Source organism: Eulemur rufifrons, chromosome 15 (genome assembly GCF_041146395.1).
Source record: "Eulemur rufifrons isolate Redbay chromosome 15, OSU_ERuf_1, whole genome shotgun sequence".
NCBI classification, from domain to species: Eukaryota; Metazoa; Chordata; class Mammalia; order Primates; family Lemuridae; genus Eulemur; species Eulemur rufifrons.
This window is the reverse complement of record NC_090997.1, coordinates 20119970-20408327: the sequence shown is the minus strand read 5'-3', so window position 1 is coordinate 20408327 and position 288358 is coordinate 20119970. Positions and strand designations below refer to the sequence as shown.

At 43.5% G+C, this 288358-nt stretch overlaps 5 protein-coding genes across 6 annotated transcripts; 2 read left to right on the top strand and 3 right to left on the bottom strand.

Annotated features, from left to right (window-relative positions):
- The first annotated feature begins 21340 nt into the window (after positions 1-21340).
- Positions 21341-33086, top strand: LOC138395942 (glutathione S-transferase-like). The gene is made up of 7 exons (XM_069489060.1): positions 21341-21367; positions 23178-23312; positions 24143-24194; positions 25953-26085; positions 28230-28371; positions 31050-31181; positions 32916-33086. The coding sequence occupies exons 1-7, from the start codon at positions 21341-21343 to the stop codon at positions 33084-33086; spliced, it is 792 nt and encodes a 263-aa protein (XP_069345161.1).
- A 1448-nt stretch (positions 33087-34534) lies between these two features.
- Positions 34535-47618, bottom strand: TMEM14A (transmembrane protein 14A). Of its 2 annotated transcripts, XM_069488400.1 has the most exons (5): positions 47581-47618; positions 43168-43253; positions 38132-38233; positions 36548-36635; positions 34535-34688 (listed from the first exon to the last, which is right to left on the bottom strand). In XM_069488400.1, the coding sequence occupies exons 2-5, from the start codon at positions 43235-43237 to the stop codon at positions 34649-34651; spliced, it is 300 nt and encodes a 99-aa protein (XP_069344501.1). In that variant the 5' UTR covers positions 43238-43253; positions 47581-47618; the 3' UTR covers positions 34535-34648. The 2 variants fall into 2 exon arrangements, with proteins under 2 accessions (XP_069344501.1, XP_069344500.1); XM_069488399.1 differs by lacking the exon at positions 47581-47618 and having other exon boundaries at positions 43168-43372.
- A 69628-nt stretch (positions 47619-117246) lies between these two features.
- On the top strand, positions 117247-190898 carry TRAM2 (translocation associated membrane protein 2). Its single transcript, XM_069488172.1, has 11 exons — positions 117247-117425; positions 157628-157691; positions 173777-173886; positions 174406-174522; positions 180283-180341; positions 181176-181260; positions 181898-181968; positions 183412-183516; positions 183800-183943; positions 184796-184959; positions 186227-190898. Exons 1-11 carry the CDS (start codon positions 117306-117308, stop codon positions 186298-186300), a joined length of 1113 nt encoding a protein of 370 aa, XP_069344273.1. The 5' UTR covers positions 117247-117305; the 3' UTR covers positions 186301-190898.
- Positions 190899-196597: 5699 nt separating this feature from the next.
- EFHC1 (EF-hand domain containing 1) lies at positions 196598-241276 on the bottom strand. The gene is made up of 11 exons (XM_069488403.1): positions 241214-241276; positions 237859-238080; positions 230860-231147; positions 224300-224449; positions 222930-223122; positions 217561-217781; positions 212448-212588; positions 211232-211445; positions 210692-210839; positions 198168-198378; positions 196598-196669 (listed from the first exon to the last, which is right to left on the bottom strand). The coding sequence occupies exons 1-11, from the start codon at positions 241274-241276 to the stop codon at positions 196598-196600; spliced, it is 1923 nt and encodes a 640-aa protein (XP_069344504.1).
- A 16601-nt stretch (positions 241277-257877) lies between these two features.
- Positions 257878-258966, bottom strand: PAQR8 (progestin and adipoQ receptor family member 8). Its single transcript, XM_069488613.1, has one exon. It carries the CDS (start codon positions 258958-258960, stop codon positions 257896-257898), a length of 1065 nt encoding a protein of 354 aa, XP_069344714.1. The 5' UTR covers positions 258961-258966; the 3' UTR covers positions 257878-257895.
- Between the last annotated feature and the right edge of the window lie 29392 nt (positions 258967-288358).

The window sequence follows — 288358 nt, the reverse complement described above, 5'->3', positions numbered from 1 at the left end:
GGTTGGTATCTAAGACACCAGTAGGACTGTGGGTCCTTCCTGTCACCTTGTACAGTACGTCTTATACAGGGCTGGGTGAGAAAGAAACATGGGAGCTCTGAGTACAGAGCTATTCATCACAATGACAAACCCAGCAACAAGACAGACCAGCAGAAGAGGCGATAGCTTGAGAAATCCTCGTTAAGGAGTTGTCTCTCCATCTTCACAGGGTCCCTCCCATTTCTCCATCAGTTGTTGTTTGGGTCCTTGTTCTTTGTACGCTTTAAGCAACACCTGGTCTCCTAGTTTAAAGAGGTGGAGGGGTGCTTCCAGCTGGGATGGGGACCTGAAAGAGACAAACTCATGAATAGTGGTCAGTATTTGACTTATTTGTTTGACATATTGCTTTACTCTGTTTTCTTCACTTATGGTTATATTACCATATTTACCTCAGGGTGCTAGGAATGGTCTCCCATAAACTATTTCATAGAGTTTTAACTTAGGCCTGCTTCTAGAGGCTACCCTTATCTGAAGGAGGGCAAGCAGCAACACCTTATTCCACTTCAGATGGGTTTGGCACCGTAAGGTGTATGCCTTGTACACTATCATTAATGACACGTGGAGCAGCACCAGCTCTGGTGGCAGCTCCCTGGAACCTGCCTCCTAGGCCAGAGGTGACGAGTTCCTCAGCTGCTGCTTCACCAACAGCTGTCTCAATATGACTTACTTGAAAAAAGTCTGGGTACATCTTGTATTCCTTCTGGAGCTCCAGGGGCAAATGTAGATACAGAGAGGGACAGAAGATATGTAGTATGAAGAACAGATAGACAGATGGATAGATTATAAATAGAAAGATACATAGATACATAGAATGATTGATAGGTAAAATAATAGATGGGTACATAGAAATTATAAATAGATACATATATATGGAATTATTGATAGAAAAAATGATAGCTGGATGGATGAATAGATACATCAAAGAAAGAGGATGTATGTGCTCTCCAGTATGTTCAGAGACTCACCCGTCTCCCAGGAACCGGGGCAAGAGCAAACTCTCATTTGCTGAGTTGTGATTATGAATTTTATGTACATTATCTCATTTCACTTCCTTGATAGCCCTCAAAAGTAAATATAACTATCTCTGTTTTCCAAAGAGAAAGTTGAGGCTTAGAGGTTAAACAACCTACCAAGTTTATAGACCTCATAATGGAAGGAGTTGCGATTTATCTGTAAGTCTCCCTTCTTTCCGCTAACAAACAGTGTAATTTGGCATTGGTGTGTTACTCTCGGTGTTGTGAAGGCTATTTAGGTTATGTAATGGGATGAAGTCTATGGATGTTTTGTGCCTGGCTCCTGTTTTCCTGGAGACTGTGGGGTAGGAAAGCCAGGATTTGGGCGTGAGGAGCTTACTCTTCTGGAGGAATGTATTTCACTGCTGCTTGCTCTGGGGAAAGGAACCCCCAAAATGGAATTAGTCTTTATTTGGACTAGGGGTACTGGTCACTTCACTTCCTTTTGTGCCTTGTCATTGACTCCCTAAATACTTACTGAACTCCAGCTATGTATTAGACACTGTTGGGGATTCAAAGTTACGTAAGAAACTCCCCTCAAAGTTTATTCCATTGGAAGAGACTGACAAAAAGTCCAAAATATTGTAATGGGTATGTATTGGGTATTGTGCTGGGAAAATGTGCCGGACTGTAAGCTCCATGAGAACAAGGTGCACGTATCTTTTGCCTGCCAGTGTGTGATGGCTCTCAGTTTTTGGTTTTCTCTGTGTACTCTAGGAGTTCAAGGAGAACTACAAAACACTGATGAAAGAAATCATAGATGACACAAATTGAAAAACATCCCATGCTCATAGATTAGAATAATCAGTATTATTAAAATGTCTGTACTGCCCAAAGTAATTTACAGATCCAATACAATTCCTATCAAAATACCAATGTCATTTTTCACAGAATTTTTTAAAAATCCTAAATTTCATATGGAATGAAAAAAAAAGAAAAGAAAAGAAAAGAAAAAAAAGCCTGAACAGTCAAAGCAATCCTAAGCAAAAAGAACAAATCTGGAGGCATCTTATTACTCAACTTCAAATTATACTACAAAGCTATAGTAACCAAAACAGTATGGTACTGATATAAAAGTAGACACATAGGTCAATTGAACAGAATAGAGAACTCAGAAATAAGACCCTATACCTACAACCAAAAAAAGGAAAAGAAACAGTATAATTGGGTCTCCCCAGAGACATAACTCCTTTAATTTGCTACTGGAATCATCAGGATATATTCCTTTCAAAACAAGCCCATTTTCTTCTTGAGGTAAATATAGTAACACTAGTCCTCAATTCACTCAAATTTTTAGGTTGTCAAGACAAAGCAAAGCACACTTTTATTAATTTTTCTTGCAATCACAAGAGCTGCTAACAGAAAGGAGCTCATGAATTAGACGTCCCCCTCTCTTCCTCCCTCCTACCTTTAGTCGGCTAATGAACTCTGAAAGGGCAAATGTGCAACAGGCTCTCAGGGAGAGGCATAGAGGGCACGTGAAGTCACGTGGCGGGATGAAGAAGCCCTGGACCTGCAATGAGAGGAGTTCAGGCTAACCCAACCCCCACACAGTGTGTGAGCGTGGGCAAACTGCTCCCTCTCTCTGAACCTCAGTGTGTCCATCCTTAAATGGGAGATTAGGAGCCACTTCCCAGGTTGTTGTAGGCACACTCCCTAGATGTTGCCCCCAAAGGAGGAACCCGTGTGTGTGGTCCATGACTAATCATTGAGTGTCTCTGGTTCTCTTCTGCTGACACAGTAAAGCTCTATGGTAACCTTTGCCCCAGTCTTGGCCTGGCCTTTGGAAACCTCACATTGAGAATGTACTTACAGGGAGGTGTGTTATGATAAAATACCACGTAAGATAAGAGTTCATGTCCCTTTGTAAACATGGCTAAGGGAGCTTAGCGTTAAGATTTGTATCACTTGGCTCTGTGAACTCTACCAAGTCCATAACGATTAGACAAACACACCGGCACGTCAGCGTGAGCTTTGCTCTCCCCTCCGTTCTGCCGAATCATCCCACCTCCATGTCCTGTGAGAAAGTACAAGGTAAATTCTGTACAAAATACAGAATTTCCAATTAGTAGACAGATAAGTGGATTAAGTATGTTTTCAAAGAATTCTTTACTTTCAAAATTCTAAAGGTAAGACTATTGAATTCCACATTTTTAATGTGTATACTTAACAAATTTGGATGTCTAAAATTCAAGTCACACATACTTTCTCACAAATACCTTTGTTGGTAAAGACAAATACATTTTTGTTCCAAATTCTACAACCACAAGACTTTGCAAGAAGAATCTTAATGTTTTATAACAGAGCTGAGAATCTGGGGAGAAAATGCAACTGTCCCTAAGTCCTGGCATTGGAACTCCTGCTTTCAATGAGTCCTACGTATTTCCACGGACATGCATGGTACAATTAGCTATGTCTGTCCCTCGGCCATTGATTTTCATTCTCTAGTTCTCTGCTACGTTCTCCTCCCAAGCAGCCTGTGTTAGAGCAAGGGCTATTGAACTTCCTTGCCTGTACCCAATGTATCTCTTACCATTTGCAATGACCAAATGAACTTGTACACGTGCACACATCCACACACACAACACATATATAACTGAAACTAAAAACTCATGAAACATTGCTTACCCTTTGCACATGTAATGTACTCAGATATTACGATGCTTTTCTATTTCTATTTTGTTTTAATACATTAACTGCCATGTGAGCTGTATTTAACCCCCTCTAGCTTTGAGTCTGAGCCTCGTGAAACAAAACCCTGAAGTTGGTTCGTGAAAATCTTACTTGTTGATGTTCTTATTGTTACAATTAATATTGACAATTTAATTTTAAAAACGTGGATTGTGTTGCATTTAACTCAAGCACAGGAAACAGAAAGTACCAAATTAGAAAGGATCATTTTGTTTTAATAAAACATCGTGGCCCCTGGGAAAAAACATATTTCTGTTTTTGAGACTGGGTCTCTGTTGCCCTCAGTAGAGTACAGTGATGTCATCATAGCTGACTGCAACCTCAAAGTCCTGGGCTCAAGCGATCCTCCTACCGCAGCCTCCTGAGTAGCTGGGACTATAGGTGTGCACCACTGCGCCCAGCCTCAGGAAAAAAAATTTTTTTTTTTTTTTTGGAGACAGGGTCATTGCTCTGTCACCCAGGCTGGAGTGCAGGTAACATGATCTTGGCTCACTATAACCTCAAACTCCTGGGCTCAACCTATCCTCCCACCTCAGCTTTCTGAATATCTAGGACTACAGACATATGCCACTACACGCAGCTAATTTTTTTGTTTTTTGTAGAGATAGGGTGTCTCTATGTTGCCCAGGCTGGTCTTGAACTCCTGGCTTCAAGCAATCCTCCCACCTTGGCTTCCCGAAGTGCTGGGAATAAACGTACTTACGAGGAGGTGTGTTATGATAAAATACCATGTAAGATAAGAGTTCATGTCCCTTTGTAACATGATTCTCAGTGCATGGCTAAGGGAGCTTAGCATGAGGATCTGTATCACTTGGCTCTGTAAACTCTACGGAGTCCACAACGATTAGACAAACACACCCCGCACGTTAGCATGAGCTTTGCTCTCCCCTCCATTCTGCCGAATCATCCTACCTCTGTGTCCTGTAAGAAAGTACAAGGTAAGAAAGTACAACATACAGAATTTCCCATTACTAGACAGATAAGTGGATTAAGTATGATTTCAAAGAATTCTTTACTTTCTAATGGTGAGACAAAGGGGACACTATTGAGTTCCACATTTTAAAATGTGGATATTTAACATATTTTGATGTCTAAAATTCAAGTCACATATACTTTTCCAGAAATACATCTGTTGTTGGTAAAGACAAGTACACTTTTGCTCCAAACTCAACAACCACAAGATTTGCAAGAAGAACCTTAATGTCTTATAACAGAGCTGGGAGTCTGGAGAGAAAATGCAACTGTTCTTAAGTCCTGGCATTGGAACTTCTGCTTCCAATGAGTCCTGTCTGCTTTTATTCACACTCATGATACAGTCAGTTATATCTGTCCCTCAGCCATTGATGTTCATTCTCTGGTTCTCTCCTATGTTTCTCCTCCCCAGCAGCCTGTGGTAGAGCAAGGGCTATTGAACTTCCTTGCAATGTATCTCTTACCATTTGCAATGACCAAATGAACCTGCACACGTGCACACATTCACACACAGCACATATAACAGAAACTAAAACCTCATGCAACATTACTCTTACCACATGTAATGTGCTCTGATATTTTCTATTATTTTTCTATTTTATTTAAAAAAATTAATGGATTTCACAATTTTCTGAAGTATTTTGAAAACCACCAACATAGAGAATAAGGCTCAGATTTTGGTTTTGAATAACAGTAGGTTTGAATCCCAGGTCCTCTGCTTACTTTGGGCAAATTACATGAAAACCCTCAGTATCCCCAACTGTAAAATGGTAAAATAATAACAGAGTTCACCTTAGCTGATTTTTGTAGGAAGAAATGAAGATAAATTTCTGAGAATGCCCAGTGTGTGACTGATACTGAACAAATGTTAGATCCCTCCATATACTGCAAAGTTAATGCAGCAACACCTCTTTTGCTACGCTGGAAAACAAAATGCACCCAGCAGAGGTAGAATATAGAATTCCAAAAGAAGTGGAATTAACATCCTCTTTCTGTGGAAAGAATTTGGAGTTTCTGAGCCACAGTTAAGGAAGTCTGAGGTCTAATTTCTGCTTTGATCAAATGTAGCCTGCCAGCCAGGGAGCTGACTTTGGTCCTCCCTGTCAGTGACATCTCTGGTTCCAAGGCTGCCTCACGGGTTCTCAGGGCTGACACCTGTGTGGGTCTGGGCCTGCCTTCTTTTTAGTCCCAGGGCGGATTTTCATGTTTATCACTAACAGGAGCGTGACAGTGGACATTGCATTTAACCTATCTGAATCTCGGTTTCATTAGCTAAGAAATGGAGATAATAACAACCAGTTGTGGGACTATTATGAGGATTAAAGATACATTGAAAAGGATTAGTATTGAGGAAGGATCTTTAGGAGGTTTTCAATAAATATTATTTCTCGAATTCTACCTCTTCCCACTAACTCTCGCAAGTGCATTATTACCACATTCTCATTTACCTGCCAAGAATGGCCACATTTTAATCAATAGGGACGTGAGACTGGTTTGGTGAAATATGAGGGGCCCCACTGATGGGTAACTATTTGGGCCAAGAAAACATTTCAGGAACTTCCCCAACATCATCGTGAAGAAGGCAGCTAGTTTCTTCAGTTTTTTTGGTGGTGTTCAATCATACATTCTAAAGTACATTTTTGATTCCATGGTTTCATTCATTCATTCATTCATTCATGATTAGAGAAACAAGGAGACTGCTATCATGGCGGGGAAGCCCAGGCTTCTCCAGTTCAATGGATGGGTCACAGTGGAGTCCATCTGGTGGCCCTTGGCTGCAGCTGGAGTAGAAGAGGTAGGTTCTGAATTAGGTCATCTTAAATTGAATCTAAAATTGATTGTATCAAGACCGAGCATGGTGGCTCAAGCCTGTAATCCTAGCACTCTGAGAGGCTGAGGTGGAAGGATTGCTTGAGGTCAGGAGTTTGAGACCAGCCTGAGCAAGAATGAGACCCCATCTCTACTAAAAATAGAAAAACTTAGCTGGGCAATGAAAAATAGAAACAAAACATTACGTGGGTGTAGTGGTGAGCACCTGTAGTCCCAGCTACTCTGGAGGCTGAGGCAGGAGGATCGCTTGAGCCCAGGAGTTTGAGGTTGCTTGAGCTAGGCTGACGCCATGGCACTCTAGCCCTGGCAACAGAGTGAGACTCTGTCTCAAAAAAACAAATAAATAAATAAAATAAAATAAAATTGACTGTGTCAGATATTTTTCCCACATAAACTCTGAGATTTTTTTACTGAATGACTTCTCTAGAGTTGTGTCCTAAGTAAAAATCACCAGTTATTATTAAATAAGAAGGGAATTAACGGATTTGACCTAATAAATCGTTAAAATTTCTTTTCACCAATGAGCATAAGTCCTAAAATAAATTTAAGAAACTAAGCACGATGTGTGGACCTTAAGCGGATTTGGATTTAGAAAACTGTAAGAGATAATTTATGGCATTTATACAATTATGAACATGAATATTGATTGAATATTTAATGACATTAAAGAATTATTGTTAATGTTTTAGGTGTGATAATGAATTGTGGCTATTTTTAAAATAGTTCTTGTGTTTTAGGGAGACACATTGAAGTACTTAAGAATAAAATATACGATATCTTGGATTTTATTCAAATTATTAAATGAAGGGGAAAGTGGTAGGCATACAGATGCCTATAGACGCCTCCCCACCTGTGGGGGGTAATTATTGGAGCTGGGTGAGAGGTACAAGGAGGGTCATTAGGCTTTTCTGTTTATTTTTACACATTAGAAATTTCCATGATAAGAGGATAACATATATATTTATTAGGAAATGAATGTAATTAAAGAATAAAGCACAATGGGGGGAAGGAGGGAGTGGATTGTAACAAACTTCCTGTTAGACAGAGCAAATTCAGCAACTTTTTTTTTTTGAGCACCTATTAAATGCCAGGCTCTGTGCTAGGCCCTGAGGTAGACAGTGAATGAAACAGACTTGGTCCCTGCCCTAGGGAAGCTGCCTGTCTCTGAGGACACAGACAAGTAGGTAGGTGATTAAAATGAGGAGTGGGGGCCTCTAGGAGACCACCCAAGCATTCCACAGTGTTCCAAGGCCCCAGTGTCTGAACAGGACATGCTGGTGGGTTTCTGGGTGTGACTGTGTGGAGCGCTGCCCTCTGCAGGTGTCCCTGGGAAAAACACTTGCCTGTGCAGACTGAGGCCCAGCAAGTGTGTGTGAGGGAGAGAGGCAGGGACAGGCTCAGGAGATCTTGTCCCTGAGGCAGGAGCAGGAAAGGAGGCTGTCAGGGTGAGGAGGCGTCCTGTGAAGGGACCCTGTGTGGTACCTTCAGCCTCAGAGCAACGTGTGGACCGAAGCCTCGGGATTGCACTTTCTCCGTTGCTTTGTTCATACGTGGGACTTTAGCCTGATCCTTCCTCATTTTATGAAGACACAAGCACACAACAAATCCAGAGGGTCATTCCCGGTTGTTTTCTTCCTACAAATGAAGAAGCTGCTCTCACAGTCGTCCAGGGGTGTGTGAGAGCCCTGGGCAGGGTGAGTGCAGCACAGCAGGTGCAGGGGCTCGGCTTAGAGCACCCAGGCTCCCTCCTCTCCATCCCAGCTTGACTGAGGGGACTGGGGGGCAGGGCTGACTGGAGGTCCTCGCTCAGCGCTCTGGGTTCCTGGTACCCAGAGGCTGACGGTTACGACCCAGTCTCTCAGGCTGTCCAGCAACATCACACTGGCCAACCCCATCCCAACTCCTGCAGTGACCACCCACCATCCCTCTGATTGTCTTGAACTTGGTTAATTGCTGGCACACACACCTCGTCACTTATATACCTCTGTCATATATCTGCACCTACATCATGATCCTGTCTGATCACAGATCCACAACAATCTCTGTTCCATGAAGCAAGTTAGAAACTCCCACATTTATGAACTTTTCACCATAAACAACTCCATTAATCTATAGCAGCCACTGCAAATATCACTACTATTTATTACTTGATTCATGTGGGCCAGGTCCTATACAGTGTATTTTGAAAACATTGCAATATTCTATTTAAGAAAATATTCTACCCCCATTTTACAAATGAGGAAAGTAAGGCTTGGGGATGTTAAATGATTATGCCAAAGTCACATAGCTGTTATGAGGCAGAGCCAAGATTGAAACCAAGTCATATCCACCCCGAAATGCAGAAAATTTTGATAACTGTCTCCTTAGACTTTTGGTTTGATAAATTCTGCCTATTAAGTCAGCTGCATCATTCTGTGCGAGCTGATTTTCATATTGTATTAAATACCTGTAACCACTCAGAGCTACTGATCAGATTGAGACAACCTTGACGCTGGTTGCCAGTCCAGCCAATTTGACTTGTCCCAGGACAAGCTTTAATTTACTCCAAGATTTAAATTACTGGATGCAGATCAAGAACAAATTATATTTTCATCAATATTAGCTTGATTTAAATTTCTTTGAAAAAGGACAATATGATGCAACAGCAACCATCTCTCAAAATCCTAATGATACTTATATTTATTGAGTACTTACTATATATCTGGAACTTTTTATAAGTGCTTTACATGACTTAGTAATTTAACCTTCATACCAACCTGTAGCATAGGTACCATAAATACACCCATTTCATAGATGAGGACCCTGAAACACAGAGATTCAGTCACAGGTCCAACATTAAGAAGCCAGTACGTGAAAAAGGTGATCTCAAATACATGCAGCCATATCAGAAACCAGAGGTTTTTCGTTAAAAATGAACCTAATATGGGGACTCTAATTCCTTCCTTAATTGGGAATTCTGCGCTACTGTGTCCCATGTATTCCAGGAGCTGTGTAAATAATGATGAACAAGCCAGATACAGTCTCTACCCTCATGGAGGTTACTCTAGTGAGAGAAACAAAAAAATAGGTAATTCTAATCCAAAATTATACTCTGGTTTCTCTTCAGATCGCATAAATCTTTCGCCTTTTCTAATCCAAAATTATCATACCATGTGTACCGCATTCCTAGGGCTGCTATAGCAAATTCCCACAAACTTGGTGGCTTAAAACAATAGAAATTTCTTGGCCGGGCGCGGTGGCTCACGCCTGTAATCCTAGCACTCTGGGAGGCCGAGGTGGGCGGATCATTTGAGCTGAGGAGTTCGAGACCAGCCTGAGCAAGAGCGAGACCCCATCTCTACTAAAAATAGAAAGAAATTATATGGACAGCTAAAAATATATATAGAAAAAAAAAATTAGCCGGGCATGGTGGCGCATGCCTGTAGTCCCAGCTACTCGGGAGGCTGAGGCAGTAGGATTGCTTGAGCTCAGGAGTTTGAGGTTGCTGTGAGCTAGGCTGACGCCACGGCACTCACTCTAGCCTGGGCAACAGAGTGAGACTCTGTCTCAAAAAAAAAAAAAAAAAAAAAAAGAAAAAAGAAATTTCTTCTCTCACGGTTGTAGTGACTGTACATCCGAAATGGAGGTGTGAGCAGGGCTGTGTTCTCTCCTTTGTCCCTTCCTAGTGTCTGATGATTCTGGCTTTCCATGGCATATTTTGGTTTGTTGATGCATCACTCAAATCTCCACCTCCATTGTCATGGGGCATTCTCCCTGCACGTGTCACCATTCAAATTTCCCTCTTTATATAGGGTCACCAGTTATAGGTTGACACACAGTCAGTGTAGGGTCCCCCCCACTTTCTTTCTGTGTGCTGGCTGAAAGTCAGACTGCCCTGACCTCTCTGTGACCCAGCCAGCTCTGTGTGTAGGGTTTTCTCGGAAGGCTCGAAACTGGGACCTTGAACATCCCCAGTCACTGATAAAAGTATCTCGGTTGTTGCCCAAAACAGTGAGAGAAACTGGCCCCGGCCCTCAGCCAAATTTCTTAATATGAACTCATAGGAACACATATGAACTCCATGACCCCCTCTTGGCAGACACAGGTAGGTGGAAAACCTCTTTCTCTCTCTGTGAGGACTGCTGCACTCTAAGGCCGCCTAGTAAATGCTTTAGACTGATCCCCCCGGTATTTAGTGCTTTTTTCTTTGGAATCCCAACCGGCCCCAGATCTCAGGATGGAACTGTAGGAATTCCCCTTCTGCTGCTTTGGGGAGACTCCAGCCATGCGTTCAGTGGGACAAAATAATGAGAAATAATAAGAAGTGATCTTCTTATAAGGACACCAGGAATCAGATCAGGAGCCACCCTAATCCAGTGTGACCTCGTCTTAACCTGATCACGTCTGCAAAGATCCTATTTGCAGGTAAGGTCACATTGACCGTTCCCTGTGGTTAGGACTTGCACACATGCTTTTTGTGGGACATAATTCAGCCTATTACACCACGTGAGGGGCTGAGATAATGCTGGAAGTGCACCTGGTCGGGACACCTCTCCTGGGATCTGTAGGGCAGGCAGGGATTCTCAAGGAGGGGCGTCACATCTGACGTGAGACTTGGAGAGACAAGTTGCAGTTAGTGGGGGAGCTACAGGTGGGCAGGGCTGTGATGGGGGGTTGTCAGCACTGTCACTGGCCTAGATGAGAGAGACGAGTGTGGCGCATTCCAGGAAAGGGAAGATGTGCTGTGTGAGTGGAGCATTAAAGCACAGGGTGGGGAGGAGTGAGGAGGAGGTCAGAGGAGGGAACAGGCCCAGAGTCCTAAGCACTTTGAAGGCCACAGCAAGAAGTTTGGATTTTGTCCTGAGGAAATAGGGAGCCGTGGAAGTACAGCCACACACCTTGCTTTGCTGGCCTCATGAATATAAAATCACATCTTTTAAATACTGGTTTTAAGTCACTCAAGCATCCATCTCAGAAAAGCAAGAACATTCTTTCCCCCTGGGAGTCTCTTTCCCATGTTAAAAGATAAACTTAGACACAGTAAAATTTTAAAGAGTTTTAGCCAACCATGGTGGCACACACCTGTAGTCCCAGGTACTCGGGAGGCTGAGGCAGGTGGATTGCTTAAACCCAGGAGTTTGAGTTGGAGGCTGCAGTGAGCTATGATTGCACCACTGCACTCCAGCCTGGGCAACAGAGTGAGACCATGTTAAAAGGAAAGGAAAGGAAAGGGAAGGAAAGGGACGGGAAAAGAAAAAAAAAAACAAAAAAAACCCCAAATTTAAAAAAACAAACTTTTTTTAAAGAGTTTGTTTTGAGCAGACAGCCATTCAGGAAACAGGCAGTGCCAAACCACAATCAATTTGGGTTCCACCAATGGGGCGTGAGGGGATAAATTTTATAATGTGCTCCTGGAAGCAAAATGAAGGAAATATTTAATTGTTTAAAGGGGGAAGTCACTTGTTAGAGGTTAGTTGGTAGTTTCTGACTGGTCAATCTTAAGCTTTTTGTTTTCCTAGGATACAATCTTCATTCTGAGTTGAGATTCAGATTGCTTACATAATCCTCAAGGCACTGGGGCCACCTCAGCCTAATGACCTCCCAATTAATTATTTTAACACCCACATGAAATATGACAACCTAGGGCTTAGTCCATCCAAGAAGTCAAGTAGCCCCAAGACAAAAAGAAAATCTGGTCACTCCTCTGCTGTTCTCTGCCACATGGAGTTCCTGTTGTCCCATAGACTCCATGATCTGAGAAGGCTTGGTTGAGGTTTGGCCACAATTTGTCTACTTGAGCGGCAAAATCCTAATCCATTATAGCTTCAAGGGTAGGAAGTTGAGGTCTCCCCTCCCTGTCCCTTAGGCCTGGGATCTCAAAATACAGATTGAGATATGTGGTCATTGTTCCTCTGACAGGCCACTGGCCAGGAGTGATTTCCAGCTTCAGCCATGTCCTGAGCCCATAACCTGGGCTGCCCCAGAAAATGTAGGCTCTAGGGGATTGGACCCAGGGCACTGGTTCTGACTGCACATTTTCACAGTGTGAGCTTCCCCACAGTTGGGCGTGGGGTGCAGACAGAGACACGAGACTCATGGTTCACGTCTTTTATATCTACTCAGTGTTAGGTCAACTTGACTGAATGAAGATGTTCCAAGACGTCTTTTCAAGAGTCCACAGTTCCCTTTGCACATTCACCTGCTTCCTTTTCAGCTCAAGATTCCTCAAGGCATTTGTGAGGAGTGGCCTTTGTCAAACACCCCAACAAATACTCTTCTGCCCTTACTCTGGGACACAGTTTCCAACCTCCGAAGACCCAGTTTATACTATAGATTTTAGAATCTATTTTTATTATCCCGAAGTGAACTTTATGAGATTCACCTCATTATGGTTGGTGCTAGGAATATGAGATATTATCCCAGCCCTTGAGGGGTACACAATCAACCCCAAGGACAAAGATTAGCATGTAAAGAATTACTAGTCAATATGTAAATTTGTACCAAGGAGAGTTCCCACAGAAAGCAAAATGACCACTCAAAAAGAAAGCTTAATGAAATTTCTATTTACATAGCTGGGGGGAGGGTTAAGTTACCTCAAGGGATGGAGAAGCGCTCAGGGACTCTACCTCCCGTGGCCCTCAACAGGACAAGAGCAGGAAGCAGCAGAGGGACCTAGGAGTACTCTGAGTGTCACCACTGCAGGGAAGGGCCATCCCAGCAGGAGCTGATGGACTTCATAGAGCAAGGCTTTCACCGTCAATCTGAACATCCCAGAACACACGAACAGTTTATAACAACCAAAAATGACTGGAAATTATGACAATGATTTATGACAGATTTACTCACAACCTTTATCCATTTTTATGCTAATATAGATTAGTTTAACTAGAAAATAAAAGGAAATACATTTTTAATTTTTGGTTTATATATGCAGATTTATATATTATATTTACCATCCCAGATATTAAACATTTTTGACTATGACTCCTAGGTAGTCAGTGACATAAAAATATAAAGCTTTTTGTCAAGAAGTAATTAATAATTAGCATTTAATACTTAACCATCTACTATTTTCATGGAGAGATTATATATATGTACATATAATTGAAATGAAAATGGATATTAATTCCTCCGAGTGTACTGGAGGAATTGGGTCAAGATTTGAGCCATTGTGCATGTTAACTTGCCAGTTTTCCAAAATATTCTTGAAGAACACATGTATTAGCAACATTCTGCCAACCAGAGCTGCTTAGATGAGGTGGCCATGAGTTAGCACAACTTTAATCTGTCAACTTTGATCCATTTCACCTCCTACCTTTCTCCCACAATCTTTGTTCACCTTCCCTCTGTTCAGTAGCTATGTTTGAATAGATTTGTCCTTTGAAACTTTCAATGCAGTTGCAAAATTCAAAGTCAACAGGCAAGTCATGTGTACCTAGTAGAAAAAAATAGTTAGATTTTAGCCTCAGAAATTAATGAAATCTTCTCAAGGATTTCGGTTCCAGTAAATACTATATCAAGGTTTTTATTCATAGTTTTATTCAACAAATGTTTATTGAACACTTATTTTGTTCCCTGAATTTTTTTAGACACAGAGAATGCTATGAAAGACTAAGCCCCAAGTGACAGGAAGAAGCTAGAAGTGAGAAGATCCAGGGTGAGAGGGTCTTTACCAGAGGGAATGGTGAGGGCAAGGGCCTTGGTCCGGCACAAGTTGGGTATGTTTCAGGTACAGCAGGCAGGCCAGTGGTGTGGAAGCATGGTGAGAAAGTACTGAAAGATGAGGTCAGGGAGGTAGGCATGGGTGTATTAGTTACCTATTGCTGCATAACAAATAGCCCCAAAGTTTAGCGGCTTAAAGCAACCAACATTTATGATCTCACACAATTTCTGAAGGTCAGGAATCCAGGAGTGGCCTAGCTGGGCAGTTCTGGATCAGAATCTCTCAGGACATTGCAATCAAGACATCGAGGTCATGTGAAGGCTTGAGTGGGGCTGAAGGATCTGTTTCCAAGATGGCCCACTCCCATGGCTATTGGCAGAGGCCTTGGCTCCTCTCTGGCAGTTGGCAATAGATCTCAGTTCCTTGACATGTCTGCTTCTCCACAGGCCTGCTTGAGTGTCCTCAGGACATAGTAGCCAGCTTCCCCCAGAGCAAGTAATCTGAGAGAGAGCAAGAGCGAGACTACAATGTCTTTTATGATCTAGCACTGGAAGTCACACTTCTGATGCTAGAGATCGACTGAGGAGATCGCCGCGGGTGAACGAGCACTTGGAACGGGGAAGGGAAGCGTGGAGACAGCCAAGGAGTCCGAGGAGGAGGGCTCAGTGAAGTAGGGGAGGTCGAGGAAAGTGTGGCATCACGAAGCCAGCAGACCATCGCGAGGACTGAAGAGTGAACACTGAATGTGATACCACGGAGGCCACGCGGACAGGGACGAGAGCAGATGCAGCGGAGTAGTGGGGACAGAAGCCTGGCTGGAGGGGGTTGAGGAGAAAATGGGAAGTGAGGACATAGAGACAGTGGCTACCGACAGCAGTTCTGTGAAGTTTTGCTCCAAAACAAGGTAGACGGTTGGGACAGTAGCCTTTATCTGAGATCTGGACAAGCAAGGGAAGGCTAAGTGGGCTGGGCTCGGTTTCATTTGCAGCTGCGGAGAGTCGCCTAAGAAAGGCGGCGGCTGCGTCCTAAGGCGCTGGTACAGCCGCCGGGAGGCCACTTTGCTCTGGAAAGTGCGCCATCTGGTGCTCAGTCCCGGTGTCAGAATTAGACTAACTTCTCAGCGTAGGCTGGGCGATCGGTTTGCAGCAACAGAACAAAAAATTTTCTTATAAATTTAAAGTCCATGTTGGAGTAAAATGCCAACGGAGCAACTGAAAAATGCTGACTGGAAAGGCTGAGGTGGAACGTTCTCCACGCCTGCCCTTAACACCTTCCAGATTATTCCACTTCCTCTTTCTTACCCCCTCGTTCCCTTCACCTTCATCCATTGGTCCGTGTTTGTTTCCTTTCCCTTGTCCATTTGTGGGATGTAGAAGGTAGCGATGCAGCTGCAAGGCAGGGAACGCCAAGGATCGCCAGCAGCTACGGAAGCCAGGAGAGAGGCCTGGCACAGAGTCTCCCTCTGAAGCCTCCAGAAGGAACCGGCCTTGCTGACACCTTGATTTCGGACTTCCGGCCTCCAGAACTGTGCGAGAATAAATTTCTGTTGTTTAAGCCACCCAGTGTGTTACAATGTTCACAGAAAAGGAATACAAGTACTTTACAATAAAAAAAGGAATGAATACATGCAACGGCATAGACGAATCTCAAAACAATTATACTGAATGAAAGAAACCACACACACACAAGAATACCTCCTGTATGTCTCTATTTATATACAATTCTAGAACGTGCAAACTAACCTATTGTGATAGAAACAGATGAGTGATACGGGATGGGGCAGGAGAAAAGGCTTCCCAAAGGGCGTGAGGATATGGATAGATTCACTATCTTGATTGGGGTGATGATTTCATAGGTGTCTATGTATGTCAAAACTTATCTGATTATACACTTAAACTATGTGTACTTTATTATATGTCAATTATATCCCCTAATATGGTAATAAAATTAATAGTGGCAAATAAAAAGCTACAAATCTGTCCTGTAGCTCATCCTTCTGCACAATTCCTCTGCTCTCCAGCCTGGCCCGGGCTGGCCCCTTTCCTTCCACTTACAAACAGGCTCAGGTCTCTACTATGCCAACCCTCTTAGCCACATACATCCCCACTCCTCAAAACAAAACAATAAACATTCCCAAACAATTTTTTTAAAAAGTCTTACTTTATTCTTGGCTAGTTTCCCCTTTTGCTATTTCCTTCTTTCTTTCCTTTCATTTCAAAACTCACATTGTCGATGCTGTAGCTCTACTCCCTTTCTTGAAGTCTTGAACTTTTGTTTCTTAATGAATGAAACATCGCCATTTTAGTTCTGTTAGTTGGGAGATCTTTTCTCAGTCTGTCTTCTTTGGCTCCTTTACTACAAATTCAAGTCCAGCCTTCTTTTCCAACCTCAGTGTATCCAGGGCTCCCCTCTATTTTATAGGTGAATGCACGGGGTCCAGAGAGGTTGGGATCTGTCTGGGGCCACAAAGCTGGTCAATGGTAGATTCAGCCTAGAGCCCAGGTCTTCTGAATCACAGGCCAAAAAGCCTTTTCCATTTATTCATTGATTCAAGAAATATTTTTTTGAGTCCTAATCTATGAAATGTTGCAGAGCTACAGAGACACAGTCCTGAATAACATGGACAATGACCTTTGACCTCAAGGAATCCACATTTTAGTGGGAGGAGATGGATTACAAACAAAAAAGAGAAAACAATAAATATCACAATAATTACAGCCTGTGATGGGGATGTGAAGAAAATTAAACAGGGACTATAAAAGGGAGTAAGTAGTTGGGGAGCAAGGAGGAGAGAATGCTACCTTAGATAGATGATGAGGGAAGGCCCCTCTGAGGAGGTGAGATTTAAAAGGAGACATTAAAAGTAAGAAGAAATCAGGCATGAAAGGAGATGAGTGAAAGGAACTGGCATTTCATAGCTTTGAAATGGGAAAGCACTTAGTGTCTTTGTGTACCAGAAGCCGAAGCCGTGGGAGGGCCCTGGGGCTTGGCTGGAGAGTGGGGGCTGGGGGTGTGGCCTGAGGCACGTGGTGAATGGCTCACTCCTGAGAGTGCTGCCAAAGAGTTTGGATTTTATTCTAGATTAAATGGGAAGCCAAAGCCTGGCCCTCTTCCATATAGACTTTGCCTAGAAGGTACAGTATTTGGCAGGCATAGTTTCACAGTGTATCTATTTGGAAGCATAACTGGAACGTAAGAAGAAAAAAATCCATCTGCTTCTGTACCAAAAAAGGATGAAGATAAAACTGAAAATCAGTCACAGTGTTCAAATAAATTACTTTTCTGGAGCCTAGTGGGTAAGTGTCTTAGTCCATTTGGGCAGCTGTAACAAAATGCCCCGAACTGGGTGGCTTACAAACAGCAGAAACTTATTTCCTTTGTTCTGGAGGCTGGGAAACCCAAGATCAAGGCTCAGGCAGTTTCAGTGTCTGGCAAAGGCCCATTTCCTCACGGACGGTGCCTTTTTGCTATGTTCTCACAGGCGGAAGGGGCAAGCCAACTCCCTGGGGCCTCTTTTATAAGGGCACTAATCCCATTCATGAGTGCAGCCTTATGACCTACTCACCCCTAAAGGCCCCACCTCTTAAAACCAGCACATTGGGGACTAGGTTTCAACATATGAATTTAAGGGGACACAAACATTCCGACCATAACATTAAATATGTTGGTATATTTGCATGTCTTAGGTAGGAAATAAAAAATAATGTTTGTATAGTTTGTAAAACAAATGGATTATAATGTACTCACATAAACAGAACAGAGACTAACTCATAACTGTAATTGGGGTTACTATTTGCCAGGTGAGAAGTATGAATCAAAAACATTTTAACAGAACAGTTCAATGATACTTAGGGAGCTTCCTACATAAACTCACAAAATCATTTCAAAGCCAAAAGCAGCCATGTAGTAATGTGAATAATTGTCTCTAATATCACATTTTATAAGTTAATTTTATAATTATAAGTTAATTATTACATAATTATATAATTTATATAATATTGTAGCAATATCAACTAAATTTTTACCATCGGTAGAAAATGAGGCTATGTAAAATAATCAGAGATAGCTAGATAAGCAAACAAATTAATTTATTTGAATTATGCTGAAAAAAATTAGGCAAAATCAATTTTCCCTAAGAAATCCCAATTACATATTATATATTATTCCAATGTTTTTAAATTGTCAAACAGTCTTAAACACGGAACTTCATAATTAAATGCAAATTAAATGCATAATTATTCAGCCCTTAAGCACTTAGTATATGTTTTCTTCATGTTTGTGTATTTGTGTGGAGCATATTTTTGAGTGCAAAAATGCATCCTTGTACTGGAAGCTTCATTTTAAGAAAGCCTAGCATATATGCTGAAGGGCATACGTGCTTTACAGGAGCAAAGCAAATCCCACCTTATATCACAAGCAAGACATAAAGATTTTCTGTACACCGCAAAATATGTATTCAATAGTCAGGGACCCATAAGGATGTACTGTGTGCTAGGTTACTGGACTGACTTTTGTACAGAAGGACAAATTTTATTCTTTCTCTGAAATTGACCAAGAATTCACATCACTAAAACCCAGTTTGAGTAGACAAAGCAGAATGGAGGCATGATGCCAAGATGACTGGGGATAAATTTCCAGAATCCCAGTCTGAGGATAATTTATAAAGGCATGCGGTTACTCGTCTATTTAATTCCTTTTATTCTTTCGCACTTTAAACCATGGATTATTTCCTTTGATTTTTTTTTTTTTCTTTAGAGTCACATTTGAAAGCCGTGCAATTACCTACTTAGCAGCTTTGCCTGCCTACTAAAGTTGTTCTGGCTAAAATGAGATAAATGCACAATAATTGCTTCTAATCCCTCCTTTTCTGCAAATAGGTGGAAAGAACTGTGATCGGTGTTCTTCTAGTCTACTGAGCTTTCCTTTAGTAACTTCCCTTAAGTAAACGATAGATTCAGAAGTAGTTACAGAAGGAGAGAGAGAGCTAGAGAAAGCTGGTGCAAGACAATAGATATTCTATTAGTACCTGTTGCTCAGAGTCCTGTTTCGTGCCTTTTGACTGAGAAAGTGACCACTTTCTCTCAAGCAAACAAGTGTAGTAGTTGAGAATCCGGTAATTATTTTAGAACGTGTTACTATATGCTTAACACCTAAGTCACAGATACTGAAAATATTTTCAGTTTTTTCTACGTTTATAACAAATAAGAGCTTAAATGGGAGCCAAAATCACAACTAAAATGATTTAATATGAATTAACCATATTGATTCAGTTATATTTGCCAAATACTCTCGTTACTCTCTCACTTCAAAATAATACTAAGTACCAATTTGAATGAGTGGACTAGAGATTTACCATTATATGTTAGATATATGAATAATTTTTTTTAGATATACAGCCATATGAACACACAATATCAACAGTGTTTTCTAAATAAATCAGCAACCTGTTTTCCATGTTTGAAATTTTCATTTCACGTTTCTTTGAATTATTTACAGCTGCGGTCCCCAAAACCCGGTATGGGTCTGTGGCCTGATAGGAAAATAGGGTGGCACATCACCACCTCCTGCCCCCACCCCTGCACTGCTGTCTCTCCAGCTGTCCCACTGCTAAGACAATCGCTCTTGCTGTTTTGAGCCCCCTTCCTCTTCCAGGGTCTGCTTCCCTTCCCTCCACCCACAGATGTGGACCACTTACCATCACTCTTCATTCACTGTGGGCTGATGACATTACATGCTTCATCTCATTTATTTATTTATTTATTTATTTATTTATTTTTTGAGACAGAGTCTCACTCTGTTGCCCAGGCTAGAGTGAGTGCCGTGGCATCAGCCTAGCTCACAGCAACCTCAAACTCCTGGGCTTAAGCGATCCTCCTGTCTCAGCCTCCCGAGTAGCTGGGACTACAGGCATGCACCACCATGCCCGGCTAATTTTTTCTATATATATTTTTAGCTGTCCATATAATTTCTTTCTATTTTTAGTAGAGATGGGGTCTCGCTCTTGCTCAGGCTGGTCTCGAACTCCTGAGCTCAAACGATCCGCCCACCTCGGCCTCCCAGAGTGCTAGGATTACAGGCGTGAGCCACCGCGCCCGACCTGCTTCATCTCATTTAAAACTCTCAATAACCTATGAGATTGGTGTCACAGCCCCATTTTACGTATGAAGAAAACTGAGGCTCAGAAAGGTTATTTTTGCAAGATTAAATCCAGATCCCCCAAAAAGCTTAATTTCTTCATTGACCTTTCTCTGTAAGGTCTGCAGAAGCAATGGAGGTTTATAAAGAGATTCAGTTCAGACAGCGTCTCTGTTCAGTGTCCGCAACGATTGGGATCATTAAACCTGAATCCAGGAGGCTCGTCTGAGCATTCATCGCACACGTTCATCTTTGAAGCTGTCGTGAACACTGTTTCAAGTCTTCTCATGATTCAGAAGCTGCCCCAGTCCTTTAAAGCTCTAATCACTCATAAATAACATTAGTGTTTGCTGAGAAATTGGAAATATTTTTATAATGGGAAATCTCATACATTTGTGAAAGTAGAAAGAATTGTATAATAAACTCCGGGTACCCATTGCCCAGCCGCTGCAGTTAGCAACAAAAGGTCACCCATGTTGCGTCTATACTCCCGCACACTCTCCCTCGCAACTGGGTTAATTTGAAACAAATCCCAATATATTATTTCACCCATCAATACTTTTGGTATGAATATCTAAAAGATAAGGATCCTTTTTTATTGATAAAACATGCCATAATATCATCATTATATTTAAAAAATTAACAGTAATTCCTTTGTATCAAATGTTCAATCATGGCTCGAATTCCTCCCACTGTGTACAGACTATACCTGGCTCAGGATGGTTCAATCTATGAGTTTTTGACTTTAAGATGGTGCAAAAGCGTGCACATTCGGTGGAAACCCTACTCTGAGTACCCATGCAAGCATTCTGTTTTTCACTTTCAGTATGGTATTCAATAAATTACACTAGATATTCAACATTTTATTATAGAACAGGCTTTGTGTGAGATGATTTTGCCCAACTGTAGGCTGATGTAAGTGTTCTGAGCACATTTAAGGTAGGTCAGGCTAAGCTGTGATATCCAGTAGGTCAGGTGTATTAAATGCATTTTCAACTTATTATATTTTCAACTCAGAATGGGTTTATTGGGATGTAACCTCATGGTAAGTAGAGGAGCATCTGCATATATTTTTTATAATCATCATGTTATAGTCAGAATATATAAAAAGTCTACACACTGCATTTTGTTTAAAGTATCACTTAAATCTCTTTCCTCCTCCCTCTTTGTTTTCCATCTTTTAAAAAGTCTTATTATGGAAATATAAAAGTAGAGAGTCCTTTGAAATGTATTAGTCACTAGACCCAGAAAACAGTGCTTCCCCAACTTGAATGTGCATGTAAATTTTTAGAGATCTTAAAATACAGATTCTGATTCTGTAGGTCTGGGGTTGGGGCTGAAGTTCTGCCTTTCTAACAACTGCCCAGGTGATCCTTACATGCTGGTCAGGGGCCACTCTGAACCAGCTGGTCAGGGGCCTGCTGAGTTCTACCTTGCAAATTTTGCTATGCATCCCTGAAGTGTTCCTTTGTTTCCTGCATTTCCCATAAACTAATATCTAGAGGCTTGCTTGAATTCTAGGTTAACTATTTTGGCAAGAATTCTTCCTAGGCATTGCTGCATACTTTCTGTTGTATCACATCAGAAGGACCCTCGTGTCTAGCTGTCCCACTTTTAGTGATGCTCAATGCTTAGGGTAATCAGCCTGATCTTTCCATTATAGAAATCCCCATTACTAGTTTCAATGGCTGTTGTTAACCATCGTCCAGACCAGTGGTTCTCAATCATGGCTGTACATTAGATTAGCTGGGGAGATTTTAAAAGACACTGATACCAGAGTCCTGTTCCAGATCAATTAGATCAGAATTTTGGGGCAAGATCCAGGCGCTGTATGTGTGTGTGTGCGCGTGTGAAGTGCCTAAGATGATTCTAATAGGCAGTAGATAGGGTTGAAAAAACACTGGCCTAGCTTTCGTTCTGTCTTCCAAAATAACAATATTCTCAATCTATCCTTTTTCGTTCATCGATTTTGCTGAGCTCTCAATGTGTTCAAGTGCTGGTTTTGAAAGTGAGCCCGCTGATATGCTGCAAAATAAGCCAGCTCCCACTCATACTATGATGACACTCCTACTCCTAAAGCCACCACGCCCTCTCCACCTCCCTGCTTGCTTTCCTGGACTCGCTCTGCAGGTCCCTCAAGCTGCCCGTGAATGCCCAGAGCTTGTCACCCCACCAAGCCTGCCCTCAGACCCCACAAGCCTCATAGGTCGTCTCAGAGCGATGGTGGTGGGCTGTCAATTTCTGTATTTCTATACTATCTTAACTTCTTCAAAATGAGCATGGGTTATGTTTCTAAAAAGACATTTTCCTTTTCAAAAGAAAATAGGAAAAGGCACAGTTTGCCTAACTCTGCACTTTTGCTTTAAGTCCTAAATGAGTCATCGAAAATCCTCTTGCATGCTGGTTATAGGCTTTGGAAGATGCCATAATTAAAATATTAATATTAATTTGGAACGTGAAAAACATCAGCCTCTCCTAATTTCACCCTATTTCTCTAAGCTGGGCTTGTCTTGACAGGAGGAGGAAATGCTAAAAATTTGCCACTTGCCACGGGAATAAAAGCTGGTCATTGTCTTACTCTCAAATCCCTTCTGTCTTGCTTCCTCGCTCTGGTCTTCTTTCTCTGCATTTAAAAAAATATTCACTAGTTACATATTTAGGGTATTTTTTTTTTTTCAAAAAATTTATAACACCAATTTTTGAGGATAAACTCCATGTGTGAGAAGACAGAACACAGAATGCAGGTGACCTGGGTGCAGAGGAATGGCTTTGATTTGGGGCAAGAGTGACGGTAGCACAGCTTTCTGGTCAACCTCGTGCGCTCTGTAAGCTCATATTTCTCTTTCTCTGTGCAGAAGAGTCTCAATCAGCCTCTCTCAGTCGATTTCCAGGAACCCTTAAGCCTGGTGGAGAAGCCCAAGCTTCACTACTTTAACGGAAGAGGCAGAATGGAGTCCATCCGGTGGCTCCTGGCTGCCGCTGGGGTAGAGGTAAGATGTCGGGTTTATTCATGGTATTTTTGTCTTGGGGTCATTGAGCACTTACTTAGGGAAAAGTTGCAGAAAACTCTTTATAGGAGTCCTAAACAAAAGGCAGTTTTTACCACATGCTCTTTAAATGTTGGGCTGTGAGTGAATTAGTTTTTTTCAAATAAGGGCCCAAATACCATGGTAACTGGTTGTTGATACTAAGTTCATCCAAGGTGATGCAAATAAAGTTCTTTAATGCTTAACAAAGAAAAGAAGGAAGATATGGGAAAGAACGAGGGAAGGAATGAAGGAGGGAAGGAAGGAAGGAGGGAGGGAGGGAAAAAACGAAAACAGAGAGGAAGAGACTCATTCTGCTTCACAGCTTCTTTTCATTTTATTCTTATCAGCTAAGTGTTGCATTCATTTAACTCCACTCATCTCAAGAATATTAACACACAATTTTCTTTAAAAGTATAGAACAGTCTCACAGGTACTGACTATGGTATCGTACTTGTCTGCAGCTTGTCTGAGACAGTTAAGGAAAGTAGGCTGCATTCAAATTGTGGCCCGAAAAGTTTACCTGGCTGGCTATATCTGCAAAACAGTAGGCTATAGACATTACTCAATCAACTGAATTCAATAAACCCTTTGCTTTGGTTTTATATAAAAACGTCCTTTGTTTTATTAAGACCCAGAAACAGATGGCACAGGTTCAATAGCTACTTGAAACGTTGGTTGAATTGGTGGTTAGGCCTTTTACTTCTATTTAACTCTTTTCCATGACATCAGCAGTAATAACAATAAAAGTTTTAACAGCAACATATTCTTATGTTCTTTCTTTCATTCCTTAGTTTGAAGAAAAACTTTTTGAAACACGTGAAGAATTTGAGAAATTAATCCAAGGTGAGATAAAAGTATTGTTACTCATGATGTCTCACTAGACCAAAGAGATATGGTGGTTTCTCCATTGCTATGAAAGGCTCACACTCTTTCTCTCCCTCCCTCTCTCATATTCTAAACTGGAGCAGTGACAATTATGTAAACAGTATCTACCAATATCTTATCTCTACATGAGGAAGGTAGCATTTGGATCTTGCAACTAGGAGGATCCCTGCCTCCAAACTTCTAAATTGTAGTAATTCTAGCCCCTCCCTTTGTTTCTGCAGCCCTAGGGGTAATATCTGCTTTTTGCAGTTGCCACATTCATGGTACTACATTGTTCTTTTGTTGCCTTTCAGTTCTCCAGGATCTAGTTAATTCCTTTATATTAAATTTTCTCTGCTAAAGTAACTGGTGTGGTTCTGTCTCCCAATTGGATTCTGAGACAATGGAGAGGGGAATTAGCTCAACTCCCAGTGTTAAATGGGGAAAATGCAGCGCCAGCCTTGCTGTTGCCCTTCTGAGGCAGAGATAGAGATGCAGAGAGAGATGAGAGAAAGAGAGAGAGAGAGAGAGAGAGCATGCATCCTTTCCTTTTAATTAAACTACTGCTCTCTAGAGTTTGTTTTTATTTTAATTCAAGGATTTTTTAGAAGATTGCAAAAGTAAGCCAAAGCAGAGAGCTGTCACCCGATGGAGAGAAGGGAGGGGAAGGGAATGAAAGGCTCACCAGGAGAGTGGTGAGGAGCGATGTGTAGAAGGTACAGGCAGACAAATGTCAAGGAGTGCTTTGAATTGCAGGTAGAGCTTAAATATTTATGCTTATGCTCTTATAAGCAACATGGAGTGATGGGAAGGTTTTAAGCAGAGCCTAATGACTTCAGGAAAACAACTGGGCAGAGCATGTGGGGTAGAGAAGAAGGGCCCATCCAGAGGCCAGGTTAACACATAGGATGTCACTGTGGGAGGTCAGAGGTAGAATGAGAGGCCATAGGAAAGGAGGGTAAGGAATGAGAGAAGGGGAATTCTTGGCCAGAAAGGAGCTTTTGTATCTGCATTGTTTTTTATATCTTCCAGAGTACTCAACATCGTGTCTTGCACTCTAAATACTTTTGTATGAATGAATGGATAAGTATTTCCCTTTTTACCTAGTCTCTAAAAATATTTTGATAAATATTATTTGATTACATAGTCCCATTTTGTAGTGCTTTAAAGAAAACAGTACTGTCAGTGTGGCAGTCTACTCTCGGTTCTTGGTGTACTCTTGGCCAAAGAATGACCACACCAAAGTATCAGGTCCAGCCTCTTGGGGGACTGTTATCCTAGTTCTTTGGCTCCTTGCTTGGGAAAAAAATCACAAGCTGGGCCAGTGCGATGGAGTGACCACAAGCAGGAAGCAGTTTCACATGAGTAGCTTTTTATTATAAAACAAAACAGGTCTGTCTCTGGGAGTGGAGAGAGACAGGCTGACTCACTGACATACTGACTAACCGACTCTCTCTCTCTCTGGGAATTCTGGAGTTGTTTCCTTTTATTGGCCTATTCCAGGGAAGGGCTTTTGGGAGGTGTGGGATGTTACCAAATAATTAACAGGTGTTCTCAAGGTTGTATCTGTGTATTTGAGCTTCTTCTCTAAAAGCCCTACCTGGAGGGGATGAACCACAATATAGATTTAAGCTAATGATACAATAATTAGCCTTAGGTTACTCTAGGTCACTTTCCAAATCCTATTATGCCTATCAAAGACAATAAATAATCCAGCTTTCCTGTGTGTATTTTAAGGTGGAACCCTGCTGTATGAACAAGTGCCCATGGTTGAAATTGATGGAATGAATTTGGTAGAAACCAGAGCCATCCTAAGATACATAGCTGCAAAGTATGACTTGTATGGAAGGAACCTGAAGGAACAAGCCTGGTACAACTATTGCTTCTTACTTAGAAAAAAACTTTAAAAAACAAAACAAAACACTTTTTAGGTTTGTTTGCTGACATATATAGTATAGTTCTTGACAGATTTAACAAAAAATTATTTTCTTTTTTTTTAACTTTTTATTATAGAAAAATTTAACACATATCAAACGAGAGAGAATAGTATAATAAATGCTATGTACACAAAATTTACCTTTGACAATAATCCATTCATGGCCAACTGCAGAATCTCTTAAATTTTCTGATTCTATTACTATATATGGCTCTATATTTGTTGTAAACAACAAATAATCCATTTTTACTGAATGAGATGTGTTTCAAATAAATTTCTCATTGCTTAAGCCATCGTTTTATTTTCAAAATGCATTTATTTTCAGAAACTTAGCTTTAAGCATTTTAATGCACAGTAAACATTTTAAAATTGATCTTGTATTTTTAAATCTCCACGTAAGTTTTCTCTTGCTTCCTAGTAGTTTCTAACTGACACATTTTTGCTGATTGCATCCCTGCAGTGCAGTCTAGCATGTTCCTCTGTCTTTGTATTGTTGCAACTTGATAGTTAGGTTTAGAGGTTTAACCAGATTCAGGTTCCAGTGGTTTTTGCAAGACTTTGTAGGTGTTGGTGTTAGGAGACATAATATGTCTGCTTTTCTATCCTTTATTTTATTAGTAGCCATTGGTGTTCAGTGCTATCATTTCTTCTGCTTTTATTATCTGAAATACTTCTGTAAGGAAAAGCTTCCTTTCATCTACCACCTGGTTACTTGGAGGTGGTTTCCTATAGGGCAGATAGGATTGATGCTCAATTCTTTCCATTTCCCGATTTTCCAAATAATGAGTTGGTTCATCAGCAGTGACTAATTAGTTATTATTATTGTTTTAGTATCACTATGAACTCACCAATTTAAAATATCTTCAACGTGTTTCAATCCATGGCAGGTGTTATTCTTATTTATGCTCAAATTGTTCTACCTTTGGCCAGTAGGAGCCAAGTGGTTCCTGGGAATTTTTTATCTTACCCTGGTGGTCTCTGATAACTTCCTTATTATCTGGTATAACATGATGATCCCGATTAATTTTGAACATCTCTTGCTACAGACCTCCTGGATTCATTCAGTCATTTCTCTAAGAAGCTCTGGTTCATTGTTGTTGATTTTGTTTTGGGTTTTTTTTTTTTTTTCTTTGAGAAAGGTCCACTCTATTGCTGGAGCTGGAGTGCAGTTCCATGATCATAGCTCACTGTGACCTCGAACTCCTGGGCCCAAGTGATCCTCCTGGCTCAGCCTCCCGAATAGCTGGGACTATAGGTACACACCACCATGCCCAGCTAATTTTTTAATTTTGTGTAGAGATAGAATCTCACCATGTTGCCCAGGCTGGTCTCAAACTCCTGGCCTCGGCCAGGCATGGTGCCTCATACCTGTAATCTTAGCACCCTAGGAGGCCGAGGCGGGAGGATCTCTTGAGCTCAGGAGTTCAAGAGGAGCCTGAGCAAGAGTGAGACCTCATCTCTACTAAAAACAGAAAAAATTAGCTGGGCGTGGTGGTGTGCACCTGTAGTCCCAGCTACCTGGGAGGCTGAGGCAGTAGGATCGCTTGAGCCCAGGAGTTTGAGGTTGCTGTGAACTAGAGTGATGCCACAGCACTCACTCTAGCCCTGGCAACAAAGCGAGACTCTATCACAAAAAAACAAAGGAAAACAAAAAAAGTTCCAGGCCTCATGTGCTCCTGCCCTCTCCTCCCAAAGTGCTGAGATTGCAGACATGAGCCACCACACCTGGCCTCCAGTTCCTTTTAATGCAAGGCAGTTTTTAAGTAGCACTTTCACAGAACTAATGTTTATAAATTAAAAATGAATCAATTATTACTGTGCTTTCATTGGTATATTATTATGATAAAACCAATTTTTCTATCTCCCAGATTGATCTTAATATCTCAAAGGAACATGATGCTAATAGAAACACTTGGCTTTAGTTGATGGAACAATATTCCAGAACACCTGATAACCTCAATGACCCCTCAGTGAGACACTTGATATTAATAATTAGTCAGGAGAAACTGAGGCACTACTTTAAATGTTTCTTTGGCCCACGAACTGATAGTTCCCTGTATCTGGAACTCCCTCTCTAGGATTGACATGTATGTAGAAGGCCTGAAGGACCTGAGTGACATGATTATGTTCTTTCCACTCTCTCTGCCTGAAGAGAAGGAGATGAATCTTGAATACATCCTTGCAAGAGCCACTACAAGATTCTTCCCAGTCTATGAGAAGGTAAGCAACAAACTCCTGCCCTGCTTTAGGACTTGGATCAAGGGGGAGAAAAACAAACTAAACTAAAAATAGGTAAGACATTTTATTGGTAGATGAAAGATTCCCAAACCCTTTGTGAAAGCTCAAAATTCTTCCCTCACTTGCAGTTACATAACAAATCTGCTCTCCCTCTTCCCACCCCAGTCTTCTGGATTTTATTTTTTAAAGGATTTCATGCATAACTTCAGCACTATTTGTGATTCTGGTGCTTATAGAATCTCAGTTACCTGATTTAGTTCTGGAGTAAAATAGGGCCTTCTCTTCTAGGGGGGATTCTAGAGAGGGATATCCCACACTAATTGGAGAGCTGGGGGGAGGGGAGGATGGATAATATTTCTAAAATACACTGGATAGTATTGGGGCTTAGGCAGTTTATAAAGTTAGCAGAATTCTATGCAATAGTCTACAAGTTAAAAAATTGTTTTAAAAATAATACTTTAATTTTCTTGTCTCTACATTTTTAACATCTGAAAAATAATGTATGAAAAGCTTGCACTTTAAGCAAATACTTAGACTGCCATCCCTAACACCGGGGCTGGATGCCTTCTTTAGTTATCAATGCTCTTCATCTCCAGGTGCACTCATTATATTGATAACTGCAGCCAGGTGCGGTGGCTCACACCTGCAGTCCCAGCCACTGGAGAGGCTGAGGCAGGAGGAATGCTTGAGGCCAGGATTTTGAGACTAGCCTGGGCAACATTAAAATAACATAAAATAAATAACATAACAGAACATAACATAAAATAGTAGTCCCAGCTATTTGGGAGGCTGAGGCAGGAGGATCACTTGAGCCCAGGAGTTTGCAGCTCAAGCAAGCTATGATGGTGCCTCTACACTCCAGCCTGGGCAACAGAGCCAGACCAAAAAAAAACAAAAAAAAAAAACAAAAAAAAATACATTTATACACACACACACATATGTGTGAGTATGGGAAAGGGTAATGAAAAATGTTAGGGTTTGGTAAAAAAAAAAAATTAGCAGATGAGTTTTTCAAACTTACCTGCAATGCTGGTTTAATCCACCCTTTCTGGGTTGAATAACAATACTTCTAATTAAATGATGTAATACATATATTTACAAATATTTATCAAGATCAACAATCTTAAAGCCTAATCATGTAATGAAGATTGTTTGACACGTATGTATTTGGCACAGATTACAGATACACTAACATCCTAGTTGGTGCTTTTCCCTTAATTACATTTAATCAGTTTTCAGTCCCCTTGTTCCAGCTGGATCAAATTGTGAATATTCTACACCCAGGGCTTCTCCATATTGTTTCCTTCAGTATTTAAAATATATTCACTTGTAATCGGTATATAATTTAAGAGATTTTATCTTATCATTTAATAAATATTGACAGTAGAATAGATGTCTCACACCACTATTGCTAATGACTGAAGCTTTTGTTGCTAAGATACTTGGAAGTACAGAAACTTCTCTCATGCCTAAAAATAGTACCAACATCACTGACAACAGTGCTGATAGGGATGGTGGCTCTTCTCTACTGAGTGCCGAGCACTGTGCTGTGCATTTTGCATGAATTACCCCATTTAATCTTCATAATAACTTCACAAAAGAGGTGCTATTATTATGCCCATTTATAGATCAGGCAACCATAGCTTAAAGAAAGTATCTTGCCTAATACCATACAACTAGTAAAGTTGGAACCTGTACTCAAGTCTCTAACTCCTGATCCTATGCCAAAGTATCATAACATCAGGAATTTTTAGGCCTAGAATATGCCTTAGTGACCACCTACTCCAATAGTATATTTTATTTTGTATTTGATCGATTTTGACTCAAAGTCACCCATAAATTATAGCTGTATTAAAAGAAAATTTGCTTATAAAAATAAGGTTTGAGTCCCTGTGAGACTGACGTTCTCCCTGCAAACAAAGTACCTTCCCAAGAGCAGCACACCTAAGGAAGCCGCCCCGAGATGCTGCGAGGAGAGAATATCCTCACAACCCTGGAAGAGCCTCCAATCTAGGGCTTGGCACTAAATCATTCTATAAAGGTTCACAGGGTAGGTGCAGGGAGATGAATGAAGATAAAGACATGTGAGATTAAGCTGTTTCCTGTGTTTAGAATAAATCAGGCAGATTTAAGCTATTCACTCTACTGAAGTCCAAGAGAGATGGGATTTTCTTGAGCCCACAGTTAGCCAGTGGCAAAGAACAGATTAGGAGCCAGGTCGCCTAACTTCTAGAAGACTTTCTGCCAAGTCAAGCTGACTTTAAATTATATGTGAGGGGCCAGGCGCAGTGGCTCACACCTGTAACCTTAGCACTCTGGGAGGCCGAGGTGGGAGGATCACTTGAGGTCAGGGGTTCAAGACCAGCCTGAGCAAGACTGAGACCCCATCTCTACTAACAATAGAAAAATTAGCCCGGCATCGTGGCACACACCTGTACTCCTAGCTGCTCCAGAAACTGAGCCAGGAGAATCGCTTGAGCCCTGGAGTTTGAGGTTGCTGTGAGCTAGGATGATGCCACGGCACTCTAGCCTGGGCAACAGAGCAAGAATCTGTTTAAAAAAAAAAAAAAAAAATATATATATATATATATATGTATGTATATATATAATGTGAGGTATGCCCCTAATCCTTTACCTTCTCCTTCTTAACTATCACTAAGGCACTAAGAGACCACGGGCAAGATTTTCTTGTGGGCAATCGGCTGAGCTGGGCCGACATACAGCTCCTTGAAGTCATCTTAATGGCTGAAGAGTGCAGACCCAGCGTCCTTGCAGGCTTCCCTGTGCTACAGGTAATGCTATCCAAAAAGCTCTTAGGAACTGCAGGGAGAATGAATCTGTATCATTCGTTTATTCTTTCATTCAGTCATTCATCATCATTTAAGAACCTACTAACTTCTTGATGCTAAGGCCTGTGCTAGAAATACAAAGGTAATCTCAAGGAACATACCTAGTGGGGGAAACAAGGACATAGCCAGGTAACTTCAATACATAAAATGACATGAGAAAGCAGATGAGGGCCACCTGGCCCCATGGGGATCTGAAACAGGCTTCTTGCAGGACTTAGGTCAACAAAGGCTTTGCTTGGAATGTAGTAGAATCTCAATAAAAGTTGCTTCCTTCCTCTACATAAAACAGGGGAGAAACACTTAAGATAGTATAATCCTAACACAGCCATTATTTAACAATAACCACAACCATGGACAAAGTTTGTCATATGCCATGCACTGTACCAAGCACCAAATGCACATTACTTCATTTATTTTATTCCATCCTCAAAGGAGATGGGAATAAGATTCAGAGAGGTTAAATGACTTTGCTAGGTCACATTATTAGTAGGTGACAGGACCAGGACTCAAACCTCAGTCTGTTTGATTCCTCAGCCTGAGTTTTAAACCACTTTTCTAGGTTGGTAGATTCCTCTATAATCTTTCAAAAATATGCTTATTTAAAATATTTGTAATCTGAGTTATGACAGTTATGCAGCTTCAATTTTTCACTTCATATTATTAATATATTATAAATGTTTTGGTGTTGTTATTTAATTAGCCTCATTTTTCAGAATGTAGTCTGTTATATATATTTTTGAAATTTTTCATGATTACGTATATTCCGTTAATTGTGCTCAGAATAACCTTATTTTAAATAATGAAGATCATAAACAACTCAAGTGTCCAGTAGCCAAGAAATGTCTACATACATGAGGATACATCCATTAAATAGAATTTTATGCAGTTACATAAAGTTTTCAAAGATTACATAACAATGTGAAAAAAAATGCTTATGGAATAAGAAAAATGAGGACTTCTGTTATATTGTACACCATGGTGCTTTGGAATGTTTGGTTTTATAATCTTGCCACATCTTTATAGGTATGGATTTTTCCACATTTTTATATACATTATTAGGATACCATTTTTAAAGTGGGATTGCTTGGTTATAGCCTACAAACATTTTTGTGGTTCTTGAGGAATATTGCTAACTTGCTTTCTGCAAGGGTAGTATCACTTTGCAATGCTACACAAGGTGTAAAAATTCCATTTATCCCCCACCTCCACCAGCAGTAGGGAATATAAATTTTTTTTTTTTTTTTTTGAGACAGAGTGTCGCTTTGTTGCCCTGGCTAGAGTGAGTGCCATGGCATCAGCCTAGCTCACAGCAACCTCAAACTCCTGGGCTTAAGTGATCCTACTGCCTCAGCCTCCCGAGTAGCTGGGACTACAGGCACGCGCCACCATGCCCGGCTAATTTTTTCTGCATATATATTTTTAGCTGTCCATATAATTTCTATTTTTTTAGTAGAGACGGGGTCTCGCTCTTGCTTAGGCTGGTCTCGAACTCCTGACCTCGAGCTATCCACCCGCCTCGGCCTCCCAGAGTGCTAGGATTACAGGCGTGAGCCACCTCGCCCGGCCGGGAATATAAATTTTAAACACTTTTCCTCATATGCAAGAATGTATCTCATTTGTATTTTCCTTTATTTTGCTATATTCTTCTCTCATGGATAGTGTTCTTTTGCATTTTAGGAATTCAAAGCCAGAATCAGCCACATCCCCACAATTAATAAATTTCTCCAGCTTGGAAGCCAGAGGAAACCTCCACTGGATGAAGAATCCATTGAGACTGTGAAGAACATATTCAAGTTTGAACGTGGCATGTTTCTTAAAAACATGAGCACTATAGTAGCTGAGTATTAATAAATGAAGAGGTCTAAGGGACTCAGTAAATATTTCACTCTTCATTTGTAGCAGGGCCCATAAAAATATAAGGCCATGTTAATAAAGTAAGGAAAGTAAAGTAATAAAAGCGTAAGGAAATAAACTACCTACTACCTGTCTTTACGTCAAAGAACCCCTTCTCTACTTTTCTTAAGACACTAATACACCAATTAATCAGAACCATCCAAATATGCATTATTCTGCATCCTACATATTGCAAAAGAGTGAAATCAAAAGTAAGCAAACAGACGTTATATATTCTATGATCAATTTCACATTTAGGTTCTACTTCACAGTTTGATTATAAGCTGTTATCCATCCAAACCTGAAGGCTCCTCTCAGTCATCTGTGACAGCTGGCAAGTAAGCAGAACACTGCAACGACAGCCTTTTCCATCCTTGCTTGTGGTAACAAACCTCTTTGGTATCATTAGGATTTGTGGGATTTTTTTAAGCATATCTAAGAATTTTGTCTGGGTTTCCTATTTCCTATTTGGTTCAACTAGTAGAGTTTTTTCCTTCCCTTAATTACTTATCACTGAAAGTTTAACAACTTCCTTGAAAGTCAGCTGGGAAGAATAACCAACTAACACAACCATATCAACTTTGCTATTATTAGTTGAGAGCTCAACACACAATTTCATTTAAAGAAAGGGTTTGAAATCTGACGCCACAGCACAGAGCCAGCAGGATTGAAATGGCAGATTTTTAGAGCTCTAAGGGGTCTTGTCAATCACTTAGTGCAATTCCTCCTTGACTCGGCTTTCCTGATGTTCAGTCTGGGCCCTAAAAGTGCCTTGGACATTTTGAGACAAAATCATTTTTGTGCCAGAATTATTACTCTTTTAGAGACAGAGAGAGAGAATTTCTGTTCCTGAAGAAGTATAGTGTGTTGGCTTAAACAAACCTCCTTCCCAATCCTTTTCATTAATAATTGAACATTTAAATATCAAAGATGATTTGAAATATATACAGAAGACACTAAAATCAAAGAAACAGGTTTAAAACAAAATGCCTTTTATTTGAATACTGAATACATTCTAGGACACAGAGTGTGCTGAGAATGAAATTTTTTAAAGAAAAATATAACACTGGCAGCAACACAATTAAAATGGAAAAATATAATTTCTAATATAACACAAACAACAAATAGATACATTAGCATTCTGTGAAGTCCACTTAAGGAATCCCTTTATTTGATAAACTGTAGGTTAATTTAAACTTGAGACATGAGTATTTGGAATTGTCAAAAATGCCACCTATATTAAAATAGATACAGCAAATGAAAGAGCATGTCATGATTAAACATTTTTAATGAAAATAATGCTTGACAATTAGAAAACAGTTTAAGTTTTTGTTTTTTTTTAAAAAAAACAACACTTCAAACTTGTGTTTATATTAGAAGTGACAGTGTTACCTTCGTTTCTAACATAAAATAAGACACTTAACATTCCATATTGAAATTTATCTTTTAAATACAAAGAATATGCCCTTCCTGTTACAGTAGGAAGACATGAACTTTGCTTTCAGTTCCTCTGGATCTCAGAGCAGCAGTAAGACAAGTCGCAGGATCATCAGGAGGCTGGATTAAAATAAAAGAAAGGCACAGGCAGTGGCACTCTTACCTGGCACGAGACAGAAGGGGTCACTTGCCTGCCTATCCTGCAGGGTTACTCGGCCTTGGCGTCCAGGGCTCTCCCAGCCCTACCCCTTGGAGGAGGTGACCTCATCAGCCCTGTATCCTCACTTAGCAGACAGGACTGAATCAGCCACTTAAACATGTTCACTAAATGAATGAGAAAAGTCAGAACTCTTTGTTCTGAAAACCTGGGATGAGAGTTTATAAGAGAAAGGTGTGGAAAGAAACAAAAACCTTCAAAACCCAGTAAAGTACAGCAACTTGGGAAAATAATCTAGGAGCAATTTAGGGGAGTTACTATTACAATGTCAGCTACTTTCCATTGACTGGGGTTTTGTCTTCCTGATCTGTAAACCCTACTTCTGATTCTTCCCACCATCAAGTATCATTTTTAGAACAGGGATATAGGCTGGGCACGGTGCCTCCCACCTATGATCCCAGTACTTTGGTGGGCCAAGGTGGGAGAATCACTTGAGCCCAGGAGTTCAAAACCAGCCTGGGCAACATAGCGAGTCCCCAGTCTCTACACGAAACAAACAAACAAAAATTAGCCGGGCATAGTGGTGCACACCTGTAGTCCTAGCTACTCAGGAGGCTGAGGCAGGAGGATCGCTTGAGTCTGGGAATTGGAGGCTGCAGTGAGCTATGAGAGCACCACTGCACTCCCACCTAGTGACAAGAGTGAGACCCAGTCTCTCAATCAATCAATCAAAACAAAAAAGAACAGGGCTGGAAAGCAGCCCTGGACTGGAAAGCAGTCCTTCGTAATCACACCTCCACCCCAAATACCCACCCCATAATACATAGTCACACTAGAAAATTCTACAGAAAAGCAGAAAGAAGAACATTAAAATTATTCATTATGCTACCACCCAGGGAAAAACACTACTAACAGTTTGAGATATTTCCTTTCTATCTTGGTTTTCTATACGTAAACCTTTTAGAAAACTGGGATCACACTATCCTTGGTTGGTTCTGATCCTGTTCCTACACCTCATGATGTCACTAAGATTTTCCAATGCCACTGAATAGTTTTTGAAAATATGACATGCAATGCCTACTCAATGTGCCATTAAATGGACAAAACATTTATTGAAACATTTCCTTACTGGTGAACTTTTGAGTTGTTCCTAATTTTTCAGTTTATCATGCTTTCCATTAGAAATAAAGCTTCTATGAACATGTCTTGTGTGTATCTCATTTCTTTGCAGGAAATTCCAAAAAGTGGAAATGTATATCAAAGGAAGTAAGCATGTTTATGGCTTTCAGCATAAAAAAGCAGCTGCCAGGAGGAATTAAAAATGTTATCTCTAAATTTTTACTTGGTAATATGCTTACTATCAAGGATAGAGTTACTGGATCAAATTAAGAGATATTTTAGGCTCCCTATTTATCTTTTAAAAAATATGAAATTTCTCTTCCTTAAAAACTCAAAATAACTGCATCAGATTGTCACTCTGTCCAACTCTCTAAAAGAGACTGAGTATTAGATTTAAATTAATACATTTAATGTTTCAGGTGGGTGAATTTTAAGGAAACATGAGGCTGAATTTAGCTCTTTATTCTGGAAAAGGCCCATGATCAGACACTATAGCAATATTAAGTGTATCTGATGCGAATGCATCAAAAGAAAGCCACATTAAAACCAAAGACCAACTGAATCCAAGATATTTTAAGGTTTTTATAGTCATGCTTATTGTAATACAAATTACTTTGACCTTTCATATTAAAACTAATTTTTGACAATAATTCAGCACTTCAAAATGGCAGCATGAAGTATAGATCAAAATAGTTTTTCTTACCTTAAACCTGCAACCAGCCCAGCAGGCATTATTTTCTTGGACCTCTTAAATCTCACACCCATTATGGTGGCCAGGAAGAAAGCTGTAACTGAAAACCAAACCAATTCATGAACCAAAGTGTCAAACATGTTATCAATGCATATGAAAAAAAAAAAAAAAAAAAACAGGTATCATTTAAAGTTTTCTAACAACTATTATATATAATTGCCATTTTGAGTTGCCATTTTCTTGAAAAGACAAAGTGCTCTATTAAAATACTTTACAAACTAGCTCATCAAAATGTTTCTGAGCAAACGAACATGTTAAAATCCATTCTTGAAAAACCTTCAAAAGAGAGTCTTTTGCTAACCTACATTTCTATTCAAAGAACACTCCTTGAAGGCTAGGACTACAATTTAGTCAACTTTCCTCAGAAACACTAGACAGTATACTTGGACCCACAGGACACACTCAATAAATATTTAGTTAACTGAATATAAAGAAAACCAGTATTTCTTTTAAAAGTAAGATCTGATTAACAAAATAACACTAGGAGGAAGGCTGACTGGTTTTTCTTTGTAGCATTCCATTTTGGAGAATTTAATGTCTGGAGAGTAAATAACAGTCTAAGTAATAATATTATATTCAGAAGCTCACATCAGCCTTGTAGGAGCTGTACCAATATGAAGGGAGGAGGTGGTTTTATCCACGAGATTAGGGCATCAACGTCACAATTTAAGAACAGCTTTCAAAGAAAAATGTTCATTGAAACAAAAAATAAAATGATTGGTAATAAACATATGTGAACTACTTAAATGTATGTGAATGGAAAGCCCCAAATAACTATATCTTGCTGATATAGTTTTATTTTTTGATATAATCTCATCAAAAAAATCCCTAGGCCCTATTTAAAATAACTAAAGAAAAAAAGCCCACAAAATCTCTCTCCTTCAAATATAGAACTGATCCAATTTTGTCATTTGTACATTTTTCCATACCCCCCCATGGCACTTTGAATAATAATCAAATCAAACAGATACAATTTCCTTGGTGTAGTTCTCTAACTCTCCACTGTATTTCTCTTCCAAGTGAGACAAAACAAAGCCTAGCATCACTGTGGCTTTAAACACACAGGTTTCCATTTTTTCTGTGTACATTCTCCCATTAAGCTCAACAACGAAAGAAGCTTAAAAAAAGTGTCAGTCTTGCTCTTCTATATTAAATCTTAAGGCACTGCAGAATCTAAAAGCTGTTTGTGAATTAAATAAAATAATGCAAGGCTGTCTCTTTTTAGTTATTTTTACAGCAACATAAAAACTACGCTAAATATGCATTTAGGAAAGTTAACAGAAAATCTGGGAATAATTCTTTGTGTTTTCTAATTTAATTTTTCTAGTAACAAGTTTTATGGAAATATTCTTCTGAGTTGGAAGGTTTATTTTTGATCAGGTCTGTCTAGAAAGGAACAAGAGCTGTGTTCAGCCTTGACACATGCATATGGCCACTTGCCATTCGACTAAATATTTTCTAGTAAACCTACCATAGGCTATCACAAAGGCCACCTCCAATGTTTGATCCTCTAGCTGGGAAAAATGTCTTACTTACACAGTGACACTTTTACGTCTCGTTTGTCATTGGAGACACGGTAAGCTCCATAGCCAGCCAAAAATCCAACAAAAAGACCAGCAATCAAAGATGGAACACCACCTGAAAGGGGAAAAAAAAAGCATGGGCTCACAAAGAGAATCCCAAAATGAAAGGAATTTATTCCATTACTTCCAGTATGACTCAGGCGCCTTCAAGCATATCCCTACTTGGGCACTGTAACTGGACAAAGCCAAATTAAGTACGGGCTTCTTCATTGATAGTTTCTAAGAAATGGATGTTTCACACTGCCCTAAATGCAATGCAGGGATGAGCTATCCCTTGGGGGAATAAGGAAACCTGCTGTGTCGTAGTGGTTTTGACACTGATTGCATTAGTTGACTTCTTTATGCCCTTCCTCCCACCCCCATTCTCCTTGCCTCATCTTGCTACTGTGAGGTTGTGATGATGGAAAATAAGACGCAATGGTATTTTTAGCTCATATAGGTAAAGAGAGAAGTGCTGTGCAAACCAAGCAATGGTTCTGTCCTGAATAATTAAAACTTTAAGCCTCAAGATGTCAGGACTTAAGGACTAATGGAGACTATACTGAGAAAGGAAAAGAACCAGGGAACGGATCCACCCACGCCACCAGGACACTCCCAGCCCCCAACCCATCCACCTGCCCCAGGGCACTATGACGAACACCGAGAACTTCAGGTGCCCTAGACAGTAGGCTACGTGCTGGTGACACTGTGAACAAGACACACACAGTCCTTGCTTCACGGACTTACCCTGTTTATAACTGTTGGGTTAGAATCCCTGGGGGCAGGGTCAAGGTGTCTGTATTTTTTAAACATCCATAGGAGATTCAGATGTGAAGCCAGGGTTAAGAACCACTGCAGCACATGCAAAAGCGTGTGCGCATGCACACACACAGAGCACTATCCTGAATGAGAAGCCAAATACACTAGATTCTAGTCCTAATTCTTTCACTTGTTGACTGAAGGACTTTGGCTAAGTCACTTATCCTCTCTGAGTTTTATCAGTTGCAAAACAAACAGGGTTAGTATCATCCATGTCATATACATAAAGGCTTAGGGCCGGTCGTGGAGGCTTCCACCTGTAATCCCAGTACTTTGGGAGACCAAGGCAGGAAGATCACTTGAGGCCAGGAGTTCAAGACCAGCCTGGGCAACATACCAAAATCCTATCTCTAAAAAAAAAAAAAAAAATTAGCTGGGCATGGTGGTGCATGCCTGTAGTCCCAGCTAGTTGGGAGACTGAGGTGGAAGGATGCTTGAGCCCAGGAATTTGAGGCTGCAGTGAACTATGATTGCACGACTGCCCACCAGCCTGGGCAACAGAGCAAGACCCTGCCTCCAAACAAACAAAGAATATTACAGCTGGAAATAATATTAAATTTCTTATTGTTTTCCTCCAAATCTATTCTTCAAACACAGTAAGATGATCTTTTAAAAACATATATCTGGACTGGTCAATCTCCTAATTAAAAACTTTCAGTGGTTCCCAATGCACTCAGGAAAATAAACCAGTTTGCTATATTGTGGAAGTCCTGGCCTTCATTCACTTCCCTGGATATGCCAAAGTCTATTCCTCACAGCTTTCAGACATGCTGTTCCTTGCATGGACTGCTCTTCCCTGCACTGTTCACCTGGCCAAGCACAGCTCCCCTTAGATGTGTGCAGAAGTGCCTACTTGCTCAGAGATGCCTTCTCTGACCCACAACTCTGAACGAGGGCCCCCATCATAGTCTTCCATCATTCACGATCATATATTTATATGCTGTTCATGGATTTAAGGTCAGTCTCCCCCACCCACTTGTGGGCTCCACGTTTTTTTGCTCATTGCTGTTTTCCCAGGGTAAGACAAAGAACCCCAGGTACATAAAGAACATGTGTTAAATACTGATTTAATGTGTGCCTCGGCGCTTCCTGTTCTGGGTCATGTTCAAGCAGAAGATATCAGATAAGGATATAGTTAAGGAGATTAAAGCATTTTCTGAAATGTGTCACTAGGTCACCATTAAGGTGTCTTCTCACCTAAAGATTCTGTGATCCTCCTTTCTGTCTACCATGAAGATTTCTGTACTGCTAGACCTCTCCCCCCAGCACGGCCCCCACCACCATACAAACACACTTAAGTACATGGAAGGAGTGGCAGTGTCTGCACTTGGAGTCTCGATGAGATCAGACAGCAAGCAGCAGGGACGGCACCATGCTCACCAGCAGCCCATGCGTATGAGAACCAGGAAGGTTTCTGGGAGAATTCATCCTGCTCAAGGAGGCAGGACTGTGGACTCTGCCTTATAAGAAAGCCACGGCTAGTGGAAGGGAGCCAAGATCCTGCAGAAAGGAAGTGCCCATAGTGGGGGGCTACAAGAAAAGAAGCTCCAAGCTCTTCCCCTCCCCCCTCCTGGGATGGCTGATCTGGGTGGGGCGTCTTGATAGGGGAGTTTTCAAAGGAGTTGAAAGGTGCACATGGGAGCCTCCCTTCAGGTGGTCTCGTGGCCCTCAGAGTAGGAACCTGCCCAGCATGTGCTCCTGCTCCTCTCTGGAGGGGCCCGTGCTCTTCCCAACTGGAGTAGGAAGGTGTGAGGTCAGGTTCAGCCCTGGTGTAGGAGAAGTCAGAGCAAGCCGTCTGACCATCTTTGGCTTTGGACCCTTGGTGCTACCTGGCCTAGGAAAAGCCTCCAAATCATAGTGTCCTCCTGGTTATCCACTTCCCTGGAGACCTACCTAGGAGGAGAGGTGAACCCAAGCAAGCTCGGTGCTCAGCACCCCGTGTGCTCAGCACCCCGTGTCCTACAACTGCGCTGCCTCTCTCCTCCACCAAAAGAAAAAGTCTCACTTTGACCCAACTTACATCTGTCCGCTAGTCTAGTTTACGATTTGGATATATTTGTGCCTCCCAACCAAATACTATTTTTTGGGTGTTTTTAGAGACAAGGTGTCACTTTGTCACCCAGGCTGGAGTGCAGTGGCACAATCATAGCTCACTGCAGCCTTGAACTCCTGGGCTCAAGTGATCCTCCCACCTCAGTTTCCCAAGTAGCTGGGACTTGTCACCCTGCCCAGCCAAATTTTTTTTTTTTTTGTAGATATGAGGAGTCACTATGTTGGCTAGGCCAGTGTCAAACTCCTGGTCCCAAGTGGTCCTCCTACCTCAGCCTCCCAAAGTGCTGGGATTATAGGCATGAGCCACTGTGCCCAGCCCAAACACTATTTTGACATCTTTCACCTACCCAAAATTATTCTCAATAACTGTCCCTTAGAAGGGTCTCCTGACCTAGCTGCATAGGACTTAGGCCTAGGCAAACTCTAAGTAAAAAGAGAAAGAGGTGACTCACTTCCACACAAACAATCTAAGACATCTGGGCCACAAGCAGCTTAGAGTATAACATGAAACTAGAGTACAAAACTAGAAAAAGGTATTTTGCCTCACTGGCCCACATACCTCCCCACTGGCAGGGCAGCAGTGGCAGAAACAACCAGAATATCAAACCTTTATTCTATGCCAGGCACTATGTAAAATGTGTTATATGCATTGTTTTATTTAATCCTAACAAATTAATTTACAGGTGAGAAACTGAGGCCCAGAAATTAAAACAACTCATTATCAGAGCTAGTAAGTGGCAGTGTCGGGACTAGAATTCAGGAATGCTCAATTCTGTAGCCTGTGCTTGTAACAACATTATACTACAAGAGTGAGCTTCCCTGTGAACACATAGTACTCTCAGGGGCTTCCAGGATCACTCAGTGTGAGGGGCTCCTTCGGGAGGCCAAGAAACCATCTTGTGCCGCTGGGCAACAAGCCCCTGCATTAGAGACCTTGCAGCTGATGCAACTTCATTTGTCCCCACCAGCTGGTAAAACCGCAGAGATTTGGGTTAGAATAATAAAGTAATTCCTCCCACCCCAACACACATACACTCTCTTCTTCTCACCCCTCAAACAGGCAGACAAAAATGTCCAGATGGTCTTTCCCACTCTGTAATAGAAGTTATTTAGACATGTCTGTAACAACAAGAAAAACTTTTTTCAATAACAATCCTCAGGATTTTAAACTGAGTCCTCTTTCAAGTAGATTATGAATAATCTGGTTTCTCTTCAGATCGTATAAATCTTTCGCATTTTACCAAAGGTGATACTGAAACACCAACTTCTGAGTAGTTGTTTAACAGATCTTATTTTGGTGCCCTCATTTTTTTCCCTTCACACATATCCGCAATGATACACACATTAAGAGAGAAACAACAAAAAATCTAAAGTGAATTACAGATTTTAAGGAATCTTAGAAGATAATCTATTCTAACCTGCCAGCCCCTCAGCTACCAGAGAGAACTGTGCTTCTGGCCTTTGACTTCTTAGCAATCGCTAAAGAAGGAAGCTAACTGGTAACTGTGTAGACCTGGCTTTCTCACTCCAATTCAAATACAACACCCTTTGAAATAAAACTTCATTTAAAAAATTTCATTAAAACAATAAACAAAAATATGAAACACCATGACTATAATTGATTCTACCTTAAAATAAAGCAAAATATAAAATTTTAACCTTTCCTTTTTCTCCATGAAAACCCTTTAATTGCTCAACTGGGTTTTTTTTCCCCCTTTTGGATGGAGACGAAGACACAACTTTGGATATGATATCTAAGTATTTAACAAATTTTCTTTTGCAACACACAGTATCAACATAACTTAGTTTTTCGGTACTATGATTATATAAACAAAAAATCCTCATTTAATTATAAGCCGAGACCCTGAGGGAGTTTAAGTCAATTATACAACTGATAATGACAGGTGAAGTTAGAGTTTTTTGGTAGAGAGAGGCCAGAAGCCCAGGTTGCAACACTCTGCCATGCCCGGTCCCATGTTACCCCCGCACCCCGCTGTGAGTCCCTTCCATGACATGCTGGAAGCCAGCCACCTCCAAGACATCTTCAGCTTCTTATCCCACTTACAGACCCTCAGATGACCCCAGTACAACCACCAACCCCCCACTAAGTCCCTTTAATGAAATTCGGTTTAGGCTTACCTCTCCGCTTATATCCCAAAATGCTTCCAAATGTCACGAGGGCTGCGTAACCAAAACCGACCAGGTCCATTGGCAAGGTTGCAGCTCTAAAGCAAGGGGGAAGGGACAAATTATACGAAATAAAGAGTTTGGGGAAGCAGATGTATATAAAAATTACATGCATCCCATAGAACTACAGAAGTTTCTCCAGTCTACTAAAGAGAGGTTTGTCACCACTGTCCCCTCCCTCATCACTCCCAAGCACAGGGGGCACCTCAAGGGGATTCTCCTCTGCCTGTCTTCAAGACCTGCCATACTCTCAGCTGTTTAAGTCTTTTTACTTCCGCCAACAAAACGTCTGCTCTGGTCAGCCAGGTCTCCTCACTGGACTGCAACACTCCAATCCTCACTCTTCACTTCCAGAGATGGAATGTCCTCCCTGCAAGAGTGAGCTTCCCTGTGAACACATAGGGAAGCTATGTGTTCCCCTCTCCTCCGCCTACAAAAGCCTGACCATCCTCTGCACACTACCTTAGAATGGCCCTCTACACCTTCTCCCCTGACTTCTGCCCTCACTACCTCCCTCCAGTCTCCTTAACTCTGGCCTGCATCATCACACTGGTCTAGAGCAAATGGCTTCTTCCTCCTTGAAATTCCTTGACTTCTGTAACTCCTTCTTATAATTTTTTCATATTGGTACAGATAGTTGTCCTGTGACCCTCCCGGCACGGAAGAACAGAAAAGGGGTAATATGGATCTGTTTGGCGATCGAACCAATGATACGCTGTAAACATTTGCTTTGTCACCAGCTCTGTTGTGAGACGGGTCTTCTGTGGTAGCAGAGGCATCCACACTTAATCAATAGCAAATCACTAAAGAACATAATGAAGCCCTGGCACAAAGTTAATTAGATGACAATGACATCCTATTATGCATAGAAGCAGCTGAAACATATCCAGTGGTGAGAAGTTCCACTGAATTCCCACTCACAGTTCTCTAAGATGTAGCAGACAGCGTGCAGGCTCCAGGCTGGGGCCGGGGCACTGGTCACTACTGGTTTCTGGTCCTTGGACCATACCCCTCCCCTCAGAATCCCCCAAAGTGAGGGAAATAGATGAGACAAAGTTTCTTGCAGCTTTTTAAATTCTAAGATTCCTAGTGGTGGTTTTATATCTTAACTTTCTTACATCTGTATTTCCTCTATGGGAAAAATAGTGATCTTTGTGAATAGGAGGGATGGTATATGAGATTTCTTACATATTTTTACGATTTTCTTACTGCTTGTCATTTAGGTTAACTGGTCTTTTATTCCGTGTAGCAACTAGCAACAAATTAATTTAGAAGAGCAGAAAAGGGGGTTTGAGCTTATCTCTGAGAATCAACTAAAATTTCCTGCGAGGAAGGGTCTCGGGGGAGGGAATCTGAGGCGCAGGAGGAGATGACGACACCAAAAAGGAGGCAACACTGAAAAACCCTCAACATCACGGGGAGAAGAACTAACAGGAAAGCTCATCTGTGCCCGAGCAGTGGGACAGTAGGTGCTAGGCGCCATTCTAAGGCCTTACAGGCATCAACTCATTTCATTATTACCACAATCCTATGAGGTATGTACTACCATCATTAGCCCCATTTTCCAGATCAGGAAACTGAGGTACAGGGGAAGGAAGCAATGCCTCAAGGTTACACAGCAGAGCCAAGATTTCAAACTTACGGAAGTCCCACCCCCAACCACTATGCAATACCACCTCTGATAACTGCCTTAGCTGGGTGAAAAATGTGAATATGCAAATGAAACTGATGTTCCTTAGAGTTTTCAACTCTGTCCCCTTGGCCTCACAGCTTAAAGTTGTGACCACAGTGCACTGTCTCCATCTAGTAACTTACCATGTTCAGCATCCCATGCTCAGTCCTACCTGCTAGCTTTCTCAGGGACTATCAGCTTCAAACCTGATACCACTCCTTACTAGCTGCCGTAAAATTAGGCACATTCCTTAACCTCTTTATAACTCAGTTTCTCCACCTTTCAAATAGGGATAATAAAAATATCTACTGAATAGAGTTGTAAGAATTAAATGAGTTAATACTGTAAAACACTTAGCCCATACTGAGCACTAAATATTAGCTGCTCTAGTATTAATGATTATTCTTCTCATTTACGCTATACTTCTTTTTAAGCTTGATGTGTATAAAGCCATTACTAAAGCACACTGAGGAAACTGAGGAAGGGGGAATTTATGATTCAGGCAGTAAGTGAATCATACCATATTATTACAACTTATATTTATATTCAATTCAATTTAACAATTATTTATGGTGCATATAATTTGTGCAAGGCAGTAGTAAGTGATGGAAAGCCCTAACACATGGCCTTGGTCCTCCAGGACTTACAGTACAGCACAGAAGGAGGCGGATGAGTGAATGAGCCCTAAGAGGAGAGGCACAGGCACCATAACAGGGAGTGGCACCTGACAACGCGTGGGAGCCTAAGGAGGGCTGTTTGGAGGAGGCAGGGGAGAGCAGGAGTAAGCCAAGCGAAGAGGGTGGCAAGGAAGGGTATTCCTGGCAGAAGGGAGAACATGTGCAAGGCCCCAGTGGCATGAGAAAGCACGGCATGATCGCCATATGAAAAATGCAAGCAGTCGTGAAAAGAGACGGAGCAGGTGAGAAAGACAGGCTGTACACCCAGATAAGCTTGGTAAAGGGGGTCTGGCTTCTGTCCTAAGAGCGGTGAGGGATGGATGAAGTAAGCCTCATGATCAGATTTACATTCCAGCAAGTGCTTCCTGGCTGCAGGCTGTTGCAGAAACTAAGCAAGAGCTTAGTTGCTGAAGGTAGGCTGTCCTAGAGAAATGGCAATGAGGGTAGAGAGAAGCTGGTTGGGTTTGAGAGGTTCAGGAGGTAGAATCTACAGGCCTGGATAGGGAGACGGAGGGGCGAGGATGAGTCACAGATGACTCACCCCTAGGTCCCTGGCTTGGACCATGAGGAGAGGTGGGGGGTAGGGGAACCTGATGCTATGCCCTGAGACCGGGAGCACTGGAACGGCAGCAGGTGTGTGCTGGGGGGAAGTGGGAGGTGGCCAGGAATGATGGGATCCACTTGGAACGGATTCGGTCTGAGATGCCTGACACACAGTCGGAAAACACCCTTACGTAAAGATTAAATAGTAATTTGGAGACCTATTTTCTCCTAATGCCAAGCAGCTGGTGTGAAAGGCTGACTCCCCTCTCCATCCTGAGCCCCCCAGCTCTTCCTGTGACCCCCTCTTAGGGACCCATCCCCCTTCACTTGGTGTAGAGTTACTTAAGATTCTCTCTTCTCTCAGGCAGTCACGCTCCTTGAGGGCAAACCCAGGTTCAATTCGTCTTTGTCATCCTTATGACACCAAGAACCCTGCCCTGCACAAGGCAGGTGCTTAGAAAATACTTGAAAAAATGAGGTGGCGAATGGGTGAACCAAAGGAATAGCTTCCGCCTAAAGAGATTCTGTAACGGACCTACCCAATACAGCTCTACTGCCAGGAAACAGGCAGCCCCTTAATCTCCTTAGTGAAATGAGTGGTGTTGTAAGTAGGCAAAATAAATCTACTCCCAATACTTGCAAGAAGTTTCTATTCTCACCGAGAAAAATCCAAACAAAAACCAATTAACCCTCTTGCTCCTTTTCCAGGGCAGGGCCATTTAGCCAGGCCAGAAGCACACATTAAAGCCAGAGGCCGTGTTAACAAGCGAGGGCTGGTGTGGGAGCCTACGTGCACAGAACATCAACGCTCCCGTCGCGAACGCGATGCTCACAGCTTGGAATGACCAGAAAGCGCCTAGGGTGCAATGCAGCCAAATGGTTTACTGCACCACGTACAAAACCACGTGACAGGCCCCTGCGTCCAGGTCGGCCCCAAGACCTCCAAAATTTGGGGAACTCACTGAAGGATTTCCCGTAATCTATTATATAAAAAGCATTTTCACATGCTAAAACAATAACCTACCCTTGAGCTCTTTGGGGGCACGAAAGACACCTTTTCGAGTGAAGTCTGGGTGGTGCTGGGAAGGGTGAAATTCTGCCAAGCATTTTTACAACGGCCCGTGAACCGCCTCCCCCTTATCACCACGCCAGCTCCCGGAAGGTAGGAGACAGGGCAGGTGGGAGGTTTAGGGCCGTGAGAAGGCAGAAATTCCCAGGAGAAATGAATGCTGGGAGAGCAGACCCCACCCCCTGCAAAATCCCCTCAACGTCCTCTGCATCACTGATTGCTACAGGGATTTCGGGGGGCAGGGGGAGGGAATTCAGCAAAGTCCCTTTTATTTCTGCACCTTTGCAAGAAACTTCAAGGCAGGAAGGTCTCGACTGCGGGATGCACAGCTCACCTGCAGCCCCGAGCCCTCACCGCAGATGAAAAGAAAGACGACAGGGTCCAGCCACCGGCAAGCGGGGTACCTGGAGTCCGGAAGCCGTCTCCGCGCCAGCGCCGTCCTACTCTGCACCCTGCCCTCTACAGCCGAGCCCGGGCCGCGCCTTCCCGGCTGCACGCATGCGCTACGTGCCTCCCTCGCCTCTACTCGGCCCTGCCCCGCCCGCGCCCGCTGAGCGGAGCCGCGCCCCACCCTTGCTCTGTCCGTCTGGTCTTAGGCCCAGTCTTGGAGCCGGGGCTGGGGTCTGCTGCCTCCTGCCTGATGGAGCGGGACTGGCAGGCACTCGCAGGGAGCGTGTGTTGGTGTAGCAAGGGATCCCAGAAGGCGAAAAGATTAACCATGAAGCTCATTCATTATCCGATACGGCAGCCCAGGCCTCTTACATACTCTCCAGCAGACTGTCCCCATTTCCAGTGGAGGGAGTTAAGGGTCGGAGAGGTGAGGTGATTTACTTGTCCAAGGTAAGACTCCAAGATTGTCCCGTTTCAAAGCCCAAGCACCTTTCATTACACTATCTGTGGGGTCATCTAGATGGGGTTGGGAGATCAGGATGTTGGTTTTATACTTCAGGCCCAGGATTTGCTAGGCTTAGGGGAAAGGTAGAGAATTCCAGAGTTGGAAATCAATTCGAATTGTGTTTAGTCCAGGACAATCTGAACCTTAAATTGATTTGAAATTATGCCTCCCCCAACAACTTCTCATCTCACTCTTCTGCCTTCTAGGCTGAATACAGTAACTCCAACCCTCTTCCATATATAATAGCCCTTCAGAGATACGAAGAAGGCTGTCATCTCGGTGTCAAGCAGCTCTAGAAATTTTGTGGTGCTGAGAATAATAGCAGAATTCCTCAGAATTAAAAAAGACCCCAAGAATTAAAATTAAAACTTGTTAAGTTTGTTTGGCTAAATCTATTCCCTGTGCAATAAAAGTGCTTCAGGGAAGTAATATGACTGTACCTAACTCATGGGAAGTCTAAGTTGGTCCTAGGGAGCTATTAAGATTTCTGAAGATTCACCGGAGAGCTGCTGGCAAGGAACTGAGATGTGAGTAGGAGGAGTGGTATCCTGAAGTTTGGTTCTGAGTTCTCCCAGCTCTCCTTTCCACTCCCTTCTATGCCCATCCTTCCCCCAGCCTCCTCCCCCTCTCTCCTCAGACTCCCAGAACACTTTCCCTATTTGGAATAAAACTAAAACCCTCTTGGAATACCTCAGTATCTTCAACTGGTGTGACCTGGGCAAATAACTTCTCCCTGGATTTCAGTGCCTGGATTTAAGATGTGGCTCAGACTAGATGCTGAGATCCCTTCCACCTTGCCACTAAAGTGTACGATGCTGGAAACAACCTCATGATATTTCTACTTGAGGCATTTTTCCTAAACCTAAAAGAAGAGCTCTTTGTATATTATGGGAATTCCACACCCTGGGACTTGTGGGAACAGGATGGTTTTCACTTAGGCAAAGGGATCACTGCCTTTCCAACTCATAAGCCACCAGCTGCTGCTCCTCTAGCTAACGGAAAGGCTACGGCACAGGTGAGGGTGCAAAAAAGCCTGTTTACCTCTACCTGTCGGTAAAGCTTTCTATTCATGACCCACAGCAGAGAACTTAACTTCCAATGGACATTGACCCCTTTGGCCGTCTGGAGAAATGCACATAATAAAATATACAGGATTGCCAAGGAAGCCAATGTTATTGAACTACAGTTATCAAATTATTAAACATGTAAATCTGTAATTAAAATAGATTTGCTTCTTTATTAACATATTAGAGATGACAAGATCTAGAGGTGGGTCTAATTATTACCATAACTTCAAAGTCGTGCTACACATAAGCAGTATTTCAAGGTATCTGTGACATGTATCTGTGATTCCTAGTGACGACAGAGACACAGGTACTAATACTCATACTGCAGTGGGGTTTTGCCTATTTTCCTAATGGAAAGAAATGCTAAATTTCAGTTAGAGGTCAGTGAAAATAAAAATTTCTTTTTCCCAATCAACTTCTCAGATCTTCTGATTTCTATCCTCAGGCCCTTTGGGTCTGTAGATCCCAAATTAAGAATTCCCAATGTCTAGTAATGCAAGTTTTTGTTGGCTGCATAGAGGGAGAATCGGAGAAAGGGAGGCAAGGTCAAGAGCCCGACTGACTGACAAACTGGCCGCCCAGGCAGGGCCTCCCTGCTTATACCTCGGCGAGTGCTCTGCGGATCCCCAGCCTGGTTCTCATTTTCAAACGTTCAGAAACTCAGTTTGCCTCATTTCTTCCAGGTGCACCCTGGCTTTTGGGAGATTGAGTCATACAAACCAAAGTCACAGGAGGACTTCCTGATTTTTTTTTTTAATCACACTTCAGATTTTTTATTTTTCTCTCCTTTCAGATCCTTGTGACTATTTATCATTTAAGCCTCTGTTCATCAGTAAAAAAAATTTTGAACAAGTATACCAATATATGTATATCATTTATTTAGAAATGTCCTGCTTAACTTGGCTGCCTTTTTCTGGTGGCATTTGTTTGTTTGTTTGTTTGTTTTAGTTTCAAGGCAGTCTTATTTCCAAAAAATGAATCGTTTTTCCATTGTATGAGTTTTTGTCTCAACCTATACATAACATTGAACAACTCAGGTGTAGTCAGTCTGTCCTTTTGTAGGCTCCTGCTGGCCTCATCAAAGATCATGGAGAAAGAGCATATACATTTTTATTTTACTGTAATCCTTTTCTCCATTCTTATCCTCATTATAGTTCCAAAATCAAAGAAGGACATTCTTCTTGTCCCACATTTTGAAAATATGATTTTATGGCAAGCCAACATTTTAGCATCTTTCCCATGGGTGGCAGCAATGATGGCCATCTGGTAGGCACATGTCTAAAGAGGTTGTCACCTTCCACTTCTGTGAAGTCAAAAATCTCATCAAGTGCTTCTGTACATTTTGGGGACGTTGAAAAGTAACCAGAAACTTTCATTATGGAAGTCTCAATTTACATTTAAATAAAATAAATCACATCCCTTTTTAGCAGTGTTGTATATAAGATGTGCAAGACAGTGAACAGGTAAGATCTTTTCTTTTTTTTGGTAATAAGTTTACAGAGCGAATGGAATTTACTAAAAATTGCACCTGCACTGTTTGATGAACATGCAGACAGATGAGCTAAGTCTAGTTTATATTTATATAAAATATCAACAATATTTTATGATTTCAGCAATTTCATTAAAATACTCATAGAAATTAAGACTATTCAAAACTCTGATTTTCAAGTCAAAGAACCTAACAGCTGGGAAACATTTTATGTTGCCAAGATTCAGTGCATCGCTTGAAGATGATATACTATAGAAAGCATGATTGTCAGTAAGACATGACAAAGTCACCTCTACACTGTAAGAGACCAACACAATTGTTATCAAAATTTCCCTTTTGTTTGCCCACAGAATATTTCAGTTGCAGTTCCTAAATCAGGAAATGTAACTTTACTCAGTTTCATAGTGCAGTCAAGGGAATGATACGATAATGCCTATTTGTTCATGTGGTGTGATCAAGCTAAGTCAGAGGCTGCTATTCTTCACTGAACATTGGTGTCTTTTTGAGAAATGAAAATACTTTTGTTTAGTTTAGAAGCATTCACCTGTCTCATCCTGGACTTGTGAGATTTGGTCTCCATGTGTGCTCTCACATCCCCTTCTCCACCATGCCCAATCCCAAATTCTTCTGTGTATATTGTGCAGTATGCTCTGTTTTGGTTATTTACCTCCCTAATCCAGTTGTATGTGTCCTTCCATCTGTCATTAAAATAACACAGTCCTTTAGGCTTCTTTTTCACTGATGGGGGTCATGGTTATGTCATATTATAATCGTTCTCCTTTTCATTATCTGATCTCTTAGTAAACATGGTCATAGTATTCACAATGTTAAAAAATTGAACTAGCACTATCTTGATACAAAGCACAACAGTTAATCCATAGACAAAGTCACAGATGAACTGTTAATATTCACGATATACACTTAAGTCACATCACTCTGAGTGATACAATAATGGATGGATGACCATATGGTGAACTGCAAATTGCAGTTGCCAACATTGGTGTTCGGGGCAAAAATGGGCAACAACTACAGAATGTGGATAATCTATGTGGTATCCATTTGACACTGAAGACAGTGTTGCTTCCAGCCCCTCCAAAACTGCACGGGTTTTGTACTTTTCCTCCAACCTTCCACACTTGTTGCCAAAACCAGGCCCTTTCACATTCCAGGGAAGGGTTTTCTAGGACACAATACTCTTGATGCCAAAATTGGGATGGCTGGTTACCCTACTAGGTGCCCATTAACCCAAGGGCTAGCTCTCCAGAGATGGGAGGGGAGGCACATGGAACTGGAGACTCCTTACTTTGCTTGCACTGATGGTGCTGAACTTCTCCAGAATATTTCTCACAGGTTGCTCTTCTTTAAAAGTGATGAAAACAGAACCTTGTCTTTTGTTAGACTTTAAATCCACTGAATGCTCAATGTTCTCAATCTGAAAACACAAGCAAAGTTCAGGGGCCTTTGCCTTCCCCTGGTTCAAGTCCTACAGGGAACTCACAGGAAAGAAGGTCCCACAAAGTCCAGAAAGGAAAATAAAGAACCCCACTGAGAATTCCAGCCAGCCAAAGAAGGAAGGGAAAAAGCAGCCACTGGTGCTGGTAGGGAGCATAAACCACACCCTGGGGAGACACCTCCCCAAACTCGCCAGAGCACTACCTTATCTTCTCCTCGGTGGTTTTGGGGTTCAGACCCCCACAAAGATGTTTTTCACAGGATCCTTCTTCATGGCTGTGGCCTTTTTGCGGTCCATGCTATGGGCACTCAGCCTGTGCTTTTTCTGGTCTCGACCTGTTCCAACAGAAGGGTAGGTTGATCAACCGTCCAGATTTGCCAAGGACTAAGGTGTTTGGGGACTTTCAGGGCTAAAACCAGAAGTTAGGAGTTTCCCAGGAAGCAGGGCTCTCAGTGCTAAAACCACAACGAAAAGATTTCCCACGATGAGGGACTTCTACCACTACAACTGATTTCCCAGTATGTAGGACTTTCGGTGCTAAAACCTGGACAATTCCTTCTGAGAAGGGGGTTAGGCAGACTCTGGTTCTAACTCTCACTCACATTTCTTAGGAGCATTACCCAAGGCTGGTCCCTTCTTTTTGAACCACAAGATTCCACCACAGGTACAAAAATATTTCATCCCCTCCAAACACACCACACTCTACCCAAGCCTGACTTCCCAATTTTCTCCAAAGCTGAAATCCAGTTGGTTTACCTAAGCCCCCCAAAATCAGTCCTCACGCCTTGAGAGCCTTTGTCCGTGCTTTAAGCCTTTTTCCTTTCCTGAAAATCCCAATCTAAGACTTGTTTCCTCCAGAAATAGCAGGGATTAAGAGCACAGGCTGGAGCCAGGTTGCTGGGGTTGGAAAATTTGCTGTTGCCCCCCTACTCACTGTGTGATCTCTTCTAGTTACTTAATCTTCTCTGAGCCTTAGTTTCTTCCTCTGTAAAATGGCACTGAAATGCCTGTCTCATAGCATACTTACATGTGAAGCATTTAGTGCAGTGCCCCCAAACAGGCAAAGAAACAGGTACTAAATGTCCATTATCCTCTTCCTGGACCACTCTAGCCCATACAGCTCTCATTCCCCACTTAATCTACACAGGAACAAGTCCTTAAACTAGGCTTCCCCCAGTGCACTTGGCCTCATGCAGCTCGGACAAAGTGATCATGATCCAGGAATGCTTTTCTCTTAGAAATCAAATCCCATACACAGGGACCCTTGATGGAGTGCATAGCTTACCTCCACACTGGCTGCATCTTTATAAAGGGCAAACCCCAACCCTCTTGATCTTCCAGTATTGGGATCCATTTTGGGGGGATAGTCTCTCCAAATTTGGTGAAATAGCCTTTTGGGTCTTTTTTTGCTGGTATCCCAGCTCTGGCCACCATTGAACAATTTTCTGAAACGGTGGGGTGAGACACACGGCGACAAGAGCTCCTACAAGGAAGCCATGAGCTTAGAAGGTCTTACAAGAAAGCCAGGAGTCTAGGAAAGGCTGGATCTCCTAAAGCTTTCACTGGGAAGATTACAAATAAAACCACCATCCACCACAAAGGGTCTACACCCACCCACCTTGAATCTGTAAAGATTCTACCTTTGAAGGATGCTCACAAATCTACACTACCTCCTCACTGAGATCTCAACTCCACCTTGGCCCTAACAGAGCTCAACAAGACCACAGCACCTGCAGGCTGGGCGAGGGAAAGGAACGGCAACCTCGCCAGGGAATGGGCCCCGGTGCTCGGCACAAGTGAAAGTTAGTTTGTCTACAACCTTCTTATCAAAGGACTGTCGTCTATCTCTGTCTTCCTCTTCGCCTAGATGTCGCTCTCAAGGAACTCGGTCTTCCTGGGGCCGAGACCGCGGTCAGATAGTGACTCCGTGCCCTGTGGAAGGAGAGAGCAAGGAAGGGAGGCCTTGGAGGACTCAGACCCCGAGTCAGCGCGGCCCCGGGTCCGAGCGCACAGCCACCCGCCACCCGTCCTCTCCTTCGGGAGGCGCCGAAGTCGAACCATCAACTCCCGCCAAGGACACGGCGCCTACCCCGCGTTCTCCTCGTTCTTGCTGCCGGCCATCCTGTCGGCCCTGACGCCGTGGCCCCGTGCTGGTTCCCCGGGGCCCGCTCGTCTCCATGGGCTGCTCGCGCTCACCTGCTTGACGCACCGGACAGACGAGCCCCAGCTGCAACCTCTCAGCCCAGCATGCCTACGGGAGCCGCGAGTCTGCGCGGTAACGCCCAGTTGGGGGCGGGCCCACCCCTCCCAAATCACATGCTTATTGGCTAATTCTGCCCTGCCACTCAGCCGTGTACCAGGGTTCCATTGGCCGCAACGGTGCTCGCTCTGAACCCCGGCAGGTTTGTGCTCCGCTGAGACCGCGCAGAGCCAGGGGTCCGGGCAGCGTCCGCGCGGGCGGGCCGCGGGCGGCTTGTCCGGGCCGAAGCCCAGCCTCTCGCCCGCGTGTCTGTGTCAGGACTTCGCCAAAGTGAAAACAAGCCAAGAGTAAGACAAAACAAGTTCAAATCCCAACAGCAAAACAGCCAAAAGGAAATTCAAGGAAAGCAAATATTACTATAAATGAGAAAAGTATAATTAAACAAAAATCAATTCTTGCAAAGGGCAAAGCAAAGAACTAAAAGTCCAGGGGTGAGTTCAAGAAAAGATAAAACGTGTATGTGATTTCAAGTTTAGGACATTTATACCGATTTCTGCAAAAATTTCACCATCAATGAATCAAACTTTTCTGCTCCTTGCCTTTCCTACGAGAAGGCAGCAGGGGGCACTACGTGCCAGGGTTTCATGCAGCGAGGCAAGGCGTTTTAGCGACAGACTTTTCATACGGCAAGCAGTGAGCTCCTAGAAAACAGAGATGTTTATAAAACTTAACAGGAAATGGGGAAAACAGGGCGATGGTCTACGGAGAGGAATGTTTCTGTGAAAAGGGTACGCGATTTCTGCACTACACCCTGTTGATTAAAGAGGACAGTTTCCTGAAATATTGTGGCAAGGAGAAAAAAAGCCAATTATAGGACATAAGCGGGAATTTTGAGGTGGCCTCTGACAGAGATGCAGGGCACTGGAGAGTGACCATCAGGGTACAGGGCAACTCCCCGTCCTAGGCCTGCCATCTGGATCCACACTGAACTTTTGCCAAGGACATGGGACTTTCCAGGCTAAAACCAGGACTGAGAGTTCCCCAGGACAGGGGACTTTCCTATAAGCAATAATGACGACAACAACAACAATAGCAACAAACATTTGATGAGTACCTGTTGTGTGCCGAAAACTGTTCTAAGCGCTTTACTCTTAATCTTCACAAGAATTCTTGAGGTAGGTACTATTAATACTTTTTCCCCATCTTAGAGAGGGTGGCAACTTGATGTAAACTGAGGTCACTTGCCAAAGGTCACACTTTCCAAAGGTCACACAAACAGCTAAGAAGTGTCAGATCTGGGTTTAAGAAAAGAGTGTGAGTGCAGGCTCTGCGGTCATTCTGCCTGGGTTTAAACTATGGCTGAATCACATACATTATTGATACAAGAAAGCACATAGCATTCTGACTGGCACATAGGAAATACTCAACAGTGTTGGCCATTATTATGACAAGAGTGGGCCCTGCTTTCCAGGAGCTTAAAAACTAGTTAGCTGGTTAAAGAGTTGGTAAGTTTCATAAAGCAGTAAAGGTGCCAGGTGCCTATTGAATGGGCAAATGGGATAGGTAATAATGCATGTAAGAATTCGGAGGGAACCGTTATGAAACAGAGTGGTCAGGCCTGGGTGTCATTTAGTGTGGCACCTGCTTAAAATTCTGCATGAGCAACCTGCCTGTCACCATTAGAAGGCAGCCTCTGTTCCTGAATGACTTGAGCTAATCATTGCATTCTTTGTATTTGATTATCATATGCATGTGTATGTTTTACTAAAAATACAATCAATTTTTATTTGTCATTAAAATTCATTAAGGAATGGTGTTTAACCTACTTTTTTTTGCTGGAGGAAGCATTTACTAATTTTACAAATGTTTATCTTAGTTGTCAAGCCCTGGAATAGGATTCAGAAATAAACAGGGTGCCAAGTCAGAGACTAACTCTGGACTGAGGGGAGTGGGAAGGGATATCATTTTAATTGGAACCTGAAGTCTGAGAGGGAGACAGCAGGCAAGGAGCCAGAAGAACCACAGTGTGGGCAGCAGTAACAGGCTGTGCAAAGGCCCTAGGTGGGGAAAGGGCTCTGTGCCTCTCGAGAACCAAATGAGGGTACTTGGCGCTGAAGATTTGTGAATTAGATGCAGGGTGAATTGGTTCAGAAGCAAGCTGTGTTCACAAAAAGCCAGGGCTCAGTACGGTTTCCTGCCTCTGAGTTTTCTGTTTCAATCATCTGGACTGTGCAGTCTCCAGATGTTGCCAAGTGGAAACTTTGCATCATGGGGTGAGAGGTAATCTTGGTGGGTAGCTTGTTTTTCATTGATTGTCTGTGACTGAATTTAATGCAACGTGTCTGTGTACATTTAACTCTAGAGGACTTGAGTCTTCTGTCTTGAGTGACATGACTCCTCACTCTTCTATTTTGCTTAACAGTAAAATAATCACGTTCTTCTCTATAATAAATGGATTTTACATGCATTCACTAGCATACGTTGATGACACAACTTCGTCTTTCCCTAAAGAGATTTTTTGGAAATAAAAAACAAAAGCAAATATTAATATTAAAGGTAGCTCAACCTTCCATATTCTATTAGTCCCCATGGAGCTGCTACTGTACTTGTGATTCTTGGAGTATAAAAATCAAACACAAAATTGCCTTAGTGAGAAAGAAGACTTGATGTACAAGGTTAATCCCTGTGTCTTCTTCAGGTTTCTTTGAGCAAACAACCTTTAATGGGATAAAAATGGCATCCTTGAGGAAAAGCAGATTATCTTATCTGATAAGGCTCTCTCTTCCCATTACATTAATGTTACTCTGATAACACATTTTAACCAATGTTTGTCATTTAAAAGAAAAAGTCCCAAGAGAAGGCTTAGGCCAAAAAACAGAGCATAATAATACTTAAAAACTTGCAATTCAGGCACATTCTAAAAATCCTCTCAACAATGCAGTAGAACTCACTGTAAAGGTCAAACTGGGTCCACGTTTAATAAGAGGAAAGATTCAGCCCCTTTCTCCTTTCCTTTTATAGTTTGGTCCAAGAGGCTGCTTGTTATAACAAGTTTAAGTGAGATGTCTAAGAAATTTCTTGGAAAGGAGAGGAGTATTAAAGAATCCGAAATGCTAGCCAGGTGTGGGTGGAGTGTTACTTTTAAAACAGAACAACATACCTGTAATACCTTACACAGGCTCTGGAATGCCTGGCAGCGTTTGTATAGCTCACCTTCTCCGTCTAGACTTAATAAAGATGACGTTGCCCACCCCCCTTATCTGCGGGGGATATGTTCCAAGACCCCCAGTGGATACCTGATAGAATCCAAGGATAGTCCCGAACCCTATCAACAGTCTGCTATGGTTTTTTGACCTAACTGAGACAGCTACTAAGTAACAGGAGGGTAGCACGGATATTCTAGACAAAGGGATGACTCATGTCCCCAGCAGGATGGAGTGGAATAGTATGAGACTTCATCACGCCGCTCAGAATGGTGAACAATTTAAAACTTATGAATTATTTATTTCTGGAATTTTTCCACTTAATATTTTCAGACTGCAGTTGATGGAAACCCCAGAAAATGGAACTGGGAATAAGAGGGAAACTACTGTATTGGGATGAAGATGGGGAGGAAGAAATTACATTATTTATGAAATGGCTTTTTATTAATAAAACATTTTTGGTAAATTATTCCAGTAGCAAAGTAGTTAATAATGTTGGCTTTTAGGCTTAAGTTTTCAATTAGTGAAGCTTCAAGTCTAGGAGCCTGCCGGATGAATAAGAAATATTCAAGGCTTGTCCCTTCGAGTGACTGGGGCTGCAGCCAAAATGCAATAGGATGCCTCTTTGTTGTTCCCTATTGCAAAGATGTGTCTATAGGCAGAACGTTAGACAATTTTTTTTTCTTTCTTTTCTTAAAGATCTCCTTGGAGGCTTCTGAGATGCCTAATTCAGTGGTTCCCAAGTTTGCTGCCCATTGGATCACCTGGGCATCTTTATAAAACACTGATGCCTGGCTCCTACTCACAGACAATGTATTAATATTTTAATTGGAACTGGCTGCAACCTAGGCATGGGGAGTGTTTTTTAAATTAATCTTTTTGTATTAAGATAGTTGCAGATTCACATGAAGTTGTAAAAAAAATAATAGATTCCTTGTACGCTTTATCCAGTTTCCCCCCATGACAACATCTTCCAAAGTTATGATACAGTCTCACAGACAGGATATTGACATTGACACAGTCAGATACAGAACATTTCCATCACCGCAAGGATTCCTCTCTCCTGTGGGCATTTTATAACCACACCCACTTCCCCACCCACTCCAACCTCCTCCTTAACCTCTGGCAACCACTAATTTGTTCTATAATTTTCTCATCTCAAGAATGTTATATAAATGTAATCATACAATATGTAACCTTTGGGGATTAGCTTTTTTCACTCATAATTCTCAGAAGATCCATCCACATTGCTGCATGTATCAATAATTAGTTGTTTTTTTTTTTTATCACTGGATGATATTCCATGGTATGGATCTACCACAGATTTGTTTAACCATCTGGATTGTCTCCAGATTGTGGCTATTAGGAATAAACGCACTGTAAACATCTGTGTACAAATTTTTGCATGAGTATACATTTTCATCTCGCTAGGGTAAATACCCAAGACTAGAATTGTGTGGTAGGTGCACGTTTAGTGTTTTAAGAAATTGCCAAACTGTTTCCCAGAGTAGCTTTACTGTTTTACATTCCAACCAGCAATGTGTGAGTGATCCAGTTTCTCTGCATCCTTGCCAGCATTTGGTGTTGTCACTATTTTATATCTTAGCCCTTCCCATAGGTGTGTAGTGATATTACATGGTGGTTTTAATTTGCATATCCCTAACGGCTAATGCTGTTGAACATCTTTTCATGGACTGATTTGTCATCATTCAGCGAAGTATCTCTTCATGTCTTTGGCCTATTTTTTTTTTTTTTTTTTTTTGAGACTGAGTCTCACTCTGTTGCCTGGGCTAGTGTGCCATAGCGTCAGCCTCGCTAACAGCAACCTCAAACTCCTGGGCTCAGGCAATCCTCCTGCCTCAGCCTTCCGAGTAGCTGGGACTCCAGGCATGTGCCATCATGCCTGGCTAATTTTTTCTATATATTTTTAGTTGTCCAGCTAATTTCTTTCTATTTTTTTAGTAGAGACGGGGTCTTACTCTTGCTCAGGCTTGTTTGGCCCATTTTCTAATTGGATTATTTTTTTTTTTTACCTTTGAGTTTTAGGAGTTCTTTGTATATTCTAGGTATTAGTCCTTTGCATGTATGTGGTTTGGAAGTGTTTTCTTCCAGTCTGTAACTTGTATTTTCATGCTCTTAGCAGAGTCTTTTCCAGAACACAAGTTTTCAATTTTGTTGCAATCAAGTTTATCAATTTTTCCTTTTATAGATTGCGCTTGACTATCCAGCGTTATAAACCGAACAGCCTTTGCATCAAAGACAGAGTCCCTCGCTAGAAAAAGCTTTTCACATTAAAACTTCCATCCAGATGAAGATATTCACTTCTGTTTTCTTGTTTTGTTGTAGTGACCTTTTAAAGATGTTTGTGGTTTCAGAGATTTCACCACGGACATATACATACACTTAAAGCTTCCAAAGATTTGAATTGTGAGACTTACAGCTTATAATCGGACCTTGTTCTTGGCATTACAGATGAGATCCTTTCAAAAGAAGGGTCTGCTAGTGGGCACATGGAGTTGACAGATATAAGGGTAATTTCTGAACTGTCACACACAGGCCATACAACTTCATCAAACAAGTAGTTTATCGTGTAAAGAAAAAAAAAAAAACCCTTGCCATGATGAGAAGAGGTCAGAAAAAGGCTTAGATGTTCCAAATGGAATCCCTACTCATTCATTTAAATGGAATACTATTCCTTTGAAAAATAAAGTAGGGGAACCTTAAGCACATGGGAATTAGTAATTATGAGCAGTGTGCCCTTACTTAGATTGTAGGGGGAAGAAGAACTTTTGTATAGTCAGAAAAATGAGTTTCCAGCTATTGGAGGTTTTCAGTCAGACACTGGACCACCACTTAGCAGCACTGTTGTAGGGGTGACTCAGGCACTAGGACGTAAAGTAGACGAGGTGAGCTTCGAGAGCCTATGCTACCTGGGCGTCTTTGGCATCATGCTTCTTCTCCAAGGTAAGATACAGAAGTATCCTGGAGAAGAAGTGCATACACAGGACTGATCCCAAGAAGATTAAACAAAGATCAGGAAAGAGCCAGGTAACTGGAGGAGGACCTTCTCGAGAATAAGTTAGTATCCATGCGCTTGATAAAGAGATGGAGAAACTGTTAGTCAAGTAGTCTGGACTAGAATAGATTAATAAACAAACTATGGAATCCAGTGGCTTAACACAAGAAAAGTTTATTGTGCACTTTGCAAACTCCTTCATAGATGTTCCTGGTCAGGCATTTTCCTCTGAGTGATGACTCAGTGATCTCTATCTTGTCTCATGGCCCTTCAACACGTAGCCTTTAAGGTCAGTGTGGACAGGAAAGAAACATCTGGAAAGGCACCCTGAATACTTTAGATATCCAAGCCTGGAGTGTGACATGCATCACTTTCAATCACATCCATGGGCAGAATTGATCACACTGCCGATCTACTTGCAGAGGAAGCTGGGAAACAGAGAACACACAGGTACCGGTGCATACTAATAGCTCCTGCCACAAGAAACCAAGTCCCAAAGGGGTGCCATGATTTTTCATGACCATTGTGTTAACGTTGACAGAACTACGAAGAGATTACTGATAGGATGACTTATAGGGTTAAATGTGGTATGTGATGGTATTTGGAGCATTCCATGGCCTGGTCCTGGGCATTCTACCATCCTTTTCTGCCACCCCCTGCCTGGCAGCTAGTGCCCCGACAAAACAGAACTGTTCATACTTCCCCATGCCTGCTTGGCCTGATATCTTTGCTCATGCTGCCCTCACGTAGGTGTGACTGTCTTCTACTGTACCTGACTTCTGTCTACTTGTTCTTTCAGACTTAACTAAAGTGTCTATGCTTCCTGGAAGCTGATCCCAATCTCCTGATCCCCACCTCCCAGGCAGAGTTAGGTGTCGCTCTGTACTCCCACATCATCCCATCCATGTCCCTGTCAGCACAGGACATGAAACGTTATGTCATTATTCATTTTTGATTCTATCGCCCTCACTAGATTGTGTACTTCTTGCAAGCAAAAGGCATCATATACATTTTTTTAATTTTTTAAATTAACATACATTAAAAATGGCTTTTTGGTATACAGTTTATGAATTTTAACTTTATATATTGTTAGAGTTGGTATTTGGTTCTTTGTATGCTGAATAATTTTGGATTATATTCTGGACATGTTGAATATTATCTTAGGAAACTCTAAGTCTTATTTAAATTCTTGTTGACATTTTTGTTTTTGCAGTCAATCAACCCAGTTGGTTTCCAGCTGCAAATTCAGACCAAACTTCTGTGGATTGTGGTTTTGATGTCAGTTCTGTTTGCATCTTGGCAATGCTATTTACATGTGTCTGATGTATACATTACCTAGTGGCCAGTACACCTGGACAGTGGTCTCTCCCATAGTTCAGTTCTCAGAGTCTATGATATACTTTTTATGGTCATATCCATGCATGCACAGTTCTGGAATAAGCCCAAGTTCCTAAACAACTATATGGGATAGCTTTCCCAGTTCCCTCTGCTCTGAGATCTCCCTGGTACTTTCTGGCTCCCTGCATTTTCCCTTTTTGATCCTAATCTGCTCTGCATTTCCCCTAACTGGGCCCACGTCTGGGGCTGTTGTGGCCACTCAATTGAAATAAGGCCCCTCCTCCTCCCAAATGTAGTTTGGATATTGAGATCGATGATACCACACATGCAACAAGAGGGTGTGAAAAGGTTTATCACTCACGTGATGAAGCTTTCTGGGGAGGACAGGGAGAGCTCCCAAGCTGATCTGAAAATGGCTGGAGAGGGCCAAGAGAGGAAACGGGCTTGGTTTTTATAATGGCTCGACGGGGAGGCTGGGGTGAGAGTTCCTGCATGTGGGCTGCAGCTTACGTGGTATGAACTTCCCGCCAGTGCCAAGCCAGCATCTGAGCTTTTCCATCAGCTTGCCCAGATGTGAAGCCAAAGGGGAAGGGGGAGTGGTGAGATTTGAAAGCTGTCAGCAGTCAAACAGCAAAAATAGAATCAGACTCTTTCTTGTAGAGGCCACGTGGTGGGAAGACAGAAAAAAAAACAACAGGCATTTGTGCCACCCTTTGGGGACCACAGGACTTCCAATCAGAGAGAAAGTTCCTCTCCCTCAGCGTTTTAGGTGCCTATGGGCTATCCCAGGCTGGGTTGTGTGAGAGATTAGAGAAAAGAAAAAACAGGACAAAGGAAAATGGGGAATTTAAGAGTCCCGTTTTGTATTCTTTGCATCAGGACAAAAGTCTTCTGGAGCTCCCTCTGTTTCTACAATGCTCATTTCTGGGTTTTGGGATGCCTTGAGCCCAAGCCAGGGGATACCAGAGGAAAAAAAGCCATAAGCTCACCACCAGTCTAGTGGTACTTCAAATTCTTGTTTTTTCCCCAACCAACCTACTATTGTTTACTTTTCATGGTATTTAAATACCAGCTCAATGTGTTCTGTCTAGGTTTTATAGCTGCATTCAGTGGGAGGGACAGGTCACTTACTCCACCTTATGGGACTGGAATTCATCTTATTTAATTTTATATGTCCTGTGCCTAGTACAGTGCCTGGTGCATGGAAGGACTTAACAGATGTTCAGTGAATGAACAAAGTGAATGAAAGAATGAATGAGTGAACAAAGCAAAGTACTATGATTTACTTGCAAATAACACAGAAAGACTCATGTTTCCAAAATTTCTGATAACCCACGCCATGGTCAATTTTCCTCCGTTCTTTTCCTGGGAGAGTGAAATTGTACAGAGAGGCGCTAGCTTAAGTTAATCAAAAACAATACTTCTTTTTCTTGTGGAATCTTTAAATCAGGTTAAGTCTTTCAAAATTTCAATGTTGCTATGTCTCTAGAAAGTTTGGATTGCACAGATTTGAATGAACTTCCTTAAACCCTGTTCCTCCCCTGCCTGTTCTAGGATTAAAATAAGAAAAGAAAATTGGCAAAGCTTTTTGACACCAGCACTTCTTTTAGTTGCACATGTTTATAGTTACCACCAAACCAGGCTGAATTGCATGTTTAAAAAGGACATTGCAAGGCTGTGCTGTTCATTCATCCTCTGCTCAATGGTTTGCATGTAAATTACTGGATCCATTTACAATCAGAATGCTAGAAACCCCCAGGTACCTAAATAGCAGGCTTTTTCATTTCTGCCTCTTTAATGCTAAGCTGCCCTGATCCCTGACTGCGGCAGAATGTAGCTGATGAGTCCCACATGAAATTGACTCCAGCTCATCTTTTCCATTCTTGAATTTGGCTTTGACAGGGACCACAGGAGTCAATGGGACCTCTGTATGTGTGTGAGATTCCCAAGAGAGTCAAGAAGGAACTGATGATTCATGATATATAACATCCCAAAAGGGACTCTTCCTCCCTTTTGATTTTGTATCAGTGTGAGAAATTTTGAAAACTGTTGCTGGTGAGGACAAAATTCCCATCATGAGCTAAACAGGATCCCTGATGGGGGAAACACGAGCTTCTGAGAACCAGGATCCCATTCTCTTTGCATAGAGGCCACACGAATGGAGAAGGGCATCCAGCCAAGTAGGGTGCACCCTCTTTTCAATGTGTCAGGGATTTGACCCCCTCCTGCAGAATCTTTTTTCACTCTATCTGATCCCTAAGAACAAATCAGTTATCTACTCTGAGTCACCCAATGCCGTTTTTTCTGAGTCTGAATTTCTGTGCTCCCTTTTTGTTCTCCTCGGATGCTTCAGCCATTTGAATGGCTTGTTCTGTCTTGGTTTGTCACAGGTATGCATCGCATTCATATCAGGAGTTCTCTCTCAGGACAGGCTTGGCACCAATCGGAGAAGTTAAAACCTTCTATAAGTCACATCCAGTTGCATAGAGCTTTGGGGAAACATTCTCGCACTTTTGGTGCAGCGGTTTTTGTTTTATCTGAACTTTGCGTCCTTTACTGCAACCTGGAACATATTTGGTTACACAAGAATTTTTACTGACAAGGGATTAGTCTAGTCACAGAATCCGCCCCCTATACCCACCAGCACAATCCCCAAAGCACAAAACCTGCTGTGGTTCACCCTCCAGGGGGCTCTCATCTAGTCTGTAGTGACTCCCGGAGCAGGGCTCCTACGGGTGGGCTTTGGTCCTCTAAAGACCTGGTCCCCTTTGGGACCTCCCTGCCTCTGCTTTTTTCCCAGTGGCTCACTGGAAATGTTTGTTTTTTCATTAATGTCTGGATTCAGCGAATGAGGAACAGAATGAAACTATTTATGTATATTTTTCTTTTGTTTTTTCCTCCTGTTTGCCCTCCTTTTCTCCAAAATGCAGAGAAAGGGAGATTAGAATCATAAATGCATCTTTACTACAATACAAGCATTGTGAGTCCCCTTTCACTGTAGAGGGTTCCCACTTGTAAAAATTACATAAATCAAGCATGTTTGGGGCAGGAAAATGACAAGATATAGATTTAAAAAAAGAAACATCCAAAAAAATTTTTTCTCCGGCGAAAATCAGACTTCCCAGGCACTTCACTCTTTCAATCTGAGACTCAGTCCTGCTAATTCTCATCAAGTGTCTTTCCCCTGCATTCCAACGTTGCCCCTAGCAACCTGCAGGATTTTTTTTTTTTTCCCAAACTCCTTAGCTAAGTTGCTTTAAGGAAAGTTTTCTCCCAAATAAAGTACAAAAGGAACACGTGTCCATAATAGAAGAAAATATTTTAAAGGGCAATTTAAACAACTCTCTCGTAAGGAAGCCGTGCCTTACTGCTTCCTTGCTGGGTGTTTGGTGGGCTTCCTCTGAGAAGCCTCGGTCCTTGTGTTTCTTGAGTCCTGAGGTAATTTGGCTTCCGTGGCTGACTTTTAGAGCTCTCCTCAGTCCCCTGAACAGCGGGTCCTGGCCAGGCCCGACCTCTCTCTCCTAGCTCTGCCCAGTGAGAGGTCTCCTTTCCTTCCATGTCCTTAAACCTCACAAATTCCTCTTCCCATTTTTTTTTTTTTTTTTTTGGTAAGCACAGCAGACATAAACCTCAATCTACAAACTCAAGAATGCAAGAAATTTAATATTTTTTTATTTTTCTATAACCCAACTTATTTTCTATTTCAAACCTCTATTTCATCTGATGGCAGGAGTTTAATCTGTCAATGTCAGATTTACACACACACGCGCGCGCACACACACACACACACTTAGGGGGTTCACCTAGTCTGGGTCACTGTCTATCCAGGCTGGCCTCCTCTGAGGCATCCCTGCTCCTATCTGGCCTTTAGTCTTTGTGCAGGTCACTGATAAGTCATCCCTGACCCAAGGCTCCCCCACTGGACAGCTATCTGTCAGCTCAATTCTTTACTTCTTTGAAGTACGAAGAATGGGTCTTCCTTCCCCACACAAAACATCAGTCGAGCTATCGATGGCACTTGATTATGTCCCTGCCACTCTGGGACACAGAGGCCTCTGGGGGCTGTTTCAGGCCTGTGTGCAGGGCCAGCTACATCATTTTCAAACCTGGTGCAAAATGAAAATCCAGGGCTGAGGGTTGAGGAAGTCAACCTCCCCTTCCCATGGGCCCAGCATGCCAACCCACAGCAGGCAGGCAACTCCAAGGGATTGCAACCCCCCTGCTGACGGTACACACTTGGCCCCTGGATTGGTGGTAGAAAAAGACTACAGAGTTGTCCACCAAATGTCTGTGGCATCTGCAGCCTGGGACCAAAAGGCCACCGCTGTGACTCTGCAAACCCACGCCCAGATGCAATGAGGTATGCACACCAGAGCCTGACTCTCCCTCCACCTGTGTCCAGGTGTGGAAGGGGATAGCGAAACAGGATTAAGGGAAAGGAAAGCCAAGTGGGCGGCGCCTGTGGCACCTGGGGGCAGGGGAACAAATGGCAGAGGTAGCAGGAGGCAGGACTAAAAGGAAGCCAAGCCTACAAGCCCCTGGAGCGCACTCTATTGTCCTGTTGGACTTCACAAGACACAAATCCAAAGATAAAATTATTAAGAATTTCAAGACAGTCACTGAAGAGCATTAAACCTCAAGTGCAGGGCCCTTCAGAGCATGATGCCCTGTGCAACTCCACCGGCCACACACCCCTGAGCCACCTTCTCTGTATACCTAGACATGGCGAAGCCAGAGAATATTCCTGTTCGTTACTTGTATACCATCATCTCTTCCTTGATGTGAGCAGAACAGTTCTAGCTGTTGTCTGGAATGGAGGCGGGAGGTGGGGGGTGGCTGAGGGAGGGAAGCATAGGTAGAGCCAGTCCCAAGAATAATAAGAATTATGAGAAAGGAAAAATCCTGAATTTGCATTTCAAAAATGTTTTTGAATGTTATATCTCACCACCCAAGCATCAGCCAATCTTAGCACTCGTGGACGCTCTCTGTAGTCCAGCATCTGATTGACAAGTGGGCTCAGCTGTGGGACACCAGCCCCCACCCCCACTGCCCAGACTGTACTCCAGGCTCTGGCCCCCATCTCTGCTGGGTGGGGCTTAACTTCCGGGACTGGGGCAGAGTGGTGTTGAAGTTTAGGGTCGCATGGCCAAGCTTTCTCAGAGTTTTATTCTTATATATAAACAATGATCTTCAAAGAGGGTGCCCAAACTTGTAGCATCAGCATCGCTTGGGAACTTGTTAGAAATGCACATTCTTAGGCCCCACTGCGGACCCACCCAATCTGAAAGTCTGGGTTGGGGTTCAGCCGTCTGTGTTTTAGCAAGCTTTCCAGTAATCCTAAAGCACAATGAGGTTTGAGAACCGCTGCTCTAAACTTTATGTTACATGGGAGACTATTTCAGGATTCTTTGGTAGTTTTCACTTCTAATTTTGTAAAATAAATATGGACATAGTGCTCAGAGCTGACAGTTCAGAGAATTCTAAGGTCTGGCAACACCAAAGTATGTCCTGTAGCCATGTGCTACAATATTTGGAATTCCTGAGTGAGAAATTTATTTCTTCAGCATCTTTTTTACTGTTCTCTTTTAAAAGGTAATGGTTCTGTTTGGTAGGTTCACATAGAAGTTCCAGCAATATCTGTCCATATGTTTACCATGGCCTAGGGGGCAATTTTGCTTAGGGCTGGCATTTCTAGAGCTTATGAAGTCCCTGGAGTACAAACATATATCTGAAATGGGCCCTATATCTTAATTTAAAAATAAAATGAAGTGGAGAGAATGAAAGAGTGGGCTCAAGGGGGTACACGGTAGATGAAACCTCAGTCCATAGGCTGCCATTAACTAGCTATAATCTGACATAAGTTACTGCAACAAAGTTTCTATAAAATGTGGTAGTACGTGGTAGCCAAGACATTACATCAATTAGGATTTAGTTGCAAATGACAGAAAATCCAACCCCAAATGGGTTTAAACTGTTAAGCAGAAAAGGCAACCTTTTGACTTTGGTAAATAAAAAGTCTAGAGATAGTTCTAACTTCAGAAATGGCATGATCGGTGTCCAGAAGAGGCCACATGGACCCAGTCGCTCTTCATTTTACTCCTGGCTGCTCTGTGTGTTGGCTTCACTTTCAGACTATGCATGGTGGCAGGATGGCAGCCTCAGCTCCAGCCGACGTGTCTCTATGGTTCAAGTCTGGATTTGAGGGCAAACCCAGGAGCCCAAGCAAACCCTCCAAAATGAGACTGACTGGCTCTGATTCGCCTCTCTTGAGCTATGTACCTATCCCTGGGCCAGTCAATGACCACAGGAGAAATTCTTGCTCTGGCTCATATGCCAAGTCTGGGTCACGTGCCCTGGACTGCAGGGTGGTGGGGAGGTCCTGTCAACTCCACAAAAACCACAGGGACTGAGCGTGGGGAAGGGTGTTTCCCCCACAAACACTGGAGGCTGTTACTGGAAACAGGGTAAATGGATAGGGGCTGGCCAAGAAACCACATATGCCTAGCCTGCTGCTCTCGGTTCCAACATTCTGCAGTTCTGTGAGGCCCTCCCAGGGCCCAGATGCCAGCACAGAAAGCCACACTCGCCAGACTGCCCTCCAGACGGAGCAGGAAGGGGTCTTGCTTCTATTAAGGGTGGCTGCATTCATACCCTTCAGCAGCCCTGGCTGGAAAGGCAGTCCCTCCTGGCAAACCAGGCCGTTTCTCATTTCTCCAGGAGAAATGCATGCAAAACTTTCCATACTCCTGCCTGGCAACAGCTCTCTGTTCACCTCCATATCCCTGTTCCCCCTGTCCGTCCTCTGCTCAGCACGTCTTTCTCTCACTTTGACTGTTCCTGCCTCCTTTTTTTTTTTTTTTTTTTTTTTTGAGACATAATCTCGCTCTATGTCTAGGCTAGAGTGCTGTGGCGTCAGCCTAGCTCACAGCAACCTCAAACTCCTGGGCTCAAGCGATCCTACTGCCTCAGCCTCCCGAGTAGCTGAGACTACAGGCATGCGCCACCATGCCCGGCTAATTTTGTTTATATATATTTTTAGTTGGCCAGATAATTTCTTTCTATTTTTAGTAGAGAAGGAGTCTTGCTCTTGTTCAGGCTGGTCTTGAGCTCCTGACCTAGAGTGATCCTCCCGCCTCGGCCTCCCAGAGTGCTAGGATTACAGGCATGAACCATAGCGCCCGGCCTATTCCTGCCGCCTGACTTGCTCGGCTACCTCTGTTTCTCTCTCCTTCCATACTGACATGCAGTCCCTCTCAGTCTAGCTCTCTCAGAGTTTCTGCCTCTGTTTCTCTCTATTCTCTCTCTTCCTAGCGTTCTCTCTCTCTCTCTCATTTGCTCTCTGTCTTCTGCGGTCTGTGCTTCTCTAAGTACCTGCCTGTCACTTTCCCTACCTGCCAATCTCATTCTTTGTGTCTGCCCCCCTGTCTCCATCTGCCCCTGTCTCTCTTTCTTTCTTCCTTTCTTTCTGAAATCGTCACTGCTCCAGACAGGACTCTAAAAATGTGCCCAAGTCTTGCTTATTGCACGTCTTTGCCAGCAGACAGACTGATAGTTTGTGAGTATGGAGGAGAGACTGTAAGGAGGAGACTGTCGAGAGATGGAGGAAGCATTGACAGGACACCTGAGGCACAGCACTGTGACTAAGGGTCATTCAAGCCAAAAGCACACAGCACACACACACACAGTAGAGTCACAAACCACCTTCCCAGCAGGCGCTGCGCTTCTCCATCACAATTACAGTTGGGTTTGGTTGAAGTGTTGTTTTCCTTAGTTCAGTGTTTCTTAACCAAGTAGCTGCTCCTTGGATTTCAAAGCAGTGTGGGTATCTGTAACGGGCACACAAGCTCAGTGCCACAGCCTGCCAGTTTACGGGGATGTTGAGTGAACCAACTGTGCCACAGTGTGTCTTTGTGAGTTTCTCCGTGTAGACAGCTCAGCCCCTCTTTTCTTTGTGGTGATTACCCAGGTCTTACCCAGGCCCTCCTCCTCAATGGCTAAACACATCTCTGGTGCCCAACTCAATGAGGGCTGACATTGGGCCCCCCCCCCTTTTTTTTAAGAGACAAGGTCTTGCTGTGTTGCCCAGGGGAGTGTAGTATTCACAGGCATGATCATGGTACACTACAGCCTCGAACTCCTGGGCTCAAGCAATCCTCCTAGCTCAGCCTCCCTAGTAGCTGGGACTATGGGCACATGCCATTGCGCCCAGCTTGAGCCCTTCTTGAAATTAATCTACAACTTCCAGTTCAATAGAAGATATTGCTGGTTTTGAAAAATACAATATGGCAGAAGTAGACATATGTCCAACAGGTTTTGCACCCAGATTTTATTTTTGTATAGATTTTAAAACTTACATCATATACCATCCCAAGGACTGTCCTTCTAATCTTCAACAGAGTTAGTCTTCATTTAATTGTCCTTTCATTTTCAAGGGTCAATATGTTGGCTTCTTCAGTCAGTAACATATCCTTTAATATTAATACAATGCAAATAGCAAAAAGAATATGAGGTCATAGGACTGTTGGATTTTTTTGTTTTGTTTTGTTTCTTTCCAAGTTTATCTGCTCTGTGATGGTAAGCAAATCACTTCTATGAGTCCCAGTGTCCACATTAGTAAAATAAGAGATAACAGATACCTTGTACAGTACCTGGTTCTCAGTAAGTGCTAATTAAATGTGTTCATTCATTTAAGACGATACTCCGCTTTGGTATCCGTTAGGCTCTCCTGGGAAGCCTTTAAAAACCCCAAAGACCAGGCTGTAGATTAGACCAATTACATGAGAATTTCTGGGTCTGAGATCCAGGCAGCAGTATTTTCAAAAAACTCCTACCACACGTCCCACTCCCGGTGATTGCACTGTGCAGCCAAGCCTGATAACCACTGACTTCAGAGGAAGTTTACATTAGCCATGTGCTTATTTTGTACTTAACAAAGGGTCAAAGGCCCTTGTTTTAAATGTATGCTCAAGGACCCAGAATTTAAACTTGGATCACAGTCGCTAAGAAGTAATTTCCCTAATTTCCAAAGATTGCCTATTCCTATAAGCTCAGCTAAAATGAAAAGGCCCGTAAAATGTTCTTTATTTGATCAAAGAGAAGCACATATTAAACCTTCAATTCAATAATATGTATTGAATACTGTCCAGGTACTGAGAACTGGGCTAAACCAAAAATCTCTATGTTCAAAAAAATAATCCTTAACTTTAAAAGGCACGGCACAAGTAAACAGCAATGTTTCATAAAAACAAAACAAAACAAAACAAAAATGAAAACTTCCTTCCCGTGAAGTCGACACGTTTCAGCGCACACCCTGCCGAGTTAATTTTCTGCTGATTATGAGCTCTCCTGCTGCCTGGAATGAGCGGCTGAGAAGAGGAACCGCAGTTGGGAACAGGAAGTTTGCAATGATCTGAGAGGTTTACTGGAAAATTCTCTGCTAAAGAAATCATTTCGGTGGTTAACAGTGCTAACAAAAATACATTGGACTGACAAGAAAAAATTAAGCTTTGTGCTCAGTGGGACAGTGTTTTGTTTTCTCCACACTGAAGAATAATTTTAAATGCACGGAGGTGCTCTTGTGAGTAATAAAATACAAATATATTTAAAAGCTTTGCTGAATGCATAGTCAGGTATGTGGCTATGTAATTTCTCAGTCTATTACAAAGGGTTGAATATATTTTTCCTAGCTTTATTGAGGTATAATTGAAGAAAAACATTGTATATATTTAAGGTGTGCAAGATGATGTTTGGATACAAGTACGCATTGTGAAATGATTACCGCAAACTAGCTAATTAACATATCCATCACCTCACATAGTTACCGTTCTTTTTTTGTGGTGAGAACATTTAAAATCTACTTTCTTAGCAAATTGCAAGTATGTGCTAGCATATTATTCCGTCACCATGCTATACATTATTAGGTCTCCAGAACTTGTTCATCCTGCATATTGAAACTTTGTATCCTTTGACCAACATCTCCTCATTTCCCCCACCCCCTAGCCCCTGGCAACCACCATTCTACTCTCTGCTTCTGAAACACAGCATTTTTAATTTAAGACAAAAATTATGTAGTATTCTATGTGTACCTTCGTGAATTTCTTCCTCATTTTGATGATACTTTCGACACATTCTACAGACGATAGGTGTGTCTGCTTTTCTTTGCTTCCCGTTCTTCATTGGCTGTTCCCAGGCTGGGAAAGAGATGTAACCTCAGAAAGGAGATGTGTAATAGAAGTTCCAACTCAAGAGGATCCCTGGGAGGCTGGTCTTGAATCCTTGCCCTGCAAACAAATGCTGTGACATCTCCACCTCTCCCCATCGCTCACCGATCCCCAGTGTCACAGGCTGTGCTTGAGGGAAGATGACCCCACAGCTTGTTATCTGCGGGGCCAGTCAACTAGTGCTATTCTCAAAAACATTGGAACTGGCGCCCGCCTTGATGGCTGGTCTAGTAGGAAAAGATTTGGAGCTGGGAGGCCGGGGTTCAAGGCTTGGTTTTATTCCTTACCGTCTATATGATACCAAGCAAGCACATAACCTCTTTGAGCCTTAATTTTCTCATTGTAAAATGAGGGATGCTAACATTACCTACCTTGCAGAGTTACTGTGAAGATTTAGTGAAATATAACCTTATGTCGTGCTGTACAAATGGCCAATGCTTTTTTTTTTTTAACATTCTGAACCTGTTTTTTTTTAAGTTTGGAAATCTTAAACATTTAATTAAAGAATTTGTTAAATGGTGATTGAAATGAACCCACCAAACTTTTTCTGCAGACTTTACCCTACAAAGCTTCCAGCTCACACCATAGTGCAACCTACCCCTTCTGCATAGGTACACTGGACACTCCAGACAGAAAGTCTGATTCTGAAGCACTTTACCTTGCTCTTTCCTCTTCTCTGCATTGGCCTCGCAGGTAATTTACCAAAGAGAACTAGCAAGGCTTCACAGTGAAGGAAATCTGGTGGCCCTGCAGGGGGTGACAAAGGCAAACTGGACCCTGTCTTTAAACAAAACTGAAGGAGGGCAGAGAGCCCGCATTTGGCTGCACGAGAGGTCGCCACATGCCGGACCTCCTGCGCACACACTGGGAAGCATTGTTCACAGAGTCACCGCTGCAGCCTGTGCTGACGCAGGCTCCGCCACCAGCTCAAAGGAGAGCTGCTCTCCCACGCAGCAGCCGAGTCCAAGAGCAGTGCTTCCGGTGAGCACAAAAAAAAAACAAACTCAACAACAACAAGAAATGGCTTTCTGCATACTCCTTCACAGAGAAAAATAGAGAGTACAAACCATATTGTCATCACTGGTTGTTATAAAATGTTTGTGATGTTCTAGGGGGAAAAAGGTGAGGATCTGTCAGCACCTCTCAATCCCACCCACCTTGACCCACCTATCCCCACCTCACCTGTGAAAGAGATCAGATTAGACTTGCGTGAATTCCCCAAAGAATGTCCAAATTTCAAACTGTACCTACCTCAGGAGTGTGGAGGAAGAAACGTTCTCCATTCTTGCCTTATATATTAAAGAGTAAGAGTAGGTCGTAGTATTTACTGGACTCCTGGCATATGTCAAGACATATTCACAGACAGTATTTAATCTTCACTATGACACTTTGAGAGAGGTGTTCTCATGCCTACTGATGTGGAAACTGAGGGTCAGAAAGATCAAGACATTTATTCAAGGTCACTAGGAAATACTTGGTAAAAACAGCATTCTTACCCAAATCTGCCTCATTCCCTCCATTAATTCATCTCCCAAAACATGAATGAAGTGTAGCATAGTCACTGTAATTCTTCACTTGGTGAAATGGCAAAAATATTGAGCTTATTTTAAAATCAATCAATCAATCCTGGGTGTTTCCTCCTAAAAGGCCATGATGACTGGTGAAAAGCCCTAAAAGAAGACCTAAAAGATGCTGGTATTTGAAAATGACTGAGTTTTTTTCTATAGGTCTCAGTGGGTCAAATTCTGACATTCCATTGAAATCCCTGGGAAGGCAAGAAAATACTACCGTTACTCAAACCATGAGATCGCTCTAGGAAAAAAAAAAAAGCCTTTCATTGGAAAGTGAACACACAATCATTCTTGGCTCACAGACATATGGGGAACAGTTGTGACATGTGTCTAAAGCAATTTATTGCCAATAACTAAAGTTAGCAAGTGATTACTCAAATACAGTGGAGTGCTTCTCATTGTATACTTTCATATGACTTTTTTTGTATGTTTGAAAATGTACATAATGAAGATATTTCTATTTTGTTTCTTTTTAATTTTCCCAATTTTATTGAAGTATAATTTATACCATATATATGGTGAAATGACTGACCTTAAGTATACAGTTGGATGAGTTTCAACAGTTGCATACATCTGTGTAACCCACAACTCATTAAGATATAGAATATTGCCATAATTCCCAAAATATGGCTGGGCACGGTGGCTCATGCCTGTAATCCTAGCACTCTGGGAGGCCGAGGCGGGAGGATTTCTCGAGGTCAGGAGTTCAAGACCAGCCTGAGCAAGAGTGAGACCCCATTTCTACTAAAAATAGAAAGAAATTAGCTGGACAACTAAAAATATATATAGAAAAAATTAGCCAGGCATGGTGGCGCAGGCCTGTAGTCCCAGCTGCTAGGGAGGCTGAGGCAGGAGGATTGCTTGAGCCCAGGAGTTTGAGGTTCCTGTGAGCTAGGCTGATGCCACAGCACTCTAGCCTGGGCAACAGAGTGAGACTCTGTCTCAAAAAACAAATTCCCAAAATATCCATTGTGTCCCATACCAGTCAATCCCTGCCCACCCCCTATCCCCCTGGAAACCACTATCCTGACTTCTTTTGCCATAGCTTGATTTTGCCCATTTCAGAACTTCATAGAAATGGAATCATGAAGTAGTGCTAAACAGTATTCTATTGCATGGACATACCCATTTTGTCTGTTTATTCTCCTGCTGATGGACATTTGAGTTGCTTCTAGTTTTTTGTTAGTCTCATTGTTGAGGCCAAGGCTGGGAAAAGAGAAAAGACTAAGGTAAACTTTTGTAAAATCTGATTTTCTTCCTGGAGTTCAGTATTATGAATAAAACTGCTATGAACATTCATGTACAAGTCTTTTCTGTGTCCAAATGTTTTCATTTCTCCTATATAAATACCTAGAAGTGTATTTGCTAAGTCAGAGGGTAGGAGCATGTTTAACTTTATGAAAAACTGCCAGACCAATTTTCAAACTGGTTGTACAGTTTTACATTCCTGTCAGTAATGTGTGCAAGTTCTTATTGCTCCACATTCTTGCCAACAGTTGGCGCTATCAGTAGTGGTATCTCATTATGCTTTAATTTTCATTTCCTTCATGACTAATGATGTTGAGTGCTTTTCCATGTGCTTATTGGCATATTTTCCTTTGTGAAGCGCCTGTTCAACTCTTTTGCCCACTTTGTTTTTTTAACTTAAAAATCATGCAATCTCAACACCCAGAGATAACCCTCATTAATATTTTGGACTTTTTTCTATGCCTTTACTTATTGATACAAATACATTTTTTACAAAAATGGGTTCATATTGTATAAACTATTTTGTAACTTTTTTTCATTTAGCAATTGGTCACAAATGTCTTTCTCTATCAATAAATATTACTCTATGCCATCATTTTCTTAAACATGAATGTTCATTGCAGTTTTATTCACAATAGCCTAAACTGGGGGGAAAAAAACCCAAATGCCTTTCACGGGGTGAGTGGATAAACCAAATGTGGTGTTTAGCTGTACAATGAGATGCTGCTCAGTGATAAAAAAAAGAACAAACAACTGATAAGTGCAACATACATGCAAAACCATTCTGTTCAGTGAAAGAAGCCAGGCACAAAAATGTAAATACAAACTATAGTGAGAATGCAAATATTGTGACAAAAAAGCTTGGGACTGAGGGTGGAGGGAAGGATGGACTGGCAAGAGACAAGATGATGCTTTTGAGGATGATGAAAATGTTCTATATATTGATCGTCACTGTTGTTTCACCTGTATATTCATGCCTTAGAACTCATCACATTGTATATTTTGTTTTTGTGTCTTGATTTTTAAAAAAGTTTTAAAAAATTTTATTAATATGATTTTTGGTTGCCAAATCATAATTGTATATATTTATGGGGTACAATGTGATGTTTCAATATATGTATACAATGTGGAATGATTAAATCAAGCCAATTAAGATATCCCTCACCTCACTTACCTATCATTTTTTATAATGAGACATTTGAACATATTATACATTTTAAGGGGCTGCATATTGCAGGCAAATTATAGCTCGATAGAGTTCATTTAAACAAAAAGCATCATTGAGGAGGTGCCATCTAGGATGCAGGCTGGGCGCTAAAGGAAGTGAGGCAAGCATGGCTAATGCAATTAAAGACGAGACAAGAATCAATTAGTAAGAAGCCTGGAAGGATAGAAAGTTGAGATAAGAGCTATGATAAGAAAGCTGAGATATAACAGAGCTCAAGTCTTAGAAAAAAATAGGTTTAAGTTGAATTAGGGCTCTTAGTTAAAGCTAGTTAAAGTAATTTAGGCTAAAAGGGCGATTCATCGACTCATAGCATTTAAAAAATAAGTTGAATGATTGGAATCAGAGACTCAAGTAAAGCCAGGACATTTTTTTCTGATCTCTGACACCACCCTAGGGGGGAAGGGGGAAGGGAGGACAGGTAGGGTGCCTCATTATAGCCTGACAAGGGTGGAGGTCCAGGCTCCCCACTTGGTCTTGGTAGGAGGGATGGGGGTGGGGTCACAGTTTTTTCTGTGGGGTTTGGTTGGAGTAGAGTAGTTATTGTCTAACAGTTTTCTGTCTTCCTAGGCTGTCCCTTTCTGGTCCTCTGGGCAGAGTGAGCAGACTTTTCTAAGGGATTGTGTGTGTGAGTAGGTGTGTGGGTGTGTGCACTCCTGTGTGCCCATTGGCATGTCCAGGTTGCTGGCTTCTTGAGCACCCAGTCTGGGGTATATGAGGCAAAAAGAAAACCCAGGGAACTCACCCCTTGTCCCTCTATGCCTGAGGTTTATAGCTGGTCTGGCTTCTCTCCACCTTTCAGAGTCTTCTTATTTTTGTTTCATATAGAATGTCCAGGGTATTTAGCTACGCTTGGCAGGAAGAATAAGGGGGAATTATGTCTACTCCATTCTTCTGGAAGAAGTCTCCCTGACCACTTTTTAAAAATTGGGTTATTTGCCTTTCCAATTTTCTTAATTATTAATGATACTTGAGTAGGGAGAGCTTTGGAGAAAATGGGACAAGATGTGTGCTTGTATTTTTCACTGAAAAAAGCATACATCCTATGTGAGAAGTGAGAATGATTCTATTAAAGAGATAATCTTAGATTTGCTCTGATTTTTTAAAAATCCCAAGCTGATATATTTAACTGTATTTCACTATTATCAGTAAAATATTAATTACAATATACTTCACAGTTAAAGGCTGAGACTGAGATCCTCTCAATTAGATTGATGATCTCTAATTTTTTTCATGCACCTCCATCATTCAAAAAAATGTGAGTATGCACACCCCAATGTATATATGTATATTTATTTTAAAATTATATGCATCCATTGTGATGATATATTCTGTACACAGAATAGAAAATTTTAAAGGGTGACATAAAAATAAATACAAATTAAAACTCATTTAATATCTTCTTGTTCCTTCCATATTGACTGTGTTGTGCAGTGGTGTGCAGTTGTGCAAGTTTACTTTTTCCCTCTAACTTCCAGCAAAAACAAAGCAGGGAGTTGTTTAAGGGTCCACCAGAGAATATAAAGTTTCTGGTCTCAAATTTTGTCCTTTTGTTAAAAACCTTAAAATTATTAAAAAGCAGGTTAGACGTTGGGCTTATGCATGTAATCGATGTTATGGGGGTGTTAGAAGGATTTGGGGTTACCTCAAGAAGGTTCCAGATTGGATTGATTTTGACCTTTCCTGTGAACTGAAAGAAGATAAAAGGAGTTCTAATGAGAGAGGCGTGGGCTTCTCCCTTGATCTCCCCCTCTCTTTCCACTGAGGATATGGCACAGAATTGTATGCAGCTTTCATGGTTTTTTCTTTTTGACAAAACATCACAATGATGAACCTTTATGGATCGTCTATAAGGAAAGGCGCGTCGTGCGATTCTGCACAGAAGTACCTATTTGACTTTCAGTCTTTTCCGCACTTTGTTGTCTTCTTTGTTTTACCCTCCAGTGTAAATTGTATGGAAATTGCAGTCAACCATGGCAAGGCTTTTATTTCATTCTCAAAGGATAAAACCAAGGATGATTCATTTACTTTTCCTTTCTTTGCTTTTTAAAAATACTCTTTTCTTCTGATGATAAAAGAAATGCATGTGATTGTAAAAGTTTTGGAAAATACAAAAAACCCCACAAAAGAACAAAATTAAAATTACCTATAATCCCATTAATTAAAGATAATATTAAGATACTCTTTTCTTTCCATGAAAAATGTTTTTCAAAATTAGGATCTTACTGATTTTACCTATTTATTTCTCCTTATTAATTAATACCTAACCATAATGAGTATTTTTTTACATCAAAAATTTTTCAAAAGCCTAGTTTTTAATGAGTACACACTATTTCATCAAGAAGATATAACTTAAGCATTCCTTCATGCTAGATATTTAGGCTATTTCTAATTTTTTGACATTATTTTTGCAGTGATAAGCACCTTTATATGTAAATGTTTTATTACATCTCAGATTATTTAGAATAGATTCTAAGAAGCTCAATTCCTTAGTAAAGAATTTAAACATTATTAATACTCTTGATCATATTACAAAATTGCTTTACTGAAAGCTTCCACTAATTACACTTCTATTAATGATGTATGAAAGTGCAGGTCACACAACATAATCAAAAGTATTGAGTATTATCTTTAAAAATTCTCAAAAGAGGTTCACTTTGAAGGGGCATGACAGAGAATTCTGTACTGTTGGAAGTGTGGTTTTATCTGTATGTGTGTATGTAAAATTTATTGAATATTACATTTTTGTCCTTTGCTGTATGTTTATTATTTCACAATGTTTTTTAATATTTTATTTATGTTTTATATTTGCCAATTTGATAGATGAGAATAGCATATCTTTTTTTTCTTTCATCTTGCCAAATGGGTCATTAATCCCAAGAAAGTTATCACCAAATTTCTTTATTTGACCATCAGTACATTTTTTTAACATTTGGAATTTTGCAATCTGGTCAATGAGTGAAAGCTTTACTTGCATTGTATCTATATGTCAACATTAAATATTCCTGGTAGATGTTACTTTTGAAGTTATAACTTGTCTCTTCTCATCTTATTTATTACTTTGTTCAAATGTTTTGTTATATTCTCCAGATAACATCTATAAAGTAATTTTTAAGAGTATCAAAGCTTTGAAACCCTAGGTACAACAAATTTATTAGTATCTAGAAGACTGCATCTCAAACTTGAATGTATATACAAATCCACCTGGAGTTCTTTTGTGTGTGTGGGAAAAAAAAAAAAAAAAACAAAAAACCCACATAACATAAAATTTACCATCTCAATCATTTTTAATTGTACTGTTCAGTGGTATTACATACATTTGCATTATTGTACAACAGATCACTAGAACTTTTTTATCTTGAAAAACTGAAACTCTATACCCATTGAGCAACTCTCCATTTTCCTCCTCTCACAGCCCCTGGCAATCAACATTCTACTTTCTCTCTCTATGAATTTGACTATTCTAGGAACCTCATGTAAATGGAATCAGAGAGTATTTATCTTCTTGTGACTGGGTTACTTTACTTAGCACAATTTCCTCAAGGTTCATCCATGTCATAGCATGTATCAGAATTTCTTTCTTTTTAAAGGCTCAGTAATATTCCATTGTATGTATATACCACATGTCATTTACCCATTCATCCTTTGATGGACATTTGGACTGCTGCCACTTCTTGCCTATTGTGAATAAGGTTGCAGTGAACATGGGTGAGCAAATATCTCTTCCAAATCTTGCTTTCCATTCTTTGAAATATATACCCGGAAGTGTGATTGTTGGATTGTATGGTAATTTAATTTTGAACTTTTTGAGGAACCTCCATACTGTTTTCCATAGCAGCTACTCATTTATATTGCCACCAACAAATAGTTCCAATTTCTTCACATCCTCACCAACACTTGTGATTTTCTGTTGTTTTGTTTGAAAGTGGCTCTACTAATGCATGTGAAATAATATTTCAATGTGGTTTTGATATGTGTTTCTCTAATGATTAGTGATGTTGAGCATCTTATCATATGTTTGTTTGCATATCTTTGTTGGAGAAATGTCCACTCAAATCCTTTACCCATTTTTAAAATTGGCTTATTTATTTTTTTGTTGTTGAATTGCAGGAGTTCTTTATATATTTGGTATATTAACACCTTATCAGATACATGATTTGCAAATATTTTCTTGTATTCTGCAGGTTGTTTTTTCACTATGTTGATTGTTTTCTTTAATGCACAGTAGTTTTTATGTTTGTTGTAGTCCCATTTGCCTATTGTGTTTCTGTTGCCTGTGTTTTTGGAGTCATACCCAAGAAATAAATTATTGCCAAATCCAATGTCATTAAGCTTTCCCCCTATGTTTTCTTCTAGGAGTTTTATTGTTTTAGATTTTTAATCCATTTTGAGTTAATTTTTGTTTATGGTATAAGGTAAGGGTTCAACTTCATTCTTTTGCATGTGGATATCCAGTTTTCCCAATACCATTAGTTGAAGAGACTGTCCTTTCCCTATAGTGTGATCTTGGCACCCTTGTCAAAGACCATTTGACCGTATATCTAAGAGTTTATTTCTGGGCACTCTATTCTGTTCCATTTGTCTCTATGTCTGTCTTTATGCCAGTATCACATAGTTTTATATTAATAGTATACCATCACTTCATATAATATTTTTGGACTACAAATGAGATCAACACTTTTTAAAATGCAGTGGACAATTCTATTTCCTTTTTGGCAAATTATCTGTGCATATCTTTTCCACTTTTAAGTTAGGGTTAGGCATTTTTTATAATTGAACTGAAAGAGTTAGTTTTATGTTGTCGTAGACATAAAACTAGCCATTATTGGCTTATCTGCCTAACACCCCTTGTTAGGAATTTCCTTCTCTTCTATCCATATGGTTTGGGGGGGGGGTTGGCGCAGCTATGGATTCACAGTGAACTTCTGGCCCCCACCTCCACACAGGCCACAGTCAATGGCTCCCGGATGGGCATCAATCCAGACTGAACCATTTGCAGCCTTCCCCAGGGACTTGGAATGAGAACCAACAGAGTCAGGTCATCCTCTCTCCATGTAGCTAGACCAATTACACTAAAACTTGAGTGCTGCTGGGTCCATTTGCTTACCACGTGCTCTGGGGAACAGAGATTCTGTGGGGAGAGGTAAGTATGAAGCAGAGAAGAGAGAGAGAGAGAACAATCTCAGCTCTTACAACACTCTAGTCCCTGGTTCTAGTAGATCCAGCTGTCTCCCCACAATTAGTCAATTTTAATTTGTTAGTTCAAATGGTTCTCTGTTATTTGTAATAAAAAGTACTAATTAATATGTATATTTATTCAGTCTTTTAATAAATACTGAATACCATGTGCAAGGCACTGCACTAGATGCTGGAAATATAGGACTGATCAAAGTGGACACAGTCCTGGAGCTTACATTCAGGAGGCAGGGAGATGGAAAACAGAGGAACAAGTAACTGTGTGGAATGTCAGTGGGGATTAGTAGCACGGAGGAAAAGAAAGCAAGCGTCAGGGGAGGGGCAGCCTTACTGAAAACGTGACATGGCGGTCTGAAGAAACCCAGGGAGAGAGCCTCCAGGCAGAGGGAACAGCAAAGGCAAGGGCCTGGGCAAGGGCCTGTGCTTGATGAGTCGTGGGTATGATGGCCAGTGTGGCTGCAGTGGAGCCATCCAGGGGAAGTGTAAAAGAGACAAGGTCGAAGAGGTGGCCACAGGGCATCGAGGCCACCGGAAAGACTTTGGCTTCTACTTGAAATGCAAGTGGAGCCATCGAAAGGATCCGAATAGAGGAGGGTGGTGATCTGATCTATCATACAGGATCGCTCTACCTGAATCTCTTTGTCATGTATGTTGAAGAAGTGCTTTTCAAGTCTGCCTTTCTTTAATTGGGATGATGCTCTTTTTTGAAATACAGAAGCAAGATCCCACAGGGACTGTGCAGGCTCCAGGGTCCCCATTCTTCCTCTGCAATTGTGCCACTCAGAAGCCCCGTAAATGAGTTTTATTTTGTTCTATGCTCAAACCATAATTTTTAAATTTTATGATCTGTTTCTTTATTTATGCTTAGAATGTACCTCACTATAAATGTCAATTATATCTTATGCTTAGAATGTCCCTCTCTATAAATATCAATTATATCTTAATCTACATTTTCAAATAAAAATATATATCTTGTGGTTATATGGAAATTTTGAAGCCAAAATGCTGGAATTAAGCTTTGGTTTAGTTGTTGTTTTCAAATAACCAATTTTTTGAAAATATCATCTGTTAAATAATCCTTCTTTTCATTGTTGGATTGTGATATTTCTTTCACATATATGTAGAGAGATACAGACAGGTAGATAATCTGTTTTAGAATATGTTTTATTCTATTGCATTAATTCTTCTTTTGATTCTTGTATCACTACCACAACATTTTAAAAAATTGAAAAAAATCTTGACTTTTCTTATTAGTCTATTCTTCCAAGTGATTTTTAGAATCATGTTCTCAAATTCTACCAAAAAAACCAAAATTCCATTGGGATTGCCCTAAACTTGTAAATTAAGATGGGAATGATTTGTTTATCCTTTACGACAGTTTATTCTCTCACCAAGGTACATAGTATCTCTCCATTTCAATCTTCTTTTATATTTCTTATTAAGTTTTGGCCATATAGATCCTGTACGTTCTAGGATGTTTTATGCTTTTCAGTTGCTATTATGAATATAATTATATTCATTAGTGTCTTCTAATCAAAAATTGCTCAGGTATTAGAAAACTAAGCATAACTCTGGACATTTTACTCAACTTTCTTCATAGAGGGAATTCTTATTTACTCTTTGAGTATGCTCATTAAGTACTTCCTAATAACAAAGGTGTTCATAAGAAAGTCTTCACAGTTTCATTTGGTTAGCTGTTTTGTAGTCTCAAAACACTAACAATGGGAGTTCTTCCTTGAGAAGTCTAAATTTCTTTCCTTTGTCTTTTTTTTTTTTTTTTTAAAGACAAGAGTCTTGCTCTGTCACCTGGGCTAGAGTGCTGTGGTGTCAGCCTCGCTCACAGCAGCCTCAAACTCCTGGGCTCAGGCAATCCTCCTACCTCAGCCTCCGGAGAAGCTAGGACTATGGGCTTGTGCCACCATGCCCAGCTAATTTTTTCTATTTTTAGTAGACACAGGATCTTGCTCTTGTTCAGGCTGGTCTTGAACTCCTGAGCTCAAGCAATCCTCCCACCTCAGCCTTCCAAAGTGGTAGGATTACAGGCATGATCCATCATGCCCGGCCCCTGAGAATTCAGTCTAAATTTCTTTAAAAATTTTTTTCCTGCATGAATTTGGCAGGTATCTTGGTGGGATCCTCATATTAGTAACCATAAAGCCTCTTTTTTCAAGTTAAATTATTATGATTTTTTTGATAAGTATTGATAGTTTATAATTATACAATAAATGCATAAATATGACTCCTTATAAAAAATTAAAGGTAATATATAAAATTGAAGTCCCCACTTTGTCTTCACCCCATTATCCTGTCCTCCTCTCCAGAGGAACAACTCTTACCAATTCCCTATGTATTTTTCCACAACTTTTCCCAGTACATTTACTCTCAGAAAAGATACAGAGTTGCTTGAGTTTAGCTTTACTTTCTATTTTTTGATACATAAGTCTTGTCAAACTGTACATAATATTCTACAATTTACTTTTTTTACTCAACTGGGTGATAAGGGGAACTGGCCACCTGAGTACTTATTATACTAGTACCCAGTAACACTTCCTTTTCCTTGTTGCATGTTATTCCACAATACGACTACACTAGCTTATTAGCCATCTCCAGTTAATAGATATTTAGATTGTTTTCCAGTTTTTTGTGATCATGCACAATGTTGCAGTAAACATTTGTGTACTTGCTTCCTAGAGTAGAGAGTACATGGTAGAACAGAAATTCTGATTTTTACTTCAGTTCCAATCTATTTTCAAGGTCTTGGATCTTAGATTTTTATTTTCTTTTGCACTTTTAAATAGCAAAACAAAAACATATATTGAAACCCAGAGTCAGACTGTCAGACTTGAATTGGTTAACATGCAAATTTGGGCGGTTGTTTTCTTTATTGAGCTGGGTGATTCCTGGAAACATCATACGAGCAAGCCGTTGCTGTTTGTTTTTGACCCTGTGCCGTTTGTCTTGGAACATTTCTGAAGTTGTTCAGTTCCTGCACATCTAAATAAATGACTGTTTCTGGGTACAGGTTGGTTGGTGGTTTTTAAAACCTGGACACGGGCCTTTGTTTTTGGAGGACTCAGTTCTGTGTACTTGGTGAAACCATACAAGGGAGCCTTATGTAAGGAACCATTCATTACACCTCTCAAATGGGCCGTAGGAAAGGAGCAATTTCATCCAACCCACGAGTTATTACCATGAGGCTTGAGTCTGAGTTGAAGTTAGCGAGAGGAACATTAGTCCTACTCATTTTGCATGGTTCAAATTTTGCTCTCTGATATCTCAGCAGTACAAATCACCCTAAAACATTCCTCACTGTATCCCCTGGAGTATTCCTTCTTTACTTATTTCTTTATCCGATGCTATGTGTATTTGTCGTATACATCCCACCCTAGATAAAGCATAGGAGAAACAATGACAGGCAGGAAAGATAATAAAACACTTTTGATTAATATAAATTTCGACCAAACAAAACCTTAAAATTACCTATACTTTGAAGTCAGGCAGTTTTGGGGCTCAAATCTCAGCTTTGTTTGTTCATAAGAGCAAATATTTACAAACAACCCTAAGATGTCAAGCTAGTTACTCTTTGAGATTCAGCTTTCAAATCTATAGCATGTGTCCTAATACATATCTCGCACAAGTTGATATCAGTATATGAACTTGTTGTGAGCACTCGACCAGTGGTAGCTATTATCTTTATGGCAAGAGTTTGGTATAAAATACCACTAGGTGGTATCTAGTGTTGATCTAGGCAAATCTCCCATATTATTTGTCTCAAACTCTATAAGGGTCTGAGTTCCAAAACAATGACTCAGTTGGATTTCTCATGCTTGGATTTCTCTGGGGTCGTGACACTCTGCTACTCCAAACCTGTAAAGCCTAAACCCCTTGGCCTGCCTATGGGACCTCAAATGATCTGGCCTTGCTTCCCTTTTAGCCTCACCTCTTGCAACTGCTCTACCGTCCACACACACACACACACACACGCACACACACACTTACTGTGTTCCACACTCCATTCTGATTCAAATTCCCCCAGTTACTCAAACCCATCAGATTGTCATCACCAGGACATTGAATACACTGTTTTTCTGTCTGGTACACACTTTCTTCAACTTCTTACCTAACTTCTGCCCCATCTTTGTGTCACATTTGAGATATCACTTTCCCTGAATAACATTCTCTAACTTCTCCAAGGCTGGATTGGGTGTGGTTCTGGGGGCTCCCATCCCATCCAGGGCTCCTGCTGTCATTGCTAAGGTCAATCCATTTGTCCGTATCCTTGACTAAACAATAAGCTCTTTGAGTGCAGAAACCATGCACCATCTTTTATCACAGCGCTGCCACACAGAAGGCATCCAATACATTCTTGAACATATGAATGAACAGATTGGGGTGCAAAAAGTGGAGGTGCACTTTTAGCATGGTAATATGACCAACTTGTCCAAGCTGAAAATTTATAATGGGGAGTTGTTGGAAGCAATATCAGTAAATAAGTTCATTGCAGATATTAGAAGCTCTTGAATACTCAAATTAAAGGATTGATCTTAATCCTGTGAACAGTGAAGAGCTATTAAAAAGTTTTAACTCCATGAAATGATGTGATTAAAATGTTTACTTAAGAATATTAATTTGGCAATAGAGTGCTTGATAGAAAAAGTGAATTAGAGATTGCAGGCAGGAGATTACACTTGAAATGTCAGTTTCTCAGGTGTGAGGAAAAAACTCGAGAAATAGCTGATAATTGGGACTCTTAAGAAGTCTCACAAGCTTCTTAATGGTGAGACCAAGTCTAATTCTCATTTCCATCCATTGCAACCAATACAGTGGCTTGCATTTCACAGTTGCTCCGTAATAGTCACTAGGTGAATGAATGAGGTACACAAAAAGGACAGACACACAGACTTTGGAAGGCAAGACTGGATTAACACTCAGCTGGTTGCCTCTGGAAGGGTATCAAGTAGAAAGTGGTCCTACTGCTAGAAATAAGGGAGACAGGAAGAGGATCCAGTTTAGGGAAAAGATGAGTCCAGGAAACTACACTTTACAGTATATCTTTTTCCTAGAAGGGATAGACAAAAAGCAATTTATTCTTATAATATCTGAAAGCCCAAGAAGCAATTCATGATGTCCCCTTTCTCCTTCTCACCTTTACTAGCCAGAGGAAAGTTGCCAGATGGGCGAATGAGTCACCAGTCATAGATCCGGGAGGCACTGTCCTAAGAACGGAAGCCGAACCCCTCCTGGCAGGATTATTCAGGGTTAAGAACACACAGTCTCTTCCTTGCACTAAAAAGCAAATCCTATCTTTGAATAAGAGCATCACGACACTGGAATGTACTAACCGCTCTTCAAATTTTCATCTTGATAGAAGCAGGTGAAACTCTAATTGCCCGCCATTCAGGTAAACGGCAATAGTGAAAGGAAACAAAAACCGTGCTGCTCTTAGTAAAACCCTCAGGTTGGTTGTTTTCAAGGAATGTTCTCTTGGGTAAAGACGTGGAATGTGGTGAAAATGGTTAAGTGACACCAAAAGGAAGGGGCTCAGGTGAAGCCTGTTGACATGTGAATCCAAGTTGAGGTTAAGTAAATGGTAATTACTCTCCATGCAGTTTTAATCAGGGATTTTTTTTTTTTTTTTCTTTTAAGGCATAGAGATGTTGACTTTCACACGTCCTTGGCCCGGGGTCTGTGGAGGTTGTGTGCCAGCTGTGAGCCATATGCAGCCCACGCAGACTGCCTGCCCGGACTCCTTTCCCCCACAAGTCCGCCCACAGGTCCCCCTCCTGCCATTGAGACCGGCTGTGGGATCCATCGGGTGGGCTATGGTTATTCATTCATACACCAGTATTTATAGGGTACCAACTCCTTGTATGACATTGCGCTAAGTCTTCTGGAGGTGGGAGAGCACAACAAATACCAACATGAGTAAAATATTGCCTGAGCCCCAAAAGAGCTTACAGTCTACTCTGGCAGACAAAGTGTATCACCTAAGAAGGAAAACACTATAAAATTTTAATAAATCATTATAAGAAGTGACCCAAGATTCTATACTACTGCTTAATAATGTGTGGGAGAATCAAGGGGTGATCTGAGTTTGTAGGACAGAGAGAGAGCACTCCTGGTTGGAAGAAAGCTCTTATGGAGGAGGAGAGAGCGGAGCTGGACTTACTTGCTATTAGTATCAAAACCTGCCTTGAGCTAAGCAAAAAGATGCCAAATGAGTCACCAAGAGATAAAACAACTAAACAACAGACTGCCTGGCATGTACAACCTATTAATAACATCTCGTCTGAAGCCTTTTCCTCTGAGTGGCTAGTTTTGATATTGCAAAACCTCAGACTACTATTATGTCCTTTACTGTTTTAGGACTTTAAATTTACTGAATTTGCTGTGGGCTTCTAGTTGTCATTATGAACAATGAAGCCAAATCTTTAGATGATTAATCTGTGAATGGAAGCCATCTTACCTTAGAATTCTGGATTGTCGAGGCACATCAGGGGCATCTGATCGACCAACAGAACATGCTAGACATGATGGGTGACCTCAGTGCCAGGACTCTGAAGTCAGGCCAACGGCTGCCAATGCTTCTGCTGTGCAAAGCCCCGGCAGGGAGGAAACACACTAAGGTGGAATATGGGAAGTGTTCTCAGGCCCTCCTTCCTGTAAGTGAAGAAAGACAATTTTGGATGCAGAACTGTGTACAGTTGTTCATCTTCTATTTCAATCCAGAAATGACGAGAAATTTAAAGCCCAATACAAGCTTTCTAACATCACGGTTGTTACAGAACCTGGGAGAACAATTGAGGCCTTTCTACTTACAGCATAGGACAATTGTTTTAGCATAGTGAGAAAGGGCTTCCGGAATGCCATCTAGGCAGTGTCTAGAAATGGTCTGAAATGGGCAGAGTGACGGGAGTGATGTCAGTCGCAAGGGCAAATCCTCAAAGACAGGCACCACCATGCCTCTTGTTCACCTGCAAACTCCCTTCCATTCAAGCCTCCTCTACTTGTGATGTCTTCCTGTGTTCCTTTGAGCCACTGCTGTTCCCTGCTCAGTCCTCTGCGACTGCGTCTGAGGGCAGAGTCTTCATGGCCCAATCAGCTCTTGAAGTCCCCACCTCCTAAAACTGTTTCAATGGCAACTAGGTTTCCAACACATAAACTTTTGGAGGACACATTCAAACCATGGCAGCCATTCCCCTGCCTGAACCCCTCCTGAGACAGAGAGTTCACAGAGGGCAGAGACTGTCTTAATTACCTTTGTATGCTCAGTGCCTACTTCATGCCTGACACATCGTAAGGACTCAGTACAAGTTACTGAATGGATGAGTCATTGGGAACAACAGTCAGCACAACTGTGGCCTGCGGGCATGTTTCCCAAGCGAGGGTTTGCAGAGTCCTCCAGCTCCAGAGCGGTATTTCGGGAACCACCGCAGGAGCGTGCGGGAGCGTGCCCCTGAGCGCCCCTTCTCTTCTTGGAACTCTCTTTGATCCAAGTGGTTCTGCATTTGTCTGTTTTATATATCAGAGGTCTGGTTTTGTTTGAAAACTGCTAGAAAAATACCCTGTGTGGAAGGAGGAAGAGTCTATCCTGCTGATGTTGTGCCACATAGGGTCATTCGGTACAATATCAGCAGGACACTGTTACAAAATGAAGAGGACTCAGGAGTGTCTCAGCATGGTCACAGCCTCGAGGCTGACACTCAGTCTTGAGCCCAGTGGGGAGGAGACCTGCGGAAGGAGAGGCAGCCAAAGGGACCTTCGGCGTCACCTCTCAAGGGCTTCCTTCCCTTTGGTCCTGGCTCCGGACCACACTCCTTAATACAGCAGATGAGGCCCCGCTTCCTTCTCTTGCTCTTCTCATTCTCTCACCCTCTACGTCAGCAACTTTCCTCTCAAGTACAACACGATCTTTCTTGCCCCCGGATCTTTGCACAGGCCATTCCCTCTGCCTGGAAAACCTCCTTCCTCTCCTCTGTCCTGGGCTAGTCCTTCTTCACGTTTCCATTGAAATGTCCCTGCCTGACATCCTACCTCCCTCAACCTAGGCAAAGATGGGTTCTTTATTCCCCATATTTCTTATTTAGTGTGCTCATCACAATTGCAATCATCTATTTGATGTCTGCTCCCCTTCCGCAGTTTGGTGATGAGTTCTGATAAGAGCAGATGTTCATTGCTGTATTCCCAGCACCTAGCACAGTGTGAAGCAGCAAGGAAGTGCTCAGCACATTTTTAATAAATGTGGTTGGCAACCTCTAGGATGGCTCCAAGGATCCCCACCTGCCCCCTTTACAGCCGGTGTCATGTGCTTACCTCGAGTAACTTGCTTCTAAATGATAGAATATGGCAATGTTGAGAGCATGCCACTTCCATTATTGGGTTACAAAAGACTGTAACTTCCGTCCTTGCTAGTTACCTTCTTGGCCTGCCTGCTTTGATGAAGCAAGCTGCCATGATAGAAAAACTCACGTGGCTGAGGCCCTCAGTCCAACAACCCGCAAGACGCTGAATCCTGCCGACAACCACAGGTGCTTGGGAGTGGATCCTTCCCCAGTGAGCCTTCTGATGAGATCCCAGCACCTTGATTACAGCCTTGTAAGAGACCCCAAAGCAGAGGACTCAGCTAAGCTGTGCCCAGATTCCTGACCCTCAGAAAATTAGCGATAATAACTGTGTGTAGTTTTAAGCCCCTAAATCTTGGGGTAATTTGTTACATAGCAAGAGATGACAAATGCAGCAAACAAATGAATATATCAGTAAATGAATGACTTAATGAAACTGAAGACTTCATGAAGGAAGAGGAACTTAAGACTTGGGGGAAATGAACAGAGATGTTGAGATAAAGACAAATGTTAATCTTTCCTGTTTGATTATGTTTCTCCCAGTTATAGAATCTGAAGGTGGGGTTTTGGAGAACATTCTCCCACACTTTTGGGCATCAGAAATTCACCAGCTCAACAGACATTTTTATATGCCTGGGCACTATTGTACTTGACCCATGAGAGTTTGTGTTTGTAGATGAATGTCAAAGATAGATCCCTGATAATGCCAATTTGGATCCAATTTATAACTTGTCAAAATGTACAGTCTGGCTTGAGTGACCTTTATTTTAAATGGTCTGTATTTTGAGTCTGGATCCAAGTGACCCTCTCAGTGTGTCACTGTCTCACATGTCTTTGGCTGCAAGAAGAGCCTTGTGTTACTTTAATCTAGTGTCTTTGGGAATGGAAACAGCATTAATAAATTGGAATGGGTTGGTAGGCTTTGATTGTGTCTGTAGTTCAGATGTAAATATTATAAAACCCTTGATAGAGCTATAATACCAGCTTTATCAATAGCTCTCATAATTTAGAATTTCTCAATGCATTTCAAAATGCCAACTCTCTCTCACCTTTTCCCTAGATTGATTTCCTTGCTTCGGAGTGATAAAAGGGTGCAGAAAAATAACGATCCACTTCAGAGTGCATTCATGTTCCAACATCCAGTTTTAATGGATGACTACAAAGAAGTTCCTTTTCTGCCTTCTCGGATCTCTTATTTTTCTTGCCCAGTCATACATGGGAAATATAATTATTTGTGGAGTTTCTCTTGGGTTAGGTTTGTTGCAAATATGAACTACCTATTACTTTATCACTGTGACATTGTAACCTGCCCTAACATTTAAAGTTTATTTGTTCCCAAATAAAGGATGTTTGTTCTTCCTGTTACTTATAATCATTGTCTTAATCTTCTGCTATCAGTATAATTCCATTCTGATTGCTCATTATAAAAGGCTCCTGTTTGCTTATGGAAATGCATAAATGCATCTAGTGGCTTAATGTACCTTTATGTGGCTCCAAAAAGAAAGAAAAGGGGCCCATTAGAAGAAATATGAAGGGTGATATCCTGAACTGAAAGATGAGTTATAGAGTGCCTATCTGAGTTACAGAACTTTTCTAAATCATTATTTGAAGAGATATGCATGCATTGCACTGTTCCTTAAAAATCTCCAGCTCTCATGGAAGTTTCTTTTTTTTTTTTCTATTTTTTCTTAATTTTAACATATTATGGGGGTACAAAAGTTTAGGTTACGTATATTGCCCTTGCCCTCCCCCTCGCCCCCCCCAAATCAGAGCTTCAAGTGTGTCCATCCCCTAGACAGTGCGCATCGCACTCATTATGTATGTATACACCCATCCCCTCCCCACCCTCACATCTGCTGGACACCCAATTAATGTTATTCCTAAATGTGCTCTTAGGTGATGATCAGTGAAACCAACTTGATGGTGAGTACATGTGGTGCTTATTTTTCTATTCTTGGGATACTTCACTTGTAGAATGGGTTCCAGCTCTATCCAGGATAATACAAGAGGTGCTATATCACCATTGTTTCTTATAGCTGAGTAGTACTCCATGGTATACATATACCACATTTTATTAATCCACTCATGTATTGATGGGCACTTGGGTTGTTCCCACATCTTCGCAATTGTGAATTGTGCTGCTATAAACATTTGAGTACAGATGTCTTTTTTATAGAATATCTTTTGTTCTTTTGGGTAGATGCCCAATAATGGGATTGCTGGATCGAATGGTAGGTCTACTTGTATCTGTTTAAGGTATCTCCATATAGCTTTCCACAGAGGTTGCACTAGTTTGCAGTCCCACCAGCAGTGTATGAGTGTTCCTATCTCTCCGCATCCATGCCAACATTTATTGTTTGGGGACATTTTTATAAAGGCCATTCTCACTGGAGTTAAGTGATATTTCATTGTGGTTTTGATTTGCATTTCCCTGATGACTAGAGATGTTGAGCATTTTTTCATATGTTTGTCGGCCATTCTTCTAAGACCAAGATTCTTAAAGCTACACTATTAGGGGCCACTCTCAAGAGGTAGTAGATCAGAAATTAAGGTAAAGTAGCTTCTTTTTTGTATCTCTAATTGGCCTGACTTTCTCACAAGTCCTGGCCCACTGAATCACCTTACTCTGCTGTGATAATTTAAACAGCACTTGAAGTAAAATGCTCAGTCTTTGCAATTTCATCACCTTCTTCTCTGCTTCCACAAAATGGGATTGGAAGAGGGAGCTTGTTAACCGAATCATCACGGGACTAGGGGTAAGAGGTTCAGGGATCCAAAAAGCGTCCCTGGATGCTCTGGTCCCCCCTTCCCAGTCTGGTCTGGACACTGCCCTCCCGGCTGACCCTTGCAACTAAGTCAGCTGTGGGTGTGCTCCAACATCTGACCGCTTGGCAGGGTCGGAGGTGACTCCTGGCTGCCTGGGTCCTCCTGGTCTCTCGCTAGTGTTAAACCCCCCACAGCCGTGTTTTCGGTGTAGCCCCGGGTCCCTAGGTGATTAGCCCGTGCTCTGTGCTGCGGAGTCATCTTCTCTGTCACAGTGGGCACTCGCAACCCAGCTACTTTCTCTCCTCCCACCTCATAAGGGCACTTCTGGGCCCCCCTTCCATATGGGAACCGAGACAGTCACTGTGCCACCAAGTTTACTTAGGAATGGCCATCTCCTAGCTTCGATGCAAGACAGGCTATAAAGCGAAGTCCCAGAGTCCAAGCGAGGAATTGAAAAAAGCAAAACAGGTAAACAAAATGCCCCTGCCCTTGGCATTCCTCTCCACAACTCCCCAGACTTTTCCCAAAATGGAGAGCTGGAGAACCATATAATTGACTTCCCGCCTCACGTGACTCTATGTCCTCTTCCCACTGTCCGTTTAGTAATAAGAGGAACTTTCCTTTCCCCTTTCTCTGACTATGTGGGATTTTCACTGTGTCCTAGCCTCCTCCCTGCCAACTCTGGCCTCAAGGTTGAGACTTACTGACTGGTAGACAGTGACAGCATATGAGAAAGACACATTTACCCATGAAGAAATTAAATCAGGAAGCATTCCAGAAATATTATACCTCTTCTATAAGTCAACAGGAGATATATCATCTGCATTGGGATAAATATTCTAACTTGATTCTCTAAATGCACTTAGAAATTTATTGGATGCCAAATATATGTCAGCCTTTAAAAATGATGAGCTTTTTGCTAGGGTCTGTGTGATTCCATTTATATGGCATTCTGGAAAAGACAAAATTACAGGGACAGAAACAGACCAGTGTTTAGCCAAGGCTAGGGGTGGGGAGAGGGTTTAATAACAAAGGGGCACAAAGGAACTTTCCAAGATGATAGAACTTTCTGCGTCTTGATTGTGATGGTGGTCACATGATCACATGTGTTTATTAAAACTCCTAGAATTGTACACTAAAAGGGATGGATGCTATTGTACATTAAATGTACCTAAATAAACCTCACTTTTATAAAAACCAAAGATTTTAGCTGATACTGAGCGCTTATGAAATAATGCACTGTTCTACCCACTTTGATAGCATTTGCTCATTTAATCCTCACAAAAACTGTTTTTCAAAAGTACTGTTATTATCATCATCTCCATCTTTTAGATACGAGAACTGAGGTTCAGAGAAGTTAAGTAACTTGTCCAAGACCACACAGCAAGTACAGCTGGAATTTGAACCCAGATCTGTCTGATGCCAAAGTCTATGGGGTTTAACCACTATGTTATATGGCCTCCCAAGATAGGTAAACTGGTAACGTTTATGTTTACATGGAACTTACCCTTCCTGGAGTCTTTTTTGATCCAAACACATCTGCTCTCAGATAAGAAAGTGAGTGGTATACCCTGTTACCCCCCTCCCCCCATCTCAGGGACATATTTCTCTGATTGCCCCAATTTAATATCCTCAGTTAAGCTGAGAGGCTCCTTCCTGTCAGTAGTCTTAATCGGGCTAAGAATGAGTTAGAGCTGCGTGATGTTGGCTAAGAAGATCCCCTGGAGAGTTCTAAAGGGTGTGCAGTACACCCAAGCTCAAGCTCCTGACCAGGCCCCCAGCCTATACTCTAAACTGGAGGTTTTGCAGTTCTGACCCAGAGACCACTACGGTCTAGCAAAACAAAGATGCCGGACTTTCCCCCTGTGTGCAAAGGGTTCCCTTCTCAAGCTGTTACTAGCTTGACCTGGGCCTGAGAACTCCAGCTCCTGCTGCCTGAGACAGCAGATGCATGAAGCACTGTTTTCATTAGCCGCTGATCCTAGCACACTCCAGAAGTCAGGATGTCCCGGAATCTTCCCAGCTGCTTTTCTCTCCGACAGCCTGCTTTCCATAATCAATTATAGGGTTCTGCTACAGGACAGTGGTAGGGTACGCCAGACTTGTGGGGGACTCAGGGCTGGTTCTTGCCAAGGGAAAGGAGTGCCTGAGCCTCACGTCTGGTCTGCCGGCTCCCCCGTATGCTGCAGAGCCCACTTGCCATTAGCAAGGTGGTCAGGGACTGTACTTCATTGAGCATGTGCGGAATCCACTGCAAGGAAAATTGAACTGGTCAAGTCTCAGTTTGCTGAGCCAGGGGCCTCGGCTCAGAAGTAGACAATGCAAACATGCCTAAATGGCAATGATCGGCCTTGTGTTTTTATCTTACCTGCTTTACTTACGGAGCAACTTGATCCTCCAAAACTGCTAGCAAGTCACAGGGCCCGAGGAAGGGGTTTGGAATTGAGGGAAGACCATCACCATCCTGGCCACAGCTCAACGCATCTGTCACCAACCTTTATTGGGCCCCTGGACAAAAGGTCAGGGCCAACTCACACTGGGTGATTTGGAGATCTCTCATCTCAGAAATGTACTTGCCCCTAATCTCACTATTAAGGGGACCTATTGGTGCAATTGTGATAAAGATACTAAAAGCTGGGACGAGGTTGGGTAAGTTTTGACGGGATGCTGAGACAGGGAGAGGTATGGTGGTTAGGGCAAGATTGCAAATAGGGAGGCTTCCCCAAGCCAATAGAGAGCCTCAGGGAGGTACTCGCAGAGCCAGAGATATCTTAACAATGTAAACAAGGGACCGAAAATAGGCAAAGAGATCCTTAGGAGACAAATTTTGTCTGCCACGGTTTGGCTTGGAATAAAACCTATCTGTGCTACTCTAAACGGTTATCAGTTGTTTGTACCTGTGTATAAAGGAGTTTCCTTTTTTTCTAAGAGGAAGCCATGAAAATATTGGACACCTGGTAGGCAGGGTCATCGTCAAGGAAATAAAAAACCTCGAAGAATAAAGACTGCAGATGAAGACAGCAAATGTTGCTTCTGTTTACTTTTGCAGCCCAGAGCATGAAGGATAAAGACTATTCAAAATTGGGTGGGACTGGCACAAAAGCAGCAGACAGACCAGCCAAGATAGTAACACAAGGCCAGTCTTCATTCCTGAACGGTGGGTAGGGGGCCTAAGAAGGGAGCCCTCTTTACTGTATTTCCTCAAATATTAAACATCAAATGCTTGAAACCAGTGTAGCCATTTTATGCGTATAAATATAAAAGAATATTGCTACTTTTAGAGTTGTCCCTTTTCCTGTTTCTTATAATCTGTTTTGTTGTTTCAGCCCTCCCTAATCTTTTTGCTTTGATATTCTCTTATCCTATTTAACAAATAGGTACTGGTTGACTATATAATATGCAAACCACTTTGCAAAGTTTATTGCTACCATGGGAAAGGATAGCAATTTTCTAAAATTGCTCTGTGCTGAGTGTTCAGACAGACCATCATAGAAAAATACTGTATTCAAAAATTATATTAAAAACATATTAAGAAAAACTGAGTACCTACTGTATACAAAGCAGTGCTGATAAAAAGGACTGTGTTTTTCCAAAGTTACGCGACACTAGCACTTCTGCAGGCTGGGAATCCCATATTTAAAGGAAAGGCCCTGGGATGGAAAACTGGTTATGAAGGTCCCATCTCTGTAATTACTACCACCTTCTCCACCCTCCCTCCTCCAGCCTGCCTTTTCTCATCTACAGGATGCACAAGATCGCAGTTCATTGATTTAGGAGGTCTGCTCATTGATTTATAAGCATGGATCAAGATGCCAGACCATCTTTCATGCAAATTGGCCTTGCTCACAGACACAGAAACTGAAATAAATCAGACTTAAGCCAGCAAGTGGTCAGCATGACCTCGCGAGGCAGAGACTGGGTGTCCCTCATAGGCTTTCTCTAGCCTTCCTTCAATGCCAAATAGCAATTCAACACCGTCCTGTCCTGCCAGCTCGGTCTCCTCAACACCAGAAGATCCTGGGCCTCCGCTGACCCCTAAAGTTCAGTTATCTGCAGCGAGTACCTGTATTTACAGCATCAGCCCTTAGATGTCAAAGATTCCACTCTGGTTCAGCTAGCACCGGGGAGAAGAAAGGCCTGTGAACTTCAACCGTATAGGATGTCTCAAGTTTAGCCTTAAGAAAAATAAAAACGAGATTGGTTGGTTTGCAGAAAATTTGGGAAATACAGAAAAGTGAAAAGAAATCATAAAATTTGCCTTTAACCGTGTTTTCCAGAGTGATCTTTCTATGGCAGAAACGTGCTGGACACACAGACTCTCGGACTGCACCCCAGGCCTGCTGATGGATCTGCACTGGGCAAGGCCCCCAGATGCTTCCGGGTGTGCACCCCAGCCTGTGAAGCACTGGCCTGGGGGGTCTCCTTCTGGCCTTCCTCAGGTGGTACTGATTGTCGGCCTTTTACACAACTTTCACACCTACTTGATGTTGAAACTAGCAATAAAAATCCCACCTCCATGGAAGTAAACACCTTTTGGTCAAGCTGGGACTCCAAATTCTTTCGGGCAAGCTCTAAATGTGTTAACCTTCTAAATCCCCTGGGAGTTGTGGGGCGCTCCAACGGAAGTCAAAGGAAGAGGTCAACTCTTTCTTTTGCCTCCCCCTCAAAGTCCACTCCAGGGTCAGAGCTGCTGTGTTTGCTGCCCCTTAAATCGTAGTAAATCATTCACCCAGTGGAGGACAAGAGAGAGTCACAAAAGGCCTCTTTAAAGTCCACTGGGAAAGAGCCACAGTGCACCACCACCCCTCCCTCCACTACCAGACCTGCCTCTTTGCTGCCTCGAAGGAAGGGTTCCTCCACCCTTCGCTGTCCAGCAGGGGCCCAGCAGGCACAGGCAGGATGTGCAGATTGGTGACTGACCTCTAATTTGGTGAGCTAGGATCAAGGTCCTTGGGCTCACAGAAGTAGAAAAAGAAACGACAGAAGTCAAAACAGTCGTGTCTGCCTGGGCTGCCAGCCACAACTATGCGTGGGCGTCGGAGCAAACGTTGGAGTCAGACTGGCCTGCCAAAAGGCTGCTTCGATTAGGCCTTCACTTGAAATCTCAAACCAGGCAGATGTTCCCAGGCAGCTATTCGAAGCCATCTGCGAGGAGCAGCATCCCCCTTCCAGGACTAGCTGTCCCTGTGTGAAGTGTCATTCTCCTCTCACTTCATTTAGTTTCTTTTTGCAAACTTGAGAGCTGTCACAAAGCCTGTGTGCCCGGGCACCGCAGCTCCCTCTGTGCTCTGGCATTTGGTCCTCCCCTATCTCTTTGGCACCATTAGCACCACTGGCAAACCTGCCGGTGCCCAGCCCTAGCCTGGGCCATTAAGCACTCACTCATCTGTTACCTTTCCACTCCTGGGCCTGGCTTCTTACGCTCTTGGAAACTGTTTGCAAATCCTTCTGTGGGAGCCTATGGGACAACTATGAAGGTCCAGTGCCCAGTGCAGGGAGATGAAAGGTGGAGGATGGATAGGAAGGGCTTAGCCTGACCCTGGGGAACTTACGAATGTCATCCAATTTGTCCTGGCAACATCCAGTTGTTCATCAAGTAAGCAACTACAGTGATCTGCTTCTCTCCAGAGGTTATGGAACATGAGTGGTTGGAAACTCAGGTGCTGGAGTTGCAGTTGCATTTGACGTCTTGGCTCCCCCATCACTGGCTGGGTGATCCAGCTTTGCCTCTCTGGATTTTTAGGCCTCAGTTTGTCCCCCTTTAAAATGGGGATGACAAGGCCGGGTGTAGTGGCTCACACCTGTAATCCTAGCACTCTGGGAGGCCAAGGTAAGAGGATTATTTGAAGTCAGGAGTTTGAGACCAGCCTGAGCAAGAGCGAGACCCCGTCTCTACAAAAACTAGAAAAATTAGCTGGGCGTGGTGGCAGGAGTAGTCCCAGCTATGTGGGAGGCTGAGGCAAGAGGTTGCTTGAGCCTAGGAGTATGAGGTTGCAGTGAGCTATGATGATGCCACTGTACTGTAGCCAGGCTCAAAAAAAAATTTTTTTTTAAAAATAGGGATGACAATACCTGACTCATAGATTATTATGAGGATTAAATGAGATGCTGTATATAAATCACTTAGCATAGTGCCTGGTACTTAGTGTATGCTCAGTAAATGGTATTGTTGTTGTTATTATTGTTATATAAAAATGGACAGTAAGTCATTTCAGATGACCTAACAAATCAGAGTTATAACCCAGAAGGCCTGGGTTTCAGTTCTGGATCTGCAGTGAGTTAGCCTTGGAACAGCCTTGTAAGCCTCAGTTTCTACAACTGTAAAATGTAGATAACACTGTCTGGCTTTTTGTTCTTTTTGTAACTCCTGTTTATTAAATGCTCACCATGTGGCAGACACTGTTGCAAGTGCTCTTCATGTTAATATATTTAATCCTCGCCACATCCCTGTTTTGCAGATGAGGAAACTGAGGCACAGAGGTGACGAGCCCAGGGTCAGGCAGCTAGTAACAGCTGGAGCTAGGATTCCAACCCGGGCAGTCTGGACCCAGAGCCTGCATTCCTACTCTTCTCACTGTGAAGGATCAAACAGTGTCATGATTGTGAAAGTGCTTTGGGCGTAGGAAGCATTATACAAACATGAGATTATTACTACTTATCTGAGTCTCTTGGTGTTTGGTCTTCAAGTGGGATCCTTAACCTTTTCTGGCAAGACCTGGATTGGAGAACGACTTTAGATTTTCCTGAAGCCTCTTCTTTACTCACTGGCTGTTATGAGCTGAGGGGAGCTAAGTTGCCAACACCCCCAGTGAATAACAGAAGCAGGCCTGGAAATCAGGTTTCTGACTCTTAGCCCTGTGATGCTGCTATTCTGCCTCACTGACCCTCAGAGGCTTATTTCTGGATGGCACACAGGAATTCACTCTTCTGACCACTGATTTCATAAGATTACATTTTAGTTCTTTCTTCCATTTTTTTTTTTTGAGACTTTTGATTGACATATCCATACATACAGAAATGTGCACAAGATCATAAGTGGGCAGCTCCATGTGTCCACATTGGTGTCAGCAGCACCCAGACAAAAAATTAGTACATTACCAGCACCCCTGGATCCCGCCAGCCCATCCCAGCCGCAAAGGCCAACAAAGGATCCACTATCCTGACTTCTAACATCACAGATTGGGTTTGCCTGTTTCTGAGCTTGATATCAATGGGATTTCACAGTACTCTTTTGTGTCTGGCTTCTTTTGCTCCACATTATGTTTGTGAGATTTGTCTGTGTTTTGCATATCGAGCAGTTGGTTCTTACTGCAAGAGAGTATTCCATAGTTCCGGTCTTTTGAACCAAAGCAAGAGGTACACAGAGAGAAGTATCCTGAAATAATTCAAGCTGGTCCTTCAAAAAAAAAAGTTAAAGCAACCAAATGGCTGAAACACCAAAAAAAGTTGTTTAATCTTTACAAATTGGATCCAGTTTATTGGCCATCTATTAAAAGCCACTTTCCTGGATCATTCCCCCGTCTCTCTTTCCTCTCCTTCTCCCCTGGATTCCCACAGCCCCAGCTGTGTCACCCTGCCTGAACCCACAGGCGGGGATGGAGGTTAACTAGCTGTGTTCTACTTGGGTGAACCCACCTTGCCCTCAGAGTAACTCAGAGATGGACTGTCCCCGACTACATCTCCAGCCACATCATAGCCACCTTCGCCAATAGTCAGAGCAACTGCCTCTCACCTCTGAAACATGGGAGTTCTTCCCGTCTACCCACGCGTGAGTCTGCAGGGAAGAGCTTCTGCAGCCCCAGGCCAGAGTGAGGCGGGATGGGGTCTGCAGAACGGGCCTGTCCTCTGCTGCTCCCCTTCCCTTGCAACCACTGCGAGAATCACTCCCACAGCTTTCTCAGGCTCTGCCCTGCATTGCCAAGCACAGCTTGGCTGCAAAAGGGACTGCACCCTCCTTCTCTCCTCTTTTCCTTGCCAGGCCACAGTTGGGCCTGATTTCTTCGTGCTGAGCAGCTTTTCTGGGGTCTCCCTTTTGCTGGTAACAATGACCTCATCCCAAGATGCAATTTTAGGGGAACCCTGATGCAAATCAGCAGGACTGCCCGTCCTGAGCCCGAGTCCATATATGGAACAATCCCTGAACCGTGGCAGGGATAGCGCTGACTGTAATGCAACACAGCTGATTCACCAGCTGTCCCTCTCTCCCTAAGCTGGGCCTGTCCACCCTAGTTTCCACGAAGATCAGCACGCCACCCCTAGCAAAAGGTTAAGACAGATGAAGTGCAGGACTTTTTTGTGCCCTTGGGAGGCTGCAAGCTACGTTTTACTTCTTTCTAGGCTCTCCAATTCCTGGGAGGCTGTCCTTTCTGGAATGGAATAGAATAATAATGTGGCTGGTGCTTTTTCTTCTGCACTTCTCTTACTGTGGGCGTGGTCAGGAAGAGGCGAGCAGAGAAGACAGTTATAGCTCAGAGGTTTGCTCAAGCCCAATTGCGGAGGACAGTTTTGAACTGTAAGCAGTCATAGGGCCCCACCCTGACCCTGGGCAGAGTTCAGTATTCACAGCCCTTAGCTGGAGCCTTGGCTATGCTTCGGTCTCCACCCTCAACTATTTTTATTTGTTTGGCCTTCTGTTAAGTATGAGGGATAGAACTAAGAAAGTCTCAGACGTAGGAAAGAATACTGAAATCTGGGTTACCAGCTGCATTCAAAGCTCATAAGTGGATAATCATGTTCTTTTTATTAGCATCCTCACCGCCATTCCACGCCTATTAAAAGCAAAGCATTATAATAGACTCTAGCAGCGGTGTGCTAGAGCCGGCTCAAACCAGTTTGTGAGCCTAATTTTTAGATTTTTCAGAAAATTTGCGAGCTGACTGTTAAATATGACAATCATTAAAGATTAAATCACATAAAATTACAATGGAATAAATTAGATTTAAAACAAAGGTAATGATTACCCCAACTCATCACTTCCTAATTATTTCACTACATTTTACTATTACCTGTGCTCTCGAGTCTGTTCACGTGGATTATATCTGTGTGGTGGAAATGCCATACAGTGGTGCACTACTGCACCTCTCTTCCCAGCTCCTCATCCGGTGCCGTCATACTGGTAGCTTGGACTCAGCCAGATGGAGGCATTTGCACCATGGGACTCAGAAATCTATAAACCGGGACTTGCCCCAACCCTCTCCAAGGATGAGTTGTTAACCATTTACAAACACACCACCGACTCTAGTAAAGAATAATACCTGCCCTCAAGCTGCTTATAATGCAGAGAGGGAAACAGAACAAGTTCTTCAAGTCATGAGATGGGCCCTGTCTCCAAAATGCCGAACATGAGAGGAAAAGGACATGGGCCTTGAAGTCAGAGAGACCTGTGTTGGCATCCAGCCTGCCACTCCCTAGCCATGTCACTCTAAATGAGTTACCTGATGTTTCTTAATCTTGTGCAAAATGGGAATAATAGCACCTCCTCACAAGACTGCCTCCAGGATTTAATGGCAAAGATATGAGAGTGTAGAAAGGGCATTACTGTTTGGGGGAGCAGCATGAGAAATGGTGTAGAAGCATGAAAGTGAAAGAGGTCATCAGAGAATGGCCAGCAGTCTAGTATATCTGGGTATTAAGATACACCACTAAGGGCATCAAGATGGACAGAGTGTAGTAGGATGTGACCATGCAAATGCAGGATGAACAGGGAGGGAAATGCTATGAGTGGATGGGACAGGGCAGAGGAGATTGAGCTGCTCTGAGGCAAACAATAGTCCAGGTAATCATATTTGAAGGGCCACAGGTTCAGGCATAATTGAGACAATCATATCCACCAGGAGATACAATCTGCAGGCAGTGTCATGGGCTAGGGAGAGCTGTTCATCTAAGAGTAATCCCCAGCCATAACTGGAAATTTAGGGGCCTTGCCTAGCCCCTAAAGAGGGGGCCAGCAGGAACTAAGCAGGAGGTCAGCACCTTGGTTAAATAGGAAAAATTTGGGGGAGAAGGTGGGTACCAGTACTCGGGGAGAACCAGATACTAGGTAGGACAGGCAAACAAATGACCAAGTAGCAAATCAAGGCATTATTGGAATGGACCAATAATGAAGGGATTGAATTTCAGCTAGCATGAGTTTAGCTGCAAGTAACAGAATGAGTGGCTTAAACAATAAAGATACTGAAGTATCTCACAAGAAGTCTGGAAGTAGTAGTTCTAGCGTTCAGTGGCTAAGCATTGTCATAAAAAGGCCAAGCCCTTTCTATCTTTTCACTCTGATACACCTACTGCTGCTTTTCTTAGTGTGTCACCCTCTATTCTTGGCATTGAGGCCTTGTGCTCATTACATAGCTGCCACAGCTCCCACTACCTCAATCAAAGTGGATAGCAGTGGGGCAAACCTCCTCAATGTCTCCCTTTTTAATCAGGGATCAAAATCCTTTCCCCAAAGTTCAGCGCATTTCCCTTTACATCTCATTGGCCAGAATGGGTCACATACTGCAGGAGGCAGAATAATGCCTTCAAAGGTGTTCACGCTGCAGTGCTCTGGAACCGGTGACTATGTTGCCTTACGTGGCAAAAGGGACTTTGCAGGTGTGATTAAGGGCATGAACTTTGAGATGGGGAGGCCCTCCTGTGTTATCTAGTGTGCCCAATCTAATCACATCAGCCCAGCTGGATAAGGGAGATGGCATCTTGAGAAGGATTTGTTACTGTTCTGAGATACAGGGGGCTGCGTGTAAAAACCAGAGAGAGGCCACTGGGAGCTAATAGGGGCCTCCAGCTGACAGCCAACAAGGAAACAGGAACTTCAGTCCTACAGCTGCAAGGAACTAAAATCTGCCGACACCGGAAAGAGCAAGGAAACCGATTCTTCCCCCGAGCCTCCAAAAAAGAACACAGCCTTATGGACACTTTGGTTTTACCGAGTGAGACCCATAATACATTTCTGACCCACACAACTGTAAGAAAATACATTTGTGTTGTTTTGAGCTAAAGTTGTAGTAATTTGTTACAGCAGCAATGGAAAACTAATACACACGCACACCCCCACAGCCACTAATGGTAAAGGAGCCTGAGATAACCATATTGGGCTTAGACCAATCAGGGATTGGGTGACAGGCCAAGTTCCCTGAGTTGTCAAGTGTTTATGAAAGGCCGGGCGCGGTGGCTCATGCCTGTAATCCTAGCACTCTGGGAAGCCGAGGCGGGAGGATCGCTCGAGGTCAGGAGTTTGAGACCAGCCTGAGCAAGAGCGAGACCCCGTCTCTACCAAAAAAAAAAAAAAAAAAAAAAAATAGAAAGAAATTATCTGGACAACTAAAAATATATAGAAAAAATTAGCAGGGCATGGTGGCGCATGCCTGTAGTCCCAGCTACTGGGGAGGCTGAGGCAGGAGGATCGCTTGAGCCCAGGAGTTTGAGGTTGCTGTGAGCTAGGCTAACGCCACGGCACTCTAGCCTGGGCAACAGAGTAAGACTCTGTCTCAAAAAAAAAAAAAAAAAAAGTGTTCATGAAATAAGGGATGAGGGTATATGGATTAAGAGTCCAACAGGCAAGGATCAGCAGGTGAGCACCAGGACAGACACGCCAGCTGTTTTCAGCCATCTTCTGTTTAGAACGAGCTGGTCATTAAACACTGAATAGCACCCATGGTTAAAACTAGGGGGCTGCACAGGCTCCCAGAGATCACCCCTTTACACCAGGACCCAGTTCCACCTGGAAGGAAAAGACCCTGAGAAGAGGCACACAGGTTCCCAGCCTCTGGCTGAGTTTCCAGAGCTCAAATCTGGAGAACACTACTTCCTGTATTTCATCAATCTGAGACACACCAGTATTTTGCAAACCACTAAAGAAAGAAAAAGTGCTGCCAAAGAAACAATGACACGCCATTGATTGTAACGTCAATGTTAAATGAGGAAGATGTTAAGATGAAAAAAAAATGTGCATCTTAGAATCAACCAAATGCAATGATACAAATTTTCCACCGATGGTGAGGGCTAATGCTGGAGATGCTGCCGGCTCAGTCAGAATTGGCAGGGGATGGGGTGGGGGATGGTTACTCATGACTTTCTAAGGAAGGCAGAGGCCAAGATGGGACAGTGAGAGAGGATGCTTGTGGAGCTCCTCGGAGCCACGCTAAGGGATGTGGACTTCCAGCAGGCGACGGGCAGTCACTGAAGGCTTCTGGCAGGGCAGTATGATGCTGGTGTCTCTAATCATATGCCCCTGGTATCTAAAACAGTATTTATGACTCCATCTCATAGCAAAGCATGACGGATCACTTCCGTCTTGCCCAAGACAGCTAGAATGCAGTAGCTGCTGGAGTCACCTTTGACTGGCACTGGTTAGTGCACTCATTCATCCCTCTTACAAATTAGGACACACTCAAAGGACGGCTTTATTTTAATAAAGAGCTCAGTTTTACTCATCCTGATGTGCAGGGCTTGTGTGTCCTCTGAGTCATTAGGTGGTGGACAAGCCCTCCTGGCACCCTCCCCAGGACTCTGCCCTGGGGCCCTGAGGGGCAGTAGGGATTGCACCAAAGGCTTGATCTGGACAGTGGGAAAACTTGCACAGACGGAGTCTTTAGGGTTCAGCGATGATCAATTTTGCCTCCTGCTTTATCCCTTTGCCTGGGGTTGGCCCTGAGTCCAGAAAATTTGGAGATCTTTCTGAATACTTTTATAATTAGGGGGAAAAAAAAATCACAGCATCACCATATGGTAAAGGCTGTAAGAAATCACCTCCAAACCCGTAATTTTTCTGATTAGGAAACAGAGACTCAGGAAATGAGCGTGGCTGACCTGAAGTAACCGACCTAAGGAGCAGCAGAGCTGGGCTGGAATCCAGGTCTCCCGCCATTCCCAGGGTGTGCCAGGAAAGGCAGTCGGGTGGTGCAGAAATCCCATCACCCCCGGCACACTCTGGGTTTGCCTCTTACTAACTTGGGGCCTCGTGCAAGTTACTTAACATCTCTGAGCTTTCGTTTCCAGGGCTAAAATAGGGGCTAGTAATAGTACCTACTGCAGAGCATTGTTGTGAGGATTAAATCTGAAAATCCACATGAAGGTCTTAGACCATCGCGTGCCAGCTAGCAGTTGCTCCAGACAGAGTCGTCCTTATTGTTGTTATTCCCTTATGCAATCTCGGGCTGCCTCCGTCATCCTATGCCTGCTATCGGGCTGGAGGTCTGAACTTTGAGACTTAGGGGCAGAGGCATCTATGGAATTTGCTCCCCTTGCTAATCTGGCAAAGTCAACAAATCGTTTCTGTTCAACCCAGAGGAGCCCCTGGAGATGTTAGGTCATGGCTTGCAACAGTTTCATGCGAGAGGCTCAGTGTGCTGGACGGAGGGAGAGTGTGCAGCAGAACTGGGGAAAGGAAGCGGCTTTCTGAGGTCTGAGGAAGCCATCAAGTGCGCGGGGGAAGGGGAAGAGGCACAGGAGCAGGGAGGTGCCTGGGTGGGGGCACTGGCATGAGAACGGAGTGCAGAAGGCCAGGAAGGGGGATGTGATGTGGGCATTCACGGCTAGAAAGGAAGGGGACTCGGAGCCTATGAAAAGAACCATTTTCTGCCTGGCTCAGGAAGGGGCTCTCACAGGGGATTTCCTACACGGGGCTCCAGGCCTTGGCTGCCTTCCCAGGGAAAGGTGGTGTTTGCCACGAGGAACGTGCACACTGCATGGCTTTAGTTCAGAGACGAACGGTGCCCACTCCTGTCTCTAGCACTGCTGGTCTCCTTGAGCCTTGGTCAGCTGGAAATAAACATGTTCTTTCCTTGAACCACACGCTTCAGATGTCTCAATGCAGGACAGGGATACTGAGGTCAGGGCAGAAGTGGCAGAGAGGGCATGGAAGCTATGAATAATGCTGGGGTGAGGGGAGGTGAGGGCCCTGAGGGGGCTATTTCAAAGAAACAGGCCCTTGGCAGACGGCTTTAGTGTGACCCTAAGACTGATGGCCAGCCCCAGACCATGCTAACATGGCTATTCCAAGGAGCTCAATATGGTCTAGGGCAAGGCCTCCTTGGAGAGAAAAATTTGAAAATTAAAAATAAAACAGAAAGAAAGTACAATCAACTCTCTTTTCCCTACCCCTAATCAAGAAGTACAGTATACACCATTGAAAAATCACATCTCAGAAATAGCACACACTTTCTGACAGCATCTGTCAAGATTTCCGATGAGGCTGATAGAAAAGTGTTCCATTTTCATGTTGTGTAATGAGTAGATGGAGTCCTTGCACATCTGTTCAGGCAAGATAATGATAATATTATTACTAGAGGCATTGTGCCGCAAATACATTCTATTTTTTATCTCTTCCCCACCCTGCCCCATCCTTCTCCTTCCTCTCTTCTCTCCTTACAACCCTCTCCCTTCTTCTCATATTTCCTTTTTTGCTCTCACCTATCCTCGTCTTTCTTCATTTCTTTCCTCACCTCGGTGCCCTGCTCAGCTTACAGAAACCCATGGGACAAAGTGAGGAATTCCCATCCAATCAGGAGCAGGGCTGGCTGCCCTAGATCACAAGAGAGGGGAATCCTTGGGTCCTTCCTCGAAGCACTGGTGGCTCCTACTGTAAAGCCCCCTCTCCCACTTGTCAGCAAGAGCCCTTCAGCCCCGCCAGAGAAATCTCTAGACCTGCCACATGCCCAATGTCACTGGAAAGAATCAAGAGAAACAGCAATGGGACCAGCTAATTCCTGCCAGAGGGATAACAGATGGAAAGGATTTAATGTTTTTAACATCCAGGAATATTTTATGTCATAAAAGGATACTTCTGGATAACTAATTGATTTAGAAAGGGATGAAATTTTAATGTTGGAGTATAAGCACAAAAAATCAGAATGTGGGGTTGAATTTCAAGGTTGGGGGAGCTGTCCTTGTGCTTATGAAGTCATTCATTCATCCATCATTCTTTTTTTTTTTTTTTTTTTTTTCTTTTTTTTTTTTGAGACAGAGTCTCAATCTATGCCTGGGCTAGAGTGCCGTGGCATCAGCCTAGCTCATAGCAACCTCAAACTCCTGGGCTCAAGTGATCCTCCTGCCTCAGCCTCCCAAGTAGTTGGGACTACAGGCATGTGCCACCATGCCTGGCTAATTTTTTCTATTTTTAGTAGAGACGGGGGTCTGCCTCTTACTCAGGCTGGTGTCGAACTCCTCAGCACAAGTTATCCTCCTGCCTCGGCCTCCTAGAGTGCTAGGATTATAAGCATGAGCCACGGTGCCCAGCCCATCATTCATTTTTATCAACAAGTATTTACCCAGCACCTACTATGGGCAGAGAATGAGCTGGTTATTAAGTCTCATAGATGAAAAGCTATAATTCCTGCCTTTCAGGGCCTTAAAATCTACCCCAAGGTAAACTTCTACCCAACCTAAATATAGCTGTGGTCCTCAGTATTATCTCCTGAGTGGAAGCAGAATCCCTTGGGGCCTCTTCCTTAGGAAATTATATTAGGTATCAATATAAAGATGGAATGGTTCAGATTCCTGCACATTGATCCACTAATCCATCCACTTATCCACCTTTCTACACATCCAACCACGCATCTCTCCAACCATCTATTCACCCATTCATTCATCCACCTACCCCTTGATCCACTCATCCATCCATCAGTCATCCATTTACCTATCCATCCATCCACACATCTACTCACTCATCCTTCATCCTTACGAGCGTGTGGTAAGAGGCCAATTGCTAGTCCAGTGTGGAGCAGGGTATACCTAACCAATGATAGGGAACTTTGTAAAGCCAGAACCCTGGTATTTGCATGCACTGCCCATGCCTGATAATTCACAGTGAATGGTTCTTGAACGCTGGGCTGTGATCTGAGAAGCAGAGATGAGATGCATTTCAAGGACCAGTAATAAGGGTTCACAGGAAGGTACCTAAATTTAATCAAGATGGTGTCTGAGTTTCTCCCCAGTCTAGGAGAGGGCTGCTCAGAGAAGGCAGGCCTGGCAGTAACAGAAGCTCATGGCTGTGTTTTGGCTCATAGAAATCTTCTTTCCACACAGTTCTTTCTATTGAATTTTCTTCAATGTGGTGGCCTGCTGCATCATAATGGTGCCACTCTGATAATTATTACTTTCTCCTTGCATATAGGAAAACTAAAGATAACCATTTTTGTGGGCAGTTTAAATTCTCAATATTCTTGCCATCTAAAGAGCCTCCCAAATTGGAGGACTCAGTGGAAAATAGTGCCTGAAATTGTTCCCTGGCTTCCCAAATGTTATATTCCAGTATTTTTCTGGTTGTGGGAATTCTGACTGAAGTCTGCTCATTTCTAATGTTGAGTTGTGTCCCTTTTTAAAAAATGTTCCCCTCTTTCCATCTGAAAGTCAGGTGGCACATTCATTAGTCGTCTGGAATTAGTCTGTCTCCAGCTGAACGAAAGCTGGAAAGGGGAAGCAGGGTGCCATGGTTAGAGCCCTGGAGCTGCCAGGAGTCCGGGTTCCCACGCCTTACTTTGTCACTGAGTCACCAGCTGATGTTGGGCAGGGGACTTGGTTTTTCTGAGTTATTTTCTGAGTTTTTCTGAGCCTGTCTGCTAAAAGAGAGCAGGCATAGGATGCAGAGACCACACTGGGAGCAAAAGACCAGGAGGGCGGGGGCGCCTGAGGTTGACCGGATTCATCAAATCCTTATACACAGCAAGTTTCTGGGCCTTGCTTTCTTTGTCCGTGAAGGGACAAAGTGGCTATATAATGTTTAAGATAGTTTCTGATACCTGGAATCTTAATTCCACTCACTGTCATACTTAGCATATTTGATACCTGGAGCAGATCATTTTTAACACCTTGCTTTTCTTGATGAAGAAAAAAAATCCGGAAAATATCCCTGCCACGAAACAAATAATGGTAATGGCAGCATGTACTCTATTTCACTGTTTTAAATTTTAAGCACAAATAAAAGGTTTGAGTGGTTATGTAGAATGATAGGATTAAAGCAACTTAAGTTCTGTTTCTTCATCTTTACAATCACTGCACTGTCATTGCTTGTTTCAAATTTGTGGTTGAAACACAAAAATCTGTAGTACCAGTTTGGAGATATGAACTGTGCCCCTAATAAACTCAGATGATGCTAACTGGATAAGAATCAATACCTGCATCTGAGACCACATATATCAGGGGCTGACTGTGTATATGAGAGTTCCTAGGATTAACTTGCATGTAGAATGCAATGTTTATTAAAAGATAAAGAACAAAAATATGCTAAGTTGAAGCTTACATATACTTATTAAGACTTAACAGTTATCTGCAACTGTTTAAAACTTAGACCAAAAGATTTGGGGGAGGGGAGGAAGTATTTTATCCCTAACATTGTTTAGAATAGCCAGTGCATGGTGAGAATAAAAAAAGCAGATCAATTTTTAGTCAATTTTAACATTTTAAAAAGGTTTTTATTTTGAAATAACTTTACAGGACAGTTGCAAAAATAATATAGAGAATTCGTATATACCTTTCACCAGCTTACATAAGCATGGTACATTTATCAAAACACCGAAATTAACATTGGTACAATACTATTAAGCAAACTACAGATTTTATTTAGAGTTCACCAGTGTTTTTTCTGTTCTGATGTTAAATCCAGGATACCACACTGCATTTGGAGGAGTATCATTGCTTTAAAATTCGTTACAGATATACAACCCCTTACTGCCTGCCCCAGCGGCTGACCATTCCCAACTCCCCCCATTTCTTGGTGTACCACTGTTGCCACTGAACTCTTGTGGTGTTGAGGGTAAGAAGATCTGAGAGCTGTGAAGTCTCATCCTTTGGTGAAAGGTGATGCTGAGCCTGATATAATATATTCAACCGCCAGAGCACAAACAATTCTACTTTGTCAAGTTGGCGATCCTTTGCTCAGACACTCTGACAGGGACTATGAGGCAAGTGACATTTGCAAGGCTCATGTGCCCAGTGTACAGAAATCAGAAAGCAAGACTTGTTTTGGGCAAAAGCACTCCATATTCTGTGGGGCAAAGAGGCAAAAATATCAAGGGTGAAACATATTGAAAATATCATGGCACAGACACTCTGGATGCCCAGTCCACATCAGTTCTCCCTTTTTCTTGCCATGGGAATGCTTATTTTGTTCAAGCACTTCAAAGGAGGCTGGAATTCTCAGCCCCTCTGAGGATACATCTTCAGTGAGGTTAATCTAATCATGCCAGTTCAGCTCGGTTTGCCAAAAATTGGTTGAGAAATGGGCATGGGATGCAATTCTGGCCAATGAGGCACGAGTGGAAGTTTGGGGTTTCTGGAAAAGTTTTCTTCACTCTTCAAAAAGTCCTTTCCCTTCTTGTCCGAACCTTCGGTCTTGCTGATTGGATAATTCTTTGTTAAAGGGTAGAATGCCTGGAGTTGTCACAGCCACTTTGTAAGCATGAGGGACAAGCCTGAGACAAAAGCAAACACCAAGGTCCAAAGTGGGAGGATAGTAACACTCATCTTTAATGCATTACTTACCCCCAAGAATGAACTAACTTCAGACTTCTTGTCATGTGATAAAATACATTTTCTACTTTTGGGAAATGACAACTGATGGAAAAGGTTCATCAGCACAAAAGCATGCTGTGCTTCATATAGACAAGGCTGGGGATGGTGGGCATTTTAATGCAGCCGGCACCAACAGCATGTCTCTTCAATTATGCATTCAACCAACACCTGATAGGAACACATGTGGACTCCTGTGCTCGGTATTGTTGGAACATGACAGTATCTGATGGTAAGATGCGTGCCTTGAAGGATCACAACATCTCACAGCGGGGTAAAACTCATAGACAAACATACTGATTGCAGGAGAAGCTGGTGTTACTTGAGAGGTACAGAAAAGGTGCTGTGTGGATGCCTCCAGACTAGTGCCTGAAGCTTAGTGAAGCAAGAGGTACGCACTCTTTATCTTGAAGGATAGTTACCTTTCAGGCAAAGGGACATGGAGCAAGAGCATGGTGAGAGGGACAAAAACACAAAGACACAGAGATTGGAAACAAAAGTTTGTTTTGGAAAGAAGTAATAGTCCCATTTAGTTAAGAGTTGATGTAGCCGAATCGTCAGCATCCAGGGCCTGACAGGTAGAGAGGGCAGATGGTGCTTACCAGACGGTGCTGTGCTTTAGGAAGCCGGGACAGGCAATAGCATGGTCCAGCAAAGAGAACCTTGCGCTGAGAGCCTGACTCAATGGTCTGAGTCTAGGTCCAGCTACCCACTAATTATGTGGCCCTTGGTCATTCATGTGTCTCAGAACAGCTACAAGAAAGGGTTCGTAATAACTGTCTTGCCTCCCTCACAGGGCAACTGTAAAGTGTAATATAAACGTGGGGGTTATTATTTTCTCCACCTCCGGAGGTAACTATATACACACCCATTTTTAGGTCCCTGTCCCTGTCTCAGAGGAGTTTTCCTTCTTGTTCCTGTCGTTGGAGGTACCCTCCAGCCTCCTCCTTGGTTTCATCAATGATCTCCCATATTTCAAGTATTTTCAGTATTTCCCTCTCTCTCTCTCTCCTGGGTATTTCTTCTGTCTCTGAACATGTTCCAATCTCAAAAATCAAATATAATATAAACAGCCTTCTTTAGATCCTCCATATCCTTCAAAACACCATCCATTTCCTGTTTTCTCACCAAAGTTTATTTTAAAAACTAGACCACCTTCCCACCTCCTTTTCTCAACTCCTGCCTACTGGTGAGCCCACTCCAATGTTCAATTAAGGGGTATCTCAGAGCCACAATGATTGAATCTAGGGGCTTCACCTCCTTCCATCCTGCTGGATTTAACCTGTCCTGTGAAATCCTTGTGTCCTGGCTTCCTATACCCCACCTTTTCCTCTTCCTCCTCCTCCCTTCTGAGTGCTGGGGTTCACTAGGATTCTGCTGACTTCAAGCTTTTTCTCACTCTCCTGGGAACATTCATTTAATCTGATGACTTCAACAGTCCCATAGAAGGTGAGTCACAAACACCTTTAGTTCCGATTTTCCCTCCCCAAATCCAATCCAACAATTTCTGATCGCATTGTCAAAAGTGTCGGTTTGTATGTTCCATGGATGTTCCATGCATCCTCGGCCTCAGCTTCTTCACCTCTAAGGCCACCTTCTTCTCCTTTCTTAAACCTTCCCTTTATCTCTTGTTCCATGTATATTTTTTAATGGTCCCACCATCATTTTGTCATCCCAGCCTAAAATTTTGACTCATTCAACTCCCTTACATAGTCTTATATGTAGGCAGTCACCAACCAAATCCAATTAATTCATCCTTGATATGTCTCTGAAATAATTCATCCCTCTTTGATTCTTATTGCTACTATTATTTGAGAAGTGCTCATTTCTTTACTGGATTGTTATATTAATAATAGTTTCTGAAGTGGTCTCCCTGACACCACTCTGTTTAAATTGGAATGATTTTCCAAATACTGATAGTTCTCCTCTAAAGACAGTTCTGGTCATGCTTAAAAACTTCCCATTCATAGTTTGCAGAATAAAGTGACAATTCCTTATTATGGCATTCAAAATCTGTTACACTTCAGCTCCATCTTAACTCTCCAAATTCATCCCCTACTGCACTTCTGCATTCTCTGTCAATAAATTCTCTGTAAGGTAAAGGCACAGACCAAATGTCCTCTTCCCTATACCCCAGACAGAATTAAGTTACCTTTTCTTTGTACTCATAGTGTACATATTTCAAATTGTTCTTAGAATCACCATTATCTCTCTGAATTGTAATGATGCTGCCATCTCTTCTGAAATATTATAAGCTCCAGCAGTGTGTTAGTTACCTTTTGCTGTATGGCAAATTACAACAAGATTTAGTGGCTTACAACAGTATATGTTTATTACATCACAGTTGCTGTGGATCAGAAATTTGGGAGTAGCTTACCTGGCGGGTTCTGGCTCAGGGTCTTTCATAGGTTGTAGCCAAGGGGTCAGTGGGGAGTGCATTCATCTGAAGGTTTGACTGGGGCTGGAGAATCTGCTTCCAAGGTGGCTCACTCACATACCTGGCAAGTTAGTGTCAGTGTTGGCAAGGAGGCTTTAGCAGACCCCTCCATAGGACTGTGAGTACCCTCACAATAGGGCAGCTGGCATCCCCCACAGCAAGTGATCCAAAAGAGAGAGAGAGGTAAAACCTAAAATGCCTTTCATGACCTATCTTGGAAGTTAGACGCCACCACTTATGCCATATTCTATTTGTTAGAAGTCAGCCACTAAGTCTAGCCCACACTCAAGGGGAGAGGAATGAATTGCCACCTCTTGAAGGGAAGAATAGCAAAGAATTTGAGGACATACAGTCACATGCCACATAATGAAGTTTTGGTCAACAGTGAACTGCATAAATGAGTGTGGTCCCAAAAGATTATCATGGAGCTAAAAATCCTTATTACCCAATGACATTGTAGTTTTGGTAAAGTCATAGCGCAACACATTACTCACATGTTTGTGATGCCGGTGTAAACAAACCTACTGTTCTGCCAGTCATACAAAAGTATAGCACATACAATTATATCAGGACATAGTACTTGATAATGATAATAAATGGCTATGTTACTGGTTTATGTATCTACTATACTATACTTTTTATCACTATTTTAGAAGGTACGCCTTCTACTTATAAAAAAGTTAACTGTAAAACAGCCTCAGTCAGGTCTTTCAGGAGATATTCCAGAAGAAGGCATTGTTATCATAGGAGATGACAGTTCCATGTGTGTTATTGACCCTGAAGACCCTCCAGTGGGACAAGATGTGGAGATGGAAGACAGTGATGATGATCCTGACCCTGTGTAAGCCCAGGCTAATGTGTGTGTTTATGTCTTAGCTTTTAACAAAAAAGTTTAAAAAGTACAAAAATTTTTTTTACATAGAAAAAGTTTAAAGGATATAAAGAAAGAAAATGTTTTTGTACATCTGTACAATGTGTTTGTGTTTTAAGCTAAGTGTTACAAGAATCAGAAAGTTAAAAAAATTAAAAGTTTATAAAGTAAAAGTTATAGTAAGCTAAGGTTAATTTAATATTGAAGAAAAAAAGTTAAATAGAGTGCAGCCTCAGTATACAGTGTTTATAAAGTCTACAGTAGTGTACAGTAACGTCTTAGGCCTTCACATTCACTCACCACTCACTCACTGACTCACCTAGAGCAACTTCCAGTCCTGCAGGCTCCATTCATGGTAAGTGCCCTAAAGAGGTGTACCATTTTTTTCTCTTTCATACCTTATTTTTACTGTACCTTTTCTATGTTTAGATGTGTTTAGATACACACTTAACCACTGTGTTACAAATGCCTACAGTATTTAGCACAGTAATGCGCTGTACAGGTTTGTAGTCTAGGAGCAACAGACTATGCCACATAGCCTAGGTGTGTACTAGGCCATGCCATCTAGGTTTGTAACTCTGAGGTTCACACAACATTGAAATTGCCTAACTTCGCATTTTCCAGCATATATCCCCATTGCTACCACCCATGGGTTGTCTTACCTTTCTGTCCCCAGTAACTAACACTGTGCCTGGCACTTAGCAGGTGCTCCATGGATCTTTCTAATGGAATGGACACTGAAAGGGGAGATACTGCAGGCAGGGAGATCCACGGCTAATTAGTGTGGGCCGTGTGTAGAATGGTGCAGATGGGAATTGGTGAGAGAGATTCTGAGGTAAGCATTCATAGGACTCTGTAACTGGATGAGAGGGCCTGGGAAGAGATCCATTTGGGGTTGAAGATGGTTTTGGAAACTAGGACTTCGAGACGGCTATGATGGCTGAGGTAGGCATCCAGTACTTCCTCCACAGGGTTTCAAAGGAGTGAAATATCAAACTACGCATCTAAGAACCCTATGTCTAATTGTTTAACTGTACTTCAGAGGGCCCAGGGCTGGCAGTCAGCAGTTTGAACACTGTCTAATCCATCCGCTTTACTTCAGGTTTCTCATTTCTACATGTGGAAGTTACAATACCTGACCAGTCCCCAGGACTCTCTGCCTAAATTCAATGTTAAGAGGTTGACAACATCCTACCTTTTGCAGGAAATTCCCACCACAATATCCTCTACAAATAGTCAAGGGGAAATATGGGGGAATTGTTAGGTTGAACCATCTGATACATTGGCGTTCCACGGTTTTGACCTATAAAGAAACCAATTTCTTAGGGTTCAACCTAATAGATGTGGCTGCAGGTTGAAAATTTTAACATGTCTTCACAGAGGAAAACTGAGGTGCTCCAGAGTTCTTGATCTTTCTGTTTGTCACAAGACTAAGGTCCAATTTTTAACACACTAACTGCCACACTAGAAAAAAACATTTTTTCTTGGGGCCATGGTGTTTTATGAAAATAGAATACAAACTTGGAAAAAAATGATCCTTTTTAATTTAATGAATAATTTGTTATTTTTTTCATTGTTTTCTGTGCGAGTTATATGCAACTTAAAAAATAGTTCACCAGGCGCCCAAGATGAAGAGACGTGTGAGTTACATATGCTTCAAGAGGCCCTGGGCTCAAAAGTAGTATGAGTTAAATATAACTCACATCGCAGTTAATGTGTTAAGGAAGGCCAGTCTTGAAGTTTAATGACGTTTAGCCCAATATTAGCATTACTTTTTCATTTCCTTGACAGATAAGAGAATCAAAGACCCAAGACTCTGCTAAATTCTGAAGAGTGCAAGCTTAGGAAGGGAAATTTCTCTGGAACTCCATCCAGTATCAATCACATTTCCACACTGTGCCATTTTAAAGAAATCATATTTACTTAGAAGTGAAGTAACTGTGGACCTAATAATAAAGGGAATAGGAATTAAATAGTTCTTTGTTCATTTCGCATTTCTGTGCATCTAGAAAGTGATTAGTTGACTCCTTCATTACTGGTAGGATTAAATCCAATATTTGCGAATATAAATTAGTTTATTAAAAAGAGCTTTTGTCCTTCCAGGAGCACCTTTAAGACTTAAATAAAAAGTTTCAGTGAGAAAGTTCCTTTTTTATTCTTCTGTGTTTATTCTTCCACTTCTTCCTATCAATTAATATTGAAGGTAGACTTTGGGTGAGATCTAACTCATGGCAGCACGAGGATCTCGAAAGTTAGAGGGCAAAACTGCAGTCATCCACCCGCCCTCCCCCCCATTGGGAGCTCCCCTAGGGCAGAGTCTTTTGTTTGCTGGGTATTCGCAGCGACCTGAACCGTGCCTAGCCAGCCCGTGGCAACTCCTCAATAAATACTCGATTAACCACCCATTCATTTATCGTCCGAGTAGGGCGCTGTGGCCAGCAAGAAGGGCGGTCCGCAGCTACCTCCACCGAACGTGCGCAGCTCTCAGCACCACAGGGCCAGATCCCGCGACCCCGGGAATATCCGGCCGCCCGGCCCACCCCTGGGCCGGCCCGCGGCCTCCCGGCTCTTCCCTTCCCGCGGAGGAAAGAGCGGGGCGCGAGGAGTGGGAAACCCGGGTCCACTTCCTGTCCCGACAGGCCCGGGCGTCCGCCTCCTCCCCGGCCTGCTCTCTCCGCGCGGGAGGCGGCCGAGCCCTGGGCACCGGGAATACGGCCGGGCGCGGCGCGGGCTCGGGGCGAACAGGACCCGGGCCGCACTTTGCACCCCGGCTCGCCCGCGCCGCTGCGGCCGCCCGCGCGCGCCCCGCGGCGAGAGGGTTAAGCGCGCAGGGGGCGGGGCCGGGCGAGCCCTGCGCGCCGAGTGCGGGCCGCGGGTGGGGAGGGGGCTGCGGCCGGAGGCGGTTCCGGGCGGCGGGGGCGGGGGCAGGCGGAGGAAGGGGGCGGGGCCCAGAAGTTGTTCCGCGCTGGGCGGGCGGGCTGCTGGGCGAGCGGGCGGCGGGCCGGCGGGCGGACCGGGCCGGGGCTGGAGAAGTTTGCGCTGTGGCTCGTGAGCGCAGGGTGCGGGCCCCGCCGGCCGCTGCGCGCCCGCTGCCATGGCTTTCCGCAGGAGGACGAAAAGTTACCCGCTCTTCAGCCAGGAGTTCGTCATCCACAACCATGCGGACATCGGCTTCTGCCTGGTGCTCTGCGTCCTCATCGGGCTTATGTTCGAGGTGAGAGAGACTGGGGAGAGGTGCCGGAGGGACGAGCAGTGCCCCTTCTCCTGAGCCGCCCGGCATACCCCTGCAGGTTCCCCCGGGGTCCTCGTCTGAGCTGGGGAACCTGGCTGCCATGTACGTTATCTGCACCCGGGCTTTGTGCACCGTACCCCCTTTCCCCCGCTTTGTGCGCTGTACCCCCTGGCCTCTGCCCGGGTCAGCGCAGGCAGCACCCCCAGCTCCCGCGCCATGCCTGCCGTGCCATGCTCTGCCGCCCCCTTGGGCGCCCACCGTATCCTGCAGCTCGTTCTGCAGCCCTTAAACCCAAGCCTGGCCTCGAACCAACCGCCGCGCTGCCACCCTGGCCTGACGCGTGGGGTTTCCTTTCTGGCGTCCGGGAGCCAAGCCCAGAGACTCCCAGACTCGCAGTCATTGCACAACCCCCCTATCCGCCCCCCCGCCCCCTCCCCCGCAGTGGTGGCCACTAGCTCTTCTGGGCTCTTCCAGTGGGAGGAACCCTGACCCTCTTCCACTTCCCATCTGATTTTGTGGGTGTTTGCATCCTCAACTCTGGAACGTGCTGGGGTGTTCACGTGTGGCCCTGGCCCCATCCCAGCAGTGGCCTTCTGCTCTTCTCTTGCTCCCTCTTTTTTTTTTTTTTTTGTTCTGGCCTAAAGGGTCAGTTTTTGGATACCTTTTATCAATCTGTGGACTGTGCCTTAAGATCCTTCTGTGGTGGACCCAGATCTTCACCTCCTTTATAGGGGCAAAGAGATGGACAGGGATACCCTCTGGTTTTAGGGGAAAGGTGATCCTCTTATAGAGTAGGGGTGGGGGGCAGAGGATGGGATCCTACCCTGACAGCTATGCCCTGGTGCAGGCCTCCCGCAATAGGAAGTTTTAGTAAGCCACAAGGCGTCAGAATCCAAGGGGGCTGTTGGGAAGGACTCCTTAGTCTTGCAGAGTGAGAAAACTGTGATATTCAAAAGTGGGAAGAACTGGAGGAAACTGAGTGTGGATTTGCTGCGGTATATCTTGTCTCAAAAGTGAGATATGTGAATGACATTCCCCTCACCCTCGCTGTGGTCTCCTCCAGTTCCTCCGAGACATCTCCTTGTCCTCCCTTCTGGGTAGGGTTGCTTATCTGCATTCTCAGGGTTGGGTTAGGAAGCTGTAACCATTTATAAACTTCCCTGGAGATGGAGGATTCATCGTGTGCCTAATTTCTCCTTCCTTGTCCCTCTGTCTTTTGGTTCTCTGTCTCTGCGGGATGACAAGGGGTCCTACTTGGCTGGTGAAGCTGCCCTCAAGCTGGGGACATTCTTGTGGTGGCTGAGTCGGGGTTGGATATGTGAGTGTGTCCTTGGCTAGACCCTGGGGTCTGTAGGAAATAAACCTGGGACTAGGATCTGGGTCTGCACTCCATGTTTTGGTGGTGTTCCTTTAGTTCAGTCCCTCTTGCCTTCTTCCCTCTCCCACAGCTCTCTCTGATGGTATCCTGAATAGGGCTCGTCCAAGGCAGGGTCATCCCTGTGTTCCAGTTCATACTCTGTCACTAGGCTGACTGAAAACTGATTGCAGTCTCAGTTTCCCCATGATTAAAGAGGTTCGTAAAATCTGTCTTTCTCACGGGGCAATGGTAAGGTTTAACTGAGATCACGTCAGCAAAAAAAGCTATAACATCTACCAACATGGAAACCAGCCTCCTGCTCCTGGAGCCCTGTTATTATTTATCATAATAATAGCTTAACAAAATAACAGAGAATTTGTTTTGCCCAGCCAGGACCCTGCTGTCTATTTGCCATCCTCTGTTCTAAGAGGCCGCCCACTGCCATGTCCCCAATCTTGGAGGGTGTGGCTGGAAAGACACACATGACAGCTGTAAACCTCAAAGCCACATGCTCTGCAGTGGCCAAGTTTCTTATATAGCCTGTGGCTCTCTCTGTTGTATTTCTAGCATTTGCTAAGGTTTGCGGCTCTACCTGCTTTATCTGTGCTCAGAAACAGCTGCCTAGCATTTGAGCTTGGTTCCTCTTTCCCCCCACCCGCTGCCTCTAGTCTTGTGGAAAATCCTGTGCATTAAACCCGCCACTCTGGGAGTTGAACAGTGCTAGGAGCTCTTAATCCCAGTACCTGCTGGAGGAGAAAGGCCCAAGGTGAGAAAAACAAACAAAACTACGCCCCTTCCCCCTTAGGGTTGGACTGGAGCGTGTGGCAAGGGCCCTGGTTGAAACACTTGCCGGCCCCCTCTTCCCACCAACCCCACCACCTCTCAGACCCACAGGGCTGGCAGGGCCGGCTTCTCCTTCTCTCAGAGGTGCTTTGTTGGGGGACGGGCAGTCTGTGCTGGTCTGGGAGATAGAAGGCTTTGCCCCAAACCTCCAGTCTTGTGTTCTTCTGTGCTAGGCATGTGGTAGGTCCTCCCTGTCTATACCCGCTGACTAACTCTTTACAGATTTAGGCATTCCTGGTGGTGGTGGCTGGGGGTGGGGGGGAGTATGTGGAACTCCGCTGCCCCTACCAAATGAGAGCAAAAACATCTGGATACTTCCAGGCAAAGAGCAGAAACATCTGGATACTTCCAGGGCCCTCAGAGAAACAAACGTGGGCATCTTCCCACTAGGAGTAAAACAGGGGAGTTGCCTAGGACTTCCTAGATGTTACCCAGGCTCTTCTGGGTCCTACACTGGAGGTGTGTGGCGTGTATGTGTGGGTATGTAGGGATGCATATGGTGTGGCGGAGGATGAAGTTCGAGTCTTAACACTTCCTAGAAGTGAGGACAGAAGGAGTTGCAAGTGGAAGGAGAAGGAGAAAGGGAGAGAGGACATTAGGCCCTTGGGGTTCTGACTTGGGCCAGGCTAGGATTCCTTCATTCAGAAGCTGAGCCAGGAAAACTCAGTTGTAATTCTTCCCACAAAGACTGGCTCCCCTGGCCACTCCTCCCTCTGGGGTCCCCTGCCCATCTCTGCCAGTGAGCTGGGTCCCCCTGTTCCCCAGCCCTCACCCAGGCAGCCGCAGCCCTTGCCTCTCCACCTCATGCTTGCCTCGCTCCTCCCCAACTCACTGGTCACCTCCTCAGCATGCACGGGGCTTTCCTTTCCTCCTCAGGGACCCCAGGACATTAGTTCTCTGTCCCCAGGGAGATGACAACCCTAAATTCCTTCCCTTGGGATCACTTCCTTTGGGGAACACACATATAATAAAACAGTCTCCTCCCCAGCCCACCCCACCCACCCCACCGCCCCACTTTTAGTTTAGTTTTGGGCCATCCTATTTCCAAGGCAGGGGCAGGTTCTTCCCCCTGAACCCAGTTTTCTCTGCATCCTATAGGCTGCTTGGAATAGAGGAGCTGCTCTGTGCGGCCACAGCACTTGGCTAAAAAATGTCAGGAATGTGGAACTTTATTTCCCCCCTCCTTCCTTTCCAGCTTTCTCTTTCTTAACTCTGCTTTCAGGAGAGGCAGCACAAGGGGAGTTTTCTACTCAGCTGTTGGTCCTTCGGTCCTTTCTTAGGTGGAGTCTGGCCTGACCATCATTCAGGGTGTGGGCGGCTGGTTGGGGTGTGTGTGTCAGATTTGAAAGTAGCCCCCCTACCCCGCCTTCCAGTGTCCCGTTCTGTGCCACGTTTCAAACTGAAACAGGCAGGGGAAGAGGAAAACTTAGCAAACGGAGAATGAGGAAAAACGGGGTGCATGGAAGAGAGAGGAAGCAATTTACATACTACCTTTAAAATGTCATTTCGAGACAGAAACATTTTTTTTTTTTAAAGCTCATTTACAGGCTCTGCAGCTGCAATGAAATGTTTCTAAAATTCTGAGCCTGTCATTTGTTGGTTTGGTTTCTGTCTGGTCTGTGATGACTTAAGGGTTTAAGCCCCAGAGGAGATCCTGGTAGTGGCTGGTTTTTGCTTTTTAATTGTTTTGGAGACAGATGTGGCAGATCTACCTTTTCTCCAGGAATAACCGTCCCTGTTCCTGCCACCGTGATTGACTTGTCAGGATGAAATGTTTGCAGTGTATGCAGTGGGAGCCCACTGTGGCACAGCCTGCCAAGACATAGGTTCCATGGCACCGCTTCACATCCTCCCAGACATACCTGTAGGCATTGTAAGCTGAGATGTTGGCATCATAAAACAATTCTGCATCTGTTGTGTTGACAGAAAGATGTGTGTAAATGGCACAGATGTACATCTGTGGACATGGGTCATCTTTTTTTGACTAACTTATCATGAGCTTTTGAAGAAGTTTCTTTGCCAGTTCTTACAGTTCCTGACTTTACGCATCTCCCACTTTAGCCTCTGACGTAATCCATCAATGGTGTTCTAGAGAAGTTAATCAGAGGAAACCGAGGGGGGGGTGTCACTTATTCTCTTGAGCACCCTTGTTCTGCGGTTGAATTTCTCCGTGCATGGCTCAGTGATTTGAGCAGCAGAGCAGAACTTTGCAGCTGCATTTTCTACTGGTCAAGCCTCAGATGTAACCCTATCCTATGGGATGTAAGGACACACTGGTCATTCCTATTTCTTTCCTTGGCAAAAATGTTATATTCAGAGAAGTGACATTAAAAATACCCAGCACTGTGTCTGGCACACGGGCACTTAATCGATGGCCTCCACAACTCCACTGATGGCTGTTGCTGTCGGCTTAGTGTTGGGTCTTTGAGTCAACCTTCCACCCACTGGGCATTCTGGCTGGATTTCGTTGTAGAGATGACATGTTTTGAGATGGACACCTTTCCCCCAAGTGCTCCAGTGTTCGCCATCTATTGTCCAAATGGACCGATCGCTACCCCAGGACCCTCCTTTCCCACAGAACCTTGTGGCGTGGCTGCTCCACGGAGAACATCTGTTTTCTCTCCGACATTCCTCTTATCAGAACATGGGCTTGGGTACTGAAGGGTCTTAGGGCTGCCACTGTCCGCTTTGTGGAGAAGTGAAAACCACAAGGAGATGGCCCCGCAAGTTAAATAGGTACCACTGTTCTCTTGCTTGCTCCATCTGAACTCTCAGTCGCTCATTTCTTGGGGGCACTGTCCAGACCGGTCACAACAGAGCGCCTTAGTCTTGACTGTTTGCAGAATAACATGTGTTGCTATGGTGAAAGCTTCACTCTGGCAGGCACGAGCTCCTTTTTGATCTGCTTCATCATGGGCAGGGGCCCCAGAAATCACTCTGTGCCATAGCTGATGTACCTCTCATTCCCACCCTGATAAATGACGAAGCCAGAGGGTTGATAAGAATGGATTAGAGTTCCCAAACTACAGAAGTGCTTTCTAATCAGCGAGAGCACTATTAGCAGGCTTTGGTGGGAAACTTTACTGATAGTATCTCTTAACCTTTTTACCCAGCTCTGTGTATCTGGTATCCATTGGAACCTAATGGTTAAAGAAAGGGAAAAAGAAAACAGTAAAACTACTAACATGGGTCCTGAACAGCCCCTCTTATTTCCTGAGCAGACCTTTATCTTTTATACATTCTATTACTTTGCCCTGATATACCTCTACTGTCTCAAATGTCTCATAGTACAGGAGAACCAAACCTAATTTAGTCACAGCTGGTTGACGTTGCGCGTTAACTGTGTGGTTTACAGAGCTTTGCAAGTGACTCTTGCAAAGAGTGCTTGCTTTTCAGCAGGGGAAATGGAGCCAGATTATAGTGGGGGGCTTAAGGCCTTTGGAGCCCTCTGGTGAGTTTGTAGGAGCCTAGAGTTAGGAGAGGGACTGCTCTGTGGCTCTCTCCACTGAGCCACGTTGCCTCTTGCCGGCTTCCCTCGTTTGTCTGGAGGGGTTGGCAGCACTTTGCATCTGTGAAATGCTCGACTAGCCTCACCCTGTAATCGGGATGGTTTATGGAGGTTGTCATACCCATCCAGAGCCCGGCTTCTAGAGGAGAGGCTTGGCCAAGCACCATCCACTCCGAGTTGGAGTCAGAGCCAAAATAAGAATTCTGCAACGTCTGGCTCGCATTTAGAGCTCAGCCTTGATGCTTCCACAAATGGGGCGTCTATGGAATGTAGCCACGGGCTGCTTTATTTTTCTTTGTCTGAATGGAATCTGTTTATTACCTGAAAGTAACGTCTGTGGGCCCTTGTTCCACTTGGAGGCTTTTCTGCCTGGAACAATCATTGAAATTTGCATCTCCCTGAAAAAGACTACAGAGAAGGACCCAAATGTGTGTGTGTGTGTCACGTGTGAACATAGGCAAATGGGTAGAATCTTCCCCTACTATTAAAGTTACTGCTTGCTGCTACCCAACATTGGTGTAAGAAAAGATGCTTCTGGCTGTTACATCTTCACTGCCTGTATCATCAAGTTAATATTGTAGCCATAGCTCAAGGGCGTATCATATTTTACAAGTTTAAGACCTTAGGGGGAACCTAAGAAGTCCTCTGCTGTGTTTCTCTACAAAAGAAGCCCTCTACAAAACAAGAAAATAAGACCCCCAGAAGCTGGGAGATTTGCCCACAACAGTAGAGTGAATTTTTGGCAAAACTGAGGCTTCACCCCCTGTCTTCTGACTCATGTCTGGTGTGTCTTCTACACCTCTGCCCACTGGAATTCTAGACTCTACCTTTGAATGCCAGTGTATATGCAGAAGTCCTGAAGTGGAGTGCTATGTTCTTGGATTTGGCAGCTATTCGTGGAGTGTCTGAGTACCTGCTGGGTGCCTGTGTTGAGCTCTGGGAGTGCAGAGATGAATAGGTAGGGTCCTTGTCCTCCAAGAGGTCACGGTGTGGTAGCTTAAAGCTGATACCCTATTTGTGGATAGGAGTCAGGTCTTGAACTTGATGTGAGTGGCAGGTGCGACCTCAGATGGGTGGGCCTCAACCTCCAGCCATTGCTGTTGGTGGAAGGGCAGTTTATTAAACTGAGACATCACACCCTACCTGTAGGGTGGTCAATATTCAGAGAAGAGTGGTGGTGATCACTCCTAGATACCTTGTGAGGCACAGCTAGTATCCTTGTATGTGCGATACTGCTTAAAGGCAGTGTGTTTGGGCTGCTATAACAAAAATACCTTAGATTTGGTGGCTTAAGCAACCCACGTGCATTTCTCACAGTTTTGAAGGCTAGGCAAGTCTAAGTTCAAGGTGCTGGCAGATTTGGTGTCTGGTGAGGGTCCACTTCCTGGTTCATAGACATAGACAGTCATCTCCTCTCTGTGTCCTCACATGGCAGGATGTGGGGGTGGGGGAGAGAAAGAGAGAGATATCTCATGGGTCTCTTTTATAAGGGCACTAATCCCATTCATGAGGGCTATAGCCCCATGACCTAATCACCTCCCAAAGGCTCCACTCCTAATACGATCACATTGAGGGTCAGGATTTCATCATAGGAATTTGGGGGGGCACAAAAACATTCAGTCCAATACAGGCTGTGTGTGTGTGTGTGTGTGTGTGTGTGTATGTATATGTGCAAGTGCAGTTTCTAGTACTGGGAGGCTTATACTGAGTTAGGAAAACTCTTCCATATAGTTTCTTAAGACTTTAAGTATCAAATCCCAACATGATCCATAAGGTTCCTTTTGGGTTGGTGGAGGTGATGATCATACCTGCGGTGGGAAGGGTGTAATCCTCTGAGCTTCAGGTGCCCTCCCTTTAAAAATAGGGAGAGAACTTCTTAAAGCTCCTGAATTTTGCAAGGACAGAGTATTGCTAGTTTACTCAGTTTGTTCCTTCATCTTTTTTATAAAGATGTAGATACTCTCTCTTAGGGAGTATTTCATTTTTTCTTTTTATGGAGAATTTTAAAAAAAGACTGTTGAGTGGTCCACCACCATCATGAAGACTTTCACAGCGTTGGGGAGGGAAAAGGATGTACCTACCTCAGTACAAATAATTGCCTGGTTTAGGCAATTACACCCCTGCTTCCTCTGTTGACCTCTACCCCCTTGCTTCAAGGAATGCCCAGGACCATGCTAGTTCAGCAAGGGTTGATGGCCTGGTCAGTGTGCTAGGGTGGTGTTGGACTCCGTGGAGAGGGAGCACTGAGGGTCAGTAGGAACGTGGCTTAGGCTTAGGGTTAGAGGTGCTGGGGATATATTATCAGCTTCTTTCCTGAGAATTGAGAGCAGTCTGGGAGCTCTTGACCTGATGGAGCAATCCTGGGATAAACAGGCCTTCCCTCCAGCAATTCCTGGAGTCCTGCAGGAAGTCTCAAGGCCTGCTTCACAATGCCTGGTTTCCTGCAGAGAAGAATTCCTCAGCACTTGGAGCAGAATTGGAACTTTTCAGACATGATGCTTCTGGAGTTGAGAGTGTGTTTTTAGTTTGCAGTCTGACTTCGTACTGGATCAACTTTTGACCTTGATGGGCAAGGAATAACTTGTTTGTATGGATTTTGTGACTGTTTGGAGGAAGGAAGTTGAAGTGAAAAGGAACGAGTGGTAGTTTTTTTGTTTAATAGCAGTTTGGGCTCTGGTTTGGGCATGAAGGCTAGATAGAACATGTGCTTCTCTTCCAGAGTCCTCGAAGTGTGAGCTGTGGCTGGTGCCATGGAGGGCCTGCAGCAGGCAGGCGTGCGGTGGGAGGGGCGAGGACCAGGCCTGGATCCTTCCATCAGGTAGATGTGTGGCCCACGCAAGGCCCCTCACTGCTCTGGACCCCACTTGCTTTGTGGGCGTGTCGACTGTCCAGTAGCTCAGCCAATGCTTTCGTACCACAGGCATGCACAACACGGCTGGGAAATGTGTATAAAACTTAAGTTGCCCGTCAGAAATTGGGAGGAGAAGGAAGGAGGCACCGTCTCCCAACCACGCAGATTTAGGAATAGTAACTAGAGTAACTTTGTGCCTCTCTATTAGGTTAGTGGGCTCAGTTTCTAATCTTGGTTCCATTTCTTATTTGAGTCGAAATCAGATTCTAGCCTAAATTTGGGTTTGGCATATCATATGGCTTAGCAAAACCCATGATGGGGAAGGAGGAAATCCATGTATGAGAAAGAAATCCTCGTCTGGGCTTGGTTTTGTGACTTTCATGTCAGAGGCCCCGTGGCCTCTCCAAGGCTGACCAGGAGACCTGGGAAGAGCAAGAGGTGGTCCCTAACCCAGGTGGCATGGCTCATGCGCTCGCTCTGCCAAGTCCGGTTGTATCACCCCAGCCCTGAATGTGGTCTGGGACCCTGGGCTTGAGAGAGTGTTTCCATATTCAGTGATGCACTCATCACATGGACACATCTGTGGCTTATTTATTTATTTATTTTTCAGATCAGTAGGGTGACCCTAGTGTCTGAACCTGACCTGTGATCTGCCACCCCTCGGCCCCACGCCCCCAGCAGAGCTCTAATTAATACTGTTATTCTGCAAGTTCCCACTTCCTCTCGCTGGCCTCTTCACCTACTCTGACCAAAAATGGCATGCTTCCTGCCTCAGGATAATGGGGATGGATTAAAAGCAACACAGGAGAGGAAAAAGTGTTGTACAGAGATGCATCTGTACTTAATCACATTCTTTTGAAGCCTAGTTTCAAGTAGGAATTATCCATTATAGTTAATGTTTGACATACCACAATTTTTGACAGCTCACACCTGTGCCATCCCGTGAGGTAGCTATTAGCTACATTTGGCTATTTAAATGTAAATTCATTAAAATAAAATGAAATAAAAAGTGTAGTTTCTCAGTCTGTTACACTAGCCACATTTCAAGTGCTCAGTTGTGTGGATATAGGACATTTTGATTATTTAGAAAGTTCTCTTGAATAGTGGTGGTTTGCACATTGGTTTATGAGTTTGCTTTTTTGTTTTTGTAGTAACAAATAGTAAGAGATCATTGTGGTGTGGTTATGTTAGGAAACCATCAGAGGCCATGGATTGCAGTGGTCAGGGTCATGGCCTTATATTTAGACTGCCTGAGCTTGAATTCTGCTTTTCTACTGCCTAGCAGTGCCATCTAGGCAATTTATTTAGGATAATAATACATCATAGAGTTGCAGGTATAGAATAAGAGCCCAATCCATGTTATTTATTGTTATCACATTCAGAAAGTATTGGCGTGATACCTAGACTGTGTGGATCTCCTCTTTGTGGCTGCCACATCCATTTGGGACATAGCTGAGAAATAGGATGCAGGTTGGAGCAGCCCGATGGTGGCCACAACCCTGGGCCATGATGCCATGTTCTCTGCACCCAGGCTAGCCCTCAGGCCCTTGTTCAAAGCCCACCTACAGGTACTTACATGCAGTTATATGAAGCTTGTATTCTGTTTCCCGAGCTTACAGGAGAAGAAAAAGTAAGAAAATGGGAGAAGAGGCTAAGGTAGATAGACTGGTAGTAGCTGGCAGCTGGGAGGTAGGTTATCCGTTATAAGAAATGAAAACAAAAAAAACACATGAATACCTGGTATCATTTAGTATATGAGCAAATGGCTTCAGTAGATTTTGAGGTTATTAAGATAGATAGTACATGATACTTGTACATGTACTAGTACACTGTTATACTTGATCATGATGATGATCCTGTAGGTCCATGAAAAACTAAAGGGTATGCAGTATACTCATATAGATATTCATCCACAGTGATTTATATCAAAGTTTTAAACCCAAATCTGTGACAGTAAGGAAAAGTTGGCTATCTAGACTGATTCATCCCCAGAAATTTCTAGAGAGCTACAGTATTATAGCCTTGAAGTAAAAAGCAAAGTTGGTTTGCTGTGCAGTACATTTTAATACCCTAGAAATGTAAAAGAAACATTTTTGACATTCTTATCACCCAGCCTGGGAAATATCCTCATTCAACCCTATTCAACCATCTAGCCATTCAATTTTAAAAAAAAGAAAATCATTCAGCAAGGACACCTACTCTGTGCTGGACACTGAGATCTGAAAGGAGACCAGCTAACATATTTGTTGACACAGCTCATTCTACTTTGCTGATTTTTGGAGCTTCAGGAAGAAGAGCATGTGACACTTCTTGTCCACTGTTCCCTGCATTTCTTGGGTCCAAGTAACTTCAGGCATCACAATCATGGCCTTGTCAGATTGTCACTGACCACGTACCACACCTTTAGCCTGCAGCTGTAGCGAAGCCAAGTGTAACTTGACTGATGTTGCTGGCCTCTCAGTTCTACCAGTTGGGTTGTTGCTCATGTGGCCCAAGGGTTGTGAGAGTCTTGCCCCTCATTATGCAAATGTTGGTTAACCAGTGCTTTTGGGTGAGCCATGTTCTAGATGCTGGGAAGACGGAGGGAAAGGACATATTGTCTAATCACAAGGAACTTAGCATCTAGTAAGGGAGACAGATTAAAGGAAACAAGTATAGTCAATTGGCGATGAGTACTCTGGTTGAGCTACCATGTTGGTCTTCTGGTCTAGCGCACAGTGGTAAGTAATGGTCTACTAGAGCCGCGGTCCCCAACTCCTGAGGTGCCGCACATCACCCCCACCCCACCCACCACACCCCATGCCCAGTCCGTGGAAAAATTGTCTTCCATGAAACCAGTCCCTGGTGCCAAAAAGGTTGGGGACCACTGTACTAAAGGGGATGTTTTGGGAACATGGAGGGGGGCTCCTGGCTTATTGTGTCCTTCTGTAGACGGAGATGAGCTGGTGTGGAGCTTCATAGGATGCTCCGGAAGTGAGGCAAAGTGGGGAAAAGGAGACAAAAGGGGAGGTGGGGCCAGAGCACCAGGGGCCCCTTAGGGCATACTGCAGAGTTGAGACTTTTTCCTGGAGGTAATGGGGAACCTTTGAAGAGTTTTAGGGAGGATAGTGCTGTGAGGAGGCTGCTCTGGAGACTATCTGGGAGTGGGTTAGAGGAGGAGATTAGAGATGGGGAGTTGGGTCAGCAGGCAGGGGCACCAGTTCACGTGAGAACTTCCACCTGGGGAAATTTCAGTCTCGACCCCCACCCAGGAAGGAAGCCCTGAGGAGCAGGCAGGACCCACACACCCGAACTCTCTCTGGTGTTGGTTCAGACTTCAGAAACTGTAAGGTCTCTCCCAGCTCTCTTTCCCTTGCATTTCATGTGACACGGGCCAGCAGCAAGGCAGTTGTGTGGCGCAGGCAAGGACAGTTAAAGCCGGGGGAGAGAAACAGCTTTTCCCTAGACCTTATTATAACCCCGAAGTGTGCTTCATGCCGGCGTTGCCCTTGAGTGTGACTGTCATCCTGTTTCTCCGTCTCATGTTGCCTTTGCACAACTTTATCACTGAAGTGTCCTCTGGACTTATTAGAAGGGTATTTGTTTGCATCTAGTATGACTTCTGGGTTTTTAAAAGGTAGGGCCTCAGTGAGTTAGAACATCTTTTCCCTCCACCTTTTGTTTTTTTTTAGCTAAATAAGCCATGAAGAGGCTTGCATGAAAGTACCGTGGCCTTACCTAAGGAAGCTGGTTTTGTTCCAGTGCTCAGCAGAGGCGGAGGCAGTGGGAAGTTCCTTTGTAGAGGTTGGGGGTGGGGAGGGGCACGGTGTGGTCGGTGGACAGAGGGATGTAGGCATGGCCTGTGTGTAGCAGTCATTCAAAAAAGTTATTCAGGGCCGGGCGCGGTGGCTCACGCCTGTAATTCTAGCACTCTGGGAGGCCGAGGTGGGAGGATCGTTTGAGCTCAGGAGTTCAAGACCAGCCTGAGCAAGAGCGAGACCCCGTCTCTACTAAAAATAGAAAGAAATTATATGGACAACTAAAAATATATATAGAAAAAATTGGCCGGGCATGGTGGCGCATGCCTGTAGACCCAGCTACCTGGGAGGCTGAGACAGGAGGATTGCTTGAGCCCAGGAATTTGAGGTTGCTGTGAGCTAGGCTGACGCCACGGCACTCTAGCCCGGGCGACAGAGTGAGACTCTGTCTCAAAAATAAATAAATAAATAAATAAGTTATTCAGCACCCACTATATACTGGGGTCTACCTATATCTTGGAGCTGGGAGTTCCTGATGGGGGTGTCCGTAAAGAATTTTTTGAAGTGTGCTTGACAGCATGAGGAGGACCAGCCATTCATCTCTTGACTTTTGACCGACCCCTAGAAGCAGATGTGGTGAGATTTTCCCCATGTCTGATTTCCAGCACTCTAGTTGACCAACTGGAGGTATTCTTACCAAGGTCTGTTGGGGACACCACGATTTTATTAGCTTCCCCACCGCCACCGTCATGCAGTACTGTGGTTTGTGTTAGTCCCCAGGAGAGGGAACTTTAATGGGTGCATACGCTGGAGCAGAAAGCCACAGCCGTCACTTGCCCTCCCTTGTGCCCCGTGTCAGCTCACTGAATCCGTCGGTTTTACCTCTTGAGTTGCTCTCCGCTGTCCTCTCGCCCTAATGCTCTGTGGCCTTAGCTCAGACACTTGGTATCCCTCGCCTGAATGGCTGCAGCAGATCCTAATTCAGCCCCCAGCCTCTCGTCTCCTCTGGTCTTTTCTCCATGAATTGTCCTTAAGTGCAGAGCTGAGCATCCCCTACTTAAACTCCTTCCAGGGTGCCCTCCTAAAGGCTGGGCTGCTTAGCCTGGCTTCAGGCTTCTGCCAGTCTGACCTGCCTTTGTTCTGGACTCTGCACCTTCCTCATGCCTCGCCCTTGCCCTGACCCCTCATTGCGGCCCAACCTACCTACCTGTGCTTCTTGAACATTCGCTCCTCCTTCATGCTTCTCTGCTTTTTCTCAGGCACCCGCATCCCCCAAATCTTCTCGATCCCCTTTTCATTCTACTACTTCTCTTTCTCCTTTAAGGCCCACCTGCTCGGAATGCTGTCCCAGCCCTTCTGCCCTAAGAGTTAATTCCTCCTTTCTGCCCATCTCCGTCTTTCTCTTGTTTATTCATTCGACCAAGCTTTTGCTCGCTGCTGAGCACCGTTGTTAGACTAGGGATAAAAGATGAAAAGGCGAAGATTTTGCCGTCTCAGAGCTGAGTGTCCTTAGGGAGGTGACAGTGTCACTGCTGCTCTTGTGTATACAAGGTACAGTGTGCACGTCAGGGAAGGGAGCATAACCCCCCTGGGAGGGGTAAAGACAGTTCATTTTTAAAAGGAGAAGTCTGGGCTGGGCCTTGAGGCCCGAGGGGCGTTGGCGAGGCAGATGTGCTGGGGAGAGGGTGTGCCAGGCACAGAGCGGGCACATGGGGTACCGCAATTGGCTCCCTATTGCCAGAGTGGGGGCGTGAGGGTTAAGGAAGGAAGCTGTGGAAGATGAGGCTGGACTGGCTGGCAGGGTCAGGCCAGGCAGGCCCTTGTTCAGAAGTTTGGATTTGGTCCTCAGCTTAGGTAATAGGGAGCCATTGAAGATTTCCGAGCATGGGGATAACTCAGATCTGTATTAGGAAGGTCACTGGTAGTGGGGCCAGGCATGGCTCTTTGCACTTGTGGTGAGCTCCCCGCACCCCAAGGAAGAAGTTGTTTCACATTTTTTCAGTGTGCCCAGCACTTCCGTACCTACCATATAGTTGGTGTGACTTTATCAGGGACGGTCCTTTGTACACACAGAGTAGCATGTGTCTTGAGTTGCCTTTCTGCTGCGTGTGGTCATTCGAAGCCTTTTATCCATATTGTTTCTTCTGGGTTCTCAGGTAACGAGTAAGAGATGCTGGTGAGCACATTAGGAATGCTGCATACAGATAGAGAACTTATAATCTTAGCCTTTTAAAGCTTGAAACAATTTTTTTGGAATAGTTACTTTTGGTGATATATTCATATATCTTAAAAATCACAAAACGTGTAAAAATGAATATATTGGAAAGTGTCTCTCTCCACCCACCTGTTGTCATCCAGCTCCCCCTCTCCAGCCCTCAAGTAGCCAGTTTTTTTAGTTTTGTGTATCTTTCTGATCAGGTTTATTTATGCAAATACAAGCAGCTATAAATAATATATATATATTATATATATATTTCTATCTATCTATCTGTTTATATTCTTGTCCCCTTTCTTATACAAGATGGAGTGTATTATTTACACTTTTGCACCTTGCCCTTTCAATTAGCAAAGTATCTGGGAGATCTTTCCATGTCAGTTCACAGAGAATTTCCTTTTCCATGTGTAAGGTCCCATAGTCTTCCATTGTGCAGGTTCACTTTCATTAATTTAATCCGTCCCCTTTTGATGGACACTTGGGTTGTTTCCAGACTTTTGCTCTTATAAACAATGCTGCGGTGAATATCTTGGGACAAATGTCATTTTGTTCCTATACGGGCATATCTTGTAAGATATTTTCCCAGAAGTGAGATGATTGGGTCAAAGTGTAACTGCATTTATTTTTGATAGAAATTGACAAATTGTTCTTGTCCTTTTAAAATACCATGTTCACATCAGTGGAACAGTTAGCCATGGACTATTTACCATGTACCCATGAAAATATACAGTTATACACTGAAAATCCTACCAGTGGCCGCATTGACCTTGTTCTCTGTTGCATCCTCAGCATCTAGCACAGTGCCTGGTGTATAGCAGGAATCAAATCAAGTCAAAATATGTGCTGCATTTTTAAAATGACACTGTTCAGCACCTTTGGCTAATGGGGCTCTTTCCTACTGATTGTGTTTCAGCCCCCCCATGGTGTTTCTCGTGCCTCTCGCCCTTCATACAGGTTCTTCCCACAGGACACCCTCCCTCCCCCCACTTGGCCAGCTGTTCCTCATTCCTCAGGCGCAGCCCACTTTTTCTGGAAAGTCCTCCCTTATCCCTGGGCAGGGGAGTGGCTCTCGCCTCAGCTCTCTAAGTTCCCTGTGCCTCCCTTATCAGGACCCTGATGACCTCAGCTCTACCACCTGCAGCCTGGTCCCTCTGCGCAGCTTGGCTGTGCGTTTCTTGAGGACAGGAGGGGTTGCTGACCATAGGGTCACTAGTACCCAGCATAGCACTTGGCATTCTGGTGCTTCTCATGTAATATTTTTCTCAGTAAATGAGTGGTAAAGTAGAGTTACCAATTGATAACCCATTTTCAAAGAATTTTTGAATTGAGTTATAACTCACCATAAAATTTACCATTTTAAAGTATACATTCAGTGATTTTTAACATGCTTTAGCACATTACCGTTATCTAATTCCAGAATATTTCCATCATCCCCCAAAGAAACCTGTTAGAGTTCATTTCTCATGGCTCCCTCCACGCCCACCCCGACCCTGGCAGCCACTGATATACTTTCTATCTCTAGACTTGCCCACTCTGAACATTGCAAGTAAATGGAGTCAGACAATATGTTGACTTTTGTGCCTGGCTTCTTTCACTTAGCATAATGTTTTCAAGGTTCATCGATGTAGCACGTAGCAGTACTTCATTTCTTTTTATGACTGAATTATGTTTCATTATATGGAGATACCATATTTTGTGTACTCATTCACCAGTGGATAGATGGACATTTGGGTTGTTTCTACCTTTTGGCGAAATGAATAATGCTGCTCTGAAAATTTATGTACGAGTTTTTAACTGGCTGCAATGCACACTATCTGGGGGATGGGCACACTTCTAACTTTGACTCAAACGGTACAAAAGCAATTTATGTAACCAAAATGTGTATACCCCCATAATATTCTGAAACAAAACAAAACAAAACAAAAAAACCAAGTTTTTGTGTGGATATTATGTTTTCAGTTCTCTGGGGTAGATACCTAGGAGTGGAATTGCTGGGTCATTAAATAATTTTAATATAGGCAAGGATCCAGCCCTAAAAAAAATATTGAACAGCCTGTCTTTCTGAGAGTTATATCTCCAGGCCGGTGTTATGAATGCTGCTCGTTATTCTGGCTTCACACAGCAGCGTGTTATTAAGAGTTATATTCGATGGCTTGTGAGCCAATAATCCTCTGTGACTCAGAGGCAAATGTTGTCAGAGTTCATACGACAGAACACACTGAATGCTTCCCACTGTGCTAACTCCATGGAGATGCCAAAACACACGGAACACAGCCCTTGCCCTAACATCATCATTCATTGGAAGCAATGTAAATAGCAAATTATATTGAGCTGATTAGGTAAAGTATGGCATAGCCATACAACGGAATACTCTATAGCTGTTTAAAAGAGGATGAGGTTCCTCTTTACCTATTGACGTGGACTGATGTCGGGGGGAAAAAATAGGTTACAGATTAGTATGTATAGGATGAGCTCACTTTAATGAAAAACTTATGTTTATATATGGACAGGCAAAAGCTGGAGAGATCACATACAGCAGACTGTCAATACTGATTATCTCTCTAGGAGGTAGGTTGTAGAAGACTTTCAACTTTATATGTTTCACTTTTTAAAATTTTATACAGTACGTGCGTAGCTTTTAAATCCATTTAACTTCCCAGAATTCTATTTTGGAAAACTTCTTGAGACAAGAATTCTATCTGAAGCACTAGATAGCAACGTAGGCCATACCACTACATCTAGGCCTGTGACTAAATGCCAGCACATTTGTGGTAAACACAGTAGTTTTACAAACTATAAGTCCAGAGGTGGAAGAGCTTTTAGATTCTAGCAATTAGGGAATCTCCATGAAAGAAGAATGGGACTTGGTGTGGCCCTTAAAGAATGGGTAGCATTTGTATAGCATTTCACAGTGTATAGAATGAAAGATAGCAAACGTGCATTGTGCACTGAGCGTCTACTTTGTGCCGAGCACTGTGATGCGCACTTGAGCTGTATTCTTTCATTCAGTCTTTGCAATGAGCCTGTGAGGCAGATACTGTGATTACTCCCATTTTACAGATGAGTGAACTGAGGTTTAGAAAGGATGGGTAACCTGACCAGACTCCCATTGCTCGTAAATGCCGGAGCCAGAATTCAGAGCCCCATGTATCTGACTTCACAGCCTAAGCCTTGTACTGCATTTTAAAGAGAAGGAAACTGAGGCAGAGAGAATTAAAGTCACTTCTCGAGGTCACACAGCTAGTAAATGGGGAGCCAGGATCTGAACTCAGGGTGTTATTCTAAGTGATCCATTATGTCTGTGACACTGATGTTTCCTGATAAGGATTTGAGGTTATGGAAATCCATGGGAGTAGCAGTGTGGGGCTGGGAGGTTCTGGGCCAGAGAGGTCTGCAAAACTCTTCCTACCATGTCCCCTTTTTGGGAGATTCACAGAGCATTAACTTACTGAAGTAGCATCCACCATTTCTTGGACCCGTGTGACCATCTCTTTTCAAGTAATGTGCAGTAACATTCCTAAGGTCTCACCTTGCAAAACACCACCTTCCCATCCTATGGGGAAGCACAAGGGAAGAAGGCACAGGCTCATGAACAACTTTCCATTTCTCTCTCTCAGTGAGTAAGTGTCAGCTCTAAGGTCTCAGGTTGGAAGTGTGCGAGGAAGACTATTCGCTGGAATTAATGGAGTGTGAGTTCTTGGGTCGGTTTGGGGCCACATCTATAGCCACTTACACATTTTATTGAATCTTCTTGCTTTAGGACACATGGCAGAGCCTAACGGGAAGGTCACATTTGCCATCGCTTTGTGACTCTTTTAGTAAATCATGACTCGCTCTTGATAAGTTACCTAATTAACCTTCCCATACTCCTTGAACTCAAATTATTCAGCCTATACTCTACCAAATTTCATTCAGTATTAGAAGTATCTGAGTGTCACCCTCCCCTTGCTGTATTATGTGTCATTATTGTGTTTTTTTGAAAAAATTGTATAAAATGTACATAACATTAAAGCTACCATCTTAACCATTTGTAAGTGTAAAGTTAAGTAGTATTAAGTACATTCATATTGTGCAACCAATCTCTAGAACCCTTTTCAATTCATTCCACAAACAACTATTGAGCACCTAATCTGGGATGGTTAAGATACACTCCCTGCTCAGTCAAATGGCAAAGATGGGTAGGAGAACCAGTGGCTACGGCTCAGAACGGCCAGTGTGGGGAGGTGCTCCTGCAGGACTGGGCTTGGAGGTCTGCCGTGCCTTGGGAAGGGACCTTCTTACCACCTAGCACTTCCAGGGCTGCTTCTCTTCTGGCTTCCTGTTTGGCTACTCGCTGATTGTGTCTCTCACCCCCTTTACTCCTTGGAGGAATTGTGCCACCCCTGCTCTCCAGAGTCCCGGGGAGACCCAGCCGGCAGCTTTTGCCTGAGTGAGAGCTGTGCTCTGTGGCTGAGCCCACGTGGCCTGGGCGGGGAGCAGGCAGGAGGAAGGCGCTGCTGCCAAAACCAGAACTTCACCAAACCCCAAATCAACAGTTTGCCCAAATATAGTATCCTAGACCTCCAGCCGTCAAGTTTAAGCTAAATATACTGTCCTTTAGCTTGCAAGCTCAGCTTCCTCCAGGAATGACTTCTGTGATTATTCCTAAGTGCCTTTTCTCTATTTCACAACTGAAAAATGACCATGGTGACATGGCCCAAGTCCCAGACTAGGGGCATGTGTAAAGCTAAACAGATTGGAGAGAACTGGCTCCAGGTCTCATTTGGTTGTGTGCATTTCCATGGAGACCTCTTGAAAGTGAAAGATGGTCATGGCATTCTCGTACGGCACTAGAGCTCCTTAACAGAGAAGGTTTATTGTGACGATTAACTCCCAGACTCTCCTTCCCCGGAAAGATGGACTGCGGGTTTGAGGCTCGGTTGCCTGCTCTGTCTGGAAATGCCCCCTGATTGTCCATTTCCCATCGCCACACTGTGCCAGGCTTATAACCACGGTACTGTGCATACAGTGTGAGTGCAGGCTTGGAATTCAAATGGCCTGATTCTTTACCGGCTCCTTCACTGAACTAGAGGACTTGCTAGGTTACTTAACTGTGCCCCAGTTTTCTTGTCAGTAAAATGGGGATGAAAATACTCGTACCTACCACGGTAGGTTTTTGAAGGATCAGGGAAGTTAATAATGCACGCACAGCATTTTTACAGAGCCCGATGTAAGGAAGGACTCAATTGATGTTAATTGTTGGTAGGACATGAATAGTAATTAATTCATTCCATGAATATTGCTGCTGTCATTAAGCAGCCATTTGCTGTGCCTCAAATTTTCATATTATAGGTTATAGACAGTCCGTACCTCCTGGTATAGCCATTCCTCGCCAGAAACACCTTTTATGCTCAAACGTTGCTGCCTGGGCCACCTGACTGTTAAGAAATGTACAGGTTGGGTCAGTTTGCTGAGGGTTTCTCTCCGGTGGGCTTGGAACCCCTCTCCTCTTGAGCCTGTGCGCCTGAGACCCCAGCCCATGGCACGGTCCACGAATGCCCTCCCTTAAGTCCCAGAATTACCTCTTCCCTTTCTCACAGATCGTATGGCCCCCGTGCTGCTGTCTCCTCCCACTGGGAAGAAAACTATGAGGTTAAATTCAATGGAGATCAGCTGCTTGAAATATTTTATACTGCGGCATGACCTCACCATCATAACATTTTTGAAAATAATGGGGGTTTTGCATTTTACAAGTTATTTTTTTGTTGAAGGACTTTCTTTCTTGTCTAAATACCACTTTTATAAACAGATTTCCTGTAGTTCTTCCACTTGACACAATTGACTTAATTTCTACTCTGTTCTCATGCCCAGATACTATAGTTCTTCATAGTTGTAATAAAATGCACAGACTGAATTCTGATTTCCACCCCCCTACTCAGTGGTATATCCAAATATTTTGAAATGTTGGCATTTTTAAAAGATGAGGTTGTTCCTAAATGCCTACCAGTAAGGAATTGGTTAGATCACTTTAAAATGGTGACAAAAATCTTTATGCAGTGTCATAGAATGATGTCCAAAACATATGGTTATGTTTTCTTTTTTTTTTAAAGCAGATAACAGAATGCCATATTGTGTGGGCCTTTTTCTGTAAAAGTTTGGATTTGTTTTATTTTTGTAGAAAGATATCTATTACTATAAGGATGATCATCAAAATAGTATCAGTGATTTTCTCTGTGTGGTAGAATTTCAAGTAATTTAAATTTTTTTCTCCATGCTTACATTTATCTACTCATATATATATTTATTTCAATGAACCATATATTATTTTGAGGATCAGAAAAAGGCGCATTAAAGCTGTTTCGTTTTGCAAGTGGGAAGACGGGAAGTTTGGGTGGGTGACAGCCGGCTGCTTGGCAGGGAGGGGAGGGGGAAGCCAGAGCTCGGGTCAGGGCTGGGGGGTGTGGGTGAGGGAAGAGGTCAGGAGGGCAGAGGAGGAAGGCTGGAAAAAGAAGCCCACACCCTCAGTCCTAGAGAGAGATGCCATTCCCACCTACTGTCAATAAAGCTTTGCTTTTCAGAAGCCTTTTGAAGAGGCTGAGAGGGTGAAAACGGGGGTATTTCAGACCCTTCAGAGAAGCCTGTACAAAAGCATCAGGAACAACTCAGGCCAAGATTGACCAGAAGTGAAAATGTAACTTCTCCCTTCCAGGTGTTAACTGCACAAAGCACATGAATGAAATGGCCTGTGATGAACATTTACATTTTTAAAAACAGCAATTGAAAATGTAAGATTTAAACGCCAACACTGTAGCCCGTTGCTGCCCCACTGTGGGGCTGTCTACTTTTGGGTGAGACCTGATCACTTGGATTTCCAAAACCAAAGTGGGGTACCCTGCCCCTCTCCCCCATATTCCTTCCTGGGGTGTATAAGCAAACGGCTGGTGGAGTTGGGGGAGGGTGGCAAAGTTTAGGGGATCTGTGGAGTTGGAGGACTTAATTGCCTTGAATCTTTGGATGTCAGGACTGATGGCCTGGGCTGCTGGGACTACTCCTGCCCAAGGTGTGCCTGTACCTGCTGTCTGGGGAAGATGGAGCTGGTGGTGGTGGTCACCTCATCAACACACATTTGTTAAGCCTGGTTTACATAGGGGGAGCAGGAGAACACAGGAAATGATAAATGACAAAGCAATGATAAAAGAAGAAGAATGACTAATTGTTACGTATTGAATACCGGTGATGTGCAAGGCCTTGTGTTGCTAATCCCACTAATGCTCTCAACAGTCTTCTTTATGGATTCTATCTCTGTCTCCACTGAGCAAACTAAACAGGTCTGTTTCAGAGTTAGTGAGAGCTGAATTGAGATTTTAACACAGGTCTTTGTCTTTTCTGAATTTAAAATCCAAGCTCTTAACCGTTGTATCTCTCAACAAGAAGGTACAAGCAGCTGAGGGCTTCAGGTGGGCGGGAAGGAAGCAGCCATGGGGGCTGACGGTGGGATGGAGAGAAGGCTTCTGGAGGAGGTGAGGCCAGAGCTGGCCCTCAAAGCAAAGTCAAGGCAGAGGAACAAACGGAATGCAGAACAGAGGGCTAGCATTCTAGGCAAGAAAAGGCATTCAGAGAATCAAAGAAAGCAGATGACAGGTATAATGCTACAGAAGGGTTCCTGGGCCACATAGGCTTGGGAAATGCTAGGCTATATTTCTTTACTACAGGACTTGTCAGAGCCTTTAATGTAGTAGTAATGAGTATTGTATTTCTGCACCAAACATATTTGTTGATCTTGAGGAGTATTGCATGGAACCATATTTTCAGAATATCCTTTAGGACCTCCAGGGCTATTGTACTGAGTTTGTTTGGGGAGTTGTGATAATCGAGGGTAGAGAGGGAAGGAGATTCAGGAAGGCCAGATTAGTGGAGATCCGTGGGAGGGGCTGTTTGTGTGTTTACATGCATGTATGCTTACTTATATCTGTGTGCATATATATTCCTGGCTGTTCTAGCTAGGATGGTGGGAAGGGAGGAAGGGGGGTTGAGTCCTGAGACAGAGAATCCAGTTAGAAGCTGCTCCTACAGGCTGGTGAGAGATGAAGGTATGAAGCTCCTTAGCGGCATTGGAAGTAGAAATAATGGATTCAATAAAATAGTAAAGGAAAAAGCCAATAGGGGGCTCTAAGGGAGGGTGAGGAATTCTTGACTGGAGCCTGGGACATGGGCAAATACAGGGACGTGTCCTGGGCACCAGGTTTGGCATGTTGGTAAAGATGCAGGGCTCTCTGCCAGGAGAAAGATCTGAGTGGGAAAAGTAGGGTTGACTGTCACTGGAATAGAGGTGGTGGCTATAGCAGGGATTTCTAAGACACAGGAGCCACCGAGGCGTGAACCCTGGGCCTGGAGCTGAATCCATGCCCCAGAAGCATGTGGAAGAATCCGTGGAAGCAAAGGGACTTCAGAGGACATCCTTTAAAATTGCGGTCCCCAACCCCCCCGAGCCACAGACTGGTACGGTTCTGTGGCCTGTTAGGGACCAGGCCGAAAAGCTCCACCCTCCCTGATCTGTGGAAAAATTGTCTTCCATGAAACTTAGGAAGGGGGGGGTGGCGGTGGTGCACAGCAGGAGGTGAGCGGCAGGTGTGAAGCCTCATCTGTGTTTGCAGCCATTCCCCATCGCTTGCCCATCACCGCCCGCCCGAGCTCCACCTCACAGCCCCCCTACCCCATGGAAAAACTGTCTTCCGTGAAACCGGTCCCTGGTGCCAAAAAGGTTGGGGACCGCTGCTTTAAAAGATAAGAACACTGGGGCCTCCTGAGCAGTCTGAGGCTACTGATGTGGTTTGTGGCTGAGTGGCCAGAGAACAACTGGTCTCTTGCCTTCCCACTGTGTTTTTTCCCCCTCTGCTACTCCGTGCTGCTGCTTCCTGTTTAGTAATGTATATGGGGGGGGGGGGGGGCGGAGAGAGGCCAGAGTCATTCCAGCTTTAGATACCTGCAGGGATTTCAGTAGGGCTGCAGGTGGCCTTCCTAGCAGGTGTGGCCACCAAATAGTCAACAGATTCCAGTCTGTTCTTGTCCCCCCTGCCCCCTGCAGGGTAGGGAAAGGGCTGAGTAGCCTGCTGCTCTTAGCCAGTGGGCCGTCCCCTCTGAATCCTTGCCCTCCAGGCTTTGCATGGGGGAGCCTGGAGTCTCTGGAAGGCTGGAAGCTGGGATGGCCGCCTGGGGCTGCTGGCTGTCTGTGCCCTCCCCTCTTGCCTGGCCTCGTCTGAGGCAGAGCGTGGCCCAGGGCCTGCTTGTCAGCACGTGGCTTGGGTTTCCGTGTTAACGTTCCCAAATTGGGATCGCAGAGGATCAAGTGTCCGTGTTGTCTGATCACGCTGAGCCTTCTGGAGCGGCCAGCTGCGAACTTTTCAAAGGGCTGTGTGTCACTGGTTTGGGAGATGCTGCGGGGGACTGAGACCGGGACAAAGAAGTCAGTTTTTAAAAGGAAAAAAATAAATGAACATAACAGCCTTGGGCCTTTTGGGTGGGGCGTGTGCTTGTGCACACTGAAACCCCCTCCTCCTCCTCCCTTCATATTTTTCCACTTCCAGAGCCCCCTTTGGCCAGCGCCGTGCTGACCCCTGCAGACCCCCTCTGTGTAAATACAGCCTCTGTCTCCCACCCCTTGCTCATTATGCATTCCTTTAATCTGACCCTTCTCCAGGTCGCCAGCTGGCAGAGACTCAGCAGATTCCAAACCCCAGCTGGTGCCAGAGTGTTTACACGGGCTGGGAAGCTTGGCAGACAACTTGCCCCAAAGCTACTCAGCTGTAGGAAAAGGTAGAAAGACATCCCAGAGATAAGTGGCCCGTTTGTTTGCAGACTTTCCCTCCTTCACCCTCCCCTGCATGCCCACCCTCACTCCAATGGCTGCTCTATCCTGAAAAAGTCCAAGAGAAAGGAATCCCTTTGTAAAAGGGAAGTAAATAGCTAGGGACTCCCTGGGTAATCCCTGCCATCCAAGCGTGCTTTGTGTGCGCTCTGAGCACATAAAGGTAAAAATCCTTTGACTTCTGTACTGGAACAGATCAGACATTGTTTAACAGACATTATTCGACAGTATAAATCCAGTCCCCCTTCATAATGGGTGTGATTTTCCAAAATGATAGTAAGAGCTATGTGGTTGAGCATTCATTAAGCCAGGACCGGGGTCTGTCACTGCAGCCTGAGGTCAGTGGTGTCCTCGAGATCCGGCATGTACCTCCCCCTTCCTCAGTAAAGCCCCCCGGAAACACTCAGAAGGGTGCTGATCCACAGTGGTGGTCTCTCTTGATCAGAGTTTGTGAGAAGCCAGTCCAGGGTGTCCTGCACAAAGAAAAATGTTTCTGACACCGGTCACAACACCTTAGGTCATTCTGCACTTAGGTGGCCCTTACAGAGTGGCTGTTTGTGTGCCTCCCGCTGGTTTCATGAGGGACAGTACCAGCGTGTGTGTGTGTGTGTGTGTGTGTGTGTGTGTGAGAGTGTGTGAGAGAATTTTGCTGACTTAAAGTGTCCTATTTCCCAGTGGTTATATTGACAAGGTTAATTATTATCATGTGGTGTCAGTATGCAGCCTTTTGTTTGAGGAGCATAGCTGCATCAGTCAGGGTCCCCAACAGGAAACAGATGGGGTAATTGAAGAGAAGTTCTTGAAGATGCTACTAACAAGGGTGGGGACTGGACCAGGGGAAACAAGTAAGGCACGGCAAAGCACTCCAGGGCTTGCAAAAGTGGGGAGATTCCCCTAAGCCTGAAGGAGCCGGGGATGGAGTGGTTATAGGACTAAGATGGAAGGGAAAGAGAGGAAGAGAATACCACTGACGGCTGTGGTTGAGGGGGAAAGGCTGGACCTTTGGGAGGGGATGTGGTCACTACCAGAGCCGCCTGGCGGGGGCGGGGGGGGGAGCCGGGTAATGAAGACCCCACCCACCCAGCCACCCCCCGCAGTGCCCTCTCCTCTCCTCTGCAGGAGAGAGAGCCTGAAGCCCGTTGATGTGCTGACCATGAAGGTCAAGCTTTCTGTTCTGGGACACAGGGTGGGGTGGAGAATTACCCAGGCCAGTAAAACTTTTTTTTTGTTTGTTTTTTGAGATAAAGTCTTGCTCTGTTGCCTGGGCTAGAGTGCCGTGCTGTCAGTCTAGCTCATAGAGACCTCAAACTCCTGGGCTCAAGCGATCCTCCTGCCTCTGCCTCTTCCGTAGCTAGGACTACAGGTGCATAGCACTACGCCCAGCTAATTTTTGTATTTTTTGTAGAGACGGGGTCTTGCTCTTTCTCAGGCTGGTCTCAAACTCCTGGCCTCAAGCAACCCTCCTGCCTCGGCCTCCCAGAGTGCTAGGATTACAGGCCCCAGCGGCTGGCCCAGGCCAGTAGAACTTAGCATATTCTATTCTACCTACTATTTGAATCCTGCCTCACATATGATGACAGGCAATCAAATCAGAAAAGGTGGCAAAGCTAAACTGATGTTCCTGAATTACTACAGTCTCTGACAACAGGATCTTTGGACAGACGTTTTCTGATTGTAATAAACCAAATAGTGCAACACATCTACTTTAAGCTATTAAATACTTACTGCCCTGATTTCTGGTGAGACCAGAATCATCCTTGCTTCTTAAAGTGGCAGCACATTAAATGCCTCCAGCTCCATCTTTTGTGGCTGGTTCAGATACTACTCAAGTACCACTTAAACCCATTTTCTTCTCTTAGCCCAGCGTTTTGCACATTCAGCCCTCTGGGATGAAGAGCAGTTTCTAGTGTAGCATAAATGGGATTCTAATCACCGTGTCCAATTACCGCTAGTCTTTGAATATCTGTATCCAAGAGGAAATTGCTTCCTTGACAGTTTCACTTGGAGGAGCTCAGATTCACTTGTCCATTAGGTAATTGATTAAATTTAATTGGTGCATTTTGAAATAGGGGACAGTTTTTAGAGTTTTATGGCTGGAAAGAAAGAGTTCAGAATTTTATGTTACAATGTTGCCTCTTTTACTTTGAGGTAAGCAATCATTTCTTTATCTTGGCTTAAGTCATTTTGGGAAGCAAGGTTTTGAAATGCGCACAGTGCTGGAACAGATGACGTCCGTCCCCATTGGTGAATTCAGGAGACAAAGACAGTTGAGTAGCTTTTAGAAGGAAAGAAGGCAGAAATGAATGGATGAATAAAAGCTGTAAGGGGTCTGAGGGCCGGATTTCCTTTCCTCTTCCTGTTTTAGACTGGCTTTTTTTAAACAAATAGGGACAGCTAAGATCTGGAGTTGGACCACACAGTGGACAGTCCCCCAGAGTCACCATGATTCCATTACTAAACCACCTCCAGGCCTCTGCTGGTACTTTCTGAGCACCATAATGACCCTGTTCTAACCCTCACCCCTCCTCTCTACTTATCCATTTTCTGAATATCTTTCTAGCTCAGCTTACCTCCTCCCAGAAGTCTTCCTGGAGGAGATCCACAAATCTCCTCCAAACCCAGAGCACAACAGATGTTATTGAGTCCCTCCTTTGTGCATGGAAATGAAGGAAGACATGTCCTCTGCTCTTGAGGAAGGAAAGGAGCCTCCACTGGCCTTTGCCTAACCCTGTCCTGATCTGTGACAGCTTTTCTCATCTTAAAACTAACTCTTCGTGTGTCCAAGTTTTGATTTGATCGTTAGATTTTAGGCATGTGCTTCAGATAGCGTGGTGGTTAGGAGTCCAGACTTCACAGTCAGATGGATCTTGGGTTCCAGTCCCACGTCTGGGTCTAATGAGCTGTGTGCCTTTGGGCAGGTTTCTGAAGCTTACTACTGAGCCTCACTTTTTCTGTACATTAGAGTGTCTGGGAAGATTAAATGAGATCATTTCTGTAAGTGTTCAGAGCAGTGCCTGGAGGGTGGTGGGAGCTCAGTAAATATTAACTGTAGTAAAGTAGAAGCTGCTTATGGCGTCGGAGGTTAGATGAGGTGATCCCTGTTGGGTGGTTAGTGCAGTGCCTGGCATTTCGTAAGATCTCATGTATTAGATGTCACTGTTTCTCCTCACAGGGTTTGAGGATTATTGGAGGTAATTATGTAAAGTGCTTTAACCTTGCCTGGCTTACAGTAAATGTTCAAAAAGGAGTGGTTAGTGTTATCATCTCTAAGATAAGGGAGTCCGACTAGATTGATGGCCTAGTTCCTGATTTTGGTCTCTGAGCCTTTGAGGGAAGGAGGTGGGTCTTGTAATTTTTTGCATCTCCTGCAGCCTTGTGCCTTGCCCAGAGCATGTGCTCAATAAATATTTTGTGATTGAAGACTTGATTAACTTTTTTTTTTTTAGTTTCATTTTTCTAGAGACAGTGCTAAACAGAGACATGTTCTTGGGATGTAAAAGTGTTTTACCAGCATGCGCACACACACATCTAATGCTTTCCTTGACACATCTGTTTAGAAAACCTGGCGTGGCCATTGTAAGATCTAGGAGGAAGCTCTGGAATTGCCCCAGGGCTGTGGTGGCAGTCACTGCCGGCTAGAGTGTGGACCCTGGCCTGGGGCCAGGTGCTTATCTGCCTGTTCTGATTTTGAACCCGATCAGTCCAGCCAGAGGCGGTGAAGGCTGACAGACCCATAGGAAACCGGAGGCCTCCCGGTGGCCCTCCACCCCTCTGGCACCCTGACAGTTCTCCCCCTGGGAACCCACAGAACAGTCATCCCTTGCAAATCTATCCAGGTGGCCCGGCCTCTCCCTCTTGAGAAATGGATGAAAGTAAAGTCCTAGCTGCTGAGAGTGGCAGTGCAGCATTGGTTCTGAAGAATTGATTAAATAGATGGCAGAAAATTTCCTAGCCCCTTTGCAAGCATAATTGGGAGAGGGATATTAATTTTTTCCCTCTCTCCACTCAAGTCTTCATAGTCCTCTTCAACTTCCCGTTTTCCTTCCCTCCTCTGAATTTCATTAACTTGAGGAGTATTTATTTGTGGAGGGGGCTCCACACCTAGCGTATGTATCCAAATAAGTGTCAGAACTGCAGAGGCAGCTTATGTCTTGGGGAACTGGGGGTTCCACTGGGGAGCTGCCCAGGGCCAGGGCTCCCCTCGGACAGCCCTCTCCACGACTCTGGATTTCTTTTCCTAAAGCAATAACCCTTATTAATAAATTGGTGTAATTCCAAGGAGATATTTCTGTCCAGTCCCCCGGCTTTGCTTTTTTTGCACATCCAGCCACGTTTCTCTCTGTAGTCTTTCTCCGCACCTATGCCTCCCTGACTGTCCACTCCCTTCTAGCTCCCAGTCTCTTTGCTTTCCTTCAGAGGGAAGCTGCCAGAACAAGCCCTCTACACTGTGTCTCTACACTTCCTGACCCACACCAGCTTCTGGCCCTCCTCCCCTCCAGCGTTTACTAGGAGCATTTATTTACCAGTGACCTTCTGGTTCCCAAATCTGATGGATACTTCACGCATGCATTCATTCCACAAATACTTATTGAGGCCCCACTACGTGCTGAGCACTGTTCCAGGCACTTGGGACCCCATCGGAAAACAAAATAAAGACTCTGCCTTCGTGCCGCTCACATGGCGGTCCTGGGTGGGCTGGTCCTCCCTGGAGCATCTCTCGGTGCTGAGCTGCCTCCGTGGAGCACGCTCCTCTCTGGGCTCCTGGCCCCTCTGGTCTTCCTCTGGACTTGCTGACAGTGTGTTCTCAGCCATCTCCTCGCCCTCCCACCCCAAGTCATCCACAACACCCTGTGAATAGCTGTCATCACACCTAGCACATTTGTGTGCCTGTTTCCCGAACAAGACTCCAGCACCACCTTGACCGTTCCCTCACCTGCATTTATGGCGCCATCAAGTCTTCTGAAAGTTGCCCGTCACTGTTGCAGGTCTGTTGCCGTCACCTGAGTCCAGCCCTTTGCCTCTCCAGCCCTTTTGCACACGGGGAGCACAGTGAGCTGTCTGCGATGGAAATGCATCGTGCTCAGTGGCTACCTCTCACATGTGGATAAAGTTCAGTTTTTATACCTGCCATACAGGGCCCTTCATAGGACCTGCCTCCTGCCAACATTCATCACCTTCCACACACAAACCCTGCGTTTCCCTGGGGGTCACATTTCCCCCACTCGGCCTTCGGGGTGCAGTTCCTCTGCCTGCAGCTCCCTTTCTGCCTCCTTTCTGCCTGTTCCTCTCTTCAGGCACGACCTTGTCGGGGTGGCCTTTGCGTCTGTCTGGGGCTCCTCCTCTGGTGTCCTGAACTGCCTGTATGTGCCCTCATATGATGACGATTTTGTTGTGTAGTAAATTATTTTCTGCACACTGATTTGTCTGACGGGGCTGCAGATTTGCCTGGTGCCTTTCCTGCCTGGGGTGGTGTTTGGGGCGGGGCCTGTGGGGGGTTTGGGCAGCGTCCCTGTGTCTGGGAGTGGAGGGGGCAAACAAGGCTGGGGCCACCTGTACCGTCCTGGAATGTCAGGCAGGGGCCCTGATTTTCTCCTGGGCAAGAAGGAGCCATGGAGCACCTGGGCCTGTGGAATTTTAGGAAGACGGCTCTGTTGTCTTTCCCAGTGCTTGATCGGGGTGGGGGGGGGGGGATGGTAGAAATGGCATCTGGGGTAGTTCCTTAACCTGCCTTCTGCATGTGGCCATGCCCTTGGTTCCAGCCTCAGCGTGTGTGCAGTGCGGGCCATAGCAGTGGCTCCCCCTCCTCCCTGCTCTTACAGGGCCTTGGCAGGGGAGAGTCTTTCCTCTTTCCCTCCCTGTGTGTGTGTGTCTGTGTCCTCCCCTCCATAGGCTCTCACTGCCTCACTGTCTTGCAGAGAGATTATCTGTGCTTCTTGGCAAAAGTTTAAGGTCATTGATGGTTCCAGGCCATTTCTGTCTCTTCTTGTATCCCCCTGAAACAGACTTGCTGTAGATGTAGAGGCCCGTGGGTGGGTGACACTTGGACTCCTGGACCTTGCTCCAAGGCCTGGATGGGTTAGCAAGCGGGGTGATGCACATTAAGCCTGGGGTGAGGGTGCCTGATGTCTCCTGTCAGCCTCCGGGGACCAGCTGTGACACAGTTCAGTCTGGGGTCCAGCCTCCCCTCTGATGTTTGGTTTTCTTCCTGAGCTACTGTTACCCTGTGTGAGGCCACGGTCAGACTCCTGGGACTCTGAGAACTTGTGATGGAGACTGGTCTAGCAGGGCTGAGAAAAATTCTCAATTCTTTTTAGTTAAAATACCGCTTTCAAGTTAGTGTAATGAGATTGCATAGTAATGTTTATAACTGTATCTGTTTGTGAGGAGTGGGGGAGGGGAGAGAGACAGACAGAGAGAGATCTTAGAATATGGCATTTAAATATAGACATTTGCCCAGGTTTTACTTGGTTTAGGGTATGGGGGGGACTGGTTTGTGGCAGAATGTGGGTAGTGTTTACCTGAGGCCGTGCCTTTGGTGTTAGATTTGTATTTTCCGTTCATCGGTAGCACATTTTTCTGGGAACTCTTGCCTTTTATGTTGTTATTTTCCTTCTCTGCTTTGAAGATGATTCTGAATATCCCTTTGTGAATGTTATTTGCTGACAAACAGGGATGCTTGAGTGCTGGATGTTTTTCATTAACATTCTTGGCCTTGGTTTAAGTTGCTTGAATCAAACCATCATCATTAATTTCTGCTCTTGTCGGGTTCCCTCATGTAGGTGGTTTTTGGCAGGTCTTTGCAGACTCCAGCAAAGTGGGCTCAAACACCAGCCCGCAGGGTGCTACAGTGCGTTCCCCAGAGGAGGGGGAGGCACTGTGGAAACGCAGAGGGTGGTGGGGGACGAAGGTGATTCAGAACCAGGGCGCACATGGCAGAGCTCCCCAGCCCGGCCTTGACTTCTAAAGCTACTGGAACAGCACCATGGCCAACTCCAGGGGACCCACCCTTCAATCTCTTTCACTGACACCCCCTCAAGGCAGTATGGAAACTGGGACAGCAGAGATCACACATCTCACATTTTAAAAACTTGCATGTTAGCCTGCCAGCCCCAGTTCACTCAGTTTAACGATGGGTGGAGGTCCAGCCTCCCTCTGATGTTTGGTTACGGCCTCTCTTTACCTGCCCCTACTCAAATGCCAGAGGAATCCCAGAGCTTCTGTGAGCATCGCGGCAGCCCTGCTCCCTGGCCTGGTTATGGCCCCTGGAGATAGCTTCACTCTGCTCCCTCCCCGTGGACTCAGGGCCCATTTTCCTATCAGGTTCTAATCCACATCCCTAGCTGTCCAGTCAAAATGTGGGTGTCCACATGCTGGTGTTTTGATCAGGAAACCTTCCAGGTGGCACAGAATAATTTAAAACGGTCACAGTAGACCACTGTCTGCAGACTCTTGCCTCCCCTAAGAGCAAACAAGCACACGAAGGCAAATACACCTGGGCCCCGCCTGGTCCCGCTCTGCTGGGTCTGTGGAGCCCTTGAATAATTCTTTATTTCGCCAAATACCAGGAAATGCCACAAGTTCCTTGGGGATGATTCTCCCTGGCACCCACGCTTGTTGCTTGCCGACGATTAGCGACAACAGTGACTGGCTGTCGCAGACACATCTGTAAGATTAGAATGACCCCTTCTCTTCTTGCTTTCTGCCTTATGGAGCTAAAACTGCTTTTAAAACTGAAGCTAAAATGACACTGTGACATATTGGTGCGGTGGTTCCTTTTCTGCAGTCAGATCGAAAACGTTACCTAATCTTAACTCTCCAAAAATCACTTGCAACTTAAAATTCTACACTCCATAACCTTTTCTTTTTTGTGTTTTGATTTTTAATTTATTTTAAAGAATGATATTGCATCTGAACAGATGGCTTTTGGCCAAAAGTAAAAAAATATTTTGTTCCGATCGATGTGTGTGTGTTTTACTAATATCCAGATGCAGCCAGTAATCTAAACTCTGCCATGTGGTGCAGGAGAAATAAGTTTTAAGATATTCTTAAACATTATTTTGCCTGAGCAATTTTAAATTTTTATTTAGTTTTTAGCTTCCATGAGGAATGGTTTATGGATATTCTGTGCTACCCAAATAAGGGAAAAAGATATTTGGGCTGGGGGTGAGGGGTATATAAAGGAGAGTGAAGTATGTAATCAAGTAGTGAGTATTAGAAATATCTATCCAGGGCTCTTTTTTTTTTTTGGCGAGGGAGGAGAGAATGAGGGTGTGTGTGTGTGTGTGCCTCTGTGTGTGTGTGTGTAAAGGCTTTCAGAGAAGGAATGCATTTTTTTCCATGCAAATGTATATTTTTATATAAAGCTATCTAGAGGGCACATAGTAGGTCAGGTTCAGTCTTGCAATCATGGGTTACATAAATATGCAGTTTTCTTAAAGTTATAATTAAGTTCTGGATGTAAAGGAAGTGGGGAAGGGTTGTCCCTAAGCCACCTCGTGTTTTTCAGTACTTAATTAACTTTGCAAACCGAGGATGTATAGCATGGCAAATTCGAGCTTTGTATGTATCTTTTTTAAAAAGCCCGTCTTCAAAGATTTTAGGAACTCTTTATGTGACTCTTTCCAAATTATTCTTTATCCCAATATAAAGTTTAGACTTTTGAACTGATGCATGTAGTAAACCAAGTAGTATAATTTTAATTGTGGCTATTCTGACTGCAAGTTTTTCTCGTAAATATACAATGTCATTTTTAAATCTAATCTAAAACTGTGATCGTGACTGTTAATAATGAGTCTATTCAGGCTGTTGTGTGTGTTTGGCTTTGCCTGATTCTTGTATCAAGGCCGTTTTTCAGGTGAGAAAACCAGACTCTCTAGGCGTTTGCTAAAAGCCACACAGAAAGGTATTGTCAGAACTCTGCCCGCTGTGTTTCAGGCGCTTGGCCCTCCCAGCCAGCCTCTGGTCCTCCGAAATAGAGATTTCCAGAAAGCAAAAGTGAAAAGTGCCTTTGTTTCGGCTGTATCTGCCTTTTATCGCGTGGCAGAGGGGTTGCAAACCCACGTCCGTTGTGTCCCAGCCACGTCCTTGGCGCGTGCAGGCCATCAGTGGACTCACGGGACTCTTGTGTAGTAAGAACCTTGGGGCACAAACACTCCAGGAAAAAAAGGCAAAAAGACTCTTTTATTTAAAAAAAAAAAAATACAAAAACAAACTCTTCCCCACCTATTGGGTGTAACTTTCCAAGGTTTTCTTGTCTGACTGAAATTTTCCAATCCGAGGCCTCAGCAGAAAGATGCAAAATCAATTTTGGAAAAGTCTGAGTGGAGACCACTTGGCTTCCTGAGAACAGGCCAAGCTGGGGTACGAGGGGAAGTTTGAAGTGCCTCATTTCCCAGCCTCAGTGGTACATGTCACTTGGCTTTGTCCTGTGTTTCTAAGGAAGAAAAGCAAGTGTCCTCCCTGTCCGTTGCAGGACATAACACCTGAGGTGGCAGGGGTGGTGTCCTGGGGCAGAAGTGGTTTGGAGCAGAGCTGCTTCTGTGAAAATAAGCCCTCAAGTGAGGACCTGTACCCTGTCCTGTCCCCGGTGGCTGGTCTGCCCACATGGCTCCTTCCAAGTGACGGTGCCGGGATGTGTCTGCCAAAAAGAAAACAGAGTAAACAGAACCAAAGGGTTTAATACTGAAAAGAGAAGCTATGTGCCTGCTTTCATTGCAGTTCTTCTCTTTTATCTTTGCTGCCCAGCTAGCAGCTTGCAGTGAAAGGACGGATCAGGGCACTCAGAAGCCCAGGTGTTCTCAGTGCACACGGCTGGCAGGCGCTGGGTTAACTCGAGAGGCCTTACTTTCTCGCTCTGTCAGACATGGCTGATGCCTGGGCCTCATCTACACAAGGTGGAGAAGCAACAATATATTTTAAACTTTTGGAAAGACCTTTCAGCAAGTGTATCAGTGTAAGGCTGTATTTTGGGCACTGAAACCTAAGTGGAATCAGGAAACGATAGCCTTTTGGAGCTGAGGGTGGGGAGGACCTTTAACGACATTCATTCTGACCACCTCCTTTGGCCTGATTCTTTCCATGCTTATCTGTAAAATGGGGACATGATTAGTACCTGCCTTGTAGGGTCATTGAGAGAACTACCTGAGATAAATGTATGCAAAGCCCTTGGAACCATGCGTGGCACTGAGTAAGCGCACAAGAACATTAACTGGCACTATTATTATTGTTGTTGTTAGTCGATGAGGAAACTGGGGTCCAGAGAGGTGAAATGCCTTCCCCAAGGTCACCTGGCTGGTCCACTGCAGACCTGGGACTAGAATCTATGTCCACGATGCTTAGCTAGAAGCAGCTATTTCACCGGAGCTGGAAGCAGATATTTCACCTGCCTCTTTGGTCTAGTTGTAACCAAGAGCTCAGGTTCATGTGTCCCTAATAGAACATTTCATGTGAAACAGTTTTGGTTTGTTATGGCTATGCAAGCATGCTCAAGGTCCTTGCCTTTGTCTTTGATGCGCTGTTTTAGTTAAAAATTTAATGAAGCTCTCTGTGTGTGTGTGTGTGTGTGTGTGTGTGTGTTTATGTGCGTGCGCCTGTGCATGTGTGATGTGGCCCTTCCTACATAATTTAGTGTTCTCCCTTTGCATTAGTGTATTAGCACATTGTCACTTTTAACCTTTTACCCACTGAGCTTGGCATTTAAAATGCTATTAAACTCAATAATGTTTCCTATAAACAGCCTTAGAGGAATGAGAAATAATTGGAATGACATTTTTAATAGGCTCCTGTTTCTCAGCCCTCTGTGCTGCAGGAACTCAACCAGCGCTTGCAGAGAGAGGCTTGTTAGTGGTTTCATCCCTGGTCCGAGGTCGGGAGAGGATCATGGGGTAAAGATTTGGGGTGCCAAAGGATCTTTTAAGGCAAAGAGAGTGTTTTTTATGCTGAAGAAGTAGGATTGCTCTGTTAGACCAGTGCTTTTTGCTTTTTTAATTAATGGGTATAGTGATTCCAGGAGCTGATCGCCCCTTCCTTTTTCAGATGACTGTGGAAAAGCTTACAGGCAGGTTTCTGGCCACCGTTAGCCAGTGAGTAGAACTTCCTGGAATGCATTTTTGTGGATCAGCCTCATTCCTTGCTCCTTCCCTTTGCCTTCAATATATGTATTTTTTTTTTTTTTGTCCTCTCCTATTTGCATTTTATGTTACTGTTTATTTTACGTCCAGTATTGTGTGTCTTCCAAGTTTGTTTTTGCAACAAGTTTTTTTTAAAAAATCAAGTTGAGTGTTGCCTTTTCTGCTTGTGTGGTTGTGAGGTCTCGGGAGGCAACTTTACCTCTCTGTGCCCCAACTTCAGCTTTTTCATCTATAAACCAGGGAAACTGACACCATCTTGCTGAAACATGGTAAGGTGGGAGCAAGCGTGGCCGTTTACAAAGAAAGGTGCACATTTTAGAATGGTTTCTGCTGCCGCTACCTTAATTAAGGTTCTAGATCCTGTTCCATCAGAATCATGTTCAGAAAACGTGTTAAGCGTTCATCGGTGGTCACTAAGTATTACAGCTGCTTTCAGTATGAGTTCATGAACTAGGTATTTATGAGATACCTACTATGTGCCCAGCTCTGGGACAGACCCAGGGAGAGGGAGGACATGTTCAGAAGAATAAATGTGGGCCCAGGATCAGATAGCTGAGCACAACACTGCTTCTCCTGCTTGGTCACTGTGGTCATTTAACAAGTGTTTGCTGAACACTGTTTGAGGCTGTTGATCAAAGGGAATCAAGGTAGGTAAGATCCCCATTCCCTATTGCTCACATTCCCTTGCAGGAAGAGACAGTTTAGAAATGAAGATAAACCCTTTAGAGCTGTATGCTTAAAATGGGTGAATTCTGTGGCTGTTAAACAAGAAAAAAATCTTGGTGTTCGTGGTGCTGACATTCAGATTTGCCCTAATACGTTCTATTCTCATTATTTGTGGATTTCATTTTTGTGAATTCCCTTACTTATTAATATTTAATTGCAACCGCCAAATCAATACTCAGCTTTCCTGGTCACTCACACACACACACGTGCAGAGCAGCAGAAACTTTTGAGTCACCCGACATGCCTGTTCCCAGCTGAGGTCAAACGAGGCGACACTCTGCCTTCCGGTTCCAGCTCTCATCCTACAAACAGGCGTCCTCTCACAGTCTGTGTAGTGCCTTATTTTTCACATTTTTATGCTTTCTGTGGATGTCATTGTTTAAAACGGCCCCCAGCTGTAGTGCAGAAGTGCTGTCGAGTGTTCCTGTGTGAGGGAAGGCTGCGATGTGCCTCACGGAGAAAACACGCGTGTTAGGTAAGCGTAGCTCAGGCATGCGTTTCGGTGCTGTTGGGCGTGAGTTCAGTGTCGGTGAATCAACCATGTGTGTTAAATAAAGTCTCTTTAAGCAGAAATGCATATAAAACAAGGCTATGGATTGACCTGTTGACGGAAATGTGACCAGAGGCTTGCAGGAACCCAACCCTGTGTATCTCGTAGGAGCGACGTGTCAGTGTGTTTGCAGTGACTTTACAGGACGTCAGTTGACTGTACATGCAGGAGAAGGGCAAGAAAATATGTATGTGGAGCCCACATACCAAATGTCTTATCTTCCTCTAAAAAAAAAAAAAGATATAATGGTTCTAGACTTAGCTGCACGCTTAGCTGCCCACTGGAATGCCGTGGGGAGCGTGACAAAATGCGGGTGCCCCAAAGGGTCTGGTTTCATCGGCTGGGGTGTGGCCTGGGGATTCTCATGTGCAGCAGGTGGAACACTAGTGCTCCTCACACTGAAGAATAATGTGTCTTAGAAACGGGGCTCCCTGGGGGCTCACACAGTCGATGGGAAGCGGAGGACCCGTGGATGCCCCAGGGCCGGGAGCGGGAACCTCAGCAGCAGACCCTGGGTGGGCCCGCGGCACTGGCCAGCACTTCCTCACTGCCACCCAGACCCAGGGCCCGGGAGAGGGGTCCCGCTGGCTGGGCTTCTGTCTTGAGGAGAAGGTTTATCCCCCTGTTCCGTCCAGGTCACCTCTGGTGACCCCACACACACTGGGAGAGGCCGTGGTGCTGTCAGGAAGGGGAGAGCGGATGCCAGACAGCCCTCAGAGGCCCACTCCACCCCCACAACCTTAAATGACAAGCACGTTCCCGATGAAAACAAGTGGGAGACATGTGCCAGGGCAGTGTGGAGTGTTGGTAAATATTTTCCTTCTTGCCTGCCTTTCTCCTCTCCCCTTCCTTCCTCTCGTTTCCTCTGATCGGCCCTCACAGACATCTCAGTGTGAGAGGCAAAGCTTACCGTCAAAGGAGTCTTGGCAGACGACAGAGAGAGTTAGGTGGTGGGGCCAGGAACGACCCTGTGAGCAGAGTTCAGAGAGGGAGAACCACGTGGCCGCAGTGGTCAGGAGGGGCCTGTGGCGGACCTGGATTCAGGTGGTCTGGCAGGTGGACGAGTTGAGAGAACACAGTTGAGAGAAGCAGACTCAGCTTGTGACCTTTCACGTTATTCAGGAGCAGTTACTGAGCACCTACTGTGTGCATCCGGGGGAGGGACTTGAGAGGGCATATAAGGGTGCGTGAGACAGCACAGTCCCTGCCTTTGGAGAGGTGGGAGCCTGGTGAGAACCATGCACAAGAACATGGAAATGAGAACACAGCGGGGCATGGGCAGAGCGCTCCAGGCGAGAGGAGGTCGTACTCGTGAGCAGTCAGGGAAGGCTTCTCGGAGAAGGTTACTGTGGAGGTGGACTGTGGAGGATGAGTGGGATTCTGATCAGTAGAACCGGGCAGGGAGGTTATAGGAGCAGTAACGCACAACGTGAGAGGGGCTAAAACCCCCAAAAGGAAGTAGCAAGTAGAGTGTTTTGGCTGACACCAAGCACATCTGTTGAAAGAAAATGCAGGCTGTTGCATTGGAAGGTAGGTCGGGAACGCTGCAAAAGGTCTTGAGGACCAAAGTAATAAGGTTGTCGGGTGGGGATTAGGGAAGACCTGTATATTTGAGTAGGGCTCAGTGTTTTTAAGAGCTGCTTCTCATACCTAATCTCATTTGGGGTCTTCCCCGCGAGCTTGGTAGAACGTGTCTAAGGCGGCAGCACAAATTCACGAGAGGGCTTGCCGTGCATCCCGCATACATACCAAGGGGAAATGACGCCCCGCTGCAGAGTGCTAGGTCTTGTTGACTGGGGAGAGGTTTGCTCTAGAGAGGAGGGTTGTCGCTAGAGAGTAGGCTGAGGACAGGAGCCGCTTGCTGGCATATCCAAGTGACACGGGGAGTCTGTGATGCATCATTCACTCATTTCCATGCTGCCTTTGCCATGGCCCAGTGTCTTTGTCCCCCCGCGTGTGCACCCTTCAAACCTCTATGTTTGGGGGAGACCCAGCACCTTGTATTGAAGAGGTGTTGCTTGAGGCCTCTTGAGAAAGGCCTGATTCTGCGCTTCCTCTTCACCTGGCCTCATGTGCATCTCAGAACAGTGTGGCTAGTGGTTCTCAGGCCCAGGTGCCCACTGGAAACATCTGGGGAGCTTTCAGCAATGCCAACAGCTGGGCCAGTGCCACCCGAGTGCGTAGTACCCAGACCAGCTAAGATATTACAAATGCCCCTGAGTTTCTGGACAAGGAGACTGAGACTTAGGATGTAAGATTACTTGTTCATGGTTACGTGGCTAGCAAATGGCAGAGCCAGCATTTAAAGCCAGATAGTCGATTCAGGAGTCCAAGCTTTACATCTGCATGTTTTTTTTTTTTTGTTTGTTTTGTTTTTGTTGTTGTTTGTTTTTTGTTTGTTTTTTGAGACAAGGAAGGTCTTGCTCTGTCGCCCGGGCTAGAGGACAGTGGCATCATTGTGGCTCACTGCAACCTCCAAGTCCTGGGCTCCAGCGATCCTCCTGCCTCAGCCTCCCGAGTACCTGGGACTACAGGTGCGTGGCACCACGCCCGGCTAACTTTTGTATTTTTTGTAGAGATGGGGTCTTGCTCTTGCTCAGGCTGGTCTCGAATTCCTGGCCTCAAGAAATCCTACCGCCTCAGTCTCCCAAAGTGCTAGGATTACAGGCATGAGCCACCGTGCCCGGCCACATCTCCTCATTTTATAATTTCTCCTCTGCTGACTAAAGTGTCACAGTACTGATTTGGCTATTAATAACTGGGTGGCAACCACAGTTTTTTTCCACAACACAACTAAGATTTTAAAGACAGCTTTTGAAACAAACAAATCAGCAGTGTGGGGTGTCCTGTCTTGCTCTGTGCCCCACAGTAGGGTAGATGTGAAATTAGCAGCTGGAGTGCTCTGTTTCTGAAGCTCAGGTGTAGACTTTCGGGGCTGCTGTCCAACGTGCAGGCAGCAACCAAAGTCCTGGGAAAACCTCAGTTAGATCCTAAGGTCCTTGAAGGCTCTGACCTCATCTATTAGTTTCCACCTTCCACAGTGCTGGGTACACAGAACTGAATTAATAAATACCTGAATGAATGCATGAACGAATGAATAGCAGCCAGATTTATACCCCTCCCTTGTGAGCTCTCATCCCGCCAAGCACAACTGGTTTCATCCCATCTGCAGTGAGTAACTAGTCTAGATACCACCTGGGGCCCAGGGTCATTTTTCTGTTTGTTTTTAGTGCAGGTTTTGGGAGGTATGTCATTAAAGAAAAATGGAACAAAACCCAGTGCCAACTCTGCATTATGTAAAAGCCTTCATCCCGGAGGTCGGCGGGTCTGAGATGGAAAGGGTCTGGAGGCTGGTAGCAGACTCTACTTGTTTCTTTTGATGTGGCCAAAAGTTAAACTGGAACTTTTTCCCTTTGTTTTACAGGTCACAGCCAAGACTGCCTTCCTATTTATTTTACCTCAGTATAACGTTAGTTTGCCTACAGCAGGTAAGAAATCACTGGTCTTGACCTCCCCCTGGCCCTGTTAACCCTGAAGGACTTGGAAAACTTCCTTTTCCCCTGTCAATACATGCTCTTTTCAGATATATAAACTCAGTGTCCAGCACCCTCCACCGCTGAGACAGCAGCGAGGAAGCGTTAATGACTGGGAGCTTTGCTGTGTTCTCTAGTGAAGAAAACCACGGACCACGGGGTGCTTCACATGGCTCTGACTTCTGTCCCCAAAGCATCTAGTGTTGTCTTCTGTGGGACACAGGACACAAGGCATCATGACCATTGACCCATTATCAAGAGTATAGCTTCCTTTTTAAAATTTTCACGGAGGAGAATGGGCAGGATGTTGCATTTTGATGGTGCATGGAAACGTAGCCGGGGTGGGGACAGATGCCAGACACATGTCTGTGCCTGGGGTTTACTCCTGACCCTCAACTCCAGAGCCGCACTCTGATGCTGTAGGCTGGCCTGCAGTCATTGAGTATTTCCAAGACCTTACGGGGGGCCTAGCTAGGATCATGCCAGGTACTGCATGCTCCTCCTGAGCACTTGCCAGTCAAGTTGAGGGGCTACAACTCAAGGAGCAGCAGGGCCACACAGGTCAATAGCGGGACTGGATTGGGGAGAGGGCCCATCTAAAGGGTAGCCTCTGCTCACCTCCAGCCTGTTCTTGTCACATAGGAGTGTAAACTCAGTGTGGCTAAGAGCTTTCATTTTTTTCCCTAAGAGAATTGAAAAAAAATCTCTTTATGTAGAAATACCCCGATTTTTAAATGTTAGCAACTAACAGAAATTTTACAAACATTGTGCAGACCAGCACTGTGTCGGCCAAACCAACACAGCTACAGACCAAGTTCAGCCCTGGGGCCATGGGTCTGCACCCCTGGGGCTCTCAGGCCCCACCCCCGGGACCCAGGCATCCCTCCTTTCTCAGTGGCAAAGCTCTGGGTGCCTTCTTCATGAACAAAGGAAGGATTTCATTTGCTGGATCTAGTTCTTTCCTCTTCATTCTTTGGTAGAGAGGTCAGTTGCCTTGACTTTACGGTGAGATTCCTCTCTTTGTCTGGCTCCTCCAACTACTAGCTGAAAGGCTTTGGGAGCAAGTCCCTGAACCTGTGGCCCAGGGAGAACACAGCCACAGATCTCTTCTGGGCCCACCTGTCCCCTGCAGTCACTGTGGCCAGGCTCCGGGGAAGCCACGCTTCTGGGGCAGCCAATTCAGTTTCTTCTTCTGAGTGTCAAACTGAGGGACATGGGCGAGAGAGGAAGAAAACTCCAAGCCATGAAGGAAGAGACTGGAGGTGACCCACGAAATGCAAGGCCGGCAGCAGTAGTCAGGAAACAGGCAGATGCCTGTTCCCCCGGTGGCACACTCCGCACTGGTGGGCGCCACGGATGATGGGGCTCAGTGCCATGTGGTCCAAGTCAAATTTAGGCTGATTTGCTTCTGTCTCTTGAAAATGACTCCTAATAACTGAGTCATCTCTAGACCCAGCTATAGTTATGATTTACTGGTTTAAAATTTTTTTTTTTTTTTAGTTTTTTAAAAATTGTGGTAAGATCTGCAATAACATAAAATTGGCCATCTTAGCCATTTTTAAGTGTTTAGTTTGGTGGCATTAAGTCCATTCACATTGTGGTGCTATCATCTCCCCCATCCATCTCCAGAACTCTTGAATCTTGCAGAACTGAAACTCTGTACCCATTGGGCACTAACTCCCCAGCCCCTGCCCCAGCCCCAGCCCCTGGCAACCTCCATTCTGTTTTCTGATTCTGTGAACTTGTCTACCCTAGGTACCTCATATAAGTGAAATCATATAGTGTTTGTCCTTTTGTGACTAGTTAAAATTTATTTAAAAATATATATTTATATAAACGGTTCATAATTCTTATAGAAAAACTGTAAAACACAGAAAAACATAGGAAGATAATCACATATGAGTCCACCACCCAACAAAAACTATAGTTAAAACATTTTGGGGTATTGATTCATAATATACTTTTTTGGTATTAGAATATGATGATGTCATTGATTATTATACAGGACATTTTGAAAAGCTGCAGAGTATTTCTTAATAGGGATGACCACAGATTTTCTAATCAACCCATTTGGATTTTTAAGTTTCTGGTTTTTATTATAAATAGTATTCCAGTGAACATTCTCGTGGCTAAATTTTTGTATTCATTTCTGATTATTTTCTTAGCATAAATTTCTATTACTAGAATTTCTAGATTAAGTAGTACATACATTTTAAAGGTTTTCTGTCTGTATTGCCAAAGTACCCTGTGTCATCTAATACTTATGATCCATAAATCCTAAGGTTTTTAGTATTTTTGCAAATATAAAATGTGCAGGCTTTCTCTTGTTTTAATGTCAGAATGCCTGTTTATAAATGTATAAAGAAATAGCCAGTTATCAAACATTGTGCAGGTGTTTTCGTTTCACTTCTCCCTGAAGTCAACTTAGATGGAACACCAGATCCTAACAATAGTGCTTTATTAATTTACCATGAGGAAGTATTATCCTGGGGACCCCAAAAGTTGATGTGCATGTGACTGGACATCCTTTTATTACAGGAAGGGCCTATTCGTGAAGCCAGATCCTGATCACAGGGTTGATGTTTTGAGTTTGAAACTTTCCCAGAGAAATGAGCAGACGAGTGATGTCCCCCCAGCATCTGTCTCCCGATCAGGATGCCAAGTGTAGACTACACGCTTCGGGACTGAACCCAGAGGCTGTGGGCATTGGGAGCTCCCACTGTGTTTTGGCATGTGCCACTGTCAATCATGTCATGCCTTCATTTGTTTAATGAATTAATTGATCAGTCTTGACAAATATTTGTGTGCCCGTTGTGAGCCAGGGCCTGGGTGTAATTTGCAAAACTCGTCTGATCTCTGACTTCATGAAGCTTACCGTTGATTAGGGAGGGATAGATAGTAAACAAGTAAACAGTTAATAATTATAGCTGTGATACAGGGTGGTGACGGGAATGTACAAGGTTATGTGATAAGGAGAAATGAAAGGGTGGTGACAGAAGAGGTTTCCAAGGAGCTGACTTTTGAGCTGAGTGTGTGGAGGGTTGTGTTCTGTTGTGTTGTGGGTGTGGAGAGGATCTGGGTGGAAGAAAGAATATTCCGGGCACAGGGATCAGCATGTGCAAAGGCTGTCAGGTGAGAAACGGACACCTCAGTGTGTTCTGGTAACTGAACGTGGGCCAGCATGACTGCAGCCAACTAGGTTTGGCATTTTCCCAGGGTCGGACTGTGGAATTCTGCTCCTGGACTCCTCCTACAGGCCCAGGACAGGCCTGGCTAAAGGTAAAGGTATATTCCAGTCCATGCTAAATTGAGGGGGTTTCAGTTACTTTAGAAAGTGAGGATAAAGTATTATGAAATAGCCTATCTTTTATTTAAATCTTGCCATTTGGGGCTATTCGAAATATGACAAGCAAATAATCAAGAGAGACAATGAAATCAGAATAGCCTGCTTAATTTTGTTTCGAGCTCCTTAATCACTAACCCAATACGGTAATGTTTGGTTTATAAAGACTGGAGGAAAGCAGACTTCTCATGGGAAAAAACACTTGACAATAACAAGTCTGTTAAGGTTGTGATTTTTAAAACCCTCTCGAAAAATCTCTTTAGATTATACTCCACTCTTGGAAATGTATCCTCTTTCGTGTAACCAGGGTAAATTCTGACTTCTAAGGTTTCTTCTTTAAATAATGTGTGACTTGCTCAGCTCAACATTTAAAATCAAATTTTAGTAGAGCAGTGACTGTTTTCACACAAAGCAGTCTGTCATTTCTCAATCCCTGTGTCTTCTCAGCTGACGTTTGAGTTCTAAGGGATGTAGCTAACAGGTGATGTGGATGGGGCTTTTCCCTGGTACCTCATTTGCCTGTAACTCCCTCCTCTTCTCTACCCCTTCATCCCAGCTGCTAGTATTAGTGTCCTAGAGCTGTTGTAACAAAAGTACCACCAATCGAGTGGCTTAAATAACAGAAATTTATTATCTCGCAGTTCCAGAGGCTGGAAGTCCGGGATCACGGTGCCAGCAGGGCCGTGCACCCTCTGCTGAGGGAAGGGTGTGCTCCAGGCTTCTCTCCTAGCTCTGGTAGTTCCCTGGCGTGCAGCAGCACATGGCCAGTCTTCACATGGCCTTCTCTGTGTGCATGTCAGTCCCCATGTCCAGATTTCTCTGTTTTATAAGGACACAGTCGTATTGGATTAGAGGCCCATCCTCCCCCACTGTGACTTCATTTTAACTAGTTACCTCTGCAAAGACCCTATTTCCAAATAAAGTCACATTCTGAGGTGCTGGGAGTTAGGACATCAACATATGAATGCGGGGGGCACAATTCAATCCATAACACCAGCTTTAAATTTGTGATTTTGTTTCATTATAATCAGCTAGCTAAAAAAATTAAGCTCCATTCAGAGAGAGGGACATGGAAGGGCAGTGTCTGTGCCTACTGGTAGAACGCCTGCCACACCGGCGTCCTTGTGGCTTTCTTGAAGGCCAGCAGTGATGAAGCAGGAAATATTCCTTTTTACTGCTCCCCTTATTCCTACCTGCCATCCTGTTAGGGTTGCCAGACTTCGCAAATAAAAATCCGGGACTGCCAGTTCGATCCTTAGGTAAACAATGAATGTCTTTTTTTTTTTTTTTAAGTGTAAGTATTCTCAAATTATGCATGGCACAGAATTATACTAGAAAATTATTCATTGTTTATCTGAAATTCAAATTTAACTGTCCCCCTCCCCCTTTGTATCTTATCTAGCAACCATACACCCTGCCCAGCTCTGGCATGGACTAAAATCTCAGTTTTCTGGTCTTACCATTAGACACTCTGAGTTTTCTTTCTGATTAAAATAGCACAAAGTATCTAGTATCAGGGTCAGAAATATATAGACTATACAAGTCAGAAAATTATGGAAGCTTGATTCTTCCCACAGGCAGACTCAAGGCCTGCCGACTTCTTTTCTGGTCTAGAACAGGTGATCCCAAACGGGCTAAGCATTTATTTACAAGGATTTGGGGGCTACTAATTTGTATTGGGCAAAGCTACTTCACATCTGGGTCTCCATCCCCCATCTGCAAAATTGAGAGTGATGGTCACTGCCTAAACTCCCGGAGTTCCTGAGACGGGAAGCTCTGGGCATCCTCCGAAGTGCTTGCTGCTCACTTCCCAGAGACCAACGCCATCGGCACCACCTGGGAACCTGTTGGAAATACAGGCTCTCAGGCCCTACCACACACTTCCTGCATCAAAACCTACGTTTTAACAAGATCCTCAGGTGATTCTTGTGCCTATAAAAGCTGGAGAAGCACAGCTTTAAGTTAGGCGGGTGGAAAGCTCTAGTTAGGCTTTCAAATAATCCTGCGCTTGTAACCTCAAAGATTAGATCAGGAAACCCCTAAACCCAGTAACACATTTGCATCTTTCTGTCCTCTTCCAGTTTTGGTTTTTCTATCACCATTTGGTCTGGGGAGGGGTGGGAGGAGGTGGGGAGTTTCACTGGGTAGAGCTGGTTTCCAGCTGGGGCTGCAGCTCCCTAAGAGGTCATGTACATGTTTGTAAGGCGACAAGGTAGCATTAATGTTCCTAAATCTGAACGTTCCTGACGTCGCCTCTAGCTGCCCACCTAGAAGCTGGGACCTCTGCAAGAGAAGGGTCTGTTTTGCAGTGATCAAAGGTGACAAAGATCCATCCCCTGGCTCTGTGAATCCTAGTTGGTTTTATTAGTGCCATCTGCTTTGTTGGATTTTGCAGCCAGAGATGAAAAGCCTGGGAACCTCCTACACCATAGCTCAGCCATTGTTCTCACAGCCCCTTCTAGGATGAGACATGCTGCCCATATAAACAGTCTCAGACAGATGGTTTTAAAGCCTCATTCAGCCAAAGGCTTTTGTCCAGGGCTCAAAGTGGTTCTTGTTCCTTTTGCTGGTCAACAGGAATTAGTGTTGTCTCCTGCTTGTATCATATACTTGAAAGATTGGCATCACATATCAAACTGAGCCCTTATTTGTAAGATGAGCTCATGGGGGACAAGAAAAGGAAAAGACAGGTGGGCAACAGTGGCTCTGGAGATGGAAGCCGTACTCGATTACAGATGAAAGCTACCTAACCTGGAGCTGCGGCCCGTGCAGCTGGAGGAGACGTGACACTCATCTAGCCTGGCCTGATCCTTTTACAGCCAGGGGACCTGTGGCTTGAAGAGTTGATTGATGTTTCTAAGGATGCAGCAGTAAGGGCAAAGGATGGGTCTGGCTGCTCACACCCCATGCAGCACCAGGGCCCAGAAAGCTTTAGAAAGGCTGAGTTTGCCAAAAGGGCGGTGGATAGAGGGGGGTGGGTCCCAACAAAGGGAGGCAGAGACTTGGCTCTGTCCTGGCCCCGTGGGGCCAAGCAGCCACCAAGAGCCCCTCTGGCCCGAAGGTCCTGTCTGTAAGAATAAGAGAAAAATAAACCAAAGCCCCCCGTGTCCGTGGCATATTCACTGGCCATCTAAAAAAGAGTCGGGGGGAGCCTCTGACCTAGGACTTAAGGCCAGCCCCAGACTTGTTTTTCAAAAATTAAAACTTACTAAACTTATGAAGTGTAACTGTTGTGTAGCAGGTGGACAGATCCTAAGTGTTCGGCTCAGTGAATCAATGTGTTCACAGACTGAGCACATCCATGCAACCTGGAAATGTCCCCTTCCAGCCTCAGCTTCACTTTGTGTAATTCCCAGTCACGCCCCAGGGAATTTATCCCGTTTGGTGTGGAGCTTCCAGAGATCTGAATGAGCAGAACCATGGAGTTGCTGTGGCTCATCATTCACCTGCTGGAAGCCCACGATTAGCGGGAACAGTGTCCATAGCCCGCAGACCCACATCTTCAAACCATGGAGCTGAGCCCCTCTTCTTCCCAGCCTTGCTCCTCCCCCTTCACGGGCCCCACCCCACCTTTTTACTTGAACTTCACCTGATCAAATCTTTTCTTCTCTTATCTAGCTAGGATCATTTTCTTCCTAATCAATTGTTTTTACTGAAATATTTTTTTGTCCTTAATTTAACAATGGGTTTGGTGAAATGGTTATTTTTAGGTAAGTGAAAAAAAAGCCCTAATTTTAGATTTCTTTCTTTCTTTTCTTTTTCTTTTTTTTTGTTTTTGTTTTGCATTTGGTCCCTGAGGGATTATTTTGCCTCTGTGGCTCTCAATGAATGATAAAAAAAACAAGTTCACGCCTTCCCCCAGCTGCATGCATGTGCTATGCCAGGGCATGCTCCACGGAGAAGCTACAGATTTGTAAATGACAGTGGAGTCTATGATAGGCGCCTGGCACCTAGGAGTTCTTGTTTATATTTCTTTCTTCAAGGCCACAGGAAGGGTTACAGACTTAGAAAAAAGAGGAGTGCCTCATGAAAACAGAAGCTAGGAGCTTCTCTTACCAAATTCTCTTTAACTCTTCTCTCATCTTTGCTACATCTTTTTACATCATAAAAATATCTTTTATCTTTCTGCTTTCCTATAAAACTGGAGAAAATGGATTCCAAAACATGCATTAAATGGTTAAAATGGTAATGCTGAAGATCCGTCAATTAGATCTTTAATTCTCTCGGTGTGTGTGTCCATGTGCCACACGCTGGGTGACTCAAACGACAGAAATGTGTTGTCTCACAGTTCCGGAGGCCAGAAATCTGAAATCTAGGAGTCGGCAGGGTTGGTTCCTTCTGAGGCTGCGAGGGAAGGATCTCTTCTGGATCTCTCCCTTCAGCTTGCGGATGGCCGGCTTCTCCTTGTGTCTCCTTCTGTGTGTTTCTGTCTGTGTCCAAACACCAGTCATATTGGAACAGGTCCCACCCTCATGACCTCAGTTTAATTTATCTCTGTAAAGACTCTATCCTCAAATAAGGTCACATTGTCAGGTACTGGGGGTTAGGGCTCCAACATATCTTTTTTTGTTGGGAGGGGGGGAACAGTTCAACCCATGACAGCGTGTGTGTGCACATTCCTGTGTCGGAGCACCGTGATGCTGCTTGTAGTTAAAGTGCCACTGGCCATGTCGTCTGGGTTGGGAGGCCAGAGAGGGAGTGTCCTGGGGAGAGGGGGCAGGGCTGGAGGTCAGAACGCTGCCCTCTGAGGCTGCGTGCCCCCTGCCGGTCCTACGCCTGTCTTTTCCCGGCCACCTCAGGGAGTAGGGCAGGCCTTCAGGGTCTAACAAATGCATCCTCTGTGTGATTAGAAGGGGAGTCAGAAAGCAGAGAGGCCCAGTGGGGAGACGATGGGCTTGGCTTCTGGGCTTGGCTTCTGGCATCGGCAGTGTGGTAGAGCCCTGGCCCCACTCCTAACTAGCTCCAGGTCCCGGGAGCACAGGGACTGCTTGTCTCTGAGCCTCAGCTGCCCTGTCAGTAAACAGGGATAATACCAGGATCGCTGGGAGGAGTAAATGATGTCACTGTGAGACGTGCCCAGAGCAGTGCATGGCCCAGAACAAGTGACTCTTCTCTTCCTTAGCTTCTGATCCTTTCTGCTAGGGACAGTCATAATGAGTTCATCTATTTGCATAGCACTTTACAGCTGATTAGTCACTTATCTATTTTATTCTTATGGCTTTGTGAGGGAAAGGTGGATGGTTTTATCCCCATTGTCTAGAAGGGGTAATGAGGCAGAGAGGCCCAGGGTCACATGATAGGCAAGTGGAAGCTCTAGAAATGAACTTCCTATCTTTTCACACTCCCATGGGAAAAAAATCCAGATCAACAAGGTGGAGAAGACACCACTTTATTTTATTTATCCAGAGCAGGAAGAATTTGAAGCTTTATTTATTTAAAAAGTTATTTTTTGAATAGAAAATACACTCTCATGCTTCACATATAAATGTGTACAAAAACAGATACTTTGTACAGATCTAACCTAGATCAAGGTGAACCTAGACCAAGGTAACAGCATTTCCCGCTTCCTGCCTTCTTCATGCCCCTTCCAGGCCGTGGCTACGGAGTGAGAGTCTTGTTCGCACCCTGTTCTCCTTTCCCTTCACACCTCCACCCCTGTGGGCAATCATTCTTGTCTCCTGGGTCCCGTTTCAGAATTTCTTACTTGCCCTTCCAGTGTTGCTTTATGCAAATACAAGCACAAATTTTTCTTTCCCTCCCTTTCTTACATAAGAGGTGGAATGCTATACATCCTCTTCTGTACCTTGCCTCTTTTCCACTAAATAATCTATCCTGGATATTATTTCATATCAATGTGTAGAAGGCATCATTTTTTCAGATATTGTATTGAGGCATCACATGCAGTCAGGTGCACACATTGGTGAATTTTTGCATATGTGCACACTCACACAGCCAAAGCCTGCATCAAGGTACAGCACCCCAGCTTCCCCAAGCTCCTCCAGTCAATGCCCCCCCAAAGGTGCTGCTATTCTCATTCCTGAGTCCTCCAATTAGTTTTACCCTTGCTTGATTTCATTTCTTGCTAATGTCTTTAGGCAGCTCCATTGTTTACATCAGTGCTTTTTAGCAGGGTCAGAATCATGTGGAGGTGTTGTTACCTGGATTCCTGCGTCCCCCACTCCAAGTGTCTGATCCAGTAGGCCTGGGTAGGGCCCATGAATGAGCGTTTCTAAGCTCCCAGGTGATGCTGATGCTGCCGGTCCTTGGCCACATGTTGAGTAACCCTGGTGTGTTATAACAGTTTATTTACCAGTTCCCTATAGATGAAAACAGCTTGGGTTGTTTCCATTAGTTTACTCTGGAAAAACAGCGCTGTAGTGCATAACCTTGTACACATGTCATTTTGATAGTGGTAGGTACTAGCTATAGGATAAATTCCCAGAAGTAGAATTGCTGAATCAAAGGGTTGGTGCATTTGTAATCTCAATAGAAATTGCCAGATTGCCCTCCAAAGAGGTGGTACTGTTTTGCATTCCTACCAGCAGCGTGTAAGAGAGAGTCTGTTTCCCCACACAGGCTCGGCAGGAGTATATTGTCAAGCTTTGGATTTTTGCCAATCTGATAGGTATAAAATGGTATTTCAGTGTAGTTTTAATTTGCATTTTTCTTCTGTGAAAAGCTGAGCATCTTTTTAAATGTATAAGGGCCATCTGTGTTTCTTTTTTCTGTGAATTATCTGTTTATAGCCTTTGCCTGTTTTTCTGCAGAATTTTTAAAAACCTTTTTAATCCTCAAATTCTAGGAGCTTTTTACAGATTAGCAAGGTTAGGCCTTAGTCTCTGATCTGAATCAAATATTTTCCCCCAGGTGATCGTTTGCCTCTTGATTTTGTTTATGCCGGTTTTTTCATATCTAAGTTCTGGATTTATATCTAGTGTAAAAGCATCAAAATAATGTGAAAACAGAGTTGGCTGTAAGCACAGAAACCAATTGAAGTAAATTTTACAAATCCAGATTTGCACGAATTAGGAAAGAAAGTGGGAGAGAAAGAAGGGTCCAAGGAGTACAGTGATGCTCTTTAAACAGCAAGTTTTGGGGACAAAGGAGGACACTTCATGGGCAGATGCCCCGAACTCTAATGAGTCCTCAGAGCAGGTGGGATGGCAGTAACGGGTGGCCACCAGCTCGGGTCATGCAGAGGAGGTCAGAGGCTATACCGTAGTGTCTGGACAAGGTTGGAAAATGCAAAGGCAGACAGGAGAAGCTGCTTACAAGTGACATCAAAAGGAAACAGGAAAATATCAATTAGTCATAGGAAACAAAACAGAGGTCAGGGAGAATGTGACTCCCCAAAAGTGACAGCTGCTAACTGAGGTTGTCAAAACAACCAAACGCTCTTTTTGATTATTCTGGGCTTCTTTTTATTTTATTTTTTTTTTCCCCAGTTCTCTCTTTAAACTGTGATCAAAGATAAGCAAAGTAAGGGTCACTTTTGGTGGGAGGTGGGATAGCCCGTCTGCACTGGGAAGGTCATTATTGAAGGTGCTTTCTTCCAAAGCTAGAATCATTCCTGCCGGAGAGCACGTGGACATGCTCCACGGGGCTGTATCGGAAGAAGACTCCTAGAATATTGGTGTTGGAAAGGTGTCAGGGGTCATGTAGGTTGGAGGTTGCAAGCTGGTGGCCCGTGGTCAGAGTTGGCCTGCACCGTGTGTTTTCTTTGGCCACTTTGGCGTTGGCCCACACAGGGTTTTTACAAATTTTGAATTAGTCACCCGCATTTTAGAATCAGATGATTTTGTGTAAAGATTTCTCTCTTTGCTTTTGAAATGCCAGGCATCTGGCCACACTGGGCGGCACCTCTCCCGGGGCCACAGTGGCCGAGGAGCAGCTTCCCACTCCTTCCTTCAACCCCACGGGACATGCACACTCCGGAGTTTTCCACAGTTGTTTCTTACCTCTAGTGTGTCCCTGACACTGAAGCTGCTTGTCAATCGCTGTGTATCCCAGTTTTAACTGTTGTATTTCTTTTAGTAACATTAAAAGGAAAGTGGATATTTCTTAAACTTGTTTCTCACTCAAAGTGGAGATGTGAAAAGTAGACCACGAGGGCAGTATACAATTGAAAGCGTATTTCCTTGTGGAAGTGAAGAACATTACCTGCTTAATTCTGTGTTGAAAGGATGTATCTTAAAGCACCTGGACCCCTGGGCTCATGTGTGCTACCCACCTGGTCCCTGTAGGCATTTTGCCGTGACTCGCAGTCTGAGTTGCCTCTCTGGTCTAACAGCCCCGAGACATGCTGAACTTACGCTTGTAAACAATTCTAATAGGTTATTGCCAAACTATTGCCGTTCTTTTTAAAGGTCCATGCAAGACAGGGGTGATCCGTAAGGAGGAGGAGCTCTAACTTGGGTAGTGAGAGGGTTTTTGTAAGAATTGGTGAGCCACCAACAGTTTAAAAAGAAAAAAAATCAAAAGCATCAGTGATTTTTGTTTATAGGTGCCTAGAAGAACACAAAAGTCCATAGCTCTATGGAAAACAGAAAGGACCACGCCAGTTTACTTTCCCACTGTGATCCCAAGTAGGAAGATAGCAGATGAGGGGGGAAAGCAATAGAGAGAATTTGTATAAATCAGGGTACAGCTTTTGAGTATTTGTGTACGATGATGTTCGTTACGAATGTAGGAGAAAGATCAAGAGTGGCATAGTACCAGTAATGAAGCTGTGACGGGGTGGGATGGGGAGTGCTGTTGACCTTGAGGTGGCATTTGGTGGCCGGGCTGGGGCACCAGAAACTGGGAAACCTCAGCAATGGACCCTGTCGCTTAGCTCTCTGAACTCTGTTTCCTCATCCACTTTCCTCGCTTATCTCATGAGATGTTTACAGGGATCAAACAAGATAATGCATGTTGAAGAATGTGAAACTCTGAAGGAGGGCTACAGAATACAGAGAAGGTTACAAAAGGAACTTGAGAATCGCACCTGCAGCCAGTCCTGGGTCTTCTGATTCTCTCGTCCAAATCCACCCGATGCATTTGTCTTCTCCCCTTCCCTCTGCCACCGTCCTGGGGCAGGGCACCCACCTCCCCCCCTCGCCTGGAATGCCCACGGCGCCTCCTAACTGCTCTCCCGGCTTCCACCCTGGCCCCTCTAACCCCTTCTCCATGTGGCAGGAAGAGAGATCTTTATAAATACGTGACCAAAGTCCTCCTGTAGCTTTCACTGCCTTTAGGATACATTCCACATGTCTTGCCGTGACCTTTAAGGCCCTTCCTGACCTCCTGCCTCTGTAGGCCCCCAGCCTCCTCGCTCCCCCACCCAGCCTTCGGTCCACTTCAGAGCATTGTCACACCCGGGTGCTGGTTTTTTGTTGTTTTTAAAATTGTGATAAAATACACATCACGTAAGATTTACCATCTCCACCATTGGAAGTGTATAGTTCAGTAGTGTTAAGTACATTCACATTATTGTACAACCAACCTCCTGTACTTTTTCCATCCTGCAAAACTGAAAACTTAGTACCCATTAAACGGCAATTCTCCATTTCCCCTGACCCCCACTCCCTGGCCACCACCCTTCCACTTTCTGTCTCTATACATTTGACTGCTCTGGGTAACTCATGTAAGTGGAATCACTTAGTATTTGTCTTTTTGCGACTGACTCATTTCACTTAGAGTAATGTCCTCATTGAGGTTCATGTTGTAGCGAATGTCTGAATTTTCTTCTTCTTTAAGGCTGAATAATATTCCATTGTGTGCATAGAGCACATTTGGTTTGTTGATTCATCGGTTTGTGTGCACTGGGGCTGCTTCCACCTTTTGGCTGTTGTGAATGCTGCTGCTGCAAACGTGTACAAATGTACAAATATTTCTCTGAGATCCTGCTCTCAATTCTTTTGAGTATATACCCAGAGGTAGAATTGCTGGATTATATGGTAATTCCAATTTTAAGTTTTTGAGGCACCAGCGTACTGTTTTATATAGTGGCTGTACCATTTTACATTCCTACCAGCAATGCACAAAGGCTCCAGTTTCTCCACATCCTCTGTAACAGTTGTTATTTTCTGGGTTTTTTTTTTTCTTTAAGTTTTTCCATCCTAATGGGTGTGAGGAGATACCTCATTGTGGTTTTGATTTGCATCTGCCTCATAATCAGCATCTTTCCATGTCCTTATTGGCCATTTGATTTCTTCCTTGGAGAAATGTCCATTCAAGATCTTTGCCCATTTTTTAATTGGGTTGTTTGGTTTTTTGTTGTTGAGCTGTTACTCTTTGGCCACTGGTTTTAAGTAGATGAGGATTTGATGTGGACCCGCTGAGCTCCAGGCAGGCCGGGGCTGTGCCCGCATGGCTCACGGCCATCTCTCCAGCCCCAGCACAGAACCCTGCACATGGTCTGTTGGCTGATGAACACACAGGCATGCTGCACTGAACAGCGAAGGAACACCGAGTGGATTTACTCACCTTCATTCTTATTTCAAGAAGGACTTAAGGCTACAGTCACATCTCTTGGGACCCCATAGTATCTGGGGTAAAAAATGGCAGGTGACCTTCAAAGGGCTTTAAAATGGATAATCTAAAGTCTTGGCAGGTGTTATTTCACCGATTTTTGGACTGTGCTTGTTGGGTTGAGTCCAAATCCCATTTTGCCTAATGATGATGGTCTTGATGATGAAACTTTGCATGTGTTTAGTTATTTTATAGTTTCAAAATATGCTACCATCTAATTAGTCTCCTTTGATCCTCCTTTATGAAGAAAGCAAGGAAAGTATCCCAGCTTCCCGGGCGTCAGAGGCTGGGGCCCGCGTCCGTCTCCTCACCTTCCTGTCTTCCCCTCCCAGACCTCAGCCCTTTGGTGGGTCAGGGTGGGTCTGTCGCCGCGGTTATCGGTTCCTGCCTCAGTGTCGGCCCCGCGGCTCCTCACCTGGCTCACAGGGCCGGCTTCCTAACCGCTGGCCTCACCTCCAGGTGCGTCCACTGCTGCCAGAGTAAACTTTCCAAAACACGGATTTCATCATTTTCCTGTTTAATTTGAGTTCTTCGATGTTTCCACATTGCCTTCAGGATAAAGTCCACACCCTTCCATGTGGCTCGCAAGGCCATTAGCAGCAGCCTCGTCACTTGCCACAACTACCTGCCCGGCCAACCCCGGCACCCCGGCCCCATTCCCTGCATCCTGCCTGGATGCTGCCTCCCCTGCCCAGGACGCCCCCGACCGCCCTGCCCCTCCCTGGTTCCGATGCCAGCCTGTTCACCCCGACCCGTCACCCCACACCTCCTGCACTGCCGGAGTCAGGCTCCATCTGCCGGCTCGCCGTGCCCACCTCTTGGGGGCTCGTGCCTGTGTGTGGTGTAATCCTAGTCTGTTTCTTCGTCTCCCTGCTGTGCTTTGTGCTTTGCAGCCAGGGGCAGGTCTTTTATCTCCCTGTTTCAACAGTTAGGCGAGGGCCTCTCACAGAGTAGGTCTTTGTGGAAAGGAGGAGGGAGAGGAAAAAGGAAAGTCTATCTGGTTTCAAAGTTCATGTTCTCTCTGTCCTCACCACCTCCTCCTTCCCGCTCACCACCGCCCACACTCACAGTCTCCCGGTCCAGGGAGGCTGAGGTGAGGGGTGACTCCCAGAGTGGCCCAGTCAGCTGCGCTGTGTTCCCTGGCCACCCTGAAACAAACCACCCCTGGCCTACCTTCTGGTAAACGCATCCCCGCGAAGAGATGACTCATGTGTGTGTGACTCAGGACGAGTGCAGCACAGCTGGAAAGGCAGCCAGTGTGCCTGGGGGGAGGGGGTGGGTGTGCAGAGCAGCCCAGGCCTAGGCAGGCGTCCGCCAGGCTCCTGCAGCCCTGCAGCCTGCCGCCTGCTAGCCGGAACGGGGTGCAGGTTCCCCGCTGTCTGTGGAGAAGGAGGCAGCAGCAATAGAGGGCCGTGGGATTTCTATATCTGGGATTCTGTCTAATTTATTGCTATAATATTAAATAGCCTTGCAATACACCACCATTTCTTGCATGCTTACTGTAAAGTTATAGGCACTGTGATAAACAAATTATCTCATTTAATCCTCCCAGTAGCCCAACAACAAAAATAAAATAGCAAATCCCTGTAGCAAAATAATAGCAAATACTTACTGTGTGCCAGACCCTGTTCTAAGCATTTGATGTTTATTAATTCATCTAATTTACACAGTAACCCTACGATACAGGAACTCGGATGAGGAAACTGAGGCACACATAGAGGTGCCCCGAGGTCACATAGGAAGTAAAGGACAGAACTGTGATACAAAGTCAGGCAGGCCAGCTTCTGAGTCCACACTCTTAACCCCCACGCTGGGCCTCCTTGGTGAAGTGTAGCTGTAGTTCCATTTTACAGAGGAGGAAACTGAGGCTGAGAGAAGTTAGTCACTTATCCACAGGCACACAGTCAGGGAGCGATGGAGACTGGCTGTCTCCAACCCCTGGCTCCCAACCACTGTGCTGTCCTGCCCAGACTCGGGAGACACACGGTCGTCACAGGATGGCGGTGTGCCGGCTTCTCCTCAGCTTCCCCTTGGCACTTCCCGAGGAAGAGGACCAGAGGTTGGACAGGATTCTGGGGCAGAAACCTTCTTCTAAGTGTGGGGCCACAGCAAATGGGTAGCATGTGATGGCATCTTCTGCTCCCCGCACCCCAGGGACGCTGACGGGACTCTGATTACTCCACAGATGGTGAGACCGTGCACTACCACTACGGCCCCAAGGACCTGGTCACAATCTTGTTCTACATCTTCATTACCATCATCCTGCACGCTGTGGTTCAGGAGTACATTTTAGACGTAAGTGACCTGTCTGGATTCTGAAACCCGAAGCTGGGGAGATGCCCTGGGCGGAGGACCCTGCCTTGGAGGAAACCGCAGCCCTGAGTCCGCTTGGCCCTCAGTTTGCGTCCCCTGGTTGGTCCTGTCGACTGGACTTCCCTCACCACACTAGTTTCTGTCCCCTCCCTCAGCCTTCTCTAAACAGCACATGGGACAGCAGGACTTACTACGCGAGGAAAAAGCTGTCGGAAATACGACGAGACAGTGTCCTTATGGGTCTGTCACACACAGCATGATTGGGGGATGTTTTCCTTACACATAAGCTAAAGATATTCATCTTGCTGCTTTTTCAAAATGCTTGCCTTAAACTAAGTTCTATATGCACACGGTCGGCGTACATTAAATAACTTGGATTGTGGCTGGTTTCAACCTTCTAATGATGTTCAGCCCTTTTGTGGGGAGAAAACAGTTAGCTTGAAATCTGCCCGACGTGGATATAGTCATACATTAACATAAGGGGTTTTCTCTATTCTTTAGAAAATCAGCAAACGGCTTCATCTCTCCAAGGTCAAACACAGCAAGTTCAATGAATCTGGACAGCTGGTTGTCTTTCATCTCAGCTCGGTGATTTGGTGCTTCTACGTGGTGGTGACGGTGAGTGAGCCTCCGGGCTGCCGAGGGGTCGGGGAGCCCAGGCCGAGAGGCAGGTCTCTCTTGGATTGTGGATACAGTGACTGGGAAAAGCTTAGCGGGGGGGGGGAAGAGCGGGGAGCAAGTTTCTTAGAACCTTCAGTTTCTTAGAACTGGAAGTATTTTTGTACCTCATGGTATTGCAGTGAGAGGCCAAATGGTATAGATGCCATTTTATAGCTGGAGAGAGTCATCTTGTCCAACAGTAAACACTTGTTATAATTATTATGTGATACTGCAATAATGATACCCTGTATCTACGTGACGCCATATTGTTTTATAAGTCCTGTCTACACTCACTATACCATAAGATACATGTTTGGTTCATTCTGCTACCCATGTTATAGACTAAAGAGTTCCAAGCTCAAATTTCGCAGTGTGCTGATGGTCACGTGGTTTTGAGGTAGCAAGGACAGCCTGGACTCGGGGATCTGGTTCCAATCCAGCGCACGTTCTGTTTTACTACTTTGGCCTTCCATAAATAAGGCCAGCCGTGCCCTGTCCGCACATCAAATCCTGTGAGAGTCGCTGCCGTTCCAACAAATGCCTGCAGCACCTGACAATTCGTCTACCTCCCCTTTCTACACAATAGGACTCTTATGTCAAGCAAGCTTTGATACAGCAAAATTCCTTTGTACAAAGGAATGTGGACAGTCCTTTGGGGTTCGCTGTAACAAGACCCTGCCTGTCGTGCTAGGAAGTGTTTAATTAGCACCCACCCCCACCTGGAGCCCTGCTCTTCTGTATCCTGGTCCCGGGAGAAAGCTAGGCCCCGGGCTTGGAGAAGTCGGTAACCCCGTGACCTCTTTGAGATTCCCTTCTCTGCCTTCCGCAGACCCCTCGCCTCCCCTGTCGTCCATCAGTGACAGCAACGGGTTCTCTCATCATGAGGAACTGTCTGTCTCCAGAGCTGAACACTGAGTTCATATTCTCCAAGCAGGGGTCAGCATGTCCTTTTGAATATTGCTTTTATTCCTGTTACTTTATCGCAGAACAGTTTTCCTAAGCAGAGCACTAGGAATTTAAAACGAGGGACCTAGACTTCTGTCCTCTGGAACAGGGCTACTTGGCTACACCATCCCAGGGGGCAGACTTCCTTACCTAGTGTGAATACCGCCCCTGTGTACTGCGCCGTGCACACCGTCTCTGTGCTTCTGGGTCTCAGACCTCTCCCAACCCCTGGCTCGGGTTCATTCCCACCTCGGGAGACCTAAGCTGCTTTCAGGCAGAATGGCCTCGGGATGCCAGCGACATCTAACTGAGCTTGCGGGCGAAGCATTGCCTCATCTCTGAATCACTTTTACCCTTTCACCCTCGCCCCCGGACGTTCCACCCCAGCGACTGGGGACCAGATTCGCAGCCAGAGCCAAGTGACTTAACACCCCTTCCAGGGTGTGAAACACAAACTGCTCCGTCCTTCAGGGACTTGACAGTGATGATGGGAATTGGCTGAAAGCACGTAGGCCTTTCTTGGGAAGCACATAACAGTCTTCCACCCTGGGGAGAGCCAGTTCCCTGCTGAACACACGGGGCAGGAAACAGAGACCAGGGGACCCCCGGAAGCTCCAATGACACCAGCTCCCGATAACACCGTTTAACTCCTCGTCCTCACCTCCTCCAGCTGAACCATTCTGCCTGGGAGGAAAGTGGTTGGAGAAAAAGAGAAGGAGTTCTGTAAAAGGAGTAAAAATAGCTGATTTTTTTTTTTAAATCATATTTTTCTGTTACAGTGCAAATGTTTCATGATTCTTCTTTCTCTCCCCCCACAGTCCGTTCATCAGCGGGTGCTAGCAGCTCTGCCTCGGAAACACACTGAGCGCCTCCTGCTGCTTTCTGCCCCTGCTATTGCCTCTGGTCCAGTGGCCCTCCACCTGGGGAGATTCCGCCCCCCAGGGGACATTTGGCACTACGCTGCTGTCGTCTAGTGTGTAGAGGCTGGGGTTGCTACTAAATGTCCTATAATGCATGGGACGACCCCCACAACAAAACATGACCTGGCCCCAGGTGTCCATAGTGCCAAGGCTGAGAAACCCTGACCTGTAGTCCAAGCCACCAGTGAGCATCCCTTGCCTGGGCCACTGAGTATCTTTTTTCCAGAAGGAGGCTGTTTCCACTCTTGCACCCTCCCACCCCAGTCCATTTTCTGCTCTGCCAGATGGAGCTTTTTAAAACATAAATAAAATCACACATTTCCTGGCTTAATAGCCGAAATCATTTTTTCCTCCCCACTCGCTGTCTGGGCCCTGCCAGCCTTGCTATCTCACCTCGCTGGCCGCAGCCCCCGTTCCTACCTCTGCTCCTCTAATACTCCTGGCCGTCCCTGCCTCCTGGGCTTTGCACCGGCGGTTCTTCCGCTCAGGTGCTCTGTCCCCTGACATGCTATGGGTGGCCAGTTCCTTATTGCCATCCAAGTCTCCACTACATGTCACCTCCTCAGAGAACACCCCCATTTGCATTCTCTGCCCTGCACCCATTACTGGTGTGTTTCCCGTTCGTGTGCATATGCTCTGTGTCTGTGTCTCCCAGGAGACCCTGCGCTGCTTGCTAGCAGGCACCGTGCTCACTGCTGTATCCCTAGGGCAGTGCCTGGCATGTACTAGGTGCTCACTAAATATTTGCTATAAGAATGAATGAACGAACTGCAAATGCGTTTTCTTTCTTCAGCCGTCAACAGTTTTTTAAGTAATGAGTTATTTTTATAAACATCATAGGTGATCATTTTTTTAAAAGTTAGCAGTACAGAGAAGTTAAAAAAAAAAAAAGAAAAAGTAAATATCTACCCCAAATCCCTCCCGCTAGAAATACCAGTTTTATTTTGGTGTTTGATTCAGATGCTTTTCTCTGTATACACAGAGGTAGAGTGATGGGAGGAGTGTGGCTGGACCAACCAATAATTTTGTAAGAATGTCAACTTCCAACTTGTAATCTATCTTTGATCTGCTATTCACTGTTTAGAGGGGAAAAAAAAAAACTCCACTGGAGACAGCAGGGTGGACAGGCGTTTGGTCTCCCCTGTCTGACTTCCTTGAGATGTCCAACTTTATATTTTGGAACCTAAAATCCACTGCTCAGTAATGCTGGTCCTTGTATGAGGACTGGTTTCTACCAACAGACTAATTGCTTTACAGGAGATTTTTAGTGCATGGTTGTTTTTGATGGACAGATGATATAAGGTGTGTCTGAATCTAGGTAGCAGCTGGCTGTGTTGTGTCTGAATTCTGCTGGTTTTGTGGTTCTCTTTGTTCGTGCACCAGAAAGGAAGGCTGCTGGGGAAACAGGAGGGACGTTTCCAGCTTGTGGAGGCCTTGCTGAGCTTGTGGGTCGATTTGTAGAATCAGAAGAGAACAAAGGATTTCAAAAGCTCCTCCACACCATCTGCCGAGGCCTGTCGGCGGATGGGATTTGGGGTGGGTTACAGGTGCTCCCTGAGCCACACTCGGCCCCCTGTGAAGCCGGGGGCTTTGCATGCCTGAGCTTAGGGTGCCCCAGCCCCGTTCTGGCCGAAGACAGCTGCCTGGACAGAGGTCTGGAAAAGGCTGTTCTCAGAGCAGTGAGTCACTTTTCCTCTGGCTCCCCCGCTCTCCCCCTCCACCCCCACCTCCCCCAGTCCCAGCGGACTGGACATTTGCAAGCAGGCAGCATTTTTCTGGGGAGTTTTCTTTGCTTACTGGCCTCCAAGTTCTGACCTCTTTGTCTCCTAAGTAAAGAGGCCAAACAGAGGACTGTTCCTGTTTAAAATCACAAGATTATCTGGGTTTTCGATTTCTCTCAGTACTGCTTCTCTTGGCCTGTCTTTTTTTGGCAGAAATTCCTCTCCCACCTCAGTCCCAGAAGTACCATTTTTCGTGCTAACTATGTTGCTGCTCCCCCCAGGAGGAGACATTCTCACCTCTCTGACTTCCCTGGAATGAGGTAGCCTAGAGCCAGAGATCGGGTGGAGGCAGGTGTGTGAGTGGCAGGAGGAAGGAGGAAATAAATGGTGTGTTTGGAGGAGCTCACCGCCACCACCGGCGCCACCACCAGAGTCTTCTGCCTGTGCACCTCGGTCTGTGTGCGACCAAACGAGGAGGGCAGCGCTAGTGTGACTAGAAATGAGGCCATGTACATTTGAAGTTGACACCTTTTCCTTCCAATCTGAGTTTCCATGACCACGCTGTGTCTGACTGAACCCATCAGTTAGGTCATCGTGCTGATGGAAGCCCAGGGTTGCGGGATTTGGGCTGTGGGCTGTACCCGACATGCATACTGATATGTCAGAAGTCATTTAGTGACTCTAAGGTGGGTGGATCAGCCCTCGCTTGGAAACAAAACTGGAAGATGAGTAGATAATAACCTAGACTGCTTCTCACGAAGATGTGTCGGCCTCCTCCTCCTCCTGAGCACTGCAGACCCCCTGCCCTAAGCCGCAGTGTGGCCAGGGGGGTTGTCCGCCTTTGCATCAAAGCAGTTGCTTTTCTGATTTACTGGAGCAACCTGGCCTGAAGTCATTGCACCAGGAGACTGGTGGCCCTGCTCAGATTTCAGCTGTGCTGCTAGAAAACCATCTCCTTTCAGGAGATCTCTCCTGTCAATTCCTTCATTTCCCTATTTCTAAAATGAGGTCATACTAGTCTAATCTCTGCCTTCTCTGAGTGACAAATAAGAGCCCTTTCTTCAGAAGAGAGAAATTGCCTAAAGCATTCATCATTCATTCATTCAACCAACAAATTTTACTGGACTCAGCAAATACTTTCTAGTCTACCCTTTCTTGGAGAGTGTAGCCTTTCAAGGGTCCTGATTTTTTATACAAAGTCTCGGGGTCCCCACCCAAGGCATCATCTTCTGTTCTCACATGGGCACAAAACCCTGGCCCTAGGAGTGACACCTTTGGAGCTGCTACAGTGTCACCCTACTGCTCTGGCTTTTAGCTTCTATCCCTTTGGACCCCAGGGGGGTTCCCTTTCTTATTGTGAGCTAGCTTTGCATTTAAAAGAATATTTATTAGATTCCATCTAGCATTTCTGGATGTTTTGTGATGGGAGGGTTTTTAGGTTGCCTTCCTCACCCTGTGCCAGGTGCTGCGCTAGACGCTAGAGATCTAAGGCAGGGCAGGACAAGACGCTAGCGGGAAGGAACCTGCAGAGTCACGGAGGCGACTGGCAATCATGACGCCCTGTGATAGGTGTCAGAGTCCAGGTGCGTAGTGAGCCTGTGAGGCCCTGCGATTCCTTTTATTCATGGTACTGTGAAAGGCCAAACTAAGCCTTTCATTTTTCCAGTGGGTGATGCTTCTAGAATCTATTTGCTTATACATCCTGCAGGCATTTCCTGAGTGCCTACATGCCAGGCACAGTACTAGACACTGTCAATAAACCATCACATTTATTTCCAGCAATAGCTGTGACGGGAGGTATTTTTACCCTCATTTTGTAGCTGAGCCAACTGAAGCTTAGGGAGACTGATTACCTTGTTGGGAGGATGCACCCAGTAAGCGCTGGACTCATTCAGACACAGGTCTTCTGACCCCAGAGCACGGCTCTTCCTACTCCAGCATGACTCTGCAATAAAGAAAGTAGCCAAGTACCAGGGGGTCCCACACAGAGGGGTCCTTCATTTTGACATTTTCTGTTCCTTTATCTTTCCAGCAGGTGAGGGCTGGGTGTGTCCCTGACCCCCGGCCTGGTCCCAGGGCCCCAGTGGGTCTCGTCCACGTCTCTGAGTGGTCTCTCTTCTTTCCCACTGCAGGAAGGATACTTAACAAACCCGAGAAGCCTCTGGGAAGACTACCCGCATGTGTACCTCCCGTGAGTACGCTCATGACTCAGTCCCCAGGGAGGAACGAGCTGTCCCCTGTCTTCCCATCCCAGAACACGGTGGGCCAGCTGGTGTGAGGACCGGATCACTCCCTGAGCCGACTGGGGCAGGTTGTCGTGGATGGTAGTCTGGTCTAGGAGCCACTTCCTCCCAGCATGCTTGACTGGAGAAGCCCCAGATGAAATGTCATCTGCACTAACTCCTGCCACAGAGGTCCCTACACTGCATGAGACGGATACAGAAGCAGAACATCTCCATAAAGTTCTCGAGGCTTTGCACCATCTCGGCAACCCACTCACATTCACAGCCAGCCATGGCCGATGCCCTGTCAGAGGCAGCGTCCCCTGCCTCTCTCGGTGCTGCCAGGATGCCAGGAGGGTGACACCTGGGCCCATCTCCCTCAGGAGGCCACCCTTTGCCTTCTAAGACCTTTAAGAGCAACAATAGCAGAGTATGTTGCACTGAGTTAGATTTTCCGTAGCTACTTAGAGCCATTGATTGTTTAGCATATTCCGTGGCCGCCATCTCCATCGACAGTGCTGTGTAATCAGCTCCCTCCTGGAGGTGGAAGAAGCCCTTCTCTGCATTTTTAGCCATTTTTGTTTCTATCCGTGGACTTTCTATGTCCTTTCAACCGGTCTTGTATGTGGAACAAGGGCAGAGGCCGGGGGGAAGCGGGGGTCCCCGGGCTCAGGGTGGGTGATCGCCGGGCTCACTCCCTCTCTCCTGGCCCAGCTCGTCACACACAGAGTGGCCCGTGCCTTTCCCTCCTGTGCTCGGCACTTTTCTCTGTCCTGCCCATGTGACTCGCCCCCTGTCTCCAGCTTCCAGGTGAAGTTTTTCTACCTGTGCCAGCTGGCCTACTGGCTGCACGCGCTGCCTGAGCTGTACTTCCAGAAGGTACGGAAGGTGAGTGCCCACTTCTCCTTCCCGCTCTGGGAGGACATTCGTCTCCACTCGCCTCCTGCTTTTCCCGATGGCTCCTCCCCTCCCTTTCCTCTGGAACCTCCGAGTGTCATGTCGAGTGTCGGGTTGTGATGGGAATGTGTTGCGGGGTGCTGAGTAAAATATTGAGTCAGCCCCTGGGGAAGCGCCACGGCGACCCCGTGAGAGCAGCCCACCAGGGTCAGGCTCTTGCCTGCTGCCTCCCCCAGACACGTGGCTCTGGGGGAAATCTAGCTCTCATCTCCTAGATAGAGAAGGTTTTTGCCATTCCTATGTTTTTTAAAAAAAAGACGTTTTTATAGTTTCCCTCTGAATTATTTCCAAAGCCCTCTTCCCCAGTGCCTGTCTCTCCTTTCTCAACCCCATCCTCACCCTCTGACACCAGACCCGAAGCTGCTGGAATTCAGGAATGGACCTGAATGCCCTTGGCATTTTCAATGGCCCGGTGCATGGTGTGACATGGGACTGTGTGTTACAGCCTCCCCGCCCTGAGGAGGGTAGGCTGGCTCGGCCTTCTCTCGCACCCCCTGCTCGTCCCCTCTGTTCCCGCATCCCCGGTTGGGGAACGAGCAAGTTTACCGTGTGTTTCTCTTGTTTCCAGGAGGAAATCCCCCGCCAGCTCCAGTACATCTGCCTGTACCTGGTGCACATAGCTGGAGCATACCTCTTAAAGTGAGTGAGACCTGGAGCAGGCCGGATGTCCCTGCCCTTTTATGTCCATGCAGCTACCCACACATTTAACTAGCAGGCATTTATTGGGTACCTTGTGTGTGCCGAGCACCATGCTAAGACTTGGGAAAACAGAGATGGATAACGGACGATTCCTTTACCTTCAGTGGTTCATTCTCAGCCTAGTGGGCGAGACAGTTATAGACCTAGGTAAGGACAGTTTAGTGAGGTAAGCAGGTGTCTGTCACCTGCTGTGGGAACCCAGAAGGGTGACTTCTTTAACCCGAGAGAGAGCCAGAGAAGACGTCCGACGGATGCTGGCCTTTGGATGGCGGCTTTGCGGGTTGCAGGCATCCCCGGGCTGGCGCCTGCCTCACGGCGTCCTGTGGCAGATGCTGTTAGAGTTCGTCACTCTGGAACTCCCTTCCCTCTGGTTTATAAGGAGATGGAGAGTAATTTGCTTCTTGGGGGTTCTGGAAGTGGAAAGAGTTGCTATAGTGTTTGGCCTTGAGAGTCTCTGTCATGAAAAGAATCATATTGACGAATGGGCAATATGATTTGAGTTATCGATGACATATCGAGTCATCGATAACTCGGACTTTCCCTGAGCTTTATCCACGTGGTGCAGGGGACACCTTGTACTTTACTTTCTCCCGGCTGGCACTTTGATCACTTGGCATATATAGCTTTTTGCTAAAGTGCCTGGAGGTCCGGTGGCGCTTGTCTCCTAGGCTCTCACAGCAGGCGTCCTGGGAGAGCGAGTGACTTGGGTTCACAGAGGCAGGAAGGGAGGGAGTGTTCAGCTCTGGTCCCCGTCTCTGGAGGCCTGTAGCAGCATCAGTCCTACCTGGGGCTTTGAGGGTCGAAGGCTGTGGCGGTGCCAGCTCTGCCCTTGTGTTGGGTGCTCGTGTGTCACGTGCAGAATGAGTCTGAAGAAGCCGGGCTGTGCCGTCACCCTAGCAGAGCGTGATGAGGACCAGGGGAGAGCGTACGGGCAGGACTACATCGAAGGAGTGCTTCCTGCCTCTCCATGTCCCTCTTATCTCTGCAGACTTGCACAGCGGACAGCCAGACAGCAGGAGCACTTCATATTTCTATATTCAGAGCTCAGAAAACTTGTCATGAGCAATTTTCTGTGCTTGGTTCCAGCCTAGGTGATGAGTGCCAGGTGCTAAGCACTGCGAAGAGCCTAGGCCAGGTTTACTATGGGAGCAGGCAGGGGCACCTGACCCAGACAGGACAGGTAAAAGGCCAGCGGGTCATATTGGGAAAATTCTTAAGGGTGTGACAGCTAAACTGCACCCTAAAGGATGACGCAGGGCCGGCCAGGGAAAGTGGGAGTGGAAAGCAGAGCCCAGGCACAGGGGACAGCCTGAGCCCAGATGCAGTGGCCTCTGCCCCGCACAGCATCCTGGGGGGAGTGTAAGGCTAGTCTTTTCCCCCCAGCCTGAGCCGCCTGGGCCTGATCTTGCTGTTGCTGCAGTACTCCACTGAGTTCCTCTTCCACATGGCTCGACTCTTCTACTTCGCAGACGAAAACAACGAGAAGCTGTAAGTGGGGCGGCAGGAGGCTGGCCTGCTCTGGGCTGCGCAGGGGCCTCCCCCCAGACCTGGAGGGTTGGAGGGTCCCTCCCTGGGTGCATACTGCCCGCTTACCTGCAGGCGGCGCCCTGAGGTTATTTATTTTTTTTTCCTGGAGCATATTATTCTAGCTATCTCATCCCTCACGCGCCCTCCTAGACCACCCTTGAATCCTCTTGGGGTTCACTTCTGAAGTGGGTGAAGTTCCCTCCGAGGGCCCTAAAGGCTGATGTTTCTCTCCTGTGTTGAGCAGATTCAGTGCCTGGGCTGCCGTGTTTGGGGTCACCCGCCTCTTCATCCTCACCCTCGCCGTGCTGGCCATTGGCTTCGGACTGGCTCGCATGGAAAACCAGGCCTTTGACCCCGAGAAGGGGAACTTCAACACTTTGCTTTGCCGGTGAGTTGGGCAGAAGCCCGAGGTGGTTCGTCGGGGCTCCCTGAGCACTACCCGGAGCCTCCTGAACTTGGCACAACTTCCACAGAAGGTCAGGAGGAGGCAGGCCCTAGGGTCTCCCGCAGGTTGATGTTTGGCTGGAAATCTCTGGACACGAGGCCTGAGGAGAGAAGAGGTACCAGCCTTCTTCCTTCAAAACCATCTTCCCTTCCTGGTCCTGGTGTGCTCAGACTGCAGTCGGGGCTCGTCCAAGTGTGAATTCCTTTACAGTTGTCCAGTGCTTCGTGGCACACAGAGGTGTCACGTCCAGTGCCTCAGTCGACCGTTACAGCCACACGTGGGCTCTTCAGTGGCTTAGCCAGTGGCCTCCCCTCCCGGAGAGGAAGACAGTGAGGAAGACATGGCGATTCTCTGAGCCCACGGGCCTGGGAGGGTGACTTGTCTGGGGTGGTTCTGCTTTTAAGTGACATGCTAGGTGAGAAGCCACTCTTCAGGAATTATTTCAGCTACATCATAATTCAGTTCATTGGAATTCCACCAGTATGTGTGGGGCTCACCTCAGCTTTGTTCCGTGCTGTGGACACAAAGGGGACACAGCCGTGGGCCTCTCCCCAGGCATGGGAGTGTCGTGATGCGGAGCTGGGCACACGTCTGTCACCACTTCCTTCGCGTCTCCCTGGCCCGTCCCTTCCCCACACCTGGAGTGTGCTAGGGCTGGAGACTGACCGAAGCTCACACTCTTCCTGGTGATGGTGGCGGTCAGGCCCACGGTGATGGGCCATAGCAGCACAGGGTCCCTGGCCCTTGTCCCCCGCCCCCCGCCCCTAAAGCCCACCTCTCCGCCCTCGCCCGCAGGCTGTGCGTGCTGCTGCTGGTGTGTGCCGCCCAGGCCTGGCTCATGTGGCGCTTCATCCACTCCCAGCTGCGGCACTGGCGGGAATACTGGAACGAGCAGAGCGCCAAGCGGAGAGTCCCAGCTGCCCCCAGACTACCAGCCAGGCTCATCAAGAGGGAATGTGGTGAGTGCCAGGGCCCTTGGCAGAGAGCAGCGCCAGGCGAGGTCTGTCTGGGGTGGGTAGGGAGGAGCCAGGCCCGGGCTCCTCCGGTGCTCCCCAGACCAGTCCTGCGGGCTCCTCCTCCCCAGCTCCTTCCTGGGCCTGGGGCTCCTGGCTCCCTGACTGGCACGTGGCTGGGTGTGGGCCAGGGACAGATTGTGGGCGGGACTGGCCCGAACTCAGCTGGGAGTCCTGGCCACTGCGGGGCAGGGCAGGGGCTGGGTGGGGAGCCCTGGCGCGAAATATGTCCTCAGGGTGGCTTCTGGACCCCAGCCAAGTTCTGCTGCTGCTGCTGCTGCTGCTGCTGGCGTCCTTTCTCCGAGCTGCACAGCAGCTCTGTCCTCACCTGCCCTTTGCTCCATATCCCAGCCTGCCCCTGCCTCCCAGCCTGCTGGCTCCTCCTCCGTCTTCAGGAATGACTCACGGTGCCGCAGGGCTAGGTGGGCAGCAGGGTGGGACGCCCACTTCTCCTCCGGCCCTGCACGCACCTACCCCCACCCAGTGCCCAGGCACTGCCAGCCCTGCGCTGTCTGTCCCGCCTGCGGGCCTGTCTGCACCGGGCTCTGCTTTTTGACTCACCTGCCTTTCTCCAGGCAGCCTCCTGCTTGGCAAGGGCTCATGTGTGTCTGAATCAGACACGTGCGCAGCTGGGTGTGACGAGGAGCCGGGCCTGGCTGGCAGGGGAGGTACGGGGCACGCGGCTGCAGCCACATGTACCTTTGACTTTGAGAAAGCACGCAGAGGTATTTTTAACAACAATGGAAAGACAGCACAGTTTTTCTGCCAAATGAGTGTCAGGCTTCTGAGTAAGGCCTTGTCCCTACAGCCTCTTGTACCCCGTCCCTTCTGTTGCCACCGTTCCTGGGAGTTACTGAAATGGGCTGGCGCCCTGCAAGGGCCCGCCGGGAACCGGGGATCCTGGCAGCTCTGAGTGAGCTCAGCGAGTGAGCAGCCCCAGCCCCAGGCCTGGGTGGGCAGGCCCCTGCCTGCTTCTGAGTTTTCCTGCACGCCATGCCCTGGCCCCTCAAACAGGGCCACTTGTCCAGGACACTGGGGAGAAAGCAGGAACCACCTGGGAGCTGTTTGCTGGCCTTCCGTTGCTGTGGGAAGCTGTGGCCCAGTGTCCCTTGGCTTGTCCCCGTGCAGCGGCAGGGCTGCCGGCCACACCTCCCCGCTGCTGCTTCAGTCCCGGCAGAAACGCCACGCGTGCTTGTCTCTCTCCACCTCCCAGGTTACCATGAAAATGGAGTGGTGAAGGCAGAGAATGGAACCTCCCCACGGACTAAGAAACTCAAGTCTCCTTAAGGCCAAAGTGCTGAGAACAGGAATCCTCTTGGTGGGGGCGCAGCAGGGGGCGAGGAGCCCGGCCCCCCCCTGCCTCCGCCCTCCTGCTAGTGGTGCTCCGTCTCAACGGCAGAGACCCATCTTTCAGCGAGGGGTTTCTCCTCCTTACTTCCTGGCTTTCTCTTCCTCTTCCATAAACCATTCTCAATAAAGCCAAAACTCTTTCTCTTTCCCTCCCTCAGGCCACCTCTCGTCCTCACCCCTGCCCTGTGCCAGGGCCTTCTAGAAGCCAGGTTCTCAAGGCTGTCTTTCTCTTTGCCTCTTCTTTCTGTCCATTCACGGCTGCTGCTTTCTCTTTTACTTTCTCATTTCACCTGATCGTGCAATTTTTCTGTGTCTGATTTTTACAATGAGAGGGAGCTAAGATTGCAGTCCTGTCCATCAGTCCCCAGGACCTGTCAGTCTGGAAGGCTCGTGCCAAGGAGCCTCCGCCGGGGGCCAGCAGCAGGCCCCTTGGTGTCCCCTTGTGGAGGGGCAGGAAGAGGAGCGCCCGGCCCTCCCGGATCGTAATCTCCTTGGTGCTGATTAACTGACGAGATCTGTGATTCCAGCCGCTGCTGGCTGTGAACGCCAAGGCATTTGGCTGTGGGACCTGACGACTCAATCCAGAAGGATGGTGTTAACCCCGTTGGGTCTCGTGGCTCACCATGGCTGGGCAGGGACCGGCGACCAGCCCGCTGCTGCTCTGCAGGGGAAGCGGCGAAGGAGGAGGACGAGCCTTCCCGCCGTGGGGAGCGGGCGCAAAGCGTGTGAGCAGCAGCTCTTCCAGAAAGGTAATGGCGGCAGAAACGACGGAGAAGTCGACCTAGGCCTTTCTTCAGCAGTCCCAGCTGCAGTTGCTTTTTCAGCCGTTCACCAGCATTCAAACCAAACCAAACCGAACTGCGGTGCGCAGACCTGCCAGAGAGACGCTGGTCCTAAGCTCAGAGCCAGCCTCCCTGTCGGGGCCCAAGCTCGCTGCCTTGGCTTCGTCTCTAGCTGCGGAAACACTAAGCCCCAAGGGCTCCAGCCCCATGGTGGTCCCCTGGTGTCTCGGGGGTGGTCACCTGGGCTGTTCTCGCTCTGGCCTCACTAGCTGAGTGTTCTTTGTAATTGTTGTCATTTGCTGATGTTTGTTGAGCACACCTAGCATTTTGGACTGCGTGAAGCCAGGCCTGACTCCAGGTCACTCTCCTAGTTAGCCGATAGGAGTCTTTTTGTCCCCCTCCCCCACACATCCTTTCCCCTCCTTTCCCCCTGAAGACAAGGCCTCCGAGTCCTTATGGTGCCTTCAAAGGACTTCCAGAAGGGGCGGTAGACTTTAAAAGGCCCTAATGAAGAACCTCAGAACTCTGAGCTGAGGCGAAGGGGAGCAGTTCGTGGTGGGCGTGGGAATGCTAGTGCCACTGGTGTACCGGTCCTCTTTCTGATGTCAAGTAGAAACCAAACCTTGAATTTTTATCCAAAAAGGGAGAAATGGGTCTTTTCATCAAAGCAACTCCCCTTCTCCAAGTCACTTACATCATAGATAAATTTTAACTTTCCAGTAACTGAGGGATTTGTTTCCTAACACCATTGTAGACCCTCTCTCTGTCCAAGGTAAGGTTGCAGAAATGGGAAGAACTGCCCTGGGCTTCTTTGGATTTCCCTTAGGAAGTGGGACCGTGTTTTTGAAAATATGTGTTTCTCCCATCCCTCCCTCTTTTTCTCTGACACTTGTCTAGGCCACACAGCAGAACTTTGGTAAAAGGGTAGCTTGTAGCTTGGTATCAACACAGCAGAGCTGACCGGGAACCAAACCCCTTAGCCATTTCAGTCACACAGCCCTGACATAGACTGAAATTGAGGTCATGCTCCTGCCCTGCCTGGGAACTGCTAATGGGGGGAGTGTTCAGCCAGCAGCCTGCTAAGCCCACCTTCCTCCCCCCTGAGCCTGGGTCCTCCCTCGGCTGTGTCATTGGCAGGACCATAACCGCTTCCTGCCGGAGGCCTGTCCCTCTCAGGTGAGCCCAGGTGAGAGTGCTGAGGGGCGTGCCTTCCACAGGTACGTACAGCGTGCTGGCCACGTGCCGCACTGGGGAGGGGGTGAGCCAAGCCGCTGACGTCTTGCCCTCAAGCAGCCTCCGTTTTCCTGTGTGTAGGTTTTCGTGGCTCTGTCCCAGGACACCTGGGTGCCTCGGACGACATGGCTTCATGTCCCCGAAGTCTGCAGGCTTCACTGCTGCCAGCGTGTTGTGCCTTGGATGCGGTCCCACCAACCCAGTGTCTCGGGTCGGCTTAGGCTCTGCTTCCCTAGTGGACAAGGGTGTGTCCAGGGTTTGTTCTATATAAAAAAAACAAAACGAAACTCTGAGACCATGAGTAAGGCTGGCGTCGCACCAGCCTGGGCTTCAGGTTCATTTTGGGGGGAGTTAAAGGGCAGTTAGGGGTTCTTTGTCACCTCCCGACCAGCCTCTCTGGCACATTTATTTCACAGCAGAGCCAAGGCTTCGGCAGGTTGATGTGAACCATGTTGCCAGAGCTGAAATTATTCCACGTCAGCCTGTGAGCCTGTTAGGCTTGCCTGTTCTCATTCTGGTGACTTTGGCTACTTTCTTCTGTTGTATGCATGATCTGCTGTCCCCAAGCCACTTGCGAAGGCCCTGCCATAGTCCTCCAAGTGGGAGAGGCCGGCTCAGCCCCATTTGCCAAGAGCGGGGGAACAGATGTAACCTACCTCGGCACCTGCGGCCTCTCGACACCCCCGACCGGCCGGCGCGTGTGGGGACGCCCACAGGTGGCAGCGGCGGGAGAGCGAGGCCGCCCTGCCGGGTGGGGGAGTCCCGTGCCGCCGGCTGCCCTCCTCGGAGTGCCAGTGACGGGAAAGCTATTTTTACCTTCCAGGCTCTGACAGCCGCGCTATTAATAGGTTACATGTGTTCCTCTTGAAGGTAGGGGACGGTTCTGGGCAAAGGGGGAGCGGGCTGAGCCGTGGGGGAGCTGCCGCCGCTCTCCCGTTGGAGTCAATTCTCACCCGACGTGTGCCGGGGCCACCAGACCTATGTGGTTGCTGGGAACCTTGTCTGTTCCTGTCCCCAAGCGGAACTTACCAACATCTGAGAAACCAAAATAGATGTCTGGACTCCTCACGGGTGCTTGTCACGACTAGAATCCCTGGCGCCCTAAACTCCCCGGGTGCCTGGGACAGGTGTGGGCTTCTGGGCTTTCTTCTGGGACCTCCTTCCTGAACACCCCTTGACCTTTTTTTCTAAGCAGTGGATTGAGAGGCTGGGTCAGAGAGCGCATCCCCTCCGACAGAGAAGTTGCATTCGGTGGTGACTTTAATGAGAGGTGGCTGGGAAAGGCCCGGGTGTGGGCTTCCTTCGTGGGCTTCAGCCTCCACAGCCTGGTGTTCCTAGGCCTGGTGTGAGAGGAAGTCGGGGAGTCTGGACGTAACTGATCGCCTAGGGCCTCAGTGTCACAGGTGAACAGGCTTCCGTCCGGGATCCTCTGAGGCTCTGTTCTCGGTCACTGGAGAGAGTGCTGCGAGCCTGGGACGACCGTGTCGTTCTTCCTCCCGCCTGCAGCCTTCCGAGCTCAGGCCTTGTCCGCAGGAGAGGGCTGTGGGGATTACTGGAGCATTAGGTCATTGTCAGATGACTTGAAAACCCAAACGGAATCCCGCTCTAGCCCGTGGTTGTCCCCGTGAGGGAGACTTTACCAGCTTCTCACTCTTCACCCTCCTTCTGGCACGAGGGTTAACTGCACCCCCGCAAAGGCTGAAAAAGACCACTCCTCCCCAGGGAGAGTTGCCTCACTCTTGCGTGGAGGTCCAGGATTAGCAGAGCCTCGAAGGAGAAAGGCATTCGGATCTGCAGGCTCCCTGCAGCCTTTTGCTCAGCGGTCCCTGCAGAGTTTTTGTCCTGAGCAGATCCTTTGTGTGTGTGTATAGTAAGTGCCTTACTTTGCCGTGGGGTCTTGTGCTGTGTGGCCAGCCCCCAGCCGCCGGGGCTCCAGAGCTGTTTGTCATATGCAGCTGAGGACACCATGCCTCAGTACAGTTACATATGAAAGGGACACGGATTGTGACAGTTTTGCCTCATTCATTTCTGACACCCTCCCCTTCCCGCATTGGCGCCCGGTGTGTTCTCGGTGGCGTTCCTGGTTTCTCCCTCATGTCAGTTCTCCTGTGGCCTGCTGGGTGGCTGTAGGAGCCTGTGAGGTGGCCCAACTGCAGACCCCTTCCCTATTAGGGAAGCTCAGAGACTTCCAGAACCACCCGCCCGCCCCTGTGCCTCTGGCCCCACATGGCAGCCCTGCTTTTCCAGTCCCCCTCCATCCCAGATTAAAAACATAACCATAACCCTCTTCCGATCTATTTTGCTTCCCATTCAACCCAAAGTTTCTGAGATACAGGTGTTTACTTTTACTTCCCAGTCTCGAGTGTTAATTCATAGATAATGCATTTGACAGGTGGTCTAGTCTGGCTGTTGCAGCCCCGTTTGAGCTCCTGATTCAGTGTTACCTTGTGGAGTAGCAGCCCTCCGCCCTGCCCCCCGCCTGCCTGCCTTCTTCTCTCTCTACCGGGTTGTGCAATAACTCTCCCAGCCGGTGGTCTCTTCCACAGGCCTTTCTGTCCCTTACAGTTCCCCGCAATGGGGGAGAGATGAGACCCACGGGAGGGGTAGTCCTCGTCCCTTACAGAAGCAATGTCAGCCACTTTGCTTTTGTTGCTGTCATTCTCGTGGTCCCGGGTGGGTTTCTGTGGCACCCTTGTAGAACATGTAGCATCATCTTAGAAGTCCATGTATTTTTTTTTTTTTTTAATCTGTTGAAGAGGAAAAATCCACCCTCATGATGGGGCATAAGTCAGTGTCCAGGAATAAGATCTGTTGTGATGCCCGTGACATCACGGTCACTCTGCCTAAAAGCATTCCAGAGCTGCTTGTTCGCGTGGAGAGGAAGGAGATTTTTCCGAGAATCAGCCACAGGTGGATAGCCCTGTTCACCTGACAGGATCTGGCTGTGACGGTACCACCGTTTCCTTGAGCGTGTATGTGATGAGACTGCAAACCTCATATTTCAGTTCCTCTGTTTAATAAACATCTGAAGGATGAGCTGAGGCTGCTGGTGCCCTGAGCAACTCATAATGCAAATGTGGACAGATTGTCTCTGTGTTTTTCTACTTTAGCCTGTTCACGTTATGGACCAAATTACAACAAGGAACTCAAGGAAAATTTGTACCTGCCATATTTATGCTTTCATGTAAAAGGGTTGGGGGGAGGGGTGTCTTTTTACTTTTGGTGAACTTTTTTTTCAAAATCATTTTTCCACTGTTGCTGTCTGGTTTTAAAACAAATTACAGTTTTGTATGGATTTTTTTAAATGTACATTTTGCAACAAATGATCAAATATTTTCTGAATAACTGAATAAAAGGCATAGAATTATCAGAATAATTGTCTCTGATGTAATTCCTTGACAAGCTTTTATATAATAGTGCTTTTTAATCTGGACGCTTATGTTGAGTTTTACTTGAAAAATGAGTTGCATCAATTTTAGCCTCTGTGTCTAATATTTTTCAGTTTGTCATTTCTTATATATCTTGAGATACATTTGTCCATTGTGGTGATGTGGATTAGGGAATCGGAATTAAAGATGGAGAGTCAGTTACATCAAGTGCTGGATAGTAATAGGCATCGTTTTTATTTGACTCTGCAACAGTGAAGTGGAAAAAGGAGTTTTCTTAACACAGAGTTTGTGGGTAGGAAGCTCCAGAAAGAAGCACATCATCCTCGATGCCTGCTCTCCCATGAAGTCGTTTGGCTTGGAGGAGATGGGGTTAGTTTGTGTGTAAAGCCACCAAATGTGTTGGTGTTGACTAGAACACATCTAAATATTGGTAACAATGGCAGGCAGTGGGGATTGCTGGTGCCCCTTAGATGGCCTGCCTGCCCAGAGCTGTCTGCTACATTTCTGGAACCATCTTTGGAGAGAGCTCAGGAGCTGAGTGCAGTTACAGGTGACAGTTAGCCAGGGACACCCACGGGGTGTGGGAATTAAAGAGGGAACATTTACTTGAGGGGAAGGTGAGTGGTACTAACAAGGCAGGTTTTGGTGCACACTTGGGTTTTAGTCCTGCTCTGCCATGAGAAGCTGGGTGACCCGGAGCAGTGAATCTTTCTGAGCCTGTTTGCTTATCTGTGTCAGGGGCTTTATTTTTGTTTTGCAGGGAATGGTGGTGGTAAAACTCGGAGATACTGAATGCTAAGTTCATGGTACATATACAGCCCTCAATAAATGGATTTTATTTGTTTAATGAACCTGATGATACTCACGTGCCAGCAGGCTATTCAGGAGTCACTTACCCAAGTGACCCTTGATTCTCTGGAAATACTCAGAGAAGTCTTTTCTCTCTATTGGTCCCAGATACCCTCATTGCCTAGAGATGATGGGTTTGATACACCTTAATGGTATTTTCAAGGCCCCCTGGTGGTGCAGACGGGGTACAGGCCCAGGGCTCTGAGTAGGGGCTCATGCACAGCCAGTCTTCCCCCACAAGGCAGATTTTACTGGCCCTGAAGCCATGAGCCACCCTAAACAGCCTTAGACAAAGCCTTCAATTAGATCTGAGAGCTGCAGCTACCAATGTGTCTGCACTGCAAACACTAATAGGTAATGCTAATTCATTCTCTCTCTCTCTAACTCCCTGGCAGCCAATTTGAAGTGACGGTCATTTCTGCCTGCTACAGTATTGCTTACTGCAGGCTAATGCTCAGCTTTCTTCCACGACCTGAGTCCCAGACTCCAGATGTCTGCCAGCTGTGACTGTAGCATAAGTAATTAGTGGCATCTAATGGCTACACTGCCATTTAGGATGTCCGTAGGGAAAGTGACTTCCTCTGACTTTTTTGGTTCCTACACTTGCTGCCTTGTATTAATATAAACTAACAGGCGAGCGGTGAGTGCACAGATACCACATGGATGACCTGCTGGCTTCGGTCTTTCATGAAGTAGCTTGTATACCTGGTGATGGTGCTGTCAGATCGCATTTTCTCAATCTTGGCTAAACTTGAAAGGGATGCATGGTGAGGAGCAGACAGCAAGCTTAAGGAACATACGTTAATAGTGCCAACTTCATTCAAGAGAGCTCTCTCTGAGACACTTCTAACAATTACAGTGGGGCTGACATTTTAATGCCAGTCCCCATTATATTTAATAGAAAGATATCGATATTTTATCTTGTGGAAAAGACATAGGAAAATAAAAGAAGAGATCAGTGGTCAGAACTGAGGTTAAAAGGGCTACGAGCACTTGGCTTTCAAAGGGTGGGTAAGAGGATATTTAATGAGACTTCCCTAATTCTCCATTTTGGCTGAGGCCTAAAGCTGAGGATAAAAATTGGCAAGTGTCTCCACGTGCTGCAGATTGCTGCAGATCCATGAAAGCTTTGTGGGGGAGGGCCCCAAGCTCCTCTTCCATAGGAGGCAGGAGTGATGAAGAAAATACTGGTGAGTGTGGGATTCTCGCAAGGGGCTGTCACAGTGCTGCGGCTGTGCAAGCAAAGTGAAGGGGTGCTTTAACAGACTCGGGGCTTGGCACGTGCCTCCCAGAGTTGGGACAGCACAAGACATGGGATGCCTAGTTCTCAGCTAAAGCGAGTCTCAAAGAAAAGGATCGAGCTGCCTAACTGCATGGCCAGGAGAGCTATGTGGGTGAGAACACTGGGCACAAGTACACACCCCGGAAGGCTGTGTCAGCCGGAAAGGGCCCCCATCCAAGAGGACCTCTTGAGAGGATTAGAAGGAACTTGAGGGGGCACACTGAGAGCTGGGCAGTCAGGTGGAGACTGGACCATCCACATTTAAGAATGGTGCACTAGGTTTCCTGTGGGAAAGGGTTTTTCTAAGGACTCATAAAAAAAAAAAAAAGAGTGCTCTAGGGGAGAGAAAGCCAGCTTTTGGGCACATGTCACTCAGAGAGCCCCACCCAGAGTATGACATTACCAGCTGCAGCAATGAGACTTTGCCCTTTTTCTCTGGCTTCTATGCCTTAACCCTTCCCAGAGCCTACAAGGGCTAGAGACAGCAGCATGGCTGAAGAGGGACGAAGGGAGCAGAAGACAAAAGGAAGGAAGAAGAAACCCATGAAGACAAAAGGAAGGAAGAAGAAACCCATGATACCTGCCCTAACACACACACTTCACTACAGGCTTCCACGCCTGGGGCAGGCAGGAGAGAGCTTAGTAATTTTTAGACTGAAATAAACTTTTAAACATAGACAGTCTTGGCCAGACATGGTGGCTCACACCTGTAATCCCAGCACTTTGGGAGGCCAAGGAAGGAGAACAGCTTGAGGCCAGGAGTTCAAGACTAGCCTGGGCAACATAGCAAGACTCCATTTCTAAAATAGTGGTGCGTACCTGTAGTTCCAGTTACCGAGGAAGCTTAAGCCCAGGAGTTCAAGGCTGCAGTGAGCTATGATTGCCCCCACTGCACTCCAGCCTGGGCAGCAGAGTGAGACCCTGTCTCTAAAAAAAATAATTAAATGAAATAAATACAGATGGTCCCCAACTTTCAGTGGTTCAGCTTAATGATTTTTCTACTTTGCAATGGGTTTATCATGGTATCAAATACATTTTTGACTTGTGGCATTTTTGACTTACAATAGGTTCATCAGGATGTGACCCTGTTGTAAGTCGAGGAGCATCTGTACTTGAAAATGAAACTTCTGAAAAATAGTTGTGAGTGGGAGTAAAATAAAACATAGGTTCTTCCTGCAATAATAGCCTAGAGTAGAAAAGGGGTCAACATAATACATGTACAACCCTTTTAATAAGCTGGAGGTGGCTTAGCTCATTAAGAAAGGGAAGACCAAGGGAAGTTCCCCAGCAGTTCTGAGGTCTAGGCATGCTGGATCCTATATCACTCTTTCCTCATTCATGCCACATTTTGGGTGGCAGGGAGGAATTTGAGTTGGCATTTTTAAAGATGAATTTGGTGGCTGACTTCAACCAAAGAGCAGCCTTGGTTCTAAAAAGCCAGTCATGGCTATTAGAGAACCAGTAACTGCTATTGCTATTAGTCTTTCCTTCCTATATCAAGGCCAGGCTCTCTAAAAGGAATTTATTAAATCTCTCTTTTTTTTTTACTACAACCCACACCAACAAATACATTTTATTATACATCATGATCCAATAAATACTCAGTTGAAACAGAAGTTTCATGAAAAAAAAATACCCTGAGTACCACACTATTTTCTATTAAATTCCGTTTTTTTAATGCAGGTCTACTAATGGGCCTAGAACCACAGTTTGAAACACATGTGGAATATTTCCCTACAATATTGGGGCGGACAGATGGGTAGTGGTGGGGCCGTTGGCTAGCAGCAACAGCAATAATGTGTGCTCATTTCCAACACCCCAACGATGCTTCTAGCAAATACCATCATTCCTCCTTCCTGCTTTTAATCATTCTATGTCCGTATTAATCAAGGTTCTCCAGAGAAACAGAACCAATAGGATGCGTGTGTGTGTGTGTGTGTGTGTGTGTGTGTATTTTTATATAGAGAGAGAGAGAGACAGAGAGACAGAGACAGAGATTTATTATTATGAGGAACTGGCTCACGATTACAGAGGCTGACCAGTCCCAAGATCTGCAGGGTGAGTTGGCAAGCTGGAGACCCAGGAGAGCTGAGGGTGTCATTGCAGTCCAAATCCAAAGGCCTGAGAACCAGGGAACGGATGGTGCTGCTCCAGTCTGAAGGCCAGCAGGCTGGAGACCCAGGAAGAATTAATGTTTCAGTTTGAGTCTGAAGGCAGGAAGAGGCCCACGTTGCAATTTAAAGGCAGTCAGGCAGGAGAAATTCTCTTGTTTAGGGGAAAGTCAGACTGTTTGTTCTAGTCAGGCCTTCACATGATTGGGCGAGGCACACCCACATTAGGGAGGGCAATCTGCTTTACTTAGTCTAATAATTCAAATGTTAATCTCATTCAAAAACACCCTTACAGAAACACCCAGAATAATGGTTCAATGAAATATCTGGATACTCTCTGGCCCAATCACGTTGACACATAAAATTAACCATCACTATACCCCTATGACCCCAAATAAGGCACCAATCTTAGAGCCTGTAAGATCCAATTTATTAATAATTTAGACTTCAGTAGTAGCGAAATACAAGAACCAAAAAAGGAGTATAAGTTCAGGAACTCTGTAAATGCCTCTATGAAAAGTACAAGGTATGTTTCAAAGCATAGGTCCAAACGTCAAAACACTGTATTGCATTGTCTCATCAGCCAGGTCAGTTTGAGAAAGCACGGACAAAGTTGTAGTAGTCAATCTTGTCTTCCCCGTGAGAGCACAACCTGATTAACTGCAGAAGGGAGTAAAGAGAACAGGTGAGGCAGATCTGCAGGCTTCCCTCAGTTTAGCTGCAGAGTGCATGTATATGTAATGATTGTGAAGCCGTTCAGAATTTTTACACCCTCAGCTGATTCTGAAATGACCCTGTGAACCTGGTAGGTAGGTCAGACATTATCCCCACCTTATACTTAATGAAACCGAAGCTGGATAGAGTAAATGGCCTGCCCAAGATTTCAAGACTAACATTCATATTTATAAGAGCATTGTCATTTTCAAGCACTTTTCATTGTTTTTTATATTCAAATGCAAGACTGTCTGCCCAGCTCATGTGGAGTAAGACTTTTAAAGTAGCAGGCTTCTGTTAACCACAGACTAATGAAAGAATCTGGTTAAGCCACTGCTCAAACTGTGTCCCCTGGAACTCAAGGGACTGAGTGGTAACGCAGTGGTAACTCTGTCAGGTGACTGGTAACAGACTGATCTGCTGTGGTTATTTTGATAAGACATGTGCAATCTGCCCTGCCCAGCCCTTCCCTGTTGCGCTTGCCGATGACTGCCGTTCCTCTCTCCCATGTCAGTCCCACGTCAGACAGTATGAATGATTTGAAAATCAAAAGTCGGGCGTGCTGTCAATCTAAGGTTTGGGGGGCTAACTGGGTGTTTGGCCCACATGAACAAATACCCTTCCATCTGCCCTCCCCTCTTCCCTGCTCATGTTTCCATCTATGAAAATCCTTGTCTCCAACCTAGTCGTTTTAGCCCTAAACAAAACCCTTTCCTAAATGACTCTAAAATTCTGAACATCTCTTTTAGCTAAAAGATCTTTAAAAGGTCTACAGAACAATGTTCTTAATCAGTGAGAACGTCTTGATAATAAGCCAGGGTCCTTGGCAATTGTGAGAAAGATTTTGTTCTGACTTTCAAGGGAACCCTGGCTGAAGGGGTTTATAATGAAGAAAAGGCATGAAACTCCCCCTTCGACTCACTCATGAAAGTCCTAGGAGGAAAATTTCCGTGCTCTTTCTCCATTTGCAGCTGGCCATGCTACCCCTACTGACGGATGGCACTGCCTTTGGGCAGCGGTCAGCTCTCTTCCATGCTAGCCCTGCTGATGGGCCAAGGTAGGTATTGGCTGTGAAGGGTACCAAAGGCTGCCAACCATCCTGCTCCATCAACTTGTCTTTGAGTCTCCCTTTGGCAGCTTAGTATCACTTCTGTTGGCATCTGTAGGGCAATGTTACCTCATCACCTCTGTTGCCCTACTTCAGCCCTGACGTTGTCAACCGACCACTCTGTGCTGTCTGGCCCCAGGCCCACTCAAAGAGATGTCCTGCAACAGCAGTTAGAAAAGAATGTCAATGCTAGAGTCAGGGGGACAGAATAGGAGATCTGATCTGAACATCCTAAACCTGCCCCAGTTATAATGAAATATACATGCAATTGCCTTTAGGAAAGAATGATCAATGCTCAGCCTTTGTAATCGACCTGGAAAAGTAATTCATACTGACCTCCTTAACCAAGGAATCATCAACTGGGACGTTAAGAGATTCACAGATTTTAAAGAACATCTCTCTGTCCACATATCCTGAAGCTTCCTTGTCATAAACTTGAAATGCCTCACGAATGTTGTCTTTGCATGAATGATCTTTCAGTTGCTTCTGGATTTTGTCTATTAATGCTTCCATTTCTTGCACACCCGGATCCTCTTCAGTTTGCTTGCTATAAAGAAAGGAAGGAAATGACTGGATGTGGTATTTATTCTTAACCAATCTTATCTCAGAGACCCAAGTTCTCACTTGATGAGGTTGGGGAAGCTTCTAATGACAAAGAGCTTTGATGCTGAGCTGACCAATAACTGGACACTTGTCCGTGGGGGCTGATGGCTGACTGCCACATCAGGAAGGCCTGACTGGGGGGCAGTGTTTGAACTGCCTCCCTTTCTACCCTCTGCACCACAGGAGTCAAATCTAATACCACCACCAGCCCAGATTCAGTATTTGTGGGAATCACATGATTGTCACTTACTGCTGTTGTAGATTAATATTACCTCATCTAAAAATAAATGCCTATATTATATATATATGTAAACATATATATGTAAATATATTATATATATATGTAAACATATATATGTAAATATATTATATATATATGTATATAAAAAACCACACGACCAGCAATCTCTTACAGTTTTAACATTCCTGCTCCAATTCACACTGACTTTTGTGAAAGGTTATCTGTGGAAGTTAAGAAACTGCTCTATGTGGTGAAGTGAAAGTTTAGGATTAGTATTTACTGAAATGAAGACAGATTTGTAATAGAGCATTAGGAAGAGAGAGGTCTAACCCTTCACAACACAACCACAATAAGCAGGAGCTCAATTTTCATTTTCTCTGAACATGAGGATACCGTTATAAAATTAATGAAGTTTAAGGCTGGAAAAGACTCCCTCATATTTCATCTTCATAAATCCTTTTGAAATAAAATGGGTCCAAATAAACTCAGTAAGCACACTTCCCTTTTTCAGTGATGACAAAACAGACATGAAGACTCTAGTAACTTATCCTAGAGCTCATGTCAGAAGCAAGACCAGAACTCACATCTCACCACAGTTCCAAAATGTTCTTTCAAGTATGCCCAATCACCTCTCACTGAATCCTTCTCCTTCCATGACATCAAAACTATCAATCCACCATTGCTTTTCTGTACTGATTTTTTTCTTATATATAATATTTAAAAAGCCCACTATTATAAATAGCCTCTTTTTAACTTATTCCCTCATTTTACCTGCTGGCAGCCCTTGCTGGGGAAGGTATAAGGTAGTATATAACCTTTCAGGAACAATTTAGAAACATGGAGCAAAAGCCCAGCAAATAATATGAAATCATTTATTCTAAGGAAACAACCATAGATTCTATGCAAAGATACATCTATAAGACTGTTTTGAGATAGCCTAAATAGCCAAAAATAGGTAATTATTTAAATAATTACACTACAATCAAGAAATAGAATAATAATGCAGCCATTGACAATGCTGCAGAAAGAGTAGAAAGATATATATTTTAGTGAGAAAATCAAGGCACAAAAGTATGTATAGGATGCTAACTCTTGTGTAAAAGTTGTGGGGGAATAAGAGCATATATTTAAAGTTGCTTATATTATTTAAAGAAAACTCTGGGAAGATATTTAAAAAAATGAAAGAGGTAGTTAGCTATGGGGACTGGAGGGTAATAGGTAGATGGAAGATGGGGTGGGAGCAAAACTTTTCATTGGGCCTTTCGTGTGTGTGTGTGTGTGTGTGTGTGTATGATCCATGTGAATATAATACCTACTCAAAAAATTAACCTATTAATGTTCCATAAAATATTTCAAGATATCAGAAATGTTCATGATAAACTCTCAAGTGAAAAAAGCCAGTAAAATAGTGCTATAGTTTGGGTGTTTGTCCCCTCCAAATCTCATGGTGAAACGTGATTTCCAGTGTTGGAGGTGGGGCCTACTGGGAGGTATTTGGGTCCTGGGGACAAAGCCCTCATGAGTGGCTTGGTGCCCTCCCTAAAGTAAGGAGTTCTCACTGTATTAGTTCTTGAAAGAGCTGATTGTTTAAAAGAGCCTGGCACCTTGTGTCCCCCCAGTCTCGTTCCTTCTCCTGCCATGTGACATGCCTGCTTCCCTTTTATCTTCCACCTGGCTTGGGAGCTCCCTGAAGCCTCACCAGAAGCAGATGCTGGTGCCATGCTTCTTGTACAGCCTGCAGGACTGTGAGCCAAATAAACCTTTTTTTTTTTTTTAAATAAATTACCCAGTCTCAGGTATTCCTTTATAGCAACACAAAATGGACTAAGACAAATAGTATTACAGAATTATTCCATTTTATATGCATATTTAAGAACAACAAATTAGATGTAGTCATTTCTGAGTTATAAGATTTTCAAATATTTTTGTTTATTTCCATTTTGTATTACCTAAATTTTTATTCCCTAAATTTTTTTATTCTGGACATGTGTTACTTTTGTAGTGATACAAAAACAATAAAAATCCCCAATATCTAAATGCTCTCTCACACTATTTATTATAGAAGCAGGATATGTGTATCTGATAAGCATAATTCCAATCATATATACTAAATATGAATGACCTCCAAGGGAGCTATTTTATGGCAGAAAACAGTCAAACCTCAGTCTTCCCCACGTTCCCAAGCATTGGAGTCTTGGAGCATATGAAGTTAAAATGTGATCATCCTATCATCTTGAGAAAGAGAAAATAACTCTCCCTCCCCTGAAGAAGCCAGACACCCTGCATACCCCTCCATACCCCAGGGAAAGTACCCATGGCATCTGCTGCCTTTGAGCAAGATGAAGTGAATTCCAGGATAGATAGCAACAGGTGGCACTGTTTAAGACAGAGCTAGTTAAAGTTACAGCCCCTACTTTATCGCCAGGGCCCAAGTCAGGGCCTGTTCTATAGGAGAGCTGCAAGTCCCAGGACAAGGTTGGTTCCCGTGGGAGCACAGGGGCCGGCAGCTTATGCTTCACAGGGACTCCCAACTGAGAGGCAGCTGGAGGTCCCAAAATGCTGGGTGAAGACTCTGTGCCAAGCTCGTCGATGCCCTGCCTTTACTTTCCATAAAAGTGAATGTGAGTTTTATGGAGTGACTAATCTCCCTTGGTGAGAGGGGCGTCACAGTTTTCTGTCTGCTCTTAGAATATTTTGCTGCAAATATTCTGGCAAAGTCCTCCACTTAGCAAGAACTGAGTGGGATTCACGTTTTCTTAAAAAGCAAACAATCTGTAATCCTGTTCTTCCTTACCTATAGTATTTCTTTTTGGTAGTGGGAAACTCTGATACCAACATTGTGTTAGAGCTTTAAAGTGACCATTTCAGTTGTAAAGATGCAGCATGGAACCCCTGGCCTGACCTTAGCTCTTGATCTGTGACCCAAGGCCATCCTTTGAGCCCATGAAGACAAACCCACTCCCAGGACAGGCACCCACTTGCCCAGAGAACTTCAGGTGGTCAAGAGTGTTTGCTGAATAAGACATCCTCGATTTCCTGGTGCTTTTCTCTGGCAAAGCAAAGCAGATTTTAATGGATTCAAAATCTCAGCTTTGCCACTTAAAGGCTGCATGATCTTGACTAAATTACTGAACTGCTCTGTAGCTCAGTTTCTTCATCTGTAATGTGAGAGTTTTTAAAGGAAGCCACCTCATAAAGGTTGCTGTGATAATTAAATGAGTTATTACATAGAAAGCATTTAGTGCCTGATGTAGCAGATACACAACAAATGTTAGTTTTTAACAGAGTTCCTTTGGCAGTCCTGGTGGAAACATTCGTTCACCCATTTAACAACTATTCATTGGGCAGGTAAGGCTCAATGCAGGTGTTGGCAGAGGAAAGGAGTAAACTGTTGAGTATGACAGCAATCCTGTCTTTAGTAAGGATCCTTGCTCTCTATTTGGGGGGTTAAGACACAGACTTTAAAATCATTAACAGAAAGGAGAAATTTACATTACCATTTAAGAGGGATGTAAAGGATGGGAGAGTCAGAAAGAGCTGAACTGAGGAAGCAGCATTTGACCTAGGCCTTGAAGGATGTGAGAACTTGGACATGCAGAATGAAATAAAGGGACTACAGATGATGGGAACAGCCTGGGGAAAGGCGGGAAGAAAGGAATGCTTGAAGTTAATGTAATAAATCGGTTTGTCTGGAGTGCAGCATGTGTGTGAAAAGGTGAACCAGAACTCTTAAGTCAGACAGTCATTTGGAGTCACACTCTAGAGGTTCTTAGATACTTGGCTAAGAACTTTTGAATTTTATTTATTTATGTTTTTTTTTCTTGAGACAGAGTCTCACTCTGTTGCCCAGGCTAGAGTGAGTGCCGTGGCGTCAGCCTAGCTCACAGCAACCTCAAACTCCTGGGCTCAAGCGATCCTCCTGTCTCAGCCTCCCGAGTAGCTGGGACTACAGGCATGCACCACCATGCCTGGCTAATTTTTTCTATATATATATTTTTAGCTGTCCATATAATTTCTTTCTATTTTTAGTAGAGATGGGGTCTCGCTCTTGCTGAGGCTGGTCTCGAACTCCTGAGCTCAAACGATCCGCCCACCTCGGCCTCCCAGAGTGCTAGGATTACAGGCGTGAGCCACCGCGCCCGGCCTGAATTTTATTTTTAAGTGATAGCAACTTGTTAAAAGTAGTGAGTCCAGGTGTGGTAGTTGATGCCTGAAATCCCAGTACTCTGGGAGGCCAAGGCAGAAGGATTGCTTAAGGCCAGGAGTTCAAGACCAGCCTGGACAACATATTAAGACCTTGTCTCTACAAAAGGTAAAAAGCAAAAAAACTTAGCCAGGTGTGGTGGCACGTGCCTGTAGTCCCAGCTACTTGGGAGACTGAGGAGGGAGGAACGCTTGAGCCTAGGAGTTGAAGGCTGCAGTGAGCTATGATTGCACCACTGCCAATATCCTAGATGACTGGTTTGGCAACAGTGTACAAAATGAATTAAGGAAGGAAGAGAGTGGGGTGGGAAGATAAGGTAGACGCTTTATGGAAACCTAGGGAAGCAGTGATTGGAGTGTTGGCAGACACTGGTGCTTACCTGCCCAATATTCATCCTCTCCTTAATAAAGCCCTTATTTTGTCTGAAGCAGCCATATGATACAGCCCAGCCAGTGAGATGTAAGCAGAAGTTTATAGGGGGGGCTTCTGGGAAAGCCCTTTAAAAATAGGAAAGACATGGCAAGATCTGTTCTTTGGTCTTTTACCCATTATTCTTCCCCTCTCCCTGTCTAGAATATAAATGCAATGCTGGAGATGGAACATTCACATTGAGGCCACAGAGCGATAAGCGTGAGGACAAAAGCTACTTGCTAAGGATGTCTGAGTAATGACAGAGAAGTCAGGTCCCTGATGGCACTGTAAAACCACCACACCAGCCTGGGACTGCTTACCTCCAGACACAGCGTTACATCACAAACATAAAATTCCACTGGGTTAAGCTAACGTAAGTTTGTTTCTGTTGTGAGTTTGTTGTTATCATGTGCAGGCAAATGTAATTCCTAACAAATAGAGTGCTATAAATTAAGAAATGGTGGCAAGAATGAAAAGGAGAAGCCAGAGGAAAGAGATAGGATAAAACAAAAGAGCTTAGCAACTTATTGGATGTGGTGCAAAATAGAAGTCGAGGGTATCTCCAAGGTTTCAAATCAAGGTAAATGGAAAACTGAAGTCATTAAGAGAAAGAGGGGAGTTAGCATTTATGATTGCCCCCTGTGTGCTAGACACTGTGCTGGTGCTTTACATATGTTATCATAATAAGTGTTATCGCAGCTTTATGAAACAGATAAGCAAAAAGAAGGAGTAAGCAAGAGCAGGTGTGCTGGAAAGATGAAAATGACAACAACTTCATTTTTAGTTGTACAAAGTCTGAGGCACTGGTGGTTCAGATAGACAACGATACACTGAACAGGCAGACAGGAACGTAGGAACAGACTGAGGAGAGTGGTCAGGATGGAGAGCAACTCAAACACTCTATGATGTCAAGAGAGTTTACAGAAGGCAAACAAGACCAAAACCAGGACCTTGAGAAACACCAACCTAGAGGACAGAAGTAGGAAAAAGACTCACAGAATAGGCTTTTAGAGAGATATGAGTACCAGAGATTCTGACTTTCTAGAACTCAAAAGAGAAAGAGTAGGTTTCAAAAAGGTGGTGGTAAAGAGTAGTCAATACTGTATATAGATCAGAAAGACTAAACTAAACACTAGACCAGGGGTCAGCAAGCTACAGCACATAGGCCAAATCCAGCCTGATGTCTATTTTTGGTACATAAAGTTTGATTGGAATACAGCCATTCCTGTTCATTTATATATTATCTACGGCTCCTTTCACACTACAGAGTTGTGTAGTTACAACAGAGATGGTATGGTCCACAAAGCCTAGATCATTTACTACCTGTCCCTCTACAAAAAAAAAAAAAAAAAAAGGGTTGCCAATCCATGCTCTAGAATATGAGATCCCTATTCTCTCATACATTTGCCTAAGCCTTTATTATAAGGTCTGGTATATAGTATAAACTCAAATATCTGTTGAATTAATGTAAATGATAAGAGACCATTGTACTTGGAAACAACAACCTTCAAGAAAGCAATTTATGAAGAGTGGATTCTGAAGCAGTCAAGAGGGAAGTGGTTACAGACACAAAATACAAGAATTAAATTTGAAGAAATAAGAGAAGCTTCTTATCCTGACAAAAGAAGGTAAAGAGAAGATGAGTGATAGTATAGGAACATTCTCAGATGAAGGGTGGGAAAACTGATGAAGCTCACATTGGATCATTTGATCTCATATTGGAAACTAACTGCAAAGTGAATACGGAAGAGCTTGGGGCTTAAAGGAAATGGAAAAAGAAATGAAAATATTTGAAAACTTCTACCTGGGAAAAGTGGCTGAAGTGAAAAAGAAAGGATTACAAGGATCATTGAGCAGGAGAGGAGGGTCTCTTGAAGCTGAAGAGCACAAATTGGCATGCTCATGAAACCGGAATAATATACATGAACATGTGCATGTGTTTATGCTATTCACACATGTAGATTTTCTATAGAGGGTGGGTTTATGAGCATGTGCATTTATTATCCTTAACCCTGAGTCCAAAATATTACAATGAGGACCCAAAACTTAAAGAGAACTTAAGAACTTAAAGATAAAGTCAATACTCAGTTACCTGTGCCTTATTCTAATTTTCTGGCTCAGAGAAAGCAAATGGCTAACTCCAAATTTCATCATCCTATAATTGACATTTGACATAAAAAGTACTCAGCCTGATAAGTATTCAGGAACCCCTTTCATTACTCTTAGCCGTGATTAGTCAATTAAATTTGTATATGTATTTCCTTAGAGTGGGATTCAGTACTAGATGAGAGTCAGGAGCCAAAGGCAGAATGGCTAGGAGGCATAGAAGGTATGACTCTTAGATTCATGTCCTCTGCAAGTAATTTCCCTCACTCATCTGTCTGGCCCATCACAAGAGAAGAAAGGGAAAGTGAGGATCAAAACAAGGAGAGCAATGGATCTCTTAACCCAGAACTTGAATTTCTGTTTATTTTTATTGATATCTTATTCTAAGGGCCACAGTGGTGTCTTTTTCTCATTGCTAAAACAAGAACAAAAACAAAAACAGGATGATTTTGCTGGTAGTATGCTGAAGCAAGAAGCTTTCTAGTGTCTGCTGGTATTTGCATAAACATGGAACAATTACAGAAAAAAAAGTTTGAGAAGTACTTGAATTAAATGTATGATCATGAATACCAAGCAGGCCCTCAATGCTGTCCAGCCACCAAGCTATGTTTCTCTAGTCCATTCAGCCTCCTACTTTCCTAGATAGCTATTATATTTAAGTCCTGCAACAATTTTTTTTCACATTCTAACATCTCTGGAATTAGGATGCAGTTTTTGATTGATAGTGAATAAGGATTATAATTGGCAATATTTTTCTTTCTTAGTAGTAGATAAAATAATGCTATGTTTTTATTTTCATTTTATTGTTATATTTTACTAATTTTATTTATATGGCAATAAAATAGAGCATTTCACAACTTCTCCTCTCTCCTGAAACCTCCAACGTCTCCCCAACCTCATTCTTCCTACTGTGCTACTAAACACAATGAAACAATTAGAAGAGCCTCCCAACTGTAACTACTCACCTACCAGCATCTGTACCCACATACTCTGCCTTTCTGATAGTTACCATAGATCAAGGTTTCAAAGAATAATCCTAGGACCCCTGGAGGTTCCCAAGACCCTGTGAGGGTCTACGAGGTCAAAACTATTCTCATAATAATACCAAGTCATTATTTGTTTTTTTACTCTTGTTTTCTCACAAGTGGATAATGGAGTTTTCCAAAGGTTACACAATGAATGATGTCACAACAGACAGGCAGAATACAGAAGCAGATGAAAATCCAGTTGTCTTCTATTACTAAAGTTAGACATGAAAGAGATTTGCAAAAATGTAAGGCAATGCCACTCTTTTCACTAAATTTTTTTTTGCTTGTAAAAATATGGTTATTTTTAACAAAAGTATGTTATTTGTGTTAAAATGAATAGGTTTATTGTTTTTTAAAATAAATTAATATTTCTAAATTTTTCAGATATGAATTTCTAATATGCTAAATAAATATCAATAGATATAAATACATAAAAACTCTTTGAGGTCCTCAATAATTTTTAAGAGTATAAAGGTGTCCTGAGCCCAAAACGTTTGAGAAATACTGTCCTAGATGAATGGTTAGTGTTTCTATCTAAAACCAATTCCTCCGCTTATGTACTAAACCCCATCCTCTCACAAACTCCAGCAATCCTCTCCTCTCTCACACACATTCATAAATGTTTCCCTCTCTACAGAATCATCCCCTTTAACATACAAACATGCTGTTATTTCTTCTATACTAAAACAGGAGCAAAACCAAACCAAAACAAAACCTTCTCCTGACTCCACTTCCTCTGCCAGCTGCTACCCCATTACTTTTTCCCCTTTGCACCAAACCCCCTCAAAAAAGTTGTCTGTACTCCTGATCTAGAATTCCTCTCTCCTGTTCTCTCTTAAATCCACTCCTGCCAGGTTTTCTAACCCTTCCCATTCCACTGAAACTCCTCATTAAGGTCCCTAATTCCCCGAATATTGCTAAATCCTCTTTAGACACAATGAACCATTCATTCTGTCTTCCTTGATATACAGGTAGTTCTCAATTTGCATGGTTTGAGATGCACCCTATAGCAAAATAACCCAGTCCCCCTCCCCCCCAATAACATGGTTCAAATTCCAGTTACCACAGTTTTTTAACTGTGAGTGATTGCATAAAGTACAAATCTCTTGGTCAGGTCTTTAGTCCACTAATCATGATGTAAGTAAACAGATGCATATCATAGTCAGTGACAATCACATCATTTCTTTCAAAGTCTTGGTGATTGGTCACTGTGTGTAAGTTTTTCAGTTCACACACAGACAGCAAAGTGTGTAGCTATGTTGCCTCCTTGTCTCTCAGTGATACACCCACATAATATTTTACTAAACTGGATCATTAAAAGAGAGAATTGGCTAACAAAGATGAAACTGCAGCAAAGAAACAAAAAGGTGATAATGCTAGCAGTGAAATTCAAGTCAAACATAAATGGATTTATAGAAGAACTAGCCGGCTGTGGGAACGTTGCCACAGCTGCCTTTCAAGAGACTCTAGATATGCAGCCAGAGGAACCTGGTGAAGGTGGACTGACAAACTTAAATGAGGAAAGTGATTGTAATGAAAAGAATGAAGATATCCCAGATGCCCACAAAACACTTCATATTAAAAGAATTCTCAGACATATTTCATTCTCATTAAAGGAACTCAGGAGATATTTTCATAACATTGAAAGCAAAGATAACAAAATGTTGGAAGTTGATTCAAACTTAAACAGGAATATGACAATTCACCAAAGAGATTCACTCTATCTCATAAGTTATGCAAAGAAAAGAAGGCAAGCACTATTCAAACTACTCTTGATATATTATTAACAAAGAAAACACTTTAAATCTCAATGTTCTCAATGTTTTAAATCACAGTGTGCTAAGTAAAAATTAGTTTTACTATTTTTTCATTTCCATATACATTTATAACCATCAGAGTTTTTAAGGTAGTAACAAAAATATTTTAAAGGGCACAGAAAAAGAATACTAAATTTTCCCATTGATTATTAACATTTTTTTGCATGGTCATTTTTACAGTCCCACAGTACTGTGTAAAGGGAAGAATGCCTGTACTTTCATTTGGCTCACACGACACTGTATTCACTTGGCTTTCTTCCTCTCTCATTGGTTGTCCTTTTCAGTTTTCTCGCCTGCTAGTGTTGGAGGACCCCCAGAGCTTAGTCCTTGGAGCTATTCTCTTCTTTATTTACACCAACTTAGAGATTTCATCCAGTCATGTAACCTAAAATATCATCTATATGCCACCAGCTCCTACATTTACATCTCCAGCCCAGACCTCTTGCCCGAATTCCATATTGACATATCTAATAGCCTATATGCTATCTCTTCTAGGCCATCTACTTGCTATCTTAAACCTAGTACAGTATATCCAAAACCAAAATCTCCACTCCAGCCAAAAAAAAAAAAAAAAAAAAAACCCACAAAAAACAAAACAAAACAAAAAAACCTCCTCTATCCACAGTCCACATCTTCCCTATCTCAGCTGATGGCAATTCCTTCCTCCTAGTTGCTCAGGCAAAAAAATCTTGGTGTCATCATTAACTATCCTCTTTCTTTCACATCCCCTATAAAATCTGTCTGAAGTCCTACTGGCACTACCTTCAAAGTATATCCAAATCAGACGACTTCTCCCCACCCCCACTAATACCACCCTGGGCCATGCATCATCATCTCTTGTATGGATTACCACAGTATTCTCCTTAATCTCCCTTTTAATCTATTTTCAACACAACAGCTGGAGTAGTTCTTTTAACACATTAACTGCCATGGAGTTGTATTTAACTCACTGTAGTTTTGACCCTGGGGCCGTGTGAAGCATATATAAAATTTTACTTGTTGATATTCTTGTTGTTATAATTAATATTGACAATTTAACCCTAAAAATGTGGATTAAATGAACAGAAGTCAGTAAATTTCATTTTTCTATTTATGTTTACCTTTAAATTACACTCGAAATTTTTTTTCTATTTTTATAATAAAACACTGTGGCCCCAAGGAAAAGTTTCTGGGTTTTTTGTGTGGCAGTCAATGTGTTAAACCATATGTCAAATTTTGCCACTCCTCTACTCAGAACCTCCCAATGGCTCCATTTCATTCAAAGAAAAGCCAAAACTTTTCCAAAGACCTAGTAGGTTCCACACAATCTAGCCCCTTGGTAATTTTTAAATCTCATCTCCTATTCTTCTTCCTCTCATTCCACCTCAGCCACTCTCACTGGCCTACTTCTTGCCAATGTTCCTTGAGTACTCTAGGCCAGGCATGTTACCATTTAGGGCCTTGGCACTCACCATTCCTCTTCCTGAAAAGCTCTTCCCCCAGACGGCTAACACCCTTACTTGCATTTGGCTAACACCCTTACTTTCAAGTGTTTGCTCAATGTCACCTTGTCAAGGTGCAACCACCTGCCCTGATCAGTGGCAACCTACTGCCACTCTTCAGAAACCCTTATTACCCTTATTTTGCTCCATTTTTCCATAGCACTTAACACTAATATACTACAATTTACTTATTTATTTCCTGTTGCTCAGAAGGTCAACTCCAAGAGGACAACTCCTTTTCTATTTTGTTTACTGAGAAAAGCCCAAGGGCCTAGTGACAGTACCTGACACATAGTAGGCATTCAGTAATCACAGTTGACCCTTGAACAACATGGGTTTGAACTGCACGTGGGTCCACTTATATGCAGATTTTTATTCACCTTTGCCAACCCTGAGACAAGACCAACATCTCCTCTTCCTCCTCCTCCTCAGTCTCTTCAATGTGAAGATGAAGACCTTTATGATGATCCACTTCCACTTAATGAATAGTAAATACATTTTCTCTTCCTTATGATTTTCTTAATAACTTTCTTCTTTCTAGCTTACTTTATTATAAGAATACAGTATATAATACATTATAATGTACAAAATATGTACTAATCGACTGTTAATGTTATTGGTAAGGCTTCCTGTCAATAATAGACTACTAACAGTAGGCTATTAGGAGTTAAGTACTAGGAGAGTCAAAAGTTATACATGGAATTTTGACTGTGCAGGGGGTTTGGTGCCCCTAATCCCTGCGTTGTTCAAGTGTCAACAGTATTTGCTAAATAAATGAAGTTGAAAAAGTTCTAAGTTACCAGTTATTATATTAGACCCAGGGAACATTCTGTGTATGTCTAATAACTCCTACCTGGTGAGGGAAATTTGAAAATCTAAATGTGATTACTCATTCATTTTGCCAAGAACTACTTCCTGAATATCTTGCATGTGCCAAAGGCAAAATGAACCCTAGGCAGTCAAACATACTTATCCAATTTTGATGCAGGAGCTTCTTGCTTTTGGATATGGTTCTGAATTGACGAGAGTGCTTCTGGCGTATACTGGGCAGCATTGCTCTCCATGTATTTCAAAACATACTCATCTGTATCAAGGATGACGAACCGGTGGCCAAACACTGGGGAGAGGGTAGCAATATACTTAGCTTTGTTATGTTTCTCTCATGCAATTGGGAATAAAATAATATTAACCCTCCAATGACAAATTCACAGATGTGCATTTGTGACTAAGACTGATGAACTTTCAATAGCTCTATAAACTAATATGCAGTAGTTTCCTCAGTGTTTAGGAAACTCATTGTCAACATATAAAGCCAAAAAATGCAATCAATTTAGAGTTTAATTGATAAGGAAGGACATTAAGACACTATATATACAAGAATAGTAGCTTTACTCTTAGCTGGAACATAGCCTAATTGTCTTTTACATGAGTTAAATAAATTAAATTCCAACTAAGAATAGAACTCATTCCCCCAGCCAGTAAAAAATTCTGAACTGTGTTTAGACCTACCCTCAATCAAAGCACCAATGTAGAAGTCACTAGGGCCATAGTAGACGGGGTTGTCCGCCGTAGAATTTGGTTTAACAACTTTAGTCCTGCCAAGGTACTTGCCCCCAATGATCCCAGAATTGCGAACAGGAGGTTCAAAGATACTGATCATGTCAGTAGCTAGAAAATAAGAAAAGACAAATCGGCGGTCTTTGTCTTCTGGTATGGGGGATTCCTAGAAAGGTGAAGAAGAGGATACTATGAAGGTTCATGATCTATCCATATGCCCCAAACTTAAATGCCTACAGGGATCCGGGTATAGGATATAAATGATGCAGTTTGGGTTCATTTAATATAAACAAACAACATATGGGGGAAATCTCTGGTGGCCTGAGAAGGACATGCCTCCTCTAAGGGAGGCTGCCTAAACTCAGCTCCAGTTGATTTTTGCCTTGTAAAAATGTAGGCCCAATGTTTCTAGGTCTTTCAGTTTTTCAAAAGATGATAAAAATTTGGATTATTATATAAAACCCCTGATTTTACAGTGTTGACTCCAACTCTTTTAAACACTATGCAGCCCAAACAAAACACATAGTACTAGAGTACATATTGGGCTACATTCTGCCCACAGGCGTGAGTTTGAGACCTCTTGGTTGACAACTTTGTGAACACTAAGATGATTATGCAAGGTTTAGTTTTGTAAATGAATCTATTTAAATACATAATATTAACAATAAAATTTAAGAAGGAAGGAATAAGAGTAATATAAATCACATAATTGAAAGTGATTCTTAGAAACTATCTTGTAAACAAGACTTTTCCTAAATCAAGTCACAGAGTGATTACACAATTCTTAAGGAATAAATTCCAGCTCAAACAAGCCTTAATGCTGACATGCTTATTCCTGACTAAAATCTCACTTTGCAACTTCAGCAAATATCTTCTCATTCAGACCATGGAATTATATGTGTAATAATTTCTCATCTGTTGAAGAAAGCCATTAGGTTTTCTCTTAGTAAAATAATTCTGTCATACCATTCCCTACTCTAAGAGTCTCCAGACCATTTTAATTAGACACCCATGAAATAAAAATATAAAGGCTGGGTACTAGATCCAATGGTTAGTTGAGGAAACATGTAACTCTGATGGCTGTTATTCTAAAGTTTACAGACAAAATGGACAATTGCACACAGTCCTGAGACAGAAGGAGATCTTAGTATATAAAAAGTAGGCTCACCAATGCAGCCAAATAACGAAGCACCTTGTTATCATTCAACAGCAGTTTAATAACATTTGTTTTTGGAGCTTTTGGAATGAGAACAAAGCAATTCTGAGCAGAATCTTCAAAGAGTCCAAAACCATTATAAGGAGGTAATTCCTGGAGACATACAGGAAACAAGAAGTAAGGCAGATGCTACTTGTGTTAAAATTACATTGAAGGTAACTGTAACTTCCTTTAAAAAACAATTCTGGAAAACACTTATTCAAAAATATTTTCTATATATAAAAATATAGAAAAAAAGCAACATATCACTTATTCTCTTCTTCTTTATTGATGGATTTTACATCATGTACACTGATGGCAGAAGTAACTGTTGATACTACAAAGTAACTATTGCTGATGTCCACTGACCTCTTACTACCAAAACAGAGTCTGATCCCACTCTCTGTCTCAGTGCAGATGACCTCTGGTCATCCTAAAATGGTGAGGCCCATAGATTTGTCTGTGACTTCATTGTTCTGGGAGTGAGCTTCACCCTGGCAGATCTGGAAACTGTTTCCTCAGTCCACCCAAAGTGTGTATGTGTTTGTGTGTGTGCACATGTGCTAGATTTGGGGGAGGGGTGGTCAGGACTTTATTCATGCTGCTTTTCCTCCTATCTACCTCCATATTTCTAACATTTTTATTTCTTGATTTTTGAATCACAGAAGATGACAGCTATACTTTTCTGAGTACTCAGACCCCTTGTCCATACAGGACCCCCTTTCTTAGTGAAGAAGCTCATTTAGGAAATCAAGTTTCAGATGCAAAGGTTATTTGATGAGTTGGTGGGAAGGTATACATTGAGCTTATATGTTTCATTTGAGCTCCAGGAAGAACTTGAAGCATCAGTGTAGGATGCCAAGTTTCATTTCCCTAAGAACTTTAGGTCAGAAACTAAGTTTTCCTCTTCCTTATCAATGCTGGCAAACATCAGCAGTGTTCTATTTCTCTGACTCCTTTTTGCTATGCTTTCTCAGGAAACTCAGCTTGTAGCACACTTTTTCACTTGTGGATACCTTCCCAAAATCTCTTTATATATTGTATGCAGACATTTTAATATATTAGTCCATATTGTCCCCAGTACCATCTATAACAGGGTATTTTCTCAACAATGAATGACTCTACTAAATTCATCCAAGGTGTACGACTGGCAACACTGACTCCCTCACCTACTTGCTGGGGTTGCAGTTAATGTGCTCATCATGGCTAGAATATGATTAGTAGATTCAGCGGATGGACAATGGCCTAATTTGCTTAAACTGCAAAACCACTATTCAATGAATATACAGGTTACATGAATAGAGGGACCTTGGGCTGAGATCGTACATGCTAAGCATTTGAATTTCCTCTGGAGGCTAGGAAGAAACTGCAAAGTGGTGAAACCTGAACTTGCTTTGCATCTGTACCAACATACAGTGAGAGCACCTTGGTTGGAGAGCGGGGGTGGAGGTTGAGATTTAAAATAAGGAGGTAGCTATAAGCCTGTGTGCCTTCTTCCTAAATTCCTATTGTGTTTGGACAGACCTGTTTTTCCTTGAATCACACTCATTTCCCTTGCTTGGATAAAGACCTTCCCTAAATATCGGCCCATATGCCTGGGGTCCTGGTACCTTGCTTCTCATACTCCAAGCTACTGCCTGGGTCCTGTTCTAAACTAGAAGAGCCATTCTTCTGAATGTGGACATCATCACTCCCAGACATTCCTGCTCATACGACCCACTTACCAGAGTTTCTGCCTGCATTTTCTTAACCAAGCTAGTACACGTGGAGCCTGAGAGTTCCATAGTCCTTCAGATACTACTTTTAGGGGCCACCCCCACAGCAGCTTAGCTCTCCTAATTCTGGCTTCTTTCTCTTCCCTGCCAGCATGCCTCCAGATGGAGCCAGCCTGAGATAAAACACATCTGGCCTTTGGGCCCATGTTTACTTATTCCTGATCTAGCAGATCAGCTTGACTTACGAGTGCCATGATTCTCAAATTGAATATATCCACTTCATATCCACATCTGTCCCTGACCATTGTCTTGGCTCTAGCTTTATCCCTCCAGAGCTTGCTACTGCTTTCTTTTTTTTAAATTTATATATATATTTTAAATTTCAGAATATTACAGGGGTATAAATGTTTTGGTTACCTAAATTGCTTTTGTATGGTTTGAGTCACAGTTGTAAGTGTGTCCGTCACCCAGATAGTGTGCATTATATTCATTAGGTGTGAATTTGCCCATCCCCTTCTCCCCCCTCCTACCTGCTGGATTTACAATGAGTATTATTTTCATATGTACATGTTAAGTGTTGATTGATTAGTTTCAATTTAATGGTGAGTATGTGTGGTGCACTTCTACTTATTAAAAAAAAAGTTAACTGTAAAACAGTCTCAGGCAGGTCTTTCAGGAGGTAGTGGAGAAGACAGCATTGTTATCATGGGAGATAACAACTCCATATGTAATACTGCCCCTGAAGACCTTCTGGTGGGACAAGATATAGAGGTGAAAGACAGTGACATTGATGATCCTGACCCTGTGTAGACCTAGGCTAATGTGTATACTGTGTCTCAGTTTTCAATAAAAAAGTTTAAAAAGTAAAAAAGAAAAAAATCAAAAATAGGAAAAAGCTTATAGAATAAGGATATAAAGAAAAAATATTTTTGTACAACTGTACAATGTGTTTCCGTTTTAGGCTAAATATTATTACAAAAGAGTCAAACAGTTATAAAAAATTAAAAGTTTATAAAGTAAAAAGTTATAATAAGCTAAGGTTAATTTATTATTAAAGAAAAACCTTTTATATAAATAAGTGTAGCCCAAGGGTACAGTGTTTATAACATCTACAGTAGTGGACAGTAATATTCTAGGCCTTCACATTCACTCACTACTCACTCGCTGACTAACCCAGAGCAACTTCCAGTCCTGCAAGCTCCACTCACAATAAGTGCCCTAAACAGGTGTATCTTTTTAAAATCTTTTATACTATATTTTTCCTGTGCCTTTTCTATGTTTAGATAAACAAATACTTACCATTGTGTTTTAATTATCTACAGTATTGAGTACAGTAACAGGTTTGTAGCCTAGGAGCAATAGGCTATACCATCTATGTTTGTGTAAGTATACTCTATGATGTTCACACAACAAACTTGCCTACTGAAGCATTTCTGAGAATGTATCCCTGTCATTAAGTGATGCATGACTATATTTGAGGAGATAATGGCTGAAAACTTCCTAAATCTGATAAAGACTTGAGTACAAATATCCAAGGAGCTTAACAAATTCGAAGTAAGATGAACTCAGAGATACATCATAATTAAACTTTTGAAAGACATGACAAAGAGAGAACCTTGAAAGCAACAAGAAAGAAATATCTTGTTACATACACACGTCTCTCAATAAAATTACCAGCAAATTTCTTATCAGAAACTTTGAAGGCCAGAAGGCAGTAAGCCAATATATTCAAAGTGCTAAAAGAAAAAAAAAATGTCAACCAAGAATACTATAGTCATAGCCATATCCATATCCATATCCTTCAGAAATGAGGGAGAGGCTGGTCCAATGGTAGTGGGTTATCAGAACTTATTAACACTAGTGTTACGCAAGTTGGTATCCAACCCCCCACTAATAAATTTGACTGGCTTTAAAATAAATAAATAAATATATAAAATGTTAAAAAATAAAAATAAAAAAATGAGGGAGGAATTAAGACATTCCCAGATAAACAGAAGCTGAGGGAGTCAGTTACCACTACACCTGCCCTGCATGAAATGCTCCTGGGAGTTCTGCAGGGTGAAATGAAAGGACACTAGACAGCAACTTGAAGACATATGAAGAAATAAAGATCTTGATAAAGATAAATACATGGGCATTTACAAAATTATTGTATTATTGTAACAACAATTTGTATCTTTGTTTTCTGCATGATTTAAGAGACTGATATATTTTTAAAATAATCTAAAAGCTACCATTATTGCAGCTCTTGTTTGTAACTCCACATGTTCTCTTTTACATAACTTAAGAGACTAAAGCATTTAAAAGAATGTTTAATACCACTGAATTATACACTTAAGATGGTAAATTTTATGGTATGTGTATTTGACCACAATAAAAAATTTTTAAATTAAAAATAAAATAAATTTCTAAAAAAGTAATAGAATGCTGTGTATAAATTAAAGCCATGCAGAGGAGTATAAAAAGAAACATCTCTTGTCGTCTCCTCTTTCCCTCCCTACTTGCTCATTGCCACATTTGAATTAACCACTGCTAATACAGGGTGTTCCAAAAGTCTCCATAAAAAGGAAAAATTTTGTAATGAATATGTTACAAATAAAGTTATATTTAGCTACAATTTCCCATTTTCCCTATGTAGGGTGACTTTTGGGATACCCTCTAGTAAAGTAGCTATCTCTCTAGGTCTTTCCTTCAGCATATATAAGCAGATATTATATAGAAAAATTTACAAAAATAGGACCATGTTATAGATACATAATCACTTAAAAATATGTTATGAACAGTTTTTCAAGTTAATATGTATAGACTTACTGCCTCTTTTTTTTTACAGGCCTTATAGTCTTTTAATTGTAAGAACATAATTTATTTTGTCAATCTCCTTGTACTTTGTTTTATTACAAATGATGTTACAATACATATCCTTCTACATATCTTTTTATAGTTCCCAAAGTTATATTTTCTAGGCCAAAGATATGCAATATTTTATTTTGAAAAAAACTAAAATGACGACAAACTGCCCTTCAGAAAGGTTATTCTGATTGGCTTTCCCATTACAGTATATGAAAGTTCCCATTTTTTCACATAGGGCAAACACTGGATACTATGAATCTTGTAAAATTAAACAGATCTAAAAACCTCACTATCATTATATTTCTCTGATTATCAATTAGATTGGAGGCCTTTTTGTTCTTTTTTGACCATTTATATTTCTTATTTTGTAAACTACTCTATTACATGTACTTTGTCCATTTTGTGTGTGTCGGGGGGGGGGGTATTCACTATTCACATAGAAGTCCTTTTTTTCCTTTTTCTTAAATTTCTACCTCAGAAAACTAATTTTATCACCACACTAAGAGCTACTATCCAATTACCTGTTTTACAGGAGGTGGTTCCTGCTTGCTCACATCAATACGTGGCAAATCAGGGATTCCAAACTTCTCTTTGTAATACTGTCGAGTAAATGGATCACAATCATAAATGAAGAAAGTTCTCCCAAGGATAGTAAGTGGTTTCCCAACGATGAAGTCTTTGGCAGTATACCATTCCAACACCTCTTGATCAGAGATTTCCAGCACACACCGAGGGAAGTTTTCTAACATAAGATAGTGTTAGAGAGAAAAGAAGAAGAAATGAGTACAGGAAGAAAGACTGACATACAACAGCCAGGCATTCCCGAGGACCTGTGGGAGTAGAGTCTTTTGCTCTGGTCAAGGGTCAGGGACTTCCCTACATTCTCACCAGAGCATAAGGTATATATTTCTATCTGTTGACAAGACACATAAATAATATCCCAGATGGCTTTTGTAAAGTCTCATATTCAGCTCAAACTATCACTACAAATCACTAATCTTAGAAGAAATCATTACAGGAGGAAAGAATAAGCATCTTTTTATAAGGATAGTGTCTTAGGTCTAAGAGAGATCTAAGTTATTTAGTTCCACTTCCCACCCATTTATCCATTCATCCAACAAATTTTTAGTGACTATGTGTATCATGTACTGGGTACACTGCTAATACTGGGAATACAACAATTAAAAATATAGACACAATTCTTGTCTTCATGAAGAAAATACTTTGTCTAGGGAAGACAGATACTAAACAATTACACAAAGAATGGTTTCATGGCAATTGCAATTATTGCTGTTAGGACAGTGTGACCTCTTCCTGGAGGCAGGGGGCAGGGACAGTCAGCAAGATGATTACAGTAATCCATTCATGTAGGAATCAATCATGCTTTTTAATTTTGAAATATTAAGGGGGTACAAATGTTTTTGTTACATGGATACCTCTTACAATGCTTAAGTCGGAGCTTTTAGTGTACCCATCATCTGAATAATGTTCATTGTACACAATGGGTAGGTTTTTACCCCCCATCCTCCCTCCCTCCTGCCTTCTTGATTTCCTATGACTTTTTCATTTCTTTGTGCCTGTCTGTCCCCACCAATTAGCTCCCAATTATTAAAGAGTACATGTGGTGTTTGTTTTTTCATTCCTGAGATACCGCACGTAGGATAATGGTCTCTAATTCCATCCCCATTGCTGCAAAAGACATTATTTCATTCCTTTTAATGTCTGAGCAGTACTCCATGGTATACATTTACCACATTTTCTTAATCCAATCATGAATTGATGAGTACTTAGGTTGATGCCACATCTTTGTGATTGTGAATTGTGCTGCAATAAACATTTGAGTGTAGGAATCAATCATTTTTCAAAAGTAGAATCAATCTTGCATTTTTGGAATAAATCCAATTTTGTTGTGCTGTTTTATGAAAACTAAGGGTTAACGTGTTTAAGATTGATTCCCTGCAGCCTGGCCTCCATGGAAATCATAAGGGTCACTTAGTTCTGGTAGAGTGCCACATCTTATAGCTGTAACCACAAAACTTTGACACAGAACCACTATCACATGGGAGATAAGAAGTAGGCTGTTATGCTCCTAACTGGTAATTACTAAGATTGAAAAATAGGAAGAAGGCTTAGTTTCTGCTATATCATACATAAAGGCTTGGACTCCGGCCCTTGATTATGGAAAAGGAGGGGCTGGTATTTCCCTAATTGTGCATCTTAAAAGCTCTACAATCCAAAGGATCCTTTTCCCAATGTCTAATGTCTAACCCTACAAGATCCCTTTGGGCTGCTGCAGGAAGTAATGGGCAACAGGGTACATAGCTCACGACTACATAAGTTTCCCTCAGTATACCATATTCCAGGAGATCTGGTATATGTGTGTGTGTTCTGTCCAGCCATTTGCCTTCGTTTGCTCAATAGCCAAACCCAATGTCACTAAAATTTCCTGTTTCCTTTTAGAATTTTAATGGTTTTTACCTCTTACCTTTGAATTAATATTTGTATATGCTGAGGTAAGGGTTGAGGTTTATTTATCAATTTATTTTGCATATGGCTATCCAATTGTACCAGCACTATTTGTTAAAAAGATGATCCTTTCCCCACCAGATTGTCTTTTAATCTTTATCAAAACTCCAACAACTATATATGTGTGGGTCCATTTCTGGACAATTCATTCTGCTTCATTGATCTATATGTCTATCTTACCAGACTGTAAAGCCTTTGAAATATGGGCTTATACTAGTTTTAGATTTACATTGCCTAGCATGGTGCTTTCTTCATCTATGTGGATGTTCAATTAACATTATTTGAATGATTGAATGAGGCAATAAAGATGCTCAGAAAGTTAGGAAAAACATTCAACTTTCTGGAGTACGAGAATTCCAACTAAGAGGTATTCTAGATTCATTTAAAAGGCAAGATCAGGCTGGGTGTAGTGGCTCATGCTTGTAGGCCCAGCACTTTGGGAGGCCAAGATGGGAGGATTTGCTTGACCCAAGGTGTTTGAGACCAGCCTGAGCAACATAGTGCAATCCTATCTCTACAAAAAATTAAAAAAAATTAGCCAGGCATGGTGGCACATAATTGTGGTCCCAGCTACTCAGGAGACTGAGGTGGGAGGATTGCTTGAACCCAGGAATTGATTGTGCCACTGCACTCCAGCCTGGGTGACAGGGCGAGACCCTGTCTCAAAAATAATTGAATAAACAAATAAAATGGCACAATCAAACTATGAAAGACAGTTTAAAGGATAACTAACATATTTAGACTTTCAGAACCTCATGCCTTGGGTTTAAGAGCTGAATAGGCTTTTGTTAGGATAAATATCCATTTTGACATTACCTGCCACCTACTGGTCACCTGTAATTACCCTCAACAAAAAAATAACTTTCAGAATTCCTGATATTTTAACTCCATCCATCATAAATATATAACTCTGATTAATCTTAACTATTAAAACAAGGCCCTGGCAGAGAGAACTTTTAAAAGATACTCCCATAACTTCCTTATTACTGTCCAACACAAACTCTTTGCCTAGCGACCATCTCTTGGCTGTCCCTAAACATGCCATACTTGTTCTTAATTCCCAATCTTTGCTCTTGTTCTTGTTTGCTCTTTGCTCTTGCTCTCTCTAGTGTGTTCTTTCTCTTTGTTCTCTGCCATTCTAAATCTGGGTACAATCCTAGCTCTTCCACAAAGACTTCTTTAGTCTTTCAGGCTCACATCTCTCTTCTCTGACCTCCATCTGCATGACAAAACTAATTACGTAATCAGATAATCTGATATACTAGTGTTATTAGTTAACAGCTTTGTGTATTTTATATGATTTGTCTCCCTAGTTACACTAGAAGTACCTCAAGGACAGAATTCAGGGGTTGGGAGTTATATTTTCATTTTAGCCTCCATAGCACTTAGCACATAAAATGGTTCCCATAGCAGATATTTAACTATTGTTTAACTAAATTTAATAAAAATCACCCATTGAATAAATGCCTTTGAACATCAATTAGATGCCATTCCTTTAAACCCACCATTCCACTTAAAGGAATTATTTAGCTGGTGGGAGCTTAGCCTTTTCTGTACTGTTACCTCATGACTAACAATGACTTTTATAAAAAGATGTGTTTCCTGCCTCTTAAAAGGACCCCAGCTCTGTCTCTAGGCTGTCTCTCCATACAACTTTGATAAAAAATTTTTTAATTTAAAAACCATTTAAAGTTATAGAAGAGGAAGTTATAGAAGAGGATGATTGCAAGTTTTAGACATAGGTCACATTGATGAGACAGAGACAAACGTAGAACCTGAAATTTCAAGGGATTCAGTTTCAGTGAGGCTTTTTCCATGCCACCCTGAATATATTCCTACTCTTTCTTTTTATCTACTGTAAATCTAACATTTGTTAGCTCCAGATGGCAGGAATTTCTGGCTCATTTAAGCACTCTGGAAGGCCAAAATTAGTATATTAGTCCCAGTGTCACTGAACTCCAAGAGGGTTTTATAGGAGGCTGAGTATAAGAATACGCGTGGTAGGCAGTAGCTAGACTATGCTGAACTAGGGCACAGATCCAGTTGTTGCTATTTGAGAATATAAGCTGTGTTCACAGTTATTCTCAATTTTCAAAAAAAGAGATATTTAATGTGAACTCTCCTGATTTTAAAATGATAACCATTTTCAGTCCCTTTTACCCTTTTTCCCGAATCTCATTCTCCTTTCCCTCACAGGCAACCATTCTAATGTGCAGCTTTTTGATTGTGCACTTGTGTACTGTTTTGCATGTATTTCACATTATGTAAATGTTATTATACTATGTATCTCATTTTACTTCTTTTTTTCCTACACAGCACTATATTTTTAAGATACATCCATTTGTTTTCTGTGTATATCTTGTTTATTGCTTTTAACTACTGCGTATTAATCAAAATGTATATTCACCATATTTTGTTTATCCACTCTCCCAGCGATGGAAATCTCCAACTCCTTGCCTTTTAAAAAATAACACTGCATTTTTAAAAAAATACACTGTGCAGGCCAAGTAGTACCTGTGGATAGGGTGAATTTAGCCTCAGACTATCAATTTGTTTATAACCTCTAAACTAGACAAACTCCCTACTCAATACTTGGAATTTCTTATCTCCTAGTTCCCAAAAATACAGTAAAAAGGAAAAAAAATCAATGAAAGTATACACGGAATTCTGTTAGCCACCCAAACATGATAGATGTCATTATATGTGACCAAGATGACATTTGTGCAAGAGAAAATTCTTAAACTACTAAGTCAATAGCTGAAGAAAGCCAGCTTATCTCAGGAAACAGTAAACAACAGGTATCCACTGCCATTTTGTTGCATTTTCACTCTCCAACATGCCAGGTTATTTTAAACCAGCAAAGAAAAAGCTGAGGTTGATACAATGGACTCCACCTCTTATGAGTCACAGACATGCCTTTTCCAATCTCAAGTCACACCACATAGGAACTTCCTATTTAGAAAGTAGTTGAGGTGAGAAGCAAAGTCAGGAAAGCATATATGGAAATGCTAAGCTATATCCTCAAATGACAATAGGCGTGTTTGAAAAATGTATTAGTAATCTAATATTAAATTGTTTCAGTTCAGAAGTCTTGCTCTACCGCACTTTAAATGAATCTCTCACTTTTGTTTTTGTTTTGTTTCCTTGAGCTGGGTATCAGTCATCTCTACCAGACTGTCTCAGAGGCATGCCTGGACCAAGAGGAAAGCAAAGGAGGAAAGTTGTGGGAAAGCCATTTTCTGAGCACCTGAGAAAATATAGCGAAAGCCTCCCAAGAATAAAGGAATAACCACGCTGATTAAGTAGTTCCTTTAAGATCCTAAAAATGTACCAAGTAACAAAGGGTAAACTGAATCAAACATACTTGAATTCTCCACTAAAACCTTGGGCATACGCTGCCGGTTCATTAGGAGTGGGAAAGGATCTCGCCCATCATTCCGTTCGTGAACCTCTCGAATTTCCACCGTATCATCCATAAGATAGTAATGAATGATATAGTTCCGACATTCACCAAACATGTTGTCTGTATCATCCCAGGTGGCATAGAATCGAAGAACCTTTGAGGAATCCAAAGTAGTGACTCAAGTTAAGAATTCTAAAAGTGGAGGGTTTAACTTAGCTACTTTGGCATTTATGTACCAGACAATGATGAAAAGATTAGTTGGAAAGACTATGAAGTAATCTCAGGTGGTAAATTGAAAAAAAGAAATATTCATCAAAGATACTAAAACATCTGAAATTATGTACCATATATCAGCAGCTGGAAAGAATTAAATAATAGGATTATAAGTTTGTGCCAAGAAAGAACGGCTCACTTTGATCCAAAATATTAGTCAGTGAAAGAGCAATGAGGTCCTTTATAAAAGTGGTTTATATATATTAATAAAGGTACATGTGAATATGATTTATATACAATTAGTATGGAAAGAATTTTCATTTATTAACCAGAATTTATTTTTGGTCCCATCAACATACATCTTCTATTAATAGTATCAATACAGTCTTTAAATACAAAATAATAACAGATATATGATTGGCATATAAAAAATCTTTAAAAGACCATGCTAATGCTAGGTTAAATTTTCTGAACTGTTAATAAAATGAGTTAAATTTCTGGAAAAAAAAAAGCAGTGAGAGTGATCTCTGCCTTTTCTCTTTCCCTTTAGTTACAAAAAAGAGAAGATTCAAATCTGCTTATATACATCAGCTCACAAGGGGAAGGATTACAAAGGTTGGAACAAAGTTGGAAAATGCTCAGAACATTCTGTACTCCAACATTAATATAACATTTAACAGGGAAGCATCTGCAGTGGAGTTTCTGTGAAATTACCTTCTTTAAAATTAGAAACCTAAATAGCTTTGAAATTTCCCAGTAATTCATTTAAGGTTTCCCACAGGATTCTATGAGATTAACTCATTTGGGGAAAGAAACGGTCAACTGGAAATGTAAAGTGGGAAGCAGATGTGGCTCAGGAATAGTTTTAAGATTTAAATATTTGGTGGAATTCACAAGACCTAACTCCATAATCTTCTATGGATCTCTAATATGAAACTTAGGCCTTCCTACATTTCTAACCCCAGATGAAAACAGAAAGACGGCACTGTACCCAAACAGTTAATTTACAGATGTAATGTTTCAAAGTAGTTACCAATACAGCTACCCAAATAGCTTGCCAAGAAATTCGTGCCGTATTTGGAAACTAGTAAATCTACTCAGGTGCTCAGGTCACTTACTTGTTTGTCAAAGGTGAGAAACTGCTTGAGCTGATCAAAGTCCGATGGGGTGACATACTTACGAGGAGGCTGTTTCCGGAGTTCAGTGTAAGGATCAAGAGCCATTTTCTCTGGTGGATTTAATTCAATTCCTTGACTTTCCAAAAATGTCTAAATAATTCAAAATTAATAATGATAATTTTTCTTAGAGCTCCTTAGATTAATAAAGTGATGGTATAAAAATAAGTATAATAATAATTTCTATGCCATTGCTCAAGTTAACCATTAATTTGCTGCTTGAGCATATTGTATTGTCTCAGCTGTATTGTCTCCAACTGACCCAACTCCATAATGCAGATAATAATTGATAATTACCTGAAATACTCTATACTGTAAAATTGCTAGGTAATATGCTAAGCTAGTTGGAAGGTACTGTGACAAAGTCACTGAATTCAAATATGAATTTAGATCAATAAAATTTAATTAGGTGCCCAAGAACAGAATAAATTCTAGGATTGCTTACATACATACATCTGGAACCTAACCATGGTTTCAAATAATATGTAATTTGTATCAGGTATGGAGGCAAACTGCACAATGGCCAAGTTAGGATGAAATCATATTCCCAACTTTCCAACTCACCTAAAACAAGTGTTGCATATGATTAAGTCCCTCCCCCTTACCAAAAAAGAAAAGAAAGCATACCCACTGGTTATTTTAAATCAGAAAATGTTTTAGCAAAATAGGAAAGAGAAACCAAGTACTCAAATATCACCAGAAAAAGTTAAAGAAAGCATCTGAATTTGACATAATCTTGAAGTTTCTTTTTCTAATTATGAATAAATACAAAATTATTTTCAGAGTCATTATATCTTTTAATACAACTTGACATTTCATCTTCTTAAAAGCACTACCATAAACTGTACCTTTTCTGATAATCAAAAAAGAACACTTTTATGATATTTGTTAACATTATAGAAGTAAAAATTAACCTAAAATTTGGGTTTCTTTTGAGAATTGTGTGGCTTGCTTTTGAACAATTCAATAGAGAAAACACAGAACTCAGAGCCAAAAGATGTGGGTTCTAGTATTAGCTCCACTGCTAACTAGCTTGTGATCTTAATATTTAATATTTTATTGGGCAGTCTCCAATATCTTTTCAATATAAAAATATTGAGATCTTCTATTAAAACTATTGAGCTGGAGCTAATGACTAACAATAAAATTTTCCCTTTAGATGGTGGATCAGTATAGCAAGATTAACTAATTGTGGTATTTAACGAGTGTTGTACGCCCTTCTCTTACTTTCAACGGACATTCGGGCCCTTTTTTTAACTTTATCCTAGAGATCCTGCAGGCATGCAGAAGCTTCTTGAAGTTGTCTGTTTTTCCTGTCTCTTAGAAAAGCCTTCTAAACTCTTTGAAGAGATTATTCTAAAATGTCCCAGAAGGAGGGGAGAGAAAAGAGAATGCCTTTGAGGGAAGGAAGAGAGAAAGGGGAAAATTCTCCCACACTGGAAACGACACAGGTTGGTGGGTCTCCGAAGAATAGGATCCTACGTGTGTGCTGCAGGGTGCTCTGAGCACACGTGAAGCTGTAGTCAGGACCATCAGTCTCAGGCATTCCAAGTTCCAGGATCTTACCTAGCACCAAAGCCACTGGATAATCTAGGGGCCCTGTCTATGTGACCCCTTTAGGTCTGGGAGTGCATCTGCTTCCTTGTTCATAGGGCTTGGAATCTTTTTTTTTTTTTTCCCTTTAGCTGCCACCTGCCCAGGTATAGGATGGGCTTGGAATCTTTGGCAAAGCTGAGTGTGAACAGAAACACCAGCTGTTATGGATCAAATGTTTGTATGCCCCCCAATTTCATATATTAAAGCCCTAACTCCCAATGTGAGTATTGGGAGATATAATAATAAAGGCAATAATTAAGGTTAAATGAGGTTATAAGGGTGAGGCCCTGATCCAATAGGATTAGTATCCCTAGACGAAGAGACACGAGAGAATTAATATTCTCTCTCTCTCTCTCTCTCTTTCTCCATGCACATGCACTAAAAAAAAGCCCCCTGAGCACTCGGCGAGAGTTGGCTGGCTGTCTGTAAGCCAGGGAGAGGGCCTTCCATATAACCTGACCATGCTTGGCACCCTGATATTGGACTTCCAGCCTCCAGAACCCTGAGAAAATAAATGTCTGCTGTTAAAGCCACCAAGTCTATGGTATTTTTGTTATGGCAGCCCTAACTGGCTAAGAAACTAGACCAGTTGGATTGGGGCTCAAGTTGGTTATACATTATTTTTTGAAAAACAAAACAATATTTCTTGCACACTAGCATTTGTAGAATAGATTCACATATGCTACATCAGCAAAGATATTTTTTTTTTTTCTGGGACAACTAAAGAGGCCAAGAAGCAATGATATTTTAACAACAAAAAAATACATTCTAGATCTATGATTTCTAGAGCTTTATTTTTTAATGTGTTCAGTCAGTTCTGTCTATAGGACCAAACAGTTATTTAGAGCAACAAGGAAGAGGTAAGGAGGAATGGTGGTGATATATTTGAACAGGTACTTCCTGGTCAAATCACACCATAAGGACAGCTATTTTCCTTAACCACTCATAGGTCTAGTCTGAATGAAGAACATTGAATTAGATGTTTGTAAATTTTAAACTTTCATAGGAGCCAGCTTCCAATCTAACAGATCAATTGTTGAGAACATAATTCAATCAAGTCGTCAGTGCCTGAAATAAATAGCTCTAGTCAAATATCAGTTATTAAAATACATTGATCCTCATTACTCATGGATTCCATTATTTGTAAATTTTCCTACTCACTAAAATTTATCTGCAACCCCAAAATCAATACTTGCCACATTTTGCAGTCATTCACAAACATGCACACAGTGGCAAAAAATCTGAATTGACCAAATGGGCAAATTCTTACTGGAGGTTGAACAAGATGAAGTTCTCACTTCTTATTTCAGTTCTCACACTGTAAACAAGTATCCTTTTTGAGGTCTTTTATTGCCTCATTTTTTTGCATTTTTGTGCTTTTTGTTGGTGATTTTGCTGTTTAAAGTGGTCCTGAAGCTATAGTGGTGTTTAGTGTTCCTAAGCACAAGAAGGCTTTGATGTGCCTTATGGAGAAAATATATGTGTTAGATAAGCTTTGTTCAGACAAGAGTTATAGTTCTCCTGGGTGTGAATTCAATGTTAATGAATCAACAATATATATTAAATAAGGTGTCTTTTTTTTTTATTTCATCTTATTGTTATGGGGGATACAGAATTGCAGGTTACATACGTTGCCCATGTACCGCCTTTCCCCCCAAGTCAGAGCTCCAGGCGTGTCTGTTCCCCAGATAGTGCGCGTTGCACCCATCATGTAGGTATATATCCCTCCCTTCCCCATCCCCCCTCCCCGAGTCAGCACCTTCAAGCGTAAAGTTACCATTCCCCAAACGGTGTGGGATGCACTCATTGTGTAGGCATACACCCATCTCCTCCCCCACCCCCCCCCTCAGTCTGATATCCGATTGGTGTCGTTCCCAGATTTGTATTTAGGTGATGATCAGGGAAACCAATTTTCTGGTGAGTACATGTGATGCTTGTTTTTCCATTCTTGGGATACTTCACTTAATATAATGGGTTCCAACTCTCTCCAGGAGAACCATAGAGATGTCGTATCTTCATTATTTCTTATAGCTGAGTAATATTCCATGGTATACATATACCACAGCTTACTAATCCAATCATGTATTGATGGGCATCTGGGTTGTTTCCACATCTTTGCTATTGTGAATTGTGCTGCTATAAACATTCGGGTGCATGTGTCTTTGTTACAGAATGACCTTTTTTCCTTTGGGTATATGCCCAGTAATGGGATTGCTGGGTCAAATGGCAGGTCTACTTGAATCTGTTTAAGATACCTCCATAATGCTTTCCACAGGGGTTGCACTAGTTTGCAGTCCCACCAGCAGTGTATGAGTGTTCCTGTCTCTCCACATCCACGCCAACATGTGTTGTTTTGGGTTTTTTTGATAAAGGCCATTCTCATTGGGGTTAAGTGATATCTCATTGTGGTTTTGATTTGCATTTCTCCGATGATTAGGGATGTTGAGCATTTTTTCATATGTTTATTAGCCATTCTTATATCTTCTTTTTTTTTTTTTTTTTTTTTTTTAATTTTTTGTTGAGACAGAGTCTCACTTTGTTGCCCAGGCTAGAGTGAGTGCCGTGGCGTCAGCTTAGCTCACAGCAACCTCAAACTCCTGGGCTCAAGCGATCCTACTGCCTCAGCCTCCCGAGTAGCTGGGACTACAGGCATGCGCCACTATGCCCGGCTAATTTTTTCTATATAGATTTTTAGGTGTCCATATAATGTCTTTCTGTTTTTAGTAGAGACGGGGTCTCGCTCAGGCTGGTCTCGAACTCCTGACCTTGAGCAATCCACCCGCCTCGGCCTCCCAGAGTGCTAGGATTACAGGCGTGAGCCACCGCGCCCGGCCCATTCTTATATCTTCTTTTGAGAAGTTTCTATTCATGTCCTTTGCCCACTTTTTGATAGGGTTGTTTGATTTTTTCTTGCTGATTTTCCTGAGTTCTAAATAGATTCTTGTTATCAGTCCTTTATCTGATGTGTAGCATGCAAAAATTTTTTCCCATTCTGTAGGTGGTCTGTTTATTCTCGTGACTGTTTCTTTGGCTGTGTAGAAGCTTTTTAATTTAATCATGTCCCATTCATTTATTTTTGTTGCTGCTGTGATTGCCTTGGGGGTCTTCTTCATAAATTCTTTGCCTAGGCCAATGTCTGTAAGAGTCTTTCCTACATTTTCTTCTAGAATTCTGATTGTATCACGCCTAAAGTTTAAGTCTGTTATCCACCGTGATTTGATTTTTGTGAGAGGTGAAAGCTGTGGGTCCTGTTTCAGTCTTCTACAAGTGGCTAACCAATTCTCCCAGCACCATTTATTGAATAGGGATTCTTGTCCCCAGAGTATATTCTTTCCTGCTTTGTCAAAAATTAGGTGTCTTTAAACAGAAACACACACAAAGTAGGTTATATATTAGTTGGTTGACAAAAATGTTGTCACCAGAGATTGGCTGGAACCTAACCCTATATTTTTTCCCCTAAGAGCAATGGTTCAGTATTCACCTAATTCAGTGTTTGGAGTGACTTTATAGGTCTTAACTGCTATGATTAATGAAAATTGACTATAACTATGTTAGATCAACTGCTCAGTGACGAACTTGTAAATGTTCAAATTGTCCATAAAGACACAACTATAAAAATATCTTTAAGTTGAGATAACATTTTATAATTTCTCACTGTTGGTACAATTCTGAAACTGCTTGTGATAAATATGACCCAGAAACCTAAAAAGCAAGATATCAAGATATGTTGGAAGGAGACACTACCTCAAAAAGGGTCTCGCACCTCCACTTTCTATACTGCTTCTCTCTGTTGCTTTGGAATGGCACTGATGCCATGGCTCCTTTCTTCCTTTCCTTCAGGTCTCTGTTCAGGTGTCATCTTGTCAGTGAGACCTTCTCTGATTAGCCTTTATAAATAGCCTCCAAATTCCATCCCTTCTATTCAGCTTTAGTTTCCTCCATAGTTCTTATCATTTTCTGACATATTACATATTTATTTGTCTCCTCCAACCAGAATGTAACCTCTATAAGGGCAAGTCTTTATATATGGCACCTAGAACAGTGCCTGGTATATAGCAGGCACTCAGTAAATATTTGCTAAATAAACTACTAGGAGAAAAATTAAATGAATGAATTCATAGGAGCTCAGTGCATGGCAAAAATTAATCATATTTGGCATTAGGTAGCATGGGATAAAGGACATAAAATAATTCAGAAACTCTGCTGCTAGAAGTATTTTTTATTAATAAAACTAAGACAAATTTGGGATTGATTTCTTAATTCCTAACACTTTGTACTGAAGAAAAGTTATCAAATCCTCTATGTAGGTAACATTAAGAAGTTATCTTTGTATTAAAAAAAACCAAATTTATAAAATAGAGAAAGTAGAGGACTTTTCTCCATATAAAAAAGTTTTTTTTTCATTTAAAAATGGTTTTATTTCAGGAATCCTTTAGACAGCAATTTTTCCTAAAATAGAGCAAGTATAATTTACCAAAAAAAAATGTGAATTGCACAAAAAATTTTAGGCTTATATCGGCTAATAGAGGTAGTACGATTTTTGTAAATTCAAACTTAAGATAAAATGTTCAATGGCTCTTCCAAATTTCCATTCCAACAGGGGTGCTATTTCCCTTCCTCTGTACTTGAACTGCCATGGGAACTGGTTTCTTACCAAATGATTCAGCTACAATGACAGTTTAATTTTGAGTGAATATGTATTAATATCATTTTGAAAAAATGTTATTACATGGTGTTGGCACATATCAGCAACCTATACACCCACACAAATACCTAGTTAACATGCATAATAATTCACACAGGACAAATTACCAGTGTCCTCCCCTTACCCTAATAAATTAAATGTATCCTTCCATAAATTAGAATGACGCCCCAGGCCCCACAACTTCCAAAAATACATACTATACCTGTGTGAATCGGTCACAGTCAACAACGTGGAAAGTTTTGCCATAAACTGTGATGTTTATTCCTCGATTCAGGTCTTTCCAATGGTAATGGTCTCCCCGGTCATTCTTGGCTAGCCGCTGGCGTTTGATTAATTTGCCTTGAGGGATCCCAGAGTTTTCCACAACAGGCTCTATGATAGACATGCTGTCATCTTCTAGATAGTAGTAAATGTTTACCTGACGGATCCTATAATGTTCCTCAGTTGATATAGGAACATCTTCTTGGAAATAGGCATCAAATTTCAGCACCTAGAATACACCAAAAAAGGAGAAATGGCGTAGTATTAGCTTTCCATTATCTTCTAAAAAATATCAAGTACTCTCCTGAAAAGAGAACCACACAGGGGGATTTGAATACTTATCACTCCTATCCTCCAAATCAAGAGTTGGCAAACTGCGGTCCATGGGACAAATCTAACTCGCCACATGTTTTCTTATATGACCTGTGAGCTAAGAATGTTTTTTACACATTTAAATGGATAAAAACATTAAAATCATATTATTTCATGATATATGGAAATTATATAACATTTAAATTTCAGTATCTATTAATATAAGTAATTATATAAATAATTAACACTTATTTGTTAATGGCTGATCTCCCATCACAAGGGCAGTGTTGAGTAGTTGTGATAGAGATATATGGTCTGTAACCATAGACTGAATTGTGTCCCCTCACCCCAATTCATACGCTGAAGCCCTAACCTCCAATGTGACTGAATTTGGAAACAGAGTCTTTAGGAGGTAATTAAGGTTAAATGAAGTTTTAAGGGTGGGGCCCTCATCCAATAGAACTGGTGACTTACAAGAAGAGAAAGAGAGAGATCCCCTTCCCCTAACCCCGCCACACAACACCCAGGAAAGGCCACGTGAGGAGATATTAATAGCAAGAAAGCTGCTGTCTATGAGCCAGGAAGAGAGCTCTCAGCAGAAACCAAATCAGCTGGAAACCTGATCTTGGACTTCTAGCCTCCAAAACTATGAGAAAATAAATTCCTATTGTTTAAGCTACTCAGTCTGTGGTATTTGTGATGACAGCCCAAACAAACTAAAACTACTGCAACACCCAAAATATATACTACCTGATGCTTTACAGAAAAAAGTTTGCTGACATCTGCTTTAAATGTTTACAGTGTGTATAGACTATTTACTTTGTGTGTTTTTTGGTGAGACAGCTTGAAGAACTTAGCACTACTAGCTTCAGCTTCATGACAGAAGTCCCTCCCAGAACTTCTGAGAAAGAGTAAAACATTTTGGACAAGACTATGATTTTTGGTTTCAAAATGAACACAAAGGCTCAAGTTCACTTCTTTAGAAGTGGAATTCCTTGTAAATGCATATTAATAACACATTTATTCTTACAGACTTTATATTAATGACTTTCAAATCCTCAATCCACCATAGAATCTCTGTAGGGCATGTAGACACCCTCGCTGTGCTCAGGAACACACATATTATGTCAAGCAAACCACTGGTGCTCTGGGAGGCAACAGCATCAAGTCAGAACAGCACACTGATTATACATTTAAAAAATACAACACGCTGTTATAAAAAGCTTATGTTGACATGCTTTGGGATTAATTTTCATATTTCTATTATTCTATTTCTATTTTTAATCTCCTTTTCAAGGAGAGAAAGTATCAGAATGGTGTTCTAGGTAAGCAAGAGAGTTTACTCAATTCTCTACTAGATTAAGAGAACAAGTCGAGACCTTTAAATGAAGACACAAATATAGCTCCATGAATGGGAAAATGAAATAATTCTATACATGAATACTGTTGCTAAAAAAAAAGTATAACGTCAACTGTGGAAGAACAAGATAAAAACAGAGAACTGGCAATTGCCTAGGAGATATGCGAAAATAATGAAGTCCTTAGAACTCATAATAAAAAGGTGAAATAGATGAGTGCAGTGGAATGGTTAAAGGAGTAAAATAACATGGTAAAAGGCAAAGATAATTTTTAAGTAACATTTTAGATCAACTACAAAGAATTGCAAGTGGGGACATGATCACAGTAATTCATATGTGAAATGACCTGTATGTGAGCCACAGATTTACAAATACACAAAATGTTAAAGCTAGAACTGATCAGCTAGTCCAACCTCACTTGTTTTACAAGGAGGAAAATGAGGTCCAGGGTGGTCACATGGCTTGCCTGATGCCATACCAGGAGTTCGGGCCAGAGCCAGGACCAACTCAGTCTATTAACTCACAGCCCAATGTTCTCTCCATATATCTTACTACTTCTCAGATAACAGGTACTACAGTGGTTCAGAAAAGGAAACTATGTGGGCCAAAGTGGTCAGAAAAAGCTTAACTGGGAGGAAATAAAAGATTTACTAGATCTTAAAAATGGGAAAATTTTAGGTAAGTAAAGGAGATAGAGGGGATTCTAGGCAACATTAATAACGGAAGCAAAGTAAGGAAACCCAGCAGCAGAATGCAGGCAATGGTGGAGGAGGAAGTACAAGGCAGAGCAATCAGACTGAAAAGCCCCTTAAATAGACCAGGTCTGCAGCCACAAATTACCAGCAATGGAAAAACAGAAGGCTGACAGGATTGGTAGTAAGGAGGTGGGAGGATAGAAGCCGGATAAGGTATTGAGAAAAATCCAGTGCTGGGGACATAGTAGTGATTCCATAAAAATGAAAACATAAGGAGAAGAAGCTAATTTTGGTAGGGCAGATGGTGAGCTTGATTTTAGACTTACTGAATTTAAGAGACAGCACAAGTTGATACTGCAGGGGGTAATTTGAGATACAAGACTGGGTTTTAGGAAAGAAGTCAATATTAAAGAATAGTCGAGGATAAGTCAACCACTTTTGGCTCAAGCAACTGGAAAGATGGAATTACTATCAAATTAACATGAAGGGCCAGGTGTAGTGGCTCACGCCTGTAATCCTAGCACTTTGGGAGGCTGAGGCAGGAGGATCACTTGAGGCCAGGAGTTCAAGACCAGCCTGGGCAACATAGCAAGACTCCCATCTCTACAAAATATTTAAAAATTAGCTGGGCATGGCAGTACACACCTGTAGTCCTAGCTACCCAGGAGGTTGAGGCAGGAGGATTGCTTGAGCCCAGGAGGTCGAGGCTGTAGTGAGCTATGATTGAGCCACTGCACTCTGGCCTGAGTGACAGAGCAAGACCCTGTCTCTAAAAAAATAAAAAATTAAATTTTAAAACATCACATTGATATGAGAAAGGCTGCCACTGAACAGATTTGGGGAGTGAGAAGACAAAATTAGGAATTCAGTTTAAGACATGTTTAGTTTGAGATATTAGACATTCAAGAGAAGATGTCAAACAGGCAATTACATATACATATGTTCAGAGGACAACTCATTATCACAAAGAGGACATTTCAAGTCATGAATCTGGACAATTCACCAAAGGAGTGAAAAGAGAACCATAGAGAAGGGAACCAAAGACTAAGTCCAGGGCCACAGCTATGTTCCTAAACTATCAGTTTTCTAACATGAAAATGCCTATGGCAACAGGAACTTGGCCTCAGAATGGGAGATAGGGAGGATATATGTATATATATATTTGAAATGCTCAAATAGGCATAATTTTTGTATTCTGGTTTTTTTAATGCAAATGATAGTTATTAAATAATTTGTTTAAAAACAAACCTTTTAGACTATGCTATATGATCACTACAGATTAATCCCAATCTCCTATCTTTGTACATCCATAGGAGTGAATTGTGACCATGTGTTCATTGTGTAAAATCCAAAAATTCCTTTTGAAGCAAAGAAAGACTAAATAATGTGCATCTCAGTTTTTGCTTTATATGCACTTTATAATAGTATGTTCATATTCTGTAAGGAGGAGAATGTAATGTATATATGGGATATTTGGTAAAGAAACTGACTATTCAATTAACTTGGGCACTAAATTCCCAAGTTCTCCAGTTATTTGGGAGTTTATTGTCTGGCACAAACTGTAAGTGGTAAAACTTTTATCTATTAAGACAAATTCTAGAATTTTTTTCTGTCTGTACATTCATCTCTGATCACTTAATATGTATAAGTTTGCCCTATAAAACCCTTGAGTTTCCTTTGGCACGTGATCTACACATACGGCTAAAACAATGTATTTTCAACATGTAATTCATGTTAAAGAGAGCCAAGCTAATATGTGAGGTCTCAGGTAAAGAATACTCTAACTTCCAAAACTATCTGTTAACCAAAAATGTGCTTATCTATTTACTTATTAAGAATAGACTTAAGAGTTCTAGGCCAGGCACGGTGGCTCACGCCTGTAATCCTAGCACTCTGGGAGGCCTGAGGCAGGCGGATCGCTGGAGCTCAGGAGTTCGAGACCAGCCTGAGCAAGAGCGAGACCCCGTCTCTACTAAAAAATAGAAAGGAATTATCTGGCCAACTAAAAATATATATAGAAAAAATTAGCCAGGCATGATGGTGCATGCTTGTAGTCCCAGCTACTTGGGAGGCTGAGGCAGGAGGATTGCTTGAGCCCAGGAGTTTGAGGTTGCTGTGAGCTAGGCTGATGCCATGCCACTCTAGCCCGGGCAACAGAGTGAGACTCTGTCTCAAAAAAAAAAAAAAAAGAGTTCTGTGCTCCTCCCACAAAGAATCGGAAAGAAGTTAATACAGGAAAGTTCTTTAGCAAGTAGTTTGAATAACATCAGCCTTCTCAGGCAGAATAAGAACTTGATTATACAGACAAGAAAAAACAATATCTAGATAATGTGTTTAAAAATGATTTTTTTCATGGTATTTTACAGCAGGCTGGGCTCCTTTTTATCCTGTATTCTAAGCTTCAGGGTTTATAGACGAGGAAACTAGAGATTGTGACCCTACCAGGTCACAGTGCTAGTTGGTAGAAGACCCACAAGTAGAATCCAGGTCTTCTAACTCCCAGGAAGTACTCGGAATGCCACAACAAACATGAAAATATTTGTGTTTACTTCATGATTGAAGGGGGTATTGCTTAATAAATATTTTCATACCATATACAATTATAAAAAGACTAGCCACATTTTTTATTTTACTCAATTATATGCATGTTGCAAATTCAGCTTGTCAGTTTTCATCAGTGACACAGATAAGAAATTAATTTTATTTGTTAAATAACTATTCATCTCATTTTTAAATTAATATTTATTAAGCATTGATTATACAATAAATCAGACAAATCCTTTTGCTCATGAAGTATACACTCAGGTGCAGCAGATAAACACTGAACAAATCAGCAATACAAAGTATAATATAGTGCTGTGAAGGAAACAAAGAAAGGGAAGTGATGCAAAAATAGGGAGGGACCTCCAGGTAGAGTGGCCAGGAAAAGCCTCACTGAAAGAAGAGATGGAGTCGGCCACTTAAGGACAGAGGGAGAGCTATTCCAGGTAGGGGAAACAGCAGGGACAAAGGCCCTGAAGTAGAAAAACAAAAGTGGTAACAATTTCAAGGAAATATGGAAAGTAAGTCCAGTACGGTTGAAACATAGTGACAAAAAGAGGGGCCCAAGATAAGGTTAAGAGTGCCATCTCCAGTAGGGCTGTAAAGAAACTGCAGAGTTAGATATTACTCTGTATATAATAGGAGGAGCCATGGAGGTGTTTCAGGTCAGTATATGATATAATCTGATTTTGAAAAAGTAAGCTTGGCTGCTCCATGGATAATGAATTTATAGTAATAGTGGAGATGGAAATAAGTGGATAGTTACATATTTTAGAGGCAGAAATGACAGAGTTTGCTAATAGATTAGATGTGGGTTGTAAGGGGAAAGAAAAATCAAAGATGACTTACAAGTTAGGGGCCAGAGAAGCTAGGTACATGGTGGTAACATTTACTGTAGTGGTTAAGAGAGTCTGAAGGTATTTTCCCAAAGAAATGACAGGGAGGCTGAGGCAGAAGGATTCCTTGAGCCCAGGAGTTTGAGGTTGCTGTGAGCTAGGCTGACGCCATGGCACTCTAGCCCAGGTAACAGAGTGAGAATCTGCCTCAGAAAAAAAAAAAAAAAAAGAAAAAGAAAAGAAAAATTAGCTGGGCATGGTGGTGCACACCTGTAGTCCCAGCTACTCAGGAGGCTGACGCAGGAGCATCGCTTGAGCTCAGGAGTTTGAAGTTGCTGTGAGCTATGATGACACCACTGCATTCTAGCTGGGTGACAGAGCAAGACACTGTCAAAAAAAAACAAAACAAAACAAAACAAAACAAGAAAGCTAACTTATAAAAACTAGTCAGTAGGTCTCAGACCCAGTTACACATTAAAATCATCTGGAAATTAGGATTGATAAGGGTTCGAATTACATCTGATTGTCTTAAAAGTCTCACCAGTGATTGTGATGTATGGCCAAGGGCCAGGATTATTTTACTATAATAGAAAGAAGAGGCTTGTTGTCAAAGAAAAGCAAGGATGATGTGGTAATGTCAATAGACAGAAATAAGGCAACTCACATTGCAAAAGCATAAAGATAAAATGAGAAACAAACAAAAATGTTATAACACTCTTTGGTTATGTAATATCACACCTGAATTGTTCCTTGCAAAATAAAAACTTAAGGAGATGGCCTGGAGAAAACTGACAATAGATGGAGTCATTGTTTTCATGATTATATTTTTCATTTCAAAGAAGTTAAAGATTTGTCATCATTATAGAATAAAATACTTTTAAAAAGCAGGAAACACAGAGCAGGTAAATATAGAGCAATACGAACTAAAGAATTCAGAATTCATCCAACTTTTCTTCAACTGTATTTGGAAAATATTCCAGTGAAGTCTACAGGGAATTACTTTCTGTAATCGGCTTCCTGACTAAAGAAAGCCTCTTTTAAGCCCAAGTTCAGCTGTCTATGACTAAGGGTTGAGGCATTTGAATAATTTTCTTCTCAGAGCACTCTGGGAATCCTGTGGTTTACTGTTAACTTTTCTGCAAGCAGTTGGCTCTCAGACACTTCAGTTCAAGGGGTACCCTAAAATCCCAGATGATACCTTTTTGTCAAAAGCCACATGTGCAGGAATGAAGTCTGCAGGCGGGGCCTGCTTAGGTTGGCCGTAAGTTAGAACTGGTGCCTTATTAGCCAACTCATCCAGCTCAGCCTGAGACAGCTGGTTGAACTGGAGGCGGTCCCCGCCTATCCCAACTGTCGGACGTCGAGCAATTGCGTAGCCATTCCTGTAGCCCAGTGTCTGGCTTCTATGGAAGGCTGTTTTCTGAAGAAGAAAAGAAGTATGTCATTACAACATTATACAAATTTTTGTTAGGAGGAACTAACTTTTAAAAATATAACTTAAACCTTTGCTCATAAATATCACAAATCTTATATCAAAAAGTTGGTAAAGATTCTGTATTTTTTAAAAAAAAGTTCTGTATTTTAAGCTAAAACAGCTGGACAGGATCAAGGAGAGAAGTTGCTACCTCAGCTTAAAATAAAATTTAAAGCCCTGTTCTGCCAAGCCCAATTTAACTACAGGTTCACCTTACATGAGGGACTAAAATAATATCTCATCTATACTCTTAATTTTTCACTGGTCTTCCCATGTTTTTCATCTTATCTGGTTGTTATAAAATCTGTAATACCCAGACGATCTGGTTCTGTGAATTTTATTTTTACCTACTCTTCTTGTTAACAGTGACACTGATACACTCACATAACTCTTTGGAAAGCAACTGACCATATAAAGTCTTGAACTTAATAATTCCATCTCTGATCATTTATTTTAAGGATGTGATCCAAAATTATGGGAAAGAACTATATGCCTAAAGCTGCCCATTACAATGGTAAACAGTGGAAACAACGTATAAGACAAACATATGAAGATGTGAGTAAATCATGGAAAAATCACTCAATGGACTATTACGCAGCCATTAAAACATCAGTTTTAAAGACCATGTGGCAACCTAGAAAAAAGGTTTATGATTTAACAAGCCCAAAAAGCAACACATAAAATTTATGTATACTACAATTACAAGCATGGAAATATGTACATGAAGAGACTAGATTTGGCAAATGCCCTTTGTATTATATATTTCTGAATTATGTTGATTTTTTACAATGCCTATATTTTATTGATAGTTAGAAAAAATAAAAGATTACATTTAAAAAAAAGAGTAGAAAGGCAAATTAGAGGTTATGTTAATTTGACGGTTTTCCTTTTTCTGTTATTTTTAAGGTTACTTTCAAAATTTTATCTATAATATTTAATTATATGTAATTATATACATAAAACTTAGGATTAATCATAAAATATATTTTTTATGAAAAATAAAGCTTACTTGTCTACATCCTAATTTCTTTGGAGACCAGCCTACCATCTTTCAAGATCTGTACTAACATGAAAGGTATGATAGAATAAACTTCTTTTGCTAAAAGAGTTCTAATGAACTGCTGCAGCCTTTTATTTTTAAGGGTTATGTATTCAGGGTCACAAGTCAGTAGACAGGAACTGCTCCAGGTACCTAACACACATAACGTAGAACAAAATGGGCTGAGTTAACATCCTCATTGGATAATTTGTATAACTTTGGTCTTCTTTTTCTACCTCTAAAGACAGAAGAAACATCAGTGACTTCAGTTTGCTTCCCCATTTTTGATAATACCTGTACCATCACTCGGCCATGACTCTTACGCACCCCAGGCAAGTCAACCTCAGGACTCTCCACCCCCCTTATTCATTATGGTTTACCTTCTCAGTGCCTTTAGAGTTACCCATATCTAGTCCTTCACTGTTGAAGATACAGTGACAATGTTTTTCAAATTCCAAATAAGGCAAACTGGTTGACACTTGGCCAGTGTATTTAAACTATGAAATATGTCCAATGCACAGTTCATCTTACTTGTAGTACAGCAATGTATGTCTTTAGAGCCCGGCACTTCCATTCACATTTCTGTAATCCCCCAAATCAACTTAACCCTGCCTTGTCGGTAACCTATACTGACACCAAATGCTTAAGCTGATCCTCTGTGGGGCAAGGAAGTACCTACAACATTTTCTAATTACATAAAATAGAAAAGTCCACTGAAATTAAAAATCCATGATGTTGTATCTTAATGCAGGAATAATTATGAAAAGATTCAGAATCCAAATTCTCTCACCAAACTTTCAATTTAAATTTAAATTCATTCTCTCAAAGAAAATAAATTCACTAAATGTTTCATCTTTATGAACATGCAGAGGAAATTTAAGAATTCAAATAATTAAATAATATATAAACTATCATTGGCTTATCTGTGATAATCAGTCTACTGAATCCCATTATTGATTTCCCAGAATATATATTGCAGTAACCCTGTTAGTATTAAAACAAATACTAAATAATTTTAAGAGCTAAACTATGTCAGGAGAAAAAAAGAACCCAAGCTCCTGCTGCTGCTTTAATTTTGTCTAGAAGATGCGACTAAAAACAATTAAGGTTGGGGGAAGGAGCAAAATAAAATTTAAACAAGAATCTTTTACAAAAATGTTAAGAGTAAAAAGAATAAGGCTAGAGGAAGAGAAAACAGCAACTAAACTGTGGCAGAGGGAACTGAAATGGAGTATCTCCTACAAAGCAGGGAAAGATGGTTTGGGAGGAAGATGGGCAAGTTTCAAAGAGAAAACGCAATAGAGAAAAAAAAAACAAGAATGGGGAGAGGGGACTAAACTGTAGAAAAGGCAAAAGTGGAAAGAAAACGGATAGGGTTGGGCAGAAGCACACAGGAGAAGAGCAGAGACTGCGGAAAAGGACCTGGTGGACGAGTGGAAACGATATACACACAAGACAGGAAATGGAGGTGAGAGTGGGAAAAGATTACTGGGTCCAGGATTCAGAAGAGGAAGGAGGCGGGGCGAGAATAATGGACCTTAGGAAAGTGGGTAGGATGGGGCCGTGGGAATGAGGATGAAGGTGAAGAGAGGCTAGAGGGATTAAGGATAGAGCTGGGCAGACAGTGTATGGTGTGGGGGAATCAGCTAGGGAGATGGCCTAGAGAGCCTGGGAGTGGGCAGTGGGAAACAGTGATCTAGAGGGAGAAGAGGTAGCGGGTTGAAAGAGCAGAGCAGCAAGTAAGAACATAGTGCGGCTCGAGGGATGAGAACGAAGAGGGGGCCAACACTGCCAAGATGGAGCGGAAAAACTAACGAGAGAAATAAGGCGGAAGGTAAAGAATGGGTGAGAAAATGAAGCTGGCGGGGCAAAGACGATAAAAGTCCGGCAGAAAAGAAAGAATAGGACCAGGGAAGAGGACGGATTTGGAGGAAGAAAGGACAGACTTGAGTGGAGGAGAAACCAGGTGCGCCGATCCTCGACCGCTCCGGGGGTGCCCAGAGGTGGGGACAGGTTGGGGTTAGGCAGATAAATCCTCACCGTGGAGTCCCTAAAGGACGTGCCCGGGAGAAAAGGCAGTCCATGGACAGGGTTGGACACCATTGCAGCCGGTACGGTCCAGGCCACCACGGTCCAGTTTCGTCCTCTCCGGTTGCCCTGGCGACAAGCCGCGTTTGCTGGCCCTTCCAGGCTCCATGGTAACGCCAAACATTCTACGCGCCTGCTACCGGAGGGCGGGGCCTGAGGGGCAGACGTGACAGGTCTGCGCGTGCGCCGTTCTCGGGACTCGGTACTCTCGCGGTAGGGTGGTCGCGGCAACCAGGCGGGGTTAGTGGGTGTTGAGGGTCTGGCCCCGCCTCTTCCGCTTTGCCCCGCCCCCTCCCCACTCCCAGAGGACGCGACGTGGGATCCATTGGGTGGGGCAGAGAAGGGCGGGTAAAGTGAGGGGTTAGTTCTTACTGTGATGAGCCGGGTCCGAGCAAGCGCTTAGATAAGTTGCAGAGGAAGGGACGTTTCTTCTTTTTCTCCACTCCAGTCCTCGCCGAACTCACTGCTGGCCGCCGGCGCTGTGAGGTCGGGCACTCTTATGTCCCAGTTACGTCCTAGAAGTGTAAATGGTTGGTCCGGATGAAAGTGTTACTACCCCAGACCCATGCTTCTTAGAGGCAGGAGCTGCAAATTATTCATGATTGTATTTATGTTGCTCAGGGATGGTCAATGAACTAATGCAACCATCTCGTCCCTAATCCTCCTACTGCAGCATTCTCTTCTTCATCCCCTTCAGCTTTCTTTAATCTACTCAACACCCTCTCCGTTCTTGTAGGCCTTCTTGTAGGCCAGGTTTTGAATATTTGCTGCAGGACACGGTGCATTCCAGTAGGTACTTAATATTTGTTGACTGAGGAGCTGGAGGCTGCTCATCTCAGTCTCTCATTTATACCTACCTGCAGCTGCGATGAAAAGATCCAGAACCACAAAGGGAAACGCAGCTCCTTCAAAGAGAAAAACTAAATCTTGAAAAAGAATCAAATAAGTGGAGTGAAACATTGTCAGCAGCATTCTTGCCTTTGGTGCCTTTCACAAAACCTATTTAAATTCCTTTTTCTTAAAATAAATGTAATCCTATTCCTGAAACATTTTCCAGGGGTGGGGATGGGATGGGTGGGGGACTCATCCGTGCTGAGGAGCTTAAAAATAAAAACAAAAACCAAACAAAACCCAGGTGCCCAGAGATTTGGATTCATTAAGTCTGAAGTCAGGGCCAGGAATCTGATTTTTATAACAGGTGTTTCTGACAAGCCAGCTTAGGAACATGATAAAGTAGTAAGCCTGACACAGAAGGCATAGCTCAGTGTCATGGGTAGTTTACTGCCAATACAGACAGCAGCTCTACTTTTATTGCTGCTTGTTAGAGAAAATCCCCCCTGTTGGGTTTCACTAACTGGTGTGAAGCTCAGGAGGCCCAGGACTTGAATGTACTAAGTGACACCTGAAGCAGTTATTGATGCCTGTCGACCACACCCTGCCCAACAAGTTTCTTTTCTAACTCTTTCTCTCCCCTTACTACTTCTGTTTCCTTGTCCTTTTTTTAAAAACCTTTTAAAAACTTTTTTCTTTTCATTATCTGTTAGTACATTATCTTAATGCAATAGTTTAATACATTTTTAAAGTTCAATGAATTGATTAGCATTGTTGAAGTTTCTGAAAACTTTAAAAGTACCTGTCCATTGCATTATACCTTAGCCACCAACCTAGGATGGAAGCCAGTCACTGGGAGAGTATGTCAAGATGGCTAGTTCAACCTTTCAAAGTTGCCTCTCCCACTTCTTTCTACCTCATTGATGCTGATTACCCAGAATCACTGATAACTATAATTCTCACTGACTCTTCATGATAACCTTGAACTCTTACAAGTTCTATGATCCCTCCCTCCCCACTCTCTTAATCCCATGGCATTAGCACACACTGCAAAAAGCCTATCTTGACTAACCGCATAGTTGCACTTAGATCTGTATTTCCTGGGTTGGGTAGGGAAGGAGCTTGTGGGTCTGGAAAGGGTGAGTCATGCCTAAGCCTATTGTCCATTGTGGAATCTGTTTCTATTTGAAGAGTGCCCTCTACTCAAATGCCTTTCTTTCCCAGAAGAGCACCCTAGTTAAATGGTTAAGGAGTGTGTTTTATTAATAACTACTTTTGGGCCTCAGACATGCATAGTGAAGAAAACTTCTGTTGGTCTATGACCTCTTAAAAATGCTATCATCTCTGAGGAGGGGAAGCCAGGCAGTGTTGCATCAGTGCTAAAAAGCACAGGGACAGGTATTTAAAGAAGGAAAAAATAAAAAATAAAAAAGACAGGGCTTCATAAAACTGCCTGGATCCTGAGAAGGTTTGGTATGATTAAGAGTTGATATCTCATTTTGACTGCTCAGTTTGTATTGTCCTTCAGTTTGTACCTACCACTTCCCAGTTTGTGGAATATATAGGAGAGGGACAGAGCCTGATTATCCCTGGCAGCTAAAGTAAGAAGTGCCATGGTTGAAAAACCATTGCATAAATCCTGGACTCAGAAGACCACAGAAATATTGGATGATTTTTAGCAGGTTTCAAAGCTTGGGGAATGGAAAAAATGGAACTGTCTCACTGCTGGCAGCCAAGCCTGAAACAAGGCCTCATGGGCTGGATGACGTCTCCTAGGGAATCCTGATTGGAGATGTCCTGATGGGATAGGTCACGAGCTGTCGCCTCAAATAAACTTTTCCCCTTTCAGCATTTTGCCCAGAGCTGGCTTTACCCAGACTTTGGTTTTAATACTCTGACATTCCTACTCTTCAGTACCTATGTGTTCCGGATTATTTCTGCAGTGATTTCGGTGTTCTGCTTCCCTCTGCTGGATAAAATTGTTACAGCAAGACTTCTAGGCGGGAGGAGGGGGAACCCCAAACAATGAATTATTAATACACACCTTCAGGTTTTGCAAATACTGGAGGTGTGGTAAGTGGGTGAATACAAGGATAAGATGGCCAGGGAAGTGTCCCTCAGTCAGAGTGCTCTCTAGCATTCATTTCCATCATTCTACGGTCTCTGGAATCTCTTATCTAAAAAGTGGGCCCAGTCAACAACATTGATCTTTGCAAAGTGTGGCAAAAGGAGAAACACCCAATGATTGCCAAGCAGATTCTGGAGCAGATTTAGGACACACAGGAAATCTTCATTTGACACAAAATTACACAACTTGGGTTTAAACTATTTTAGTCTTACTGTGTACTACTGCCTGGGGTTTGGAAAAACCCATATTTCTGATGCTTTTTCCTCCCGTGAGTCAAACCCATTTGATGGCTTTAGCTAATTCAGTTAGAATTCCTTTCCCTCTTCAAAGCTTATCAAACACACTTCACAGGATATAAACTTCACAAGAATAAGTTTTTTGGTTTTTTGTTGCCATTTTCCTAGCTCCCATCACAGTGTCTGTAACCTCATAGATATTCATCAAACAATTGTAAAATGACCAATGAATAATGACTAAATGAATAAATAACAACTCAGAGATCACCTGATAAAGTATTTTTCAAACTTTATCCTCAGCAGATCCTCAACAGTAGTTCTTAAAATCAACTTAATGAATTGTGACCACAACCAGACACTAAAAAAAAGAAAAAGAAATTGTCAGGATGCATCCCATGTTGTATGGGCAAGAATAATTCAGTGAAAATATTTTTAATATATATACATACACACACAGTCATATTGAGAGTATATCGTGGTCACAGTAAAAGTGCTTGGAAAGTGATTGACACAATTCAGCTGACTCATTTTACTAACGAGAAATCCCCAGACCAAAAGAGATTAAGGAACCATCAGTTAATGGCTGGTTCCCAACTGAGTATTTCTTACACTCTACCTAACTCCTCTTGCAGCTAAGAAACAGATCCCTCATTTAGCACCAGGAGAGGTCATGAATCTTGGTATCCTGTTTGTGAGACATCTGTGGCATAATGAAGCTCTCAACAGTGTGAACCAGTGTGCAAAGACAAGTGTGAGAATGGTGTGGTAGTAATATTAATTACAGTGCTAGATTCCAAATGTGCACAGGAAGTGAATCCCTTAATTCAAGTAAATGGCAACTTTGAAGCAATGGGGAAATGACTTAGATACCTCCTTTCCCCTGGCACATCTCAAACCACTGTTCCTTTTCACCCTTCACGTATGCAATGTGTAACAAAAAGTGAAACATCAGGTTAGGTTCTGAGAACCACATTCTTGTCCTAAGTGTGTTAGGAACATTTGGGTGAGCTTAGACAATTTACCTACTCAAGTCTCCTGTTTTTCATCTCTAAAATTAGAAGCCTGGGCTGGGTGTGGTGGCTCACGCCTGTAATCCTAGCACTCTAGGAGGCCGAGGTGGGTGGATTGTTTGAGCTCAGGAGTTCGAGACCAGCCTCAGCAAGAGCAAGACCCAGTCTCTACTAAAAATATAAAGAAATTACATGGACAACTAAAAATATATACAGAAAAACTTAGCAAGGCATGGTGGCGCATGCCTGTCGTCCCAGCTACTCGGGAGGCTGAGGCAATAGGATTGCTTGAGCCCAGGAGTTTGAGGTTGCTGTGAGCTAGGCTGACGCCATGACACTCTAGCCTGGGCAACAGAGTGAGACTCTGTCTCAAAAAAAATACATAAAATAAATAAATAAATAAAATTAGAAGCCTGGACCAAAGCTAATTATCATTCATTGTTTTAGGGGCTTGGGGTCATGGGATCATTTTGAAAATCTTGTAAAACTGTTGTCAACGGGGGAAAAAAAGACTAAACTTTGTAAAATAATTTTAAAGAGATTTACTCTGAGCCAAATTTGAGGACCATGATCCAAAGCCACGCCCAAAAGGCCTTGAGCAAGTGGACTCGCTGTGGTTGGGTTACAGTTTGGTTTTATACATTTAAGGGAGGCAGGGGTTACAGGTAAAGTCATAAATCAATATGTGGGAAGCATACATTGGTTTGGCCCGAAAAGGTGGGCCATCTTGAAGGGGGGGCTTACATGTTTGTTATAGGTGGGTTTAAAGATTTTTTGACTTGTAATTGGTTAACGACGTGAAGCTTTGTCTAAAGGCTAGGAATGTTTTAACATAGGAGCTGTTTATCAGAGATAAGCCACCAAACATATATTTGTTGTGTAAATTGAGGACCTGTAGGTTTGTCTTGCATACCCTTAGGCCTGTTAATGGATTACAAAAGATGTCCCCATGAAGGGAGCCGGGCATGATAAGGCATGGCTGACCTCCTTCTTCCTGGCAGGCAATTTAGTTTTAGGATATTCCTTTGGCCACGAGGGGGTCCATTCAGTCAGCCAGTGTAGGGGTGAGCCTTAAAATTTTTATTTTAGTTCACATTGTGTACTTTGGCCCCCCAAAATGCACATATTCACATTATAAGTACAGATTTTACTTATAATTTCATGGAGTTAATAAGTAATCTCCAGTGGGTCTAGGAAGGGTCTATTGAGCTCTCCTGTCTCTGAAATTTATGGGATAAGAAGTCCATAATTTCATACTCCAAAGGCAGACTCATGGAGTGGTTAAAAGTGTAGACTGTAGAAAACTCTCCAGGACAAAAGACCCTGGTCTTCCAACAACTGAATTGCAAGGAGGGATAAAGAGTGAGCTGGAAGGAAAACGTATAGATTAAAAGTCAATCATTTGCAATGTGTGGGCCCTATTGGGATCCTGATTCAAACAAATATACTTTAAAATAATTACACCACTTATGAGACCATTGGGAATTTGAACATGAGATATTTGGTAATGTTAAGGAATTGTTCTTTAATTTTTTAGACATGATAACTATATTGTGGTTTTGCTTAAAGAGTCTTCATCTTTTAAAGATACATAAACAAGTATGTATCATGGAGAAAATGATATGATGTCCGGAATTTGCTTCAAAATAACATGGAAAGGAGCAAGTGAGTGGGGATATAGATGAAACTAGATTGCCTGTGAGTGGATAATTGTTGATGTGATTACATGGGAATTCATTATACAATTTTTTCCCACTTTTATATATGTTGGAGGTTTTCCATAATAAAAAAAGTTAAATTTTTTTTTTTTTTAAAAAGTATGGACTCTGGAACTAGACTACAGAGGCACAAATCCTAATTCTGTCACAGCTCTGTGACCCTGTGGAAATTTCTTAACCTTTCCTTAGCTGTAAACAGGGATAATAACAATTACTCCCAATTCATAAGGTTGTTGTGAGCATTAAATGAGTTAATATATGTCAACACTTACAATAGTGCTTGGCACAGAGTAAATGCTCAGTGATTGCTATTACCATTGTCGAGGGTAGCATTCAGAATGGACAGTTTGGAGAGTGGGGATTGAAAAAACTATGGATGATTCATTCATTAAAAACAGATTGTAGTAAAAAGAAGGGAGGCAAGGGGGGAAAGGTGTTGGGCATTTTTTTTTTTTTTTTTTTTTTGAGACAGAGTCTCACTTTGTTGCCCAGGCTAGAGTGAGTGCCGTGACGTCAGCCTAGCTCACAGCAACCGCAAACTCCTGGGCTCAAGCGATCCTCCTGCCTCAGCCTCCCGAGTAGCTGGGACTACAGGCATGCGCCACTATGCCCGGCTAATTTTTCTATATATATATTTTTAGTTGTCCATATAATTTTTTTCTATTTTTAGTAGAGACGGGGTCTCGCTCTTGCTCAGGCTGGTCTCGAACTCCTGACCTTGAGCGATCCGCCCGCCTCGGCCTCCCAGAGTGCTAGGATTACAGGCGTGAGCCACCGCGCCCAGCCTGGGCATTTTAAAGACTGTGCAACATTTATTATAGAAAGGTTTGGCCTCTGTGACTTAAGTCTTTCTTTTCTTTTACCCCTCCCCGAAACTCTGTATAGACACAAAACACACACACACACACACACACACACACACAAACACACACCAGATCCTTTTAGCAGGTAGGAGGACTCCAATCTCTCCTCAAGATGCAGTTATAAAAGAGCATGAGGGCTTTCCTGTGGGCCATGGAGTTTCCCATGGAGTCCACGGAGTCATGGCCTTTTCCCTCTTTCTTTGGTTCATCATCTATTTTTTTATCATCACTGGGACGGAAGAACAGACAGTGAATTTACAGCCTTTGCACCCAAGTGTGAAGGTGCTGGCAGGTAAATGAGTTGGTTGTGAGGCTGAGGAATAAAGGCAGGGACCCAGGTGGGAAGTCACCAAGGTGCCACCCAGGAGCACCTGCTTATACAGCGCAGATTCAGTTGGGAAACACATTTAACCACAATGAAACTGGCTGCTCTCAACTTTTTCTTTGTATTTAATATTTAACTCCCTACCACAGAGGTTCTATTGTATTCATACACGTGATAAGCTTCCCCTTAGGATCCCTGCTGAGACCTGCAAATCCTTCTCTCCCTTTAATAGGGTATAGGTTGGGGAAAGATGGGGTCTTCATGTTCCATTCTATACCTGTGCTTGCTGAGCTGAGAAACCATGAGCCACTGGTTAGAGAAAATTCTATCAATCTAACAGAGAGTTTAAAAACTAAGATTGGCCCTGGCCTGATGTCTTAGTTTTCTAGGGCTGTCAGAACAAAGTACCACCAAGCAGGTGGCTTAAAATAACAGAAATTTTTTTTTGTCCTAGTTCTGAAGGCTAGAAGTCTGAAATCAAGGTGCTGGCAGGGCCATGCTTCCTCTCTGTCTCTCCCCTAGCTTCTGGTTGTTACCAGCAATCCTTGGCACTCCTTAGCTTGCAGATGCATGACTCCAGTCTCTATCTTCATCATCACATGTTCTCCCCGGTGTGTGTCTCTGTGTCTGCACATGGCTGTCCTCCCTCTGGGTTTTCTCTTCTTATAAGACACCAGTCATACTGGGTTAAGGGTCCACCCTACTCTGTTATGACCTCATCTTAACTGCTTACATCTATAACTACCTGTCTCCAAATAAGGTCACTAATTGAGGTAGTGGGGATTAGAACTTCAATATATTCTTTCAGGGGACACAATTATAACTGAGATGGGACTGTAGGTAAAAAATGAGTGGAACAGGGGTTTCTTTTGAGAACTCTTGGGGACCATAGTGAGATAGGGCAGAGCTGCCAGCCTGTCTGGGTGGTCCAGGTGCCAATACCTGGGAGGGTCTGTGATTGTGGAGACTGAGTGTAGGGGAAGGAAGGTGGAGGATGGCAAGAAAGATCCCGCCATTCCCTTGGGAAAATAAAATATCTTCCTCTGTTACGGGTGGAGAGAAATCCTCCCAAGGGCCTAGAGCTCCTGCTCTGGTGAGAGATGTCTGAGAGCCTACAGAGTGGGGGAGAGGGGGAGATGGTGGACCCGATTGTGCAGAAGTCATGGCGCTGCCCAGCGTTATGTGTTAGAAATCATGATGACAAGGATTCCAGCTAGCACTTACTGAACACAAACTTTGCGCTGGGTGCTGTGCTAAGGTATTTCTCCCACAGTAAAAGTTGTCAGATCCCAAGGTAATTTGTTCTTGTTTAGAAAAGAAAAAACACGGATGGAGATGTTTTTTCACATTGCCATAGTCATCTTTAAGAAAAAGAAATTAGTTTAGCCTGGAATGGTGTTCAAATTGACTTTAATGAGGAATAAGATATATTAAAAGGTCCGGAAGATGAGCAAGGATTCACTAGGGTTATTTTATACACATTAAAGAAGTATGGAGAAATAATGTGCGGACAGTCAATGGTTCTTAAAGTGGGTTCGAGTCCTTGAAAGTCCTTCAGGTGACTACAAATGACCTCTGAGACTAATGTTTGTAATATGAGTAGGTCCATGTGGGATTCTAGCACAAAACACATTTAGGAATCTCATCATTGGTACCACTTCAACCATAACAGTGGAAGGACTTTTGCTGGACAGACGTGTCTAGAAATGAAGTGAGAAATGTGTCTTTAGCTTTACTTCATTTATTGGCGGGAGGCGGGGGGGTGGGGATAGACATTACACTTCCCTCTCAATTTTAAACTTTTTCTCATTTGCACAATTGGCAATGGGGAAGTTAGACCAAAGAATCTTCTACATTCACTTAATTTTGCTGGTTAAGAATACGGACTCCGAATTCAAAAGCCTGCGTTTCTCTGAGATTTCATTACTTGATAGCCAGGTAGTCTTGGGCAAATTTCCTTGATCTGTGCTTGAGTTTCCCGATTTGTAAAATAGGGGCAATAATAGTACCTACCTCACAAGGTTGTTATGAGGGTTAAAGGAGAGAATCTAACAGCTCAGCTCAGTACTTGGCAAGTAGTGAGTACTAGATAATGTGAACTGTTTTTATTATTCCCAATTTACAGACTCTGCCCTCCATGTGTCATTCCATTTCTGCCCAAAGGATTACCCGGAGTACAAACTAATGTCAATAGAACAAGGAAACTCTCCAAGCCCGTCTAGGGAGTGGAGGTCAGCACTCTGGGCACTCTAATGATACTCTGGGAGGGATCTGGGAAGAAACCTGCAAGCATGACAGTGTGTCCATGGGAGCGGTTTGTTGGGCCAGGCCCACAAATGGAATTACTTAACGTTAACCTGGTTTTGTGTAGATTTTAGGAAACACAATTTGCTCTATTCGCCAATGGCAAGGTAATGTGCAAGTAGTAATTAATACATGTAAACAGCTACCCTGAATTTCCTTGGGCAGCATGCTTCCCCAGTACACCCCTTCCTGAAGTCATAGTAAAAGCAAAAGCCCTCACAAGGCCTGCATAATCTGTCCTATTCTCCTACTCTACTCCTCTCTGTTGGCTGTCCTCCTCGATATTCCTGGCATGCTCTGGCCTCAGGGCCCTTGCACTTCTCCCTCTGCCTGGGAGGGAAACATAGCTGGCTCCCTCACCTTTTAGTGTTTCTCCCCCCAGCCTGTTTAAAATTGCACACTCACCCACCCTTCCAGTCTATCCCTCTCCCTTGCTCTCTATTTCTCCTTGGCACTGGCACCTTCTAATATACTATATCATTTATTCATTGGGTTTATTTCTCCATAAGGGCAAGGAATTGTGTGTTTATTCATTGCTGTAACCCAAGCACTGAGAACAGAGCCTGGTACCTGGTGGTGCTCACTGTTTGTGGAGTGACTGTCAATGAATCTACATACTGACCAGTTCAACAGGCTGGGCTTTTCCTCCAGGGAGGGTCTTTCTAGCAGAGGTCTCTAAGGGCTTGATTCAGAAGAGGCATTTCACACAATTCTTTCAACAGGAGAGATAATGTATCATTGGCTTGGTTTCATGAGCCAGTATCTCAGCCAAGTCATCATCAAATTACCTACATAATGTAACATCAGAAGGGAGTGTAATGTAACTATCTTGGTATTCCTGTAAACTGGGCCAAAGACTGTTGATTTTTTAGTTTATAGAATTGAAAGTACTAGGGTGGTTAAAATTTCTGGTTCTAAATTTCTGGTTTTTAGGAATATTTACATACACTGCTAAATCACCTTTTGTCATTGACAATATTTTGATATAAGCTTACTTTTCCCCTAAAAGGGATTTTATGTTAGTGATGGACTCATGGATTATCTTTTCTTCTGCATTTTCTTTCATAAGCATATATTACTTTAAATTGAGAAATAATACATGCCTTTTTTTTTTTTTTTGCTTTCTACTAAGTCTGTATAACTGTTTTATAAAAAGACAGAGAAAGATTTTTTTTTAAATCCCACAAATTCACAACTCTTGTCAAAATTCCTGGGAGAGCCCATCATTTGTGGAATGGATAATGTCACTGAAAGATGAGAGGGAGGATTTGGGATTTGGCAAGATTATCAAGACTAGAGGAGATTACAAGGATTCAAAGGTATTTTCAAGAAACTGATTGGAGAGTGGGATTTGATTTTATAATCTAGGCCACCAAGGGCCTGTGGACTGTGAAAATTTGGGCTTTCTGAGAAGCCTCTGGGTGCAAAGAATGCTTCATTTGGCACCCAAGGATGTAGTGTAGAGTCACTTTAGCTCAAAAAGAAGGGATACAACGCTGGTTGTGCATGAGGTATTTAGGATCACAAGTTAAAATGAGATGATGTTGAAGTATACATATGCATAAAAGTGCTTCCTAAGCTATACAGGGCTCAGCAAATATCTGGTGCTAATGTTTTCAATTAGCTGGGCCCTGAATTTATCTGAAGGAAAAAGGAGTTTAAACATTACAACTAGTGTGACTTCAAACCAGTCACCCTACCTTTCTAGTGCTTTCTAGTTCAATGGAGACCTTTGTGGCCTTACTTACCTCATACAGTTTAGAAGCTCAAATGGACACAAAAGTTTTGGAAAGCACAATGCATGATAAAATTTAAGATGTTAATCTATAGCCTTCAACTTGGTCAAAGCCTCCTGGAGTCTTAACAAACAGTGAACAAACACCTCTTCCAATGAGAATCATGTTATGTAAGAAAAGCCCTTAACTTAGACAAATATGCTCTCAAAGTTAATATTTAAATTATCTTTTCAATGAAATGACCTTCCTTCCATGTGAAATTTCCATAAAAATTCCATAAGAGTTAAGGTTATTTTTTAAAAAGAAGGCAGCCAGAGTGCTGTTTGTTTTCAATTTACCAAGTCAGGAACTTGCACTCAGGTTGGAACCCTACAACCCCTTCCACGAAGGCTGGGACTTTATGGACCTGGGAAGCCTATACTGCTTGTGGAAATTTAGGGCCCTTCTGTGTCTGGATGTGTCAAGGATTCCCAGAACTGAATTAAAACAACCAGAGGGCAGTGAGAAGGGTTGGAGAAGCGGCAGGAATTAACAGGAGGTGGAGGTGGCTTTAAGGTGGCTACTTTGCTGGAGGGGAGATGTTCCAGCCTTTGGAGAGAAAGGAGAAAGAGAGATCAATCGTTTTGAAAAGGTCCTGGCCCAAACCAGGTTCCAGCCTCCTCAGGACTTCTGGCCCTCTGGCTGTGACTGGGACCAAGATCTGGGGAGGGGACCTTGTCATGGTCCAAGCGGAAGATGCTTGTCCTCCATTAGCAGACTGCAGACTCTCTGCGTGCAGGGTCTGGTTTCTTCACCCTGGTGTCTCCAGAGCCAACATGGCACCTGCCACCAATAGATGCTCAATAAATTCTTGCTAAATGAGCTGAAAGACTGGCTAAACTAGTGACAGTGACAACGGAAGCATATTCAAACTGCCCAGGGCTCCTGCTGGTGATATGATGGGTTTGGGCAACAGGGACACCCATAATTCTACCAGTGGAGTCTCTAGTCACAGGAATGTTGCTTTCTGTTACTGAGATAGTACTATAGCCTGAAGCTGCAGCAGCCTAAAGAACCACCTTTTCCACAGCTATTTACATTTAATAGTAAAGGCTACAAACGTCATTTGGTTGATAGAGGTCACATTTCTTTTTTCTTTTTTTGAGACAGCCTCTTGCTCCATCACCTGGGCTAGAGTGTAGTGGCATCATCATAGCTCACTGCAACCTCAAACTCCTGAGCTCCAGTGGTCCTCCTGCCTCAGCCTCCCAAGTAGCTGGGACCACAGGGCACATGCCACCGCACTCAGCTAATTTTTCTATTTCTTGTAGAGATGGGGTCTTGCTCTTGCCCAGGCTGGTCTTGAACTCCTGAGCTCAAGGGGTCCTCCCACCTTGGCCTCCCAGAGTGTTAGGATTACAGGTGTGACCCATCATGCCCAGCCTTAGAGGTCACATTTCATAACACACACGTTATAGTATAGTATAAATCTATGTATAGATTTATAATATAATTCATAATTTTTAGATTTCAAAAAAATGCCCAATTCAAAATTTTGAAATCTTTAACACTATTATCTGTGAAAGTGGGGTGTTTATTTGTTAGAGTAAAATCTTCAGAGAAATCAATTCCATAGCTTTTTGTGTGTTCTACTCACAAGGAGGGATTAGTGTGTGTGTGTGTGTGTGTGTGTGTGTATTTTGGGGGTTTGGTTATGAAAACTTTTTTTTTTAAAGCTTTTCTATTTTCCTACTTCTATATGGATGTAAAGTGTCCTGACCTCTTTCTCCCAGCAGTGTCTAAATAAAACCTTTCTTTAGGATGGGCCTCATCAAGGTAGCCCTTGTAAAGGGCCTTGTCAAAAGAAACAAGGTAGCTGTTTCTTTAAACTGTTGACACTACAACAATCCATATACAAAATCCATTTAATGGTTATTCATGTAAGTAGATTTATATAGACATAAACTAGTTCCATTTTTTTCTTTGTCAAGCAATCAAACAAAACACATGACCAACAGAATTAGTAGGGGCAAGCCTTGGGGACAGTGGCTGTGCCCTCTCTGAGTAAAGCATGATCGCCATCTGGAGGATCCATTTGGAACTACAGTGCAGCAACCGAAGAACCTAAAGTTTTCAAGCATTAGGGTACAATTTGTGAACACGTAGGCAACAGAGGTAGGAATAAACTACCTTCCTTCCAGGGCCCCAAATTCCTACTAATTCTTTCAAGCTTCTAGGAGAAGACACTTGAGAATATTGTTACTGAGCGAAGTACTTTCAGCCGAAATTAGAAATGAAACCCGAACATCTTAAGAGTATGAACATTAACTGGTCAGTAAATACAGGTCAGGAAGAACTAGTCAAGCGGGAAACAGGCAAAATGTGTTCCCACTTTGCTGTGTCCTGCTACCGCCTCTCCCTGCACTGGGTAGAGCCTCATACAAACCCATCAGGGTTTTCATTGACAAACAGATGTAAATGACTGGTAGTTTAGTATTTTTCTATTTATATTTTAATACATTGAAAGTTGTAATTAAGAGAGAGAATCAGCGGCACTTCCAGTAGATATCTACTGCTGGAGGGGCTATCGTAGAGTAAGACAGCCATCTCCTTTATAAAATTCTTAATTATTCCCTTAAACAAACTAGATCTGTTCCTTAACAGACATTTTAACTAAAGTGGTTTTTTTTTTTTTTTTTTCCGAGACAGAGTCTCACTCTGTTGCCCGGGCTAGAGTGAGTACCGTGGCGTCAGTCTAGTTCACAGCAACCTCAAACTCCTGGGCTCAAGCGATCCTACTGCCTCAGCCTCTCGAGTAGCTGGGACTACAGGCATGCGCCACCATGCCCGGCTAATTTTTTGTATATATATATTTTAGTTGTCCATATAATTTCTTTCTATTTTTAGTAGAGACGGGGTCTCATTCTTGCTCAGGCTGGTCTTGAACTCCTGACCTCGAGCGATCCACCCGCCTCGGCCTCCCAGAGTGCTAGGATTACAGGCGTGAGCCACCGCGCCTGGCTACTAAAGTGTTTTAAAAGGAGTATTTAACCTCTCAAAAGTCTGAGTAGTTAAAAACATCTGCATTTCCTGTGTTTATATATTTCTAATAAGATACTGGCATTTTAAGAGCATATCATAGTCCACTACCTCAATGCCTCTCAAATATCTCTTATTAAAAAAAACTGTTTCTTGTTTATTTTTAATTTCCAATCACTTGAGGGGCCAATACTTATATAAGTTAAAATAAAAACTGTATGGCAATATCTAAGTTTGGTGCCTCTTTCTCTATGTTCCAGGCCATTAACAGTGTGCAGACTAGCACTGCTCTACCTCCTGTTCTCTCTGTTTAAAAATACTTGCATTTGACCTAAAGATCTCTGCCCACAATACCACCAGTTATATTCAAGATCTTCATTTATACCTTTCTTTCTTTGGCCCTCTTCCCTCACTTCTTCCAACTTTTAAAAAATATAGTCTTTGAATCCATAATAACAAAATTTCACTTTCTAGTCCCTGTTTTAAATTGACTCTCTACTTGCAAAGTATTTGCACAATTCTCCCATTCCCTTGTTCAGTTCAACTCTCTTCCCAGTTTTGCCAACTTTATTTGCTGTGAATTTGGCCTAGACACCAGAAGCTTGTGTTAAGACACTTGGGTAGCACAGAAGTTCACATATTTGAGGATAAACAGGAGAAATCCATCTAGGAAAACAATGTAGCTGACAAGACACCTGCTTTCTTGATATAAAGATCATAGGAAAGCTTCAGTTGAATATACTCTTTTTTTGTGTGTGTGGCCAAAATACTTAGACTGAAAAAGTCTTTTGATTGTAAGCAACTCTAGCTTTCTGAAGTTTCTTTCATTCACTGGTTGGAAAGCAATGAATTCTTTTTTCTTACGGTAATAACTCAAAACAGAAAATTCTACATAGGCATACATTAAGTATTTATACATTTCCATTTATAAGGCACAAAACCCACAAATCTCTCAGAGAAAGGAAAAACGACTTGAAGACAAGAAAGTAACCTAGTAACAGAAGAGGTTCATTTAACTGGAGTTAAAACAATTTCCCCCTTTAGTAAACAAGGGAACTTATACTGGTAAGAACGGTAGCCTCTGAGGAGAGGACATCACAGCCCTTCTTTTGACGCAGCCTCCTTCACTGGATCAGTGCAGAAGTCGATCCTCAGAGAGGGCTGCGTGGCCAGAACGCATCAACTGAAGCACCACCTATCCCACAGAAGCTGCTGGGCAGCCATGTTCCAGAGCATTTCAGCTACAGGGTGTCTGGTTCACACACTCTCACCCAAAGGAGATTTCAGGGACCACTCCACAGTGAGCACACATGCTTGCCTGTCCTGGGACTTGATTATGTTTAAGGGTTCTGCTCTTAGCTGAGGCAGAACTGTCTGCCTGAGGACCCTGAACTGGGATAGTTATGTGGGTCCTTCATGAGGCAGCACCTATATAGGAGACTGGACCTTGGGTTCCTCTTAAAATAATTAGATCTCTAGAGGGACCCTTAGAACCAATCACCCTACCGAGGGCTTTTTAAACATGCTGGTAAAATCTGGAGATGATTCCCTGGAGCAATCTCCAGATCTCTCTGCCTATAAGGCAGCCCTACTAGCTCTCAAGTAATCCTGCAGTCCACAGGTATAAAACAGAAGGGTCCCATGACACCAAACAGTATCCATGCTTGTTGGCTGGGCCTCTAAGTGGCTCTTGGCACTGTACTTTCTAGTACCGTTCACATTAATATATGATGATACACTTCCTGAATGTCTACATGAATCCAAGCATTTCCTAGAAGTATAACTGCTTCCTAGTCCTTTATATTACCATGCAAGGTAGGGATGGGAGTGAACAGCACTTCAGGGAAAACAGCCAGGAAGACAGTCATCCTGAGAAAAGGGTCAGTATTGCAGTGGATGAGAGAGGAGGGACGGGAATCGGAGGAACTAAGTTATGTCTAAGGGTCTCACTGAATCATCTTGAAGATTCTGACTTTCCCACCCTGGACAATCTGAAATCCAAGTGAAATAGGTCCTCGGCTCAATTTACTCAATTACCAAAGACCAGCACAGTAGGATGGCCATTCCAGTAGGGCGAGGACCAGCCACCTATTTACTTGCCAGTCTAATTTTATTATGTATTCAGCTCTAGGACTTGCCCCTGGAGGCCACAGTCAGAATTCTGCTAAATTTTCAGGCATCATGATGGTTCTCCTTAATTCAGTGTCCCATGAATCTTAGCCAAGATCCCTTCCCTGCCTGTGCCGTGTAAGGCTATGACCCAAAATGAAAAGGAAAACTCCTTTTATTGACAACAACAAAACTCTTGAATCCTTTGGCTCTCAAATGCTGCAGCTATAGCACATCCTTAGAAATATATGTTAATTTAAAAGCCAACCCTTAAAAATAAAAAGTCAACTTCTATTGCATCAAGTTTTCTGCAAATCACTACGGGCTGCCTTCACACCTTGCCCCACCAGCCAGCTTCAGGAATCCTTCTTGGTCAGTCTGGCCTTGACTTTGTGCCTCAGGAGTGCTGCCGTGGCAGCACTGCAGGCTGCCAGGAAGAAGAAGGAGAGGCAGGCCGTGTAGACGGAGAGGGGCCCGTGGCGCTGCAGGAAGATCTCCCGCCGGGCCTGGTAGTCCAGGAGGATGGCCTCCAGCTGGGAGAGCGTGCAGACGGACAGAAAAGCATGGAAGATCTGATGTCCGTGGCCCACGATGTCACAGGCACCCGGGAAGTACTTCTCAGGCACCGGGCAGGAGAAGAAGTAGGCGCTGACCAGGAAGAAGAGGATCTGCAGGGTGTGGTACCAGGCTGCCTGCTCCTGGCAGCCAGCCAGGTGGCAGAGAGCCACGCGGTGTGCCACAGGGCTGATGTCTAGAACGAAGGCCAGCCCCGCCGGCACCACTTGGCAGATCTTCCTCATGACCGGGTAGGGCCTGCGGTAGCGGTACTTGGCGTAGCAACAGCCGGCACAAGACAGCCAGCCGCAGAAGGCAGCCGCTGGCAGGAAGAAAAGCCAGAACCGCTCATACCAGGCCTGGTCCGAGCTGTAGAAGAAGTGGGCCAAGGCGCTGCCATATTGGTAAACGCTCACGCCAACGTAGTCCACAAAGTAGAAGGTGTAGTGGGAGAGCTCGGACTTGGACTGCAGCAGGTGGGCCAGAAGGCTGCAGGTGAGGTAAGTGATGGAGGACAGGATGAAGAGGAGCAGCGGCAGGGAGTGGGGAGAGGCCCACGGCAGGGCCTCGGTCTCGGCGAAGGCCCAGAATCGCAGGAGCACGGCCAGGGCCGCCAGTAAGTGGGTCCAGACGTTGACCACCTCGTTGTGCTTCTGAAAGAGGCTGAAGAAGTAGTAGCGCCACTCGTGCCCGGTGGGGCGGTAGCCGGTGCGGATGTACGGCTCGCGGAAGAGCTGCGGCACGTCGCTCTCCGGGACGGTGCACGGCATCTTGGGCAGCCCGTCCTCCAGGATCTTGGGCAGGCGGCGCAGCTGCTGCCCGCTGACCGACAGGGTGCTCAGGCGCTCCAGGATGGCGGTGGTCATGGCTGCGGCCTGCCCGCCTCCGCGCGGCGCCGTCTGACCCCGGGGTGCAACCTGGAGAGAGGGAAGGAGATGGGCAAAACCACGGTGAGACACCAGTGCGGCTAGACGGCCGAGCAACGGTGGCTTCCCTTAATGCGACGTGGCTTTCTAGTGCAGTAGGGGCAGCAGGGAACTGCAGACTGCTTCCCTGAAGCTCGTTTCCTTCATCTGCACAATGATGGAGTTGGACCGAGATCTCTTACCGCCCTAACATTCTGATTCTGTGCCTTCTGCACACTACAGTGTGAGGCAAAGTCACAGGGTGCAAAATGGGAATGTTAGCTACCCTGATATGATGCAATGACAGCAATGACTTAATGACTATCAAAATTGAATGATACCTGTAAGGCAAGTAAGGTTACCTTTAAAGGCTATGGGGTTTTCTAGGTATTACTAAAATGTAATCATCAGACAGGCTCTAATAGCATGAAATACTGTAAGTATTATGTTGAAACATAAGAATTATAAATATTGATATTACTAATGATAGCCTATATTTCTTTAGCACCTACCTAATCTTAAACTATCCACTGATTTCACTGGTAACTTAAAAATCTGAGGTAAGCAATTGACTGAACCTCAAATTAAAGACAGGCAAATGATTCACCAATTAGGTTGATAAAGACCAATGCATATTCTGAGATATCTTACCAGTTAAACAAAATTAACACGTGGCCTAAATGCAACATAAAATCTAATTGCAAAGATTGTTGTTTCTTTTTTAATGCTCTGGAAAGCAAGTAGTTTTGGATTTGCCTCTCCCCCGTAACTAAATCTGTACTCAGTGAATTGCTGGCCTCAGAAATGCTTAATTTACACTTGGAATTTCTAGGTGACAGATGAGCCAGAAGAACACAGCAATTATTTCATAAAATTGCTGCAAAATTTCACGTGAAATTACTAGGTAAAGAAATAGATTTTGAGCATATCTATATTACCTTCTGTACTTATATTTCCCAAACTTTTTTCTTCAGACAAGTTCAATATCTGATTTATCTAAATGACCCCCTTCTTTCAAAGACCCTCAACTGGGAGAGAGACAGAAAGTGCTGCTCTGGGTACTACTAATTTTAGCATAGAAAATGTAATTTTCCTACTCACACTTCTTAATCAATATTGAAAGAGAAAAAAATATCTAATCAGGTAAAAAATGGAGGGCATGAAAACTAATAAAATGTGAAAGCAGTTCAGAAAAACCTAGAGTTAAGCCCTGGTTTTGTTACTTACTGGGTGACCTTGGGCAAGTTATAACTCTCTAAGCCTCAGCCTCTTTATCTGTAAAATGGGGGTAATAATTCTACATTTGCATGGGTTGTTGTGATGGTTAAGTGAGAGAATCTGAAAAATGAAGTGCTTAGTGCTCTGCCTGACCCAAGACAGGTGCTCAGTAAATGGGAAGTACTACTGTTATTTTTCTTACAATGAGCTAGGCTCTGTGCTAGGTACTAGATTCCAGGATACAAAGATAGGTAAGATGGGCTCCCTGACATCAAGGAAGCCACAGTCTACTGTGGAGACAGGCATGTAGGGGAATCAAGATAAAAATGTGTGATAACTGAATAAGTGCTCCATCAGAGGCAAGCACTGGTTCACAGAGTTTCTGCAAACACACCCAAAATAGAAGGTGGGGCTCGGGGCAGCCCTCTCTAAGTAACCCCTGAAATGAGTCTTGAAGGAAAAGTCACCATTTCTTAGAGAAGGTAAGGGGGCAAGAGACTTCCAGGCAGAGAGCAAGGTCAAAGAACTTTTGCCAAGATACAGGCCTGGAAAGCCCAGAGCATCTGAAGAGGTCAAACTAGGGTAGTTCACGGTATGACACTGGCACCGGAGAGACCTGAGCTCCACGCCTGAGCCCCACCATCAACAAACTGCATAACTCCGGCCTGAGTTTTGTCGTCTGTGTAGTAGAGTTAATGACAGAGAAGCTGCCTCACAAGGCTGAGCAAGAACTATATGACACAAGGCCTGCAAAGTGCTTATGTGGTTGGTTCCAGGTCTACAAAAACACTTGCCATTATTATGAGCATCGCTGGTGTGAGACGCAGGAATGGTTCACGAGTGGAGGGCCTACTGTCCCCTCTGTACCTTGTACCTACTTCTACGGCAGCCCCTGTAACCCTGTACTGAGGCATTCATTTAGCCAGCACCTGTCAGACAGTGGTCTCCTGCCAGGAACGGGCTATGTAGTGCTCAAGATAGGAATTAGAGACACTAAAAGAAATGTATTAAGGATGATGGGGCCAGCTAGGAAGAGAAACACAGAGACAGGAAGCATGGGAGAGAAGAAGAAAATGACCATCAGAATACCTTAATTCATTTAAAAACAAAAAGAGAAAAAGCCGCAGCTATGCGGTGCTTCCACTATCAGCCAGCAGAGGGGCCTGAGGGCCTGGGAGTTACGTTCTGGATGGAGGGTTCTCCAACTCACCCAGGTGGTCAATCCATAGAAACGGGCCTGGGACGTGTGATGACCTTTCAAGTTGTCCTACTGCTGTTAGCGACATATAATCTGGGGGAGCTGGGCTAGTTGGAGCTCTGGGGAATTGAAGTGCTCTACTCTTTAGATACGGACTTCTACTATCTCTTGTGAAGCAGAGAGGGAAATCAGATGAAATTACCAGTCTGATTTTAGGGATGGGAGAAATCAAGGTGAGCCCCTGGGGATAAGAAGCTATAGAAGAAGGAACCCCTAAAAATGCTCCCCAGTAGGCCCCATCTGCATGCCGTCTAAGGCCAAGGGTATTTCCATCATCTTTGGGCACCCAAACCAACCTGAGACAATTCTTATATCCAGAGTTTAATATAACCGCACAATTCCTACTTATCTTCATATCCTTAACATAGGCTATCTATCACATATCAATTTCTTATAAACCAACTGAATTTCCAAAGACTAGAACATCTGTCTGTTCTGAGGGAGAAAGGACAGGACGTGATGCTTTCTTATCATCAGGCTGCAGAAAACTATGACTGCAGAGCTCTGACCATGACCGTTCTTCAGGCCTCATAGCATCAACCTCCCCCGTGGCTTTATGCTGACAAGCCTTTTTCAGAAAATTATTTCTACTTCACTCTTAAGGAAAATAAACTAGGAAGAGGCTTACAGAACTAAGAAACAGAGAGATACAAGATCAAGAGAATATTAATTTTAACTTCAAAGGAAAAGGTGCACAGGGGAAAAAGTTAGCAGAATAATCATTTCCCTTGCAAATGAGATTTTTTTAAATGCAGCCGCACCAGTCTCAGAGTCTCCTTAATAACCCCACCCCCTGGAGTGTGTAACCTGATACCCACAAAGGGACCAGGTAGTCCAACGACACAACCACTACAGCATCCAACTCAGAATATGATCCCTTATCTTTCTTGGCAATGAGAGTGTTGCAAAGATCTCTGTCCTCTACCTGTGGGTGAAAAGGACTTAAATTTTCCTTTGACTTGCAGAATCATGAAAAAATTCTAAACTTGTGGTCAGAAAGAGAAGGGATTATTTCTTTGTCCTTTCTTTAGCAACTACCTCTTCCCTTGCCACGAAATTCTGCCTTTGAGAGCAGCCAACACAGTCACAGGGATGGTAATAAGTTATAATTCTTTTATCATTATTACCTTCAGAGTTCCTGTCCAGTAGGGTCCCACCTTCCGCCTAGACAAGCCTCACTTTTACCAAGCAAGAGTGGGCAGTGCTTCCAGAACAGGATTCCGAGGGCCAGCTGTAAAGTTTGAGCCTGTTTTGGAGGAAACCATATATTGGCATCACCACGTCAGTCCTCCCAGACTTCCCAGGTGGCTGCCCTGAGTAAGGGCCCCTCCCTCCCTCCTGGCATCTGCCCCCATGAGCTCCTACCAAACCGATGTATACCTTCCATATATTGATTTATGCTTTTACCTGCAATTCCTGTCTCCCTAAAATGTATAAAACCTGACTTCCTCAGGACCACATACTCAAAGCTTCTTGAAATTACAGATTGCCCGGCCAATGGTCACTCATGTTTGGCTCAGAATAAACCTCTTTAAACTACTTTGTAGAGTTGGGGTTCTTTCCATTAGCAGGAGTCATTTCTCTCCCTTGAAGTTTTTAGCCTGTTTCAGTGCTTATCTCCCCTGAGCTCTGCAGGAGTCTCAACGCTAACCAATGCCTCCTCTTTAGGCTTCAGTGATACTACCCTCTCTGGCCCCGTCTTGGTTTTCTTCTCCCACCATCCCTGTCAACTGTGGTGCTGAGAGTTCCACTACCTGCCCCCTTTTCAGTGTCCACAGTGCCTCTCACACAGCTATTTCTCTCAGGCCCTTAGCTTCAGCCAGCACCTGCATCAGCGGATCCCCAAATATCCAGCCAGATCTTTCCTGATGTCTGCATTCAAATATCCAACTTCTCTAGGTGTGTCTAACTGAATGTCCTGTAGGCATTTCAGACCCGATATCTTCAAACATCCCCTTCAGTCCAGACTCGATCCTTCCCCTACATCTAATCAGCCTTCTAGGCCTGCAGATTTTTCTTTTTTTTCTTTCTTTCTTTCTTTTTTTTTTTTTTTTTTGAGATAGAGTCTCACTCTGTTGCCTGGGCTAGAGTGCTGTGGTGTCAGCCTAGCTCACAGCAACCTCAAACTCCTGGGCTCAAGCAGTCCTCCTACCTCAGCCTCCTGAGTAGCTGGGACTACAGGCATGTGCCACCATGCCTAGCTAATTTTTTCTATATAGTTTTAGCTGTCCAGCTAATTTCTCTCTATTTTTAGTAGAGGCGGGGTCTTGCTCTTGCTCAGACTGGTCTTGAACTCCAGAGCTCAAACAATCCACTGGCCTCAGCCTCCCAGAGTGCTAGGATTACAGGTGTGAGCCACCGCCTCACCCAAGATTTCATCTCAGAATTTCTGGAATCCACTTGCCCTTTCCATTTCTATTGTTCTCCCTTAATTCAGGCCTTCGAAATTAACTTATGTTAATGACAAAAGCAGTCTTATAACTGACCGTTTTTCCTCCCCAGCCTCACATCCCAATTCTCACTTCAGTCTCCAAACTCCTTCAGGGCAATAGTTTTAAAATGGAAATCTGATCCTCACTGGCCTCCCCCAAATTCCTCAGCAGCTCACCATGGTTTGTTTATAACACAAACTCTTAACATGCAAACAGGCCCTTTCTCTGTTCATCTCCTTCCCATTCCAGTCTCTCCTCCCAGGGCCCACACGCCCACGGCCACTTGGGTGGCCTGGATCATAATACTGGGAGTTCTTCACACTTTCTCTCTCTCCCTGGCATGCCAACTCAGTACCCTTTAGCCCAGCAACTCCTGCTGGCCTTCTACACTCTGCTCAGGAGTCTGATCCACTGGGGGGAAGTTTCCTAACTCCCAGACTGGTTTAGGACTCTCCCCAGCTCCTCTCATATCCTGGCTTTGCCTCCCCTAGTTCACTTCTCTCCTGGAGCCGTCATCACTGATTTACTCCACTTACTTCCCCATTAGCCACACGCTCCTTTAAGGGCAGGGACTGTTTAGTGCAGAAGTCCCTGTGTTTCAAATAGTATCTGACATATAGAAGACACCTAATAATTATTTACTTAAAGAAGACTTTGCAACAGTGGAAGGGAGGCTTGGCATGACTATCTCCATTTTACTTCTGACCCTCTGCAGTAGTATCCTTTAGGTTAAAAGCTTCTGCTTAGCTCTGCATGTAGCCCAGCTAATTATAGGAAGAATTTAGTTTATAGTTTAACTCTAGAAGAAAGATGATAACCAGTCCCTTTCCCAAAACTAACTCCCAGGGAGATAAGGGTAGTATACACACAAGTAACAATGCTATGTTAAAGATTTACGGGCCTATCGTGACCTGACCTACTCATCCAGAGTTAACTGATCAAGAGCAAAGAAGTTTTACAAGCTCCTCAGACCCTCACTGACGCACAGATGTCTGCAGTCCTCGCTTACTCCTTACAATGCCCCTCCTCTTCCCCCTTCCCTTAATGTAAAAAGGAAAGTACAGTTCATTCCAACTTTAGATGGTTCTTTAGTACATTGGTCTGCTATCTTCTTAGTTTCCTCCAAATAAAAGTCACTTTTCTTGCCCCAACACCTTGTCTCTGGACTTACTGGCTATTGGGTAGTGAGTCAAGAGCTGAGCTTAGACTCAGTTGTAAGTTCTTTAGGTCCAGGCATATGGCTCCGATTTCCTTCTGTTCCGCAAGGTTGCAGGAATAATGAAATAATGGATCAGGGAGTTGGGAAGCCTGGCTGTTGATATTTTCTCTACTCAGTTAGCTTTGTGGCCATACCCAGGACTGTTGCTGCCCAACCAGGTTCATTTGCCCGCTGCCCAAGCAGCAGCCAATATGCTAAGCCAGCAGGTTTTATGGCAGAGAAAGAGTCTTTATTCTGCATTGCACTAAGTGGGGAGATGAGAGAAATTTCTCAAATCCGCCTCCCTGAGGGGTGTGGAAATCTTCTCGTGCTGTGCCAGTCCCTGGGGTCACAAGTCCAGTTGAGTCAGTTTCTTGGTATGGGCCGCTGGTCTGGGTGGGCCAATTGATCCATTGGAATGTGGAGCCTGGAAAATATCTTAACAACTACCTTTAGGTTTCAAAAAGGTGGTGTCATCTATGGAGAGAGTTAAGAATCTTTATAGACACCGGCTATGGGGAGAAGTTAAGGATTTTTATGACCACCAGCTGTGTGGCTCCAGAGTGGCGATTACAGGGGGACAGTTACTAATTATTATCATTATTTTTAGCTGGGCCTGTGCATTATTTTTAGCTAGGCCCTTACCACAGTTCTTGCCGTGCACCCTGTTATTGAAGGGCAGTTTCAAGATATTCAACTACTCAGTGTCACTGTTCTCATAAAAAAGAAAGGGTTGGAGGAGGTGATTTCCTGTCTATCCACTGACTGGGAGCTGCGGCTCGCTGGGGCTGCCCATTATCCTGAGAGAGCATTGTACCATGCATGAATCACCGGCCTGGGTATAGATTAAAATCCAAAATCTGAAGTATGGTTTCTACTGAATGCGTATTGCTTTTGCACCATTGTGAGACAGGAACCATCTGTATTCTTAAGGTTTGGTTTTGTTTATCTAGTTTTGACTGATGAAAACTACCTAGAATGCATTTCCTTTTCAATAACGTTTTAAATAAAACAATGTAATGACATGTTGCTGGTGATTGCTGTGATCCCCTGAAAACAGTGAAAATGCACGTCAAGTGCCAACCAATGACCATTTAGCTCTCTGAGAGGAGCTTTATGGACAAGCACAGCTCCACCTGGGCGTGTCTCCAGTCACCCGAGGAACAGACTTGACCGTGTCTAACAGGCATGCCCGCTGCACTCCCTGCTCCTCACAGCCTCCTCCCTGCCGGCTTCCCGCCCAGTGAGGGCTCCAGGGTGGCTCAGCCACTGTCTGAATCTGGGTCCTCATCATCTCTCATTGGACCTCTGTAGAGATATAGAAGAGCTTCCTGGTTCCCACCTGCGTGTCTCCTCAACTGTCCCCGAACCATCCCCACCCTACCACTTTGTGTTCCCGTTAATCTGCCATCGTCTTAGGCCTTTGTGCTTCTGTACATGCTTGAAATGCCTGTGCCACTGGTGCCCACTGGCCAACTCCTATTCATCCTCCATGTCCTGGCTCAAAGATCCCCTCAGGTGCTCCTTCCCCTATACTGCCACTGTACTCAGAGTCCTCCAATATGGCACTTTCTTCACTGTACACTACAGTGTCATGGTTTGCATTTTATGTCTGTCTGCCCACTAAACTGCAAGATCCTTTGAGGGCTGAGAATCTTTTTATCACCTACCATTGTGCTTGGCACATAGATGTTCCAAGAAATCATTGTTGAATGAATGAATGGGATGAAAGTGTCAGAATAATAATAGCAAACACTTATATCTCATGCCAGATAGTATTCTAGGTACTTTCCAAATATTAATTCATTTAAACTTCCCAACAACTACCTGACACTGGTACTGTTATCATCATCCCCATTCTACAGATGAGGAAACAGAGGCACAAAGAGATTAAGTAACTTGTTCAAGGCTACACAGCATACAGCAAATCCAGGAGGTAAACCTAAGCAGTTGGCCCTAGAGTATAGGCTCCTAACCACTATGCTCCCAAAAAATTCACTCTAAGACTACACCAATATTTTTTGATGACATGCAACTTCAGATACGTTGCTGCAACACTGCTTTCCTCCGTTAACAAAAATAAATTGCAGTTGGCCTTACAAAAACAATCAGCACTATAATACAAAGCTGCTCAGTTTTTTTGCCACTGAGTTTATTTATAAATCAGATTCTAATACTCTCCGAAGCGAAGAAAATATGACTTCCATAAAATCTGAGTGGAATCTATCAGACAATCCAAGTAGGCCTAAAGCCCAGATAAATGTGATCATAAACCTAATGGGCCTCTTTCATATTAAAGAGATATGCGGGCGAGGCACAGATGCTCCTGCCTGTAATCCTAGCACTTTAGGACGCAGAGGCGGGAGGATCACTTGAGGGCAGGAGTTCGAGACCAGCTTGAGCAACATAGTGAGATTCCATCTCTACCAAAAATAGAAAAACAAGCCAAGTGTGGTGGCACATGCCTGTAGTCCTAGCTACTTGGGGAGCTTAGGCAAGAGGATTGCTTGAGCCTAAGAGCTGGAGGCTGCAATGAGCTATGATGACACCACTGCATTCTAGCCTGGGTGACAGAGAAAAACCCTGTCTCCAAAAAAACAAACAAACAAAAAAAAAACAAAAACGGACATGCAGTTCATTGTGGCTAGCTTTGCAGAACTGGTGCAGTGAGATGCTCCAATCATAAACCTAAAGACTGAGGTCATTTATCAGCCTGCTGGTAGAAAGCACACTGACTTTGAAAATAGTCACTGAATTCTGCTATGCATACAGCATGCCATCTAAAAACCTTCTCCCAGATTAACAAAGTGGAGAATTAAAAGCTCCGTATTTGAGAAACTGGTATAGTTTGGTACTGAAGACATTTTCCCTGGATACCACATAGAGCACTCCAAAGCAATGGTGTTCCCTGACCTATTATAAGCACCCTATGTGAACCTTCCACAAATTTGGAATAGCTGATTCCCTGAAAAGAACACTGGGCAAAAAATTAGAAGTCCCAATGTCTAATTTCCAGCTCTACCACTAACTATGTGACTTGAGGCAAATCACTCAACCGCTCTATGCCTCAGGGCCTTTGTTCATAGAATGGGGGTATAATCTGTAGAAACCCTAATACTATAAAATTCTGGAATTCATTTGGGCTATGTTTTGCTTTGTATTGAACATCAAGCTGTGTGCTGAAATCATCAACAAACAGATCCTGTGACATCATCTCATGTCCCTGTGTGTGGGTCTCCTACAGATGGCAGGAAGGTGGCCTGCTGGTTATTGGACAGAGGACAAAAGTGGCAACTTCTACCAAAGAGGGCAGAAGAAATGCTTTCAGAATCCAAAAGAGTCCAGCCTTACACATCACTGCATAGCCACAAATGCCTGAGAAGGAACAGCAGCCAAAACAACTGGGTGTACATTTTTAAGGACCGGAACTATGCTTTGGGCAGCCTTTGAGACAGAGGTGCAGCTGTAAACAGTCTCAGACGCCTCCAGGATCTCCATAGTCATTCATCAAATGGGAGGCCTCTGGGCCCATACCCAGCGTTGTAGCCACAGCGGCCAAGAATCATACCACTGTTTATAAAGTCATATTTTAAAGAGTAGCACCACCAGTGGAATCCTACTATTAGCAGAGATCATTTTAACATGGATTCAGATTCACTGATGGTCAATGCATATTTCCCCCTCTATTTAATAAAACCTAACCAACAATAGAATCTCAACATCTAAAAACTGAATATTTGATTAAGCAAATTATGCTAAATCTGCACAATAGAATACCATGTGCTTATTACACTTACATTTATTGTTATAGAAAAAGGCACATGATCTATGTACGCTCTGTGGTTTTTCACTGTTTTTCATGTTTTTCCCTGCAGTGAAAGGCATCATTACAAGGAAAAGCAAATTAAAAGTATGTGTCCTATTTCTGCAAACATAAACACGGCACAAAAAAAGTATGGAAGTGCAGGTAATCAAAACAATACAACTATTACTGAGGGGTGAGATTATGGGGAATTTTACTTTTCTTCTGGGGTAGATACTATCATTACAGTAGTTTTTAAACAATGAACATTTACTACTTTTGTAATTGGAAAAGTAAGGTTATTGCTATTCTGCAAATAGGGATATTTGACATAAATATGCAAAAATTGGCAAAACATGATTAATCGCTAAGGTAGATATTAAGACACACCCCCTCTAAATACCCCAGCATTATAAAGGAATACATACATTGTTGCATTATTCTGTGGATTTTGAGCTTAACTAGTTAGCAAATCATACTAATAAAATTATTAGGAGTAACCTAACTATACTTGCCATAATGTAAGCTAATGGTCACAGCGGGGAAGGGAGCTTAAGGGGAAAAATATTTGTAACATCTACTAGTGATGTAGCCATCACCTTCTCCTAGATTGGGAGAGTCACTATACACAATATTGTCAAAAGACATTCCTCACAGCACACAAACCCAAATGGCCTTAATGAGTAAATCAATCCCTGACCATGTGTGTTCGTGGTGTGGCTGGCCAATGCCTATAAATAAGGTAAGGAACACCTGTGTGCCACAGCTGTGGCAAGTACATGTGTCACCTTCTGGGCTCAGTGACCTCCCTGCCTCTGAATCTTTTTCTGTGTCTCCTTATAATATTCATAAGAGGAGAAAGAAAAGACAAACCCTAACGCGCTGCTGTGCCCCTGGGGAAGATGAGCAGAGCATATGCATACTTCTTCCACGGAGTATGCAGGAAACCACTAGCTAGGGTTTCTGTCTGTTCTTCAGTGTCACTTCCTATGCCTTCCACATCTCAGCCAATCTCCTCGCTTGAACAGGCACTGTTTTCATCAGGCATCATTACAAACACAAAATGCACATGCCACATGCAATAAATAGCATCTGTGCTTCATCTGTCAGGTGGGAGACGTTAGAGGAGCTGGGAACAATTTAGAAGAACACATTGAGCGGTCGAAGGCCAGTCAACAGGTCAATAGGTGTGAGGATCATTTTCTTCCCAGACTTCTTGTTTGGGTAAAGAAAGGTAAACTCTGCTGTCTGAAACTCCTGTTATTAAAGCCTAGAGAGGGCAGTCTCCCTGGGCTTTTCCATATGAGTGTAACCATCGGCTTCATTAGGTGTGGTTTGGCTTCAGTCATGCAGCCTCTCAGCCTGATCTAGCCTCTCATCGCAGGAAGCTTCCTCACCAGTCAGTAAACCTGCTGGGACCTGGGCCAGCCCAGGTGGACCCTGAAGAGAGCTGCCCGTTTCCACTGGCAGGAAATCAATCTTGGAAATTGTCCCGTCCATAGCAGGAGAATCTACTAACAAAGTAAGCCAAGGTCTGGAGCACCACATACAGCATGCTGTGTTCCCTGGCAATTAAGCATTCACCCTTTCATAGCAAATAAAGTACACTCCTCTGGTGGTCCCAAGATACCAGAGCGTACTACAAAGAGTCAAGCAAGTCACTTCATTCTCCTTAGATATATCCCCAAGGCCTTAACTCAATTCCAAATCACCACAAAGCCTTCCCCAGGCCATCTTGATTTCTTTTCCCCCTGAACACTTACCTACCTATTCCACTTGTTTCGGTAAATAGAACATCCGGACTCGCACATTACTTCGCTACTGTGTGTGTAGAGAGCCTTGTCCCTCCTGTCTACTGAGTCGCAAGCTCCTTGAGACAGGGACACTCACTTACCTATCCTTTTATTTCTCCTATCAGCAAACGATCAGAGCAAAGGCATCCCAGAATGCGTCAACAGATAATCATTTAAAGACAAAGTGAAATAAGACTATCCTCTGCCTGCTTCTAAAGGTAAAACCAGTGAGATCTGAGATCATGAAAATGTGGGGTATTTTTCAAAAGGAAACAACATTTGAATTGGATGTTGTTTATCTGTGTGTGGTTCATCTACTTGGTAGGCATCCCTCACCACAGTTAAATTGCTAACTGGATTTTTGATCTATCATCTCCTACCCTTTGTACTTTCAATGCCTAAGAAAAAATTTAAGAAATAGAGAGGCCAGGCAGAAAAAAATAACGTTAAGAGAGAACATTGGAGCAGACTTAGGAGAACTAGTTTTTTATTCTTGTTGCATAGAAAGAGGCAGAACAGACTGTTCTGTTTCCCTAAACAAGCCACACACTTGATGTCGCCAATGTTACTATACCCCGCTGTGCCTGGCAAAACCCACTTCTGTCTCAAATTCAGACTCAGATATAACCTCTTTTATGAACTTTAGCGACAGCCTCAAGCGGAATTAATCATGTCCTGTTAAACCTTCTGTCTTGGTCCATTCAGGGTGCTAAAATGAAATACCAGAGACGAGGTGGCTTATAAACAACAGAAATCTGTTTCTCAGAGTTCTGGAGGCTGGGAAAGGCCCAGAGGAGGTCACAGGCAGATGTGATGTGTGGCGAAGGCTGCTGCTGGTTCATACGTGGTTGTCTTCTCACTGCGTCCTGCATGGCAGAAGGGACAGGGAGCTCTTCCATTTCTTTTAAAAGGGAACCAATCCCATTCATCTAGGTGACCTAACACGGTTGGTTAGGATCTCAACATATGAAATAGGGGGGGCAGGATGAGACACAAACATTCAGTCTGTAGCTTCCTCTTGGGATAATGCTGTAACTGGCTGTGCCTGTATCTTCCTTTACATTAAATTATGAAATTGGGTTGCACAAGGAAGCTGTTTGAGACATTTAAAAAGAAATTTAGTTTGTATTACTTGATTGTGAGAATAATGGAGGCACAGAAAATTTAAGTGACCTATTCAAAGCCCTAAACCAAATCAGCCATCCTGTACGAGCAAACCCCACTGCATGTGACTCCTGTGTCCCGGGAGTCCAGCCGGCTGATGGTGTCTGAGTAAAGGAAAGTCCATCGACCATGACTGAAAGGGAAGAGTTAGATGCCAGGGGGCCTATCTGCCGCTGAGCTCATGAGGGACTAGCACACCTGGCTCACAGCATGACCCAGGCCGCCCAGACCTCCTCTCCCAGGACATTCCCTGAGGGTACCTGTGAAGACCCCACTCCACTTCCCAGTGTGGCCTTTTCTACAATTTAAAGTAGTAATTCATAATCAGTAGCAGATCTAGTTAAAAATCATTAGTTGTTTCATAGAAGAGCTTCATTGGAAAAGTCAATCTACTCAGTTCAGATCAATAACTGAGCTTTCACACTGCAACAGCTTTTACCTCCATTATATTACGATACCCACCTGCCTAGCCTTTGGCTCCTACAAAGGTTGTGATTATTTAGCATTCAGAATTACTTTAGCTCCAAGATCTCAGGTCTGAAATTCCTCCTCCCTGATCACAACACTCCTGATGTCCACCTGTAATATTTCCTCACACCTGTTGAACACACTCTTTGGGCTCCTTATAACCTCGTCCTCCCACCCTTCTTCTCTCATAGTCCACCCGCCTCATAGGGCCCCACTGCCACCCTAACACAGCCCAGTGACAGCCACTCCACCTCCACACAGCCAGCAATCCTTCCCCTCTATTCCCCATGCCTTTGCTGGGACTGCCTGGTTTAGGTGTAAACCTAATTTCATTTTTTTTCCTCACCAGGTACTGTGTACTGCTACAGAGAGCCACACACATTATGAAACCATTATGAATTCATGTCTTTGAACCTCAACCAAGACTTCACCACATCCACCTGGGTGTCCCCATCAGCACCTTAAATGCTGTTTAAAAACAAACTTCTTATATACCCAGTTCTGTTATTGGAGTCACCAAGCCTTGAAATCAGAAGTGAAATTTGTCTCCTTTCCCTCCTACTTCCTTCAAACCCCAGACAGCATGTCCTTAATTATTAATTTAAAAAAATTACAGCGTATTCAAAACCTGTTCCTTCTTTTCACTTCCCCTATAGGCCCACATCCTGTCCCAGCTACATGAATGGTTAACTGATCTTAGATCTTCCAATCTCTGGCCTCGGTTCCACCTTATCTGATCTGGCTAAAGTTCAGCTTAGACAATAACGTGCCCTCAAGCCACCAGTGGCCCTCTCCTCTCCGCCAACTAAAGCTCACGTTCCTGGGCCTGGCAGTCACAGCTGCGACCTGGCCCTGATCTGCCTGTGACAGCAGGCAGCACCCACCGCTTGATCTCGGGCAGAACAAAACAGAGTAAATAGAACAGAACGCGTCAGGGTATACCTCATGCATTAAGGATAAGTACTGGTATGACATTTCTGGTTTCCAAAATAAAATAGATTTCTTACCAAGGGTCATGTTAAAAGTTTAAAAAACACCAATCTACACCACTTGCTATTCCTAAACATGCATTATGACTTTCTCCTTCATTTTTAAATTATGAAATATCTTACCTATACAGAAGAGTGTACAGGATAACAAACTGTCACATCTTAACATGAGGTTTTCTTCAGATTTTAAAATATATATGTACATATATGTGTACGTGTGCGTACATGTGTGTATATGAGTGCATCTGTTCATCATTACCAACCTGTCTTGTCTAGAACACAGGTACAGCTGGAACCTACCTTCCTGTGTCCACTCATTCCCTCCCCCGCCCCCAGCAGCAGTCTCTACGCACCGACGTGTGGGTTTTCATTCCCACTAATGTTTTCACATGAAAACATTATGAAATTATAGAGTTATATATCTATATATAATAGTATAATAAAACACATGAAATTACATAGCCATCAACAATATATATTGTTTTATATATATTTAACCTTAAAACCTTATGTTCCTAACATTCTGCAGCCTTTTTTCTTTCATTTAATGTGTTTTTCCCACACTAATTGCTACAGGATTCTCTAGTTGATTCATTTTCTCTGCTGTATATTCTCCATTGTGTGAATACAGCACAATTTACTTGTCCATCCCGTGGATGGACATGATGGTTGTTTCTCGTTATTTGCTGTGACAAACCAGGCTGCGGTGCGGTCTTGTCCCCGTCTCCTTGGATATACACATGACGAGAAACGGATTCCTCTTCGAGTCTTCGCCCAGGCTGTTCTCTTTAGCTGAATGGCTTCCTCCCTATCTCTGCCTCAGTAAACTTTACCCATCCCTGAAGGCACCTGTCAGATGCCAATTCTTTCACGCCTTCCGCGTCACCCAGTCAAAGCAGTATCTTCCACCCACTGCCCTGCAAACTTCAGTTCGTATCACTTAGATGATGTCATCATACACAACTCTGTCCTGTGGTTATCTGGGTACTTTTCCTATGTCCCAAGCAGGCCATAAATTTCTTACCAGCAAGTATTATCTTGCATGGCATTAAATTCCCTCTCCTCTCTATTTTGAACCTAGCACAGATGTTTGCCCAGAGTGCACCCTCAATAAATGCCTGTTGAATCCACTAAACTTTTCTTCTTTTGCTGCTAAGTATTGGTATCACCATTTAATGGCATATATATCTAATGACAACAGTATACCCCTAATGGCTGCTACACGCCCATCTGATGTCACTTCAGCATGAGGGTAAAGAGAAGCCTGTGTCTATCATCAGCACTGTGTGCTGGGAGAAACTAGACGTACAAGGGATACCCTGAGCTCGACAACCAGCTGAGGCTAAATGGCCAGAGGCAGCTGCCTTTGCATAAAGATACAGGAAAATATTCTTTTTTTTTTTTCATTAAAGCACCCAAGACACTATGATAATAATTTTGCAAGAATTTTGTTCAAAACTATAAGAAATCAAACACTGAGTAGGTAAGAATATTACCAAAAATTTGAGTGGGGGCAATTTTCAAGATTGGTGCTGTGCCTTTTCAGCCAACCAATGTTTGTTGACATTAGGGTAGAAAGGACTTACAGAGGGACTCAGTTTCTCCTTCCCCCACCTAGTCCCTGTGACCTCAGCAATTACTCTACAACTTTAGCCTGGCATGAGAGTCACCAACAGCCAAGTGTGCTCTGAATGACTGCTAGTATGGCTTCAGAATCCCTGGCCAGGGCACAGGATTATGGAGGGGCAAAGGTACCTGTCCAACCATAGGTGTTACTCTTCCCCCAAAGTTCAGTGGAAGGAGGTGTGGGGAGACTCCTTCCTGGTTCCAAAGTAGAGTTATGCTCATTATACTTGTTTTTTATTAGACCTGGAAAAGTGAGGCCAAAAAATTACATGTGGAAAAACTCAGTTCAAGAATCCAATGCTGCAAACCTCTTTCAATTTTTTCATGAGTACAAAGTGTTGGCTTAAATGATAGTAAGTTGATATCTGTTTAGACTGGCCTCATAAATTGATAATAAAACATGTCCAGGTCACAGGATTTAATAAGCAACTCACTGTTTGATGCCATATAATCCATCATCAGATAAAGAATAACTGAAATAAGTACTTTTGAGCTACCCTCCCTAAGTTGACAGGAAGGTCAGCTGAAGCCTTGAAAGTCCTTGTTGTACCAAGGAGTTTAAAACTGTTTCTGGAAAAACTCCTCAAACTGTGTTTTCCTCTCTGCTCTCACACCACAACAATCATCAACACAGAAGATTTCTGTGACCAAACGTGGGGGATTTCCCCCACCCACAAAGCAGCAGACACCAGCTGGGTGTCCTCTAATTCAATTCTGACACCACCTACCCAGAGATAGTATCAGATCCCACATGGTGAGGGCTCAGTCCCCAAAACAGCCCCCTCCCCAGATGCCGGTTGCGAGATCAGGCCTCCGGAACTTCTGACCACCTGGCTTCAACCCCCTCTTTGGGTTCGATTAATTTGCTGGAGCGGCTCACAGAACTCAGGGAAACACATCTGTTGGTTTATTATAAGGGATATTACAAAGGATACAGATGAAGAGATGTGTAGGGCAAGGTATGAGGGAAGGGACGCAGAGCTTCCGTGCCCTCCCTGGGGGCACCACCTCCACGTGTTCAGCTATCTGGAAGCTCTCCCAACCCTACCCTTTTGGGTTTCTATGGAGGCTTCATTACATAGGCATGATTGACAACCAGGTAGAAATGTGATTGGACAAAAAACATATGGCCTCAACCCAGATTGTTCCTGGCCGCCCTGTGCAGCATTCCTTCCTCCAGGGTGTGCGGCAGGACCTTCTCTGGAATGAGGTCTTTTGACCCACAACCAGATTAAAGTGCTGCCTTGGGCAGGTGAAAGGAGGACAGGAGAAGGTCAGAGAGAGAGATTCTATCTCCTGAGACCTGCTCCCGAGGCCTAAAGCACCCCCACATTATAACAAGAACTATGGGGCTCACAAGCCAGGAACTGTGGACACAAACCAATATATATATATACCATAATACCACAAAAATTCATATCAGAAATGAATGTTTTCTCAGCTCTCTAGGCACCAAGATTTCTCAGGCTAAACAACAACATGCAAACTTAGGAATAACTAAAAAATCAAACTCCTGGTATTTGCTTCTAGGTTACAGTTTGATTTTTTAGAAAAGACCATATATAAGAACAACCGTTGATCTTTACTGTAACATAACCTCACGTCTCAGATGACATCTGATTATAATCTGTGCATGTGCTACCTGAGTGCCTGGACTGTTTTTCCAGTGGAGGTGAAATGTCCACATCCGCAGTTTCCATGTAAGCTGTCCACCAACGTGTGCTTTACAGACACACACCACTCGACCACTAGGTGGGCGCTGCCGTACCACATGACGGTGATGTAGACAGATTGTAACAGCAGCCAGGAGACACACAACTCCTTCCCGTCCTTGCTCAAATCTCACCTTCTCAAGGAGGATTCCCAACCATCTGTTGATTTAATATTATATTTGTGCCCCCCCAGCATCCCAGAGCCCCTTGCTCCACTCTACTTTTTGTTTTCTGTAGTATTTATCACCTTACGATTTATTATTTTCTATGTTTAAAAATTTTTGGTAAAATACACATAACAAAATTTGCCATCTTAACCATTTTAAGTGTAAAGTTCAGTACTGTTAAGTACATTCACATTGCTGTGCAACCAATCTCTAGAACTCTTTTCATCTTGCAAAACTGAAACTCTGTACCCTCTAAATAACTCCCCGTTCCCCCTCGCACCAGCAACCACCATTCTACTTTGTCTCTATGAATTCATGGTAGAGAACACTATTCTAAGCACCTCATGTAAGTGGATTTATATAGTATTTGTCCTTTTGTGACTGGATTATTTCACTAGCATAATGTCCTCAAGGTTCATTGATGTTATAGTATATGTCAGAATTTCCTTCCTTTTTAGGGCTGAATAACATTCCGTGATGTGTATATATCATATTGTGCTTATCCATTCATCCATTGATGGACACTTCAGTTGCATCTTTTGGCTACTGTGAACAATGCTGCTATAAACATGAGTGTATAAATATTAGTATCTCCTCAAGATCCTGCTTTCAATTTTTTGAGTATATACCCAGAAGTGGGATTGCTGGATCATATGGAAATTCCATTTTTAATTTTTTGAGGAACTGCCATACTGTTTTCCACAGAGGCTACACCCTTTTATATTCCCACCAATAGTGCACAGGGTTCCAATTTCTCCACATCCTCACCAACACCTTTTATTTTCTGTATTTCTGATAGTGACCATCCTAATCGGTGTAAGGTTAATATATTATTTTTATTTATTATGTTTATTGTCTCTTCTTCCTAGCTGGCCCAAAGTATAAGCCCCATAGCAGAAGGATCTTTGTGTATTTTGTCCACTGTTCCATCCCCTGTACCTAGAGCGGTATCTGCCAAACAGTGAGTGCTCAGTAAATACTCATTATAAGAATGAATGAACAAATGGGTAAAAGAAATCCCTACTGAAAGTATACTGGCCTTTCCTTGTTTCTATTTCAAAAATCTCAATTTGGCTTTGATCATAATAGGTTTATCTTTATGTTTATACTTTACCCTTATACAAGCAACTTAGGACCTTTCAGAAAGCAATTACCCCTGCAGTCCCCAATCCCCAGGCTGCAGCCCGGTACCGGTCCATGGCCTGTTAGGAAATGGGCCCTGCATCACCTGAGCTCTGCACCCCCCAACCTCCACCCCACTCCACCCCCAGTCCATGGAAAAATTGTCTTCCATGAAACCTAGTGCCCAAAAGGTTGGAGAACGCTGATCCCTTTAACATGTATTTGCTGAGTATCTACTATGTGCCATTATTATGTTCATTATCATTCAGATGGATGTTCTGAAGTACATGGGATATAGTTTTTTGGAGAGTTCACAAGAAGTCCATAGAAAAACCAAAGAAACAATTTGCAGTTCACGGAAAACTTATTAATAGTTATTATCTGGAATGGGGTATATCTGATACCCACTTGATATCTAAAGAGAAACAAGCTTCCCCCACTAAATGTACTTCTGTCCTGTGCTTCTTGTTCCTATCTCAGTAATTGGCTGCACTCAGGTGCTTAAGCCAGAAACCAGAGATATATTGTTCCTCCTTCTTTACCCTGTATTCCTCTTTCTCCAGTTGCCAATAATAATTAAGATAATGACTCACCTATATTGAGCACTTACCCTATGCTAGGCATGGTTCTACGTTCGTTGCATGTATTAACACATTTATTCTTCACAACTCTATAAAATATAATCTTCTAATTTTTAGCTATTGTACAGATAAGGAAAAAGGTTAGGTCCCCTGGCCTAAGTCCCCCAGACAGGAATTGGTAGAGCCAGAATCTGTACCCAGATAGTCTGGCTCCAGAACCTGTATCCTAAACTTTTATGCTATTCAGGAAATGCTTTCTGTTTCAACCTCATTTATTGAAAATCATTCCACAAAGTATTCTTAGTCCACTCTCCTAAATGTGTAAGTGAATATAATTTTGTCCAGATCCTCCCTCCATCTCTTTCTATTATGCGGCTTGGCTACTGGAGACACTAGTAGTCAAGACTACCGGACTGTGCCTATGGTAAGCCTGGGACCTTATTAGGACGTTGCTCTTAAACAGAAGTCCTAACAGCACTTGATTTTCCTGTTGTTTTGAAATTTTTTTCTCCACAGTGGAATATGTAAGTCACTTTAATTGAAGACTGTGATTACTCAAAGCTATACTGCAGTAGATAGTTATTAATATCAACAAGGTACATTCATCATAAACACCATTAAAAAACAGACACCCTCCTTTCTTTGAGGTTATATTGATCTCGGAGGCAAAGTGGGCTGGAAGGCAGACAGCCCAAGCCCTACTCCCATCAAATTAAATGAATCACATACTTAAAAATAAACCACAATCCTTATGGTACCAGTAGTGCCATCTGTAAACTGAGGAGAAGAATAATAAAGGCCAAGAACTTGAGGTTTCTGAATTAAAAGTTGAAAAAAGCTTTTTTTGAGCCTTTCCTTTTGTTCTCTTTTCCTGCGGCAGCATGGGGTCAGGTCGTCACCTGGGGTGTATGTATCATGCTCTGTAAACCTGTATCTTGCTCTTGCCCTGTAATCCTATTGTAATCCTTTGTTGCTCCACCTCAATAAATTTCACCGCATGTTTGCCTTGCAAAAAAAAAAAAAAGTTGAAAAAAAATGAATGCAATTACAAACATAAGATGATTGCAGGTCCAAAAAGTGTCACTTTGGGGTTTTCATCTTATTCAATGTCTAAAAGCCAATATTATGTAAGTTCACCATCAAGTTAACATTCAAATAAGATACACTTTAAAGCCAAAGGGTGTGCTTTAAAGTCCCCAAAGTGACTTTAGAAAACAAAGGATATGGTACCAGCAAGAAGCTGTGTGGGCAAGTCCACAGATCATGTGGGCTAGGAAGAGACAAGCACTCAATGTTACCAGAAAGTTCAAGGTCAGCACTTGCAGTTTCATTTCCATCACTCCAGCGCTCCTTTAACAAAGGATTGCAGTATCTACTGAAAAGTTGCATTCATTCCCCAACTTGCTATTTCAGTCTCACCCGCCACCCATCTCTCCAGAGAATTCAGTTACTTTTACATTTCCAAATAATAAGCAAATGATGATTTTTAGGGCTGCTTTTTATTTTCTGCATCCAAAAATAATTTCAGCCGAAGTATGATTTTTAGATGAGCATTACTGAAAGTACATAATTAATGGGAGGGGGAGCTCTAAAACTTACCTGATTTTTACAAAATACCTTTAAAAATATTTGACCAATTGAATACTTTGACCTTTATGAGGTTTTTTTCCCTCTCCCCGTCTCCCCACTACCCAATATCTGCAATGGAAAAGTACCTCTGCTCGTCCTTGCTGTTAAATCAGAGCATTCCAAAATAAGCCTCAGTGTGACTTTTCCTAGCAAAAGAATGTATTGTTGATTAAAACAACAAGAGAAGAAAACCAGACCAGGCGCAGTGGCTCAGGCCTGTAATCCTAGCACTCTGGGAGGCCGAGGTGGGAGAATCGCTCGAGATCAGGAGTTTGAGACCAGCCTGAGCAAGAGCGAGACCCCGTCTCTACTAAAAATAGAAAGAAATTACCTGGACAACCAAAAATATATAGAAAAAATTTGCCGGGCATGGTGGCATATGCCTGTAGTCCCAGGTACTTGGGAGTCTGAGACAGGAGGATTGCATGAGCCCAGGAGTTTGAGGTTGCTGTGAGCTAGGCTGACGCCACGGTGCTCTAGCCTAGACATAGAGCGAGACTGTGTCTCAAAAAAAAAAAGAAAAGAAAAGAAAAGAAAAGAAAAGAAAAGAAAACCACATCCATGCACACAGCCTGATCTTAGCCACCCAGAAGGCGGCCTCGCCTCCTCTGTCAATCTTCCTGCGTGCACAGCCTATCAGCTGGTGATGGCTTCTAGTGACTGTGGACTGGCCTAAGCCATTCCTGTAGCCCAATACATTATCTGTAAAATGGTTGTGAATACCTAAAGCATCTGTCAAGGAAGTCTTGATGCTTCATAGGCATTATCTTAATATCCTCCCACATTTCTTCAAAAGTAGGGAGAATCATTAGTCAGCTGAGACTGAGTTAATTTTAACTAGGCACTAAGTTTCTTGCTTTCCCATCTCATTAAACTACACTGAATCCAAATTCAGCCTAATACAACTGCTATACCAGATTAGGAACTCCTTAAGGACAGGCTCAGGGTTTCCATTTCCTTTTATTCCCCTCGAGCATTATATTAGCATTTCGTTTCTCCCATAAAGAGAATGACTTTATTTAGTCTTGCTGACTAACCAACCAATCTACAAATCCACTAAAGGACCTACTGTGAGTTGAAAAGGGAGAGGTGCAACCTCCAAATCCTCCATGAACCATCAGTGTTTAAAGCATTTTCCCTGTCATCTGCCTTCCAGAAAGGGTTGGGCATTCATCCTTGGGTAGGAACATTTCCCCTCCCTTTGATCTGATTCTTGGTGAAAGAGGAGAACGGCTCCCTAGCTGTAGGGACCTAAGTAACCACAGGCTAAAAGGCTCATGGAATTTTACTTACTTAGGAAATGGCAAATAGGTTTCAGCCTTCATGCCACTCCCTCCTGCTTGGTAGCAACTCCTGGAGTGATGTGTAGCGAGGCATTCCAGGGCTGGACCCGAGCTCAGAGGGAAGGGTGTTGTGATCAGTTGACAATGTCTGCCACAGGCTCTTGAGGGAGGTGGGGCTCAGGAGGCAGCCGTGTCACAGAGCCACGCATTTGCCGCCCCTGAGCGGACCCTACCACAGAGAGCTAAGTGACTTGTGGTTTTTCCCATTGTTTTTCCCACTAGACTTTTGTAAAAGGCAGAAGTTATATCAATAACGAAAAACTATTTCACAATATTTGCAACAATAAATTTTTAGAGTATTTACATTTTCCCTGAAAAGGGCACCAACTTACGTTACCTCTAATAATAATGATGATGTAATACAAGGCCCATAGAGGACCAAAGGTGGAACTTCTAGGCTCTTCCTCAAATGAACCCTGACAAGTACCCCCTTTAATGCTCCATGGGTGAGATGGCTAAGGAGGGGCTGGGTAGCTCTCCAGCCGTTATATGGCTTCTATGATGGGACTGGGCCAGTAAGGGGGGAAGGAACAGAATGAGGTTTAAGAATCAAGCACATGTCAGCGATCCCAAGGAGAAAGGAAAGGTCTAAGCAGAAAAGTCAAGGTGATGCTTGTTTTGATAGCAAAAAATGGAGCATAAATTTCTTGAACTTGAACTAGGGAAGCTCTCTTGATCGATTAATCAATAGTATTTACTTGCTTTCTGCTCTGTTCTTAACACTGTGATGGAGTGTTAAGTGGGCACATCTAAGGCAAAAGACACAGATCTTTTCACAGCCAGCTTATCTAATGCCTCTCTCTTCCCTAAGGGAGACCTTCGAGGCTGGGGCCAGATCAGATCTCTGGAGAAGCAGAGTTGGCCTCCCAACATCTACTCGGTGTTGTCAGCCAACTGGCTCCCAGGTGAGGAGAACAATCCTGGCAGTGAAAGCAGTACACAGCAGGCAAGAGACCTTAAGAAAAGGCAAGGGGGAGGAGGCAGGCATGTGATTCTGGAGACAAATAAACACAATTAGCTGTGCTAGAAACAAACTGAAAAGGCTCAGTGGGAAGACTGATTCCTTCCGCCAAGAGAGAAAACCAAAGGAAAATTCTTTTTAAAAGAAACCTTTTAGTTCCTTTGGCAGCCATAGCCCAATGACAGTCACATTTTCTGTTAAGCCCTTTTCATTGTGGATTTCTCCAACATTTCAAACACTGTCACAGTAATGGTCTGACTGCTCTCTCAGTTTTGCGGCCATAATAGAATCCATTAATCTTTCAGGCTGGTTCTTTCATTTCTGGAGATGACAACTCCAGGCCTTTCACAGCCATTCTGTCCCTGTACACCTAAATAGACCCAATTGGCAGCAGGGGTCAGGTGGATGCATTCACGGAAATCGATAGTCACATCCCTGGGAGTTTGCACTTCCAGTCCTGGGATCCAATTCTGTAGTGTAAGGATCAGCGACAGCAGAGGGGTCTAGAGGCAACCAGACAGGTTGGTGGTTAACATGGTGGGCTCTGGGGTTAGGCAACTTGGGTTTGAATCCTGACTCTGTCACTCACAAGTTGGGGGACCTGGGGCAAGTAGTTTAACCGCCTTGTGTCTCACTATCCTCATGTGTCAAATAGAGATACAATATCTAACTATATAGTATCTGACTAACAAGGTTGTTGTGAAGTTTAAAGAATTATAATAAAAGTGTCCTTATCTTTTAGAAATACTTTCTTGAAAATTCACAAATAATGATAGGATGTCTGGGATTTGCTTCAAAATAATCTGGAGGTAAGGTACATACAAAAGAAGTTGGCCATGAGTTGACAATTATTGAAGCTGGGTGATGGGCACATAGGGGTTATTATAGCATTCTTCCACTTCTGTTTGAAATTTTCTATAGTAGAAAGCTTAAGAAACACAGAGAGAAGATAATACATGTAAAACTCATAGCACATAACATGTGCTCAATAAATATAATGTTACAGATCAGAGAGGGTCTTGAAGGCATTGTTCCCAGGTCAGAGAGGCAGCATGACACAAGTCTGCCTCTTTAAAGACATGGGCGGGTTCTGGGGCCAGCATGAGGGAGTAGAGGTGGGATCTCTGGAGAACTTTACTGTCACTCTAGGCCATCGATTACTGTCCAATCTCTTTACCATCAATAAGAAACTGATTACTGTTAGTTCTCTATGCTTTGGAAGGTTATTAAATCAATCACATTCATTCAATATTCATTACCCTATATCTTTTACAGATACACATAATAACAAGTCAAGAGTTTCAAGTCCGCTTTTGATGAGCTGGTGATGGCTCCAAACTGAGCTGCCGTCACCCAGCCAAAAGAAAGCACTTCCAAGTTTTAATGGACTGTGCAGCTGTTTGACACACATATATGTGGTTTTATAGGCATATGAAATAATGAAAAAAATGCTCAATGCACCCCTCAACCCTCATCTATGCCTCCAACAGGCTCAGGGAACCTCTTAAATCAATTCAGAGTCAGGCCCAGAAACTCCCAGCTTCTGTAATTTCTTAGATAGGGTAGACAAGAAACTCTGCTCTGGACTAATTCTAGGCTAGATATGCACTCCTTAATTAAACCAGCATTCCCAAACTCTACCCCATACCCTCTAACAAACAAGGAATCTGCCATCCTAATTCTGACACTAACTGTAATAGCTTGGACTAGCCACTTCATCTGTTTTCTCATTGTAAACTGGGATAATATCTCCCTCCTAAAATTCCTGCATGGATCAGAGATAATATAGGCAAAGTACATTACACAATGCCTGGCACACAATAACTGCTCAACACATGGTAGCTGTTTTACCTCTCTGTATGCCTTTATGTATGCATGGATGTATTATTGCCTTTGGAATTTGGTTACTCTTTAGACCCAGTGGTTCTCCAGGCCATGAGATGTATCTACATAATTATAAACAGTTTAGTATCTTCTTTCTCTTTCATGTGACAAAATTTTGATGTAACTGCATTCAATCTTCTCTTCTACAGAACTGATGTATGGATAGCTATGTTACTGTCATCAGTACCTAAATGTCCTCTCCTATGTGACTCATACTTCTGTAAATGTCTTAGGACAATAACTTTTAAATTTAAAAACATTATAAAATAAGGAGAAAAAAATGTGGTCCAAATCAAGTCTAGAAGACCATTATTAATTACTGTTAGGAAATGCTTGATGAACGTCCACTGTATATGTATTGCCCAGTGTATACATATTGTCCACTGTATATACTGGTCATTGGACGAGAAGAGCGTTAACAACAAAGCTGGAACTCCATTAGCAGACGTAATGGTCTTTGGCTTCTCTGGGGAAGCTAAGAGCTACTCTAAAATCTTTATCCTATCCTCACCCTTACCTAAAACCAGCACTCTCTTTCCCCTTACCCTGATTTATTTTTCTTTATAGCATTTCTCACTACCTAAAATTATATATTTCCTGATTTACTTGTTTATTATCTGTCTCTCCCAAGAGAATCTACATTGCATGAAGGCAAGGATCTAGCTCATCTCTGTATCTCTAGCATCTAGAACTGTGCCACACATATAGTTAGCAGCCCTTGAAAAATATTTTTTAATGAAGGGGTTAATTTCTTTCTCTTTTCTCCAAACGCCCAACTGCAAAAGGGAATCTAGATCTGAGATCCAGTTGAGTATTCCTTAGGTAGCTCCCTGCTGTGACCCAGTGCAGAAGACAAGAGTGTAAACAAATACACATAGAATATGTGCAGTGGTGTCAAGTGATACAAAGAAAAATGAAGCAAAATAAACCTACCTCCTCCCTTACATACCATACACCATTCTGATTTTTGCCTCTGTGCTGTTGCTGAAGCTATGTCTTCCTTTAGAAATGTTCCCCTTCCCCATCTAAATGTTATCCCTCTTTTAAGAGCTCATTCTAGTTGTTTCTTGTGGGTAACACTCAAACTAAAAGAGCTCACACTGCCTTCACTCTGTCTTACACAGGGAGGTGCTGGACTTTCTAATCAGTGCTTCACAGTCCAACCTACTAATACAATCAAACCGTCTAAAGTTTTTTATCTTTCATGGGGAAAAACTGGATGTTCCAAATGTATCACAGGCTGCTTAAGCACGAAAAAAAAAAAAAAAAAAAAAACATGTTTTATGCTTCTCTTGTATCCCTCAAAGTATCTAGCACAGTTGTAGGTACTTACTTATTAAGTGGTCAGAAAACCCCTGTAGATGAGCTGACAGATTTCCTATTTGAACCTCACCATGGCTGCTCTGCCCTGATTCCATTTACACCCCAACAACGCCTACTTCTTTTTTCTCCCTTCTCCTCCCAGGTGTCCCTCTGTGTTAGAGTGATTCTCCAGCTGCAGAGATATACACTATTAACATCCCAGGTGAAACAAAAAAATTGTTAAGGACCCTGTGAATTCACAGCCATATCTCAGAAGGTGGCAATACTTCCAGGGATGTAAGTCATAAACAAATCATCATTTAGGATGTTTTAAAGAGGAAAAAAAAAAAAAAAAAAAAAAAGCCATGCAATCCAAGAAGTGCTAATTATAGTGCTTCATGAATTAGCCTGAACCTCTTCACCAAACTGAGATTTGATGAATCAGTTTCTACCTTCCTGAAATGCCACCCAGTTACAATGACATTCTTGAACCTGTCTGGGTGACATTTTAGTACTACAGGTAATTTACTCTTAGACTATGCATGAAACTAATTCTACTTTCTAAAGTGCTCAGGGTCCCTGGTAACTCAAGAGAATATTAATGCCTTAATTTTGCTTTAGTGCAGGAATTGAAGAGTGAAGATGAGATTTCTGGAATGAATTTACCAAGGAGAATATAAATTTTCTTTCTTTCTTTTTTTTTTGAGACAGAGTCTTACTCTGTTGCCCGGGCTAGAGTGAGTGCCATGGCATCAGCCTAGCTCACAGCAACCTCAAACTCCTGGGCTCAAGCAATCCTACTGCCTCAGCCTCCCGAGTAGCTGGGACTACAGGCATGTGCCACCATGCCCAGCTAATTTTTTCTGTATATATATTTTAGTTGGCCAGATAATTTCTTTCTATTTTTAGTAGAGACGGGGTCTCGCTCTTGCTCAGGCTGGTCTCGAAGTCCTGACCTTGAGTGATCCACCTGCCTCGGCCTCCCAGAGTGCTAGAATGACAGGTGTCAGCCACCGGGCGCCTGGCCATAAATTTTCTAATTTGAGAGCCATTACACTCCTCCACTGACTCTCTCATTGCCTCCCTTTTCTTCTTATACAGATTTACCAATTCTCTTAGAATGAATCTAAGAAGAAAGTAAGAAGATAGTTTTAACCAACACAAAGTTTCATTTCTCACAAAACTATGATCTATGGGCAATATTCAGCAGAGCATGTGCATTTTATTTCTATCTTCAACTGTTTTGGGAGAGTGTAGCCCTCCTCTAGTTTCCTAAGTATAAACTTACCTTGAACCCCCTTGGATATTCTCTTGAACTCAAAACAGCAAATGTTAAGGATGGGCAAATACATAGTTTCAAGATATTGATGATAAGCTCCAAAGTCTCTGTTCTTTGAGAAGAGAGACTTTTTTCTTCTTCTTCGCTCTTTTAACCTCGCCTACATCACCCTAGAAGGATAAATGTCACCATCCCTACAGTTAGCTGTGTCTCAAGGCCAACAAAAAGTTCTTATACCAATAATCCTAGCTCTGGTCTCTTTCAAATTCCTACAGCCCTAGGAACTGGGGGTTGATTACAGTCGGGAAGCAGGTGAGCCTGGAAGGGGGCGGTGAGCTGGCCTTGGTTCTTCTCTGGGTGCACTCTTCTCAAAATCCTGAAGTAGCCCATTACCTCTACTGTATATTAAAATTCACTGTAATTATTTTTAATTCACTCATTCAACAATATTGCTCTGATATGGTACTGAAGCTCCCCTGCACAGGAAAAAAAGGATAGTTTATTGGCTACCTCAATGGCTTGGAAGCTTGTACTCTCCCAGACAGGCAGAAAAGTCTTCCTTAAGCCCAAGGCTTAACTCAACCTGATCATCCAACTCAGCTGACATAGCGCAGAGAGCAATCTCCCCACCTTTGGGGCAGTGTCATTTCTTAATGTCACATGAAATAACATGAAGCCTAATTCTTCCATTCTAAGCTTCTGAGTAGGTAAGTAACCAATGCCTTCATGTTTACATGTGACCTGAGCCTTGCTTTGGCCTGGTGGTTTTAGCCCTGTGCACAGGCATTAGAAAGCCATGATAATTACCTTCTCTACCCATTCTGAAGCCAAGAGTCATCTCTAAAACTTACTACAACCTCCATGAAGGCAGGGATTTCACTTTTGTTTCTCATTCTTTCTATCCCCAGTGTTTGGCATTGCCCCTGGCACCTGGGAGGCCCTTAATAGTCGATGAATGAATAAATGAAATGAATGAACAAGGTATCCTTTTGGTTCCCAGATTATTGGGAAGTCCATCAAGATCTCACTCCTTAAGGGTTAGGGTTCAGGTTCCTTCTCAGCCAAGACTACCTAGCTACACCATAAATTTCAGCAATTCACCACCATAGGTATCACAAGGTTTATGGACAAGGACTTTATAGACAAGGTTCTGTAAAGCAGTTCTGGGCAGCAGAGGGCTTTCTCCCTCAATCACTGGGAGGCAGAGGGTTCTCGCCACACACACAAGGAAAGCCGAGTGAAAGCTACAGGTACTAGAGCTATGCCATTTCTACTTTAACTGCCTAAAGAGACAGGAGTCTAGAAGGTAGAGAAATGCCAACAAACTAGTACTGGGGCAAGAGAGAGCACAAACAAAGAATCTGGACTTGCTTTTAGAGTCCATCTCTGTTCCTTAGGCAAGTCACAACCTCTCTGCACCTCTGTTCCTCA

What these genes read in the sequence shown, in the direction of transcription:
- LOC138395942 (XM_069489060.1), top strand. Translation starts at nt 21,341, where the DNA reads ATGGGTTTATTGGGATGTAACCTCATG. An exon ending in TGGCTGCCGCTGGGGTAGAG is followed by an intron (nt 23,313 to 24,142) that starts GTAAGATGTCGG and finishes TTCATTCCTTAG; the next exon opens with TTTGAAGAAAAACTTTTTGA. An exon ending in TCTTCCCAGTCTATGAGAAG is followed by an intron (nt 28,372 to 31,049) that starts GTAAGCAACAAA and finishes ACTATCACTAAG; the next exon opens with GCACTAAGAGACCACGGGCA.
- TMEM14A (XM_069488399.1), bottom strand. Translation starts at nt 43,330, where the DNA reads ATGCATGTAATTTTTATATACATCTGCTTCCCCAAACTCTTTATTTCG. An exon ending in AGACGTAAAAGTGTCACTGT is followed by an intron (nt 36,636 to 38,131) that starts GTAAGTAAGACA and finishes TTTGGTTTTCAG; the next exon opens with TTACAGCTTTCTTCCTGGCC. An exon ending in GGGCTGGTTGCAGGTTTAAG is followed by an intron (nt 34,689 to 36,547) that starts GTAAGAAAAACT and finishes ATTTTAATCCAG; the next exon opens with CCTCCTGATGATCCTGCGAC.
- TRAM2 (XM_069488172.1), top strand. Translation starts at nt 117,306, where the DNA reads ATGGCTTTCCGCAGGAGGACGAAAAGTTACCCGCTCTTCAGCCAGGAG. An exon ending in ACTTCCAGAAGGTACGGAAG is followed by an intron (nt 181,261 to 181,897) that starts GTGAGTGCCCAC and finishes TCTTGTTTCCAG; the next exon opens with GAGGAAATCCCCCGCCAGCT. An exon ending in TTCAACACTTTGCTTTGCCG is followed by an intron (nt 183,944 to 184,795) that starts GTGAGTTGGGCA and finishes CCTCGCCCGCAG; the next exon opens with GCTGTGCGTGCTGCTGCTGG.
- EFHC1 (XM_069488403.1), bottom strand. Translation starts at nt 241,276, where the DNA reads ATGGTGTCCAACCCTGTCCATGGACTGCCTTTTCTCCCGGGCACGTCC. An exon ending in TTCTCACCTTTGACAAACAA is followed by an intron (nt 223,123 to 224,299) that starts GTAAGTGACCTG and finishes GATTCCTCAAAG; the next exon opens with GTTCTTCGATTCTATGCCAC. An exon ending in GGTTTTAGTGGAGAATTCAA is followed by an intron (nt 217,782 to 222,929) that starts GTATGTTTGATT and finishes ATCTTATGTTAG; the next exon opens with AAAACTTCCCTCGGTGTGTG.
- PAQR8 (XM_069488613.1), bottom strand. Translation starts at nt 258,960, where the DNA reads ATGACCACCGCCATCCTGGAGCGCCTGAGCACCCTGTCGGTCAGCGGG.